The 228,367-nt window shown below is 41.4% G+C and overlaps 1 protein-coding gene across 2 annotated transcripts; it reads right to left on the reverse strand.

The window, feature by feature from the left end:
* Positions 1 to 8,455: 8,455 nt before the first annotated feature.
* Positions 8,456 to 221,097, reverse strand: Moca-cyp (nuclear cyclophilin protein Moca-cyp). Of its 2 annotated transcripts, XM_071670792.1 has the most exons (12): positions 220,887 to 221,097; positions 212,718 to 212,851; positions 200,517 to 200,669; positions 186,396 to 186,483; positions 167,930 to 167,959; positions 160,767 to 160,918; positions 152,075 to 152,198; positions 121,061 to 121,322; positions 66,698 to 66,799; positions 57,655 to 58,106; positions 31,987 to 32,045; positions 8,456 to 9,957 (listed from the first exon to the last, which is right to left on the reverse strand). In XM_071670792.1, exons 2-12 carry the CDS (start codon positions 212,842 to 212,844, stop codon positions 9,293 to 9,295), a joined length of 2,214 nt encoding a protein of 737 aa, XP_071526893.1. In that variant the 5' UTR covers positions 212,845 to 212,851; positions 220,887 to 221,097; the 3' UTR covers positions 8,456 to 9,292. The 2 variants fall into 2 exon arrangements, with proteins under 2 accessions (XP_071526893.1, XP_071526894.1); XM_071670793.1 differs by lacking the exons at positions 200,517 to 200,669; positions 212,718 to 212,851; positions 220,887 to 221,097 and having other exon boundaries at positions 167,930 to 168,065.
* Positions 221,098 to 228,367: the final 7,270 nt, after the last annotated feature.

Here is a 228,367-nt window from a genome sequence, read left to right on the forward strand (position 1 = left end):
CTATCAACACAGTCACCCCCTTAATAAATTCTACTGCAGTACCATCCAAACCCGCCGCCTTTCATCTTCGGCAAAGCTTTCACTTCCTCCTCTCTTAGCCAAACCTTTCTCCCTAACCCTCTCACTTTGCACACCACCTCAACCAAAACACCCTATATCTGCCACTCTCTTATCAAACACATTTAACAAACCTTCAAAATACTCACTCCATCACTACCTGTTATCACTTCACCCCTTCACCGATGTTCCCATCTGTTCTCGTCTTACGCACGTTATTTATCTCCTTCCAAAACATCTTTTTATTCTCCCAAAAATTTAAAGTATCTCTCCCCAACTCCCATTTGCCCTCTTTTTCAACTCTTGCACCTTTCTCTTGACCATTTGCTGCTTTCTTTTATTGGTTGCCAGTGAATGTTGGTTTGCGGCAGCAGGGGGTGTGTGATGTCCGCATGGTTGTTTAATTTGTTTATGGATGGGGTGGTTAAGATGGCAAATGCAAGAGTTTTGGAGAGAGGGGCGACTATGCAGTCTGTTAGGGATGAGGGCCTGGGAAGTGAGTCAATTGTTGTTCACCAATGATCCAGCTCTAGTGGCTGATTTGGGCGAGAAACTGCAGAAGTTGGTGACTGAGTTTGGGAAAGTGTGTGAAAGGAGAAAGTTGAGAGTAAATGTGAATAAGAGCAAGGTTATTAGGTTCGGTAAGGTTGAGGGACAAGTTAACTGGGATGCAAGTTTAAATTGAGAAACGCGAGGTAGTGCCAGAAAACATGAAGAATGGCCTATCGACTCGTATACACACATACATAAATGCCCATACACATATACATATATACACAAGACATATACATATGTACACATACATTTTCATACTTGCTTCCTTCATCCATTCCTGGCACTACCCTACCCCAAAGGAAACAGCATCGTTACCCCCTTCAGTGAGGCACGCACAGAATAGAGTGAATTGGGACGATGTGGTATACTGGGGGCAATGTGCTGTCAATGGACTGAACCAAGGCCTGTGAATCACAATGTATGGGGTAAATCATGGAAAGGTCTGGGGAAAGGAAGCTGTAGTTTCAGTGCTTTGCACATGACATCTTGTGTATGAATGTCAGCAGAAGTGGTCTTTCTTCGTCTATTTCCTGGCACTAACCTTCGTGACACAGAGGGTGGTGATCAGATATGCAGAAGATGAGAGTGAATATGTTATCTTTTTCTTTTCCATCATGCATTTGTACTGTTTCCTGTGAGGGAGGGTGGTGTCGGGAATGGATGCCAGCGAGCAAGTAAATTTATACTTATGTATGTGTATATATACATGTGCGTACACATAAGTACTTTTAAGTGCGAGTGGGTGCGTCTTTCTTCGACTGTTTCCTGGCGCTACCTTGCTAACTCGGGAAATGGCGAACAAAAAAGAAAAATACATATAGTGTTAATGGGATTGCATTTATTACGGCTTCAGTTGGCTGTGCTGTCTCAGCAAAAAAAGTAAACAATACACACATAACCAACTGTCAAGCCCATTGCCATAACCCAATAAAGTTGTCTACATGTTTTCCTTTTTCCTCCACACTTGTTCACCATCTTCTGTGTTAAAGAAAAAGCACTCAGAACAGAAGAAGAAAGGCTGTATATGCTGAAATTTATTCTCAAGCTATCATTTTTAATGCAGAGAAACCACAGCCTCACAGACATTTCCATGGATTTCCCCCTGCTGCTTCATATGCCCTGGTTCAATCTATTGACAGAATGTCACTGCCTGTATACCATATAGCTTCAATTCACTCAATCCAGGGCACGCTTTTCACCCTCCTGCATGTTAAGGCCCTGAGCACTCAAAATCTTTCACTACAACTTTCCATGTTCTATTTGGTATCCCCCTTCTCCTGGGCTCCTCCACTTCTGACGTATATAGTCTCTTTGTGAACCTCTCCTCACTAACTCTCCATAAGTCCAAATCATTTCAGCACACCCTTTTCAGCTCTCTCAACCACATTCTTCCTTGTACCACACTTCTCTCTTTCAAACCACCTCAAATCACATACGATCCTCAAACATATAATTTCCAACACATCTGCCCTCCTCCGCACATCCTCATCTGTAGCCCATGCCTCGCATCCAAACAACACTGTTGGGACATAACCATTTTCTTGTTTGTATGCATAGAACTCTATCTAATAAATGTACAACACATTCTATTGCATCAATTTATCTATTGTAATAAGTTTTGGGGTACTAGCTTAAATACAAAAGACACAAAAATATGTCGTCCCAAATGACATACATAAACAGATCAAGCAGATTCTGGGAGTACTGTAAAATTTCCTTTGAAATTCATAACGAAATCATCTTTTCTATACCAATTAAGTACCCTCGGAAATTTGCCTTGAGCATAATTTGAATTTTGCTTAAGACAAGTATTTGCATCTCATACATTCAGAGTCCAAAGTAAAGAATTATTGGTGAAATGCTCTCCATGTAATGAACTTCCTCTAAAAACAATATCTGATCATTTGCAAACCTAGTTCACATCATTTTGTGACTCCAGGATAAACTGTTGACATATGCCTACAACTGTGAGACCCACAACAGCTTAGGTCTCACGTACAGTCTTGAAGATCATGGTACAACCAATATCTGCCAGAAGAGACAACTTGATTAACAGATACCACACTGGATGAATCATGCAAATGTCATAAGTAGGACTAACTTCATATTTACTGGAAACAGATTTAAGTTCCAAATATGAATCTACACTACAAAAGAAAAATCAGAAGTCAACTTTGTTTTCTCAATGATTCTATTCATAGTTGACACACTCAAGTCTGTACACCAAAACTGAATATGAAAGTCAGCCTCCTTTATACATATGAAACACCCCTTTCCACACATGACAATCTTTTACTATTTCACATATGCCATCAATACACCTTGATTTTACTAAATCATATATGCTACTGACCTTAAAGATAATTTTGAGTGGATTTACTTCTAAAAGTTTAAGGCTATGAATATTGTGTCTGAGGTGGGGATTAACTGCCAATACTTTTGGGGACTATGAACTGAATGAGCTGTTTGGAGTATTCTGCGCTCAAGTGATTTGGGTTTACTAGATATAGGCCTGACTTTTTTAAAAGAAAAAGTTCCCGCATGCACTACTAAAATGCAGTCAGATACAGAAGAAAATACAAACATCATAAGTAAAACAAAATTCTTAATAACACTAGGCAGCTATAAGTAACAAGTTGCATAATCTCAAATAAAACTCTGTGGTCCTTCTACCAACAATACGAGCAACAAAATCTTTTAATGGACGAGTGATTGTGATGTCATTTCAGTTTCCCATTCTTAGTCCCAGTTTAGTGCTTTTTTGTTGTAATATTTCATTTTCCCATTCTTACTGCCAGTTTATATTGCTTTTTTGTCATATTTCTTCCCTAATATAACACAAGGATGACACTATTGGCTTTTGATAATAACATAACAATTACATAGGTAAAAAAATCACCGAGAAAGAAAAGACCGCCTCATTATTTCTTCCATTACACTGCTTTGTGGATGATCCACTAAATCTCCATCGATCAAAACTAACTTTAAATACCCTGATGTCCTATCTAAGGTTTAAAGGAGCAAAGAAAAAAAGATGAAGAATTACATGATTAAGGGCAATGTAGTGTACTCGTCAGCAAGAAAAGCTCCCCTGTATGTGAGCAGCACACATATAAGACTACACTTTTGGTGCTCAGCAGATTCCTTTCACCATCATGCATGTAATACATGCTTTGTATAATGTATAGTACTAGTTATATTTTCAAATATTTTCATCTTAATTAATATCTACTCTTCAAAGTAATTTTCTAAGTATTTTCATAAGTCATGTGTAGGTTTTTTCACGTGGAAACAAAGTAGGCAGAACACATCCCACACACTTCCCTGTTTCACATGATACTTCAAACATTTTTATGCTCCTTCAAGACAAAAGACATTATTCTTTATTCTCACAACTTCCACTTTCACACATTGCCCATTTTACCTGGCAAAGTCATTGCTGCACCACCTGAGCCATATCTAAGCCATATTATCATTTCTTGAAACCTCATTTTGTAAGTAACAACTGCTACAAACTCATGGAAAAATAAATGTTCAGTGATTTAATAATCAATTTACTTATGTACTCATACATTGTATATATACACATTTTTAAGAAAAATGCAATAACCAGGTTATACTGTAATGAATATATTTAAAACACATCAGGAGTAACATCATCTTTACTCAACTATAGTGCTTCTGTGGCTATAAGAGCTAAGTACACAAATGATGTCCTGGCTGACTGTTACAGTTAAAAGTTACTGTATCTATAAATTCCAAAAGCACAATGCAATTTAAAAACAATTCATTTATCATCATAGCTATCTCACAATAGGTACCCTGAATATGAATGAATCATTAAACCAATATCTTTAATAATATGATTCTTGTAATTAAGAAGTAACAACTGACTGCAAACCAATCTTCAGCTGCTGCCACATATGAACTTAACCCCTTTCCACTTCAACAGTCTCAAACACCTATTTCTTCATGTAAAAGTCAATCATATACATGTAGTGAGTTAGTTAAGCAATCACTGAACCCCTTTTGAAGCTCCTGCAACCTCAAGGCTGCTCTCCAAATGAAAGCAAGGTAAGTGAGTTCCTATGGATTCTGAAAGAGGCTGTACTCCTTTCCAACTGCTGTTCATGATACAGCCTCATTGCCATATGCAAGACAAACCTGAAACCTATATATATATATATATATATATATATATATATTATATTATTTTTTCTTTATTATACTTTGTTGCTGTCTCCCACGTTTGCGAGGTAGCGCAAGGAAACAGACGAAAGAAATGGCCCAACCCCCCCATACACATGTATATACATACGCCCACACACGCAAATATACATACCTACACAGCTTTCCATGGTTTACCCCAGACGCTTCACATGCCTTGATTCAATCCACTGACAGCACGTCAACCCCGGTATACCACATCGCTCCAATTCACTCTATTCCTTGCCCTCCTTTCACCCTCCTGCATGTTCAGGCCCCGATCACACAAAATCTTTTTCACTCCATCTTTCCACCTCCAATTTGGTCTCCCTCTTCTCCTCGTTCCCTCCACCTCCGACACATATATCCTCTTGGTCAATCTTTCCTCACTCATTCTCTCCATGTGCCCAAACCACTTCAAAACACCCTCTTCTGCTCTCTCAACCACGCTCTTTTTATTTCCACACATCTCTCTTACCCTTACGTTACTCACTCGATCAAACCACCTCACACCACACATTGTCCTCAAACATCTCATTTCCAGCACATCCATCCTCCTGCACACAACTCTATCCATAGCCCACGCCTCACAACCATACAACATTGTTGGAACCACTATTCCTTCAAACATACCCATTTTTGCTTTCCGAGATAATGTTCTCGACTTCCACACATTCTTCAAGGCTCCCAGAATTTTCGCCCCCTCCCCCACCCTATGATCCACTTCCGCTTCCATGGTTCCATCCGCTGCCAGATCCACTCCCAGATATCTAAAACACTTCACTTCCTCCAGTTTTTCTCCATTCAAACTCACCTCCCAATTGACTTGACCCTCAACCCTACTGTACCTAATAACCTTGCTCTTATTCACATTTACTCTTAACTTTCTTCTTCCACACACTTTACCAAACTCAGTCACCAGCTTCTGCAGTTTCTCACATGAATCAGCCACCAGCGCTGTATCATCAGCGAACAACAACTGACTCACTTCCCAAGCTCTCTCATCCCCAACAGACTTCATATTGCCCCTCTTTCCAAAACTCTTGCATTTACCTCCCTAACAACCCCATCCATAAACAAATTAAACAACCATGGAGACATCACACACCCCTGCCGCAAACCTACATTCACTGAGAACCAATCACTTTCCTCTCTTCCTACACGTACACATGCCTTACATCCTCGATAAAAACTTTTCACTGCTTCTAACAACTTTCCTCCCACACCATATATTCTTAATACCTTCCACAGAGCATCTCTATCAACTCTATCATATGCCTTCTCCAGATCCATAAATGCTACATACAAATCCATTTGCTTTTCTAAGTATTTCTCACATACATTCTTCAAAGCAAACACCTGATCCACACATCCTCTACCACTTCTGAAACCACACTGCTCTTCCCCAATCTGATGCTCTGTACATGCCTTCACCCTCTCAATCAATACTCTCCCATATAATTTACCATATATATATATATGGTTTCAGAAGTGGTAGAGGATGTGTGGATCAGGTGTTTGCTTTGAAGAATGTATGTGAGAAATACTTAGAAAAGCAAATGGATTTGTATGTAGCATTTATGGATCTGGAGAAGGCATATGATAGAGTTGATAGAGATGCTCTGTGGAAGGTATTAAGAATATATGGTGTGGGAGGAAAGTTGTTAGAAGCAGTGAAAAGTTTTTATCGAGGATGTAAGGCATGTGTACGTGTAGGAAGAGAGGAAAGTGATTGGTTCTCAGTGAATGTAGGTTTGCGGCAGGGGTGTGTGATGTCTCCATGGTTGTTTAATTTGTTTATGGATGGGGTTGTTAGGGAGGTAAATGCAAGAGTTTTGGAAAGAGGGGCAAGTGTGAAGTCTGTTGGGGATGAGAGAGCTTGGGAAGTGAGTCAGTTGTTCGCTGATGATACAGCGCTGGTGGCTGATTCATGTGAGAAACTGCAGAAGCTGGTGACTGAGTTTGGAAAAGTGTGTGGAAGAAGAAAGTTAAGAGTAAATGTGAATAAGAGCAAGGTTATTAGGTACAGTAGGGTTGAGGGTCAAGTCAATTGGGAGGTGAGTTTGAATGGAGAAAAACTGGAGGAAGTGAAGTGTTTTAGATATCTGGGAGTGGATCTGGCAGTGGATGGAACCATGGACGCGGAAGTGGATCATAGGGTGGGGGAGGGGGCGAAAATCCTGGGGGCCTTGAAGAATGTGTGGAAGTCGAGAACATTATCTCGGAAAGCAAAAATGGGTATGTTTGAAGGAATAGTGGTTCCAACAATGTTGTATGGTTGCGAGGCGTGGGCTATGGATAGAGTTGTGCGCAGGAGGATGGATGTGCTGGAAATGAGATGTTTGAGGACAATGTGTGGTGTGAGGTGGTTTGATCGAGTGAGTAACGTAAGGGTAAGAGAGATGTGTGGAAATAAAAAGAGCGTGGTTGAGAGAGCAGAAGAGGGTGTTTTGAAGTGGTTTGGGCATATGGAGAGGATGAGTGAGGAAAGATTGACCAAGAGGATATATGTGTCGGAGGTGGAGGGAACAAGGAGAAGAGGGAGACCAAATTGTAGGTGGAAAGATGGAGTGAAAAAGATTTTGTGTGATCGGGGCCTGAACATGCAGGAGGGTGAAAGGAGGGCAAGGAATAGAGTGAATTGGAGCGATGTGGTATACCGGGGTTGACGTGCTGTCAGTGGATTGAATCAAGGCATGTGAAGCGTCTGGGGTAAACCATGGAAAGCTGTGTAGGTATGTATATTTGCGTGTGTGGACGTATATATATACATGTGTATGGGGGGGGTTGGGCCATTTCTTTCGTCTGTTTCCTTGCGCTACCTCGCAAACGCAGGAGACAGCGACAAAGTATAATAAAATAATATAATATATATATATATATATATATATATATATATATATATATATATATATATATATATATATATATATATATATATATATATTTTTTTTTTTCATACTATTCGCCATTTCCCGCGATAGCGAGGTAGCATTAAGAACAGAGGACTGGGCCTTTGAGGGAATATCCTCACCTGGCCCCCTTCTCTGTTCCTTCTTTTCGAAAATCAAAGAAAAAAAACAAAAAACGAGAGGGGAGGATTTCCAGCCCCCGCTCATATATATATATATATATATATATATATATATATATATATATATATATATATATATATATATATATATATATATATATATGTATATATATATATATATATATATATATTTTCCCTGGGATAGGGGAGAAAGAATACTTCCCACGTATTCCCTGCGTGTCGTAGAAGGCGACTAAAAGGGAAGGGAGCGGGGGGCTGGAAATCCTCCCCTCTCGGTTTTTTTTTTTTTTTTTTTTTAATTTTCCAAAAGAAGGAACAGAGAAGAGGTCCAGGTGAGGATATTCCCTCAAAGGCCCAGTCCTCTGTTCTTAACGCTACCTCGCTATTGCGGGAAATAGGGAATAGTATGAAAAAAAAAAAAAAAAAAATATATATATATATATATATATATATATATATATATTTTTTCATACTATTCGCCATTTCCTGCGACAGCGAGGCAGCGTTAAGAACAGAGGACTGGGCCCCTGAGGGAATACCCTCACCTGGCCCCCTTCTCTGCTCCTTCCTTTGGAAAACCAAAATAAAAAAAAAAAATATATATATATATATATATATATATATATATATATATATATATATATATATATATATATATATATGAAGGTTGTCTCTGGCGATAGGAAAGAAAGAATAATTCTCACATATTCCCTGCTTGTCATAGAAGGTGACTGAAAGAGGTGGTAGTGGGGGCTGAAAATACTCCTCCCCAGTTTTACTTTTCCAAAAGAAGGAACAGAGATGCAGGCCAAGAGAGAATTTTTCCCTCTGAGGCTCATTCATCCGTTCTTGATGCTATCATGCTAAGGTGGGAAACTGCAAATATGTATGGAAAAAAATATGAAGGTGTGTGTCCATCCTATTCTTATGAGGCTCCTACAGCACTAAGGAAGCTGGCCATATCCATCAGTCATGACCACTGGTCTTTTGGAGTTGTTATTCGTGTGTGCTTCTATGTGTAGAGAGAGCAGAGCAAACGAGCAATTAAGTGTTCAGCTTTTTCTTTATGGTAGGTGCATCGTTGACATGAAGGGTCTTGGGATATGAAGAAATGGGCCGTCAACCGTCATGTTTATTGCATTGTAGCGTTGGGTGATGTCCAGAGCATAAGTGGAAGTGTGACTTGTGTTTGTCTGGGAAGAGAGGTTTCTGAAGGATGCACGTGTTGTGGGTTGGTTTTAAGACTAAGCTGGAAGGTTGGTTTTATAGTGCTTGTTGGGTTATTTCGATGTGTATGTAGTATGTACATGTATATGTGCAAATGATGTCACTGCTCATTTGTTCTTTACGCTATCTCACTAAGGTGGAAGAAGCAACTGCATATAAAAATCTATATGTACATGCACATATTGAAACAGTCTAATCACTGTCACTACTACTGGTTTCTGAATGATGCCTCCTCCTTTCATGGGCCTTGTCCCTGCTGCGAGACCTTCGATCTCGTGACCTTTCTGTTCTGTCACGAGATCTATCCCTTGATCTCTCTCTATGATTGTTCCTATCTCTAGAACGGTGTCTTCTATCTTTGGACCTGTTTCTCCTATCTCGTGACCTACTGCGTCTATCTCGGGATCTATCACGTCTATCTTTAGATCTACCACGCCTATCCTTGGATCTATCATGCCTTTCTTGGGATCTGTCCTTATGCCTTTCATGGGAACCTAACTGGTCCTTACTTTTTCGATCTTGGGAACGACTTCTTCCACTCTGTTCTCTAACTACTTTCTTTTGGTCTGCTTCTCCTTCCTTGTTATTGTCCTTTTCTTCAACCATTTTTTTTTCCATTGATTCCCCATTTTCTTCTACCTGTGGTGAAGTTAATGCATTTTGACCAGTATTTACATCACCTATTCTCCCGTTGATGTTTTTCTGACCACCAGTTTCTTCCTCCTCTTCCTCTTCATCCTCATTGTCCATTGCTTCATAATCAAGAGCACTTTCATCAAAATCATCTTGCTTTTCTTTCTTTACATCATCTTGCTTTACCTTCATGTCATCTTGTTTTTCTTTCTTGGCATTTTTACCTAGTAAGAAATTAAAATGCTTCATTATCTAAAAAATTCAGTCTTGCCTTCATCTACATCATTTCATAAACAGTGACAAAATAGGGGGTCAGTAAGAATGGGGAACAAATGATCAACCAGAGGATATGGAAATGTTTTGAGACCTTGAATACATATAAAATCACATTTATGAAAAAACATTCATACAGGTTCCAAGTGAGAGATGTGACTATTTTGGAAAATGTCTATCTTAAAAAACTCACTCTAAACTTACCTCAATTCTCCCATGAAAATGCTTCCATATGCAACTAGCTTTACCAGCTTCCACATTCACAGCTTTATCGTCATCTTTTCCTATCATTAAATTCAACTAACATATCCAGTGTCAGTGCAACACAACAGCGATAGTTCAAATCTGATTTGAGTTCCAGTGTCAAGAAAGGTTTATGCAGTCTCTTCTATAATTATATGTCAAATGGACGCATCTTTCCTTTCTGCATGTACATCGCATTTTAAATCTTGCCCTTTCTTTTCCTCCTTTCACTACACTTTCTTAAATGGCAAATTTAAGTCCCCTATTTAAGATATTTTATTGAAAAAATCTATACAAATTCTCCCTATTTCTCTCCAAAATAAAAACTTTTAGCAAATAGGTACAAGAATGTATCATTTGTAAGCTAAAGTTCTTTTCCCTGAATCACTAACTCTGAACTAATCCATCTACAAATTCTTCTCATACCAGTACATAATACTCTTAAGTCCTCTTTCTTTACAACAAACTCTCTCAATCTATGCATTTTCACTTCACTACTTACATAGTGTTAACTGTGCAACTGTTTATCATGTACCAGGGTAAAAGCATCCTTTACACATGTAAGGAATGCATGACTGTAATTCAAGGTGTCTCAAAAGTCTGGACCATGAGGCAGTATTCATTACTTACATTTCATCCATTTTTTTTTTTAATACTTTGTTGCTGTCGATTTCAACGTATACATATATATATACATACACAGACATATACATATATACACATGTACATAATTCATACTTGATGCCTTTAATCATTCCCATCACCATCCCGCCACACATGAAATGACAACACCCTTCCCCCGCATGCATGTGAGGAAGCGCTAGGAAAAGACAACAAAGGCCACATTTGATCACACTCAGTCTCTAGCTGTTATGTATAATGTGCCGAAACCACAGCTCCCTTTCCACATCCAAGCCCCACAAAACTTTTCATGGTTTACCCCAGATGCTTCACATGCCATGGTTCAATCCACTGACAGCACATCAACCCTGGTATACCACATCATTCCAATTCACTCTACTCCCTGCATGCCTTTCACCCTCCTGCATGTTCAGGCCCCAATAACTCAAAATCTTTTTCACCTCCAATTTGGTCTACCAGTTCTCCTCGTTCCCTCCACCTCTGAAACATATATCCTCTTTGTCAATCGTTCCTCACTCATTCTCTCCATGTGACCAAACCATTTCAAAATACCCTCTTCTGATCTCTCAACTACACTCTTTTTATCACGGCACATCTCTCTTACTCGATAAAACCACCTCAAACCACATATTGTCCTCAAACATCTCATTTCCAACACATTCACCCTCCTCCGCACAACTCTATCTATAGCCCATGCCTTGCAACCATATAACATTGTTGGAACCACAATACCTTCAAGCATACCCATTTTTGCTTTCCAAGATAACGTTCTTGACTTCCACACATTTTTCAACGCTCCCAGAACTTTCGCCCCCTCCCCCACACTATGATTCACTTCCGCTTCCATGGTTCCATCCGCTGCTAAATCCACTCCCAGATATCCAATACACTTCACTTCATCCAGTTTTTCTCCATTCAAACTTACCTCCCAATTGACTTGTCCCTCAACCCTACAGTGCCTAATAACCTTGCTCTTATTCACAATTACTCTCAGCTTTCTTCTTTCACACACTTTACCAAACTCAGTCACCAGCTTCTGCAGTTTCTCACCCGAATCAGCCACCAGCGCTGTATCATCAGCGAACAACAACTGACTCACTTCCCAAGCTCTCTCATCCACAACAGACTGCATACTTGCCCCTCTTTCCAAAACTCTTGCATTCACCTCCCTAACAACCCCATCCATAAACAAATTAAACAACCATGGAGACATCACACACCCCTGCCGCAAACCTACATTCACTGAGAACCAATCACTTTCCTCTCTTCCTACTCATATACATGCCTTACATCCTCGATAAAAACTTTTCACTGCTTCTAACAACTTGCCTCCCACACCATATATTCTTAATACCTTCCACAGAGCATCTCTATCAACTCTATCATATGCCTTCTCCTGATCCATAAATGCTACATACAAATCCATTTGCTTATCTAAGTATTTCTCATATACAATCTTCAAAGCAAACACCTGATCCACACATCCTCTACCACTTCTGAAACCACACTGCTCTTCCCCAATCTGATGCTCTGTACATGCCTTCACCCTCTCAATCAATACCCTCCCATATAATTTACCAGGAATACTCAACAAACTTATACCTCTGTAATTTGAGCACCCACTCTTATCCCCTTTGCCTTTGTACAATGGCACTATGCAAGCATTCCGCCAATCCTCAGGCACCCCACAATAAATCATACATACATTAAATAACCTTACCAACCAGTCAACAATACAGTCACCCCCTTTTTTAATAAATTCCACTGCAATACCATCCAAACCTGCTGCCTTGCTGGCTTTCATCTTCTGCAAAGCTTTTACTACCTCTTCTCTGTTTACCAAATCATTTTCCCGAACCCTCTCACTTTGCACACCACTTCGACCAAAACACCCTATATCTGCCACTCTATCATCACACACATTCAGCAAACCTTCAAAATACTCACTCCATCTCCTTCTCACATCACCACTACTTGTTATCACCTCCCCATTAGCCCCCTTCACTGAAGTTCCCATTTGCTCCCTTGTCTTACGCACTTTATTTGCCTCCTTCCAAAACATCTTTTTATTCTCCCTAAAATTTAATGATACTCTCTCACCCCAACTCTCATTTGCCCTCTTTTTCACCTCCTGCACCTTTCTCTTGACCTCCTGCCTCTTTCTTTTATAAATCTCCCACTCATTTGCATTTTATCCCTGTCCAAATGCCTCTCTCTTCTCTTTCACTAATAATCTTACTTCTTCATCTCACCACTCACTACCCTTTCTAATCAACACTTCTCATGCCACAAGCATCTTTTGCGCAATCCATCACTGCTTCCCTAAATACATCCCATTCCTCCCCCACTCCCCTAACCTCCTTTGTTCTCACCTTTTCCCATTCTGTACTCAGTCTCTCCTGGTACTTCCTCACACAAGTCTCCTTCCCAAGCTCACTTACTCTCACTGCTCTCTTCACCCCAACATTCTCTCTTCTTTTCTGAAAACCCATACAAATCTTCACCTTCACCTCCACAAGATAAAGATCAGACATCCCTCCAGTTGCACCTCTCAGCAAATTAACATCCAAAAGTCTCTCTTTCGCGCCCCTATCAATTAACACGTAATCCAATAACGCTCTCTGGCCATCTCTCCTAATTACATACATATATTCATGTATATCTCCCTTTATAAACCAGGTATTCCCAATCACCAGTCCTTTTTCAGCACATAAATCTACAAGCTCTTCACCATTTCCATTTACAACACTGAACACCCCATGTATACCAATTATTCCCTCAACTGCCACATTACTCACCTTTGCATTTAAATCACCCATCACTATAACCCGGTCTTGTGCATCAAAACCACTAACACACTCATTCAGCTGCTCCTAAAACTCTTGCCTCTCATGATCTTTCTTCTCATGCCCAGGTGTATATGCACCAATAATCACCCATCACTCTCCATCAACTTTCAGTTTTACCCATATCAATGTAGAATTTACTTTCTTACACTCTATCACATACTCCCACCACTCCTGTTTCAGGAGTAGTGCTACTCCTTCCCTTGCTCTTGTCCTCTAACTAACCCCTGACTTAACTCCCAAGACATTCCCAAACCACTCTTCCCCTTTACCTTTGAGCTTCGTTTCATTCAGGGCCAAAACATCCAGGTTCCTTTCCTCAAACATACTACCTATCTCTCCTTTTTTCTCATCTTCTTCTGTTTCCCCTTTTAGAAAGTTAAAATACAAGGAGGGGAGGGTTTCTAGCCCCCCCGCTCCCATCCCCTTTAGTCGCCTTCTACGACACGTGAGGAATGCGTGGAAAGTATTCTATCTCCCCTATCCCCTATATATATATGTTTGAGGACAATGTGTGGTGTGAGGTGGTTTGATCGAGTAAGTAACGTAAGGGTAAGAGAGATGTGTGGAAATAAAAAGAGCGTGGTTGAGAGAGCAGAAGAGATTGTTTTAAAATGGTTTGGGCACATGGAGAGAATGAGTGAGGAAAGATTGACCAAGAGGATATATGTGTCGGAGGTGGAGGGAACGAGGAGAAGAGGGAGACCAAATTGGAGGTGGAAAGATGGAGTGAAAAAGATTTTGTGTGATCGGGGCCTGAACATGCAGGAGGGTGAAAGGAGGGCAAGGAATAGAGTGAATTGGAGCGATGTGGTATACAGGGGTTGACGTGCTGTCAGTGGATTGAATCAAGGCATGTGAAGCGTCCGGGGTAAACCATGGAAAGCTGTGTAGGTATGTATATTTGTGTGTGTGGACGTGTGTATGTACATGTGTATGGGGGGGGTTGGGCCATTTCTTTCGTCTGTTTCCTTGCGCTACCTCGCAATACGCGGGAGACAGCGACAAAGTATAAAAAAAAAAAAAAAAAAAAAAAATATATATATATATATATATATATATATATATATATATTTTTTTTTTTTTTTTTTTTCCATACTATTTGCCATTTCCCACGTTAGCGAGGTAGCGTTTAGAACAGAGAACTGGGCCTTAGAGGGAATATCCTCACCTGACCCCCTTCTCTGTTCCTTCTTTTGGAAAATTAAAAAAAAAACAAGAAAGGGGAGGATTTCCAGCCACCTGCTCCCTCCCCTTTTAGTTGCCTTCTACGACACGCAGGGAATACGTGGGAAGTATTCTTTCTCCCCTATCCCCAGGGATAATATATATATATATATATATATATATATATATATATATATATATTTTTTTTTTTTAAACTATTCGCCATTTCCCGCGTTAGCGAGGTAGCGTTAAGAACAGAGGACTGGGCCTTTTTCGGAATATCCTCACCTGGCCCCCTCTGTTCCTTCTTTTGGAAAATTAAAAAAAAAAAACGAGAGGGGAGGATTTCCAGCCCCCCGCTCCCTCCCCTTTTAGTCGCCTTCTACGACACGCAGGGAATACGTGGGAAGTATTCTTAATCCCCTATCCCCAGGGATAATATATTTTTTTTTTTTTTTTTTTTTTTTTTTTATACTTTGTCGCTGTCTCCCGCGTCTGCGAGGTAGCGCAAGGAAACAGACGAAAGAAGTGGCCCAACCCCCCCCCCATACACATGTACATACACATGTCCACACACGTGTATACATACCTACACAGCTTTCCATGGTCCACCCCAGACGCCTCACATGCCTTGATTCACTCCACTGACAGCACGTCAACCCCTGTATACCACATCGCTCCAATTCACTCTATTCCTTGCCCTCCTTACACCCTCCTGCATGTTCAGGCCCCGATCACACAAAATCTTTTTCACTCCATCTTTCCACCTCCAATTTGGTCTCCCTCTTCTCCTCGTTCCCTCCACCTCCGACACATATATCCTCTTGGTCAATCTTTCCTCACTCATTCTCTCCATGTGCCCAAACCATTTCAAAACACCCTCTTCTGCTCTCTCAACCACGCTCTTTTTATTTCCACACATCTCTCTTACCCTTACGTTACTTACTCGATCAAACCACCTCACACCACACATTGTCCTCAAACATCTCATTTCCAGCACATCCATCCTCCTGCGCACATCTCTATCCATAGCCCACGCCTCGCAACCATACAGCATTGTTGGAACCACTATTCCCTCAAACATACCCATTTTTGCTTTCCGAGATAATGTTCTCGACTTCCACACATTTTTCAAGGCTCCCAAAATTTTCGCCCCCTCCCCCACCCTATGATCCACTTCCGCTTCCATGGTTCCATCCGCTGACAGATCCACTCCCAGATATCTAAAACACTTCACTTCCTCCAGTTTTTCTCCATTCAAACTCACCTCCCAATTGACTTGACCCTCACCCCTACTGTACCTAATAACCTTGCTCTTATTCACATTTACTCTCAACTTTCTTCTTCCACACACTTTACCAAACTCAGTCACCAGCTTCTGCAGTTTCTCACATGAATCAGCCACCAGCGCTGTATCATCAGCGAACATCAATTGACTCACTTCCCAAGCTCTCTCATCCCCAACAGACTTCATACTTGCCCCTCTTTCCAGGACTCTTGCATTTACCTCCTTTACAACCCCATCCATAAACAAATTAAACAACCATGGAGACGTCACACACCCCTGCCGCAAACCTACATTCACTGAGAACCAATCACTTTCCTCTCTTCCTACACATACACATGCCTTACATCCTCGATAAAAACTTTTCACTGCTTCCAACAACTTGCCTCCCACACCATATATTCTTAATACCTTCCACAGAGCATCTCTATCAACTCATATGCCTTCTCCAGATCCATAAATGCTACATACAAATCCATTTGCTTTTCTAAGTATTTCTCACATACATTCTTCAAAGCGAACACCTGAGCCACACATCCTCTACCACTTCTGAAACCGCACTGCTCTTCCCCAATCTGATGCTCTGTACATGCCTTCACCCTCTCAATCAATACCCTCCCATATAATTTACCAGGAATACTCAACAAACTTATACCTCTGTAATTTGAGCACTCACTCTTATCCCCTTTGCCTTTGTACAATGGCACTATGCACGCATTCCGCCAATCCTCAGGCACCTCACCATGAGTCATACATACATTAAATAACCTTACCAACCAGTCAACAATACAGTCACCCCCTTTCTTAATAAATTCCACTGCAATACCATCCAAACCTGCTGCCTTGCCGGCTTTCATCTTCCGCAAAGCTTTTACTACCTCTTCTCTGTTTACCAAATCATTTTCCCTAACCCTCTCACTTTGCACACCACCTCGACCAAAACACCCTACATCTGCCACTCTGTCATCAGACACATTCAACAAACCTTCAAAATACTCATTCCATCTCCTTCTCACATCACCGCTACTTGTTATCACCTCCCCATTTACGCCCTTCACTGAAGTTCCCATTTGCTCCCTTGTCTTACGCACCCTATTTACCTCCTTCCAGAACATCTTTTTATTCTCCCTAAAATTTACTGATAGTCTCTCACCCCAACTCTCATTTGCCCTTTTTTTCACCTCTTGCACCTTTCTCTTGACCTCCTGTCTCTTTCTTTTATACTTCTCCCACTCAATTGCATTTTTTCCCTGCAAAAATCGTCCAAATGCCTCTCTCTTCTCTTTCACTAATACTCTTACTTCTTCATCCCACCACTCACTACCCTTTCTAAACAGCCCACCTCCCACTCTTCTCATGCCACAAGCATCTTTTGCGCAATCCATCACTGATTCCCTAAATACATCCCATTCCTCCCCGACTCCCCTTACTTCCATTGTTCTCACCTTTTTCCATTCTGTACACAGTCTCTCCTGGTACTTCCCCACACAGGTCTCCTTCCCAAGCTCACTTACTCTCACTGCTCTCTTCACCCCAACATTCTCTCTTCTTTTCTGAAAACCCATAACAAATCTTCACCTTCCCTCCAAAAAGATAAAGATCAAAACACCCCTCCAGTTGCCCCTCTCAGCAAATTAACATCCAAAAGTCTCTCTTTCGCGCCCCTATCAATTAACACGTAATCCAATAACGCTCTCTGGCCATCTCTCCTAATTACATACTATATTCATGTATATCTCCCTTTAAAAACCCAGGTATTCCCAATCACCAGTCCTTTTTCAGCACATAAATCTACAAGCTCTTCACCATTTCCATTTACAAACTGAACACCCCATGTATACCAATTTTATTCCCTCAACTCCCACATTACTCACCTTGCATTTAAATCACCCATCACTATAACCCGGTCTTGTGCATCAAAACCACTAACACACTCATTCAGCTGCTCCTAAAAAAACTCTTGCCTCTCATGATCTTTCTTCTCATGCCCAGGTGTATAGCACCAATAATCACCCATCACTCCCATCAACTTTCGTTTTACCCATATCAATGTAAAATTTCTTTCTTACACTCTATCACATACTCCCACCCACTCCTGTTTCGGGAGTAGTGCTACTCCTTCCCTTGCTTTTGTCCTCTAACTAACCCCTGACTTAACCCCCAAGACATTCCCAAACCACTCTTCCCCTTTACCTTTGAGCTTCGTTTCATTCAGGGCCAAAACATCCAGGTTCCTTTCCTCAAACATACTACCTATCTCTCCTTTTTCTCATCTTCTCTGTTTCCCCTTTTAGAAAGTTAAAATACAAGGAGGGAGGGTTTCTAGCCCCCCCGCTCCCGTCCCCTTTAGTCCCCCTTCCCACGACACGGAGGAATGCGTGGAAAGTATTTAATCTCCCTATCCCCTATATAAAATATATTATATATATATAAATATATATATATAATATATATATATATATAATATTTAAATTTTTTTTTTTTTTCCATACTATTTTGCCATTTCCCACGTTAGCGAGGTAGCGTTTAGAACAGAGAACTAGGCCTTAGAGGGAATATCCTCACCTGACCCCCTTCTCTGTTCCTTCTTTTGGAAAATTAAAAAAAAAACAAGAAAGGGGAGGATTTCCAGCCACCTGCTCCCTCCCCTTTTAGTTGCCTTCTACGACACGCAGGGAATACGTGGGAAGTATTCTTTCTCTCCTATCCCCAGGGATAATATATATATATATATATATATATATATATATATATATATATATATTTTTTTTTTTTAAACTATTCGCCATTTCCCGCGTTAGCGAGGTAGCGTTAAGAACAGAGGACTGGGCCTTTTTCGGAATATCCTCACCTGGCCCCCTCTGTTCCTTCTTTTGGAAAATTAAAAAAAAAAAACGAGAGGGGAGGATTTCCAGCCCCCCGCTCCCTCCCCTTTTAGTCGCCTTCTACGACACGCAGGGAATACGTGGGAAGTATTCTTAATCCCCTATCCCCAGGGATAATATATATATATATATATATATATATATATTTTTTTTTTTTTTTATACTTTGTCGCTGTCTCCCGCGTTTGCGAGGTAGCGCAAGGAAACAGACGAAAGAAATGGCCCAACCCCCCCCCCCCATACACATGTACATACACACGTCCACACACGCAAATATACATACCTACACAGCTTTCCATGGTTTACCCCAGACGCTTCACATGCCTTGCTTCAATCCACTGACAGCACGTCAACCCCTGTATACCACATGACTCCAATTCACTCTATTCTTGCCCTCCTTTCACCCTCCTGCATGTTCAGGCCCCGATCACACAAAATCTTTTTCACTCCATCTTTCCACCTCCAATTTGGTCTCCCTCTTCTCCTCGTTCCCTCCACCTCCGACACATATATCCTCTTGGTCAATCTCTCCTCACTCATTCTCTCCATGTGCCCAAACCATTTCAAAACACCCTCTTCTGCTCTCTCGACCACGCTCTTTTTATTTCCACACATCTCTCTTACCCTTACGTTACTTACTCGATCAAACCACCTCACACCACACATTGTCCTCAAACATCTCATTTCCAGCACATCCATCCTCCTGCGCACATCTCTATCCATAGCCCACGCCTCGCAACCATACAGCATTGTTGGAACCACTATTCCCTCAAACATACCCATTTTTGCTTTCCGAGATAATGTTCTCGACTTCCACACATTTTTCAAGGCTCCCAAAATTTTCGCCCCCTCCCCCACCCTATGATCCACTTCCGCTTCCATGGTTCCATCCGCTGACAGATCCACTCCCAGATATCTAAAACACTTCACTTCCTCCAGTTTTTCTCCATTCAAACTCACCTCCCAATTGACTTGACCCTCACCCCTACTGTACCTAATAACCTTGCTCTTATTCACATTTACTCTCAACTTTCTTCTTCCACACACTTTACCAAACTCAGTCACCAGCTTCTGCAGTTTCTCACATGAATCAGCCACCAGCGCTGTATCATCAGCGAACAACAATTGACTCACTTCCCAAGCTCTCTCATCCCCAACAGACTTCATACTTGCCCCTCTTTCCAGGACTCTTGCATTTACCTCCTTTACAACCCCATCCATAAACAAATTAAACAACCATGGAGACATCACACACCCCTGCCGCAAACCTACATTCACTGAGAACCAATCACTTTCCTCTCTTCCTACACGTACACATGCCTTACATCCTCGATAAAAACTTTTCACTGCTTCTAACAACTTGCCTCCCACACCATATATTCTTAATACCTTCCACAGAGCATCTCTATCAACTCTATCATATGCCTTCTCCAGATCCATAAATGCTACATACAAATCCATTTGCTTTTCTAAGTATTTCTCACATACATTCTTCAAAGCGAAACACCTGATCCACACATCCTCTACCACTTCTGAAACCGCACTGCTCTTCCCCAATCTGATGCTCTGTACATGCCTTCACCCTCTCAATCAATACCCTCCCATATAATTTACCAGGAATACTCAACAAACTTATACCTCTGTAATTTGAGCACTCACTCTTATCCCCTTTGCCTTTGTACAATGGCACTATGCACGCATTCCGCCAATCCTCAGGCACCTCACCATGAGTCATACATACATTAAATAACCTTACCAACCAGTCAACAATACAGTCACCCCCTTTCTTAATAAATTCCACTGCAATACCATCCAAACCTGCTGCCTTGCCGGCTTTCATCTTCCGCAAAGCTTTTACTACCTCTTCTCTGTTTACCAAATCATTTTCCCTAACCCTCTCACTTTGCACACCACCTCGACCAAAACACCCTATATCTGCCACTCTGTCATCAGACACATTCAACAAACCTTCAAAATACTCATTCCATCTCCTTCTCACATCACCGCTACTTGTTATCACCTCCCCATTTACGCCCTTCACTGAAGTTCCCATTTGCTCCCTTGTCTTACGCACCCTATTTACCTCCTTCCAGAACATCTTTTTATTCTCCCTAAAATTTACTGATAGTCTCTCACCCCAACTCTCATTTGCCCTTTTTTTCACCTCTTGCACCTTTCTCTTGACCTCCTGTCTCTTTCTTTTATACTTCTCCCACTCAATTGCATTTTTTCCCTGCAAAAATCGTCCAAATGCCTCTCTCTTCTCTTTCACTAATACTCTTACTTCTTCATCCCACCACTCACTACCCTTTCTAAACAGCCCACCTCCCACTCTTCTCATGCCACAAGCATCTTTTGCGCAATCCATCACTGATTCCCTAAATACATCCCATTCCTCCCCGACTCCCCTTACTTCCATTGTTCTCACCTTTTTCCATTCTGTACACAGTCTCTCCTGGTACTTCCCCACACAGGTCTCCTTCCCAAGCTCACTTACTCTCACCACCTTCTTCACCCCAACATTCACTCCTCTTTTCTGAAAACCCATACTAATCTTCACCTTAGCCTCCACAAGATAATGATCAGACATCCCTCCAGTTGCACCTCTCAGCACATTAACATCCAAAAGTCTCTCTTTCGCACGCCTGTCAATTAACACGTAATAAGACTGTTTCCCATTTTAGAAAGTTAATACAAGGAGGGGAGGATTTCTGGCCCCCCGCTCCCGTCCCCTCTAGTCGCTTTCTACGACACGCGAGGAATACGTGGGAAGTATTCTTTCACCCCTATCCCCAGGGATAGAAAAGCAAATGGATTTGTATGTAGCATTTATGGATCTGGAGAAGGCATATGATAGAGTTGATAAAGATGCTCTGTGGAAGGTATTAAGAATATATGGTGTGGGAGGAAAGTTGTTAGAAGCAGTGAAAAGTTTTTATCGAGGATGTAAGGCATGTGTATGGGTAGGAAGAGAGGAAAGTGATTGGTTCTCAGTGAATGTAGGTTTGCGGCAGGGGTGTGTGATGTCTCCATGGTTGTTTAATTTGTTTATGGATGGGGTTGTTAGGGAGGTAAATGCAAGAGTTTTGGAAAGAGGGGCAAGTATGAAGTCTGTTGGGGATGAGAGAGCTTGGGAAGTGAGTCAGTTGTTGTTTGCTGATGATACAGCGCTGGTGGCCGATTCATGTGAGAAACTGCAGAAGCTGGTGACTGAGTTTGGTAAAGTGTGTGGAAGAAGAAAGTTAAGAGTAAATGTGAATAAGAGCAAGGTTATTAGGTACAGTAGGGTTGAGGGTCAAGTCAATTGGGAGGTGAGTTTGAATGGAGAAAAACTGCAGGAAGTGAAGTGTTTTAGATATCTGGGAGTGGATCTGGCAGCGGATGGAACCATGGAAGCGGAAGTGGATCATAGGGTGGGGGAGGGGGCGAAAATTCTGGGGGCCTTGAAGAATGTGTGGAAGTCGAGAACATTATCTCGGAAAGCAAAAGTGGGTATGTTTGAAGGAATAGTGGTTCCAACAATGTTGTATGGTTGCGAGGCGTGGGCTATGATGATAGAGTTGTGCGCAGGAGGATGGATGTGCTGGAAATGAGATTTTGAGGACAATGTTTGGTGTGAGGTGGTTTGATCGAGTGAGTAACGTAAGGGTAAGAGAGATGTGTGGAAATAAAAAGAGCGTGGTTGAGAGAGCAGAAGAGGGTGTTTTGAAGTGGTTTGGGCACATGGAGAGAATGAGTGAGGAAAGATTGACCAAGAGGATATATGTGTCGGAGGTGGAGGGAACGAGGAGAAGAGGGAGACCAAATTGGAGGTGGAAAGATGGAGTGAAAAAGATTTTGTGTGATCGGGGCCTGAACATGCAGGAGGGTGAAAGGAGGGCAAGGAATAGAGTGAATTGGAGCGATGTGGTATACCGGGGTTGACGTGCTGTCAGTGGATTGAATCAAGGCATGTGAAGCGTCTGGGGTAAACCATGGAAAGCTGTGTAGGTATGTATATTTGCGTGTGTGGACGTATGTATATACATGTGTATGGGGGGGGGGGTTGGGCCATTTTTTTCGTCAGTTTCCTTGCGCTACCTCGCAAACGCGGGAGACAGCGACAAAGTATAATAAAAAAAAAAAATATATAAGACAAGGGAACAAATGGGAACTTCAGTGAAGGGTGCAAATGGGGAGGTGATAATAAGTAGTGGTGATGTGAAAAGGAGGTGGAGTGAGTATTTTGAAGTTTTGTTGAATGTGTTTGATGATAGAGTGGCAGATATAGGGTGTTTTGGTCGAGGTGGTGTGCAAAGTGAGAGAGTTAGGGAAAATGATTTGGTAAACAGAGAAGAGGTAGTAAAAGCTTTGCGGAAGATGAAAGACGGCAAGGCAGCAGGTTTGGATGGTATTGCAGTGGAATTTATTAAAAAAGGGGGTGACTGTGTTGTTGACTGGTTGGTAAGGTTATTTAATGTATGTATGATTCAGGGTGAGGTGCCTGAGGATTGGCGGAATGCTTGCATAGTGCCATTGTGCAAAGGCAAAGGGGACAAAGGTGAGTGCTCAAATTACGGAGGTATAAGTTTGTTGAGTATTCCTGGTAAATTATATGGGAGGGTATTGATTGAGAGGGTGAAGGCATGTACAGAGCATCAGATTGGGGAAGAGCACTGTGGTTTCAGAAGTGGTAGAGGATGTGTGGATCAGGTGTTTGCTTTGAGGAATGTATGTAAGAAATACTTAGAAAAGCAAATGGATTTGTATGTAGCATTTATGGATCTGGAGAAGGCATATGATAGAGTTGATAGAGATGCTCTGTGGAAGGTATTAACAATATATGGTGTGGGAGGCAAGTTGTTAGAAGCAGTGAAAAGTTTCTATCGAGGATGTAAGGCATGTGTACGTGTAGGAAGCGAGGAAAGTGATTGGTTCTCAGCGAATGTAGGTTTGCGGCAGGGGTGTGTGATGTCTCCATGGTTGTTTAATTTGTTTATGGATGGGGTTGTTAGGGAGGTGAATGCAAGAGTTTTGGAAAGAGGGGCAAGTATGCAGTCTGTTGTGGATGAGAGAGCTTGGGAAGTGAGTCAGTTGTTGTTCGCTGATGATACAATGCTGGTGGATGATTCATGTGAGAAACTGCAGAAGCTGGTGACTGAGATTGGTAAAGTGTGTGAAAGAAGAAAGTTGAGAGTAAATGTGAATAAGATCAAGGTTATTAGGTACAGTAGGGTTGAGGGTCAAGTCAATTGGGAGGTAATTTTGAATGGAGAAAAACTGGAGGAAGTAAAGTGTTTTAGATATCTGGGAGTGGATCTGGCAGCGGATGGAACCATGGAAGCGGAAGTGAATCATAGGTTGGGGGAGGGGCTGAAAATTCTGGGAGCCTTGAAGAATGTGTGGAAGTTGGGAACATTATCTCGGAAAGCAAAAATGGGTATGTTTGAAGGAATAGTGGTTCCAACAATGTTGTATGGTTGTGAGGTGGGGGATATGGATAGAGTTGTGCGCAGGAGGGTGGATGTGCTGGAAATGAGATGTTTGGGGACAATATGTGGTGTGAGGTGGTTTGATCGAGTAAGTAATGTAAGGGTAAGAGAGATGTGTGGTAATAAAAAGAGTGTGGTTGAGAGAGTAGAAGAGGGTGTTTTGAAATGGTTTGGTCACATGGAGAGAATGAGTGAGGAAAGATTGACCAAGAGGATATATGTGTCAGAGGTGGAGGGAACGAGAAGTGGGAGACCAAATTGGAGGTGGAAAGATGGAGTGAAAAAGATTTTGAGTGATTGGGGCCTGAACATGCAGGAGGGTGAGAGGTGTGCAAGGAATAGAGTGAATTGGAACGATGTGGTATTCCGGGGTCAACGTGCTGTGAATGGATTGAACCAAGGCATGTGAAGCGTCTGGGGTAAACCATGGAAAGTTCTGTGGGGCCTGGAAGTGGAAAGGGAGCTGTGGTTTCGGTGCATTATTACATGACAGCTAGAGACTGAGTGTGAACGAATGGGGCCTTTGTTGTCTTTTCCTAGCACTACCTCGCACACATGAGGGGGGAGGGGGTTGTTATTTCATGTGTGGCAAGGTGGCGATGGGAATGAATAAAGGCAGACAGTATGAATTATGTACTTGTGTATATAAGTATGTCTGTGTGTGTATATATATATGTATACGTTGAGATGTATAGGTATGTATATTTGCGTGTGTGGACGTGTATGTATATACATGTGTATGTGGGTGGGTTGGGCCATTCTTTTGTCTGTTTCCTTGTGCTACCTTGCTAAAGCGGGAGACAGCGACAAAGCAAAATAAATATATAAAATATTATTTATTGATTATACTTAATCGCCATCTCCCACGTCAGCGAGGTAGTGCAAGAAAATATACGAGGAATGGCCCAACCCATCCATATACACATGTATAAGAATAAATGCACATATACATACATATACACATGTGCATGTTCATACTTCATACATTTCCGTCACCATCCCACCACCAATGAAATAGCATCCCCTGAACCAGTGAGGTAGTGCTAGGAAAAGACAAAAAAAGGCTACATTCGTTCAGAATCAGTCTAGCCGTTATGTGTAATGCACCAAAACCATAGCTCCCTACCCACGTGGATCCAGGACCCACAAAACTTTCCATGGTTTACCTAAGACGCTTCACATGTCCTGATTCAGTCCACTGATGACACGTACGTCAACTCCAGTATACAATTCACTTTATTCCTTGCATGCCTCTCACCCTCCCATATGTCCAGTCCCCAATCGCTCAACATCTTTCTCACTCTATCCTCCCACCTCCAATTTGGTCTCCTGGTTCTCCTCGTTCCGTTCAACTCTGACACATATATCCTTTTTGTCAATCTTTCCTCACTCATTCTCTCCATATGCCCAAACCATTTCAACAGACCCTCTGCTGGTCTCTTAACCACACTATTTTCATTACCACACATCTCTCATACCCTTTCATTACTTATTTATTCAATCAAACCACCTCACACCATATACTGTCCTCAAACATTTCATCTCCAATACATCCCCCTTCCTCTGTACACCCTTATCTATTATAAACCCATGCCTCACAACTATTTAACATTGTCAGAACTACTATTCCTTCAAACATACCCATTTTTGCTCTCCAAAATAACGTTCTCTCCTTCGACACATTCTCCACTGCCCCCAGAACCTTTGCCCCCTCCCCCAGCCTGTGACTTTCTGCTTCCATGGTTCCATCTGCTGCTAAGTTCACCCCCAGATATCTAAAACACTTCACTTCCTCCAATCTTTATCCATTCAAACTTACATCCCAATTCACTTGTCCCTCAACACTACTGAGCTTAATAACCTTGCTCTTATTCACATTTATTCTCAACTTTCTCCTTTCTCACACTTTTCCAAACTCAGTCACCAAACTCTGCAGTTTCTCTCCCAAATCAGCCACTAAAGCTGTATCATTGGCAAACAATGACTGACTTACTTCCCAGTCCCTCTCATCCACAACAGACTACATACTCGCCCCTATCTCCAAAACTCTCGCACTTACTTCCCTAACAACCTCATCCATAAACAAATTAAACAACCATGGGGACATCACACACCCCTGCTGCAAACCTACATTCACTGGGAATCAGTCACTCTCCTCTCTTTCTACTCATACACATGCCTTACATCCTTGGTAAAAACTTTTCAATGCTTCTAGCAACTTACCACCCACACCATATATTCTTAATACCTTCCACAAAGCATCTCTATCAACCCTATCATATGCCTTCTCCAGATCCATAAATGCTACATACAAATCCATTTGTTTTCTAAGTATTTCTCACATACATTCTTTAAAGCAAACACCTGATCCACCCATCCCCCACCAATTCTGAAACCACATTGCTCTTCCCCATCTGATGCTCTGTACATGCCTTGACCCTCTCAATCAATACCCTCCCATATAATTTCCTAGGAATACTCAACAAACTTATGCCTCTGTAATTTGAACATTCACCTTTATCCCTTTTGCCTCTGTACAATGGCACTATACATGCATTCTGCCAGTCCTCAGGCACTTAACCATAATCCATACATACACTGAATATCCTTACCATCCAATCAACAACAACAGTCACCCCCTTTTTTAATAAATTCCACTGCAATACCATCCAAACCTGCCGCCTTGCCGGCTTTCATCTTCTGCAAAGCTTTCACTACCTCTTCTTGGTTTACCAACCATTCTCCCTGACCCTCTCACTTCGCACACCACCTCAACCATAACACCCTACATCTACATCTGCCACTCTATCATCAAAACACATTCAACAAACCTTCAAAATACTCGTTCCATCTTCTCACTTCATCACTACTTGCCATTACCTCCCCATTTACCCCCTTCACCGATGTTCCCATTTGTTCTCTTGTCTTACGCACGTCATTTACCTCCTTCCAAAACATCTTTTTATTCTTAAAATTCACTGATACTCTCTCACCCTAACTCTCATTTGCCCTCTTTTTCACCTCCTTCACCTTTCTCTTGACCTCCTACTGCTTTCCTTTATACATCTCCCAGTCATTTGCACTACTTTCCTGCAAAAATCATCCAAATGCCATTCACTTATCTTTCACTAACAACCTTACTTCATCCCACCATTCACTAACCTTTCTAATCTGCCAACCTCCTACCTTTCTCATGCCATGGATATAACCATGGAACCGGAAGTGAGTCACAGCGTGGGGGAGGGGGTGAAGGTTCTGGGAGTGTTGAAGAATGTGTGGAAGGCAAGAACGTTACCTTGGAGGACAAAAATGCGCATGCTTGAAGGAATAGTGGTTCCAACAATGTTATATGGTTGTGAAGCATGGGCTATAGACAGGGGTGTGCAGAGGAGGGTGGATTTGTTGGAAAAAAATTCCCATTATGCCACTCCACCTTAAATGATCTGGTGTTCAGTGGATGCACTAAAGTGACTTGGTAGTTACTATAAAAAGGAGAAACTACTTGTCTTCTACTAATGATTATATAGTTGAATTCAAACAGCAGTGAACCACTGGGTCCTAACAAGGTTGTCTGTATTTGTGGAAGAGTACAGAAACATGGATTATTGTGGTATGAGTAAAAAGACATACAGATCTCTAAGGAGGAAGACCTGTAAATTTACTGTGTAGCTGAGGAGGTGCAAATAATGTCAATTGTGGATTTGAAACAAAATATATAGAAAATATATGCTTAAATGCATGGCTGATGAGAGAAGGGTCCAAAAGGGGCCTGGAAATTTCCTGGGATCTCAGAAAATGTTTGCATACACTGAAGACTCGCATTCACATTCAGAAAATGTTTGCATATACTGAAGATTAGCATTCACGTTTTCTGTAAGCCTACATAATTAAAATATTCTTAAAGAACATGGCATAAAAGTATACAGGATAAAAATAGGATGACTAATGGAGAAGGGAAGGGGATCCGAAAAACTTTGTACCACGTTAAAATTCCTCTCAGAGGCCCTACCGTTTTCAACTACTCTGATTGGTAAATCATTCCATATATTGCTGATCCTGTAAAAGAAACAGTAATTTGCCTCATTCGAGGAAAAACACTTGCCCATGAGTAAATATCCATCACTACAAATGAAATCAAATGAATCTACTCTTAAGTGGGTTGTTAAATCGAGACTATTATAGCCTTTAATGATTCTGAATACCTGCATCAGATCACCTCTTAATTTTCTCTGTTATACGCTTAATAAGTTTAAATTGTTTCGTTGGCTCTTATAGGACTTGTTTCTCAGGCCTGGAATCAACCTGGTAGCTCATCTCTGAACTATAATCAATCTGTCTATGTCTTTCCTCATGTAGGATGACCAAAAGTGAACACAAGATTCAAGAATGGGATGTCCCAGTGAACTGCAATGAGTTAAGAATAATATCCCATGACAAATTCAAAAGTCTTTCCAATGAATTGAAGAATTTTGTTTGTCCTTTTTACTGCTTCTGTGTACTGCTTGCTTGGCTTTAGTCACCAGAGATTATTACACCCATATCCTTTTTCTCACAGGCCTTTTGTAGCTCAACAGAACTGATACTGTAGGCGGCATTTTCTTTTTTACTACCAATGTGTAAAACTGTGTACTTGTCAATATCAAAATTCATTTGCCACCTGACAGCCCAGTCCACTGGGCTGTCCATCAGTTTGTCTATGACAGTTAAAAGCTGCAGACATTCAGTTTCTGTTGCAGATTAATTTCCCAACTTAGTAATATCTGTAACTTTTGATATCTTACAGTGGGGCCTATGAGCAATGTTGTTAATATATACAAACAAGAAAGAGAACTGGTCATAAGACTGATCCCTGAGGCATACCACTTGTTATGTCTAACCATTCTGGGGCCAGACCATTAATCATTCCTCTCTGTTCATGGCCAGTCAGGTAATTTCCTAACCATTGAAGTGCAACCCCATCTATATCTTGTGACTTACATTTCACTAGTAGCCTTTAGTGAGGAACTTCATCAAAATTTTTTTATAATCTACATACTGATTATCTTATAAAAGAAATCAAGCAGATTTGTCAAACATAAGCAATTTTGTCAAAAACCCTGTTAAGAATTGTTTACTAAATGGTGGTCCTCTTAATGGGTTACAGTTTTATCCCCAATGACGGTTTCCATCAGTTTACTAACTACAGATGTTAAGCCACTTGGAAGATAATTCTCAGGCTGTCATTTATTGCCTTTTCCTAATATCAGTGTTACACTGACAAATTTCCACTCCTCTAGAACATTTTCTATAGCAAGTGACTTTTTGAAGAGAGCAATCAAGGGTTATGTCATTTTTTACCTCTTTCAATGTCCTTGGATAAAACTTATCTGGGCATGCCATCATGTCATTTTTTCACCTCCTTCAATGTCCTTGGATATAACTTGTCTTGGTATGCCGTTATATTCAATATCATACCATTTATTGCTGATAGTATTCTATATCTGTTATTTCAGTGTTAAAAAATGTTTTCCCCTTAGCAGTGGAACTACATTCATGACAAACTGTATCTTCAACTGTAAATACGGATGGCTTCATTGTCTTGAATAAAGTTACCATTTACTATAATAAATGGCCCAATTTACTGGGTAACAACTCTCTTCTAATATAACTGTAAGACTTGTGTTTCTTTGCTATTTTCAGTAATATATACTTCATGCTGATGTTCACTTTGACTTATAAGTCTCTTAGTTCCCTACGTAAATTTCAGTGATTTATTGTCACATTAGGTATTCATGTATTTGAGTTTCTTATGTGTCATTCTTTATGTCACTGCTCCATCACTTTGAACTTGTTTTGGAACAAGACCATCTTATACGCAATGGCACATATTTTCCCTCCACTACCTTAAAGTATTACTAATCTTTTCCAAGCTACTTCCACCTCTTCATTAACAAAATCACCCTAGGTATGAATTTTGCTCGTTGAAATTAGGTATTTCCTGCAGCTTTCATTTTGACCTGCTTTCCAGGGTATGTTGAAAAATAGCTTAAAAGTGATTTGTTGGTGATCACTTGTACCACACTTTTCTCTAACCTCAATATAAGAGATCCTCATTTGTAGTTAGAACTAAATCTACTATGTTGTCAACACAAGTAGGTCTCTCAACTAAATGAGTTATGGAGTACCTCATGGATCTATACTAAACTCCTTTCTTTCCAAAACTTTCCCGATGTATGTACAAATCACTAAGTACTTTGTAAAAATGGACAAGCCTTCAACATGACAGCCCCTTTTTATGTCTCTAGACCTGAATACCTCATCACTTTTGCCTTTGGCCACTTCAAAGATGAGCACATCTCACCACTCAGTTCCAAGGCAAACACACTAGACTTGTGGTATGTTGCAAAAAACTAGTCAAAATTTCTTAAAGAAATCTTACACGATATTTGTGACAGAACCAGAACCTTAACCTGACATTTGAAATAACCTAGACCACAAAAGAGAATGTTACTAATAACAGACTTTCAGACTTATACACTGATAAATCATGATCATAGATACCTAACTCCCTTAATGGATAAAAGTACACTGATGCATCTCCTACCCGAAAAGCCAAATCAGTTGCTCCATGAAAATACTTTTTAGCTTAACCACCCCTAATTTGTATCAAGAGCCAATAATTCAGTTTTCATTTTCTTTACCTAACCAAACCAGTTTACACTTGGGTTTCACAAACATACCATGTAGGGAAAAATACTCCATGAAAGCTTACTGAACACTCTATGCTTAAAACTTAAAAAGTTTTTCCATTCACCAGAGCTTTCAATGCACCCTGTGGTAGAAAAGGGATAATGACAATAAAACCAAAGGAACAATTAGCTGCAAAAACACTTTCTGTGATCTTAAGTAGTTTCTAGAAGATATAATCCACATCTTTCCATCAATCTTCATTATCCAGTTCTCAGTCTCACTTAAACTTTCCTCAACCCTTCTCTTAATTTAGCTAGCTAATATGGTTAACACATCTTTTTATTTACATATTTGTAGAGTAATATTTGTATGTACTCTAGCATAATGTCTAAAATTATAATTTTCTCAATGTAAACAAGGACCAACAGCTTCACCTAAAAAAGAAAAAAAAATGGGTATCATCTAAAGGTTTGGAAATATGGAAAGGGTCAGAGGTTAAAACATACACCAGCCTATTCTTAATGCAGGGAAAGGCAACCTCTCATTATTAAAGTCATCACAAAAGTAAGGGATACACAATCTTTCATTATCCAAGACATCAAAATAAATTTTTGATATCTGATATGCATCATCCCATCTCAAAGCATGTTATGTGCAACTTTTTGTTGAATTAATTTTGAAGGAGGTTGGCAGGTCTAAAGTTTCAGTTCCTTATCTTCCATCAACATTAGAAATTTTCATATGCAAAACTGAGAGTACAAACATATGCTCACCTTTCTTAGGCTTGTGGTCATCATCAGAATCCTGTTCCTCCCTTTGTGATCTGCTGTCACTGGAAAAGAATAATGAAAAGATTTATGAAGTAAATAGAAATAATATATCTTCCTTCAAAGTTTTCCTTATTTCATATCTTTTTCATTCATGTCTACTATTTCCTGCCTCAGCAAAGTAAGGCTCCGAAAAGAAAAAACAATGGTCCCACTAACTCGCATTCATTATCTACCTTTCACATACAATGCATGACAACCAAAAAGAAACCACCATCCACAGCTTACCACCCAAAAAACCACTCTATGGTTTCTTCTAACCTTTCCATAGGTTCTGGTTTAGCCTAATGACATGTTGCCCTCCATATTCCACACTGTTCCTGTTCATTCTAACCTATGTACACCTTGCAACCTCTCGAATAATCCAACCACAACAACTCATAGCCTACTTTCACTCTATGCTCCCACCACCTTTTCGATCTTACCCAACAATTTCCTTTTTCCACTTCTGACATAGATTCTCTAAGTCAGTCTTTCTTTTTCCATCCTCTCCATGTGACCAAACCTTTCCAGCAAACCCTGTTCTAGAGTTACAAAGAATGAGTTAAGTGTTATGTGTGACAAGGAAAGCTTGTATGTTTGTGGACAGATTCACAAAGTTCATGCCAAAAAAGTACAGACCTGTAAGCTTTACTACACATAAATGTATGTACTTATGGATCTAGAGATCTGGAGGTATGCAGTTTGCTGGGGAAAGGCCCTGTGAGGTGAGTCAGTTGTTTGCTGGTGATATTGTTCAGGAGCAGCTCTGAGTGAGAAATTCCACAAGCTGGTGTCTGAGTGTGTGACACCAAGAAGTAGTGTAAATGTGAATACAAGCAAGGTTTTTAGGCTTAGCAGCGTAAAGAGATAGGTTACTTGAAGTGTGAGCTTGATTGGAAAGAACTTAGAGGAAGTGGAGTGCTGCACCCAATGGAACCATGAGAACTGAGGTGAGGCACTGTGAAGGTGAGGGGCCAAAGGTCTTAGGTACATTGAAGAATGTCTGGAGAGAGAGGTCACTATCTTTAAGGGTAAAGATGGTTAAATTTGATGGTACAGCAGCTCTGCTAGGATTGTTTGGAAGTAGGCCTTTACCTTACATAAAAATGTAAAGGATATTGTGAATGTGTTGGAAACAAATAGTTTGAGGACTATATGTGATTTGAGGAGGGATATTTGAAAAAGAGATGACTAAGAGAGAAGGGTGACAATAAGCGTAGCATATAGGAAAGAGCTGAAGAGGGTGTGTTAAAATGGTTTGGACAAAAGGAAAGGACAAGTTAAGAGAGGATGGCTGAAGTGTACATGTTAGAAATGGATGGAACAGGTAGGAGCTGGAAGACATAGTAAAAGATGCTATGAAGGCTCAACGCCTGGACTTGCTGCAAGATGCAAAAAGAGCAAAGGATAAAGCAAACTGGAGTGATATGGTTTACAGGGGATGACACTGTCGCTGAACTGAACCAGGGCATGTGAAGTGGTTGGAGGAAACAACGGAAAGGTCTTTGGGGCCTGGTAATGGCTTTGGTTTTGATGGATTATACACGACAGCTGGCACTATCGTGCTGACACATGAAAAAAATCATGAGAATGCAGGTGATGAGAACTTGAGGTGTTAAGAGTGAAGTGGGATGGGGGTGAAGTACGGGTTACTAAGGAGAAGCACTGTTTGTCTATGTTTCCATTTGAAATATGTAACTCAACAACTGCTTCAACTGGAGTGGGAGGATTAGTGTGCTTTGATCTTTCCAAAATGTTCTCTAATGTTAGCTGTAAAGCTTTTCTCTATGAATGTCTTTGTAGGTAGGTGAAGCAATCGTGAGAGGGTCATGGTCATAATAGATTTCATTTCATCAAATTCTATTCAAGCTTCTGTATAATGAAAGTTTATATAATATCTTTTTCTTTGATAGGGGAAACTTTATTATTCTTTTTTTTTTTTTAAAGTAACTGTACAGACGTGTTAGGATGTACCATGATTGGATGCAGTGATTTTGACACAGCACAAGATGCTATTTACTCCCATCCTGTTATCATAACATGAGCCATCCTCATACAAAAGTACGCCCAAAGTGCTGCATGCACTCGATGCTTCTCAATCCACAATGATCACTGACAATTCTCAGCTTGTGGGGATGTATTATTTGCTACTTTAATAGTCCTACACCTGTGCCAATATGTAACAGTCACCATTAAGCCAAAGTATCCAACAAGTAGCCCTACTACAAGTGAGCATGCTGTAAAATGTTACAATACTGCATGAACTTGACTAAGGACTAGGCACTTTAGCAGTTGCCAGCTGTAATGTGGTAAATGATAATGTCATCTGCTATAAATCAATCAGATAAGCTTTTCTCAGCCAACTACTTTGATAATGACAATACATCTAGAGTCACCAATAAGACAAAAACCAAAAAATATGCCAAAAGTAACTGAAAGTTGCCAAAATATAGTAAAACAACACAATGTATGCAATCCAAACCAAATTTCATGTTCAACTGGTTGATATAAAAATAGAAAAGATTCATAGACAATCAAAGAAAAATAATAATTCTGCTTCTATGCTCTCCCCAGGTCTGTCTCCCAAAAATCCAATACACATCTTGCATAGCTAAACAACAATATGAAGTTAAAGAAATATTTCTTCCATAAGGAATGAAAAATCATACTAAACTAAAAACAATACAAGAAGCAAATGATAAGTCTTAACCACGGAGAGATAAAAATCTTGTTGTGGTAATGTCTTGGTATCACATAAGCACTACAAACAGCACAGTGTTGATATGTCTCCTTAGGTGATGGTGTCACAACATTGTTTATATTGGGTTCCAGTGCACTTGCGTTTCAAATAAAGTCCAACTTGTTTCACAAATCATTGCTTCTAAACACATTTATGTGGTTTCATGATCTCTACCTATTCTTATCAGTACTATAATCATAACAAGTGATGAAAGATGTCAACCCAGCATTATTGTTGAGATGACGTGTTGAGTGATGAATCAACAATGGCTCATATCTTTATCGATGACATATTCATTTACAGTAAATTCTTTTTCCCTATACCCACTGACAGAAGTAAATATTTTACTTGAGGGTGAAAGGCATACAAGGAATAGAGTGAATTGGAATGATGTGGTATACCGGGGTCAACGTGCTGTCAATGGATTGAACCAGGGCATGTGAAGCGTCTGGGGTAAACCATGGAAAGTTTTGTGGGGCCTGGATGTGGAAAGGGAGCTGTGGTTTTGGTGCATTATACATGACTGCTAGAGACTGAGTGTGAACGAATGTGGCCTTTGTTGTCTTTTCCTAGCACTACCTCGCGTGCATGTGGGGGGGTAGGGGGCTGTCATTCTATGTGTGGCAGGGTGGCAACGGGAATGAATAAAGGCAGCAAGTATGAATTATGTACATATGTATATATGTATATGTCTGTATGTATATATATGTATACATTCAAATGTATAGGTATGTATATGTGCGTGTGTCGACATGTATGTATATACATGTGTATGTGGGTGGGTTGGGCCATTCTTTCATCTGTTTCCTTGCGCTACCTCGCTAACATGGGAGACAACGACAAAGTGTAATAAATAAATAACTAAATATTCTAAATATATTCTGTATTCTTCTTTGATGAGTAAATTTCACAAGAAAAGTTTTCTCAACTCTTAGATTTTATTAATAAGTTCATTCTCCTTTCACAATGGCCAGAGTCATTCAAAGCAAGTAAAGGATGGCTAGCTGAGTTTATTCGACATCAGAGACTACATATTGTGAAGGTAACAGAAGAATGCACAAGTACTGCTGCACGCAAATGATTTTTCTCTGGATGTCTATTAGCACACTATTTACGATTTCTCTTTGTGCAAGAGTTTTGTAGAACATAAACCCTGCATAAAGCAAGGGATAGTCTACAGTTCCTTGTTAATAAGTTGAATTAACAATGTTCCAATTATGTTACTAAAAAATTATTGGTAAGCTTTTGAAGACATTCGTTGGCTATACTTTATTAACAATATTGTAAGCACTTCACTCACCAAATTAGTCATATACTGATATCGGTATGTGTAAACTTACACAAATGTAATAACAGACACTTGCTGTATGCAGAGCAAAATGCACCAAATCCATTATCCAAGAAAGAATATGGCTACCCTGAAAGGAACATGGCTTCCTTCCTAGCTACAGGTCTGCTATTTCCTGAAGTACAGTTCTCTGATTATATCCCAAATAAGCAATGTTTCAATTATGCTATGGTAAAATCATTGGCTTTGAAAATAAATGTATGCTATGTTTAGTCAATAGTACTAAAACCACTTTACTTGCCACATTACTATTACATTAAGAACATGTTAACTCATGCATCAGTCATCACACACTAGCTCTCTGCAGAGCAGGGTGTGCCACCTTTCTCACCTACCAAGGAACACTGCTTCCTCTGCAGAAGGCCTTCTGTTTTCCAAGAGTGCATCTCTCCATTACTAACACAAATAAACAATATTACTAATACAAATAAACAATATTTCAAAGAGAAACCAACACGCTACCACTAACACTTTAAGCATCACTTAGCAACATCTCTAGAAAGTGAAACAAATATTTTTGTGGAGCAAAATTATAAAATCATCTACTTTATGAATATAGGTTTGCGGCAGGGGTGTGTGATGTCTCCATGGTTGTTTAATTTGTTTATGGATGGGGTTGTTAGGGAGGTGAATGCAAGAGTTTTGGAAAGAGGGGCAAGTATGAAGTCTGTTGGGGATGAGAGAGCTGGGGAAGTGAGTCAGTTGTTGTTCGCTGATGATACAGCGCTGGTGGCTGATTCATGTGAGAAACTGCAGTAGCTGGTGACTGAGTTTGGTAAAGTGCGTGAAAGAAGAAAGTTAAGAGTAAATGTGAATAAGAGCAAGGTTATTAGGTACAGTAGGGTTGAGGGTCAAGTCAATTGGGAGGTAAGTTTGAATGGAGAAAAACTGGAGGAAATAAAGTGTTTTAGATATCTGGGAGTGGATCTGGCAGCGGATGGAACCATGGAAGCGGAAGTGGATCATAGGGTGGGGGAGGGGGCGAAAATTCTGGGAGCCTTGAAGAATGTGTGGAAGTCAAGAACATTAACTCAGACAGCAAAAATGGGTATGTTTGAAGGAATAGTGATTCCAACAATGTTGTATGGTTGCGAGGCGTGGGCTATGGATAGAGTTGTGCGCAGGAGGATGGATGTGCTGGAAATGAGATGTTTGAGGACAATGTGTGGTGCGAGGTGGTTTGATCGAGTAAGTAACGTAAGGGTAAGAGAGATGTGTGGAAATAAAAAGAGCGTGGTTGAGAGAGCAGAAGAGGGTGTTTTGAAATGGTTTGGGCACATGGAGAGAATGAGTGAGGAAAGATTGACCAAGAGGATATATGTGTCGGAGGTGGAGGGAACGAGGAGAAGTGGGAGACCAAATTGGAGGTGGAAAGATGGAGTGAAAAAGATTTTGTGTGATCGGGGCCTGAACATGAAGGAGGGTGAAAGGAGGGCAAGGAATAGAGTGAATTGGATCGATGTGGTATACCGGGGTTGACGTGCTGTCAGTGGATTGAATCAGGGCATGTGAAGCGTCTGGGGTAAACCATGGAAAGCTGTGTAGGTATGTATATTTGCGTGTGTGGACGTATGTATATACATGTGTATGGGGGTGGGTTGGGCCATTTCTTTTGTCTGTTTCCTTGCGCTACCTTGCAAACGTGGGAGACAGCGGCAAAAAAAAAAAAAAAAAAAAAAAAAAAAAAAAAAACCTTTATATTTGTGTTTGAAATGTATATCTCACTTAATAAGTGTATTTCATTACTTCAGATAGCCACAAAAATCTCCATATGAATGCATCTTCACTTGTAGCATGGGAGTATATGAGAAAAAAAAATGGTTCACATTACAGAAAACTGTTAAGGATACTTTTTCAAGGGCACTTCCCTTCCATAATGAGAGGGTTCCATGTAATATGTCTTATGAAAATATATCGCTTTCAGAGTTACTTTGCCACTATATGAATGAAAATGAGGTACTCTCATGCATTTATATCATAATTTTTTTTTTTATGGCTTACTGTACCACTTGTATATACGTTATTAACTAAGTTGCATCTATGGTATTAGTATGTTCTCTCTTCCATTAAATCGTTATCATTTTTTTCCACTTTTATGCAAATCAATTTTCTAAATGGCTTATTTCAATTCTATCAAAAACATGTATTCATGCATATTCACTTGAAACACTACACTAGTTGTCCTCTACTAGTGGCTTATCAAGGGTGAGGCACCAAAAGGAAAGCTGCTGTGCTACAGTTTGCCAGTTATGGATACTTCTGCTGCGGCCACTCTCTTGAGGGAGCTCCGGAAGGAAGTGGGCATCAGAGATATAGATTGCTAGTTACCGATAAGGAAATAAATCTATTTCAATTTACAGTTATCAAACATATCGCTCAATGACAGTCATATCAATAATACGACTAGGCCTTTATATCTTCTTGGTTAAGTTTACACTTAAATCAATTGGTTCTTGGTTATCATTCTTTCACAATGTTCTTTCATTTCACCAAAGAGATGTAGTTTTTAACTCAGCTTTACTACCTTAATATTACTTACTTTTACTTTCTGACCCCTCTATACAGTTAAGGCTCCTGCAGTAGTCAAGAGGTTAACCACTTCCATTGGTTGGCATCAAAGGTCACAGTGTGTTGTGATGTGTGCATGTGTCTATATGCAAAGAGCACAGGGCAATCACCTTGCTATCTAAGATGTGTGCTGGTGTCTGGTAAGAGTACTATGGCAAAATAATTATTTTTCCTTTGGTTATGCATCTTTTCCATTATATCAAACACTCTTCTGCAAGCTCATTTGAAAAATTTGGCAATTATGATGACAAACACTGTTATTCTGATACATTTTAGCTGACTTTGGCACATTTCAGGGTTCTGTCACACCATAAGCTGCCTATGTCTAGATTCTGGGTAGAGTGATGAGTCGTTTCAAGAAAATGGGGCAGGTACAGTAGTTGTCTATAATTTTCTGTATATCCAGTCTTGTAGATTATATTCAACTAAAGTGATGTTCTGTGTATTATTTGGTACAGTACGTACATCATTCCACTGTTTCCATGAAGTTTTGAGAACCATTCAATATTTTTGGCCTTCAGTCCCTAACCCCCTACGATGCAGTAATGTGTGTTTTTTTGTATATTTTTGTGTGTTTTTTTGTATATTTTTTTAACAAAGTCCTCTTTAATGTGCATTTCACTAATTCATACACTTAATAGTGAATTAAACAGCAAAATATTATGAAAAAACTGTAAGGGAAATATGAGTGGTACATTACACTTTAAAATGTTCCAAGTTCAGGCAGCCAAGGGGTTGTCTTACAGTTTAAAACATTTCAATTTCTTGTTATACTTGATCACTGTTTCCCACATCACCGAGGTAATGCCAGGAAGCAGACGAGGAATGGCCCATCCACTCATATACACATACATAAATCCTCATACATGCACATATACATACATATACATATCAATACATACACATATACATATGCATACACAGACACTTGTACATATACTTGCTTGCCCTCATCCATTCCTGGCAACACCCCGCCTCACAGGAAACAGCATTGCTGGTGTACCAGTGAGCATTTCTGACTATGATGCATTCATGGGCCGCCCACCGTTGAGTGAATAAGTTCGAATCCTGGACATGGCAGTTGGTAAACAATCAACCCAGCTGTTCATCCACCACTAGGGGTTGGTCGATAAATTGGGAACCTGGAAAGGTCTGTGCGACCTGGATGTGGATAGGGAGCTCTGGTTTCAGTGCATTAACACATGACAACTTAAGACTGAGTGTGAACGAATGTGGCCTTTTTTTTGTCTTCTCCTGGTGCCACCTCTCTGAAATAGGGGGCAGCGATCCTATTTCCAGTGGGGTGGGGTAACTCCAGGAATGGATGAAGGCAAGCAAGATTGAATATGTATATGTGTATATATGTATATGTGTGTGTATGTGCATATGTATCCCTGGGGATAGGGGAGAAAGAATACTTCCCATGTATTCCCTGCGTGTCGTAGAAGGCGACTAAAAGGGAAGGGAGCGGGGGATTGGAAATCCTACCCTTTCGTTTTTTTTAAATTTCCAAAAGAAGGGATAGAGAAGGGGGCCAGGTGAGGATATTCCCTCAAAGGTGTAGTCCTCTGTTCTTAACGCAACCTCGCTAACGCAGGAGATGGCGAATAGTATGAAAGAAAAAGACATGTATATGTGCATGTATGGGCATTTACGTATTTGTGTGTATATGAATGGATGGGCCATTCCTCGTCTGTTTCCTGGTGCTACCTCGCTGATGTGGGGAAACGGCAATCAAGTACGATAAATATATAATAAATAAATTATCATTTATTTTTTATTTATTTTGCTTTGTCGCTGTCTCCCGTGTTTGCGAGGTAGCGCATGGAAACAGATGAAAGAAATGGCCCAACCCACCCCCATACACATGTATATACACACACGTCCACACACGCAAATATACATACCTATACATCTCAATGTACACATATATATAAACACACAGACACATACATATATACCCATGCACACAATTCACAGTCTGCCTTTATTCATTCCCATCGCCACCTCGCCACACATGGAATACCATCCCCCTCCCCCCTCATGTGTGCGGGGTAGCGCTAGGATAAGACAACAAAGGCCTCATTCGTTCACACTCAGTCTCTAGCTGTCATGCAATAATGCCCGAAACCACAGCTCCCTTTCCAAATCCAGGCCCCACACAGCTTTCCATGGTTTACCCCAGATGCTTCACATGCCCTGATTCAATCCAGTGACAGCACGTCAACCCCGGTATACCACATCGATCCAATTCACTCTATTCCTTGCCCGCCTTTCACCCTCCTGCATGTTCAGGCCCCGATTACTCAAAATCTTTTTCACTCCATCTTTCCGCCTCCAATTTGGTCTCCCACTTCTCCTCGTTCCCTCCACCTCCGACACATATATCCTCTTGGTCAATCTTTCCTCACTCATTCTCTCCATGTGCCCAAACCATTTCAAAACAACCTCTTCTGCTCTCTCAACCACGCTCTTTTTATTTCCACACATCTCTCTTACCCTTACATTACTTACTCGATCAAACCACCTCACACCACACATTGTCCTCAAACATCTCATTTCCTGCACATCCACCCTCCTGCACACAACTCTATCCATAGCCCACGCCTCGCAACCATATAACATTGTTGGAACCACTATTCCTTCAAACATACCAATTTTTGCTTTCCGAGATAATGTTATCGACTTCCACACATTCTTCAAGGCTCCCAGGATTTTCGCCCCCTCCCCCACCCTATGATTCGCTTCCGCTTCCATGGTTCCATCCGCTGCCAGATCCACTCCCAGATATCTAAAACACTTTACTTCCTCCAGTTTTTCTCCATTCAAACTTACCTCCCAATTTACTTGACCCTCAACCCTACTGTACCTAATAACCTTGCTCTTATTCACATTTACTCTTAACTTTCTTCTTTCACACACTTTACCAAACTCAGTCACCAGCTTCTGCAGTTTCTCACATGAATCAGCCACCAGTGCTGTGTCATCAGCGAACAACAACTGACTCACTTCCCAAGCTCTCTCATCCACAACAGACTTCATTTTTGCCCCTCTTTCCAAAACTCTTGCATTCACCTCCCTAACAACCCCATCCATAAACAAATTAAACAACCATGGAGACATCACACACCCCTGCTGCAAACCTACATTCACTGAGAACCAATCACTTTCCTCTCTTCCTACACGTACACATGCCTTACATCCTCGATAAAAACTTTTCACTGCTTCTAACAACTTGCCACCCACACCATATATTCTTAATACCTTCCACAGAGCATCTCTATCAACTCTATCATATGCCTTCTCCTGATCCATAAATGCTACATACAAATCCATTTGCTTTTCTAAGTATTTCTCACATACATTCTTCAAAGCAAACACCTGATCCACACATCCTCTACCACTTCTGAAACCACACTGCTCTTCCCCAATCTGATGCTCTGTACATGCCTTCACCCTCTCAGTCAATACCCTCCCATATAATTTACCAGGAATACTCAACAAACTTATACCTCTGTAATTTGAGCACTCACTCTTATCCCCTGTGGCTTTGTACAATGGCACTATGCACGCATTCCGCCAATCCTCAGGCACCTCACCATGAGTCATACATACATTAAATAACCTTACCAACCAGTCGACAGTACAGTCACCCCCTTTTTTAATAAATTCCACTGCAATACCATCCAAACCTGCTGCCTTGCCGGCTTTCATCTTCCGCAAAGCTTTTACTACCTCTTCTCTGTTTACCAAATCATTTTCCCCAACCCTCTCACTTTGCACACCACCTCGACCAAGATACCCTATATCTGCCACTCTATCATCAAACACATTCAACAAACCTTCAAAATACTCACTCCATCTCCTTCTCACATCACCACTACTTGTTATCACCTCCCCATTAGTGCCCTTCACTGAAGTTCCCATTTGTTCCCTTGTCTTACGCACTTTATTTACCTCCTTCCAGAACATCTTTTTATTCTCCCTAAAACTTAATACTCTCTCACCCCAACTCTCATTTGCCCTCTTTTTCACCTCTTGCACCTTTCTCTTGACCTCCTGTCTCTTTCTTTTATACATCTCCCACTCATTTGCATTTTTTCCCTGCAAAAATCGTCCAAATGCCTCTCTCTTCTCTTTCATTAATAATATTACTTCTTCATCCCACCACTCACTACCCTTTCTAACCAACCCACCTCCCACGCTTCTCATGCCACAAGCATCTTTTGCGCAATCCATCACTGATTCCCTAAATACATCCCATTCCTCCCCCACTCCCCTTACTTCCATTGTTCTCACCTTTTTCCATTCTGTACTCAGTCTCTCCTGGTACTTCCTCAAACAAGTCTCCTTCCCAAGCTCACTTACTCTCACCACCCTCTTCACTCCAACATTCACTCTTCTTTTCTGAAAACCCATACAAATCTTCACCTTTGCCTCCACAAGATAATGATCAGACATCCCTCCAGTTGCACCTCTCAGCACATTTACATCCAAAAGTCTCTCTTTCACGCGCCTGTCAATTAACACGTAAACCAATAACGCTCTCTGGCCATCTCTCCTACTTATATACGTATACTTATGTATATCTCGCTTTTTAAACCAGGTATTCCCAATCACCAGTCCTTTTTCAGCACATAAATCTTCAAGCTCTTCACCATTTCCATTTACAACACTGAACACCCCATGTATACCAATTATTCCCTCAACTGCCACATTACTCACCTTTGCATTCAAATAACCCATCACTATAACCCGGTCGCGTGCATCAAAACCACTAACTCATTCAGCTGCTCCCAAAACACTTGCCTCTCATGATCTTTCTTCTCATGCCCAGGTGCATATACACCAATAATCACCCATCTCTCTCCATCAACTTTCAGTTTTACCCATATTTTTTTATTATACTTTATCACTGTCTCCTGTGTTAGCGAGGCAGCGCAAGGAAACAGATGAAAGAATGGCCAAACCCAACCACATACACATGTATATATAATTTATTTATTCATTTATTTATTTTGCTTTGTCGTTGTCTCTCGCGTTAGCGAGGTAGCGCAAAGAAACAGACGAAAGAATGGCCCAACCCACCCACATACACATGTATATACATACACGTCCACACATGCAAAATATACATACCTATACATTTCAATGTATTTATTAGCGCAAGGAAACAGACGAAAGAAATGGCCCAACCCACCCACATATACATGTATATACATACACGTCCACCCACGCAAATATACATACCTATACATCTCAATGTACACATATATATATATATACACACACAGACATATACATATATACACATGTACATAATTCATACTGTCTGCCTTTATTCATTCCCATTGCCACCTCGCCACACATGGAATAACAACCCCCCTCCCCCCTATATAAATGTACACATATATATACACACACAGACATATACATATATACACATGTACATGATTCATGCGGTCTGCCTTTATTTATTCCCATCACCACCCCACCACACATGGAACAACAAATCCCTCCTCCCTCATGTGTGCGAGGTAGCGCTAGGAAAGACAACAAAGGCCCCATTCGTTCACACTCAGTCTCTAGCTGTCATGTAATAATGCACCGAAACCACAGCTCCCTTTCCACATCCAGGCCCCACAGAACCTTCCATGGTTTACCCCAGATGCTTCACATGCCCTGGTTCAATCCATTGACAGCAAGTCAACCCCGGTATACCACATCGTTCCAATTCACTCTATTCCTTGCACACCTTTCACCCTCCTGCATGTTCAGGCCCCGATCACTCAAAATCTTTTTCACTCCATCTTTCCACCTCCAATTTGGTCTCCCACTTCTCCTCGTTCCCTCCACCTCTGACACATAAATCCTCTTGGTCAATCTTTCCTCATTCATTCTCTACCTGTGACCAAACCATTTCAAAACACCCCCTTCTGCTCTCTCAACCACATTCTTTTTATTTCCACACATCTCTCTTACCCTTACATTACTTACATTACATCAAACCACCGCATATTGTCCTCAAACATCTCATTTCCAGCACATCCACCCTCCTGCGCACAACTCTATCCATAGCCCATGCCTCGCAACCATACAACATTGTTGGAACCACTATTCCTTCAAACATACCCATTTTTGCTTTCCGAGATAATGTTCTCGACTTCCAAACATTCTTCAAGGCTCCCAGAATTTTCGCCCCCTTCCCCAACCTATGATTCACTTCCGCTTCCATGGTTCCATCCACAGCTAAATCCATTCTATCTAAAACACTTCACTTCCTCCAGATTTTCTCCATTCAAACTTACCTCCCAATTGACTTCTCCCTCAACCCTAATGTAGCCTAATAACCTTGCTCTTATTCATATTTCCTCTCAGCTTTCTTCTTTCACACACTTTACCAAACTCAGTCACCATACCTTACCAAACTCAGTCACCAGCTTCTGCAGTTTCTCACCCGAATCAGCCACCAGCACTGTATCATCAGCGAACAACAACTGACTCATTTCCCAAGCCCTCTCATCCACAACAGACTGCATACTAGCCCCTCTCTCCAAAACTTTTCCATTCACCTCCCTAACAACCCCATTCATAAACAAATTAAACAACCATGGAGACCACGCACCCCTGCTGCAAACCAATATCCAGAGAGAACCAATCACTTTCCTCTCTTCCTACTTGTACACATGCCTTACATCCTTGATAAAAACTTTCACTGCTTACAGCAACTTGCCTCCCACAACATAAACTCTGAATACCTTCCACAGAGCATCTCTCTCAACTCTGTCATACGCCTTCTCCAGATCCATAAATGCTACATACAAATCCATTTGCTTTTCTAAGTATTTCTCACATACATTCTTCAAAGCAAACACTTGATCTACACATCCTCTAACACTTCTGAAACCACACTGCTTTTCCCCAGTCTGATGCTCTGTACATGCCTTCACCCTCTCAATCAATACCCTCCCATATAATTTACCAGGAATACTCAACAAACTTATACCTCTGTAATTTGAATACTCACCTTTATTCAATTTGCCTTTGTACAATGGCACTATGCATGCATTCCGCCAATCCTCAGGCACTTCACCATGAGCTATACATACAATGAATATCCTTACCAACCAACCAACAATACAGTCACCCCCTTTTTTAATAAATTCCACTGCAACATCATCCAAACCCGCCGCCTTGCCAGCTCTCATCTTTTCACTACCTCTTCTCTTTTTGCCAAATATGTATGTATATAAATATTGTTTTCATTACATATTCACCATTTCCCACATTTGAGTCAAGAACAGATAACTGAGCCTCTGAGAAAACAATCCTCACTTGGCCAGCATATCTGTTCTCTAATCCTTCTTTTGGAAAAGTAAAACAGGAGGGGAGGATTTCCAGCTCCCCTTCCAGTGCTGTGGATGAGAGGGCTTGGGAAAAAAGTCAGCTGTTGTTCGCACTGGTGGCTGATTTGGGTGAGAAATTGCAGGAGCTGGTGACTAAGTTTGGTAAAGTGTGTGAAAGAAGAAAGCTGAGAGTAAATGTGAATAAGAGCAAGGTAATTAGGCTTGGTAGGATTGAGGGACAAGTTAATTGGGAGGTAACTTTGAATGGAGAAAAACTGGAGGAAATGAAGTGTTTTAGATATCTGGGAGTGGATTTAGCAGCAGATGGAACCATGGAAGCACAAGTGAGTCACACAGTGGGAGACGGGGCAAAGGTTCTGGTAGCACTGAAGAATGTGTGAAAGCCAAGAACATTAACGTGGAGCAAAAATGGGTATGTTTGAAGGAATTGTGGTTCCAACAATGTTATCGGTTGCTAGGCATGGGCTATAGATAGAATTGTACGCAGGAGGGTGGATGTGCTGGAAATGAGATGTTTGAGGACAATATGTTGTGTGAGGTGGTTTGATCGAGTAAGTAATAATAGGGTAAGAGAGATGTGTGGTAATAAAAAGAGTGCGGCTGAGAGAGCAGAAGAGGGTGTTTTGAAATGGTTTGGTCACATGGAGAGAATGAGTGGGGAAAGATTGACCAAGAGGATATATGTGTCAGAGGTGGAGTGAATGAGGAGAAGTGGGAGACCAAATTGGAGGTAGAAAGATGCAGTGAAAAAGATCTTGAGTGATTGGGGCCTGAACATGCAGGAGGGTGAAAGGTGTGCAAGGAATAGAGTGAATGGAATTTGTGGTATACCGGGGTCGACGTGCTATCAATGGATTGAAATAGGGCATGTGAAGCATCTGGGGTAAACCATGGAAAGTTGTGTGGGGCCTGGATGTGGAAAGGGAGCTGTGGTTTCGGTGCATTATTACATGACCGCTAGAGACTGAGTGTAAACGAATGTGGCCTTTGCTGTCTTTTCCTAACGCTACCTCGCACACATGAGGGGGGAGGGGGGTTGTTATTTCATGTGTGGTGAGGTGGCGATGAGAATGAATAAAGGCAAACAGTATGAATTATGTACATGTGTATATATGTATATGTCTGTGTAAGTATATATATGTATACGTTGAGATGTATAGGTATGTATATTTGCATGTGTGGACGTGTATGTATATACATGTGTATGTGGGTGGGTTGGGCCATTCTTTTGTCTGTTTCCTTGCGCTACCTCGCTAACGCGGGAGACAGAGACAAAGCAAAATAAATAAATAAATAAATAAATATATATTTATATATTTACATATCAGACATCCCTCCAGTTGCACCTCTCAGCACATTAACATCCAAAAGTCTCTCTTTCGCACGCCTGTCAATTAACACGTAATCCAATAACGCTCTCTGGCCATCTCTCCTACTTACATAAGTATACTTATGTATATCTCGCTTTTTAAACCAGGTATTCCCAATCATCAGTCCTTTTTCAGCACATAAATCTACAAGCGCTTCACCATTTCCATTTACAACACTGAACACCCCATGTATACCAATTATTCCCTCAACTGCCACATTACTCACCTTTGCATTCAAATCACCCATCACTATAACCCGGTCTCGTGCATCAAAACCACTAACACACTCATTCAGCTGCTCCCAAAACACTTGCCTCTCATGATCTTTCTTCTCATGCCCAGGTGCATATGCACCAATAATCACCCACCTCTCTCCATCAACTTTCAGTTTTACCCATATTAATCGAGAATTTACTTTCTTACATTCTACATTCTATCACATACTCCCACAACTCCTGTTTCAGGAGTATTGCTACTCCTTCCCTTGCTCTTGTCCTCTCACTAACCCCTGACTTTACTCCCCAGACATTCCCAAACCACTCTTCCCCTTTACCCTTGAGCTTCGTTTCACTCAGAGCCAAAACATCCAGGTTCCTTTCCTCAAACATACTACCTATCTCTCCTTTTTCATTATCTTGTGGAGGCTAAGGTGAAGATTTGTATGGGTTTTCAGAAAAGAAGAGTGAATGTTGGGGTGAAGAGGGTGGTGAGAGTAAGTGAGCTTGGGAAGGAGACCTGTGTGAGGAAGTACCAGGAGAGACTGAGTACAGAATGGAAAAAGGTGAGAACAATGGAAGTAAGGGGAGTGGGGGAGGAATGGGATGTATTTAGGGAATCAGTGATGGATTGTGCAAAAGATGCTTGTGGCATGAGAAGAGTGGGAGGTGGGTTGATTAGAAAGGGTAGTGAGTGGTGGGATGAAGAAGTAAGAGTATTAGTGAAAGAGAAGAGAGAGGCATTTGGACGATTTTTGCTCGGAAAAAATGCAATTGAGTGGGAGATGTATAAAAGAAAGAGACAGGAGGTCAAGAGAAAGGTGCAAGAGGTGAAAAAAAGGGCAAATGAGAGTTGGGGTGAGAGAGTATCATTAAATTTTAGGGAGAATAAAAAGATGTTCTGGAAGGAGGTAAATAAAGTGCATAAGACAAGGGAGCAAATGGGAACTTCAGTGAAGGGCGCAAATGGGGAGGTGATAACAAGTAGTGGTGATGTGAGAAGGAGATGGAGTGAGTATTTTGAAGGTTTGTTGAATGTGTTTGATGATAGAGTGGCAGATATAGGGTGTTTTGGTCAAGGTGGTGTGCAAAGTGAGAGGGTTAGGGAAAATGATTTGGTAAACAGAGAAGAGGTAGTGAAAGCTTTGCGGAAGATGAAAGCCGGCAAGGCAGCAGGTTTGGATGGTATTGCAGTGGAATTTATCAAAAAAGGGGGTGACTGTATTGTTGACTGGTTGGTAAGGTTATTTAATGTATGTATGACTCATGGTGAGGTGCCTGAGGATTGGCGGAATGCGTGCATAGTGCCATTGTACAAAGGCAAAGGGGATAAGAGTGAGTGCTCAAATTACAGAGGTATAAGTTTGTTCAGTATTCCTGGTAAATTATATGGGAGGGTATTGATTGAGAGGGTGAAGGCATGTACAGAGCATCAGATTGGGGAAGAGCAGTGTGGTTTCAGAAGTGGTAGAGGATGTGTGGATCAGGTGTTTGCTCTGAAGAATGTATGTGAGAAATACTTAGAAAAGCAAATGGATTTGTATGTAGCATTTATGGATCTGGAGAAGGCATATGATTGAGTTCATAGAGATGCTCTGTGGAAGGTATTAAGAATATATGGCGTGGGAGGAAAGTTGTTAAAAGCAGTGAAAAGTTTTTATCGAGGATGTAAGGCATGTGTACGTGTAGGAAGAGAGGAAAGTGATTGGTTCTCAGTGAATGTAGGTTTGCGGCAGGAGTGTGTGATGTCTCCATGGTTGTTTAACTTGTTTATAGATGGGGTTGTTAGGGAGGTAAATGCAAGAGTTTTGGAAAGAGGGGCAAGTATGAAGTCTGTTGGGGATGAGAGAGCTTGGGAAGTGAGTCAGTTGTTGTTCGCTGATGATACAGCGCTGGTGGCTGATTCATGTGAGAAACTGCAGAAGTTGGTGACTGAGTTTGGTAAAGTGTGTGGAAGAAGAAAGTTAAGAGTAAATGTGAATAAGAGCAAGGTTATTAGGTACAGTAGGGTTGAGGGTCAAGTCAATTGGGAGGTGAGTTTGAATGGAGAAAAACTGGAGGAAGTGAAGTGTTTTAGATATCTGGGAGTGGATCTGGCAGCGGATGGAACCATGGAAGTGGAAGTGGATCATAGGGTGGGGGAGGGGGCGAAAATTCTGGGGGCCTTGAAGAATGTGTGGAAGTCGAGAACATTATCTCGGAAAGCAAAAATGAGTATGTTTGAAGGAATAGTGGTTCCAACAATGTTGTATGGTTGCGAGGCGTGGGCTATGGATAGAGTTGTGCGCAGGAGGTTGGATGGGCTGGAAATGAGATGTTTGAGGACAATGTGTGGTGTGAGGTGGTTTGATCGAGTGAGTAACGTAAGGGTAAGAGTGATGTGTGGAAATAAAAAGAGCGTGGTTGAGAGAGCAGAAGAGGGTGTTTTGAAGTGGTTTGGGCACATGGAGAGAATGAGTGAGGAAAGATTGACCAAGAGGATATATGTGTCGGAGGTGGAGGGAACGAGGAGAAGAGGGAGACCAAATTGGAGGTGGAAAGATGGAGTGAAAAAGATTTTGTGTGATCGGGGCCTGAACATGCAGGAGGGTGAAAGGAGGGCAAGGAATAGAGTGAATTGGAGCGATGTGGTATACCGGGGTTGACGTGCTGTCAGTGGATTGAATCAGGGCATGTGAAGCGTCTGGGGTAAACCATGGAAAGCTGTGTAGGTATGTATATTTGCGTGTGTGGACGTATGTATATACAGGTGTATGGGGGGGGTGGGCCATTTCTTTCGTCTGTTTCCTTGCGCTACCTCCCAAACGCGGGAGACAGCGACAAAGTATAATAAAAAAAAATATATATATATATTTCTTTTTCTTTCTTTCAAACTATTCGCCATTTCCCGCATTAGCGAGGTAGCGTTAAGAACAGAGGACTGGGCCTTTGAGGGAATACCCTCACCTGGCACAATTCTCTGTTCCTTCTTTTGGAAAAAAAAAAAAAAAAAAAAAAAAAAAAAAAAAAAAAAAAACCAAGAGGGGAGGATTTCCAGCCCCCCGCTCCCTCCCCTTTTAGTCGCCTTCTACGACACGCAGGGAATACGTGGGAAGTATTCTTAATCCCCTATCCCCAGGGGGATATATATATATATATATATATATATATATATATATATATATATATATATATATATATATATATATATATATATATATTATCCCTGGGGATAGGGGAGAAAGAATACTTCCCACGTATTCCCTGCGTGTCGTAGAAGGCGACTAAAAGGGGAGGGAGCGGGTGGCTGGAAATCCTCCCCCCTCGTTTTTTTTTTTAATTTTCCAAAAGAAGGAACAGAGAAGGGGGCCAGGTAAGGATTTTCCCTCTAAGACCCAGTCCTCTGTTCTTAACGCTACCTCGCAAATGCGGGAAATGGCGAATCGTATGAAAAAAAAAAATATTTATATATATTTATTTATTTTCTTTATGGATGGGGTTGTTAGGGAGGTGAATGCAAGAGTTTTGGAAAGAGGGGCAAGTATGAAGTCTGTTGGGATGAAAGAGCTTGGGAAGTGGGTCATTTGTTGTTCGCTGATGATACAGCGCTGGTGGCTGATTCATGTGAGAAACTGCAGAGGCTGGTGACTGAGTTTGGTAAAGTGTGTGAAGAAGAAAATTAAGAGTAAATGTGAATAAGAGCAAGGTTATTAGGTACAGTAGGGTTGAGGGTCAAGTCAATTGGGAGGTAAGTTTGAATGGAGAAAAACTGGAGGAAGTAAAGTGTTTTAGATATCTGGGAGTGGATCTGGCAGTGGATGGAACCATGGAAGCGGAAGTGAATCATAGGGTGGGAGAGGGGGCGAAAATCCTGGGAGTCTTGAAGAATGTGTGGAAGTCAAGAACATTATCTCCGAAAGCAAAAATGGGTATGTTTGAAGGAATAGTGGTTCCAACAATGCTGTATGGTTGCGAGGCATGGGCTATGGATAGAGTTGTGCACAGGAGGGTGGATGTGCAGGAAATGAGATGTTTGAGGACAATATGTTGTGTGAGGTGGTTTAATCAAATAAGTAATGTAAGGGTAAGAGAGATGTGTGGAAATAAAAAGTGCGTGGTTTAGAGAGCAGAAGAGGGTTTTGAAATGGTTTGGGCACATAGAGAGAATGGGTGAGGAAAGATTGACCAAGAGGATATATGTGTCGGAGATGGAGGGAACGAGGAGAAGTGGGAGACCAAATTGGAGGTGGAAGGTTGGAGTGAAAAAGATTTTGAGTGATCGGGGCCTGAACATGCAGGAGGGTGAAAGGCAGGCAAGGAATAGAGTGAATTGGATCGATGTGGTATACCAGGGTTGACACGCTGTCAATGGATTGAATCAGGGCATGTGAAGCGTCTGGGGTAAACCATGGAAAGTTCTGTGGGGCCTGGATGTGGAAAGGGAGCTGTGGTTTCGGTGTATTATTGCATGACACCTAGAGACTGAGTTTGAACGAATGGGGCCTTTGTTGTCTTTCCCTAGCGCTACCTCGCACACATGAGGGGAGAGGTGGATGTTATTCCATGTGTGGCGAGGTGGCGATGGGAATGAATAGAGGCAGACAGTGTGAATTGTGTGCATGTGTATATATGTATGTGTCTGTGTGTGTATATATATGTGTACATTGAGATGTATGGGTATGTATATTTGCATGTGTGGATGTGTATGTATATACATGTGTATGGGGGTGGGTTGGGCCATTTCTTTTGTCTGTTTTCTTGCGCTACCTCGCAAACGCGGGAGACAGCGACAAAGCAAAATAAAATAAAGATATATAAATAAAAATATTTATATATTTATTCTATTTTACTTTGTCGCTGTCTCCCACGTTAGCGCAAGGAAACAGACAAAAGGATGGCCAAGCCCACCCACATACACGTATATACATACACGTCCACAGACACAAATATATATACCTATACATCTCAACGTATACATGTATATACACACACAGACATATACATATATACACATGTACATAATTCATACTGTCTGCCTTTATTCATTCCCGTCCCCACCCCGCCACACATGAAATAGCAACCCTCTCCTCCCGCAAGTGCACAAGGTAGAGCTAGGAAAAGACAACAAAGACCAAATTCGTTCACACTCAGTCTCTAGTTGTCATGTAATAATGCACCGAAACCACAGCTCCCTTCCCACATCCATGCCCCACACAACTTTCCATGGTTTACCCCAGACGCTTCACATGCCCTGGTTCAATCCATTGACAGCAAGTCAACCCCGGTATACCACATCGTTCCAATTCACTCTATTCCTTGCACGCCTTTCACCCTCCTGCATGTTCAGGCCCCGATCACTCAAAATTTCTTTCACTCCATCTTTCCCTCCACCTCTGACATATATATCCTCTTGGTGAATCTTTCCTCACTTATTCTCTCCATGTGACCAAATCATTTCAAAACACAGTCTTTTGGTCTCTCAACCACACTCTTTTTATTACCACACATCTCTCTTACCTTATTATTACTTACTCGATCAAACCACCTCACACCACATACTGTCCTCAAACATCTTATTTCCTGCACATCCACCCTCCTTTGCACAACTCTATCTATAGCCCACGCCTCACAACCATATAACATTGTTGGAACCACTATTCCTTTAAACATAAAAATTTTTTGCTTTCCAAGATAATGTTTTTGACTTCCACACATTCTTCAACACTCACAGAACTTTCGCCCCCTCCCCCATCCTATGATTCACTTCCGCTTCCATGGTTCCATCCGCTGCCAAATCCACTCCCAGATATCTAAAACACTTCACTTCCTCCAGTTTTTCTCCATTCAAACTTACCTCCCAACTGACTTGTCCCTCAACCCTACTGCACCTAATAACCTTGCTCTTATTCACATTTACTCTCAGGTTTCTTCTTTCACACACTTTACCAACCTCAGTCACTAGCTTCTGCAGTTTCTCACACAAATGAGCCATCAGCGCTGTATCATCAGCAAACAACAACTGACTCGCTTCCCAACCTCTCTCATCCCCGACAGACTTCATACTTGCCCCTCTTTCCAAAACTCTTGCATTCACCTCCCTAACAACCCCATCCATAAACAAATTAAACAACCATGCAGACATCACACACCCCTGCCACAAACCAACATTCACTGAGAATCAATCACTTTCCTCTCTTCCTACACGTACACATGCCTTACATCCTCAATTAAACTTTCCACTTCTTCTAACAACTTACCTCCCACACCATATATTCTTAATACCTTCCACAGAGCATCTCTATCAACTCAATCATATGCCTTCTCCAGATCCATAAATGTTACATACAAATCCATTTGCTTTTCTAAGTATTTCTCACATACATCCTTCAAAGCAAACACCTGATCCACACATCCTCTACCACTTCTGAAACCACACTGCTCTTCCCCAATCTGATGCTCTGTACATGCCTTCACCTTCTCAATCAATACCCTCCCATATAGTTTCCCAGGAATACTCAACAAAGTTATACCTCTGTAATTTGAGCACCCACTTTTATCTGCTTTGCCTTTGTACAATGGCACTATGCAAGCATTCCGCCAATCCTCAGGCACCTCACCATGAGTCATACATATAATAAATAACCTTATCAACCAATCAACAATACAGTCATCCCCTTTTTTAATAAATTCCACTGCAATACCATCCAATCCCGCTGCCTTGCCGGCTTTCATCTTCCGCAAAGCTTTTACTACCTCTTCTCTGTTTACCAAATCATTCTCCCTAACCCTCTCACTTTGCACACAACCTCGACCAAAACACCCAATATCTGCCACTCTATCATCAAACACATTCAACAAACCTTCAAAATACTCACTCCATCTCCTTCTCACATTACTACTACATGTTATCACCTCCCCATTTGCCCCCTTCACTGAAGTTCCCATTTGTTCCCTTGTCTTACGCACTTTATTTACCTCCTTCCAAAACATCTTTTTATTCTCCCTAAAATTTAATGATACTCTCTCACCCCAACTCTCATTTACCCTCTTCTTCACCTCTTGCACCTTTCTCTTGACCTCCTGCCTCTTTCTTTTATACATCTCCCACTCATTTGCATTATTTCCCTGCAAAAATCATCCTAATGCCTCTCTCTTCTCTTTCACTAATAATCTTACTTCTTCATCCCACCACTCACTACCCTTTCTAATCTGCTCACCTCCCACGCTTCTCATGCCACAAGCATCTTTTGCGCAAGCCATCACTGCTTCCCTAAATACATCCCATTCTTCCCCCACTCCCATTACCTCCTATGTTCTCACCTTTTTCCATTCTGTACTCAGTGTCTCCTGGTACTTCCTCACACAAGTCTCCTTCCCAAACTCACTTACTCTCACCACTCTCTTCACCCCAACATTCCCTCTTCTTTCCTGAAAACCTTTTCAAATCTTCACCTTTGCCTCCACAAGACAATGATCAGACATCCCTCCAGTTGCACCTCTCAGCACATTAACATCCAAAAGTCTCTCTTTCGTGCGTCTATCAATTAACACGTAATCCAATAACGCTCTCTGGCCCTCTCTCCTACTTACATACGTATACCTATGTATATCTCGCTTTTTAAACCAAGTATTCCAAATCACCAGTCCTTTTTCAGAACATAAATCTACAAGCTCTTCACCATTTCCATTTACAACACTGAACACCCCATGTACACCAATTATTCCCTCAACTGCCACATTACTAACCTTTGCATTCAAATCACCCATCACTATAACCTGGTCTCGTACATCAAAACTACTAACACACTCACTCAGCTGCTCCGAAAACACTTGCCTCTCATGATCTTTCTTCTCATGCCCAGGTGCATATGCACCAATAATCACCCATCTCTCTCCATTCACTTTCAGTTTTACCCATATCAATCTAGAGTTTACTTTCTTGCACTCTATCACATACTCCCACCACTCCTGATTCAGGAGTAGTGCTACTCCTTCCCTTGCTCTTGTCCTCTCACTAACCCCTGATTTTACTCCCAAGACATTCCCAAACCACTCTTCCCCTTTACCCTTGAGCTTCGTTTCACTCAGAGCCAAAACATCCAGGTTCCTTTCCTCAAACATACCTATCTTTCCTTTTTTCTCATCTTGGTTACATCCACACACATTTAGACATCCCAATCTGAACCTTCAAGGATGAGCAGTAAACCCTCAATTTAACGTACTAATGGGGGAAGGGGTGTTCGTTAATGCCAAAAGTCAGTTAAATCGTATGTAACCCATTTCTGTTTCACATTTAAGTTGAAATTGGAGATGGAATGATGGAGTGAACAAGATTTTGAGCAACAGACTTGAACATACAGGAGGGTGAGAGACATTCATGGAATAGAGTAAATTGGAATGGTGTGGTATACTGGGATCAAAGTGCTGTCAATGGACTTAACCAGGGCATGTGAAATGTCCAGGGTAACCAATGCAAAGGTCTGTGAGGCCTGGATGTAGTAGCGAGCTGTGGTTTCGGTGCATTACACATGACAGCTCGTGTATAAATGTGAGCGGATGTGGCCTTTCTTTTTCTGTTTTCTGGTTCTACTTCAATTATGGAGATCAGGCATGGGGTTGAATAAGAAAATGTACAAGCATCAGAGATGTAGACAGATAGAAAGATAGATATATACAGAGCATAACATAAAATTAAGCTCTAGAGTTGTTCAAAAATATGAAAAAGTATTATTCTAAAATAAAAGTAATGGATGAATGATTAAACTGAAAGAAATATGAGGAGCATTCTAAAGTTTAAATGATTGGGAGACAGATGAAAATGTTCAAAAGATTGGGCATCATGAGTGGGGATCAACCCCCTCTCATGCAAAATTCCATTTGTCACAATAAGCTGAGATATCAGGTAAAAATTAGTTATCCATTCACACTTCCACTCTCAGTCCATTCACATTTTCATTCACAAACATAAAATGCTTCAACCACACATAAACAGCAATCACTTTCTTGGCATTCTTATATAACATATACTATCTAACTATCAATCAGTCGATCTATCTATCTCTGACACCTGTTCCCAACTGAAACTCCTTAAATGAGGTGGCCAATGCAACAGTCTCCATAACTAGTGAGCTACAGTGCCGCTTCTAAGCCTTTAATGATTCACCCTTAACAGGCCACTGGCAGTGGGTAATTCTAATGCAGTGCTTGCAGAGGCTCCTAACTTACGTTCCTACTGACTACTTCTACCTACTTCTGCCTGATGTTACTACCCACTACTTCTACCTAATGCTTCAACCTCATACTCCTGCCTGCATGTTCCTACCTACTATTTCTACCTATTACTCTTAACATTCTGCCAAAAGGCAGGGATAGTGCATAGCCCTCACCGAAAGAAAATCTACAGTTACAAATAATGAGCTGTGTGAGTTATGTGTTTTCAGGTGTTGTGTGAGACAAGGAGAGATTGTATGTATGCCTGTGGGCAGAATACCAGTAGTCCACATGTGGGTGAAGCAAAAAGAAAAGACAGAAGCTACCTAGTGAAGCAAAACGAAAAGACAGAAGCTACCTGGGTCAGAGTAGTGCAACTTGACAACCACTAAAGTGCTGGCCATCACTAACCCTCCGAATACCCAAGCGGGTAATACTGGTAATATACCTCCCTGGTAACGGTTGACTGCCTACCAACTACAATATGCTTGCTTCTAATATTTCATTTATTGCATTAGTCCATCTTTTGTAGGCTACTCTTCTCTTCAAACCTTCAAACACTGTAAAGCAATCCAAGTTTGGTGTCAAAGTACACTAAAAAGCAGGCTAACTGCTAATTTCACTGAGAAAATGGACTTCTGATCAGGTTGATCTTTGATCCTGGCAACTGATCTTAGGTTTAATGAAGGCAAATAGGCTAGGGAATGGGTGGTCACTATGTTTTGGCTTTTGTTTTCAATACCAGGTATGTCTCAAACCTACTCTTAATAAAAAACCTAACTACTTCAAATAATGGGAAACAAATCAATTTTCCTTGAACAGTAAAAAATCTTACTGGTTATTCATGCTTGATTCAAGTTTTTCACGCTGACTGCGGAGTTTTTCCCTGAGATCTTGAAGGCCAGGCTCATCCCCTCTATCACTTCGCTGCTCTCTGCTTCTTCCCTCTCTCCAGTCTTCTTCTGTGCGTGTCCTTTCCCGAGCTTCACGCCAGTCCTGTTCTCCCCCACGCTGTCTGTCTCTGCCATTTCGCCATACTTGCTGGTTCCTTCCATCTCTAAAATCTCTCCTTATTTTGTTCCTGGGATCCCGCCAATCACCCCTTATACCTTGATCTCGCTGAAATTGATCTCCACGTTTACCATTTTCATTATCTTTCCCTTCATTCTCTTCCATTTCACGGTGGCGTTGTTCCCGTCTGCGCCTCCTTTCCTCAATCTCTTGTTCACGCTCTTGCTGGCGCAACTGCCTCTCTTGTTCTCTTCTCATCTTTTCCTCATTCCATTTCTGATAATGAAAGATACTTCGATAAATAAATTTCAATCCTACCCTGATTCAAATGTCAAAAAAGTATGTTGTGATCAACTGTATGAGATTAGTCTTTAGTGTGTCATGATAAAGGGATACTGCAACAATAATATACCTGGGGCTTTGGATACTGTCTGTCATTTTGTAATATGTATAGAAGTCAGTGCTAGTTAATATCCTTCATATGATACAATTCTTATTAAGAATGAAGTAACTTTTAAAAATACGAATGTTTCATACAAGATGTCAGTTTAACTATTCTATGTCAGATTCTCACATAATTAATCATGGAAAAGCTTTCTTCTTTTTAACTTTAAATCTATCACTTCACACCTCATCATTTCTATGTCCAGATATAAAGACATGCAAAATGCTCTCAAAATTCATATAACCTCTCTAATAAATGTATGCCTTCTCCATTACATAACACACAACAACTTTCAATCTATCTATCTCAAATACATTGCCAGTCCTTAAATACACAACTTTCACAGCACTGATCTCAAACTCACCCTCAGTCTGATTGCCTATTTCAAAGGTAGAAAGATATATATCTACTGAATACACCATATTTGTTATCTATTGTTTTATTGTGTAATTTTTCCAATTTTCTTATTATCCTTCCTTCCTGGGGACAATGTAATACCATATCTAGTATGTTAGATATATATACATACAGACAAATCCATATACTTCAAACACACTAGGCACATCTCATTCAAGGAAATTCCTGCTCCTACATAAATAAAAGCACACTCTTGGTCTTTCAGTAGCAGTTATGGATGTATATGGGAAAGATGAAATGTAGCAAGCGAAAAGTACAGGTTGGTATTGCAGTCAAATTTCTTGAGAAAGAGTGTGACTTATGTTACTGATTGGTTAATCAAGATTTTCAATTTATGTCTGGATCATGCCACTGTATAAAGGTAAGAGGGAGACAAAAGTGTGTTCAAATTACAAAGGTATAAGTATCTTGAGTAAAACTGGTAAGTTGTATGGGAAAGTGGTGGCTTCGAGGGTGGTGGCATGCGCAATGCAACAGAATGGGGAAGAACAATGTGATTTCTGGAGTGTTAAAGGATGTGTAGACAAGTGTTTGCTTCAAGGAATGTGTGTGTGTGTGTGTGTGTGTGTGTGTGTGTGTGTGTGTGTGTGTGTGTGTGTGTGTGTGTGTGAAATACTAATGAGAAAGAGGATTTGTTTGTGGCATTTATGGTTCAGAAGAAAGTGCATAAGGTTGATAGTGATGCTTTGTGGAAGGTGCTATGATATATATGGTGTGGGAAGAAAGCTAACAGAAGCAGTAGTTTTTATCAAGAATGTACGGCATGTATGTAAGAAAGGAGGAGGAGGGTAAGTGGTTCCAGATGAAGGTAGGTCTGTTTATGGATGTGCTGAAGAGGGAGAAGAATGCATAGGTCTTTGAGAGAGGACCAGATATGCAGTCTGCTGGAGATGATACGAGAGCATGGGAGGTTGTCATGTGTTTGGTGGAGATATGGCATTGGTGGCAGATTTGAGTGAGAAACCAAAGAATCTGCTATCTGAGTCTGGAAGAGTATATGAAAGATATTCAGGGTAAATGTGAATAAAAGGCATGGTTATTATGTTCTGCAGTGAGGAGATACATGCTTTTTGGAATGAGTGTGAATAGAGAGAACTTGGAAGAAGGGGAATACTTAAGATATCTGGGAATGGATAAGGATAGAGTAACAAGAGGACATAGCCAAAAATTAGGTAAAAAGCTAATCAAAAGGGATAATAAAAATAAAACTGGTTTAGTACTAGGATGGTGTTTAGTTGGAATAAACTAACCAAAGAGGCAGTCACTGCAGAAAGGCTTAAGAGGCTACTTGACGGCATAGAAAGTTCAGGAGGCAGGACCCTGTGAGTGTAGAAATCTCTCCTCAAACTATACAAGTAGTTTATCAAAACAAATAGTTAATAACACTTCCCTGCATCTAAACAAAACTGTCTTATGCTGTACCCAATTGCTGTGCTGAACCATGAGATGCACCCAAACATTCTTCACCCTCACACAAATATGCGATGCTTCCCTAAATACCTTTCATTCCTCAGATAATAACCTAACAATGAGATTCGCTGACAATTTTTTTTATCCTTGATCACCATTTCCAGCACCAGGAACCAACAAATAAAGGTTGCATTTGATCACATCTGTTCTCTAGCTGTCATATGTAATGTACCAAATCTATAGCTCCCTATCCACAACAATGCCCCATAGGCCTTTCCATGGTTTCCCCTGGCCACTTCACATGTCCCGGTTCAGTCCACAGACATTACATTGGCCCCTGTATACCAGATTATTCTATCCCATGCCCACATTTTATCGCCCTGCAAATTGCGGCCCCCATTACTCAAAACCTTTTTCACTGATTCACTATATCCCATGTCCACATTTCATCCTCCTGCATATTCAGGCCCCATCACTCAAAACCTTTTCCACTTCATCCTTCCATCTCCAATTTGGTCTCCTGCTTCTTATACCCTCCACTTGACACAAACGTCCTCTCTGTTAACCTCTCCTCACTCATTCTCTCCATATGTCTACACCATTTCAGCACACCCTCTTCACCTTTCAAAACCACACTTTTTATTACCTCACCTCTTTCTTACCATTTCATTACTTACCTGATCAAACCATTCCACACCACATAGTTCTCAATCATTTAATTTCCAACATATTCATCCTCCAGTGCATATCCTCATGTTTTGCATCCATATAACATTGTTGGAATTACAATACCTTCAAAACTACCCATTTTGCCCTCCCAGATAATGACCCCTCATTCCACACATTCTTCAACGCTCCCAGAACTTTTGCCCACTCACCCATCCCATGACTCATGTCTGCTTCCATGGTTCCCTCTACCACCATGTCCACTCCCAAATATCTAAAACCCTTAACTTCCTCCAATATCTCTCCATTCAATCTCATACCCAACCTAACTAGTCCGTTTACCTTGCTAAATCTTATAACCTTGCTTTTATTCACATTCACTACCAACTTCCTCTAACTTCCTTCTTTCACCTGTCACATACTCTTCACATATTCAGTCACTCACTCTCTAAGACCCTTGCATTTATCTCTCACCACCCCATCCATAAACCAATCAAATAGTCATGGTAACATCATACACACCTGCCTAAGACCAACCTTCACCTAGAACCATCCACTCTCCTCTATTCCTACTCGTACACATGCCTTTCACATTTGATATAAAATTATCACTGCTTCTAGCAACTTTCCTTGCACATCATACATTCTTAAAACCTTCCATAAGGCATCTCTATCAACCTTATTATATGCTTTCTACAGATCCATATATGCCACATATAAATCCAGAGTACAGAATGGAAAAAGGTGAGAACAATGGAAGTAAGGGGAGTGGGGGAGGAATGGGATGTATTTAGGGAATCAGTGATGGATTGCACAAAAGATGCTTTTGGCATGAGAAGAGTGGGAGGTAGGTTGATTAAAAAGGGTAGTGAGTGGTGGGATGAAGAAGTAAGATTATTAGTGAAAGAGAAGAGAGAGGCATTTGGATGATTTTTGCAGGGAAAAAATGCAATTGAGTGGGAGATGTATAAAAGAAAGAGACAGGAGGTCAAGAGAAAGGTGCAAGAGGTGAAAAAGAGGGCAAATGAGAGTTGGGGTGAGAGAGTATCATTAAATTTTAGGGAGAATAAAAAGATGTTCTGGAAGGAGGTAAATAAAGTGCGTAAGACAAGGGAGCAAATGGGAACTTCAGTGAAGGGCGCAAATGGGGAGGTGATAACAAGTAGTGGTTATGTGAGAAGGAGATGGAGTGAGTATTTTGAAGGTTTGTTGAATGTGTTTGATGATATAGTGGCAGATATAGGGTGTTTTGGTCGAGGTGGTGTGCAAAGTGAGAGGGTTAGGGAAAATGATTTGGTAAACAGAGAAGAGGTAGTTAAAGCTTTGTGGAAGATGAAAGCCGGCAAGGCAGCAGGTTTGGACAGTATTGCAAAGGAATTTATTAAAAAAGGGGGTGACTGAATTGTTGACTGGTTGGTAAGGTTATTTAATGTATGTATGACTCATGGTGAGGTGCCTGAGGATTGGCGGAATGCGTGCATAGTGCCATTGTACAAAGCCACAGGGGATAAGAGTGAGTGCTCAAATTACAGAGGTATAAGTTTGTTGAGTATTCCTGGTAAATTATATGGGAGGGTATTGACTGAGAGGGTGAAGGCATGTACAGAGCATCAGATTGGGGAAGAGCAGTGTGGTTTCAGAAGTGGTAGAGGATGTGTGGATCAGGTGTTTGCTTTGAAAAATGTATGTGAGAAATACTTAGAAAAACAAATGGATTTGTATGTAGCATTTATGGATCTGGAGAAGGCATATGATAGAGTTGATAGAGATGCTCTGTGGAAGGTATTAAGAATATATGGTGTGGGAGGCAAGTTGTTAGAAGCAGTGAAAAGTTTTTATCGAGGATGTAAGGCATGTGTACGTGTAGGAAGAGAGGAAAGTGATTGGTTCTCAGTGAATGTAGGTTTGCGGCAGGGGTGTGTGATGTCTCCATGGTTGTTTAATTTGTTTATGGATGGGGTTGTTAGGGAGGTGAATGCAAGAGTTTTGGAAAGAGGGGCAAGTATGAAGTCTGTTGTGGATGAGAGAGCTTGGGAAGTGAGTCAGTTGTTGTTCACTGATGATACAGCGCTGGTGGCTGATTCATGTGAGAAACTGCAGAAGCTGGTGACTGAGTTTGGTAAAGTGTGTGAGAGAAGAAAGTTAAGAGTAAATGTGAATAAGAGCAAGGTTATTAGGTACAGTAGGGTTGAGGGTCAAGTCAATTGGGAGATAAGTTTGAATGGAGAAAAACTGGAGGAAGTAAAGTGTTTTAGATATCTGGGAGTGGATCTGGCAGTGGATGGAACCATGGAAGCGGAAGTGAATCATAGGGTGGGGGAGGGGGCGAAAATTCTGGGGGCCTTGAAGAATGTGTGGAAGTCGAGAACATTATCTCGGAAAGCAAAAATGGGTAAGTTTGAAGGAATAGTGGTTCCAACAATGTTGTATGGTTGCGAGGCGTGGGCTATGGATAGAGTTGTGCGCAGGAGGGTAGATGTGCTGGAAATGAGATGTTTGAGGACAATGTGTGGTGTGAGGTGGTTTGATCGAGTAAGTAATGTAAGGGTAAGAGAGATGTGTGGAAATAAAAAGAGCGTGGTTCAGAGAGCAGAAGAGGGTGTTTTGAAATGGTTTGGGCACATGGAGAGAATGAGTGAGGAAAGATTGACCAAGAGGATATGTGTGTCGGAGGTGGAGGGAACGAGAAGTGGGAGACCAAATTGGAGGTGGAAAGATGGAGTGAAAAAGATTTTGTGTGATCAGGGCCTGAACATGCAGGAGGGTGAAAGGCTGGCAAGGAATAGAGCGAACTGGATCGATGTGGTATACCGGGGTTGACGTGCTGTCAGTGGATTGAATCAGGGCATGTGAAGCGTCTGGGGTAAACCATGGAAAGTTGTGTGGGGCCTGGATGTGGAAAGGGAGCTGTGGTTTCGGGCATTATTGCGGGACAGCTGGAGACTGAGTGTGAACGAATGGGGCCTTTGTTGTCTTTTCCTAGTGCTACCTCGCACACATGAGGGGGGAGGGGGATGGTATTTCATGTGTGGTGAGGTGGCGATGGGAATGAATAGGGGCAGACAGTGTGAATTGTGTGCATGGGTATATATGTATGTGTCTGTGTGTGTATATATATGTGTACATTGAGATGTATAGGTATGTATATTTGCGTGTGTGGGCGTGTGTGTGTGTGTACATTGTGTATGGGGGTGGGTTGTGCCATTTCTTTCGTCTGTTTCCTTGCGCTACCTCGCAAACGCGGGAGACAGCGACAAACCAAAATAAATAAATAAATAAATAATAAATCCATTTGTTATTGTAAGTATTTCTCACATCTTTTTAAATAGAAATGCCTGATACACACATCTTCTACCATATCTGAAACCTAACAGTCCCTCTCCAATCTGATACTCTGTACATACCCTCATCCTCTCTATCACTACTCTGCCATACAACTTACCAGGTACAATTAACAAAGTTATACCTCTGTAGTTTGAACGCATACCTTTATCCCCCTTGCCTTTATAAACTGGCACTTTACAGGCTTTCAGCCCATCCTCAGGCAACTCATCATGATTCATACATGCACTGAAAATCCTAATTAACCAATCAACAACACAGTTATCCCCTTCCTAAATAATTTCAAGTGCAACACTATCCACTCTAGCTGCTTACCACATTCCATCTTGAGAAAGGCTGTCACTACCTCTTTGTTCACCAAATCACTTCCCTTGACTCTTCTACTTTGCATACCATCCCAATCCAAACACCCTATAGCTGCCTCACTATCATCAAACACATTTAACAGACTTTCAAACTACTCATTCCATGTCTTCCTCACAGTTTCCAACTTCACATTTGTCCCCTTCACCAAAGCTGCCATTTGTTTTCGTTTTTTGCACACAATCTCCTTCCAAAATATTTACTATCCATTAAGCTTACTGATACTTATTCACACCAAGCCTCATTTGCTCTCTTTTTCAACCCCAGCACCTTTCTCTTTCCCTCCCGATAGTTTGTGTTATATGTCTTCGTATCTTTTGCACTCCTTCCCTGTAAATACTGGCCGTATACTTCTCTTCTCTTTCACTAGCAACTTTATTTCATCATCCCACAACTCATTACCCTTCCTAATCTGCCCACATCCAACCATACACATACTAGATGCATCTCTTACACATGCCAACACTCTTTCCCTAAATGCATCCCATTCCTCTCCTACTCTCCTATCTTTGTTTGCTCACATCTTTGGGCATTCTGTACTCAGCCTCTCCTGATACTTCTATAAAACAGGTCTCTTTTCCAAGCTCGCTCACTCTCACCAGTCTCTTCTTACCCATAATGTTTTATCTATCCTGAAAGCCTCTAAAATTCTTCACTTTAGCCTCCATACGTTAATGATCAGACATCCCATCTGCTGCCCCCCTCAGCACATTCATATACAAAAGTCTTTTTTACACCGCTATCAATTACCATGTAATCTAATCATGCTCAGTGACTATTTTCCTATTCACATATATATACTTGTTCATGTCCCTCTTTTTAAACCAGGTATTCTAAAGCTCCAGTTCTTTTTCTGCACACCACTCAACAAGATATTCAACATTTCCATTCATAATACTGAATACCCCATACCCCCTAATTATACCCTAAATTGCCAAAACACTCTTCACTTTTAAATCACCCAGTGTTAATAACCAGTTTCATGTGTCAAAACTACTGATGCATTCACTCAGCTGTTCCTAAAGCACTTGCCTCTCATGATCTTCCTTCTGGCTAGGAGCATAAGCATCTATAATCACCCATCTCTCATAATCCACTTTCATTTTTACCCACAGCAGTCTGGAGCTCACTACTTCCTTACACTAACTCACATAATCCAACAGTTAATGCTTCAGAAGTACAGCTACCCCTTACTTAGCTAATTCCCTCTCACCAACCCCTGACTTTACTCTGAAGACCTTTCCAAACCATTCTTCTCCTTTACACATGAGCTTTGTTTCACTTCGAGCAAGAACATCTTGGTTTCTTTCCTTAAACATACTACCAATCTCTCCCTTCTTCTCATCTTGGTTACATCCACACATAATTATGCACCCCAGTTGAGCTTTTGAGGAGGATGAGCACTTCCTGCTTGGCTCCTTCTTCTGTTCTAACTTTTAGAACCTGAAATACAAGAAGGGGGTAGGAGTTTCCAGACCCCTGCTCCAGCCCCCTTCAGTTGCATTCTATGACACATAGGGAATATGGAGGTAAAATTCTTTCTCCCCTATCCCAGTGATTAATCAAGTATTTACATAAAGATCTATATATCTATTTATATCTCTATGCCTGTTCCTTTCAGGACCTTCCTCAAGGGGGTGGCAATGGCAAAATAGTCTCCATTACAGATGAACTAGCTTTCTACCTTTTAGTGCTCACCCTCAATAGGCCACTGGCAGAGGGGCAACTCCAATGCAGTGTTTACAGAGGCTCCTACCTAATGTTCCTCCCAATTATTCTATCTACTATGTCTACCTAATGTTCCAACCTATTTTGAAGAAAAAATTAAAAATAACTTTATTACTTCAAAGAACCATCATATGGGCTTTATATGCAAGCAATCTGCTGTGTTCAAAACATCAATGGTCTCCCTAAATATAATATAAAGCTAAGTAAATATTTATCAATTGTATTTTTCTGGTCATGACATAAGTCATCTGGTGTCCCTCTAATCTGCAATGTCACGTACCACCACACAACTTCCATTTTGCATTGGAGTGGCAGATACCTCTCAAAATTACATCTAATCAGGTTACCATCATGCTTAAAACATGTAAATTATATACATTCATTCAACTGTTTTGTAAAACATCACCCTTTTCAGCTTTCATTTATATAAAGAAAACACTTCAATACAAACTCTTTGCTTTCTTATCTCTCTTCATCCTTCTCATCATTTCCTTACCTGTAACTGTTCATATGGAATGGTACGTCGCTGGGCTTGTCGCCAATGTGGTGGCGTCCTGCTGCGGGAACGACTGCGAGATGGTGATGGCGTATGATATCGCTAAAAAATTGGGATTACAATTAACTAAAATATGATCTACTTAAATCTCACATTAACAGAGGTATTTACATTAATAAAGAGGTATTTCAATTACATGAAACAAATGTCTTTTTTTTTTTTTATTATTTTTTATTATACTTTGTCGCTGTCTCCCGCGTTTGTGAGGTAGCGCAAGGAAACAGACGAAAGAAATGGCCCAACACCCCCCCATACACATGTATATACATACGTCCACACACGCAATATACATACCTACACAGCTTTCCATGGTTTACCCCAGACGCTTCACATGCCTTAATTCAATCCACTGACAGCACGTCAACCCCGGTATACCACATTGCTCCAATTCACTCTATTCCTTGCCCTCCTTTCACCCTCCTGCATGTTCAGGCCCCGATCACACAAAATCTTTTTCACTCCATCTTTCCACCTCCAATTTGGTCTCCCTCTTCTCCTTGTTCCCTCCACCTCCGACACATATATCCTCTTGGTCAATCTTTCCTCACTCATTCTCTCCATGTGCCCAAACCACTTCAAAACACCCTCTTCTGCTCTCTCAACCACGCTCTTTTTATTTCCACACATCTCTCTTACCCTTACGTTACTCACTCGATCAAATCACCTCACACCACACATTGTCCTCAAACATCTCATTTCCAGCACATCCATCCTCCTGCGCACAACTCTATCCATAGCCCACGCCTCGCAACCATACAACATTGTTGGAACCACTATTCCTTCAAACATACCCATTTTTGCTTTCCGAGATAATGTTCTCGACTTCCACACATTCTTCAAGGCCCCCAGGATTTTCGCCCCCTCCCCCACCCTATGATCCACTTCCGCTTCCATGGTTCCATCCGCTGCCAGATCCACTCCCAGATTTCTAAAACACTTCACTTCCTCCAGTTTTTCTCCATTCAAACTCACCTCCCAATTGACTTGACCCTCAATCCTACTGTACCTAATAACCTTGCTCTTATTCACATTTACTCTTAAATTTCTTCTTCCACACACTTTACCAAACTCAGTCACCAGCTTCTGCAGTTTCTCACATGAATCAGCCACCAGCGCTGTATCATCAGCGAACAACAACTGACTCACTTCCCAAGCTCTCTCATCCCCAACAGACTTCATACTTGCCCCTCTTTCCAAAACTCTTGCATTTACCTCCCTAACAACCCCATCCATAAACAAATTAAACAACCATGGAGACATCACACACCCCTGCCGCAAACCTACATTCACTGAGAACCAATCACTTTCCTCTCTTCCTACACGTACACATGCCTTACATCCTCGATAAAAACTTTTCACTGCTTCTAACAACTTGCCTCCCACACCATATATTCTTAATACCTTCCACAGAGCATCTCTATCAACTCTATCATATGCCTTCTCCAGATCCATAAATGCTACATACAAATCCATTTGCTTTTCTAAGTATTTCTCACATACATTCTTCAAAGCAAACACCTGATCCACACATCCTCTACCACTTCTGAAACCACACTGCTCTTCCCCAATCTGATGCTCTGTACATGCCTTCACCCTCTCAATCAATACCCTCCCATATAATTTACCAGAAATACTCAACAAACTTATAACTCTGTAATTTGAGCACTCACTCTTATCCCCTTTGCCTTTGTACAATGGCACTATGCACGCATTCCGCCAATCCTCAGGCACCTCACCATGAGTCATACATACATTAAATAACCTTACCAACCAGTCAACAATACAGTCACCCCCTTTTTTTAATAAATTCCACTGCAATACCATCCAAACCTGCTGCCTTGCTGGCTTTCATCTTCCACAAAGCTTTCACTACCTCTTCTCTGTTTACCAAATCATTTTCCCTAACCCTCTCACTTTGCACACCACCTCGACCAAAACACCCTATATCTGCCACTCTATCATCAAACACATTCAACAAACCTTCAAAATACTCACTCCATCTCCTTCTCACATCACCACTACTTGTTATCACCTCCCCATTTGCGCCCTTCACTGAAGTTCCCATTTGCTCCCTTGTCTTACGCACTTTATTTACCTCCTTCCAGAACATCTTTTTATTCTCCCTAAAATTTAATGATACTCTCTCACCCCAACTCTCATTTGCCCTTTTTTTCACCTCTTGCACCTTTCTCTTGACCTCCAGTCTCTTTCTTTTATACATCTCCCACTCAATTGCATTTTTTCCCTGCAAAAATCGTCCAAATGCCTCTCTCTTCTCTTTCACTAATACTCTTACTTCTTCATCCCACCACTCACTACCCTTTCTAATCAACCCACCTCCCACTCTTCTCATGCCACAAGCATCTTTTGCGCAATCCATCACTGATTCCCTAAATACATCCCATTCCTCCCCCACTCCCCTTACTTCCATTGTTCTCACCTTTTTCCATTCTGTACTCAGTCTCTCCTGGTACTTCCTCACACAGGTCTCCTTCCCAAGCTCACTTACTCTCACCACCCTCTTCACCCCAACATTCACTCTTTTTATTCTCAATATTTTCATGGGATGGGATTACAGAAATTGTTTTATCAACAAATTTACAGAATGGATAAATATAAATACTGAACTGCAATGCTGTGAAAAATACCAAAAATTGTCCCCACAACAAAACTTTAAATACGGAACTGAAGGAATGATGGAAGAATGTTGATCTTAATTTGAGGAAATAGCTTCCTGCATTTCTTATCTAACTGAACTGTGCATCCTCTCCAACCAGAAGCATACACAGCTGAAGGCACAATGAAATAAATTCATATGAACATTAATCATAATCTGAAAAAATAGCTTTCTTCATTCTTTAATGGAACTGAAATGTGCATCTTCTATCAGGATCAGGGAAGCTTATGCACATCTGTTAGCTTAGAGTTAATGACCATTACCCAAACATCAAGAGATGAAGAAACAAAAGCAGTGCTTAAAAAAAATCTATATAAAAATTCTGTGCACTGATTTATCATATTTGTGCAAATCACACTTCTTTGTTCTAAGAATGAGGTTTATCTCTCTTGATATATACATGGAAGTAATAGGGACAGGGACAAATGAAAATATACGAAAAGGAAGAAACGTGGGAGGGACAGGGGTTGAGGGAGAGAAGTAATATCTGATAAATAGCATGAAGTTTAACAGTGAGTGCGAGACCACATTTAAGTGGTACTCTGGCTTGAAAGAGACTAGAAAATCAATCCATAGAAAAAAACTCTGGCTAGAATTGCCTAAAAAATCAATCCATAAAAATAAGAGGCAATCTAATCATTGCCAAAGTGGTAATTCTTCTGTGGCTAATTCTAAAGAAAATGCTGACATCAAATACTATAATAAACATACAACAAAACGCACTTGCATTATCCCTGGTGAAGTATTCAGGGGTCTTCACCCCAACAGCCTAGGCTGGACCCAGGCTGTTGGATTGTTATTTTAGCTGACTAAGCTGTTTGAAGCTGCAGCCCTCAGGCCTACCATACCATATCTCTTATACACCCCCTTGTTTATTTCTTCATTCCATCTAATCATACCACATGTTCCTCTCAAATAGCTCATTTCTACAGCCTGTGATTCATTCCATGTCCATGTTTCGGCTGCATAGGTCAAGGCTGGAGGACTATGCTGCCTCTTAATCCTCTTCACTTTCATACTTACTCCTCTAACCTTCTTTGTTCTATTAAGGGACCCAATGACTCTTCTACCCTGTACTGCTCTCTCACTTGTTTCTCCTTCCACATCATCAAACTAACCAAGTCACCTCCTAATTACTTAAATTCTCTCTCTTCTTCCACCCTTTCTCCCCATATACCAAAAACACAATTTTGTTCACTTTCCCACTTTCACTCAACATGGTTCTGCAAAATCTATACTTTCACTGTGATTCCTTTAAAACATTATCTAATTTTCATTATCATTTACCTTCAATTGCCTATGCTTAAACAAAACATAAAATACACTTACAACATTTTGTGACTCCGCTTCACTCTCAGCAAACAACACAGTATCATGCACAAACAGGCTCACCACTAGGCACATTATCTAATCACAACACTCCATCTATACACCCCTTTTCCCTAGTTTTCATTTCATCTCTCTTATCACTCCCCGCCACACATGAAATAACAACCCCCTACCTTCTCATGTGCGCGAGGTAGCACTAGGAAAAGACAACAAAGGCCCCATTCGTTCACACTCAGTCTAGCTGTCGTGTAATAATGCATCAAAACCAAAGCTCCCTCTCCACATCCAGGCCCCACACAACTTTCCGTGGTTTACCCCAGAAGCTTCACATGCCCTGCTTCAATCCATTGACAGCATGTCGACCCCAGTATACCACATCGTTCCAATTCACTCTATTCCTTGCACGCCTTTCACCCTCCTGCATGTTCAAGCCCCGATCACTCAATATCTTTTTCACTCCATCTCTCCACCTCCAATTTGGTCTCCCACTTCTCCTCGTTCCCTCCACCTCTGAAACATATATCCTCTTGGTCAATCTTTCCTCACTCATTCTCTCCATGTGACCGAACCATTTCAAAACACCCTCTTCTGCTCTCTCAACCACACTCTTTTTATTTCCACACATCTCTCTTACCCTTACATTACTTACTGGATCAAACCACCTCACACCACACATTATCCTCAAACATCTCATTTCCAGCACATCCACCCTCCTCCACACAACTCTATCCATGGCCCACGCCTCGCAGCCATACAACATTGCTGGAACCACTATTCCTTCAAACATACCCACTTTTGCTTTCCGAGATAATGTTCTTGACTTCCACACATTCTTCAAGGCCCCCAGAATTTTCGCCCCCTCCCCCACCCTATGATTCACTTCCGCTTCCATGGTTCCATCCGCTGCCAGATCCACTCCCAGATATCTAAAACACTTTACCTCCTCCAGTTTTTCTCCATTCAAACTTCCCTCCCAACTGACTTGACCCTCAACCCTAATAACCTTGCTCTTATTCAAATTTACTCTTAACTTTCTTCTTTAACACACTTTGCCAAACTCAGTCACCAGCTTCTGCAGTTTCTCACATGAAACAGCCACCAGCGCTGTATCATCAGCGAACAACAACTGACTCACTTCCCAAGCTCTCTCATACACAACAGACTCCATACTTGCCCCTCTTTCCAAAACTCTTGCATTCTCCTCCCTAACAACCCCATCCATAAACAAATTAAATAACCATGGAGACATCACACACCCCTGCCACAAACCTATTTTCACTGAGAACCAATCACTTTCCTCTCTTCCTACACGTACACATACCTTACATCCTAGATAAAAACTTTTCACTGCTTTTAACAACTTGCCTCCCACACCATATATTCTTAATACCGTCCACAGAGCATCTCTGTCAATTCTATCATATGCCTTCTCCAGATCCATTAATACTACATAGAAATCCATTTGCTTTTCTAAGTATTTCTCACATACATTCTTCAAAGCAAACACCTGATCCATACATCCTCTACCACTTCTGAAACAACACTGCTCTTCCCCAATCTGATGCTCTGTACATGACTTCACCCTTCCAATCAATACCATCCCATATAATTTACCAGGAATACTCAACAAACTTATACCTCTGTAATTTGAGCACTCACTCTTACCCCCTTTGCCTTTGTACAATGGCACTATGCACGCATTCCGCCAATCCTCAGGCACTTCACCATGAATCATACATACATTAAATAACCTTACCAACCAGTCAACAATACAGTCATCCCCTTTTTTAATAAATTCCACTGCAATACCATCCAAACCTGCAGCCTTCCCGGCTTTCATCTTCCGCAAAGCTTTTACTACCACTTCTCTGTTTTTTTTTTTTTTTTTTTTTTTTTTTTTTTTTTGTCGCTGTCTCCCGCCTTTGCCAGATCATTTTCCATAACTCTCTCACTTTGCACACAACCCCTACCAAAACACCCTATATATGCCACTCTATCATCAAAGACATTCAACAAACCTTCAAAATACTCACTCCATCTCCTTCTCACATCACCACTACTTGTTATCACCTCCCCATTAGCCCCCTTCACTGAAGTTCCCATTTGCTCCCTTGTCTTACGCACTTTGTTTACCTCCTTCCAAAACATCTTTTTATTCTCCCTAAAATTTAATGATACTCTCTCACCCCATCTTTCATTTGCCCTCTTTTTCACCTCTTCCACCTTTCTCTTGACCTCCTGCCTCTTTCTTTTATACATCTCCCACTCATTTGCATTTTTTTCCCTGCAAAAATCATCCAAATGCCTATCTCTTCTCTTTCACTAATAATCTTACTTCTTCATCCCACCACTCACTACCCTTTCTAATCAACCCACCTCCCACGCTTCTCATGCCACAAGCATCTTTTATGCAGGCCATCACTGTTTCCCTAAATACATCCCATTCCTCCCCCACTCCCCTAACCTCCTACGTATATTTATTTATTTATTTTGCTTTGTCACTGTCTCCAGCGTTTGCGAGGTAGCGCAAGGAAACAGACGAAAGAAATGGCCCAACCCACCACCATACACATGTATATACATACACGTCCCCACACGCAAATATACATACCCATACATCTCAATGTACACATATATATATACACACACAGACATATACATATATACACATGCACACAATTCACACTGTCTGCCTTTATTCATTCCCATCCCCACCTCGCCACATATGGAATAACATCCCCCTCCCCCTCATGTGTGTGAGGTAGCGCTAGGAAAAGACAACAAAGGCCACATTCGTTCACACTCTGTCTCTAGCTGTCATGCAACAATGCCCGAAACCACAGCTCCCTTTCCACATCCAGGCCCCAGAGAACATTTCATGGTTTACCCCAGACGCTTCACATGCCCTGAATAAATCCATTGACAACAAGTCAACCCCGGTATACCTCATCAATCCAACTCACTCTATTCCTTGCCCGCCTTTGACCCTCCTGCATGTTCAGGCCCCGATCACTCAAAATTTCTTTCACTACATCTTTCCACGTACAATTTGGTCTCCCACTTCTCCTCATTCCCTCCACCTCCGACAGATATATCCGCTTGGTCAATCTTTCCTCACTCATTCCCTCCATGCGCCCAAACCATTTCAAAACACCCTCTTCTGCTCTCTCAACCACGCTCTTCTTATTTCCACACATCTCTCTTACCCTTACATTACTTACTCGATCAAACCACCTAACACCACAGCATGTCGACCCCGATATACCACATCGATCCAATTCACTCTATTCCTTGCACGCCTTTCACCCTCCTGCATGTTCAGGCCCCGATCACTCAAAATCATTTTCACTCCATTTTTCCACCTCCAATTTGGTCTCCCACTTCTCCTCGTTCCCTCCACCTCCGACAAATATATCCTCTTGGTCAATCTTTCCTCACTCATTCTCTCCATGTGCCCAAACCATTTCAAAACACACTCTTCTGCTCTCTCAGCCACACTCTTTTTATTTCCACAAATCTCTCTTACCCTTACATTACTTACTCAATCAAACCACCTCACAATACACATTGTCCTCAAACATCTCATTTCCAGCACATCCACCCTCCTCCGCACAACTCTATCCATAGCCCACGCCTCGCAACCATACAACATTGTTGGAACCACTATTCCTTCAAACATACCCATTTTTGCTTTCCGAGACAATGTTCTCGACTTCCACACATTCTTCAAGGCTCTCAGAATTTTCGCCCCCTCCCCCACCCTATGATTCACTTCTGCTTCCATTGTTCCATCCGCTGCCAGATCCACTCCCAGATATCTAAAAAACATTACCTCCTCCAGTTTTTCTCCATTCAAACTTACCTCCCAATTGACTTGACCCTCAACCCTACTATACCTAATAACCTTGCTCTTATTCACATTTACTCTTAACTTTCTTCTTTTACACACTTTACCAAACTCAGTCACCAGTGTCTGCAGTTTCTCACCCGATTCAGCTACCAGTGCTGTATCATCAGCGAACAACAACTGACTCACTTCCCAAGCTCTCTCATACACAACAGACTCCATACTTGCCCCTCTTTCCAAAACTCTTACATTCACCTCCCTAACAACCCCATCCATAAACAAATTATACAACCATGGAGACATCACACACCCCTGCCGCAAACCTACATTCACTGAGAACCAATCACTTTCCTCTCTTCCTACATGTACACATGCCTTACATCCTCGATAAAAGCTTTTCACTGCTTCTAACAACTTGCCTCCCACACCATATATTCTTAATACCTTCCACAGAGCATCTCTGTCAATTCTATCATATGCCTTCTCCAGATCCATTAATGCTACATAGAAATCCATTTGCTTTTCTAAGTATTTCTCACATACATTCTTCAAAGCAAACACCTGATCCACACATCCTCTACCACTTCTGAAACCACACTGCTCTTCCCCAATCTGATGCTCTGTACATGCCTTCACCCTCTCAATCAATACCCTCCCATATAATTTACCAGGAATACTCAACACTCTTATATCTCTGTAATTTGAGCACTCACTCTTATCCCCTTTGCCTTTGTACAATGGCACTATGCTCGCATTCCGCCAATCCTCAGGAACCTCACCATGAATCATACATACATTAAATAACCTTACCAACAAGTCAACAATTCAGTCACCCCCTTTTTTAATAAATTCCACTGCAATACCATCCAAACCTGCTGCCTTGCTTTCATCTTCCGTAAAGCTTTTACTGCCTCTTCTCTATTTACCAAATCATTTTCCCTAACCCTCTCACTTTGCACACCACCTCGACCAAAACACCCTATATCTGCCACTCTATCATCAAACACATTCAACAAACCTTCAAAATACTCACTCCATCTCCTTCTCACATCACCACTACTTGTTATCACCTCCCCATTAGCCCCTTTCACTGAAGTTCCCATTTGCTCCCTTGTCTTACGCACTTTATTTACCTCCTTCCAAAACATCTTTTTATTCTCCCTGAAATTTAATGATACTCTCTCACCCCAATTCTCATTTGCCCTCTTTTTCAACTCTTGCACCTTTCTCTTGACCTCCTGCCCCTTTCTTTTATACATCTCCCACTCATTTGCATTTTTTCCCTACAAAAATCGTCGAAATGCCTCTCTCTTCTCTTTCACTAATAATCTTACTTCTTCATCCCACCACTCACTACCCTTTCTAATCAACCCACCTCTCACGCTTCTCATGCCAAAAGCATCTTTTGCGCAGGCCATCACTGTTTCCCTAAATACATCCCATTCCTCCCCCACTCCCCTAACCTCCTATGTATATTTATTCATTTCTTTTGCTTTGTCGCTGTCTACCGCGTTTGTGAGGTAGCGCAAGGAAACAGACGAAAGAAATGGCCCCATAAACATGTATATATATACACGTCCACATACGCAAATATACATATCCATACACCTCAATGTACACATACATATACACACACAGACATATAAATATATACACATGCACACAATTCACACTGTCTGCCTTTATTCATTCCCATACCCACCTCACCACATATGGAATAACATCCCCCTACCCCTCAAGTGTGCGAGGTAGCGCTAGAAAAAGACAACAAAGACCCCATTCGTTCACACTCAATCTCTAGCTGTCATGCAATAATGCCCGAAACCACAGCTCTCTTTCCACATCAAGGCCCCACAGAACTTTCCATGGTTTACCTCAAACGCTTCACATGCCCTGAATCAATCCATTGACAACAAGTCGACCCCGGTGTACCACATCGATCCAACTAACTCTATTCCTTGCACGCCTTTCACCCTCCTGCATGTTCAGGACCCGATCACTCAAAATCTTTTTCACTCCATCTTTCCACCTCCAATTTGGTCTCCCACTTCTCCTCGTTCCCTCCACCTCCGACACATATATCCTCTTGATCAATCTTTCCTCATTCATTCTCTCCTTGTGCCCAAACCATTTCAAAACACCCTCCTCTACTCTCTCAACCACACTCTCCTTATTTCCACACATCTCTCTTACCCTTACATTGCTTACTCGATCAAACCACCTCACACCACATATTGCAGCACTAGGAAAAGACAACAAAGGCCCCATTCATTCACACCCAGTCTCTAGCTGTCATGCAACAATGCACGAAACCACAGCTCCCTTTCCACATCCAGGCCCCACACAACTTTCCATGGATTACCCCAGATGCTTCACATGCCCTGATTCAATCCACTGACAGCACGTCAACCCCGGTATACCACATCGATCCAATTCACTCGATTCCTTCCCCGCCTTTCACGCTCCTGCATGTTCAGGCCCCGATCACACAAAATCTTTTTCACTCCATATTTCCACCTCCAATTTGGTCTCCCACTTCTCCTCGTTCCCTCCACCTCCGACACATATATCCTCTTGGTCAATCTTTCCTCACTCATTCTCTCCATGTGCCCAAACCATTTCAAAACACCCTCTTCTGCTCTCTCAACCACGCTCTTTTTATTTCCACACATCTCTCTTACCCTTACATTACTTACTCAATCAAACTACCTCACACCACACATTGTCCTCAAACATCTTATTTCCAGCACATCCACCCTCCTGCGCACAACTCTATCCATAGCCCACGCCTCGCAACCATACAATATTGTTGGAACCACTATTCCTTCAAACATACCCATTTTTGCTATCCGAGATAATGTTCTCGACTTCCAAACATTCTTCAAGGCTCCCGGATTTTCGCCCCCTCCCCTACCCTATGATTCACTTCCGCTCCCATCGGTTCCATCCGCTGCCAGATATCTAAAACACTTTAATTCCTCCAGTTTTTCTCCATTCAAACTTACCTCCCTGGGGATAGGGGAGAAAGAATACTTCCCACGCATTCCTCACGTGTCGTAGAAGGCGACTAAAGGGGACGGGAACGGGGGGGCCAGAAACCCTCCCCTCCTTGTATCTTAACTTTCTAAAAGGGGAAACAGAAGACGGAGTCACGCGAGGAGTGCTCATCCTCCTCGAAGGCTGAGATTGGGGTGTCTAAATGTGTGTGGATGTAACCAAGATGAGAAAAAAGGAGAGATAGGTAGTATGTTTGAGGAAAGGAACGGGGATGTTTTGGCTCTGAGTGAAACGAAGCTCAAGGGTAAAGGGGAAGAGTGGTTTGGGAATGTCTTGGGAGTAAAATCAGGGGTTAGTGAGAGGACAAGAGCAAGGGAAGGAGTAGCACTACTCCTGAATCAGGAGTTGTGGGAGTATGTGATAGAGTGTAAGAAAGTAAATTCTACATTGATATGGGTAAAACTGAAAGTAGATGGAGAAAGATGGGTGATTATTGGTGCATATGCACCTGGGCATGAGAAGAAAGATCATGAGAGGCAAGTGTTTTGAGAGCAGCTGAATGAGTGTGTTAGTGGTTTTGATGCAAAAGACCAGGTTACAGTGATGGGTGATTTGAATGCAAAGGTGAGTAATGTGGCAGTTGAGGGAATAATTGGTATACATGGAGTGTTCAGTGTTGTAAATGGAAATGGTGAAGAGCTTGTAGATTTATGTGCTGTAAAAGGACTGGTGATTGGGAATACCTGGTCTAAAAAGCGAGATATACATAAATATATATATGTAAGTAGGAGAGATGGCCAGAGAGCGTTACTGGATTACATGTTAATTGATAGACGCACGAAAGAGAGACTTTTGGATGTTAATATGCTGAGAGGTGCAACTGGAGGGATGTCTGATCATTATCTTGTGGAGGTGAAGCTGAATATTTGTGGGGGTTTTCAGAAAACAAGAGAGAATGTTAGGGTGAAGAGAGTGGTGAGAGTAAGTGAGCTTGGGAAGGAGACTTGTGTGAGGAAGTACCATGACAGACTGAGTACAGAATGGAAAAAGGTGAGAAGAAAGGAGGTAAGGGAGTGGGGAAGGAATGGGATGTATTTAGGGAAGCAGTGATGGATTGCGCAAAAGATGCTTATGGCATGAGAAGCGTGGGAGGTGGGTTGATTAGAAAAGGTAGTGAGTGGTGGGATGAAGAAGTAACATTATTAGTGAAAGAGAAGAGAGAGGCATTTCGACGATTTTTGTAGGAAAAAAATGCAAATGAGTGGGAGAGGAATAAAAGAAAGAGGCAGGAGGTCAAGAGAAAGGTGCAAGAGTTGAAAAAGAGGGCAAATGAGAGTTGGGGTGAGAGAGTATCATTAAATTTTAGGGAGAATAAAAAGATGTTTTGGAAGGAGGTAAATAAAGTGCGTAAGACAAGGGAGCAAATGGGAACTTCAGTGAAAGGGGCTAATGGGGAGGTGATAACAAGTAGTGGTGATGTGAGAAGGAGATGGAGTGAGTATTTTGAGGGTTTGTTGGATGTGTTTGATGATAGAGTGGCAGATATAGGGTGTTTTGGTCGAGGTGGTGTGCAAAGTGAGAGGGTTAGGGAAACTGATTTGGAAAATAGAGAAGAGGCAGTAAAAGCTTTGAGGAAGATGAAAGCAAGGCAGCAGGTTTGGATGGTATTGCAGTGGCATTTATTAAAAAAGGGGGTGACCGTATTATTGACTGGTTAGTAAGGTTATTTAATGTATATATGATTCATGGTAAGGTGCCTGATGATTGGCGGAATGCGTGCATAGTACAATTGTACAAAGGCAAAGGGGATAAGAGTGAGTGCTCAAATTACAGAGGTATAAGTTTGTTAAGTATTCCTGGTAAATTATATGGGAGGGTAATGATTGAGAGGGTGAAGGCATGTACAGAGCATCAGACTGGGGAAGAGCAGTGTGGTTTCAGAAGTGGTAGAGGATGTGTGGATCAGGTGTTTGCTTTGAAGAATGTATGTGAGAAATACTTAGAAAAACAAATGGATTTGTATGTAGCATTTATGGATCTGGAGAAGGTACATGATAGAGTTGATAGAGATGCTCTGTGGAAGGTTTTAACAATATATGGTGTGGGAGGCAAGTTGTTAGAAGCAGTGAAAAGTTCTTATCGAGGATGTAAGGCATGTGTACATGTAGGAAGAGAGGAAAGTGACTGGTTCTCAGTGAATGTAGGTTTGCGGCAGGGGTGTGTGATGTCTCCATGGTTGTTTAATTTGTTTATGGATGGGGTTGTTAGGGAGGTGAATGCAAGAGTTTTGGAAAGGGGGGCAAGTATGCAGTCAGTTGGGGATGAGAGAGCTTGGGAAGTGAGTCAGTTGTTGTTCACTGATGATACAGCGCTGGTGGCTGATTCATGTAAGAAACTGCAGAAGCTGGTGACTGAGTTTGGTAAAGTGTGTAAAAGAAGAAAGTTAAGAGTAAATGTGAATAAGAGCAAGGATATTAGGTACAGTGGGGTTGAGGGTCAAGTCAATTGGGAGGTGAGTTTGAATGGAGAGAAACTGGAGGAAGTAAAGTGTTTTAGATATCTGGGAGTGGATCTGGCAGCGGATGGAACCATGGAAGCGGAAGTGGATCATAGGGTGGGGGAGGGGGCGAAAATTCTGGGGGCCTTGAGGAATGTGTGGAAGTCGAGAACATTATCTCGGAAAGCAAAAATGGGTATGTTTGAAGGAATAGTGGTTCCAACAATGTTGTATGGTTGCGAGGCGTGGGCTATGGATAGAGTTGTGCGCAGGAGGGTGGATGTGCTGCAAATGAGATGTTTGAGGACAATGTGTGGTGTGAGGTGGTTTGATCGAAAAAGTAACGTAAGGGTAAGAGAGATGTGTGGAAATAAAAAGAGCGTGCTTGAGAGAGCAGAAGAGGGTGTTTTGAAATAGTTTGGGCACAGGGAGAGAATGAGTGAGGAAAGATTGACCAAGAGGATATATGTGTCGGAGGTGGAGGGAACGAGGAGAAGTGGGAGACCAAATTGGAGGTGGAGAGATGGTGTGAAAAAGATTTTGTGTGATCGGGGCTTGACCATGCAGGAGGGTGAAAGGAGGGCAAGGAATAGAGTGAATTGGATCAATGTGGTATACCGGGGTTGACGTGCTGTCAGTGGATTGAATCAGGGCATGTGAAGCGTCTGGGGTAAACCATGGAAATCTGTGTAGGTATGTATATTTGCGTGTGTGGACGTGTATGCATATACATGTATATGGGGGTGGGTTGGGCCATTTCTTTTGTCTGTTTCCTTGCGCTACCTCGCAAACACGGGAAACAGCGACAAAGTAAAAAAAAAAAAATATATATATATATATATATAGAGAGAGAGAGAGAGAGAGAGAGAGAGAGAGAGAGAGAGAGAGAGAGAGAGAGAGTAAATGTGAATAAGAGCAAGGTTATTAGGTACAGTATGGTGGAAGGATCAAGTCAATTGGGAGGAAAGTTTGAATGGAGAAAAACTGGAGGAAGTAAAGTGTTTTAGACATCTGGGAGTGGATCTGGCAGCGGATGGAACCATGGAAGCGGAAGTGGATCATAGGGTGGGGGAGGGGGCGAAAATCCTGGGAGCACTGAAGAATGTGTGAGTCAAGAACATTGTCTCCGAAAGTAAAAATGGGTATGTTTGAAGGAATAGTGGTTCCAACAATGTTGTATGGTTGCGAGGCGTGGGCTATGGATAGAGTTGTGCGCAGGAGGATGGATGTGCTGGAAATGAGATGTTTGAGGACAATGTGTGGTGTGAGGTGGTTTGATCGAGTAAGTAACATAAGGGTAAGAGAGATGTGTAAAATAAAAAGAGCATGGTTGAGAGAGCAGATGAGGGTGTTTTGAAATGGTTTGGGCACATGGAAAGAATGAGTGAGGAAATATTGACCAAGAGGATATATGTGTCGGAGGTGGAGGGAACGAGGAGAAGTGGGAGACGAAATTGGAGGTGGAAAGATGGAGTGAAAAAGATTTTGTGTGATCGGGGCCTGAACATGCAGGAGGGTGAAAGGAGGGCAAGGAATAAGGTGAATTGGATCAATGTGGTATACCGGGGTTGAGGTGCTGTCAGTGGATTGAATCAGGGCATGTGAAGCGTCTGGGGTAAACCATGGAAAGCTGTGTAGGTATATATATTTGCGTGTGTGGACGTGTATGTATATACATCTGTATGGGGTGGGTTGGGCCATTTCTTTCGTCTGTTTCCTTGCGCTACCTCGCAAACGCGGGAGACAGCGACAAAAAAAAATATATATATATATATATATATATATTTCTTTCTTTTTCTTTCTTTCAAACTATTTCCCATTTCCCGCATTAGCGAGGTAGTATTAAGAACAGAGGACTGGGCCTTTGAGGGAATATCCTCACCTGGCCCCTTTCTCTGTTCCTTCTTTTGGACAATTAAAAAAAAAAAAAAAAAAGAGGGGAGGATTTCCAGCCCCACGCTCCCTCCCCTTTTAGTCGCCTTCTACGACACGCAGGGAATATGTGGGAAGTATTCTTTCTCCCCTATCCCCAGGGATAATATATATACATACATATATATATATATATATATATATATATATATTTTTTTTTTTTTTTTTTTCATACTATTCGCCATTTCCCGCATTAGCGAGGTAGCGTTAAGAACAGAGGACTGGGCCTTTGAGGGAATATCCTCATATGGCCCCCTTCTCTGTTCCTTCTTTTGGAAAATTTAAAAAAAAATGAGAGGGGAGGATTTCCAGCCCACCGCTCCCTTCCCTTTTAGTCGCCTTCTACGACATGCAGGGAATACGTGGGAAGTATTCTTTCTCCCCTATATATATTTATCTATTTATTCATTTTGCTTTGTCGCTGTCTCCCGCGTCAGCGAGGCAGTGCAAGGAAACAGACGAAAGAATGGCCCAACCCACCCACACACACATGCATACACACACACGTCCACACACACCAACATATACACACCTATACATCTCAACGTATACACACACATACACACACAGACATATACATATACCCATGTACATAATTCATACTGTCTGCCTTTATTCATTCCCATCGCCACCCCGCCACACATGGAATAACAACATCCTTCCCCCTCATGTGTGTGAGGTAGTGCTAGGAAAAGACAACAAAGGCCCTATTCGTTCACACTCAGTCTCTAGCTGTCATGTAATAATGCACCGAAACCACAGCTCCCTTTCCACATCCAGGCCCCACAGAACTTTCCATGGTTTACCCCAAACGCTTCACATGCCCTGGTTCAATCCATTGACACCATGTCGACCCCAGTATACCACATCGTTCCAATTCACTCTATTCCTTGCACGCCTTTCACCCTCCACGTCAACCCCGTTATACCACATCGATCCAATTCACTCTATTCCTTGCCCTCCTTTCACCCTCCTGCATGTTCAGGCCCCGATCACACAAAATCTTTTTCACTCCATCTTTCCACCTCCAATTTGGTCTCCCACTTCTCCTCGTTTTTTTTTTTTTTTTTTTTTAAATGGACATGCATAAATATACATCAATGAGTAGGGAACCTGGTCAGAGAGAAGTGTTGGACTCTGTACAAATTTATAGGTGTGCAAAAGATAGACTCCTAGATGTTAATGTGTTGGGAGGGGAAACTAATATGAATGAGAAGAGGGTGAGAAAGAAATGAGCTTGGAAAAAAGAGGTGTGTGTGTGTGTGTGTGAAATACTAGAAGAGATTGGGTATAGAATAGCTAAAGTTGTAAGCAAATGAAGCAAGGGGAATGGGAGATATTTAGTGAAGCAGTGATAGCATGTGCAAGAGATATGGGATATGGGCAGTTGAGAAATTAGTATTAATTGGCGGGGTGATTGTTCCCTCCACTTCTGATGCATATATCCTCTTTGTCCTCTATCCTCATGTTCTTAACACTACCTCACTAATATGGGAAATGACAAATATATATGAAATAAAATATATGTGGTTTGATTGACTAAGTAATGAAAGGGTAAAAGATATGTGTGGTAATAAAAAGAGTGGTTGAGAGAGCAGAAGTGGCTTTGTTGAAATGATTTGGACTCGTGAGGATGAGTAAGGAGGATTAACAAAGAGGATGTATGTGTCAAAGATGGAGGGAACGAGGAGAAGTGGGAGACCAAATTGGAGGGGGAAAGATGGAGTGAAAAAGATATATATATATATATATATATATATATATATATATATATATATATATATATATAATACTTCCCACGTATTCCCTGCGTGTCGTAGAAGGCGACTAAAAGGGGAGGGAGCGGGGGGCTGGAAATCCTCCCCTCTCGTTTTTTTTTTTAAATTTTCCAAAAGAAGGAACAGAGGGGGCCAGGTGAGGATATTCAAAAAAAGGCCCAGTCGTCTGTTCCTAGCGCTACCTCGCTAACGCGGGAAATGGCGAATAGTTTAAAAGAAAAGAAAAAAAAATATATATATATATATATATATATATATATATATATATACACATGTATATACATACACGTCCACACACGCAAATATACATACCTACACACCTTTCCATGGTTTACCCCAGAATCTTCATATGCCCTGATTCAATCCACTGACAGCACGTCAACCCCGTTATACCACATCGATCCAATTCACTCTATTCCTTGCCCTCCTTTCACCCTCCTGCATGTTCAGGCCCCGATCACACAAAATCTTTTTCACTCCATCTTTCCACCTCCAATTTGGTCTCCCACTTCTCCTCGTTCCCTCCACCTCTGAAACATATATCCTCTTGGTCAATCTTTCCTCACTCATTCTCTCCATATGCCCAAACCATTTCAAAACACCCTCTTCTGCTCTCTCAACCACGCTCTTTTTATTTCCACACATCTCTCTTACCCTTACGTTACTTACTCGATCAAACCACCTCACACCATACATTATCCTCAAACATCTCATTTCCATAACATCCACCCTCCTGCGCACAACTCTATCCATAGCCCACGCCTCGCAACCATACAAAATTGTTGGAACCACTATTCCTTCAAACATACCCATTTTTGCTTTCCGAGATAACGTTCTCGACTTCCACACATTCTTCAAGGCTCACAGGATTTTCGCCCCCTCCCCCACCCTATGATCCACTTCCACTTCCATGGTTCCATCCGCTGCCAGATCCACTACCAGATATCTAAAACACTTTACTTCCATCAGTTTTTCTCAATTCAAACTTACCTCCCAATTGACTTGACCCTCAACCCTACTGTACCTAATAACCTTGCTCTTATTCACATTTACTCTTAACTTTCTTCTTTCACACACTTCACCAAACTCAGTCACCAGCTTCTGCAGTTTCTCACATGAATCAGCCACCAGTGCTGTATCATCAGCGAACAACAACTGACTCACTTCCCAAGCTCTCTCATCCACAACAGACTTCATACTTGCCCCTCTTTCCAAAACTCTTGCATTCACCTCCCTAACAACACCATCCATAAACAAATTAAACAACCATGGAGACATCACACACCCCTGCCGCAAACCTACATTCACTGAGAACCAATCACTTTCCTCTCTTCCTAGACGTACACATGCCTTACATCCTCGATAAAAACTTTTCACTGCTTCTAACAACTTGTCTCCCACACCATATATTCTTAATACCTTCCACAGAGCATCTCTATCAACTCTATCATATGCCTTCTCCAGATCCATAAATGCTACATACAAATCCATTTGCTTTTCTAAGTATTTCTCACATACATTCTTCAAAGCAAACACCTGATCCACACATCCTCTACCATTTCTGACACCACACTGCTCTTCCCCAATCTGATGCTCTGTACATGCCTTCACCCTCTCAGTCAATACCCTCCCATATAATTTACCAGGAATACTCAACAAACTTATACCTCTGTAATTTGAGCACTCACTCTTATCCCCTTTGCCTTTGTACAATGGCACTATGCACGCATTCCGCCAATGCTCAGGCACCTCACCATGAGTCATACATACATTAAATAACCTTACCAACCAGTCAATAATACAGTCACCCCCTTTTTTAATAAATTCCACTGCAATACCATCGAAACCTGCTGCCTTGCCGACTTTCATCTTCCGCAAAGCTTTTACTACCTCTTCTCTGTTTGCCAAATCAGTTTCCCTAACCCTCTCACTTTGCACACCACCTCGACCAAATATATATATATATATATATATATATATATATATATATATATATATATATATATATATATATATATATATATATATATATTGTTTATGGATTAGGTTGTTAGGGAGGTGAATGCAAGAGTTTTGGAAAGAGGGGCAAGTATGAAGTCTGTTGGGGATGAGAGAGCTTGGGAAGTGAGTCAGTTGTTGTTCACTGATGATACAGCGCTGGTGGCATATTCATGTGAGAAACTGCAGAAGCTGGCGACTGAGTTTGGTAAGGTGTGTGAAAGAAGAAAGTTAAGAGTAAATGTGAATAAGAGCAAGGTTATTAGGTACAGTAGGGTTGAGGGTCAAGTCAACTGGGAGGTAAGTTTGAATGGAGAAAAACTGGAGGAAGTAAAGTGTTTTAGATATCTGGGAGTGGATCTGGCAGTGGATGGAACCATGGAAGCGGAAGTGGATCATAGGGTGCGGGAGGGGGTGAAAATTCTGGGAGCCTTGAAGAATGTGTGGAAGTCAAGAACATTATCTCGGAAAGCAAAAATGGGTATGTTTGAAGGAATAGTGCTTCCAACAATGTTGTATGGTTGCGAGGCGTGGGCTATGGATACAGTTGTGTGCAGGAGGATGGATGTGCTGGAAATGAGATGTTTGAGGACAATGTGTGGTGTGAGGTGGTTTGATCAAGTAAGTGACGTAAGGGTAAGAGAGATGTGTGGAAATAAAAAGAGCGTGGTTGAGAGAGCAGAAGAGGGTGTTTTGAAGTGGTTTGGTCACATGGAGAGAATGAGTGAGGAAAGATTGACCAAGAGGATATATGTGTCGGAGGTGGAGGGAACGAGGAGAAGAGGGAGACCAAATTGGAGGTGGAAAGATGGAGTGAAAAAGATTTTCTGTGATCGGGGCCTAAACATGCAGGAGGGTGAAAGGAGGGAAAGGAATAGAGTGATTTGGAGCGATATGGTATACCGGGGTTGACGTGCTGTCAGTGGATTGAATCAAGGCATGTGAAGCGTCTGGGGTAAACAATGGAAAGCTGTGTAGGTATGTATATTTGCGTTTGAGGACATATGTTTATACATGTGTATGGGGGTGGGTTGGGCCATTTCTTTCATCTGTTTCCTTGCGCTACCTCGCAAACGCGGGAGACAGCGACAAAGCAAAAAAAAAAAAAAAAAAATATGTATATATGTGTATATGTGCGTATGTGTGTGTGTGTATATATATATATATATATATATATATATATATATATATATATATATATATATATATATATATATATATATATATTTTTTTTTCTATACTTTGTCGCTGTCTCCCGCGTTTGCAAGGTAGCGCAAGGAAACAGACGAAAGAAATTGGCCCAACCCCCCCCATACACATGTATATACATACGTCCACACACGCAAATATACATACCTACACAGCTTTCCATGGTTTACCCCAGACGCTTCACATGCCTTGATTCAATCCACTGACAGCACGTCAACCCCGGTATACCACATCGCTCCAATTCACTCTATTCCTTCCCCTCCTTTCACCCTCCTGCATGTTCAGGCCCCGATCACACAAAATCTTTTTCACTCCATCTTTCCACCTCCAATTTGGTCTCCCACTTCTCCTCGTTCCCTCCACCTCCGACAAATATATCCTCTTGGTCAATCTTTCCTCACTCATCCTCTCCATGTGCCCAAACCACTTCAAAACACCCTCTTCTGCTCTCTCAACCACGTTCTTTTTATTTCCACACATCTCTCTTACCCTTACGTTACTCACTCGATCAAACCACCTCACACCACACATTGTCCTCAAACATCTTATTTCCAGCACATCCATCCTCCTGCGCACAACTCTATCCATAGCCCACGCCTCGCAACCATACAACATTGTTGGAACCACTATTCCTTCAAACATACCCATTTTTGCTTTCCGAGATAATGTTCTCGACTTCCACACATTCTTCAAGGCCCCCAGAATTTTCGCCCCCTCCCCCACCCTATGATCCACTTCCGCTTCCATGGTTCCATCCGCTGCCAGATCCACTCCCAGATATCTAAAACACTTACCTTCCTCCAGTTTTTCTCCATTCAAACTCACCTCCCAATTGACTTGACCCTCAACCTTCCTGTACCTAATAACCTTGCTCTTATTCACATTTACTCTTAACTTTCTTCTTCCACACACTTTACCAAACTCAGTCACCAGCTTCTGCAGTTTCTCACATGAATCAGCCACCAGCGCTGTATCATCAGCGAACAACAACTGACTCACTTCCCAAGCTCTCTCATCCCCAACAGACTTCATACTTGCCCCTCTTTCCAAAACTCTTGCATTTACCTCCCTAACAACCCCATCCATAAACAAATTAAACATCCATGGAGACATCACACACCCCTGCCGCAAACCTACATTCACTGAGAACCAATCACTTTCCTCTCTTCCTACACGTACACATGCCTTACATCCTCGATAAAAACTTTTCACTGCTTCTAACAACTTTCCTCCCACACCATATATTCTTAATGTGTTTGATGATAGAGTGGCAGATATAGGGTGTTTTGGTCGAGGTGGTGTGCAAAGTGAGAGGGTTAGGGAAAATGATTTGGTAAACAGAGAAAAGGTAGTGAAAGCTTTGCGGAAGATGAAAGCCGGCAAGGCAGCAGGTTTGGATGGTATTGCAGTGGAATTGATTAAAAAAGGGGGGACTGTATTGTTGACTGGTTGGTAAGGTTATTTAATGTATGTATGACTCATGGTGAGGTGCCTGAGGATTGGCGGAATGCGTGCATAGTGCCATTGTACAAAGGCAAAGGGGATAAGAGTGAATGCTCAAATTACAGAGGTATAAGTTTGTTGAGTATTCCTGGTAAATTATATGGGAGGGTATTGATTGAGAGGGTGAAGGCATGTACAGAGCATCAGATTGGGGAAGAGCAGTGTGGTTTCAGAAGTGGTAGAGGATGTGTGGATCAGGTGTTTGCTTTGAAGAATGTATGTGAGAAATACTTAGAAAAGCAAATGGATTTGTATGTAGCATTTATGGATCTGGAGAAGGCATATGATAGAGTTGATATATATACATATATATATATATATATATATATATATATATATATATATATATATATATATATATATATATATGCATATATATGTATATTATCCCAGGTAATAGGGGTGAAAGAATACTTCCCACGCATTCCTCGCGTGTCATAGAAGGCGACTAGAGGGGACGGGAGCGGGGGGCCAGAAATCCTCCCCTCCTTGTATTTTTTTTTTCTTTTTTAACTTTCTAAAATGGGAAACAGAAGAAGGAGTCACGTGGGGAGTGCTCATCCTCCTCGAAGGCTCAGACTGGGGTGTCTAAATGTGTGTGGATGTAACCAAGATGTGAAAAAAGGAGAGACAGGTAGTATGTTTGAGGAAAGGAACCTGGATGTTTGGGCTCCGAGTGAAACAAAGCTCAAGGGTAAAGGGGAGGAGTGGTTTGGGAATGTCTTGGGAGTAAAGTCAGGGGTTAGTGAGAGGACAAGAGCAAGGGAAGGAGTAGCAGTACTCCTGAAACAGGAGTTGTGGGAGTATGTGATAGAATGTAAGAAAGTAAATTCTCGATTAATATGGGTAAAACTGAAAGTTGATGGAGAGATGGGTGATTATTGGTGCATATGCACCTGGGCATGAGAAGAAAGATCACGAGAGGCAAGTGTTTTGGGAGCAGCTGAATGAGTTTGTTACTGGTTTTGATGCACGAGACTGGGTTATAGCGATGGGTGATTTGAATGCAAAGGTGAGTAATGTGGCAGTTGAGGGAATAATTGGTATACATGGGGTGTTCAGTGTTGTAAATGGAAATGGTGAAGAGCTTGTAGATTTATGTGCTGAAAAAGGACTGGTGATTGGGAATACCTGGTTTAAAAAGCGAGATATACATAAGTATACGTGTGTAAGTAGGAGAGATGGCCAGAGAGCGTTATTGGATTACGTGTTAATTGACAGGCGTGCGAAAGAGAGACTTTTGGATGTTAATGTGCTGAGAGGTGCAACTGGAGGGATGTCTGATCATTATCTTGTGGAGGCTAAGGTGAAGATTTGTATGGGTTTTCAGAAAAGAAGAGTGAATGTTGGGGTGAAGAGGGTGGTGAGAGTAAGTGAGCTTGGGAAGGAGACTTGTGTGAGGAAGTACCAGGAGAGACTGAGTACAGAATGGAAAAAGGTGAGAACAATGGAAGTAAGGGGAGTGGGGGAGGAATGGGATGTACTTAGGGAATCAGTGATGGATTGCGCAAAAGATGCTTGTGGCATGAGAAGAATGGGAGGTGGGTTGATTAGAAAGGGTAGTGATTGGTGGGATGAAGAAGTAAGATTATTAGTGAAAGATAAGAGAGAGGTATTTGGATGATTTTTGCAGGGAAAAAATGCAACTGAGTGGGAGATGTATAAAAGAAAGAGACAGGAGGTCAAGAGAAAGGCGCAAGAGGAGAAAAAGAGGGCAAATGAGAGTTGGGGTGAGAGAGTATCATTAAATTTTAGGGAGAATAAAAAGATGTTCTGGACGGAGGTAAATAAAGTGCGTAAGACAAGGGAGCAAATGGGAACTTCAGTGAAGGATGCAAATGGGGAGGTGATAACAAGTAGTGATGATGTGAGAAGGAGATGGAGTGAGTATTTTGAAGGTTTGTTGAATGTGTTTGATGATAGAGTGGCAGATATAGGGTGTTTTGGTCGAGGTGGTGTGCAAAGTGAGGGGGTTAGGGAAAATGATTTGGTAAACAGAGAAGAGGTAGTAAAAGCTTTGCGGAAGATGAAAGCCGGTAAGGCAGCAGGTTTCGATGGTATTGCAGTGGAATCTATCAAAAAAGGGGGTGACTGTATTGTTGACTGGTTGGTAAGGTTATTTAATGTATGTATGACTCATGGTAAGGTGCCTGAGCATTGGCGGAATGCAGGCATAGTGCCATTGTACAAAGGCAAAGGGGATAAGAGTGAGTGCTCAAATTACAGAGGTATAAGTTTGTTGAGTATTCCTGGTAAATTATATGGGAGGTATTGATTGAGAGGGTGAAGGCATGTACAGAGCATCAGACTGGGGAAGAGCAGTGTGGTTTCAGAAGTGGTAGAGAATGTGTGGATCAGGTATGTGAGAAATACTTAGAAAAACAAATGGATTTGTATGTAGCATTTATGGATCTGGAGAAGGCATATGATAGTTGATAGAGATGCTCTGTGGAAGGTATTAAGAATATATGGTGTGGGAGGCAAGTTGTTAGAAGCAGTGAAAAGTTTTTATCGAGGATGTAAGGCACGTGTACGTGTAGGAAGAGAGGAAAGTGATTGGTTCTCAGTGAATGTAGGTTTGCGGCAGTGGTGTGTGATGTCTCCATGGTTGTTTAATTTGTTTATGGATGGGGTTGTTAGGGAGGTGAATGCAAGAGTTTTGGAAAGAGGGGCAAGTATGAAGTCTGTTCTGGATGAGAGAACTTGGGAAGTGAGTCAGTTGTTGTTCACTGATGATACAGCGCTGGTGGCTGATTCATGTGAGAAACTGCTGAAGCTGGTGACTGAGTTTGGTAAAGTGTGTGAAAGAAGAAAGTTAAGAGTAAATGTGAATAAGAGCAAGGTTATTAGGTATAGTAGGGTTGAGGGTTAAGTCAATTGGGAGGTGAGTTTGAATGGAGAAAAACTGGAGGAAGTGAAGTGTTTTAGATATCTGGGAGTGGATTGGCAGCGGATGGAACAATGGAAGCGGAAGTGAATCATAGGGTGGGGGAGGGGGCGAAAATTCTGGGAGCCTTGAAGAATGTGTGGAAGTCGAGAACATTATCTCGGAAAGCAAAAATGGGTATGTTAGAAGGAATTGTGGTTCTAACAATGTTGTATGGTTGCGAGGCGTGGGCTATGGATAGAGTTGTGCGCAGGAGGATGGATGTGCTGGAAATGAGATGTTTGAGGACAATGTGTGGTGTGAGGTGGTTTGATCGAGTAAATAACGTAAGGGTAAGAGAGATGTGTGGAAATAAAAAGAGTGTGGTTGAGAGAGCAGAAGAGGGTGTTTTGAAATGGTTTGGGCACATGGAGAGAATGAGTGAGGAAAGATTGACCAAGAGGATATATGTGTCGCAGGTGGAGGGAATGAGGAGAAGTGGAAGACAAAATTGGAGGTGGAAAGATGGAGTGAAAAAGATTTTGAGTGATTGGGACCTCAACATGCAGGAGGGTGAAAGGCGGGCAAGGAATAGAGTGAACTGGATCGATGTGGTATACCGGGATCGATGTACTGTCAATGAATTGAATCAGGTCATGTGAAGTGTCTGGGGTAAACCATGGAAAGTTCTGTGGGGCCTGGATGTGAAAGGGAGCTGTGGTTTCAGGCATTATTGCATGACAGCTGGAGACTGATTGTGAACGAATAGGACCTTTGTTGTCTTTTCCTAGCACTACCTCATACACATGAGGGGGGAGGGGGATGTGATTCCATGTGTGGCGAGGTGGCAATGGGAATAAATAAAGGCAGGCAGTATGAATTATGTACATGTGTATATATGTATATGTCTGTGAGTGTATACATGTGTGTACATTGAGATGTATAGGTATGTATATTTGCGTGTGGACGTGTATGTATATACATGTGTATGGGGGTGGGTTGCACCATTTTCTTTCTTCTGTTTCCTTGCGCTACCTCGCAAACTCGGGAGACAGCGACAAAGCAAAATAGAATAGAATAATATATTATTTATTCATTTTATTTTGCTTTGTCACTGTCTCCCACGTTTACGAGGTAGCGTAAGGAAACAGACGAAAGAAATAGCCCAACCCACCCCCATACACATGTATATACATACACGTCCACACACGCAAATATACATACCTATACATCTCAATGTACACATATATATACACACACAGACACATACATATATACCCATGCACACAATTCACTCTGTCTGCCTTTATTCACTCCCATTGCCACCTCGCCACACATGGAATACCAACAAAGGCCCCATTCGTTCACACTCAGTCTCTAGCTGTCATGCAATAATGCCCGAAACCACAGCTCCCTTTCCACATCCAGGCCCCACACAACTTTCCATGGTTTACCCCAGACGCTTCACATGCCCTGATTCAATCCACTGACAGCACGTCAACCCCGGTTTACCACATCGATCCAATTCACTCTATTCCTTGCCCGCCTTTCACCCTCCTGCATGTTCAGGCCCCGATCACTCAAAATCTTTTTCACTCCATCTTTCCACCTCCAATTTGGTCTTCACTTCTCCTCTTTCCCTCCACCTCCGACATATATATCCTCTTGGTCAATCTTTCCTCAATCATTCTCTCCATGCGCCCAAACCATTTCAAAACACCCTCTTCTGCTCTCTCAACCACGCTCTTTTTATTTCCACATCTCTCTCTTACCCATACATTACTTACTCGATCAAACCACCTCACACCACACACTGTCCTCAAACATCTCATTTCCAGCACATCCACCCTCCTGCGCACAACTCTATCCATAGCCCATGCCTCGTAACCATACAACATTGTTGGAACCACTATTCCTTCAAACATACCCATTTTTGCTTTCCGAGATAATGTTCTCGACTTCCACACATTCCTCAAGGCTCCCAGGATTTTCGCCCCCTCCTCCACCCTATGATTCACTTCCACTTCCATGGTTCCATCCGCTGCCACATCCACTCCCAGATTTCTAACACACTTTACTTCCTCCAGTTTTTCTCCATTCAAACTCACCTCCCAATTGACTTGACCCTCAACTCTACTGTACCTAATAACCTTGCTCTTATTCACATTTACTCTTAACTTTCTTCTTTCACACACTTTACCAAACTCAGTCACCAGCTTCTGCAGTTTCTCACATGAATCAGCCACCAGGACTGTATCATCAGCGAACAACAACTGACACTTTCCAAGCTCTCTCATCCACAACAGACTTCATACTTGCCCCTCTTTCCAAAACTCTTGCATTCACCTCCCTAACAACCCCATCCATAAACAAATTAAACAACCATGGAGACATCACACACCCCTGCCGCAAACCTACATTCACTGAGAACAAATCACTTTCCTCTCTTCCGATACGTACACATGCCTTACATCCTCGATAAAAACTTTTCACTGATTCTAACAACTTGCCTCCCACACCATATATTCTTAATGCCTTCCACAGAGCATCTCTATCAACTCTATCATATGCCTTCTCCAGATCCATAAATGCTACATACAAATCATGAGAGGCAAGTGTTTTGGGAGCAGCTGAATGAGTGTGTTAGTGGTTTTGATGCACAAGATCGGGTTATAGTGATGGGTGATTTGAATGCAAAGGTGAGTAATGTGGCAGCTGAGGGAATAATTGGTATACATGGGGTGTTCAGTGTTGTAAATGGAAATGGTGAAGAGCTTGTAGATTTATGTGCTAAAAAAGGACTGGTGATTGGGAATACCTGGTTTAAAAAGCGAGATATACATAAGTATGCATATGTAAGTAGGAGAGATGGCCAGAGAACGTTATTGGATTACGTGTTAATTGACAGGCACGCGAAAGAGAGACTTTTGGATGTTAATGTGCTGAGAGGTGCAACTGGAAGGATGTCTGATCATTATCTTGTGGAGGCTAAGGTGAAGATTTGTGGGGGTTTTCAGAAAAGAAGAGTGAATGTTGGGGTAAAGAGAGTGGTGAGAGTAAGTGAGCTTGGGAAGGAGACTTGTGTGAGGAAGTACGATGAGAGACTGAGTACAGAATGGAAAAAGGTGAGAACAAAGGAGGTAATGGGAGTGGGGGAGGAATGGGATGTATTTAGGGAATCAGTGATGGATTGCGCAAAAGATGCTTGTGGCATGAGAAGCGTTGGAGGTTTCCTGATTAGAAAGGGTAGTGAGTGGTGGGATGAAGAAGTAAGATTATTAGTGAAAGAGAAGAGAGAGGCATTTGGACGATTTTTGCAGGGAAAAAATGCCAGTGAGTGGGAGATGTATAAAAGAGACAGGAGGTCAAGAGAAAGGTGCAAGAGGTGAAAAAGAGGGCAAATGAGAGTTGGGGTGAGAGAGTATCATTAAATTTTAGGGAGAATAAAAAGATGTTCTGGAAGGAGGTAAATAAAGTGCGTAACACAAGGGAGCAAATGGGAACTTCAGTGAAGGGCGCAAGTGGGGAGGTGAAAACAAGTAGTGGTGATGTGAGAAGGAGATGGAGTGAGTATTTTGAAGGTTTGTTGAATGTGTTTGATGATAGAGTGGCAGATATAGGGTGTTTTGGTCGAGGTGGTGTGCAAAGTGAGAGGGTTAGGGAAAATGATTTAGTAAACAGAGAAGAGGTAGTGAAAGCTTTGCGGAAGATGAAAGCCGGCAAGTCAGCAGGTTTGGATGGTATTGCAGTGGAATTTATTAAAAAAGGGGATGACTGTATTGTTGACTGGTTGGTAAGGTTATTTAATGTATGTATGACTCATGGTGAGGTGCCTGAGGATTGGCGGAATGCGTGCATAGTGCCATTGTACAAAGGCAAAGGGGATAAGAGTGAGTGCTCAAATTACAGAGGTATAAGTTTGTTGAGTATTCCTGGTAAATTATATGGGAGGGTATTGATTGAGAGGGTGAAGGCATGTACAGAGCATCAGATTGGGGAAGAGCAGTGTGGTTTCAGAAGTGGTAGAGGATGTGTGGATCAGGTGTTTGCTTTGAAGAATGTATGTGAGAAATATTTAGAAAAGCAAATGGATTTGTATGTAGCATTTATGGATCTGGAGAAGGCATATGATAGAGTTGATAAAGATGCTCTGTGGAAGGTATTAAGAATATATGGTGTGGGAGGCAAGTTGTTAGAAGCAGTGAAAAGTTTTTATCGAGGATGTAAGGCATGTGTACGTGTAGGAAGAGAGGAAAGTGATTGGTTCTCAGTGAATGTAGGTTTGCGGCAGGGGTGTGTGATGTCTCCATGGTTGTTTAATTTGTTTATGGATGGGGCTGTTAGGGAGGTAAATGCAAGAGTTTTGGAAAGAGGGGCAAGTATGAAGTCTGTTGTGGATGAGAGAGCTTGGGAAGTGAGTCAGTTGTTGTTCGCTGATGATACAGCGCTGGTGGCTGATTCATGTGAGAAACTGCAGAAGCTGGTGACTGAGTTTGGAAAAGTGTGTGGAAGAAGAAAGTTAAGAGTAAATGTGAATAAGAGCAAGGTTATTAGGTACAGTAGGGTTGAGGGTCAAGTCAATTGGGAGGTGAGTTTGAATGGAGAAAAACTGGAGGAAGTGAAGTGTTTTAGAAATCTGGGAGTGGATCTGGCAGCGGATGGAACCATGGAAGCGGAAGTGGATCATAGGGTGGGGGAGGGGGCGAAAATCCTGGGGGCCTTGAAGAATGTGTGGAAGTCGAGAACATTATCTCGGAAAGCAAAAATGGGTATGTTTGAAGGAATAGTGGTTCCAACAATGTTGTATGGTTGTGAGGCATGGGCTATGGATAGAGTTGTGCGCAGGAGGATGGATGTGCTGGAAATGAGATGTTTGAGGACAATGTGTGGTGTGAGGTGGTTTGATCGAGTGAGGAACGTAAGGGTAAGAGAGATGTGTGGAAATAAAAAGAGCGTGGTTGAGAGAGCAGAAGAGGGTGTTTTGAAGTGGTTTGGGCACATGGAGAGGATGAGTGAGGAAAGATTGACCAAGAGGATATATGTGTCGGAGGTGGAGGGAACAAGGAGAAGAGGGAGACCAAATTGGAGGTGGAAAGATGGAGTGAAAAAGATTTTGTGTGATCGGGGCCTGAACATGCAGGAGGGTGAAAGGAGGGCAAGGAATAGAGTGAATTGGAGCGATGTGGTATACCGGGGTTGACGTGCTGTCAGTGGATTGAATCAGGGCATGTGAAGCGTCTGGGGTAAACCATGGAAAGCTGTGTAGGTATGTATATTTGCGTGTGTGGACGTATGTATATACATTTGTATGGGGGGGGGTTGGGCCATTTCTTTCGTCTGTTTCCTTGCGCTACCTCGCAAACGCGGGAGAAAGCGACAAAGTATAATAAACAAATAAATATATATATATATATATATATATATATATATATATATATATATATATATATATATATATATATATATATATATATATATATATATATATATATATATTTCTTCTTTTTTTTTTTTTCCCCCCCAAAAGAAGGAACAAAGAAGGGGGCCAGGTGAGGATATTCCCTCAAAGGCCCAGTTCTCTGTTCTTAACACTACCTCGCTAACGCGGGAAATGGCGAATAGTTTGAAAGAAAAGAAAATATATATATATATATATATATATATATGTATATTGAAGAATGTATGTGAGAAATACTTAGAAAAGCAAATGGATTTGTATGTAGCATTTATGGATCTGGAGAAGGCATATGATAGAGTTGATAGAGATGCTCTGTGGAAGGTATTAAGAATATATGGTGTGGGAGGAAAGTTGTTAGAAGCAGTGAAAAGTTTTTATCGAGGATGTAAGGCATGTGTACGTGTAGGAAGAGAGGAAAGTGATTGGTTCTCAGTAAATGTAGGTTTGCGGCAGGGGTGTGTGATGTCTCCATGGTTGTTTAATTTGTTTATGGATGGGGTTGTTAGGGAGGTAAATGCAAGAGTTTTGGAAAGAGGGGCAAGTATGAAGTCTGTTGGGGATGAGAGAGCTTGGGAAGTGAGTCAGTTGTTCGCTGATGATACAGCGCTGGTGGCTGATTCATGTGAGAAACTGCAGAAGCTGGTGACTGAGTTTGGTAAAGTGTGTGGAAGAAGAAAGTTAAGAGTAAATGTGAATAAGAGCAAGGTTATTAGGTACAGTAGGGTTGAGGGTCAAGTCAATTGGGAGGTGAGTTTGAATGGAGAAAAACTGGAGGAAGTGAAGTGTTTTAGATATCTGGGAGTGGATCTGGCAGCGGATGGAACCATGGAAGCGGAAGTGGATCATAGGGTGGGGGAGGGGGCGAAAATTCTGGGGGCCTTGAAGAATGTGTGGAAGTCGAGAACATTATCTCGGAAAGCAAAAATGGGTATGTTTGAAGGAATAGTGGTTCCAACAATGTTGTATGGTTGCGAGGCGTGGGCTATGGATAGAGTTGTGCGCAGGAGGATGGATGTGCTGGAAATGAGATGTTTGAGGACAATGTGTGGTGTGAGGTGGTTTGATCGAGTAAGTAACGTAAGGGTAAGAGAGATGTGTGGAAATAAAAAGAGCGTGGTTGAGAGAGCAGAAGAGGGTGTTTTGAAATGGTTCGGGCACATGGAGAGAATGAGTGAGGAAAGATTGACCAAGAGAATATATGTGTCGGAGGTGGAGGGAACGAGGAGAAGAGGGAGACTAAATTGGAGGTGGAAAGATGGAGTGAAAAAGATTTTGTGTGATCGGGGCCTGAACATGCAGGAGGGTGAAAGGAGGGCAAGGAATAGAGTGAATTGGAGCGATGTGGTATACCGGGGTTGACGTGCTGTCAGTGGATTGAATCAAGGCATGTGAAGCGTCTGGGGTAAACCATGGAAAGCTGTGTAGGTATGTATATTTGCGTGTGTGGACATATGTATATACATGTGTATGTGGGTGGGTTGGGCCATTTCTTTCGTCTGTTTCCTTGCGCTACCTCGCAAATGCAGGAGACAGCAACAAAGCAAAAAAAAAAATATATATATATATATATATATATATATATATATATATATATATATATATATATATATATATATATTTTTTTTTTATTATACTTTGTCGCTGTCTCCCGCGTTTGCGAGGTAGCGCAAGGAAACAGGCGAAAGAAATGGCCCAACAAACTTATACCTCTGTAATTTGAGCACTCACTCTTATCCCCTTTGCCTTTGTACAATGGCACTATGCACGCATTCCGACAATCCTCAGGCACCTCACCATGAGTCATACATACATTAAATAACCTTACCAACCAGTCAACAATACAGTCACCCCCTTTTTTAATAAATTCCACTGCAATACCATCCAAACCTGCTGCCTTGCCGGCTTTCATCTTCCGCAAAGCTTTCACTACCTCTTCTCTGTTTACCAAATCATTTTCCCTAACCCTCTCACTTTGCACACCACCTCGACCAAAACACCCTATATCTGCCACTCTATCATCAAACACATTCAACAAACCTTCAAAATACTCACTCCATCTCCTTCTCACATCATCTCTACTTTTTATCTTTTATCTTTTTACTTGTTATCACCTCCCCATTTGCGCCCTTCACTGAAGTTCCCATTTGCTCCCTTGTCTTACGCACTTTATTTACCTCCTTCCAGAACATCTTTTTATTCTCCCTAAAATTTAATGATACTCTCTCACCCCAACTCTCATTTGCCCTTTTTTTCACCTCCTGCACCTTTCTCTTGACCTCCTGTCTCTTTCTTTTATACATCTCCCACTCAATTGCATTTTTTCCCTGCAAAAATCGTCCAAATGCCTCTCTCTTCTCTTTCACTAATACTCTTACTTCTTCATCCCACCACTCACTACCCTTTCTAATCAACCCACCTCCCACTCTTCTCATGCCACAAGCATCTTTTGCGCAATCCATCACTGATTCCCTAAATACATCCCATTCCTCCCCCACTCCCCTTACTTCCATTGTTCTCACCTTTTTCCATTCTGTACTCAGTCTCTCCTGGTACTTCCTCACACAGGTCTCCTTCCCAAGCTCACTTACTCTCACCACCCTCTTCACCCCAACATTCACTCTTCTTTTCTGAAAACCCATACAAATCTTCACCTTAGCCTCCACAAGATAATGATCAGACATCCCTCCAGTTGCACCTCTCAGCACATTAACATCCAAAAGTCTCTCTTTCGCACGCCTGTCAATTAACACGTAATCCAATAACGCTCTCTGGCCATCTCTCCTTATGTATATATATATATATATATATATATATATATATATATATATATTGAAAAATGTATGCGAGAAATACTTAGAAAAGCAAATGGATTTGTATGTAGCATTTATGGATCTGGAGAAGGCATATGATAGAGTTGATAGAGATGCTCTGTGGAAGGTATTAAGAATATATGGTGTGGGAGGAAAGTTGTTAGAAGTAGTGATAAGTTTTTATCGAGGATGTAAGGCTTGTGTACGTGTAGGAAGAGAGGAAAGTGATTGGTTCTCAGTGAATGTAGGTTTGCGGCAGGGGTGTGTGATGTCTCCATGGTTGTTTAATTTGTTTATGGATGGGGTTGTTAGGGAGGTGAATGCAAGAGTTTTGGAAAGAGGGGCAAGTATGAAGTCTGTTGGGGATGAGAGAGCTTGGGAAGTGAGTCAGTTGTTGTTCGCTGATGATACAGCGCTGGTGGCTGATTCATGTGAGAAACTGCAGAAGCTGGTGACTGAGTTTGGTAAAGTGTGTGAAAGAAGAAAGTTAAGAGTAAATGTGAAAAAGAGCAAGGTTATTAGGTACAGTAGGGTTGAGGGTCAAGTCAATTGGGAGGTGAGTTTGAATGGAGAAAAACTGGAGGAAGTAAAGTGTTTTAGATATCTGGGAGTGGATCTGGCAGCGGATGGAACCATGGAAGCAGAAGTGAATCACAGGATGGGGGAGGGGGCGAAAATTCTGGGAGCCTTGAAGAATGTGTGGAAGTCGAGAACATTATCTTGGAAAGCAAAAATGGGTATGTTTGAAGGAATAGTGGTTCCAACAATGTTGTATGGTTGCGAGGCGTGGGCTATGGATAGAGTGGTGCGCAGGAGGATGGATGTGCTGGAAATGAGGTGTTTGAGGACAATGTGTGGTGTGAGGTGGTTTGATCGAGTAAGTAACGTAAGGGTAAGAGAGATGTGTGGAAATAAAAAGAGCGTGGTTGAGAGAGCAGAAGAGGGTGTTTTGAAATGGTTTGGGCACATGGAGAGAATGAGTGAGGAAAGATTGACCAAGAGGATATATGTGTCGGAGGTGGAGGGAACGAGGAGAAGAGGGAGACCAAATTGGAGGTGGAAGGATGGAGTGAAAAAGATTTTGTGTGATCGGGGCCTGAACATGAAGGAGGGTGAAAGGAGGGCAAGGAATAGAGTGAATTGGTGCGATGTGGTATACCGGGGTTGACGTGCTGTCAGTGGATTGAATCAGGGCATGTGAAGCGTCTGGGGTAAACCATGGAAAGCTGTGTAGGTATGTATATTTGCGTGTGTGGACGTATGTATATACATGTGTATGTGGGTGGGTTGGGCCATTTCTTTCGTCTGTTTCCTTGCGCTACCTCGCAAACGCGGGAGACAGCGACAAAAAAAAATATATATATATATATATATATATATATATATATATATATATATATATATATATTGGAAAGGATCAGAATTTTGCGCGTGATCAAGATATTCCTATGAGTCCACGAGGAAAATGAAACACGAAAAGTTCCCAAGTGCACTTTCGTGTAATAATCACATCATCAGGGGAGACACAAGAGAGGAATATAACAGTCAGTTGATATACATCGAAGAGACGAAGCTAGGACGCCATTTGGTAAACATGTGATTGTCCAAAACATACAACTAGCGTTCATAAACTTATCATTTTACAAATCTTATCAACAATAAAGTTATCGAATTTGTACAGACCATCACTAATATTAAGATTATAATTCTTTGTGTATTTAATAATAGAAGATTCAATGATATTTCTCTTGGTGATAGAGTTAGAGTTAACAACTGAGATGGCGTTACTCCAGTCAATACAATGATCATAGTTTTTAACATGATTAAACAAGGCATTTGATTCCTGTCCCGTTCTTATACTATATTACACGAAAGTGCACTTGGGAACTTTTCGTGTTTCATTTTCCTCGTGGACTCATAGGAATATATATTTTTTTTTTTTTTTTTTGCTTTCCCCTCATCAGCTTCTTACAAAATGTCAAGCTTATATTGGAAAATCAGTTAGAAGATAATATAATACTGATTACATAAGAAAGGTTTAACTTGCAAAACCAATAATATTATCAGAAAGAATAACATTAATTCATGTACCTACTTTGCTGTGATGTCTTTACCTGCTGTCAACAAACCAAGTAGTTATGCAACAGCTCAACAGACGGCAACATGAGAGGAATTAAGGTATTAGAGAAGATGCCCACATGTTGCCTCCAAGGGATTACCTTCTTGGCAGCCACAGAATATACTCACTCGACATGCTTAATTATCAAAAATGTCAGGGCAGGTATGTGCACCTGCTGTTCCCAAAGGCTTAATCCATAAAATATCATTCATAAGTAAGAAATAACGATCAGAAAAATTACATCCATGTGTTTTACAGATCCCTGTGAAAATTCATTCGTTTAAACCTCTTTCTCCAGGAGTGGATCAACAGAGTTCAACTGGGAATCTATAATTAACCAACAACCAATTTCTAATACATATTCCTGGTGTCACATACAATTTATTTCTAGGAGCTCCTGCAGCCCACGATGTACTACTTCCAAAAATAGGAAAATGTGAACTCCTTTGAAGTAAAAAGGTTTTTGACAAAACCATACTTCCTACAACACAATCTCACTGAAAATGACTTTTCACTTGCAGTGTAAGCTAAGCAGGCAGAGTTCAGTAACACCTATATATAAATACATTCCAAAACCACAGCTCACTATCCACATACAGGCCCTAGAGACCTTTCCATGATTTACCCCAGACGCTTCACATGCCCTGGTTCAGTCTATTAACAGCACATCGACCCCAGTACACCACATTGTTCCACTTAACTCTATTCGTTGCATGCCTCTCACCCTCCTGCATGTTTAGGCCTTCCATCTCCAATTTGACTTCCCACTTCTCCTTGATCCCTTCATCTCTGAGACATATATCCTCTTTGTCAACCTTTCCTCACTCATTCTCTCCATATATCCAAACCATTTCAACACACCTTCTGCTCTCTCAACCACACTCTTTTTGTTACCACGCATCTCCCTTACCCTGACACTACTTGATCAAACCACCTCACACCACAAAATGTCCTCAAACACTTCACTTCCAACACATCCACCCTCCTCTATACAAACCATGCATCGCAACCATAAAATATCGTTGAAACTATAATTACTTCAAATATACCCATTTTTGCTCTCCGAGATAATATCTCTTTCCACAAATTATTCATTGCTCTCACAACCATCACTCCCCTCCCCAACCTTATAACTCACTCCCACTTCCATGGTTCCATTCGCTGCTAAGTCCACTCCCAAATATCTAAAACACTTCACTTTCACCAGTTTTTCTCCATTCAAACTTAAATCCCAACTAACTTGTCCCTCAACCCGGCTGAACCTAATAACCTTGCTTTAATTCACATTTACTCTAAACTTTTTCCTTTCACACAGTTTCCTAAACTCATCACCAACTTCTGCAGTTTCTCACTTGAAACAGCCATCTGTGCTGTATCATCAGTGAACACCAACTGACCCACTTTCTAGGCCCTCTCATTCCCAAAAAACTGCAGACTCACCCCTCTCCAAAACTCTTACATTTACCTCCTTAACTATCCCATCCATAAACAAATTAAACAATCATGGGGATATCACACACCCCTGCCACAGACCGACCTTCACCAGGAACCAATCACTCTCCTCTCTTCCTACTCATACACATGACTTACATCCTCAATACAAACTTTTCACTGCTTCTAGCAACTTACCTCCCACACCATATAATCCTAAGACCTTCCACAAAGCATCTCTATCAACACCATCATTTGCCTTCTCCATATCCATAAACGCTACATACAACTCCAACTGTTTTTCTAAGTATTTCTTACATATATGCTTCAAAGTAAATACCTGATCCACATATTTTCTACCACTTCTAAAACTTCACAGCTCCTCCCCCATCTGATGCTCTGTACATGCCTTCACCCCCTCAATCAATACCCTCCCATACAATTTTCCAGGAATACTCAACAAGCTTATGCCTCCGTAGTTTGAACACTCACCTCTATCCCTTTTGCCTATGTACAGTGGCACTATACAGGCATTCTACCAATCCTTAGGCACTTCACCATGATCCATACATACAATGAGTATCCTTACCAACCAATCAACAACACAGTCACCCCCTTTCTTGATAAATTCAACTGCAATACCATCCAAACCCACCGCCTTGCTGCATTTCATCTACCACAAGGCTTTCACCACCTCTTCTGTCTTCATCAAACCATTCCACGATTCTCTAACTTCGCACACCACCTAAACCAAAACACTCTACATCTGCCACTCTATCATCAAATGCATTCAACAAACCTTCAAAATACCCACTCCATCTCCTCACTTCATCACTAACTGTTATCACTTCCCCCTTGCCCCCTTCATCAATGTTCCCATTTGTTCTCTTCTCTATCACATTACTTACCTCCTCACAAAACATCTTATCATTTTCCCTAATGTTTAACAACACCCTCTCGTCCCAATTCTCATTTGCCCTCTTTTTCAACCCTGTACCTTCCTCATGACCTTCTGCCACTTTCTTTTATACATCTCTCCCAGTCATTTGCACTCCTTCCTTGCAAGCATCATCTAAATGCCTCTCTTCTCTCTTTCACAAACAACTTTACTTCTTAATCTCACCACTCACTACCCTTTCTAATCTGTCCATCTCCTACCTTTCTCATACCAAATGTATCTCTTACACATGCCATCACTTATTATCATACATACATACATAACTGTTGTTTCCCATGTCAGCAAGGTAGTGCCAGGAAAAAGACAAAGAATGGCCCATCCACTCACAGACACGTATACATGCATGAACGCCGACATACGCACATGTACATATATATACATATCATAATAAACATACATACAAACAATATACATATAAATACAAGTAGGTATTCATACTTGCTTGCCTTCATCCATTCCTGTCACTAAACCACCCCACAGGAAACAGCAATGTTACCCCTGCTTCGGCGAAGTAGCACTAGGAAAACAGACCAAAAAATTCCATGTTCGTTCACACTCAGTCTCTTGCTGGTATGTGTAATGCACCAAAACCACAGCTCCCTATCCACATCCAGGCCCCCAGACCTTTCCATGGTTTACCACAGACACTTCACATGCTCTGGTTCAGTCCACTGACAGAACGTCAACCCCAGTATACCACATTGTTCCAATTCACCCTATTCCTTGCACGCCTCTCACCCTCCTGTATGTTCAGGCCCCAATTGCTCAAAATCTTTTTACCTCCATCCTTCCACCTTCAATTTGGTCTTCTGCTTCCCCTTGTTCCCTCCACCTCTGACACATACATCCTCTTTGTCAACCTTTCCTTACTCATTCTCTCCATATGTCCAAACCATTTCAACACATCCTCTTCTGTTCTCTCAACCATACTCCTTTTATCTTAACACATCTCTCTTACCCTTTCATTACTTACTCGATCAAACCACCTCACACCACATAATGTCCTCAAACATTTCATTTCCAACACATCCACCCTCCTCCATACAACCCTATATATAGCCCATGACTCATGACTTTATAACATTGTTGGGACTACTATTCCTTAAAACATACCCAGTTTTGCTCTCCTAGATAACGTTCTCTCCTTCAACATGTTCTTCATCGCTCCCAGAACCTTTGCCCCCTCCACCACCCTGTGACTCACATTCGTTCCAAGGGTCCATCTGCTACTAAGTCCACTCTCAGATATCTAAAACACTTCACTTCCTCCAATCTTTATCCATTCAAACTGACATCCCAATTAACTTGTCCCTCAACCTTACCGAACTTAATAACCTAGCTCTCTTCACATTTACTTTCAACTTTCTCGTTTCACACACTTTTTTAAACTCAATCACCAACTTCTGCAGTTTCTCACACAAATCAGCCACTAGCACTATAGCATTGGCAAACAACAAGTGATTCACGTCCCAGGCCCTCTCATCCACAACAGACTGCATACTCACTCCTCTCTACAAAACTCTTGCATTCACCTCCCTAAACATCAAATCCATAAACAAATTAAACAACCATGGGGACATAACACATCCCTGCCACAAAACGACATGCACTGGGAACCAATCATGCTCCTCTCTTCCTACACATACACATGCCTTGCATCCTTGGTAAAAACTTTTCAGTGCTTCTAGCAATTTGCCTCCCACACCATATACTCTTAAAACCTTCCACAAAGCAACCCTATCACATGCCTTCTCCAGATCCATAAATGCTACATACAAATCCATCTGTTTTTCCCAGTATTTCTCACTTACATTCATCAAAGCAAACACCTGATACACACATCCTCTACTACTTCTGAAACCACACTGCTCTTCCCCAATCTGAGGCTCTTTACATGCCTTCACCCTCTCAATCAATACCATACCATCCCATATAATTTCCCAGATATACTCAACATACGTATGCCTCTGTAGTTTGAAAACTCACCTTTATCCCCTTCGCCTCCGTACAATGCATACATTCTGCCAACCCTTAGGCACTTCACCATGATCCATACATTTAGTAAATATCCTTAACAACCAATCAACAAGTCATGCCATCACTGCTTCCCCAAATATATCCCATTCATCAACACTCTCACCTTTTGCCTCTCTACATTCAATCTCTCCTGGTACTTCCTCACATAACTCTCCTTTCCAAACTCACTTACTCTCACCACTCTCATCTCCCCAACATTTATCTTTTTTTAAAATCTCTACAAATCTTCACCTTCACTTCCACAAGATAGAGATCAGACATCCCTCCACCTGCCCCTCTCAGCACATTAACATCTAAAACTCTCTCTTTCACACCCATATATATAATGCCCTTTGACCATCTCTCCAGCTAACACAAAATCTTTTTCACTCCATCTTTCCACCTCCAATTTGGTCTCCCTCTTCTCCTCGTTCCCTCCACCTCCGACACATATATTCTCTTGGTCAATCTTTCCTCACTCATTCTCTCCATGTGCCCGAACCATTTCAAAACACCCTCTTCTGCTCTCTCAACCACGCTCTTTTTATTTCCACACATCTCTCTTACCCTTACATTACTTACTCGATCAAACCACCTCACACCACACATTGTCCTCAAACATCTCATTTCCAGCACATCTATCCTCCTGCGCACAACTCTATCCATAGCCCATGCCTCGCAACCATACAACATTGCTGGAACCACTATTCCTTCAAACATACCCATTTTTGCTTTCCGAGATAATGTTCTCGACTTCCACACATTCTTCAAGGCCCCCAGAATTTTCGCCCCCTCCTCCACCCTATGATCCACTTCCGCTTCCATGGTTCCATCCGCTGCCAGATCCACTCCCAGATATCTAAAACACTTCACTTCCTCCAGTTTTTCTCCATTCAAACTCACCTCCCAATTGACTTGACCCTCAACCCTACTGTACTTAATAACCTTGCTCTTATTCACATTTACTCTTAACTTTCTTCTTTCACACACTTTACCAAACTCAGTCACCAGCTCCTGCAGTTTCTCACATGAATCAGCCACCAGCGCTGTATCATCAGCGAACAACAACTGACTCACTTCCCAAGCTCTCTCATCCCCAACAGACTTCATACTTGCCCCTCTTTCCAAAACTCTTGCATTCACCTCCCTAACCACCCCATCCATAAACAAATTAAACAACCATGGAGACATCACACACCCCTGCCGTAAACCTACATTCACTGAGAACCAATCACTTTCCTCTCTTCCTACACGTACACATGCCTTACATCCTCGATAAAAACTTTTCACTGCTTCTAACATCTTGCCTCCCACACCATATATTCTTAATACCTTCCACAGAGCATCTCTATCAACTCTATCATATGCCTTCTCCAGATCCATAAATGCTACATACAAATCCATTTGCTTTTCTAAGTATTTCTCACATACATTCTTCAAAGCAAACACCTGATCCACACATCCTCTACCACTTCTGAAACCATACTGCTCTTCCCCAATCTGATGCTCTGTACATGCCTTCACCCTCTCAATCAATATCCTCCCATATAATTTACCAGGAATACTCAACAAACTTATACCTCTGTAATTTGAGCACTCACTCTTATCCCCTTTGCCTTTGTACAATGGCACTATGCACGCATTCCGCCAATCCTCAGGCACCTCACCATGAGTCATACATACATTAAATAACCTTACCAACCAGTCAACAATACAGTCACCCCCTTTTTTAATAAATTCCACTGCAATACCATCCAAACCTGCTGCCTTGCTGGCTTTCATCTTCCGCAAAGCTTTCACTACCTCTTCTCTGTTTACCAAATCATTTTCCCTAACCCTCTCACTTTGCACAGCACCTCGACCAAAACACCCTATATCTGCCACTCTATCATCAAACACATTCAACAAACCTTCAAAATACTCACTCCATCTCCCTCTCACATCACCACTACTTGTTATCACCTCCCCATTTGCGCCCTTCACTGAAGAACCTGGATGTTTTGGCTCTGAGTGAAACGAAGCTCAAGGGGAAAGGGGAAGAGTGGTTTAGGAATGTCATGGGAGTAAAGTCAGGGGTTAGTGAGAAGACAAGAGAAAGGGAAGGAGTAGCAATACTTCTGAAACAGGAGTTGTGGGAGTATGTAATAGAATGTAAGAAAGTAAATTCTCGATTAATATGGGTAAAACTGAAAGTTGATGGAGAGAGATGGGTGATTATTGGTGCATATGCACCTGGGCATGAGAAGAAAGATCATGAGAGGCAAGTGTTTTGGAGCAGCTGAATGAGTGTGTTAGTGGTTTTGATGCACGAGACCGGGTTATAGTGATGGGTGATTTGAATGCAAAGGTGAGTAATGTGGCAGTTGAGGGAATAATTGGTATACATGGGGTGTTCAGTGTTGTAAATGGAAATGGTGAAGAGCTTGTAGATTTATGTGCTGAAAAAGGACTGATGATTGGGAATACCTGGTTTAAAAAGCGAGATATACATAAGTATACTTATGTAAGTAGGAGAGATGGCCAGAGAGCGTTATTGGATTACGTGTTAATTGACAGGCGCGCGAAAGAGAGACTTTTGGATGTTAATGTGCTGAGAGGTGCAACTGGAGGGATGTCTGATCATTATCTTGTGGAGGCTAAGGTGAAGATTTGTATGGGTTTTCAGAAAAGAAGAGTGAATGTTGGGGTGAAGAGGGTGGTGAGAGTAAGTGAGCTTGGAAAGGAGACTTGTGTGAGGAAGTACCAGGAGAGAACAGAGTGGAAAAAGGTGAGAACAATGGAAGTAAGGGGAGTGGGGGAGGAATGGGATGTATTCAGGGAATCAGTGATGGATTGCGCAAAAGATGCTTGTGGCATGAGAAAAGTGGGAGGTGGGTTGATTAGAAAAGGCAGTGAGTGGTGGGATGAAGAAGTAAGAGTATTAGTGAAAGAGAAGAGAGAGGCATTTGGACGATTTTTGCAGGGAAAAAATGAAATTGAGTGGGAGATGTATAAAAGAAAGAGACAGGAGGTCAAGAGAAAGGTGCAAGAGGTGAAAAAAAGGGCAAATGAGAGTTGGGGTGAGAGAGTATCATTAAATTTTAGGGAGAATAAAAAGATGTTCTGGAAGGAGGTAAATAAAGTGCGTAAGACAAGGGAGCAAATATATATATATATACATATATATATATATATATATATATATATATATATATATATATATATATATATATATATATACATATATGATAGAGTTGATAGAGATGCTCTGTGGAAAGCATTAAGAATATATGGTGTGGGTGGCAAGTTGTTAGAAGCAGTGAAAAGTTTTTATCGAGGATGTAAGGCATGTGTACGTGTAGGAAGAGAGGAAAGTGATTGGTTCACAGTGAATGTAGGTATGCGGCAGGGGTGTGTGATGTCTCCATGCTTGTTTAATTTGTTTATGGATGAGGTTGTTAGGGAGGTGAATGCAAGAGTTTTGGAAAGAGGGGCAAGTATGAAGTCTGTTGTGGATGAGAGAGCTTGGGAATTGAGTCAGTTGTTGTTCATTGATCATACAGCGCTGATGGCTGATTCATGTGAGAAACTGCATAAGCTGGTGACTGAGTTTGGTAAAGTGTGTGAAAGAAGAAAGTTGAGAGTAAATGTGAATAAGAGCGAGGTTATTAGGTACAGTAGGGTTGAGGGTCAAGTCAACTGGGAGGTAAAGTTGAATGGAGAAAAACTGGAGGAAGTAAAGTCTTTTAGATATCTGGGAGTGGATCTGGCAGCGGATGGAACCATGGAAGCGGAAGTGAATCATAGGGTGGGGGAGGGGGCGAAAATCCTGGGAGCCTTGAAGAATGTGTGGAAGTCGAGAACATTATCTCCGAAAGCAAAACTGGGTATGTTTGAAGGAATAGTGGTTCCAACAATGTTGTATGGTTACGAGGCATGGGCTATGGATAGAGTTGTGCGCAGGAGGGTGGATGTGATGGAAATGAGATGTTTGAGGACAGTGTGTGGTGTGAGGTGGTTTGATCGAATAATTAATGTAAGGGTAAGAGAGACATGTGGAAATAAAAAGAGCGTGGTTGAGAGAGCAGAAGAGTGTGTTTTGAAATGGTTTGGGCGCATGGAGAGAATGAGTGAGGAAAGATTGACCAAGAGGATATATGTGTCCGAGGTGGAGGGAACGAGGAGAAGTGGGAGACCAAATTGGAGGTGGAAAGATGGAGTGAAAAAGATTTTGAGTGATCGGGGCCTGAACATGCAGGAGGGTGAAAGGCGGGCAAGGAATAGAGTGAATTGGATCGATGTGGTATACCGGGATTGACATGCTGTCAGTGGACTGAATCAGGGCATGTGAAGCGTCTGGGGTAAACCATGGAAAGCTGTGTGGGGCCTGGATGTGGAAAGGCAGCTGTGGTTTCGGGCATTATTGCATGACAGCTAGAGACTAAGTGTGAACGAATGAGGCCTTTGTTGTCTTTTCCTAGCGCTACCCCGCACACATGAGGGGGGAGGGGGATGGTATTCCATGTGTGGCGAGGTGGTGATGGGAATGAATAAAGGCAGACAGTGTGAATTGTGTGCATGGGTATATATGTATGTGTCTGTGTGTGTATATATATGTGTACATTGAGGTGTATATGTATGTATATTTGCGTGTGTGGACGTGTGTGTATATACATGTGTATGGGGGTGGGTTGGGCCATTTCTTTCATCTGTTTCCTTGCGCTACCTCGCAAACGCGGGAGACAGCGACAAAGCAAAATAAATAAATAAAAATATATATATATATATATATATGACTGAGTTTGGTAAAGTGTGTGAAAGAAGAAAGTTAAGAGTAAATGTGAATAAGAGCAAGGTTATTAGGTACAGTAGGGTTGAGGGTCAAGTAAATTGGGAGGTAAGTTTGAATGGAGAAAAACTGGAGGAAGTAAAGTGTTTTAGATATCTGGGAGTGGATCTGGCAGCGGATGGAAACATGGAAGTGGAAGTGGATCATAGGGTGGGGGAGGGGGCGAAAATCCTGGGAGCCTTGAAGAATGTGTGGAAGTCGAGAACATTATCTCGGAAAGCAAAAATGGGTATGTTTGAAGGAATAGTGGTTCCAACAATTTTGTATGGTTGTGAGGCGTGGGCTATGGATAGAGTTGTGCGCAGGAGGGTGGATGTGATGGAAATGAGATGTTTGAGGACAATGTGTGGTGTGAGGTGGTTTGATCGAGTAAGTAACGTAAGGGTAAGAGAGATGTGTGGAAATAAAAAGAGCGTGGTTGAGAGAGCAGAAGAGGGTGTTTTGAAATGGTTTGGGCACATGGAGAGAATGAGTGAGGAAAGATTGACCAAGAGGATATATGTGTCGGAGGTGGAGGGAATGAGGAGAAGTGGGAGATCAAATTGGAGGTGGAAAGATGGAGTGAAAAAAGATTTTGTGTGATCGGGGCCTGAACATGCAGGAGGGTGAAAGGAGGGCAAGGAATAGAGTGAATTCGATCGATGTGGTATACCGGGGTTGACGTGCTGTCAGTGGATTGAATCAGGGCATGTGAAGCATCTGGGGTAAACCATGGAAAGCTGTGTAGGTACGTATATTTGCGTGTGTGGACGTGTATGTATATACATGTGTATGGGGGTGGGTTGGGCCATTTCTTTCTTCTGTTTCCTTGCACACTTTTCACCCTCCTGCATGTTCAGGCCCCGATCACTCAAAATCTTTTTCACTCCATCTTTCCACCTTCAATTTGGTCTCCTCGTTCTCTCCACCTCTGACACATATACCCTCTTGGTCAATCTTCCCTCACTCATTCTCTCCATGAGACCAAACCATTTCAAAACACCCTCTTCTGCTCTCTCAACCACACTCTTTTTATTACCACACATCTCTCTTACCCTATTATTACTTACTCAATGAAACCACCTGACACCACATATTGTCCTCAAACATCTCATTTCCAGCACATCCACCCTCCTGCGCAGAACTCTATCCATATCCCACGCCTCACAACCATATAACATTGTTGGAACCACTATTTCTTCAAACATACCCATTTTTGCTTTCCAAGATAATGTTCTCGACTTCCACACATTCTTCAACGCTCCCAGAACTTTCGCCCCCTCCCCCATCCTATGATTCACTTCCGCTTCCATGGTTCCATCAGCTGCCAAATCCACTCCCAGATATCTAAAACACTTCACTTCCTCCAGTTTTTCTCCATTCAAACTTACCTCCCAATTGACTTGACCCTCAGCCCTACTGTACCTAATAACCTTGCTCTTATTCACATTTACTCTCAACTTTCTTCTTTCACACACTTTACCAAACTCAGTCACCAGCTTCTGCAGCTTCTCACATGAATCAGCCACCAGCGCTGTATGATCAATGAACAACAACTGACTCAATTCCCAAGCTCTCTCATCCACAACAGACTCCATACTTGCCTCTCTTTCCAAAACTCTTGCATTCACCTCCCTAACAACCTCATCCATAAACAAATTAAACAAGCATGGAGACATCACACACCCCTGCCGCATACCTACATTCACTGTGAACCAATCACTTTCCTCTCTTCCTACACGTACACATGCCTTACATCCTCAATAAAAGCTTTTCACTTCTTCTAACAACTTGCCTCTCACACCATATATTCTTAATACCTTCCAAAGAGCATCTCTGTCAGCTCTATCATATGCCTTCTCCAGATCCATAAATGCTACATACAAATCCATTTGCTTTTCTAAGTATTTCTCACATACATTCTTCAAAGCAAACACCTGATCCACACATTCTCTACCACTTCTGAAACCACACTGCTCTTCCCCAATCTGATGCTCTGTACATGCCTTCACCCTCTCAATCAATACCCTCCCATATAATTTCCCAGGTATACTCAACAAACTTATACATCTGTAATTTGAGCACTCACTCTTATCCCCTTTGCCTTTGTACAATGGCACTATGCAAGCATTCCGCCAATCCTCAGGCACCTCACCATGAACCATACATACATTAAATAACCTTACCAACCAGTCAGCAATACAGTCACCCCCTTTTTTGATAAATTCCACTGCAATACCATCCAAACCCACTGCTTTGCCAGCTTTCATCTTCTGCAAAGCTTATACTACCTCTTCTCTGTATACCAAATCATTTTCCCTAACCCTCTCACTTTGCACACCACCTCGACCAAAACACCTTATATCTGCCACTCTATCATCAAACACATTCAACAAACCTTCAAAATACTCACTCCATCTCCTTCTCACATCATCTCTACTTTTTATCACCTCCCCATAAGCCCCCTTCACTGAGGTTCCCATTTGTTCCCTTGTCTTACGCACTTTATTTACCTCCTTCCAAAACATCTTTTCATTCTCCCTAAAATTTAATGATACTCTCTCACCCCAACTCTCATTTGCCCTCTTTTTCACCTCTTGCACCTTTCTCTTGACCTCCTGCCTATTTCTTTTATACATCTCCCACTCATTTGCATTATTTCCCAGCAAAAATTGTCCAAATGCCTCTCTCTTCTCTTTCACTAATAATCTTACTTCTTCATCCCACCACTCACTACCCTTTCTAATCAACCCACCTCCCACGCTTCTCATGCCACAAGCATCTTTTGCACAAGCCATCACTGCTTCCCTAAATACATCCCATTCCTCCCCCACTTCCCTTACCTCCTTTGTTCTCACCTTTTTCCATTGTGTACTCAGTCTCTCCTGGTACTTCCTCACAAAAGTCTCCTTCCAAAGCTCACTTACTTTCACCAATCTTTTCACCCCAAAGTTCTCTCTTCTTTTCTTAAAACCTCTACAAATCTTCACCTTCGCCTCCACAAGATAATGATCAGACATCCCTCCAGTTGCACCTCTCAGCACATTAACATCCAAATGTCTCTCTTTCGCGTGCCTATCAATTAACACGTAATCCAATAATACTCTCTAGTCATCTCTCCTACTTACATATGTATACTTATGTATATCTCGCTTTTTAAACCAGGCATTCCCAATCACCAGTCCTTTTTCAGCACATAAATCTACAAGCTCTTCAACACTACCATTTACAACACTCAATACCCCATGTATACCAATTATTGCCTCAACTGCCACATTACTCATCTTTGCATATATATCACCCATCACTATAACCCAGTCTCGTGCATCAAAACTACTAACAAACTCATTCAGATGCTCCCAAAACACTTGCCTCTCATGATCTTTCTTCTCATGCCCAGGCGCATATGCAATAATAATCACCCATGTCTCTCCATCAACTTTCATTTTTACTCATATCAGTGTAGAGTTTACTTTCTTACACTCTATCATATATATATATATATATATATATATATATATATATATATATATATATATATATATATATATATATATTTATTTTTATTATACTTTGTCGCTGTCTCCCGCGTTTGCGAGGTAGCGCAAGGAAACAGACGAAAGAAATGGCCCAACCCCTCCCCCCCATACACATGTATATACATACGTCCACACACGCAAATATACATACCTACACAGCTTTCCATGGTTTACCCCAGACGCTTCACAAGCCCTGCTTCAATCCACTGACAGCACGTCAACCCCGGTATACCACATCGCTCCAATTCACTCTATTCCTTGCCCTCCTTTCACCCTCCTGCATGTTCAGGCCCCGATCACACAAAATCTTTTTCACTCCATCTTTGAACCTCCAATTTGGTCTCCCTCTTCTCCTCGTTCCCTCCACCTCCGACACATATATCCTCTTGGTCAATCTTTCCTCACTCATCCTCTCCATGTGCCCAAACCACTTCAAAACACCCTCTTCTGCTCTCTCAACCATGCTCTTTTTATTTCCACACATCTCTCTTACCCTTACGTTACTCACTCGATCAAACCACCTCACACCACACATTGTCCTCAAACATCTCATTTCCAGCACATCCACTCTCCTGCGCACAACTCTATCCATAGCCCACGCCTCGCAACCATACAACATTGTTGGAACCACTATTCCTTCAAACATACCCATTTTTGCTTTCCGAGATAATGTTCTCGACTTCCACACATTCTTCAAGGCCCCCAGGATTTTCGCCCCCTCCCCCACCCTATGATCCACTTCCGCTTCCATGGTTCCATCCGCTGCCAGATCCACTCCCAGATATCTAAAACACTTCACTTCCTCCAGTTTTTCTCCATTCAAACTCACCTCCCAATTGACTTGACCCTCAACCCTACTGTGCCTAATAACCTTGCTCTTATTCACATTTACTCTTAACTTTCTTCTTCCACACACTTTTCCAAACTCAGTCACCAGCTTCTGCAGTTTCTCACATGAATCCGCCACCAGCGCTGTATCATCAGCGAACAACAACTGACTCACTTCCCAAGCTCTCTCATCCCCAACAGACTTCATACTTGCCCCTCTTTCCAAAAGTCTTGCATTCACCTCCCTAACAACCCCATCCATAAACAAATTAAACAACCATGGAGACATCACACACCCCTGCCGCAAACCTACATTCACTGAGAACCAATCACTTTCCTCTCTTCCTACACGTACACATGCCTTACATCCTCGATATATCCTCGATATATATATATATTTTTTTTTTTTTTTTTTTTTTTTATACTTTGTCGCTGTCTCCCGCGTTTGCGAGGTAGCGCAAGGAAACAGACGAAAGAAATGGCCCAACCCCCCCCCCATACACATGTACATACACACGTCCACACACGCAAATATACATACCTACACAGCTTTCCATGGTTTACCCCAGACGCTTCACATGCCTTGATTCAATCCACTGACAGCACGTCAAACCCTGTATACCACATCGCTCCAATTCACTCTATTCCTTGCCCTCCTTTCACCCTCCTGCATGTTCAGGCCCCGATCACACAAAATCTTTTTCACTCCATCTTTCCACCTCCAATTTGGTCTCCCTCTTCTCCTCGTTCCCTCCACCTCCGACACATATATCCTCTTGGTCAATCTTTCCTCACTCATTCTCTCCATGTGCCCAAACCATTTCAAAACACCCTCTTCTGCTCTCTCAACCACGCTCTTTTTATTTCCACACATCTCTCTTACCCTTACGTTACTTACTCGATCAAACCACCTCACACCACACATTGTCCTCAAACATCTCATTTCCAGCACATCCATCCTCCTGCGCACAACTCTATCCATAGCCCACGCCTCGCAACCATACAACATTGTTGGAACCACTATTCCTTCAAACATACCCATTTTTGCTTTCCGAGATAATGTTCTCGACTTCCACACATTTTTCAAGGCTCCCAAAATTTTCGCCCCCTCCCCCACCCTATGATCCACTTCCGCTTCCATGGTTCCATCCGCTGACAGATCCACTCCCAGATATCTAAAACACTTCACTTCCTCCAGTTTTTCTCCATTCAAACTCACCTCCCAATTGACTTGACCCTCAACCCTACTGTACCTAATAACCTTGCTCTTATTCACATTTACTCTTAACTTTCTTCTTCCACACACTTTACCAAACTCAGTCACCAGCTTCTGCAGTTTCTCACATGAATCAGCCACCAGCGCTGTATCATCAGCGAACAACAACTGACTCACTTCCCAAGCTCTCTCATCCCCAACAGACTTCATACTTGCCCCTCTTTCCAGGACTCTTGCATTTACCTCCCTAACAACCCCATCCATAAACAAATTAAACAACCATGGAGACATCACACACCCCTGCCGCAAACCTACATTCACTGAGAACCAATCACTTTCCTCTCTTCCTACACGTACACATGCCTTACATCCTCGATAAAAACTTTTCACTGCTTCTAACAACTTGCCTCCCACACCATATATTCTTAATACCTTCCACAGAGCATCTCTATCAACTCTATCATATGCCTTCTCCAGATCCATAAATGCTACATACAAATCCATTTGCTTTTCTAAGTATTTCTCACATACATTCTTCAAAGCAAACACCTGATCCACACATCCTCTACCACTTCTGAAACCGCACTGCTCTTCCCCAATCTGATGCTCTGTACATGCCTTCACCCTCTCAATCAATACCCTCCCATATAATTTACCAGGAATACTCAACAAACTTATACCTCTGTAATTTATATATATATATAATATATATATATATATATATATCTCGGAAAGCAAAAATGGGTATGTTTGAAGGAATAGTGGTTCCAACAATGTTGTATGGTTGCGAGGCGTGGGCTATGGATAGAGTTGTGCGCAGGAGGATGGATGTGCTGGAAATGAGATGTTTGAGGACAATGTGTGGTGTGTGGTGGTTTGATCGAGTGAGTAACGTAAGGGTAAGAGAGATGTGTGGAAATAAAAAGAGCGTGGTTGAGAGAGCAGAAGAGGGTGTTTTGAAGTGGTTTGGGCACATGGAGAGAATGAGTGAGGAAAGATTGACCAAGAGGATATATGTGTCGGAGGTGGAGGGAACGAGGAGAAGAGGGAGACCAAACTGGAGGTGGAAAGATGGAGTGAAAAAGATTTTGTGTGATCGGGGCCTGAACATGCAGGAGGGTGAAAGGAGGGCAAGGAATAGAGTGAATTGGAGCGATGTGGTATACCGGGGTTGACGTGCTGTCAGTGGACTGAATCAAGGCATGTGAAGCGTCTGGGGTAAAACATGGAAAGCTGTGTAGGTATGTATATTTGCATGTGTGGACGTATGTGTATACATGTGTATGGGGGGGGGTTGGGCCATTTCTCTCGTATCTGTTTCCTTGCGCTACCTCGCAAACGTGGGAGACAGCGACAAAGTATAATAATATATATACATATATATATATATTTTTTTGCTTTGTCGCTGTCTCCCGCGTTTGCGAGGTAGCGCAATCTATATATATATATATATATATATATATATATATATATATATATATATATATTTTTTTTTCATACTATTCACTATTTCCCGCGATATATATATATATATATATATATATATATATATATATATATATATATATATATATATATATATAGATTGGGGAAGAGCAGTGTGGTTTCAGAAGTGGTAGAGGATGTGTGGGTCAGGTGTTTGCTTTGAAGAATGTATGTGAGAAATACTTAGAAAAGCAAATGGATTTGTATGTAGCATTTATGGATCTGGAGAAGGCATATGATAGAGTTGATAGAGATGCTCTGTGGAAGGTACTAAGAATATATGGTGTGGGAGGCAAGATGTTAGAAGCAGTGAAAAGTTTTTATCGAGGATGTAAGGCATGTGTACGTGTAGGAAGAGAGGAAAGTGATTGGTTCTCAGTGAATGTAGGTTTGCGGCAGGGGTGTGTGATGTCTCCATGGTTGTTTAATTTGTTTATGGATGGGGTTGTTAGGGAGGTGAATGCAAGACTTTTGGAAAGAGGGGCAAGTATGAAGTCTGTTGGGGATGATAGAGCTTGGGAAGTGAGTCAGTTGTTGTTCGCTGATGATACAGCGCTGGTGGCTGATTCATGTGAGAAACTGCAGAAGCTGGTGACTGAGTTTGGTAAAGTGTGTGAAAGAAGAAAGTTAAGAGTAAATGTGAATAAGAGCAAGGGAATGAGGTACAGTAGGGTTGAGGGTCAAGTCAATTGGGAGGTAAGTTTGAATGGAGAAAAACTGGAGGAAGTAAAGTGTTTTAGAGTTTTAGATATCTGGGAGCGGATCTGGCAGCGGATGGAACCATGGAAGTGGAATTGGATCATAGGGTGGGTGAGGGGGCGAAAATTCTGGGAGCCTTGAAGAATGTGTGGAAGTCGAGAACATTATCTCGGAAAGCAAAAATGGGTATGTTTGAAGGAATTGTGGTTCCAACAATGTTGTATGGTTGCAAGGCGTGGGCTATGGATAGAGTTGTGCGCAGGAGGATGGATGTGCTGGAAATGAGATGTTTGAGGACAATGTGTGGTGTGAGGTGGTTTGATCGAGTAAGTAAAGTAAGGGTAAGAGAGATGTGTGGAAATAAAAAGAGCGTGGTTGAGAGAGCAGAAGAGGGTGTTTTGAAATGGTTTGGGCACATGGAGAGAATGAGTGAGGAAACATTGACCAAGAGGATATATGTGTCGGAGGTGGAGGGAACGAGGAGAAGTGGGAGACCAAATTGGAGGTGGAAAGATGGAGTGAAAAAGATTTTGTGTGATCGGGGCCTGAACATGCAGGAGGGTGAAAGGAGGGCAAGGAATAGAGTGAATTGGATCGATGTGGTATACCGGGTTTGACGTGCTGTCAGTGGATTGAATCAGGGCATGTGAAGTGTCTGGGGTAAACCATGGAAAGCTGTGTAGGTATGTATATTTGCGTGTGTGGACGTATGTATATACATGTGTATGGGGGTGGGTTGGGCCATATCTTTCGTCTGTTTCCTTGCGCTACCTCGCAAACACAGGAGACAGCGACAAAGCAAAAAAAAAAAAATATATATATATATATATATATATATATATACTTGTAATCCTCCCCTCTTATCTTTTTTTAATTTTCCAAAAGAAGGAACAGAGAAGGGGGCCAGGTGAGGATATTCCCTCAAAGGCCCAGTCCTCTGTTCTTCATGCTACCTCGCTAATGCGGGAAATGGCGAATAGTATGAAAAAAAAAAGATATATACTTGCATATATCTCTCTTTGAACCAAGTATTCCCAATCACCATTTTCTTTTCAGCACACTAATGCAAAGGATCTTCACCATTTCCATTAGCAACACTGAATACCCCATGTATACCAATTATACCCTCAACTGCCACATTACTCACCTTTGCATTTAAATCATCCATCACTAATACCCAGTCTCGTTCACCAAAACTTCTGACACAATCACTCAGCTGCTCCCAAAACACTTGTCTCTCGAGATCTTTCTTCTCATGACCAGGTGCATAAACACCATTAATCACCCATCTCTCTCCATTCACTTTCAGTTTTACCCACATCAATGTGGAATTTACTTATTTTCACTCTGTCACCCACTCCCACAACTCTGCTTCATGAGTAGCACTACCCCTTCCTCAGCTCTTGTCCTCTCTGACTTTACACCCATGATGATTCTAAACCATTCTTCCCCTTTACCCTTGAGCTTTGTTTCACTCAGAGCCAGAACATCCAGGTATCATTCTTCAAACATACTACCTATCTCTTCTTTCTTCTCATCTTCGTTTCATCCACACACATTCACACTTAATCTGAGCCTTCGAGGATGATGAGCACTCCCTGCTTCATTCCTTTTGTTTCCTCTTTTAGACATTTAAATACTGGAGCAAGGGGGAGGAAGAGGGGTGAAGAAATTGCCTCCCAAGACTTAAAGATAATATTAACACTTTAAATGTCAATAATTCATATCAATGCCTAAATCAAATGTACATAACATTCAACAAAGATTCCACAGCATTTCCTTCTAAAATGCTGCTTGTATTTACAATTTTATAGACAGGTTCATACAGGAGGGTATGCCAAAAAACATATATAGCAATAAGCAATACACCACACACTAAATCACAGAAGGATACACATCCTTAAATGATGGAAAAAACAGATTAACAAACAAAGCTGAAGTAGAATGTCTGCAAATGTCTGTGGTCCTGAGAATAATGGGGTACATTGATACCAACCTGACAGCCCACAGGATGATGACATCAGGGGCATGTGGAGGTTGCTGAATGGTCATGGACAGACAGTTGCTATGCCAGCTGGCCACTAGCAGCAAAGCTACAGAAGCTAGCAAGGGCTGAGACATTCACTTTACCAGAAGTCACTAGGTTGGAGTTTTGTAACTACTAAGGATTCTCTCAAGGCTCACAGGACAATCTGACCCTAGACTCTAAAAAAAAAAAATAAAAATACACCAACCTAATCCTCTCAGGAGTACCCTTTTACTATGAACACTGGCCTCGATATAACAAATCAAAAAATATCTTACCAAGGAACCTCTTCCTTTGACTTTGCGACCACTCTTTGTATAAGCTCGCACTGTAGCCCGGGACCTCTCTCTGCCTCTGTCCAAACGTCCTTCATTCTCACCATCTTTTTCTGGCCCCGCACGATACAAAAATCGATTTTTTGGAACATCTGGGATTTCATCAGGATTAATAACTGACACAGAAACCAAAGGGTGACTTCGCAACTTGGCCTGGTCACCACCTTCAGAGGTATCATCCTTTACTTCACCTTCCTCACCAGAACTGATGAAAAATTACAACATAATGTAAATATTAATTAGAACAGGAACTATTACTAGATTCATTTTTTCATCAACATGAAATCCCTGGCACATTCCTTGTTCCTTAAATGACATGCTTCATGTAAGGCCAAATGACTACCTAAGATTACTTGTAACCATGCCTTTGCTATAAAAGCTATGAATCCTATCTTTTCTTGTACTTTTACAAAGTCATTATGTTTTCTTACATTCATTTATTTATATTTCATCATTCTGCTTTGTCGCTGTCTCCCGCAACAGCGAGGTAGCACAAGAAAACAGACGAAAGAATGGCCCAACCAACCCATACACACATGTATATACATGCACGTCCACACACGCAAATATACATACCTATACATCTCAATGTATACATATATATATACACACACAGACATATACATATATACACATGTACATAATTCATACTGCCTGCTTTTATTCATTCCCATCGCCAACCCGCAACACATGAAATGACAACCCCCTCCCCCCTCACGTGCGCGAGGTAGTGCTAAGAAAAGACAACAAAGGCCACATTCATTCACGCTCAGTCTCTAGCTGTCAGGTAATAATGCAACAAAACCAGAGCTCCTTTTCCACATCCAGGCCCCATAGAACTTTCCATGGTTTACCCCAGATGCTCCACATGCCCTGGTTCAATCCATTGACAGCACGTCAACCCCGGTATACCACACTGTTCCAATTCACTCTATTCCTTGCATGCCTTTCACCCTCCTGCATGTTCAAGCCCCGATCGCTCAAAATCTTTTTCACTCAATCTTTCTACCTCCATTTTGGTCTCCCACTTCTCCTCGTTCCCTCCACCTCCGACACATATATCCTCTTGGTCAATCTTTCCTCACTCATTCTCTCCATGTGACCAAACCATTTCAAAACACCCTCTTCTGCTCTCTCAACCACACTCTTTTTATTACCACACATCTCTCCTACCCTATTATTACTTACTCGATCAAACCACCTCACACCACATATTGTCCTCAAACATCTCATTTCCAGCACATCCATCCTCCTGCGCACAACTCTATCCATAGCCCATGCCTCGCAACCATATAACATTGTTGGAACCACTATTCCTTCAAACATACCCATTTTTGCTTTCCGAGATAATGTTCTCGACTTCCACACATTCTTCAACGCTCCCAGAACTTTCGCCCCCTCCCCCACCCTATGATTCACTTCCACTTCCATCGTTCCTTCTGCTGTCAAATCCACTCCCAGATATCTAACACACTTCACTTCATCCAGTTTTTCTCCATTCAAACTTACCTCCCAATTGACTTCTCCCTCAACCCTACTGAACCTAATTGCTCTTATTCACATTTACTCTCAGCTTTCTTCCTTCACTCACTTTGCCAAACTCAGTCACCATCTCCGGCAGTTTCTCACACAAATCAGCCACCAGTGCTGTATCATCAGCGAACAACAACTGACTCACTTCCCAAGCTCTCTCATCCACAACAGACTGCATACTTGCCCTTCTTTCCAAAACTCTTGCATTCACCTCCCTAACAACCACATCCATAAACAAATTAAACAACCATGGAGACATCAAACACCCCTGCCGCAAACCTACATTCACTGAAAAACAACCACTTTCCTCTCTTCCTACACGTACACATACCTTACATCCTCAATAAAACCTTTTCACTGCTTCTAACAACTTAACTCCCACACCATATATTCTTAATACCTTCCACAGAGCATCTCTATCAACTCTATCATATGCCTTCTCCAGATCCATAAATGCTACATACAAATCCATTTGCTTTTCTAAGTATTTCTCACATACATTCTTCAAAGCAAACACCTGATCTACACATGCCTCTACCACTTCTGAAACCACACTGCTCTTCCCCAATCTGATGCTCTGTACATGCCTTCACCCTCTCAATCAATACCCTCCAATATAACTTACCAGGAATACTCAACAATCTTATACCTCGGTAATTTGAGCACTAACTTTTATCCCCTTTGCCTTTGTACAATGGCACTAAGCAAGCATTCCACCAGTCCTCAGGCACCTCATGAATCATACATACATTAAATAACCTTACCAACCAGTCAGCAATACAGTCACCCCTTTTCTAATAAATTGCACTGCAATACCATCCAAACTCGCTGCCTTGCCGGCTTTCATCTCCCGCAAAGTTCTTACTACCTCTTCTCTGTTTACCAAATTATTTTCCCTAACCCTCTCACTTTGCACACCACCTCGACCAAAACACCCTATATATGCCAATCTATCATCAAACACATTCAACAAACCTTCAAAATCCTTACTACATCTCCTTCTCACATCACCACTCCTTGTTATCACCTCCCCATTAGCCCCCTTCACTGAAGTTCCCATTTGTTCCCTTGTCTTACGCACTTTATTTACCTCCTTCCAGAACATCTTTTTATTTTCCCTAAAATTTAATGATACTCTCTCACCCCAACTCTCATTTGCCCTCTTTTTCACCTCCTGCACCTTTCTCTTGACCTCCTGTCTCTTTCTTTTATACATCTCCCACTCAATTGCATTTTTTCCCTGCAAAAATTGTTCAAATGCCTCTCTCTTCTCTTTCACTAATAATCTTACTTCTTCATCCCACCACTCACTACCCTTTCTAATCAACCCACCTCCCACTCTTCTCATGCCACAAGCATCTTTTGCGCAATCCATCACTGCTTCCCTAAATACATCCCATTCCTCCCCCACTCCCCTTACTTCCATTGTTCTCACCTTTTTCCATTCTGTACTCAGTCTCTCCTGGTACTTCCTCACACAAATCTCCTTCCCAAGCTCACTTACTCTCACCACCATATTCACCCCAACATTCACTCTTCTTTTCTGAAAACCCATACAAATCTTCACCTTAGCCTCCACAAGATAATGATCAGACATCCCTCCAGTTGCACCTCTCAGCACATTAACATCCAAAAGTCTCTCTTTCGTGCGCCTGTCAATTAACACGTAATCCAAAAACGCTCTCTGGCCATCTCTCCTACTTACATACGTATACTTATGTATATCTCGTTTTTTAAACCAGGTATTCCCAATCACCAGTCCTTTTTCAGCACATAAATCTACAAGCTCTTCACCATTTCCATTTACAACACTGAACACCCCATGTATACCAATCATTCCTTCAACTGCCACATTACTCACCTTTGCATTCAAATCACCCATCACTATATATATATATATGGTGTGGGAGGAAAGTTGTTAGAAGCAGTGAAAAGTTTTTATCGAGGATGTAAGGCATGTGTACGTGTAGGAAGAGAGGAAAGTGATTGGTTCTCAGTGAATGTAGGTTTGCGGCAGGGGTGTGTGATGTCTCCATGGTTGTTTAATTTGTTTATGGATGGGGTTGTTAGGGAGGTAAATGCAAGAGTTTTGGAAAGAGGGGCAAGTATGAAGTCTGTTGGGGATGAGAGAGCTTGGGAAGTGAGTCAGTTGTTGTTCGCTGATGATACAGCGCTGGTGGCTGATTCATGTTAGAAACTGCAGAAGCTGGTGACTGAGTTTGGTAAAGTGTGTGGAAGAAGAAAGTTAAGAGTAAATGTGAATAAGAGCAAGGTTATTAGGTACAGTAGGGTTGAGGGTCAAGTCAATTGGGAGGTGAGTTTGAATGGAGAAAAACTGGAGGAGGAAGTGAAGTGTTTTAGATATCTGGGAGTGGATCTGGCAGCGGATGGAACCATGGAAGCGGAAGTGAATCATAGGGTGGGGGAGGGGGCGAAAATTCTGGGGGCCTTGAAGAATGTGTGGAAGTCGAGAACATTATCTCGGAAAGCAAAAATGGGTATGTTTGAAGGAATAGTGGTTCCAACAATGTTGTATGGTTGCGAGGCGTGGGCTATGGATAGAGTTGTGTGCAGGAGGATGGATGTGCTGGAAATGAGATGTTTGAGGACAATGTGTGCTGTGAGGTGGTTTGATCGAGTGAGTAACGTAAGGGTAAGAGAGATGTGTGGAAATAAAAAGAGCGTGGTTGAGAGAGCAGAAGAGGGTGTTTTGAAGTGGTTTGGGCACATGGAGAGGATGAGTGAGGAAAGATTGACCAAGAGGATATATGTGTCGGAGGTGGAGGGAACAAGGAGAAGAGGGAGACCAAATTGGAGGTGGAAAGATGGAGTGAAAAAGATTTTGTGTGATCGGGGCCTGAACATGCAGGAGGGTGAAAGGAGGGCAAGGAATAGAGTGAATTGGAGCGATGTGGTATACCGGGGTTGACGTGCTGTCAGTGGATTGAATCAAGGCATGTGAAGCGTCTGGGGTAAGCTATGGAAAGCTGTGTAGGTATGTATATTTGCGTGTGTGGACGTATGTATATACATGTGTATGGGGGGGGGGGTTGGGCCATTTCTTTCGTCTGTTTCCTTGCGCTACCTCGCAAACACGGGAGACAGCGACAAAGTATAATAAATAAATATAAAAATATATATATATATATATATATATATATATATATATTTTCCCTGGGGATAGGGGAGAAAGAATACTTCCCACGTATTCCCTGCGTGTCGTAGAAGGCGACTAAAAGGGGAGGGAGCGGGGGGCTGGAAATCCTCCCCTCTCGTTTTTTTTTTTTAATTTTCCAAAAGAGGGAACAGAGAATTGCGCCAGGTGAGGGTATTCCCTCAAAGGCCCAGTCCTCTGTTCTTAACGCTACCTCGCTAATGCGGGAAATGGCGAATAGTTTGAAAGAAAAAGAAAAGAATATATATATATATATATATATATATATATATATATATATATATATATATATATATATATATATATATAAAAGAAAGAGACAGGAGGTCAAGAGAAAGGTGCAAGAGGTGAAAAAAAGGGCAAATGAGAGTTGGGGTGAGAGAGTATCATTAAATTTTAGGGAGAATAAAAAGATGTTCTGGAAGGAGGTAAATAAAGTGTGTAAGACAAGGGAGCAAATGGGAACTTCAGTGAAGGGCGCAAATGGGGAGGTGATAACAAGTAGTGGTGATGTGAGAAGGAGATGGAGTGAGTATTTTGAAGGTTTGTTGAATGTGTTTGATGATAGAGTGGCAGATATAAGGTGTTTTGGTCGAGGTGGTGTGCAAAGTGAGAGGGTTAGGGAAAATGATTTGGTAAAAAGAGAAGAGGTAGTGAAAGCTTTGCGGAAGATGAAAGCCGGCAAGGCAGCAGGTTTGGATGGTATTGCAGTGGAATTTATTAAAAAAGGGGGTGACTGTATTGTTGACTGGTTGGTAAGGTTATTTAATGTATGTATGACTCATGGTGAGGTGCCTGAGGATTGGCGGAATGCGTGCATAGTGCCATTGTACAAAGGCAAAGGGGATAAGGGTAGAGTGCTCAAATTACAGAGGTATAAGTTTGTTGAGTATTCCTGGTAAATTATATGGGAGGGTATTCATTGAGAGGGTGAAGGCATGTACAGAGCATCAGATTGGGGAAGAGCAGTGTGGTTTCAGAAGTGGTAGAGGATGTGTAGATCAGGTGTTTGCTTTGAAGAATGTATGTGAGAAATACTTAGAAAAGCAAATGGATTTGTATGTAGCATTTATGGATCTGGAGAAGGCATATGATAGAGTTGATAGAGATGCTCTGTGGAAGGTATTAAGAATATATGGTGTGGGAGGAAAGTTGTTAGAAGCAGTGAAAAGTTTTTATCGAGGATGTAAGGCATGTGTACGTGTAGGAAGAGAGGAAAGTGATTGGTTCTCAGTGAATGTAGGTTTGCAGCAGGGGTGTGTGATGTCTCCATGGTTGTTTAATTTGTTTATGGATGGGGTTGTTAGGGATGTAAATGCAAGAGTTTTGGAAAGAGGGGCAAGTATGAAGTCAGTTGGGGATGAGAGAGCTTGGGAAGTGAGTCAGTTGTTGTTCGCTGATGATACAGCACTGGTGGCTGATTCATGTGAGAAACTGCAGAAGCTGGTGACTGAGTTTGGTAAAGTGTGTGGAAGAAGAAAGTTAAGAGTAAATGTGAATAAGAGCAAGGTTATTAGGTACAGTAGGGTTGAGGGTCAAGTCAATTGGGAGGTGAGTTTGAATGGAGAAAAACTGAAGGAAGTGAAGTGTTTTAGATATCTGGGAGTGGATCTGGCAGCGGATGGAACCATGGAAGCGGAAGTGGATCATAGGGTGGGGGAGGGGGCGAAAATTCTGGGGGCCTTGAAGAATGTGTGGAAGTCGAGAACATTATCTCGGAAAGCAAAAATGGGTATGTTTGAAGGAATAGTGGTTCCAACAATGTTGTATGGTTGCGAGGCGTGGGCTATGGATAGAGTTGTGCGCAGGAGGATGGATGTGCTGGAAATGAGATGTTTGAGGACAATGTGTGGTGTGAGGTGGTTTGATCGAGTGAGTAACGTAAGGGTAAGAGAGATGTGTGGAAATAAAAAGAGCGTGGTTGAGAGAGCAGAAGAGGGTGTTTTGAAGTGGTTTGGGCACATGGAGAGAATGAGTGAGGAAAGATTGACCAAGAGGATATATGTGTCGGAGGTGGAGGGAACGAGGAGAAGAGGGAGACCAAATTGGAGGTGGAAAGATGGAGTGAAAAAGATTTTGTGTGATCGGGGCCTGAACATGCAGGAGGGTGAAAGGAGGGCAAGGAATAGAGTGAATTGGAGCGATGTGGTATACCGGGGTTGACGTGCTGTCAGTGGATTGAATCAAGGCATGTGAAGCGTCTGGGGTAAACCATGGAAAGCTGTGTAGGTATGTATATTTGCGTGTGTGGACGTATGTATATACATGTGTATGGGGGGGGTTGGGCCATTTCTTTCGTCTGTTTCCTTGCGCTACCTCGCAAACGCGGGAGACAGCGACAAAGTATAATAAAAAAATATATATATATTATATATATATATATATATATATATATATATATATATATATATATATATATATATAAAAAGAAAGAGACAGGAGGTCAAGAGAAAGGTGCAAAGAGGTGAAAAAAAGGGCAAATGAGAGTTGGGGTGAGAGAGTATCATTAAATTTTAGGGAGAATAAAAAGATGTTCTGGAAGGAGGTAAATAAAGTGTGTAAGACAAGGGAGCAAATGGGAACTTCAGTGAAGGGCGCAAATGGGAGGTGATAACAAGTAGTGGTGATGTGAGAAGGAGATGGAGTGAGTATTTTGAAGGTTTGTTGAATGTGTTTGATGATAGGTGGCAGATATAAGGTGTTTTGGTCGAGGTGGTGTGCAAAGTGAGAGGGTTAGGGAAAATGATTTGGTAAAAAGAGAAGAGGTAGTGAAAGCTTTGCGGAAGATGAAAGCCGGCAAGGCAGCAGGTTTGGATGGTATTGCAGTGGAATTTATTAAAAAAGGGGGTGACTGTATTGTTGACTGGTTGGTAAGGTTATTTAATGTATGTATGACTCATGGTGAGGTGCCTGAGGATTGGCGGAATGCGTGCATAGTGCCATTGTACAAAGGCAAAGGGGATAAGAGTGAGTGCTCAAATTACAGAGGTATAAGTTTGTTGAGTATTCCTGGTAAATTATATGGGAGGGTATTGATTGAGAGGGTGAAGGCATGTACAGAGCATCAGATTGGGGAAGAGCAGTGTGGTTTCAGAAGTGGTAGAGGATGTGTGGATCAGGTGTTTGCTTTGAAGAATGTATGTGAGAAATACTTAGAAAAGCAAATGGATTTGTATGTAGCATTTATGGATCTGGAGAAGGCATATGATAGAGTTGATAGAGATGCTCTGTGGAAGGTATTAAGAATATATGGTGTGGGACGCAAGTTGTTAGAAGCAGTGAAAAGTTTTTATCGAGGATGTAAGGCATGTGTACGTGTAGGAAGAGAGGAAAGTGATTGGTTCTCAGTGAATGTAGGTTTGCGGCAGGGGTGTGTGATGTCTCCATGGTTGTTTAATTTGTTTATGGATGGGGTTGTTAGGGAGGTGAATGCAAGAGTTTTGGAAAGAGGGGCAAGTATGAAGTCTGTTGGGGATGAGAGAGCTTGGGAAGTGAGTCAGTTGTTGTTCGCTGATGATACAGCGCTGGTGGCTGATTCATGTGAGAAACTGCAGAAGCTGGTGACTGAGTTTGGTAAAGTGTGTGAAAGAAGAAAGTTAAGAGTAAATGTGAATAAGAGCAAGGTTATTAGGTACAGTAGGGTTGAGGGTCAAGTCAATTGGGAGGTAAGTTTGAATGGAGAAAAACTGGAGGAAGTAAAGTGTTTTAGATATCTGGGAGTGGATCTGGCAGCGGATGGAACCATGGAAGCGGAAGTAGATCATAGGGTGGGAGAGGGGGCGAAAATCCTGGGAGCCTTGAAGAATGTGTCGAAGTCGAGAACATTATCTCGGAAAGCAAAAATGGGTATGTTTGAAGGAATAGTGGTTCCAACAATGTTGTATGGTTGCGAGGCGTGGGCAATGGATAGAGTTGTGTGCAGGAGGATGGATGTGCTGGAAATGAGATGTTTGAGGACAATGTGTGGTGTGAGTTGGTTTGATTGAGTAAGTAACGTAAGGGTAAGAAAGATGTGTGGAAATAAAAAGAGCGTGGTTGAGAGAGCAGAAGAGGTGTTTTGAAATGGTTTGGGCCCATGGAGAGAATGAGTGAGGAAAGATTGACCAAGAGGATATATGTGTCGGAGGTGGAGGGAACGAGGAGAAGTGGGAGACCAAATTGGAGGTGGAAAGATGGAGTGAAAAAGATTTTGAGTGATCGGGGCCTGAACATGCAGGAGGGTGAAAGGAGGGCAAGGAATAGAGTGAATTGGATCGATATGGTATACCGGGGTTGACGTGCTGTCAGTGGATTGAATCAGGGCATGTGAAGCGTCTGGGGTAAACCATGGAAAGCTGTGTAGGTATGTATATTTGCGTGTGTGGACGTATGTATATACATGTGTATGGGGGTGGGTTGGGCCATTTCTTTCGTCTGCTTCCTTGCGCTACCTCGCAAACGCGGGAGACAGCGACAAAGCAAATATATATATATATATATATATATATATATATATACATATATATATATATATATATATATATATATATATGTGTGTGTTATCCCTGGGGATGGGGAGAAAGAATACTTCCCACGTATTCCCTGTGTGTCGTAGAAGGCGACTAAAAGGGGAGGGAGCGGGGGGGCTGGAAATCCTCACCTCTCGCTTTTTTTTTAATATTCCAAGAGAGGGAGCAGAGAAGGGGGCCAGGTGAGGATATTCCCTCAAAAGCCCAGTCCTCTGTTCTCAACGCTACCTCGCTAATGCGGGAAATGGCGAATAGTATGAAAGAAATGATATATATATGTACATATGTGGATATGAGCAGATGAGCCATTCTTTGTCTGTTTCGTAGCGATACCTCAATGACGCGGGAAATGGTGATGAAGTATAAAAACATAAATAAATGAATAAATAAATGTATATGTATGTGTATGTATATGTGTATATGTTGATATATATGTGTATGTATATGTGTGTGTATGAATATATGTGTGTATATGAGTGGATAGGGGAGAAAGAATACTTCCCACGTATTCCTCACGTGTCGTAGAAGGCGACTAAAGGGGATGGGAGCGGGGGGCCAGAAACCCTCCCCTCCTTGTATTTTAACTTTCTAAAAGGGGAAACAGAAGAAGGAGTCACGCGAGGAGTGCTCATCCTCCTCGAGGGCTCAGATTGGGGTGTCTAAATGTATGTGGATGTAACCAAGATGAGAAAAAAGGAGAGAAAAGTAGTAAGTTTGAGGAAAGGAACCTGGATGTTTTGGCTCTGAGTGAAACGAAGCTCAAGGGTAAAGGGGAAGAGTGGTTTGGGAATGTCTTAGGAGTAAAGTCAGGGGTTAGTGAGAGGACAAGAGCAAGGGAAGGAGTAGCACTACTCCTGAATCAGGAGTTGTGGGAGTATGTGATAGAGCGTAAGAAAGTAAATTCTAGATTGATATGGGTAAAACTGAAAGTTGATGGAGAGAGATGGGTGATTATTGGTGCATATGCACCTGGGCATGACAAGAAAGATCATGAGAGGCAAGTGTTTTGGGAGCAGCTGAATGAGTGTGTTAGTGGTTTTGATGCACAAGACCGGGTTATAGTGATGGGTGATTTCAATGCAAAGATGAGTAATGTGGCAGTTGAGGGAATAATTGGTATACATGGAGTGTTCAGTGTTGTAAATGGAAATGGTGAAGAGCTTGTAGATTTATGTGCTGAAAAAGGACTGGTGGTTGGGAATACCTGGTTTAAAAAGCAAGATATACATAAGTATACGTATGTAAGTAGGAGAGATGGCCAGAGAGCGTTATTGGATAACGTGTTAATTGATAGACGCACAAAAGAGAGACTTTTGGATGTTAATGTGCTGAGAGGTGCAACTGGTGGGATGTCTGATCATTATCTTGAGGAGGTGAAGGTGAAGATTTGTGGGGGTTTTCAGAAAAGAAGAGAGAATGTTGGGGTGAAGAGAGTGGTGAGAGTAAGTGAGCTTGGGAAGGAGACTTGTGTGAGGAAGTACCAGGAGAGACTGAGTACAGAATGGGAAAAGGTGAGAACAAAGGAGGTAAGGGGAGTGGGGGAGGAATGGGACGTATTTAGGGAAGCAGTGATGGCTTGCGCAAAAGATGCTTGTGGCATGAGAAATGTGGGAGGTGGGTTGATTAGAAAATGTAGTGAGTGGTGGGATGAAGAAGTAAGATTATTAGTGAAAGAGATGAGAGAGGCATTTGGACGATTTTTGCAGGGAAAAAATGCAAATGAGTGGGAGAAGTATAAAAGAAAGAGGCAGGAGAAAGGTGCAAGAGGTGAAAAAGAGGGCAAATGAGAGTTGGGGTGAGAGAGTATCATTAAATTTCAGGGAGAATAAAAAGATGTTTTGGAAGGAGGTAAATAAAGTGCATAAGACAAGGGAGCAAATGGGAACTTCAGTGAAGGGGGCTAATGGGGAGGTGATAACAAGTAGTGGTGATGTGGGAAGGAGATGGAGCGAGTACTCTGAAGGTTTGTTGAATGTGTTTGATGATAGAGTGGCAGATACAGGGTGTTTTGGTCAAGGTGGTGTGCAAAGTGACAGGGTTTGGGAAAATGATTTGGTAAATAGAGAAGAGGTAGTAAAAGCTTTACGGAAGATGAAAGCCGGCAAGCCTACCTCTGCCACTATCATCAAACACATTCAACACACCTTTAAAATACTCACTCCATCTCCTCCTCACTTCATCACTACCTGTTAGCACTTCCCCCTTGCCCCCTTCATCAATATTCCCATTTGTTTTCTTGTCTCAATCACATTATTTACCTCCTCACAAAACATCTTTTTATTCTCTCTAAAGCTCAATGATACTCTCCCACCCCAACTTTCATTTGCCCTCTTTTTCAACTCTTGTACCTTCCTCTTGACCTCCTGGTGCTTTCTCTTACACATCTTCCAGTCATTTGCATTCCTTCCTCGCAAATGTCGTCCAAATGCTTCTCTTTTCTCATTCACTAACAACTTTTACTTCTTCATCCCACCACTCACTAACCTTTCTAATCTGCCCACCTCCATCTTTCTCATGCCACATGCATCTCTTGCACATGCCATCACTACTTCCCTAAATACATCCCATTCCTCACCCACTCCCCTTAAGTCATTTACTCTCACCTTTTGCTATTCTACACTCAATCTCTATGGGTACTTCCTCACACACGTCTCCCTTCCAAGATCACTTACTCTCACTACTCCTTTCTCCCTGACAGTCTCTTCTCTTTTGAAAACCTCTACAAATCTTCACCTTCATCTCCACAAGATAGTGATAAGACATCCCACCAGCAGCCCCTCTCAGCACATTAATACCCCAAGGTCTCTCTTTTACATGCCTATCTATTAACATGTAATCTAATAATGCCCTTTGACCATCTCACCCACTCATATAAGTGTACTTGTGAGTATCTCTCTTTTTAAACCAGGTATTCCCAATCACCATCCTTTTTTCAGCACACAAATCCAAAAGCTCTTCACCATTTCCATTCACAACACCAAATACCCCATGTACACCAATCGTACCCTCAACAGCCACATCACTCACCTTTGCAGTTAAATCATCCATCATTACTACCTGGTCTCATGCACAAAACTGCTGACACATGCACTCAGCTGCTTCCAAAACATTTGCCTCTCAAGATCTTTCTTCTCATGACCAGGTGCATAAGCACCCATCTCTCTCTGTCCACTTTCAGTTTTACCCACATCAATCTAATTCTGTTTCCTTACACTCTATCACACATTTCCACAACTCCTGCTTTAAGAATAGTACTACTCCTTCCTTAGCTCTTGTCCTCTCACCAACCCCTGACTTTACTCCTAAGACTTTTCCAAACCATTCTTCCCCTATCTTTTTTTTTAAATGATTAATAGCTCTAACTGTGTTAGCCTTATCTGCTCTAGTAAAACGTATATCTTTATCTTTTTTAAAGTCATTAATAGCTCTTATAATTTAATTATGATTTAAAAAAGATAATGATAAACATATTTCTAAAGCAGATAAGGCTAACACAATTGTGGATATGAACAAAAGAGATTATTTACCTAATATAAATGACCTTTTAAGTGAGGACACAACATACTTTAAACTAAGTAAGAATCCCCTAGAAGCAATTAATTCTCGTTTTAATAAAGAACTGAAGTTGTTGTTGAAAGGTGAATGTTCTGTAATCAAAAGCTTGTCATCTTTGTCCCCTTCACTGCCATATATGTATGGACTTATCAAAACACATATACAACATTTTCCAGCAAGACACAAAGTGAGTTTAGTGGGCTCCATCACACATAAATTGTCAAAGTGATTTGTTTTTTATTAAGCCCATTTGTAGACAAAATATCAAATTCTAATATCATGAACAATGTAGATTTACTTAACAAGCTTAATGATATCATTGTTGATTTTGATTTCAAACTGGTTAGCTTTGATGTTTCATCACTATTCACAAAAGTTCCAGTTGATGACCTTTTAGAATATCTAATTGAAGTCTTGGACAATGTTTCAAAGTCTGTTTTCACTGAACTGATAAAATTGTGTACAAAAGACTGTGTACTTCAATTTAACAGAGAATATTATGTTCAGAAATTTGGTATGGCTATGGGTAACCCTTTTTCACCTGTATTAAGTCATCTTTACACTGAACTCTTTGAAACAAAGTTACTTAAGGATATCTTACCCTCTAAGGCAATTTGGTTTAAGTATGTAGATGATGTTCTTTGTGTTTGGCCAACAAATAAAAATCTACAAACATTTCTCCCTTTACTTAACATTTAGTACCTTCCACCAACTGAAAAGAATGGTTTGTTACCATTTTCAGATTGCAAGATTCACAGGGATGGAAACATGTTTAAGTTTAGCATATATAGAAAACCTACCAATTTACGCTCATACATCCATTACTACTCAGCTCAACATGACAGAGTTAAATTATCATCATTCCAGTCTATGTTCCTTAGGGTATTACGTATATGCAGTCCAGAGTTTATTGATAGTGAGTTAGAGAAAATATATTCTATTGGATCCAAGTTAAAGTACCCTAGATCTTTCATGGATAAATCACAAGTTGGCAAAGAAATTATTTTATAGAGTTAAACCCAAACCTCCCATTGAAACCAAGAAACTTTTAGTTCTCCCTTTCAGTAATGATTTTATGTTACTTCCCATGTTGCTTAAATCGTCTAATGTAAATGTTGCCTTCAGCAAAAACTTAATCGGGAACTCACCAGAAAGTTCTGCAGAATGTGTTTATAGAGTACTGTGTAAGAGTTGTGACAAGTTTTATGTTGGGCAGGCTGGTAAGGATCTTTCTGTTAGACTTAAGGAACATAAAGTATAAGAACAGGACAAGAATCAAATGCATTGTTTAATCATGTTGAAAATTATGATCATTGTACTGACTGGAGAAATGCCACTTCATTTATCAACTCTAACTCTTGTATTACAAAAAATATCATTGAATCTTCTATCATCAAATACATAAAGAATTGTGACATTAATATTCATGAAGGTCTATACAAATTAGATACCTTTATTGTTGATAAAATCTTTAAACAGTACCCTTTCTTGTCCACATAATAGAATCTTATGATATGCATGCTGCCAGACTTGAACATGCCTGACCTCCATTCGAGTAGTCACTTCTTTACTAAATGGTGTCCTAGCTACGTCTAATCATTGTATATCAACTGACAGTTATGTTTCTTTCTTGTGTCTCTCCTGATGATGTGATCATTACATGAAAATGCACTTCAGAAGTTATGCTGTTGTTAGAAGCAGTGAAAAGTTTTTATCGAGGATGTAAGGCATGTGTATGTGTAGGAAGAGAGGAAAGTGATTGGTTCTCAGTGAATGTAGGTTTGCAGCAGGGGTGTGTGATGTCTCCATGGTTGTTTAATTTCTATATGGATGGGGTTGTTAGGGAGGTAAATGCAAGAGTTTTGGAAAGAGGGGCAAGTATGAAGACTGTTGGGGATGAGAGAGCTTGGGAAGTGAGTCAGTTGTTATTCGCTGATGATACAGAGCTGGTGGCTGATTCATGTGAGAAACTGCAGAAGCTGGTGACTGAGTTTGGTAAAGTATGTGAAAGAAGAAAGTTAAGAGTAAATGTGAATGGGAGCAAGGTTATTAGGTACAGTAGGGTTGAGGGCCAAGTCAATTGGGAGGTAAGTTTGAATGGAGAAAAACTGGAGGAAGTAAAGTGTTTTAGATATCTGGGAGTGGATCTGGCAGCGGATGGAACCATGGAAGCGGAAGTGAATCATAGGGTGGGGGAGGGGGCGAAAATTCTGGGAGCCTTGAAGAATGTGTGGAAGTCGAGAACATTATCTCGGAAAGCAAAAATGGCTATGTTTGAAGGAATAGTGGTTCCAACAGCAATGTTGTATGGTTGCGAGGCGTGGGCTATGGATAGAGTTGTGCGCAGGAGGGTGGATGTGCTGGAAATGAGATGTTTGAGGACAATATGTAGTGTAGGGTGGTTTGATCGAGTAAGTAATGTAAGGGTAAGAGAGATGTGTGGAAATAAAAAGAGTGTGGTTGAGAGAGCAGAAGAGGGTGTTTTGAAATGGTTTGGGCACATGGAGAGAATGAGTGGGGAAAGATTGACCAAGAGGATATATGTGTCGGAGGTGGAGGGAACGAGGAGAAATGGTAGACCAAACTGGAGGTGGAAAGATGGAGTGAAAAAGATTTTGAGTGATCGGGGCCTGAACATGCAGGAGGGTGAAAGGCGGGCAAGGAATAGAGTGAATTGGATCGATGTGGTATACCTGGGGTTGACGTGCTGTCAATGGATTGAATCAGGGTATGTGAAGCGTCTGGGGTAAACCATGGAAAGTTCTGTGGGGCCTGGATGTGGAAAGGGAGTTGTGGTTTCGGGCATTATTGCATGACCGCTAGAGACTGAGTGTGAACGAATGGGGCCTTTGTTGTCTTTTCATGGCGCTACCTCGCACACATGAGCAGCGAGGGGGATGTTATTTCATGTGTGGCGAGGTGGCAATGAGAATGAATAAAGGCACACAGTGTGAATTGTGTGCATATGTATGTGTCTGTGTGTGTATATATATGTCTGTGTGTGTATATATATGTGTACATTGAGATGTATGGGTATGTATATTTGCGTGTGTGGACGTGTATGTATATACATGTGTATGGGGGTGGGTTGGGCCATTTCTTTCGTCTGTTACCTTGCACTACCTCGCAAACGCGGGAGACAACAACAAAGCAAAACAATAATAATAATAATATATATATATATTCTTTCTTTTCTTTTGTACTATTCGCCATTATCCACATTGGCAAGGTAGCATTAAAAACAGAGAACTGGGCCTTTGAGGGGAATATCCGCACTTGGCCCCCTTCTCTGTTCCCTCTTTTAGAAAATTAAAAAAGAAGAAAAAAAAAATAAAAACGAGAGGGGAGGATTTCCAGCCATCCGCTCCCTCCCCTTTTAGTCGCCTTCTACGACAAACAGGGAATACGTGGGAAGTATTCTTTCTCCCCTACCCCAAGGATAATATATATATATATATTTCATTTTTTTTTTATTATACTTTGTCGCTGTCTCCCGCGTTTGCGAGGTAGCACAAGGAAACAGACGAAAGAAATGGCCCAACCTCCCCCCATACACATGTATATACATACGTCCACACACGCAAATATACATACCTACACAGCTTTCCATGGTTTACCCCAGACGCTTCACATGCCTTGATTCAATCCACTGACAGCACGTCAACCCCGGTATACCACATCGCTCCAATTCACTTTATTCCTTGCCCTCCTTTCACCCTCCTGCATGTTCAGGCCCCGATCACACAAAATCTTTTTCACTCCATCTTTCCACCTCCAATTTGGTCTCCCTCTTCTCCTCGTTCCCTCCACCTCCGACACATATATCCTCTTGGTCAATCTTTCCTCACTCATTCTCTCCATGTGCCCAAACCACTTCAAAACACCCTCTTCTGCTCTCTCAACCACGCTCTTTTTATTTCCACACATCTCTCTTACCCTTACGTTACTCACTCGATCAAACCACCTCACACCACACATTGTCCTCAAACATCTCATTTCCAGCACATCCACCCTCCTGAGGACAACTCTATCCATAGCCCATGCCTCGCAACCATACAACATTGCTAGAACCACTATTCCTTCAAACATACCCATTCTTACTTTCCGAGATAATGTTCTCGACTTCCAAACATTCTTCAAGGCTCGAAGAATTTTCGCCCCCTCCCCCACCCTATGACTCACTTACGCTCACATGGTTCAATCCGCTGCCATATCCACTCCCAGATATCTAAAGCACTTTACTTCCTCCAGTTTTTCTCCATTTAAACTTACCTCCCAACTGACTTGACCCTCAACCCTACTGTACCTAATAATCTTGCTCTTATTCACATTTACTCTTAACTTTCTTCTTTCACACACTTTACCAAACTCAGTCACCAGCTTCTGCAGTTTCTCACATGAATCAGCCACCAGCGCTGTATCATCAGCGAACAACAACTGACACTTCCCAAGCTCTCTCATCCACAACAGACTTCATACTTGCCCCTCTTTCCAAAACTCTTGCATTCACCTCCCTAACAACCCCATCCATAAACAAATTAAACAACCATGGAGACATCACACACCCCTGCCGCAAACCTACATTCACTGAGAACCAATCACTTTCCTCTCTTCCTACACGTACACATGCCTTACATCCTCGATATAAACTTTTCACTGCTTCTAACAACTAGCCTCCCACACCATATATTCTTAATACCTTCCACAGAGCATCTCTATCAACTCTTGTCATATGCCTTCACCAGATCCATAAATGCTACATACAAGTCCATTTGCTTTTCTAAGTATTTCTCACATACATTCTTCAAAGCAAACACCTGATCCACACATCCTCTACCACTTCTGAAACCACACTGCTCTTCCCCAATCTGATGCTCTGTACATGCCTTCACCCTCTCAATCAATACCCTCCCATATAATCTACCAGGAATACTCAACAAACTTATACCTCTGTAATTTGAGCACTCACTCTTATCCCCTTTGCCTTTGTACAATGGCACTATGCATACACTCCACCAATCCGCAGGCACCTCACCATGAACCATACATACATTAAATAACCTTACCAATCAATCAACAATACAGTCACCCCCTTTTTTAATAAATTCCACTGCAATACCATCCAAACCTGCTGCCTTGCCGGCTTTCATCTTCTGCAAAGCTTTTACTACCTCTTCTCTGTTTAACAAATCATTTTCCTAACCCTCTCACTTTGCACACCACCTCGACCAAAACACCCTATATCTGCCACTCTATCATCAAACACATTCAACAAACCTTCAAAATACTCACTCCATCTCCTTCTCATATCACCACGACTTGTTATCACCTCCCCATAAGCCCCCTTCACTGAAGTTACCATTTGCTCCCTTGTCTTACGCACTTTATTTACCTCCTTCCAAAACATATTTTCATCCTCCCTAAAATTTAATGATACTCTCTCACTCCAACTCTCATTTGCCCTCTTTTTCACCTCTTGCACCTTTCTCTTGACCTCTGCCTCTTTCTTTTATACATCTCCCACTCATTTGCATTATTTCCCTGCAAAAATCGTCGAAATGCCTCTCTCTTCTCTTTCACTAATAATCTTACTTCTTCATTCCATCACTCATTACCCTTTCTAATCAACCCACCTCCCACGCTTCTCATGCCACAAGCATCTTTTGCACAAGCCATCACAGCTTCCCTAAATACATCCCATTCCTCCCCCACTCCCCTTACCTCCTTTGTTCTCATCTTTTTCCATTCTGTACACAGTCTCTCCTGGTACTTCCTCACACAAGTCTCATTCCCAAGCTCACTTACTCTCACCACTTTCTTCATCAAAATATTCTCTCTTCTTTTCTGAAAACCCCTACAAATCTTCACCTTCACCTACACAAGATAATGATCAGACATCCCTCCAGTTGCACCTCTAAGCACATTAACATCCAAAAGTCTCTCTTTCGCGCACCTATCAATTAACACGTATTCCAATACCACTCTCTAGCCATCTCATTACTTACATACGTATAATCATGTATATCTCTCTTTTTAAACCAGGTATTCCCAATCACCAGTCTTTTTTCAGCACATAAATCTACAAGCTCTTCACCATTTCCATTTATAACACTGAACACCCTATATACACCAATCATTCCCTCAACTGCCACATTACTCACCTTTGCATTCAAATCACCCGTCACTATAACCCTGGGGATAGGGGAGAAAGAATACTTCCCATGCATTTCTCACGTGTCATAGAAGGCGACTAAAGGGGACGGGAGCAGGGAGATAGAAATCTTCCCCTTCTTGTATCTTAATTTTCTAAAAGGAGAAACAGAAGAAGGAGTCATGCGAGGAGTGCTCATCCTCCTCGAAGGCTCAGACTGGGGTGTCTAAATGTGTGTTGATGTAACCAAGATGAGAAAAAAGGAGAGAAAAGTAGTAAGTTTGAAGAAAGGAACCTGGATGTTTTGGCTCTGAGTGAAACGAAGCTCAAGGGTAAAGGGGAGGAGTGGTTTGGGAATGTCTTGGGAGTAAAGTCAGGGGTTAGTGAGAGGACAAGAGCAAGGAAGTAGTAGCACTACTCCTGAAACAGGAGTGGTGGGAGTATGTGATAGAGTGTAAGAAAGTAAATTCTAGATTGATATGGGAAAAACTGAAAGTGGATGGAGAGAAATGGGTGATTACTGGTGCATATGCACCTGGGCATGAAAAGACAGATCAAGAGAGGCAAGTGTTTTGAAAGCCGCTGAATGAGTGTGTTAGTAGTTTTGATGCACGGGACTGGGTTATACTGATGGGGGATTTGAATGCAAAGGTGAGTAATTTGACAGTTGAGGGAATAATGAGTGTATATGGGGTGTTCGGTGTTGTAAATGGAAATGGTGAAGAGCTTGTAGATTTATGTGCTGAAAAAGGACTGGTGACTGGGAATACCTGGTTTAAAAAGAGAGATATACATAAGTATACGTATGTAAGTAAAGAGATGGCTAGAGAGCGTTATTGGATTACGTGTTAATTGATAGGCGTGTGAAAGAGAGACTTTTGGATGTTAATTTGCTGAGAGGTGCAACTGGAGGAATGTCTGATCATTATCTTGCGGAGGCGAAGGTGAAGATTTGTAGAGATTTTCAGAAAAGAAGAGAGAATGTTGGGGTGAAGAGAGTGGTGCAAGTAAGTGAGCTTGGGAAAGAGACTTGTGTGAGGAAGTATCAGGAGACACTGAGTACAGAATGGAAAAAGGTGAGAACAAAGGACGTAAGGGGAATGGGGGAGGAATGGGATGTATTTAGGAAAGCAGTGATGGCTTGCGCAAAAGATGCTTGTGGCATGAGAAGCGTGGGAGGTGGGTTGATTAGAAAGGGTAGTGAGTGGTGGGATGAAGAAGTAAGATTATTAGTGAAAGAGAAGAGAGAGGCATTTGGACAATGTTTGCAGGGAAATAATGCAAATGAGTGGGAGATATATAAAGAGGCAGGAGATCAAGAGAAAGGTGCAAGAGGGGAAAAAGAGGGCAAATAAGAGTTGGGGTGAGACAGTATCATTAAATTTTAGGGAGGATCAAAAGATGTTTTGGAAGGAGGTAAATAAAGTGCGTAAGACAAAGGAACAAACATGAACATCAGTGAAGGGGGCAAATGGGAAGGTGATAACAAATAGTGGTGATGTAAAAAGGCGATGGAGTGAGTATTTTGAAGGTTTGTTGAATGTGTTTGATGATAGAGTGGCAGATATAGGGTGTTTTGGTCAAGGTGGTGTGCAAAGTGAGAGGGTTGGGGAGAATGATTTGGTAAACAGAGAAGAGGTAGTAAAAGCTTTGCAGAAGCTGAAAGCCGGCAAGGCAGCGAGTTTGGATGGTATTGCAGTGGAATGTATTAAAAAAGGGGGTGACTGTATTGCTGACTGGTTGGTAAGGTTATTTAATGTATGTATGTCTCATGGTGAGGTGCCTGAGGATTGGCGGAATACTTGCATAGTGCCATTGTACAAAGGCAGAGGGGATAATTTTTTTTTTTTTCTTTTTTTTTTGCTTTGTCGCTGTCTCCCGCGCTTGCGAGGTAGCGCAAGGAAACAGATGAAAGAAATGGCCCAACCCACCCCCATACACATGTATATACATACGTCCACACACGCAAATATACATACCTACACAGCTTTCCATGGTTTACCCCAGACGCTTCACATGCCCCGATTCAATCCACTGACAGCACGTCAACCCCGGATAAAAATGAGTGCTCAAATTACAGAGGTATAAGTTTGTTGAGTATTCCTGGTAAATTATATGGGAGGGTATTGATTGAGAGGGTGAAGGCATGTACAGAGCATCAGATTGGGGAAGAGCAGTGTGGTTTCAGAAGTGGTAGAGGATGTGTGGATCAGGTGTTTGCTTTGAAGAATGTATGTGAGAAGTACTTAGAAAATCAAATGGATTTGTATGTAGTATTCATGGATCTGGAGAAGGCATATGATAAAGTGGATAGAGATGCTCTGTGGAAGGTATTGAGAATATATGGTGTGGGAGGTAAGTTGTTGGAAGCAGTGAAAAGTTTTTATCGAGGATGTAAGGCATGTGTTCGTGTAGGAAGAGAGGAAAAGGATTGGTTCTCGGTGAATGTTGGTTTGTGGCACGGGTGTGTGAATGTCTGCATGGTTGTTTAATTTGTTTATGGATGGGGCTGTTAGGGAGGTAAATGCAAGAGTTTTGGAAAGAGGGGCAAGTATGCAGTCTGTTGTGGATGAGAGAGCTTCGGAAGTGAGTCAGTTGTTGTTCGCTGATGATACAGCGCTGGTGGCTGATTTGGGTGAAAAACTGCAGAAGCTGGTGACTGAGTTTGGTAAAGTGTGTGAAAGAAGAAACCTGAGAGTAAATGTGAATAAGAGCAAGGTTATTAGGTACAGTAGGGTTGAGGGACAAGTCAATTGGGAGGTAAGTTTGAAAGGAGAAAAACTGGAGGAAGTGAAGTGTTTTAGATATCTTGGAGTGGATTTGGCAGCAGATGGAGCCACGGAGGTGAAAGTGAATAATAGGGTGGGGGAGGGGGCGAAAGTTCTGGGAGCGTTGAAGAATGTGTGAAAGTCGAGAATGTTTTCTTGGAAAGCAAAAATGGGTATGTTTGAAGGAATAGTGGTTCCAACGATGTTATATTGTTGCGAGGCATGAGCTATAGATAGAGTTGTGCGTAGGAGGATGGCTGTGCTGGAAATGAGATGTTTAAGGAATATATGTGGTGTGAGGTGGTTCGATCGAGTGAGTAATAATCGGGTAAGAGAGATGTGTGGTAATAAGAAGAGTGTGGTCGAGAGAGCAGAAGAGGATTTGAAATGGTTTGGTCACATGGAGAGAATGCATGAGGAAAGATTCACCAAGAGAATATATGTGTTAGAGGAGGAGGGAACAAGGAGAAGAGGGAGACCAAATTGGAGGTGGAAAGATGGAGTGAAAAAGACTTTGAGTGATCGGGACCTGAACATGCAGGAGGGTGAAAGGCATGCAAGGAATAGAGTGAATTGGCACAATGTGGTATACGGGTTCAACTTGCCGTCAATGGATTGAACCAGGGCATGTGAAGAATCTGGGGTAAACCATGGAAAGTTTTGTGAGGCCTGGATATGGAAAGGGAGCTGTGGTTTTGGTGCATTATACATGACAGCTAGAGACTGAGTGTGAACAAATGTGGCCTTTGTTGTCTTTTCCTAGCGCTACTTCATGCACATTCGGAGAGAGGAGGTTGTCATTTCATGTGTGGCAGGGTGGTGACAGGAATGAATAAAGGGAGACAGTATGAATTATGTACATGTGTATATACGTATATGTCTGTGTGTGTATATATATATATGTATACGTTGAGATGTATAGGTATGTATATGTGCGTGTGTGGAAGTGACTTGCTTTGAAGAATGTATGTGAGAAATACTTAGAAAAACAGATGGATTTGTATGCAGCATTTATGAATCTGGAGGAGGAATATGATAGGGATGATAGAGATGCTTTGTGGAAGGCTTTACGAGTATATGGCATGGGAAGTAAGTTGCTAGAAGTAGGGGAAAGTTTCTACCAAGGATGTAAACCATGTGTATGAGTAGGAAGTGAGGAAAGTGATTGGTTCCCAGTGAATGTCAGTTGCGGCAGGGGTGCGTGATGTCTCCATGGTTCTTCAATTTGTTTATGGATGGGGTGGTCAGGGAGGTGAATGCAAGAGCTTTGGGGAGAGGGGCAAGTATGCAGTTTGTTCTGGATGAGAGGGCTTGGGTAGTGAGTCAGTTGTTTGCTGATGATACAGCGCTGGTGGCTGATTTGGGTGAGGAACTGCAGAAGTTGGTGACTGAGTTTGCTGAAGTGTGTGAAAGAAGAAAGTTAAGAGCAAACGTGAATGAGAGCAAGGTTATTTGGTTGGGAGGTGAGTTTGAATGGAGAAAAACTTGAGGAAGTGAAGTATTTTAGATATCTGGGAGTGGACTTAGCAGCGGATGGAACCATGGAACCGAAAGTGAGTCACACGGCGGGGGAGAGATGAAGGTTCTGAGAGCATTGAAGAATGTGTGGAAGGTGAGAATGTTATCTCAGAGAACAAAAATGGGTATGTTTGAAGGTATAGTGGTTTGAACAACATTATATGGTTGAAAGGCATGGGATATAGATAGGGTTGTGCGGAGGAGGGTGGGTGTTGGAAATTAAATGTTTAAGGACAATATGTGGTGTTAGGTGGTTTAACTGTTTAATTAAGTAATGAATGGGTAAGAGAGATGTGTGGTAACAAAAAGAGTGTGGCTGAGAGAGCAGAAGAGGGTGTGTTGAAATGGATTGGACACATGGAGAGAATAAGTGAGGAAAGATTGACAAAGAGGATATTTGTGTTTGAGGTGGAGAGAACAAGGAGAAGCGGGAGACCATACTGGAGGTGGAAGGATGGAGTGAAAAAGATTTTGAGAGATCAGGGCCTGAACATACAGGAGGGTGAAAGGCGTGCAAGGAATAGAGTGAATTACAACAATGTGGTATACCTGGGTCGACATGCTGTTAATGGATTGAACCAGGGCATGTGAAGCATGTGTGTATGGGTATTTCTTTGAATCCATGTCAATACCTCGCTAACACAGGAACGGTGATCAAGAATAATAATAAAAAATATATATATGTGTACACACACACACAAAGAAACAAACACATACACAGAGTAAAGCCTCGATACTTCAACTTATGCAGGGCTGGGGCCAAGTTATCTCAGTGGATTTTCCAGTTGATAAAGTCCCCTAAAATATGAGTAAATAATGAAATAAACATGGAAATACTTATGATACTAATCAAAGAGTTATATCTATTACTTACTGACATTCAGGAATGAGGTTTGAAGCAGTTGCAGAGGTTAGAGTGGCATAGGGTGCATGAGGTGTTGTGAAGGGGGCACATTCTTTGCATAAAATACTTATCACTTATCACTGCTGTATTTACTGTCTCCCAGTACAAGGTGTACTAAAACTGATAATGAGGTATTAATTTACTCACATCTATTTTCTAGCTAGCATGTGTAGTGCAACAAAACCATAGCTCCCTATCCACAACCAGGCCTCACAGACCTCATATGGTTTGCCCTAGCTGCTTCACAAGGCCTCATTCAGTCCAGTGACAGCAAGGTGCCTCCTGGGAGCCAAATAATTCCAATCTGCTTCACCTCATGCACATCATTCACGCTCTTAAAAAAATTTCACTCCATCCTTCCATATCCAATTTGGTCTCTCCCTTCTCTGTTTCTCATTCATTTCTGACACATATATCCCCTTTATCAACCTCTCCATATGTCCAAACCATTTCAGCACACCTTCTTCAGCTCTCTTAACCACACTCATTTTATACCAAAACCTCTCTCTTACCATTTCATTACTTATTTGATAAAACCACCTCACACCACATTTTCCTCAAACACTTCATTTCCAACACTCCCACCTTACTTTGCCCATCTTCATCTATAGCAAATGCCTCATATCCATACACACTGTTGGAACTGTTTTACCTTAAAACACCCATTTTCACCCTCATAAATAATGACGTCTCTTTCCTCACATTCTTCAATTCTCCCAGAACCTCTGCCCCCTCACTCATGATATAAATCACCTACACTTCAACTGTTTTATTTGCTGCTATGTCCACTCACAGGTTAGGTTAGGTACATAAAGCACTTCAATTCCTCAAATTTCCTCCATTCAAACTCACACTCCAACTAACCTGTCCCTCTACCCTGTTAAACCTAATAACCTACTCTCAACTTCCTCATTTCACACACCCTCAAACTCAATTACCAATTTCTACAGTTTCTCATTGTATTCACACAGTCTTTACAGAAGCTCCTTTATCTAATTTTTTCAGTAACTCCACCTTTCCAAGCAGAGATAATGATTTATGCTTAAAATTATTAGCACTAGCACCACCTGCACCTTTTGGTCCCTTGAATGACAGCCTGAAGAGCTAAAATACAGCTGAATATAAAAAATTTACAGGACTTTTTATTGGCTTGGCTAAAGAGTTAACAAATGTTGGCATCTTAGTGCTAACAGTGCTGCCCTGGTGGCTGATCTACAAACTAATAACTAATGGTGGCAGATTCAAAACACGCCAGACTACAGAGCACCGGATTAGAGAGGTACAACCAGTACCAGCAATCAAAAACGGACTCACATCCCAAGCTCCCGTATCACCAACAAACTGCATAATTGTCCTTCTCTCTAAGACTTTTCCATTTACATCCCTTACCAGGTGGGACTGTAATGGGAGGATCTTTGTTTCATTGTGAAAGTGTTGTGAGCTTGCAGATGCTAGGCAGCTAGTGAATGTTTTGAGTACACTTTTGTGTGTGGTTTGCAGCTTTGATATATTTGCTTTTGAAGGAATTGGAATACCAGTTGGAGAGGCATAGTTTATAGTGGAGCAGATGAACAGCCTGTAAGGGATAAAGAGGCAACCCCCCCACCATTTTTTTTTGTTCAAATCTGGTACCAGTTAGTTTCTGAGGGCATTAAGTGTGTGTTGCTTTTGAGCTAATGTTACTGATGTGGGGAGTGAATGTCATGTGTGTCATATATGATGCCTAGAACGGTTGGTGTTTTGTTCAGTGAAAGTGACAGTCCATTCAAGGTTTTTTTTTTTTTTTTTTTTTTTTTTTATACTTTGTCGCTGTCTCCCGCGTTTGCGAGGTAGCGCAAGGAAACAGACGAAAGAAATGGCCCAACCCCCCCCCCCCCATACACATGTACATACACACGTCCACACACGCAAATATACATACCTACACAGCTTTCCATGGTTTACCCCAGACGCTTCACATGCCTTGCTTCAATCCACTGACAGCACGTCAACCCCTGTATACCACATGACTCCAATTCACTCTATTTCTTGCCCTCCTTTCACCCTCCTGCATGTTCAGGCCCCGATCACACAAAATCTTTTTCACTCCATCTTTCCACCTCCAATTTGGTCTCCCTCTTCTCCTCGTTCCCTCCACCTCCGACACATATATCCTCTTGGTCAATCTCTCCTCACTCATTCTCTCCATGTGCCCAAACCATTTCAAAACACCCTCTTCTGCTCTCTCAACCACGCTCTTTTTATTTCCACACATCTCTCTTACCCTTACGTTACTTACTCGATCAAACCACCTCACACCACACATTGTCCTCAAACATCTCATTTCCAGCACATCCATCCTCCTGCGCACATCTCTATCCATAGCCCACGCCTCGCAACCATACAGCATTGTTGGAACCACTATTCCCTCAAACATACCCATTTTTGCTTTCCGAGATAATGTTCTCGACTTCCACACATTTTTCAAGGCTCCCAAAACTTTCGCCCCCTCCCCCACCCTATGATCCACTTCCGCTTCCATGGTTCCATCCGCTGACAGATCCACTCCCAGATATCTAAAACACTTCACTTCCTCCAGTTTTTCTCCATTCAAACTCACCTCCCAATTGACTTGACCCTCACCCCTACTGTACCTAATAACCTTGCTCTTATTCACATTTACTCTCAACTTTCTTCTTCCACACACTTTACCAAACTCAGTCACCAGCTTCTGCAGTTTCTCACATGAATCAGCCACCAGCGCTGTATCATCAGCGAACAACAATTGACTCACTTCCCAAGCTCTCTCATCCCCAACAGACTTCATACTTGCCCCTCTTTCCAGGACTCTTGCATTTACCTCCCTTACAACCCCATCCATAAACAAATTAAACAACCATGGAGACATCACACACCCCTGCCGCAAACCTACATTCACTGAGAACCAATCACTTTCCTCTCTTCCTACACGTACACATGCCTTACATCCTCGATAAAAACTTTTCATTCAAGGTGACTGGATTAAAAGAATATTTTAAGACTTCTGTGGAGATGGAGATTATTGTGTTCTTGGTTGAGCCATGGTTCCAATACTATAGTGTTCTGATGCATGTCTGCTGCTGCTACCATGGTGTCAAGTCATTGTGATATGACTGAGAAGTTGTCTGCATATGAGAGGACCTTCAAGCTGAGGCTTGCCTGAAGTAATGGGAGGTTGTGTAAGAGACTTAAAGAGAGTTGGAGTAAGAACTGCTCCTTGAGGAACTCCACTGAAGAGCTGAAGTGTTTTAGAGGTGAAGCTATTATGAGCGAGTCTGGCATGGCAGCCAGCTAGGAAATTGCCCAACCATTTTTGGTCAATGCTGTGGAGAGTGGCGTCAAGAATTTTTTGTGAGGATGTGTTCAGGGGCACTGTCAAATACTTTGTTCATATCTACTACTATTAGTACTGTGTGGGAAGTGGGGTGTAATGGATGAATCCATCTATATTGTGAGAGGTCAGTGTGTAGAGTGTTTCGGTCTGGAGCCATGCATTGTGGGTAAGAGTAGGATATTTTGTTGAATTTTGTTGTGGATCATTTATGCTGATTGTCTGATACTATTTTGTGATCTATCTATCTATGTCTCTGATGCTTGTTCCCTTCTGGAACTCCCTCAAGGGGGTGGCCATGGCAATAGTCTTGATAACTAGCAAACTCCACTTCCTCTTTTTAGCCTTTACTACTTCACCCTTAACAGGCCACTGGCAGAGGGCAACTTTAGCACATTGTTTGCAGAGGCTCCTACCTACTAATGTCCCAACTGACTAATTCTACCACATGCTCCCTCCTCCTACTTCTATCTATTGCTCCTACCAGTTTGCCAAAAGGCAGGGCTAGCAAATAGCACTCACCATAGGAAAATCTAGTTACGGAGAATGTGCTACGCAAGTTAAGAGTGGTTAAGTGTTATGTATGACATGGAGAGATTGTATATCTGTGGATACAATACCAGTAGCCCACGTGTGGGTGAGGCAGAAAGAAAAGACAGCTGCCTGGGTCAGAGGAGTGCAACTTAACAACCACTGAAGTGCAGGCTCACTACACAGCCATCACTAACTCTCTAGATACTCAGGCAGATAGTACTGGTAATATATGTCCATGGTGGTTGGCTGCCTACCAACTACTACATACCTACCTTCTATCACACTCTTCTTATGACCACATCTCTCTCTTACCTTTTTATTACTTACAAGATCAAATCACCCCTCAAACATTTCATTTACAGCCTCTTTCCTCTGCAAATTCTCATCTATGCCTCACATTTATTCAATATCAATGGGACTACTATACCTTCAAACATATCCATTTTTTCCACCAAGATAACAACTTGTCATATTTCTCAATGCCCCCAGAACCTTCACCCCCTCACCCATCCTATGACTCACCTCTGCTTCCTGTTTCCATGGTTCCATTCACTACCATGGTCCATTCACTACCATGTCCATTCCTTGGTATTTAAAACACTCTCACTTCCTCCAATTTTTCTCCACTCAGAATCATAGTCCAAATGACATGTTTCTCTCAATTGCTAAACCCAATAAACTTCCTTCTATTCACATTTACTCTAATCTTTCTCCTTCAATACTCTCCCTGGGGTCAGACACCAACTTCTACCATTCTTTTCTGCCACCTGTGCTGTGTCATAAGCAAACAACAACTGACTTATCTCCCAGGCCCCTCCACTCCTGACAAACTGCAGACCTGCTCCTTTAAGAACCATGCATTCATCTTCCTCATCAACCAATCCATAATCAAATTAAATAGCCATGGTGACATAAGACACCCTTGGCACATTTGCCTAGAACCATTCATCCACCTCTCTTCTTATGTGTATATGCCATGCTCTCTCGATAGAAATCTTCATTGCTCCCAGCAACTTCCTTCCATCAACATAAATTTGTAACAACTTCCAAAAAGTATCTCAGTCAACCCAATCATATGCTTTCTTCATATCCATAAATGTCCAATAGTGAGCAAATCCCTTTGTTTCTCCAAATATTTACCACTTACATTCATCAAAGCAAACATCTGATCCACATCAGGAACCTCACCATGAGCCATACATACAATGAAAATACTAACAAACCAATCCATGCTACAATTCTCCTTTTTCTAAAGAAATTCAACAACAATCCCATACACTCTAATCACTTTGCAACACTTCATCTTATGCATGGCTTTCACCACCTCTAATCATCTGACCACATCACTATCCATGATTCTCTCCCTGCACATACCTGCCTAACCCAAAAGCCCATAAACTGCCAACCTATCATCAAATAAATTTAAGAATCCTTCAAAACACTCACACCATCTCTTCTTCACCCCTCTATCTGTTACCACTTCTCTCTTTACCCCTTCACCTATCACCTCATTTGCTTTCAATATTTTTTCACACTATTAACCTCCTCCTAAAACATCTTAGTCCCCTCTAATTTTGCTGATACTTGCTCTCCCAAACTTTCATCTGCCCTCTATTCCAGCCCCTGCCCCTTCCTCTTAACCCCCTGCTGTTTTTCTTGTACATCTCCCAATCACTTGTGCTCCTTCCCTGCAAATAATGCCCATACACCTTGCTCCTCTCTTTCACTAGCACCTTAACTTTGTTATCCTACCACTCAATAACCTTTCACTCGTGCCAACATCCCACATTATACACAACACACTTCTCTCGTATGTCATCATTGCTTCCCTAATTAACTCCCATACCTCACCACCTCCCTAGCTTCATTTACTCTCATACTTTGTCATTTTCCAATTAATCTTTACTAGTAGCTCTTCACACAAGCCTTTCACTATCCTCTTCCCATTCATACCACTGCCTCTTTTCTGAAAGCCTCTACAAACCTTCAATTTTACCTCAATCAAATAATGATCAGACATCCCACCAGCTGCCCCTCTCTGCACTTTCACATAAAAGACTTTCTCTTTTGTATGCATATCATTAAGTACATAACCCAATAATGCCCACTTACCACCCACCTAATTCATAAGCACCTTTTATACTTAATTTTGCTTATCTGTCCAGAGATGTATGGAAATTTAACATACCCACCTTATGGCCTGTTGACAACCTTCAGCTCAATTGCTTGTGGTTAGTGATATCTGTTTCCTGTACAGCTACTGTAAGTCATGAAACAATGCATGCAAGTTGACTTTTGTTATTATATTCTAAACATGCATAAATAGCATCAAATGTCTATATCTCTGTCTCCATCTGTATCAGCCCAACAAAATGCCTACCAACATGCAAAACTGAAGCACAGAGGTTTAGAAGATACTAAAATGACAATACTAAATGGTGGCAGGAATTCTTCTTAGATGAGGTGAAAGATGCTTCAGGTGTTTGGGGCCTAATTATGCATGATGTAAATTGGTTGAACAGGGGAATCTGGAGTTAATCAAATTCAGCATACGAGTCACTACTGAGTTCTGGTCAATATCTAAAATGCTTATCATCTGGTTTTATTCCTTTTTATTCAAACTGATTGCCATGTCATGCATTAGCAAGGTAGCGCCAGGAACAGATGAAATCCTGCATTTCACTCATCCATTCTTTAGCTGTCACTAAAAGGATCTGGTCCAACCAAGCCTAGATATCTGTTTGTAAATTGGAGTTCCTCTATTTCCCATCAGATATATATACAGAATGGCTGAAGACAACCAGGGATAATGCTAAGCAAAGTGAAAAATACTAAATGGGTAAAGAAAGTCAGATATGTAATCAAGAAAAGAACATGAATGGACTGTTGGGTATGCAACTATAAACATCCAGCTTTATAACTAATGAATACACAAATAAATACTGTATACAGTTTAAGTTACCTTTCAACTTTCTTATGCTTCTGTTTCTTCTCCTTTTTCTTTTTCTTCTTCTTTTTCTTTTCACCCTCTGATTCTGAATCTGATGAAGCTACATTTTCTTTTTTCTTTTTGCGTTTCTTTTCTCCTGTAAAGTACATAAACAACCAAAGTATTAAAATAATTCACATCATACAATGTGACATGCAACATACATAACATAGAGTTGGAAAGAAATCTGAACAAAAAAAAGGGAAATTTTCAAAGTATATGACAAAGTATACATAAAAACCTTGACTTTTGTGTCAAAGAAGAGTGCAGATTACTAAAAAATTTCCTTTTCTTATGCTTGTTCACTGGTTCCCACATTAGTAAGGCAGTGCTAGAAACTGACAAAGAACAGGCCTCATACACTCAAATCCATTCCCTAGAGAACATGTTTGCTCAACTAAAATCCCTGCTAGGCCTTAAAGATCTTTCTATGGTTTCCCCTGGCTGCTTCATAACCACTAGATCAGTCCACTACCAGCAAGTCAACCCCTGTATACGATATCACTCAAAATCACACTATCACCTGCATACCTTTAATTCAGTATCTCTAGCTTAACCATAACCCTTAAATTAGAAGATTACAGGGCATCAAGAACTTTACTCCAGCCACTGAGAAAATAGAAAAACTTTCTCAACATTATTTTGTCACGGATGGGACATTATGTCCAAGGATACACTACTAATTCTCTCTATACAAATATGAATGAGGAGTAGTGTATGCTGTTATTAGCATATGCAAGGAACATTAAGGTATACTATAATCTAAAGCTTAATGCAACAAGGAATAAAATATAACACCAGTAAAAAAATGCCTCCTCCATGACAGCAATTTTCATTTTTCTTTTATTAAGCAATTTTCATTTTTCTTTTCATCATACTTTCTCGCTGTCTCCTGCATTAGCTGAGGTAGCGCAAGGAAACAGACGAAAGAATAGCCTAACCCACCCACATACACATGTATATGAGTACAAATCCACACAGGCAAATATACATACCTATACATCTCAACGTATACAGATATATATATACACACACAAACATATACATACACACAAATGAACATAATTCATACTGTCTCCCCTCATTCATTCCCGTCGCCACCCCACTACATATGAAATGACAGCCCCCTCCCCCACATGTGTGCGAGGTAGCGCTAGGAAAAGACAACAAAGGCCACATTCATTCACACTCAGTCTCCAGCTATCATGTATAATGCGCCAAAACCACAGCTCCCTTTCCACACCCAGGCCCCACAAAACTTTCCATGGTTTACCCCAGACACTTCACATGCCCTGGTTCAATCCATTGACAGCATGTCGACTCCGGTATACCACATCGTTCCAATTCACTCTATTTCATGCACGCCTTTCACCCTCCTGCATGTTCAGGCCCCAATCACTCAAAATCTTTTTCACTCCATCTTTCCACCTCCAATTTGGTCTCCCACTTCTCCTCATTCCCTCCATCTCTGACACATATATCCTCTTCGTCAATCTTTCCTCACTTATTCTCTCCATGTGACCAAACCATTTCAAAAGACCCTCTTCTGCTCTCTCAACCACACTCTTTTTATTACCACACATCTCTCATACCCTTTCACTACTTACTTAATCAAACCACCTCACACCACATATTGTCCTCAAACATCTCATTTCCAACACATCCATCCTCCTCTCCACAACTTTATCTATAGCCCACTCCTCACAACCATATAACATTGTTGGAGCCACTGTTCCTTCAAACATACCCATTTTTGCTTTCCGAGATAATGTTCTCGACTTCCATACATTTTTCAATGCTCCCAGAACTTTCGCCCCATCCCCCACCCTATGATTCACTTCCGCTTCTATGGTTCCATCTGCTGCCAAATCCACTCCCAGATATCTAACACACTTCACTTCCTCCAGTTTTTCTCCATTCAAACTTACCTCCCAATTGACCTGTCCCTCAACCCTACTGTACCTAATAACCTTGCTCTTATTCACATTTACTCTTAACTTTCTTCTTTCATACACTTTACCAAACTCAGTCACCAGCTTCTACAGTTTCTCACACAAATCAACCACCAGTGCTGTATCATCAGCAAACAACATCTGACTCACTTCCCAAGCTCTCTCATCCACAACAGACTCCATACTTGCCCCTCTCCAAAACTCTTGCATTCACCTCCCTAACAACCCCATCCATAAACAAATTAAACAACCATGGAGACATCACACACCCCTGCCACAAACCTACATTCACTGAGAACCAATCACTTTCCTCTCTTCCTAAACGTACACATGCTTTAAATCCTCGATAAAAACTTTTCACTGCTTCTAACAACTTGCCTCCCACACCATATATTCTTAATACCTTCCACAGAGCATCTATATCAACTCTATCATATGCCTTTTCCAGATCCATAAATGCTACATACGAATCCATTTGCTTTTCTAAGTATTTCTTACATACATTCTTCAAGGCAAACACCTGATCCACACATCCTCTACCAATTCTGAAACCACACTGTTCTTCCCCAGTCTGATGCTCTGTACATGTCTTCAACCTCTCAATCAATACCCTCCCATATAATTTACCAGGAATACTCAACAAACTTATACCTCTGTAATTGGAGCACTCACTCTTATCCCCTTTGCCTTTGTACAATGGCACTATGCAAGCATTCTGCCAATCCTTAGGCACCTCACCATGAATCATTCTTTTCTTTTTTTTAAACTATTCGCCATTTCCCGCATTAGCAAGGTAGCGTTACATACATTAAATAACCTTACCAACCAGTCAACAGTACAGTCACCCCCTTTTTTAATAAATTCCACTGCAACACCATCCAAACCTGCTGCCTTGCTGGCTTTCATCTTCCGCAATGCTTTTACTACCTCTTCTCTGTTTACCAAATCATTTTCCCTAACCCCCTCACTTTGCACACCACCTCGACCAAAACACCCTATATCTGCCACTCTATCATCAAACACATTCAACAAACCTTCAAAATACTCACTCCATCTCCTTCTCACATCACCACTACTTGTTATCACCTCCCCATTAGCCCCCTTCACCTGAAGTTCCCATTTGTTCCCTTGTCTTACGCACTTTATTTACCTCCTTCCAAAACATCTTTTTATTCTCCTGAAAATTTATAGATACTCTCTCACCCCATCTCTCATTTGCCCTCTTTTTCACCTCTTGCACCTTTCTCTTGACCTCCTGACTCTTTCTTTTATACATCTCCCACTCATTTGCATTATTTCCCTGCAAAAATCATTCAAATGCCTCTCTTTTCTCTTGCACTAATAATCTTACTTTTTCATCCCACCACTCACTACCCTTCCTAATTTGCCCACCTCCCACACTTCTCATGCCACAAGCATCTTTTGTGCAAGCCATCACTGCTTCCCTAAATACATCCCATTCCCCCCCACTCCCCTTACCTCCTTTGTTCTCACCTTTTTCCATTCTGTACTCAGTCTCTCCTGGTACTTCCTCACACAAGTCTCCTTCCCAAGCTCACTTACTCTCACCACTCTCTTCACTCCAACATTCTCTCTTCTTTTCTGAAAACCCCTACAAATCTTCACCTTCGCCTCCACAAGATAATGATCAGACATCCCTCCAGTTGCACCTCTCAGCACATTAACATCCAAAAGTCTCTCTTTCATGCACCTATCAATTGACACATAATCCAATAACGCTCTCTGGCCATCTCTCCTACTTACATACGTATACTTATGTATATCTCTCTTTTTAAACCAGATATTCCCAATCACCAGTCCTTTTTCAGCACATAAATCTACAAGCTCTTCACCATTTCCATTTACAACACTGAACACCCCATGTATACCAATTCCTCCCTCAACTGCCACATTACTCACCTTTGCATTCAAATCACCCAACACTATAACCTGGTCTCGTGCATCAAAACCACTAACACACTCATTCAGCTGCTCCCAAAACACTTGCCTCTCATGATCTTTCTTCTCATGCCCAGGTGCATATGCACCAATAATCACCCATTTCTCTCCATCAACTTTCAGTTTTACCCATATCAATCTAGAGTTTACTTTCTTACATTCTATCACATACTCCCACAACTCCTGTTTCAGGAGTAGTGCCAACCCCTGACTTTACTCCCAAGACATTCCCAAACCACTCTTCCCCTTTACCCTTGAACTTTGTTTCACTCAGAGCCAAAACATCCAGGTTCCTTTCCTCAAACATACTACCTATCTCTCCTTTTTTCTAATCTTAGTTACATCCACACACATTTAGACACCCCAATCTGAGCCTTTGAGGAGGATGAGCACTCCCTGTGTGACTCCTTCTTCTGTTTCCCCTTTTAGAAAGTTAAAATACAAGGAGGGTAGGGTTTCTAGCCCCCCGCTCCCGTCCCCTTTAGTCGCCTTCTACGACACGTGAGGAATGCGTGGGAAGTATTCTTGCTCCCCTATCCCCATACACATACATATCAACATTATACTTTGTCGGTCTCATGCGTTAGTTGTACAAGGAAACAAATGAAAGAAAGGCCCAACTCACCCACATACACATGTATATGCATACACGTCCACACACGCATATACATATCTATACATCTTAACGTATACATATATATACACACACAGACATATACATATATACACATGTACATAATTCATACCATTTGCCCTTATTCATTCCCGTCACCACTCCGCCACACATGAAATGACAGCCTCCTCCTCCTGCATGTGCTTGAGGTAGCACTGGGAGAAGACAACAAAGGTCACATTCATTCACACTCAGTCTCTAGCTGTCATGCATAATGCACCGAAACCACAGCTCCCTTTCCACATCCTGGCCCCACAAAACTTTCCATGTTTACCCAAGATGCTTCACATGCCCTGGTTCAATCCACTGACAGCATGTCAACCCCAGTAGACCACATTGTTCCAATTCACTCTATTCCTTGCACACCTTTCACATATACATACATACACAGACATACATATATACACATGTAAATATATTCATACTTGTGTGCCTTCAATCCATTCCTGGCACCACCCAGCCACACAGAAACAGCATCGCTAACCCCCTCTTCAGCAAGGTAGCACCAGAGAAACAGACAAAAAAAGGCCACATTTGTTCACACTCTGTCTCTAACTGCTACGTGTAATGCACCAAAACCACAGCTCCCTATCCACATCCAGGCCGCACAGACCTTTCCACAGTTTATCCCCATACATTTCACATGCCCTGGTTCAGTCCAGTGACAGCACGTCGACCCCAGTATACTACATCATTCCAATTTACTCTATTCCTTGCACACCTCTCACCCTCCTGTATGTTCATGCCCCAATTGCTCAAAATCTTTTTCACTCCATCCTTCCACCTCCAATTTGGTCTCCTCCTTCTCCCTGTTTGCTCCAACTCTGTCACATATATCCTCTTTGTCAACCTTTCCCACATCATTCTCTCCATATGTCCAAACCATTTCAAAACACCCTCTTCTGCTCTCTCAACCACACTCTTTTCATTACCACACATCTCTCTTCCCCTTTCATTACTTACCCAATCAAACCACCTCACACCACATATTGTCCTCAAACATTTCATTTCCAACACATCCACCCTCTCCTCCGTACAACCCTGTCTATAGCCTATGCCTCACAACCATAAAATATTATAGGAACTACTATTCCTTCAAACATACCCATTTTTGCTTTCTGGGATAACGTTCTCTCATTCCACATATTCTTCATCGTTCCCAGAACCTTCACCCCTCCCCCACCCCGTGACTAGCTTCCGCTTCTATGGTTCCATTTGCTGCCAAGACCATTCCCAGATACATAAAACACTTCACTTCCTCAGACCTTTCTCCATTCAAACTTTCTTTCTTTCATACTATTCGCCATTTCCCGCATTAGCGAGGTAGCGCCACGAACAGAGGACTGGGCCTTTGAGAGAACATCCTCACCTGGACCCCCTCTCTGTTCCTTCTTTTGGAAAATTAAAAAAAAAAAAAAAAATGAGAGGGGAGGATTTTCAGCCCCCCGCTCCCTTCCCTTTTAGTCGCCTTCTATGACACGCAGGGAATACGTGGGAAGTATTCTTTCTCCCAATTAACTTGTCCCTCAACCCTTGCTCTTATTCACATTTACTCTAAACTTTCTTTCACACACTTTTCCAAACTTAGTCACCAACTTCTCGTTTCTCACTTGAATCAGCCATCAGCACTGTATCATCATTGAACAACAACTGACTCACTTTCCAGGACCTCTCATCCCCAACAGACTGCACATTCGCCCCTCTCTCTCCAAAATTCTTGCATTTACCTCCCTAACCACCCAGTCCGCAAACAAATTAAACAACCATGGAGACATTACATACCCCTACCACAAACCGACATTCACTGGAAACCAATCACTCTCCTCCCTTCCTACTCATAAACATGCCTTACATCCTTGATAAAAACTTTAAACTGCTTCTAACAGCTTACCTCCCACACCATATACTCTGAAGACCATTTCCAATGCATATCTATGACCCTATCATATGCTTTCTCCACACCCATAAATGCCACATACAAATCCATCTGTTTTTATAAATATTTCTTACATACTTTCTTCAAAGCAAACACCTGATCTGCACATAATCTACCACTTCTGAAACCACACTGCTTCTCCCTAATCTGATGCTCTGTACATGCCTTCACCCTCTCAATCAATACCCTCCCGTACAATTTTCCAGGGATACTCAACAAACTTATGCCTCTGTAGTTTAAACACTCATCTTTACCCCTTTTGCCTTTAAACAATGCCATCAATTCATTTATGACACCAAAAAATGCCACAATAATCATCTGATCACTTTCCAATGATAATTTGGTTATTGTTATTATATAAAGATGCTCTAAATCTAAACATTCCATAACTTAATTTTCAACTATATCCCATTTATTGTGGAATGACTCAGCAATACTTCCCAGAATACCTTCCCTTCACTTGCTCTCAGCTTAAGCAAATCCTTTCCAAATATCTCTGAGTATTTATCTCCTAACACAATCCTCTTTTCAAAGTTTACTTTTGTTCACTACCCTCTTCCTATCCAAGTTATTACCTCTTTTCCTAAAAACACTGCAAACTTTCAGTTACCTCCACCAAGAAATGATCATCAGACACCCCACTAGGTGCCCCTCTCAGCTCGTCCTCCTCCTTGCTCCTCCACTCCTGACACACATATCCTCTTTGTCAGTTTTCCTTCACCAATTTTCTCTATATATCCAAACCACTTCATCACATCCCTTTCAGCTCTGTCATACACAGCTTACTATCACACCTCTATCTTCTGCTATCATTTTAAACATGATCAACCCTCCTTAGATCATATATTGACAATTCCTTAGGCATTTCATTCTGACACATCATTCCTTTTTTGTTCTTTTCTTATTACAAGCCTTAAATCTTACCCGTAGAGCATCTCTGGCCTTACACACAGTGAACTCTCTTTCCACACATTCCTCAATGCATCCTTTCCATCCTTATGATTCACTTCAGCTACTACAGTTTCAACTGCTTCAAAGTTCAATGATGTGAATCTAAAACCTCCACTTCCTCCCAGGTTCTTTAAATTCAAATTCACATTCAAACCAGATACCATCCCCCCTTTCCCCATTCCCAAACTAAATCTCATAAGCTTACTTTTATGCAAATCAGCTCTCAACTTTTTCCTTTCACACATACTCCCAAATTCAGACCCCATCTTCTATTTCTCACTTGAGTCTGCTAACACAGCTGTCACCTACAAACAACAAATGTCTCATCTACCAGACACTGAAATCCCCTTCATGCCATAGACTTGATCCTCTTATTAAGACCCTCACAACCCTATTCATAGACAAGATCTAACAGCCATGTTGATATCACAGACCCTTGACGCAAACCCACTTTGACCTGGAACCTCTTATCTTCTTCCCTTCCTACTAGCAAAGATGCCTCAATCTTTCAATAAAAACTCCTCACTACTCCTAGTAGCTTTCTTCCCACACTATACTCGTATATTTATAACATCTTCCACAAAGTATCTCCATCGACCCTAACATCCACGTTCTCTAGGTTATAAAAAAACACATACTGTACATGGTAATGATGGATGCCGAAGGTGGTGATGACTAGTAATGGTGGTGATGATTGGTGATGGTGGTGATGGCAGTTGGTAATGCTAGATGTGGTGGCTGGTAATGATAAGTGTTGGTAGTGGTGGTTGGTGATGGTGGTGTGACTGGAAATGATGATGGTGATGGTGGCTGGTACTGGTAATGGTATGGTGTGATGCGTGGTGTTAATATTATCTTGGTCAAAATGAATCAAGAAATCTGGGTCTTCCTTTCCTTCCTAACCAATATAAGCAGAGGTGGTACATGAATGGTAAGTTATTTACAGTAATCATTTTCTAAGCTTACCTGGCATGTGCATGATCTTGATTTTTTAAGTTAAGTAAACTTTGGGAGCAATATTTAGAGTGTTACTTGGGTTCTAGCCCTTTCTCCTAAATTTACACTGAAAACTACTGAATGGAAATCTACAAAACTAAGGACTGCAAGATTTCTCAGTCTCTATCTTGCAAATAATTGTGACCCAGGTTTAGTGTAATATCTATATCACCATTTTTTTTTTATTCTTGTCCTTACCTTTAGGTTTAACAGAACGCTGTAGAACCAATTCTCCACAATTGGCAATTACTGCAGGTTGAAGCGGACGACTGCGGTTATCAACGGGAAGATTCTCTACTGCCACTACGACCTCATACCCACTCACCACTCGGCCAAACACCACGTGCTTCCTGTAGGACAAAAGTTATTATTGTCTTAAGGATAAAAATATATCTAAGAGTGTAAATTACACATAACAACTAGGGAGTGGATGTGAGCATATGAGGCCATTTCTTAATCTATTCATAGTGTTATCTTAATATTGTGGGAAATAACAAATATGCAGGAAAACAAATATTGTACCAAATTTGAAGTCCTACTTCAAAAGTCATAACTAATGAAATTCAACCTCAATCCTATGGCTAAACAGGGAAGGTACGGTGTTAATTATGGAACAAAAAAGACAAGACATTGTCAAGAAAGACTAATCATGAAGCAAATTTACATCTAATCCTTGTTTCATGTAAGGGTTGTCTAAAAAATAAATCTTTCAAAATCATAAAAAAAATTATTTTACACAAAAAAACTAAGCAGTAACCCCATTTTCCTTTTCTATCGACAATTTTCACTTGAAAAATTAAGCACTAGTACAGATGTTACTGTCAATTAAGTACCAGTTATGGAGTACCCATAAAAATCGTGATAATGCGCGTTGAGACTTGGAGGGGCTGCTAGGTAGTGGAAAGGTTACCGAGATAATGAGATAAGAATGAATGCCTCTTATCCTAATACTGGACCAGTTTTATGCATGGATGGTGAGGTTATTTGTGACATGGAGAGGTTGTATGTTTGTGAGGAGAATACCAGCAGTCTAAGTGTGGATGAGGCAGAAAGAAATGACAGCTACCTGGGTCACAGGAGTGCAACCTGACAACCAATGAAGTACTGGCTCACTACAAAGCCATCACTTACCCTCTCAAGACCCAGGCAGACAGTGCCAGTAATATACTTCCCTGGTCGGTGGCTACCTATCAACTACTACCTACATGCAAAACCTGCAGGTAGGGGATAAACCTTTACAGTGTATGTCAACAGAAAAAAATTTTGAATTTGTGATATTATTTAATGGAAACAACATTTAGAGGTTTGATAAAAAAGAGTGAGGTTTCATTCAATTCCATTCAAGCAAATATGACCAAGAATATGCCATGTGCAATATTTTTGTGAAATGTAAGCGGTGCAAATGTCTCTTCTTGCCCCTTCCTTGGGCACCCATAACAACTTACTGCATTAATGTCACTAATAATGAAATTTATTAATGGCTCTTTGAATGTGTTTGTTTGATACAATAAAGTACCAAAGATAACACCGAGATTGATAACTTATCAGCCAATGATCATCTTTTCCATGCAATACAAATGTGAAAAATCTTAGAACTACCCAAGCACACCTGGATCAAGGGTTCTTTTCCATGGCTGTCAAAACAGATCTAAATACTGCACAATGTCAAAATACAATAAGAGAGCAAGTCAATGTATATTTCAAAAATTTTATCAATCCTGAGTTGTTTTGTTCTATTTGCTATATTCAGTAACTCTAGTACCCTCAGTTCCTGGTTATGGTTTTAGTAAATGTCATTAGTATCTTATTTTTATTATAATTGATTGCCATTTCCCGCATCAGCAAGGTAGCACCAGGAAACAGATGAAGAGTGGCCCATCCACTCATATACATACATACAAGCACATACACTAACACACACACATACTGTTGTGGATGAGAGGACTTGGGAAGTGAGTCAGTTGTTGTTCGCTGCACTGGTGGCTGATTCAGGTGAGAAACTGCAGAAGCTGGTGACTGAGTTTGGTAAAGTGTGTGAAAGAAGAAAGCTTAGAGTAAATGTGCATAAGAGCAAGGTTATTAGGTTAGGTAGGGTTGATGGACAAGTCAATTGGGAGGTAAGTTTGAATGGATAAAAACTGGAGGAAGTAAAGTGTTTTAGATATCTGAGAGTGGACTTGGCAGCAGATGGAACCATGGAAGAGAAAGTGAGTCACTGGATGGGGGAGGGGGCGAAAGTTCTGGGAGCGTTGAAGAATGTGTGGAAGGCGAGAACATTATCTCCGAAAGCAAAAATGGGTATGTTTGAAGGTATAGTGATTCCAAAAATGTTCTATGGTTGCAAGGTGTGAGTTATAGATAGGGTTGTGCAGAGGAGGGTGGATGTGTTGGAAAAGAGATGTTTGAGGACAACATGTGTGAGGTGGTTTGATCGAGTAAGTAATGAAAGGGAAAGAGAGATATTTATTTATTTATTTTGCTTTGTCGCTGTCTCCCACGTTTGTGAGGTAGCGCAAGGAAACAGACGAAATAAATGGCCCAACCCACCCCCATACACATGTATATACATACACGTCTACAGACGCAAATATACATACCCATACATCTCAATGTACACATATATATACACACAGAGACATTTTTTTTTTTTTTTTTTTTTTATACTTTGTCGCTGTCTCCCGCGTTTGCGAGGTAGCGCGAGGAAACAGACGAAAGAAATGGCCCAACCCCCATACACACGTACATACACACGTCCACACACGCAAATATACATACCTACACAGCTTTCCATGGTTTACCCCAGACGCTTCACATGCCTTGATTCAATCCACTGACAGCACGTCAACCCCTGTATACCACATCGCTCCAATTCACTCTATTCCTTGCCCTCCTTTCACCCTCCTGCATGTTCAGGCCCCGATCACACAAAATCTTTTTCACTCCATCTTTCCACCTCCAATTTGGTCTCCCTCTTCTCCTCGTTCCCTCCACCTCCGACACATGTATCCTCTTGGTCAATCTTTCCTCACTCATTCTCTCCATGTGCCCAAACCATTTCAAAACACCCTCTTCTGCTCTCTCAACCACGCTCTTCTTATTTCCACACATCTCTCTTACCCTTACATTACTTACTTGATCAAACCACCTCACACCTAATATTGTCCTCAAACATCTCATTTCCAACACATCCACCCTCCTGCACACAACTCTATCCATAGCCCACGCCTCGCAACCACACAATATTGTTGGAACCACTATTCCTTCAAACATACCCATTTTTGCTTTTGGAGATAATGTTCTCGACTTCCACACATTCTTCAACACTCCCAGGATTTTCACCCCCTCCCCCACCCTATGATTCACTTCCGCTTCCATGGTTCCATCCGCTGCCAGATCCACTCCCAGGTATCTAGAACACTTTACTTCCTCCAGTTTTTCTCCATTCAAACTTACCTCCCAATTGACTTGACCCTCAACCCTACAGTACCTAATAACCTTGCTCTAATTCACATTTACTCTTAACTTTCTTCTTTCACACACTTTACCAAACTCAGTCACCAGCTTCTGTAGTTTCTCACGTGAATCAGCCACCAGCGCTGTATCATCAGCGAACAACAACTGACTCACTTCCCAAGCTCACTCATCCACAACAGACTCCATACTTGCCCCTCTTTCCAAAACTCTTGCATTCACCTCCCTAACAACCCCATCCATAAGCAAATTAAACAACCATGGAGACATCACACACCCCTGCCGCAAACCTACATTCACTGAGAACCAATCACTTTCCTCTCTTCCTACATGCACACATGCCTTACATCCTCGATAAAAACTTTTCACTGCTTCTAACAACTTGCCTCCCACACCATATATTCTTAGTACCTTCCACAGAGCATCTCTATCAACTCTATCCAGATCCATAAATGCTACATACAAATCCATTTGCTTTTCTAAGTATTTCTCACATACATTCTTCAAAGCAAACACCTGATCCACACATCCTCTACCACTTCTGAAACCACACTGCTCTTCCCCAATCTGATGCTCTGTACATGCCTTCACCCTCTCAATCAATACCCTCCCATATAATTTACCAGGTATACTCAACAAACTTATACCTCTGTAATTTGAGCACTCACTCTTATCCCCTTTGCTTTTATACAATGGCACTATGCACGCATTCCGCCAATCCTCAGGCACCTCACCATGAATCCTACATACATTAAATAACCTTACCAACCAGTCAACAATACAGTCACCCCATTTTTTAATAAATTGCACTGGTAATAAAAAGAGTGTGGTTGAGAGAACAGAAGAGGGTATTGAAATGGTTTGGTCACATGGAGAGAATGAGTGAGGAAAGATTGACAAAGAGGATATATGTGTCAGAGGTGGAGGGAATGAGAAGTGAGAGACCAAATTGGAGGTGGAAGGATGGAGTAAAAATATTTTGAGCGATCGGGGCCTGAACATGCAGGAGGGTGAAAGGCGTAAAAAGACTAGAGTGAACTGGAACGATGTGGTATACTGGGGTCGACGTGCTGTCAATGGATTGAAGCAGGGAATGTGAAGCATTTGGGGTAAACCATAAAAAGTTTATATATATTCTTATTCATCATACTTAATCACTCTCTCCTGTGTTAGTGAGGTAGTGCAAGGAAACAAACGAAAGAATTGCCCAACCCACCTACATACACATGTATATACATAAATGCCCACACATGAACATATATGTACATATACATTTCAATTCCTGGTAAGTTGTATGGGAGGGTGTTGGTTGAGAGGGTGGGGCCATGTACAGAGCATCAGATTGGGGAGGAGCGGTGTGGTTTCGGGAGTGGTGGAGGATGTGTGGATCGGGTGTTTGCTTTGGGGAGTGTGTGTGGGAAGTGCTTGGAGGGACAAATGGATTTGTGTGTAGCGTTTGTGGATCTGGAGAGGGCATATGATGGAGTTGATGGAGATGCTCTGTGGAGGGTGTTGGGAGTGTGTGGTGTGGGAGGCAAGTTGTTGAGGGCGGTGAGGGGTTTTTATCGAGGATGTAAGGCATGTGTGCGTGTGGGAGGAGGGGAAGGCGATTGGTTCTCGGTGGGTGTGGGTTTGCGGCGGGGGTGTGTGATGTCTCCATGGTTGTTTGATTTGTTTATGGATGGGGTTGTTAGGGAGGTGAATGCAGGAGTTTTGGATGGAGGGGCGGGTGTGAGGTCTGTTGTGGATGGGAGGGCTTGGGAAGTGAGTCAGTTGTTGTTCGCTGATGATACAGCGCTGGTGGCTGATTCATGTGAGAGACTGCAGAAGCTGGTGACTGAGTTTGGTAAAGTGTGTGAAAGAAGAAAGTTGGGAGTAAATGTGAATAAGAGCTAGGTTATTAGGTATAGTAGGGTTGAGGGTCAAGTCAATTGGGAGGTAAGTTTGAATGGAGAAAAACTGGAGGAAGTAAAGTGTTTTAGATATCTGGGAGTGGATCTGGCAGCGGATGGAACCATGGAAGCGGAAGTGAATCATAGGGTGGGGGAGGGGGCAAAAATCCTGGGAGCCTTGAAGAATGTGTGGAAGTCGAGAACATTATCTCGGAAAGCAAAAATGGGTATGTTTGAACGAAATAGTGGTTCCAACAATGTTGTATGGTTGCGAGGCGTGGGCTACGGATAGAGTTTAGCGCAGGAGGGTGGATGTGCTGGAAATGAGATGTCTGAGGACAATGTGTGGTGTGAGGTGGTTTGATCAAGTAAATAATGTAAGGGTAAGAGAGATGTGTTGAAATAAAAAGAGCGTGGTTCAGAGAGCAGAAGAGGGTGTTTTGAAATGGTTTGGGCACATGGAGAGAATGAGTGAGGAAAGATTGACCAAGAGGATACATGTGTCGGAGGTGGAGGGAACGAGGAGAAGTGGGAGACCTAATTGGAGGTGGAAAGATGGAGTGAAAAAGATTTTGTGTGATCGGGGCCTGAACATGCAGGAGGGGGAAAGGAGGGCAAGGAATAGAGTGAATTGGGTCGATGTGGTATACCGGGGTTGACGTGCTGTTGGTATATTGAATCAGGGCATGTGAAGCGTCTGGGGTAAACCATGGAAAGTTGTGTGGGGCCTGGATGTGGAAAGGGAGCTGTGGTTTCGGGCATTATTGCATGACAGCTAGAGACTGAGTGTGAATGAATGGGGCCCTTGTTGTCTTTTCCTAGTGCTACCTCGCACACATGAGGGGGGAGGGGGATGGTATTCCATGTGTGGCGAGGTGGCGGTGGGAATGAATAAAGGCAGACAGTGTGAATTGTGTGCATGGGTATATATGTATGTGTCTGTGTGTGTATATATATGTGTACATTGAGATGTATAGGTATGTATATTTGTATGTGTGGACGTGTATGTATATACATTGTGTATGGGGGTGGGTTGGGCCATTTCTTTCGTCTGTTTCCTTGCGCTACCTCGCAAACGCGGGAGACAGCGACAAAGCAAAATAATAAAATATAAATAACATTTTAATGTCTACATACATATACATACACAGACATATACATATATACACGTGTACACATACACACTTTCTGCCTTCATCCATATACATATACATATATACTTATGTACATACTCATACTTGCTTGCCCCACAGGAAACAGCATCGCCAACCTACAACACAGGAAACAGCATTGCCACCCTACCCTACAGAAAACAGCATCGCCACCCCCTCCATCAGTAAGGTAGCGCCAGGAAAACAAACAAAAGGCCACATTCATTCACACGCTGTTTAATTCTTGAGATGGGGTAGCAATACTCTCAGAAAAATTGAGATAAGTTATCACAGGAAAAAAATGTTGAGAACCGTGGGTCTAAATGATGAGTTAACAATGAACAAGCATTACCTATCAAAGAGAAATTTACTTATTTCTGATGGATTTACCAGTGCTACACAGAAACTAAAATAATTTGTGAAAAGAATGATATAGATACAAAAGGAAAGGAGAACTAAATACAGCACTTTCAACAAAGAGTATAACAATAACGCAAGTCACTATCAGTGATTTTCTACAAATGTCAAGAATAATTCAAGATTTACGATAAACATATTTCTAAGGGCTCTATCATATTTCTAAGAGATCTACAAAGTTGACAGAGGTTTTAAAAAGGAACAAATATGAAAGATATTTGCTATAAATCTCTAGCAGCTTTAAAAAAAGCGCTTCTAACAAAGCAATTTTTCTACAATCTAAGAGTCAAAAGTCTGTGCTAAGGAATCTTAGTCCAAAGGCACTGTTCAAGAACATATATAAGAAGGCTACCATATTTCTATTAGCAATATTCATCAAAGTATAACAAAGACATGCACACATTAAAACACACTTGAAACTCAATCTTACCCATCAAGATGCATCGACGGTTGAGTTGTTCTACAGGAAGGACAAAACGATCATTACGGTAGAATAACGAAGAATAGTGACAAAGGCACGGGGCGGTTGTCAGCCCGCACCCGGCTGCCGCTGTCTTGCTAGCTGACTGTAGGGAAAACATTTTGTTACTGCCCACAATAAAGTTTGTACCAAGAACACAGCTTAGAAGATGAAACAGTAGAAACTACAGCAACACTGCCCTCTCTCCCTTTGATGGTTTTCTCCTTTAGCACACTAACACAGTAGCATCAGTTAGTGGTTTCCTTCTGATTCACAAACTTCATACTATCCATTTCAAGTAGATCAATATTTTCCCCACTTCATCATCTTTCAGGTGTCCCTTTATCACACCTTTTTCCATCTTTTCTTCATTCCTTCCATCTAATTTTATTCTGGTATATAACTGGTGAGGTAACCTTATACTTTCCATATACTATCTTACTTCTCAGTACTAACAAGTGATGAATGCTTTACAAACATAACCAATGAACCAAACCACACACAGCATTCTTGAGAAAATTTTATGAATACTGCTGGTAGATCTTCACACTTGGAGGTATGAAGACAGTTGGCTCCTCTATGGCTTGGGAAGATTCTGCACAAGCCATCCTGTCTAGAATGCAGTAATGAGTAATAGCATGCATATGGCTATACGTAAAAGAAATCTGAGAATGAATGCTACTAAAAGCAAGATGGCTGCGTCTGAAATGCCTATGAAAAAAGATGTCAGACTGCACCATACATCTGGATGGAATGAAGATGGAGAAGCTCGATTATATTGGAAAGAAAACAAACTACCAATGCTTGAAGTCAAAAAGTCTTGAAATAAAAGGGAAAAAATCTCAGCAATCAGGTGTGAAAAGGTTTTGTATAAATAGGGCATAATACACAAAAGTATATCAACAAATCAGTTTTCTTACAATAAAATAGTGAGAAGAGGAAAAGCATTTGAAATACATTTTCTGATCAGTGTCTAGATATATGTAGAAGACAGACTAAAGAATTATCAGAGTTAGGTATGGTAGAAGGAAATCAAAGAAATCACAGGGATGACAGAGAGAGGAGTAGCTGATAGAAATTACAGATTATCATAACAGTATGAGCACTAAGAAAAATTTATTATGACTAAAAGATTACATTTTGGTAGAGAGATAAGCTGATATATGAGCACACCATGGTAAGGAAAAAAGGTCAAGCGACAGACTAAATCTTTGAGAAGGTTATCTTAACATAACTTTAAAGCAATGTCCTAAAACATGTGATGTATAAAGAAGGTTCTACGATTGCAATCCACTTGTTTAAATGGCCAACAGAATACAAATTATAGGCACACAAAAAGAAATACCAAATGAAAAACAGAAATATTCATTCCTCATTACCCAGTGGAAACTGTCAGCAAGACAGATAAAAGAAAAATATATTAGACTTATTCTAAAGACTTTTATATTTTCAAGATATAAAAAAATAATATGCTCATTTTGTAGATTTTTGTATTTTGAACAAAGTATTCACCTTCCTGCTCTGTTATGCAGTTTTCCACTCAAGGTCAACTAAATGCATCTTCTCACTAATGTCTCCCTAACAATCAAGTTACCTTGCCTGTATATGATCTTGTTAAACCATCATCTATATCTTTCTTTGCAACTAATAAACCATTCAAATACGCAAAACAATGAGTGCAAGAAATAGCACAATACTACAATAAAAAAAAATGCATGCCAATCAATCAGCTATGCGGCACGCCATCTAGCAAAATTACCTTTAATATTAATGAATGAGGTACTTTCATCCTAAACATATCCCTAGTTTACCACAATACTTCCATAAGCTTCACACCTTCTCAGTTCCATATTTCCATATTCACTTCCTTTACAGCTTCATGGTATCTATTCTGAATTTCTCACTTCAGAAACATAAACCACTTGTGTTTTAAAAACTAAGTCGGCTCAATCCTCAAATAATGTAATCTAGATTCACAATCTCTCCTTTAAAAGTAATTGTATATTTCTTCATAGTTTCTATCCATATACATTCTCCTGCTGGCTCCAGTGTGCTCCTTGTCCTTTGACACTTCCTTTTCCATCATTTACTCAATCTAAAGTACTGCTTGATCACTTCAATGAAATGAAGTGCCATTGATAATGTTCTCTACTTAAAGGTTATGGGACAAAAAGGATAAATCCAACCTTGATGACATATCAATGCCTCTGACCCTAGCATGCTAAAAACAACTTGAAAAACTCTTAAACCCAAATCTCCACGTGTTTTCACCTCTGGGCAGCTCAAACTCTCTTCAATCTATTCCCTGGTAGTTAAATAAAAAAAACTGTGAAAATTCCTCCATCATTTTCTAAGGCTAACCTGCATCATCTTGATTGTTCCTCTATTACAATCTTCAAAACATTTGGCTGGCCTTGAACGAGTTCCCAAAGGGAATGGGCATCAGGGATATGGATAGGAAGATAGATACATAGAGAGATAAATAGGGATACAGATAGATAGGTCATATATAATTTGGGTAACTATTTCCCCTAAAATGTGTTATTTGTGTGTCCCAAAATTAACTAATACATCACTGAGTTAGACAATTTCCCCTATTAAGCAGTTAAGTCGACCTCCTCCTATGTTTGGCCCTCTCTTTTCGTGTTTTGCAGTTATCAGAAGGAAACATCACACATTTTTTTTTACTGAATTTGGTCTCTTCAGCACCATAAGGTATGGCTTAACCTTACCCATACAGTCTCTTAGTTCACATTCCTTACCAATTCCCAACTAGCCATTTGCATTCTCTACACTACATTCAATACAGACTTTATATTGCTGTGATAACAATTCCTCTAATGCTGTAAGGGGCTCATTTGTCCGACCATCTTTCTAAAGTCATATGCCTTGCATTTTCTTAGTTTTTACCATCTCTTCTCTTGCTGTCTTTTTGGATAAAATGTCCCACTGAAATTCTGCCTGCCACTCTGTGAGTATTCCATATCACTCATATGTAACCTTTAGTGGCTGCACCTCCCACCTAGAGTATCTTGACATCTTACTTGATTATCATTCTACCCCCCAGGCCAACAGCTTTAAGCCTTGTAATTCTTCTTGCCTTAGCAGGGTAGCATTAGATAAGATGACTGACCCATAGAGGAAAAATCTTCATGCGGCTCCTCTTCCATACCCATTTTCAGAAAGTAATTATAGAAAAGTGGAGGATTTCCTGCACCCCTGCACCCTGTTCCCATCCCTGTTGGTTGATTCTAAAAATCATGTCAGTACTATCATGATCATCATGTAAGCCCAGGACCCCTTCTCCAGAGAGAACCTATAGCTCCAAGGCTATACTTCCATCAGAAGACTCTTTTGGAGTGAAAAGTTCTTCAACAAGGTTGTACTTTGATAATACAAGGTGACTTTTCACTTGCAGCATAACCACAAGCAGACGAAGTCAAATAAGAAGCTAAAAATCAATAGTATGCAGACAAAATATATATGTAATAACATAAGCATGTAGTTATTCAAAGAAATATAGACTATTTTTGACACCAACCAATGTCAGAGATACCGATCAGCATGAAAAAATTCAACTTAAATGAAGGCTTCCTTTCTAGAACAAATCTCAATCAAAACATCTACTGATGAAATTTCCCCAAGCCCATATCTATCTTAGTTTCAACAAGAGGCAGCAAAGAATACGCTATTCCTTTGTCACCTCATAAATACTGCTCAACTTCTGTGACTTTGCAAAAGCACAAAATCAGATGACAAGGTCCTAAAGGACATTTCTCTTTCCAACACCTTGCAGTGAGGCTGTATTGGGAGGATCTTTGTTTCACTGTTAAGGTGTTGAGCAATTATGGTTGCCAAGTAGCCAGTGATTTTTCTGAGTGCACTATTTTGTGTACTTTGCTGCTCTGTTTTGTTGCTTTTGAGAGGGTGTAAGACCAGGCAGGTAAAGCACAGTGTAAAGTGGAACTGATGAATTGTTTGTATAAAATGTTGAGGGTTTCTTATTCTCATCTAATTCTGATGCCATTTAGTGTTCTGTGGGTATTTAGTTTTTGTACTGAGTTTGAGTTAACATTATTGGTGTGCAGAGTAAATGTCATGTGTGCATCATATGTGAAGTCTAGAATGGTTGGCATTTTGCTCAGTGGGAGTGACTGTCTATTCATGGTGACTGTCAGTCTGGAATTAAAAGAATGACAGATCACTTCTGTAGAGATACACATATTCAGCCCTGGGTGAGTCACTGTCTCAATAGTGTAACATAGTCCTGCATGTTTAATGTTGCTACTGCAGTGTCAGGTTGCTGTGATGTAACTGTGAAGTCATCTACATTATTAAGGGCTAGGTGTTTTATAGGTGAAGTCACTGCGAGTGACCCTGCCGTGGCTGCCATCTATGAAATTGGCCAGCCACTTTTAGTAACTGTTGAGGAAGGTGGTATCAAGAATTTTTTGTGGAGGATGTCTCAGGACAGTATCAAAACCTTTGCTGAAACCTATTACCATTGTTTTTTTGTGCATGACAGGGGCAGTGGTTAGTTCAGTCCAGCTACAATATGCTGTGTGAGCTTAATGTATAGTATGGTGGTGGAGTGTTTGGATCTGAAGCCATGCTGTGTGGGTGAAAGTGGGATGTTTTGTTCGATTCTGTTGTGGATCTTTTCATCACTAACTTTGGAAACCAAGTATAGAAGTGATATAAGGCATTAGGAAGATGGGGAGTAGGGTGGTTTGGAGGTTTTAGGATTGATATTATGTTTGCATGTTCCCAAATATTAGAGCTTTGATTGTGGGGCCAGGAATAGTTGATGATATCTGAAAGTACTTGGATTGCAAATTGGCCAGGGTGTTTTATATGAAAGTCAATATGTTGACAGCACATGCAGCCTGCAGCTGGAGAGGTCTTTAAGATTCTAATTGCATTGCTCATACCATTGGGAGTGAAGGATGGATGGACTAATGTTTCTGGATAGTATGCATAGGTTGGCTTGTGGCTGATTTTTGAGTACTATCTTATGAGTTGGTAGGTATGTGGCTGATTTTCTAGTATCAACTCATGAGTATGTTTGTGCAGTGCTTCATAAAGGAGCTGGACTGGTGTGATATGTGTGGATTTTCATAAATATACAACACAGTTGGTTGCAGTGGTAAGAACAACAAGAGGTCTGATTGAACCATGATTGGGTTGTCTTGGGTGTGTGTGTGTGTGTGTGTGTGTGTGTGTGTGTGTGTGTGTGTGTGTGTGTGTGTGTGTTAACTTGGCAAGAAAATGTAATTCCACTTAGCATTTCTTTAAGCTATCATCAACTCCCCACTGCTGCACATTAGCTTTCTACTCCACCCATTACTGCTATCATATATATAATTTACTTCTGGCATTTTTCTCAAGAGTATACCTGAATCTAAAAAATATTTGTCTAAATGACTCCCCACTGCTGCACATTAGCTTTCTACTGTACCCATTACTGCTATCATTTATATACTTTACTTCTGGCATTTTTCTCAAGAGTACACCTGACTAAAAAAATATGTCTAAATGACTTTTGAAGGTATTTATAGTCTTAGCATTCACTACATCTGATGGTAGCTTATTCCAAGGCTCATACCTATAAGAAAAGCTTTTTCCCACAACCATACTACATCTTTTAGCTTTGAGTTTCATTACAATAGTCCTGGTAACAGTATTTTCTTGTATTTTGATCTACTTTATCAAACTAGTTCAGGATTTTGAGTACCTGAATTAAGCTGCCACGAAGTCTACATTTTTTAAGAGAGAAGAGATCCAATCGTTTTAGCTCCCTTAATATGCTATATTTCTAAGGGATGGGATCAATTTTGTCATGCATCTTTGTTTTTCATTATACTTTGTAGGTCTCCCGCATAAGCGAAGTAGCGCAAGGAAACGGATGAAAGAATGGCCCAACCCCCCCACATACACATATATATACATACACGTCTAACACGCACATATACATACCTATACATTTCAATGTGTACATATATATACATACACAGACATATACATATATACATATGTACATAATTCATACTTGCTGCCTTTATTCATTCCCGTCGCCACCCCGCCACACATGAAATGACAACCACTTCCTCCCACATGTGCACAAGATAGCACTAGGAAAAGACAACAAAGGCCACATTCGTTCACACCCAGTCTCTAGCTGTCATGTATAATGCACCAAAACCAAAGCTCCCTTTCCACATCCAGGCCCCACAAAACTTTCCATGGTTTACCCCAGATGCTTCACATGCCCTGGTTCAATCCATTGACAGCACATCGACCCGGTATACCACATTATTCCAACTCACTCTATTCCTTGCACACCTTTCAACCTCCTGCATGTTCAGGCCTAATCACTCAAAATCTTTTTCACTGCATCCTTCCACCTCCAATTTGGTCTCCCACTTCTCCTCATCCCCTCCACCTCTGACACATATATCCTCTTGGTCAATCTTTCCTCACTCATTCTCTCCATGAGACCAAACCATTTCAAAACACCCTCTTCTGCTCTCTCAACCACACTCTTTTTATTATCACACATCTCTCTTACCCTTTCATTACTTACTCGATCAAACCACCTCACACCACATATTGTCCTCAAACATCTCATTTCCAACACAACCCTATCTATAGCCCACACCTCACAATCATATAACATTGGTGGAACCACTATTCCTCCTGAGATAATGTTTTGCCTTCCACACATTTTTCAACGCTCCCAGAACTTTTGCCCTCCTCCCCCACCCTGTGACTCACTTTCACTTCCATGGTTCCATCCACTGCCAAATCCACTCCCAGATATCTAAAACACTTCACTTCCTCCAGTTTTTTCTCCATTCAAACTTACCTCCCAATTGACTTGACCCTCACCTCTACTGTACCTAAGAACCTTGCTCTTATTCACATTTACTCCCAGCTTTCTTCTTCACACATTTTTTTTTTTTTTTTATAGTTTGGGGACCAAAAGTGGACTGCATATTCAAGGTGTGCTCTTACTGAAGAACCATGAAGTGTGAGAATTGTTTCTAGTGTAGTGTGAGAATTGTTTCTTGTGTCTTGCAATCAATGTTCCTGGCTATGGAAACTAACATTTGGTTGTTCTTTTAACTTGATGCTTGGCACTGTTTAGTGTACTTCAGATTGCTGCTAATGACAACTCCAATGTCCTTTTCATTGTTTACTTTAGTTAGAGTTCCTGAATAGTTTGTAGTCGTAACGTATATTCTTGTCTCCAAAGTGCATAACTTTACACTTGCCCACATTAAACTTCATCTGCCATCTGTCTGATCACTCTGTGAATCATTTTTCAGTCCTGCCTATTTACAGCTGTACCTCCTAGTTTAGTATCATCAGCAAATTTGGAATCTTAGATAAGAGACTGTGTTCTAGGTCATAAATGTGTATTATGAAAAGCATTGGGCCTAGGGCCAACCCTTGGCACACCATTCATTACATCTAGCCAATCTGAGGCTTCGTTGTTTAATACTACCTACTGCTTTCTTCCGGTAAGCCAGTCTCTGACCCATGTACAGAATTCTTCACCAAAGCTATGTGCTCTGAGTTTATGCAAAAGTCTCTTGTGAGGTCTTTATTGAAAGCCTTATGGAAATCTAAATATGCTACATTAGACGGTACTTTTTGGTCCCAAATCTGATAAATATCAGAAAAAAAATCCAGCAAATTTGTCAGGCAGGATCTTCTATTGCAGAAACCATGTTGGTTTTCAGATACAATATCTTCTAGAAATTAGACAATTCTATCTCATGTTTTCCCATCGTTTTACCTAACACTGTTATAAAGGTTAATTGAGCAGCAGTTCAAGGCAGACTTTTAGTCTCCTTTTTTGTATATGAGTAACATTTGCTACTTTCCAGTCAGTTTGCACCTAACCATTTGATTGAGATTTTATTGAACATTTTTGTTATGGGGTATATCAACTGTCTCCTGACCTCTTTTAAAAATCTTGGAGCTAAGTTATCTGGGCCGTTGGATTTGTTAGGATTTAATTAGTCCAGTTATTTTAAGTACATCAGAGCTCATTATTTCTCTAACCTTCAACTCTTCTTCATCAGATCCTTGAAACATTTTCACTGGTGGGAGGATACAAGATGCTACAATTGTGAATATGGAGTTTAAGAATAATTCAGTATAGAGGCAATTTCCTTGTTGTCTGTAGTTTGTGTGGCATAGTGAGGAAGGGGTACCTTCACTTTATCTTTCAGTGATTAGGTTAGTGATGATGTTTAAATTGGGACTGTTCACTGATTTCTAAAGATGGCGCCTGGCTGTGTCAGAGTTGGTGTCATTGCTTTATGAGGTGTGTTTTTTTGCTGGCTTCTACTGGAGATGTCCACGAGGAGGGGCAAGCGCAAGTGGCTGGAAATCCTCCTTTCCTGTATTAATTGCCAAAACAAGGAACAATCCAAATATGATACAGCGCTGGTGGCTGATTCATGTGAGAAACTGCAGAAGCTGGTGACTGAGTTTGGTAAAGTGTGTGAAAGAAGAAAGTTAAGAGTAAATGTGAATAAGAGCAAGGTTATTAGGTATAGTAGGGTTGAGGGTCAAGTCAATTGGGAGGTGAGTTTGAATGGAGAAAAACTGGAGGAAGTGAAGTGTTTTAGATATCTAGGAGTGGATCTGGCAGCGGATGGAAACATGGAAGCGGAAGTGGATCATAGGGTGGGGGAGGGGGCGAAAATTCTGGGAGCCTTGAAGAATGTGTGGAAGTCGAGAACATTATCTCGGAAAGCAAAAATGGGTATGTTTGAAGGAATAGTGGTTCCAACAATGTTGTATGGTTGCGAGGCGTGGACTATGGATAGAGTTGTGCGCAGGAGGATGGATGTGCTGGAAATGAGATGTCTGAGGACAATGTGTGGTGTGAGGTGGTTTGATCGAGTAAGTAACGTAAGGGTAAGAGAGATGTGTGGATATAAAAAGAGCGTGGTTGAGAGAGCAGAAGAGGGTGTTTTGAAATGGTTTGGTCACATGGAGAGAATGAGTGAGGAAAGGTTGACCAAGAGGATATATGTGTCGGAGGTGGAGGGAACGAGGAGAAGAGGGAGACCAAATTGGAGGTGGAAAGATGGAGTGAAAAAGATTTTGTGTGATCGTGGCCTGAACATGCAGGAGGGTGAAAGGAGGGCAAGGAATAGAGTGAATTGGAGCGATGTGGTATACCAGGGTTGACGTGCTGTCAGTGGATTGAATCAAGGCATGTGAAGCGTCTGGGGTAAACCATGGAAAGCTGTGTAGGTATGTATATTTGTGTGTGTGGACGTATGTATATACATGTGTATGGGGGTGGGTTGGGCCATTTCTTTCGTCTGTTTCCTTGCGCTACCTCGCAAACGCGGGAGACAGCGGCAAAAAATATATATATATATATATATATATATTTTTTTTTTTTTCAAACTATTCGCCATTTCCCGCGTTAGCGAGGTAGCGTTAAGAACAGAGAACTGGGCCTTTGAGGGAATATCCTCACCTGGCCCCTTCTCTGTTCCTTCTTTTGGAAAAAAAAAAATGAGAGGAGAGGATTTCCAGCCCCCCGCTCCCTCCCCTTTTAGTTGCCTTCTACAACACGCAGGGAATACGTGGGAAGTATTCTTTCTCCCCTATCCCCAGGGATATATATATATATATATATATATATATATATATATATATATATATATATATTTTATTTATTTTGCTTTGTCGCTGTCTCCCGCATTTGCGCAAGGAAACAGACGAAAGAAATGGCCCAACCCACCCCCACACACATGCACACACACACACGTCCACACACGCAAACATACACACCCACACATCCCAACGTACACACATATATACACACACAGACACACATATATACACACATGCACACAATTCACACTGAATTGGAGCGATGTGGTATACCAGGGTTGACGTGCTGTCAGTGGATTGAATCAAGGCATGTGAAGCGTCTGGGGTAAACCATGGAAAGCTGTGTAGGTATGTATATTTGTGTGTGTGGACGTATGTATATACATGTGTATGGGGGTGGGTTGGGCCATTTCTTTCGTCTGTTTCCTTGCGCTACCTCGCAAACGCGGGAGACAGCGGCAAAAAATATATATATATATATATATATATATATATATATATATATATATATATATATATATATATATATATATATTTTTTTTTTTTTTCAAACTATTCGCCATTTCCCGCGTTAGCGAGGTAGCGTTAAGAACAGAGAACTGGGCCTTTGAGGGAATATCCTCACCTGGCCCCTTCTCTGTTCCTTCTTTTGGAAAAAAAAAAATGAGGAGAGGATTTCCAGCCCCCCGCTCCCTCCCCTTTTAGTTGCCTTCTACAACACGCAGGGAATACGTGGGAAGTATTCTTTCTCCCCTATCCCCAGGGATATATATATATATATATATATATATATATATATATATATATATATATATATATATATATATATATATTTTATTTATTTTGCTTTGTCGCTGTCTCCCGTATTTGCGCAAGGAAACAGACGAAAGAAATGGCCCAACCCACCCCCACACACATGCACACACACACACGTCCACACACGCAAACATACACACCCACACATCCCAACGTACACACATATATACACACACAGACACACACATATACACACATGCACACAATTCACACTGTCTGCCCCTACTCACCCCCACCGCCACCCCGCCACACACGGAATAACATCCCCTCCCCCCTCATGTGTGCGAGGCAGTGCCAGGAAAAGACAACAAAGGCCCCATTCGCTCACACTCAGTCTCCATCTGTCATGCAATAACGCCCGAAACCACAGCTCCCTTTCCACATCCAGGCCCCACACAACTTTCCATGGTTTACCCCAGATGCTTCAAATGCCCTGATTCAATCCATTGACAGAACGTCGACCCCGGTATACCACATCAATCAAATTCACTCTATTCCTTGCCCTCCTTTCACCCTCCTGCATGTTCAGGCCCCGATCACTCAAAATCTATTTCACTCCATCTTTCCACCTCCAATTGGTCTCCCACTTCTCCTCGTTCCCTCCATCTCCGACACATATATCCTCTTGGTCAATCTTTCCTCACTCATTCTCTCCATGTGCCCAAACCATTTCAAAACACCCCCTTCTGCTATCTCAACCACGCTCTTTTTATTTCCACACATCTCTCTTACCCTTACATTACTTACTCGATCAAACCACCTCACACCACATACTGTCCTCAAACATCTCATTTCCAGCACATCCACCCTCCTGCACACAACTCTATCCATAGCCCATGCCTCGCAACCATACAACATTGTTGGAACCACTATTCCTTCAACATACCCATTTTTGCTTTCGGAGATAATGTTCTCGACTTCCATACATTCTTCAAGGCTCCCAGAATTTTCGCCCCCTACCCCACCCTATGATCCACTTCCACTTCCATGGTTCCATCTGCTGCCAGATTCACTTCCAGATATCTAAAACACTTTACTTCCTCCAGTTTTTCTCCACTCAAACTTACCTCCCAATTGACTTGACCATCAACCCTACTGTACCTAATAACCTTGCTCTTATTCACATTTACTCTCAACTTTCTTCTTTCACACAGTTTACCAAACTCAGTCACCAGCTTCTGCAGTTTCTCACACAAATCAGCCACCAGCACTGTATCATCAGCAAACAACAACTGACTCACTTCCCAAGCTCTCTCATCCCCAACAGACTTCATACTTGCCCCTCTTTCTAAAACTCTTGCATTCACCTCCCTAACAACACCATCCATAAGCAAATTAAACAACCATGGAGACATCACACACCCCTGCCACAAACCAACATTCACTGAGAACCAATCACTTTCCTCTCTTCCTACACGTACACATGCCTTACATCCTCGATAAAAACTTTTCACTGCTTCTAACAACTTGCCTCTCACACCATATATTCTTAGTACCTTCCACAGAGCATCTCTATCAACTCCATCATGTGCCTTCTCCAGATCCATAAATGCTACATACAAATCCATTTGCTTTTCTAAGTATTTCTCACATACATTCTTTAAAGCAAACACCTGATCCACACATCCTCTACCACTTCTGAAACCACACTGCTCTTCCCCAATCTGATGCTCTGTACATGCCTTCACCCTCTCAATCAATACCCTCCCATATAATTTACCAGGAATACTCAACAAACATTTTTTTTTTTTTTTTTTTTTTTGCTTTGTCGCTGTCTCCCGCGTTTGCGAGGTAGCACAAGGAAACAGACGAAAGAAATGGCCCAACCAACCCCCATACACATGCCTTGATTCAATCCACTGACAGCACGTCAACCCCGGTATACCACATCGCTCCAATTCACTCTATTCTTTGCCCTCCTTTCACCCTCCTGCATGTTCAGGCCACGATCACACAAAATCTTTTTCACTCCATCTTTCCACCTCCAATTTGGTCTCCCTCTTCTCCTCGTTCCCTCCACCTCCGACACATATATCCTCTTGGTCAATCTTTCCTCACTCATTCTCTCCATGTGACCAAACCATTTCAAAACACCCTCTTCTGCTCTCTCAACCACGCTCTTTTTATTTCCACACATCTCTCTTACCCTTACGTCACTTACTCGATCAAACCACCTCACACCACACATTGTCCTCAAACATCTCATTTCCAGCACATCCATCCTCCTGCGCACAACTCTATCCATAGTCCACGCCTCGCAACCATACAACATTGTTGGAACCACTATTCCTTCACACATACCCATTTTTGCTTTCCGAGATAATGTTCTCAACTTCCACACATTCTTCAAGGCTCCCAGAATTTTCGCCCCCTCCCCCACCCTATGATCCACTTCTGCTTCCATGGTTCCATCCACTGCCAGATCCACTCCCAGATATCTAAAACACTTCACTTCCTCCAGGTTTTCTCCATTCAAACTCACCTCCCAATTGACTTGACCATCAACCCTACTGTACCTAATAACCTTGCTCTTATTCACATTTACTCTTAACTTTCTTCTTTCACACACTTTACCAAACTCAGTCACCAGCTTCTGCAGTTTCTCACATGAATCAGCCACCAGCGCTGTATCATCAGCGAACAACAACTGACTCACTTCCCAAGCTCTCTCATCCCCAACAGACTTCATACTTGCCCCTCTTTCCAAAACTCTTGCATTCACCTCCCTAACAACCCCATCCATAAACAAATTAAACAACCATGGAGACATCACACACCCCTGCCGCAAACCTACATTCACTGAGAACCAATCACTTTCCTCTCTTCCTACACGTACACATGCCTTACATCCTCGATAAAAACTTTTCACTGCTTCTAACAACTTGCCTCCCACACCATATATTCTTAATACCTTCCACAGAGCATCTCTATCAACTCTATCATATGCCTTCTCCAGATCCATAAATGCTACATACAAATCCATTTGCTTTTCTAAGTATTTCTCACATACATTCTTCAAAGTAAACACCTGATCCACACATCCTCTACCACTTCTGAAACCACACTGCTCTTCCCCAATCTGATACTCTGTACATGCCTTCACCCTCTCAATCAATACCCTCCCATATAATTTGCCAGGAATACTCAACAAACATATACCTCTGTAATTTGAGCACTCACTCTTATCCCCTTTGCCTTTGTACAATGGCACTATGCAAGCATTCCGCCAATCCTCAGGCACCTCACCATGAATCATACATACATCAAATAACCTTACCAACCAGTCAACAATACAGTCACCCCCTTTTTTAATAAATTCCACTGCAATACCAAGAGGATATACGTGTCAGAGGTGGAGGGAACAAGGAGAAGTGGGAGACCAAATTGGAGGTGGAAAGATGGAGTGAAAAAGACTTTGATTGGGGCCTGAACATGCAGGAGGGTGAAAGATGTGCAAGGAATAGAGTGAACTGGAATGATGTGGTATACCGGGGTCGATGTGCTGTCAGTGGATTGAACCAGGGCAAGTGAAGCGTCTGGGGTAAACCATGGAAAGTTCTGTGGGGCCTGGATGTGGAAAGGGAGCTGTGGTTTCGGTGCATTATTACATGACAGCTAGAGACTGAGAGTGAACATATGAGGCCTTTGTTGTCTTTTCCTAGCGCTACCTCGCACACATGAGGGGGGAGGAGGGTTGTTATTCCATGTGTGGCGAGGTGGCGATGGGAATAAATAAAGGCAGACAGTATGAATTATGTACATGTGTATATATGTATATGTCTGTGTGTGTATATATATGTGTACATTGAGATGTATAGGTATGTATATTTGCGTGGGTGGACGTGTATGTTTATACATGTGTATGTGGGTGGGTTGGGCCATTTCTTTCGTCTGTTTCCTTGCACTACCTCGCTAACGCGGGAGACAGAGGCAAAATATAAATAAATATATACATATGTATGTGTATACATGTGCATGAAAGTGGATGGGTCTTTCTTTGTCTGTTTCCTAGTGCTACTTTACTAAAGTGAGAAATGGCGATCAAGCATAAAAAAAAAAATCATAATCATAATAATGATAAAATGTTCCTACTTAATACTTCTATCTATTGTTCCTAACATTTTGCCAAAAGGCAGGGTCAGTGCACAGTGCTTACTGCAGGAAAATTTAGAGTTATGAAGAATGAGTTGTGAGAGTTAAGTGTTATACAGTGTTATGTGTGAAAAGGAGAGACTGTGCCTGTGGACAGAATGTAAAGCAGAAAGAAAAAACAGCTACCGTGTTAACGGAGTACAACATCTATTAATTCAGTGACCCTCTACCTCACCATACCTTCATATGCCATAACAGATATGAGGCTATCACCATCTTTTTTTAAACTGTGAAATTTCCGATATGCAATGAGATGAATGTCCAAACATCATTGACTTAGAACTGAAATCCTCTAAATGTTATCAGCATGAAGCATAAAACATTACTGAAATATAATGTCATCACATTATCACAAAGTCTAACTTTGCCATAAGCCAACCTACAATACCTTATATCTGCAGTGAAACATTCTTGTTATCAAATGTACCTTACTTTTTAACAGAATGAACAAAGTTTCATTCTAGATATGATACTTGTTGCTTCATTACTTATTCCTAAAATGTATGCAAAACAAAGCCTCCCCATTGGGTTTTAGATTACTGATATCACAACCTACTATAACCTAAATGACATTTACATAGATGGATTTCTGAAGCAGTTAATTGACAAACTGCCTGCATACAGAGCAGAGATATGCTGTTCTAGGAATATTCGATACCTGAAACTAAAACCTGCGGTACTGAAAAATTCAAAAACATTTGCATTCCTTTATCAAATATAAATTAGCTACATTTCTCTGCTGTGGTTAACAATGTTGTTGGTTTTATCCATGTGACAATCTAGCAGCTGTCTTGCCACCATAAATATAGGAAAAGAGGAAACTAACCTTATTTTTGATCATGTTTACAGAACTTCACCATATATACAACATATAATATATATATATCAAAATTGGTGGATGGAATGAGAAGTGAGAGACCAATTTGGAGGTGGAAGGATGGAGTGAAAAAGATTTTGAGTGATCGGGGCCTGAACATTCAGGAGGGTGAAAGGCGTGCAAGGAATAGAGTGAATTGGAACGATGTGGTATACTGGGGTTGACGTGCTGTTAATGGATTGAACCAGAGCATGTGAAGCGTCTGGGGTAAACCAAGGAAAGTTTTGTGGAGCCAGGATGTGGAAAGGGAGCTGTGGTTTTGGTGCATTACACATGACAGCTAGAGACTAAGTGTAAACGAATGTGGCCATAGTTGTCTTTTCCTAGCACTAACTCGTGCGTGCGCAAGTGGACAGGGGTGGCAGGGTGGCGATAAGAATGGATGAAGGCAGCCAGTATGAATGTTTACATGTGTATATATGTATATGTCTGTGTAAGTATGTGTATGTATACGTTGAAATGTATAAATATGTATAAGAGTGTGTGTGGGCGTCTATGTATATATAAGTGTATAGGGTGGGTTGGGCCATTCTTTTGTCTCTTTCCTTGCACTACCTCGCTAACATGGGAGACAGTGACAATAATAATAAAAGAGAAAGGTGCAAGAGGTGAAAAAGAGGACAAATGAGAGTTGGGGGTGAGAGAGTATCATTAAATTTTAGGGAGAATAAAAAGATGTTTTGGAAGAGGGTAAATAAAGTGTGTAAGACAAGAGAACAAGTGGGAACATCGGTGAAGGGGCTCATGGGTAGGTGATAACAAGTAGTGGTGATGTGAGAAGGATATGGAGAGAGTATTTTGAAGGTTTGCTGAATGTGTCAGATGATAGAGTGGCAGATATAGGGTGTTTTGGTCGAAGTGGTGTGCGAAGTGAGAGGGTTAGGGAAAATGATTTGGTAAAGAGAAGAGGTAGTAAAAGCTTTGTGGAATATGAGAGCAGGCAAGGTAGCGGGTTTGGATGGTACTGCAGTGGAATCTATTAAAAAAGGGGGTGACTGTTGTTGACTGGTTGGTAAGGATATATAATGCATGTATGACTCATGGTAAGGTGCCTGAGGATTGGCGGAATGCATGCATAGTGCCATTGTACAAAGGCAAAGGGGATAAAGGTGAGTGCTCAAATTACAGAGGTATAAGTTTGTTGAGTATTCCTGGGAAATCATTTGGGAGGGTATTGATTGAGAGGGTGAAGACATGTACAGAGCATCAGACTGGTGAAGAGCAGTGTGGTTTCAGAAGTGGTAGAGGATGTGTGGATCAGGTGCTTGCTTTGAAGAATGTATGCGTGAAATACTTAGAAAAGCAAATGGATTTGTATGTGGCATTTATGGATCTGGAGAAGGCATATGATAGGAGTTGATAGAGAATCTCTGTGGAAGGTACTAAGAATATATAGTGTGGGAGGCAAGTTGTTGGAAACAGTGAAAAGTTTCTATTGAGGACGTAGGGCATGTGTACTAGAGGAAAAGAGGAAAGTGACTGGTTCTCAGTGAATGTCGGTTTGCGGCAGGGGTGTGTGATGTCTCCATGGTTGTTTAATTTGTTTATGGATGGGGTTGTTAGGGAGGTGAATGCAAGAGTTTTGGAGAGAGGGGCAAGTATGCAGTCTGTTGTCGATGAGAGAGCTCGGGAAGTGAGTCAGTTGTTCGCTGATGATACAGTGCTGGTGGCTAATTCAGGTGAGAAACTACAGAAGCTGGTGACTGAGTTTGGTAAAGCGTGTGAAAGAAGAAAGTTGAGAGTAAATGTGAATGAGAGCAAGGTTATTAGGTACAGTAGGGTTGAGGGACAAGTCAACTAGGAGGTAAGTTTGAATGGAGAAAAACCGGAGGAAGTGGTGTTTCAAATGTCTAGGAATGGATTTGGCAGCGAATGGAACCATGGAAGCGGAAGTGAGTCACAGGGTGGGGGAGGGGGCAAAAGTTCTGGGAGCGTTGAAGAATATGTGGAAGGCGAAAACATTATCTCAGAAAGCAAAAATGGGTATGTTTAAAGGAATAGTGGTCCCAACAATGTTATGTTGTTGCGAGAAGTGGGCTATAGATAGGGTTGTGCGGAGGAAGGATGTGCTGGAAATGAGATGTTTGAGGACAATATGTGATGTGAGGTGGTTTGATCGAGTAAGTAATGAAAGGGTAAGAGAGATGTGTGGTAATAAAAACAGTGTGGTTGAGAGAGCAGAAGAGGGTGTATTGAAATGGTTTGGTCACATGGAGAGAATGAGTGAGGAAAGATTGACCAAGAGGATATTTGTGTCAGAGGTGGAGGGAACGAGGTGAAGTGGGAGACCAAATTGGAGGTGGAAGGATGGAGTGAAAAAGATTTTGAGTGATTGGGGCCTGAACATGCAGGAGGGTGAAAGGTGTGCAAGGAATAGAGTGAATTGGAATGATGAGGTATACTGGGGTTGACGTGCTGTGAATTGAATGAACCTCAGCATGTGAAGCATCTGGTATAAACCATGAAAAGTTTAGAGGGGCCTGGATGTGGAAAGGGAGCTGTGCTTTTGGTGAATTACACATGACAGCTAGAGACTGAGTGTGAACGAATGTGGCCTTTGCTGTCTTTTCCTAGCACTACCTCACGCGCACGTGGGGGAAGGGGGTGCCACTTCATGTGTGGCAGGGTGGCGGCGGCAATGGATGAAGGCAGCATGTATGAATATGTACAGTGTATATATCTATATGTCTGTGTATGTATACGTATGTACATGATGAAATGTATACGTATGTATGTATGTATGTATGTGTGTGTGTGTGTGTGTGTGGCCATTTATGTATATATATGTGTATGTGGGTGGGTCGGGCCATTTCTTTCATGTTTCCTTGCACTACTTCGCTAACACAAGAGACAGTGACAAACTGTAATAAAAAAAAAAAAATATATGTATAAAACATATCATAAAACTATATCTGTCTATATCTGCTCTAAAAACATACTTACATGAAGAACTGGGAACCATTTGTGTCTTTCCCACGATTGGCCATAGAGAGCAGAAAGGGATCTTCATGGTTCAGGTCAAAGTTCTCATCTAATCAATTAGAGAAAAACATTCATGTTAGAGAAAACTTTCATTATTGTCTTGATACTTGTCCTTAGAAATATACATATGAGTTTTGAAGAATGAACAACTGATTTTCTTCAAGGTGTGTCAGGCAAACTTTGACAAAATCTCTAAGATCCCTAAGGGTTAGAAACATCTACTTCCGTGCCTTCTGATAAGGTAAATGCCTCCATTATACACAGTGTCAGGAGCTGTCCAAGATTTCTTGTGAAAGAGATGCTTGAGAAATCCATCTACAACCCAAACCCTTTCACAATATCAGTTACACCCAAGGTAAACATCCAAAAGTTTAGAGGGTCTAGAGCAGATGTGAATGCTCAAGTACTGGGCCAAATAATTCAAAACCATCCATAATAACTTGGCATGATCTTTCACAAGTAGTGTCTAAATGCTCTGAGCCTCATGAGAAAAGATTGTCATGCAAAACACTAAGAACACTCTTTTTCCCACAGGACTGAGATGAAGGAGCCTCTTGTCTACCAAAATGCTAGTCAAGGTCAATCAAGAATACCCAAATCAGTGGAAGCTTGAATGATTGTCATTTGACCCTGATTAGCACATAATTATGGTTTTATTCAATATTGTTACTATGGGTCAACAACATTCTAGTCTTTACCTCTATGTGTTCCCACTAGATAGGGTCCATACAATATTGTAAATGAACCCATCCAGGCTCCAGCATTAAGTTGGGGATGGGTGAAGAGCAAAAATGTCATCATCCAATTTGAAAAAGATTATAATCTAAAGAAAAGATAAATCAAAACGAGTATATTCATTCATTCATTTATTATACATGATTGCTGTTTCCTGTGTCAGCAAGGTTATACCAGGAAACAGACGAAGAATGGCACATCCACTCATTTTATTCATTATTATTATCAGCATTATTATACTTTGTCGCTGTCTCCCGCATTAGCGAGGTAGCACAATGAAATGGCCCAACCAACCCACATACACATGTATATACATACATGTCCACACACGCACATATACATACCTTTACATTTCAACATATACATACATATACATACACAGACATATACATATATACACATGTACATACTCATACTTGCTGCCTTCGTCGACTTCCATCGCCACCCCATCACAAATAAAATGGCACCCCCCCTCCCCCCCACGCATGCGAGGTAGCGCTTGGAAAAGACAGCAAAGGCCACATTCACTCACACTCAGTCTATAGCTGTCATGTGTAATCCACCGAAACCACAGCTCCCTTTCCATGGTTTACCCCAGACGCTTCACATGCCCTGGTTCAATCCACTGATGGCACTTCAACCCCGATATACCACATCATTCCAATTCACTCTATTCCTTGCATGCCTTTCACCTTCCTGTATGTTCAGGCCCCGATTGCTCAAAATGTTTCTCACTCCATCCTTCCACCTCCAATTTGGTCTCCCACTTGTCGTTCCCTCCACCTCTGACACATATATCCTCTTTGTCAATCTTTCCTCACTCATTCTTTCCATGTGACCAAACCATTTAACTATACCCTCTTCTGCTCTCTCGACCACACTCTTTTCATTACCACACATCTATCTTACCCTTTCATTATTTACTTGATCAAACCACCTCACACCACATAATGTCCTCAAACACCTCATTTCCAACACATCCACCCTCCTCCGCACAACCCTATCTATAGCCCATGCCTCACAACCATATAACATTGTTGGAACCACTATTTCTTCAAACATACCCCTTTTTGCTCTCCAAGACAAAGTTCTCGCCTTCCACACATCCTTCAATGCTCCAAGAACCTTCGCCCCCTCCCCCACCCTGTGACTCACTTCCACTTCCAAATATACGCATGTATATATTCATACTTGCTTACCTTCATCCATTCCTGTTGCTACCCCTCGCTTCAGCGAGGTAGTGCCAGGAAAACAGACTAAAAAGGCCACATTCATTCGAACTCGGTCTCTAGCTGTCATGTGTAATGCACCGAAACCACAGATACCTATCCACATCCAGGCCCCACAGATCTTTCCATGGTTTATCCCAGATGCTTCACATGCCCTAGTTCAGTCCACTGACAACATGTCAACCCTGGTATACAACACTGTTTCAAGTCACTATATTTCTTGCACACCTCTCACCCTCCTGTATGTTCAGGCCCTGATCACTCAAAATCTTTTTCACTCCATCCTTCCACCCCCAATTTGGTCTCCTGCTTCTCCATGTTCCCTCCACCTCTGACACATACATCCCCTTTATCAATCTTCCCTCAATCATTCTCTTCATATGTCCAAACCATTTCAACACACCCTCTTCTGCTCTCTCAACCACAATCTTTTTATTTCCACACATCTCTCCTACCCTTTCATTACTTACTTGATCAAACCACTGGCAACACAATCATCAAAGATAAAGATGATATAAAACGATGAAAACTGTGTATTCACCACCAACTAGCACTTCACCAGTTCCCCTTTCCTCTTTAGACACTTCTTGAAATGGCCAGTAACTGAATCAGCAAGGTTCTGAAGCCATTAAGGTTCTATCTTTGCCCAAATTTCACAAATGGCTGCCTCTAGCTTATGTAGTGACAAAGTATCCCCATTACGCAATTTCATTTTCATGAATGCCCACAAGTTTTCATTTGTATTCAGAGCCAGTGAATTCTTGGGCCAGTCATTGAAAACTCCACGGCACTGTCCTTCAGCTAATCAGTGACTAGTTTGGCAGTGTGGGACGGGCCCTCAACCTGAATGAACACTTTAACTTTGCACATTTTGAATGAATCTGAAAGATAATCCTAACGCCTTAATAACTCTAACAACATCGTACAATGAGTGAGGCAGGGAACTTTCCTGAGTAGTCTACGGTTATTCTTTCAATTCTTTTGCACTCAAATGTGGACCTGCCTACATTTAATGTTTAAGAGCATCGAGTATGTGGAAAGGATTTTATGGCCTTCCCAAGGCGTTTCACACAGTTTGGTGTAGCAGTACCAAAGCTATCTTTAAATTTCCTATCCCATCATTGTATTAATCTTAAGCTCACATCTGTAATATTTGAAATTTCCTGAAGTGGTTTATTTCCCTCTTAAATAGCAATTACAGAAGCTACTTCATCACTTGTAAGGCAAGTTTTTCCAACCATAGCAGATGGTAGAGGTAAGAAAAGGCAAAAAATCAATGAAAATCCAGGGAATAAGTGGGGGTGCACAGCAAAACACTCCTGCCTCCAACAACAGCTATACTGCTACTGAAGCAGGCTTATATGGTATGCCAGCATACCACTTAGTTTCCTGAGCTTGCTAGAGGGCACTAACTTCACTGGCAGACACTGACACTATTTTAGGTGGATAAACATGATTTGTGTCAATATCATTGGGGCAGGCCTGCTCATGCTAACAACAATGGCAGGCACAGTATATACACTACAACATAGACAAACCATAAAAGGATTCTCATCCAATGGAGGAATGTCTGCAGTCCCCAGCAATTCAAAGAATAATTGGGCAGCCAGTGTGGTAGCCAGCTATATGATTACTTCTTCACCAAATGGGGATAACAGACTGGCAAAGGGTTGGATCCAGGTCAAGTTGTAGGCTGCAGCTGCTGAGTACAGTTAGTGTGGGGGTGAAAGGCATTTACCTCATAATAAGGCACAGCATTAGAGTTGTCTAACCCATATGGATCTTAAAATATATCTCAAAGATTGCAAGAAAAAAATCTAAAGAAAAGTTATACTGTATGCTATATATACACATTATCATCATGTAATCCCAGGAACCTTCCTATGGGGCTCCTACAGCTTCAAGGCTGCGCTCCAATCAGGAATAGGAAAATGATGGACTCCTCTAGAGTGTGACGTTCCTTGACAACACTTAACACTATTTTGTCTACCGACAATAACACAGCCTCATCAAGAGTGACTTTTCAGTTGCAGTGTAACTATATACATGACAAGTTATCATGACACTGACATGTTAATGAGACCAATTCTGCTCATTACATTGCTACAACCCATTACTATAAATGGTATTTTCATTGAAAGTCAGCCTTCACTCCTTTTAAAGTAAAAAGTCATGTTCTGTAAGTATAAAACAAGGAGGTTGAAGAATCTTGCCCCTATGGGTGTCTACAACTCTTATATAACAATTAAATACATATAGGAGTAGGTGGTGCAAATTCAAGGCCTAAAGAGAAGCTCAAAATCCAAATTCTCCACATCTTAAATTTATAGAAATCTCACCAGAATCTACATAAAGACTTTCAGCTTTAGAAGATCTGAATGTTCCCATGAGTATTCTAAGATAATGGACCCATCAGTAGGTGGTGAATACATCTGGCAATGCAAGATCCGTATTATTTCATTTATTTATTTTGCTTTGTCGCTGTCTACCGCGTTAGCGAGGTAGCGCAAGGAAACAGATGAAAGAATGGCCCAACCCACTCACATACACATGTATATACATACACGTCCACACACGCAAATATACATACCTATACATCTCAATGTATACATATATATACACACACACATATACATATATACACATGTACATAATTCATAGTCTGCCTTTATTCATTCCCATCGCCACCTCGCCACACATGGAATAACATCCCCCTCCCCCCTCATGTGTGCGAGGTAGTGCTAGGAAAAGACAACAAAGGCCCCATTCGTTCACATTCAGTCTCTAGCTGTCATGTAATAATGCACCGAAATTACAGCTCCCTTTCCACATCCAGGCCCCACACAACTTTCCATGGTTTACCCCAGATGCTTCACATGCCTTGGTTCAATCCATTGACAGCATCTTGACCCCGGTATACCACATCGTTCCAATTCACTCTATTCCTTGCATGCCTTTCACCCTCCTGCATCTTCAGGCCCCAATCACTCAAAATCTTTTTCACTCCATCTTTCCACCTCCAATTTGGTCTCCCACTTCTCGTTCCCTCCACCTCTGACACATATATCCTCTTGGTCAATCTTTCCTCACTCATTCTCTCCCTGTGACCAAACCATTTCAAACCACCCTCTTCTGCTCTCTCAACCACACAGTTTTTATTTCCACACATCTCTCTTACCCTTACATTACTTACTCGATCAAACCACCTCACACCACATATTGTCCTCAAACATCTCATTTCCAGCACATCCACCCTCCTGCGCACAACTCTATCCATAGCCCACGCCTCGCAACCATACAACATTGTTGGAACCACTATTCCTTCAAACATTGCCATTTTTGCTTTCCGAGATAATGTTCTCGACTTCCACACATTCTTCAAGGCTCCCAAAACTTTCGCCCCCTCCCCCACCCTATGATTCACTTCCGCTTCCATGGTTCCATCCGCTGCCAGATCCACTCCCAGATATCTAAAACACTTTACTTCCTCCAGTTTTTCTCCATTCAAACTTACCTCCCAATTGAATTGACCCTCAACCCTACTGTACCTAATAACCTTGCTCGTATTCACATTTACTCTTAACTTTCTTCTTTCACACACTTTACCAAACTCAGTCACCAGCTTCTGCAGTTTCTCACATGAATCAGCCACCAGCACTGTATCATCAGCGAATAACAACTGACTCACTTACCAAGCTCTCTCATCCACAACAGACTGCATACTTGCCCCTCTTTCCAAAACTCTTGCATTCACCTCCCTAACACCATCCATAAACAAATTAAACAACCATGGAGACATCAAACACCCCTGCCGCAAACCTACATTCACTGAGAACCAATCACTTTCCTCTCTTCCTACACGTACACATGCCTCACATCCTCGATAAAAACTTTTCACTACTTCTAACAACTTGCCTCCCACACCATATATTCTTAATACCTTCCACAGAGCATCTCTATCAACTCTATCATATGCCTTCTCAAGATCCATAAATGCCACATACAAATCCATTTGCTTTTCTAAGTATTTCTCACATACATTCTTCAAAGCAAACACTTGATCCACACATCCTCTACTACTTCTGAAACCACACTGCTCTTCCCCAATCTGATGCTCTGTACATACCTTCACCCTCTCAATCAATCAATACCTTCCCATATAATTTACCAGGAATACTCAACAAACTTATACCTCTGTAATTTGAGCACTCACACTTATCCCCTTTGCCTTTGTACAATGGCACTGTGCAAGCATTCTGCCAATTCTCAGGCACCTCACCATGAATCATACATACATTTAAATAACCTTACCAACCAGTCAACATTACAGTCACCCCCTTTTTTAATAAATTCCACTGCAATACCATCCAAACCTGCTGCCTTGCCGGCTATCATCTTCCGCAAAGCTTTTACTACCTATTCTCTGTTTACCAAATCATTTTCCCTAACCCTCTCACTTTGCACACCACCTCGACCAAAACACCCTATATCTGCCACTCTATCATCAAACACATTCAACAAACCTTCAAAATACTCACTCCATCTCCTCACAACACCACTACTTGTTATCACCTCCCCATTAGCCCCCTTCACTGAAGTTCCCATTTGTTCCCTTGTCTTACGCACTTTATTTACCTCCTTCCAGAACATCTTTTTTTTTTTTTTATACTTTGTCGCTGTCTCCCGCGTTTGCGAGGTAGCGCAAGGAAACAGACGAAAGAAATGGCCCAACCCCCCCCCCATACACATGTATATACATACGTCCACACACGCAAATATACATACCTACACAGCTTTCCATGGTTTACCCCAGACGCTTCACATGCCTTGATTCAATCCACTGACAGCACGTCAACCCCGGTATACCACATCGCTCCAATTCACTCTATTCCTTGCCCTCCTTTCACCCTCCTGCATGTTCAGGCCCCGATCACACAAAATCTTTTTCACTCCATCTTTCCACCTCCAATTTGGTCTCCCTCTTCTCCTTGCTCCCTCCACCTCCGACACATATATCCTCTTGGTCAATCTTTCCTCACTCATCCTCTCCATGTGCGCAAACCACTTCAAAACACCCTCTTCTGCTCTCTCAACCACGCTCTTTTTATTTCCACACATCTCTCTTACCCTTACGTTACTTACTCGATCAAACCACCTCACACCACACATTGTCCTCAAACATCTCATTTCCAGCACATCCATCCTCCTGCGCACAACTCTATCCATAGCCCACGCCTCGCAACCATACAACATTGTTGGAACCACTATTCCTTCAAACACACCCATTTTTGCTTTCCGAGATAATGTTCTCGACTTCCACACATTCTTCAAGGCCCCCAGAATTTTCGCCCCCTCCCCCACCCTATGATCCACTTCCGCTTCCATGGTTCCATCCGCTGCCAGATCCACTCCCAGATATCTAAAACACTTCACTTCCTCCAGTTTTTCTCCATTCAAACTCACCTCCCAATTGACTTGACCCTCAACCCTACTGTACCTAATAACCTTGCTCTTATTCACATTTACTCTTAACTTTCTTCTTCCACACACTTTACCAAACTCAGTCACCAGCTTCTGCAGTTTCTCACATGAATCAGCCACCAGCGCTGTATCATCAGCGAACAACAACTGACTCACTTCCCAAGCTCTCTCATCCCCAACAGACTTCATACTTGCCCCTCTTTCCAAAACTCTTGCATTTACCTCCCTAACAACCCCATCCATAAACAAATTAAACAACCATGGAGACATCACACACCCCTGCCACAAACCTACATTCACTGAGAACCAATCACTTTCCTCTCTTCCTACACGTACACATGCCTTACATCCTCGATAAAAACTTTTCACTGCTTCTAACAACTTTCCTCCCACACCATATATTCTTAATACCTTCCACAGAGCATCTTTATCAACTCTATCATATGCCTTCTCCAGATCCATAAATGCTACATACAAATCCATTTGCTTTTCTAAGTATTTCTCACATACATTCTTCAAAGCAAACACCTGATCCACACATCCTCTACCACTTCTGAAACCACACTGCTCTTCCCCAATCTGATGCTCTGTACATGCCTTCACCCTCTCAATCAATACCCTCCCATATAATTTACCAGGAATACTCAACAAACTTATACCTCTGTAATTTGAGCATTCACTCTTATCCCCTTTGCCTTTGTACAATGGCACTATACACGCATTCCGCCAATCTTCAGGCACTTCACCATGAGTCATAAATACATTAAATAACCTTCCCAACCACTCAACAATACAGTCACCCCCTTTTTTAATAAATTCCACTGCAATACCATCCAAACCGGCTGCATTGCCGGCTTTCATTTTCCGCAAAGCTTTCACTACCTCTTCTCTGTTTACCAAATCATTTTCCCTAACCCTCTCACTTTGCACACCACCTCGACCAAAACACCCTATATCTGCCACTCTATCATCAAACACATTCAACAAACCTTCAAAATACTCACTCCATCTCCTTCTCACATCACCACTACTTGTTATCACCTCCCCATTTGCGCCCTTCACTGAAGTTCCCATTTGCTCCCTTGTCTTACGCACTTTATTTACCTCCTTCCAGAACATCTTTTTATTCTCCCTAAAATTTAATGATACTCTCTCACCCCAACTCTCATTTGCCCTTTTTTTCATCTCTTGCACCTTTCTCTTGACCTCCTGTCTCTTTCTTTAATACATCTCCCACTCAATTGCATTTTTTCCCTGCAAAAATCGTCCAAATGCCTCTCTCTTCTCTTTCACTAATACTCTTACTTCTTCATCCCACCACTCACTACCCTTTCTAATCAACCCACCTCCCACTCTTCTCATGCCACAAGCATCTTTTGCGCAATCCATCACTGATTCCCTAAATACATCCCATTCCTCCCCCACTCCCCTTGCTTCCATTGTTCTCACCTTTTTCCATTCTGTACTCAGTCTCTCCTGGTACTTCCTCACACAGGTCTCCTTCTCAAGCTCACTTACTCTCACCACCCTCTTCACCCCAACATTCACTCTTCTTTTCTGAAAACCCATACAAATCTTCACCTTAGCCTCCACAAGATAATGATCAGACATCCCTCCAGTTGCACCTCTCAGCACATTAACATCCAAAAGTCTCTCTTTCGCACGCCTGTCAATTAACACGTAATCCAATAACGCTCTCTGGCCATCTCTCCTACTTACATACATATACTTATGTATACGTACATATATGGGGATAGGGGAGAAAGAATACTTCCCACGCATTCCTCACGTGTCGTAGAAGGCAACTAAAGGGGACGGGAGCGGGGGGCTAGAAACCCTCCCCTCCTTGTATTTTAACTTTCTAAAAGGGGAAACAGAAGATCTGTATTAATACACATAATAAATCATATAACGTTTACATGATTTTCCTATCTTTCAATTTTCTGCAACTTTGCCCCTTTACTTTCTTCTTCTTCATACTACTCGCCATTTCCCGTATTAGCAAGATAGCGTTAAGAACAGAGGACTGGGCCTTTGAGGGAATATCCTCATCTGGCCCCCTTCTCTGTTCCTTCTTTGGGAAAAAAAAAAAAATTTCAATGTTTCTAATATAAGGGGCCCATTCCAATCTTTAGTCAAAATTTTGCCTCCTCTTCATATGGAATATGAATGTCCTTCAATAGTACATGTGCAATTGCTGATATTTTACTTCATCTTGAAAATTAAAACAAGGAACTGTTAGATGCTTAATCAGTGATCTTAAGCTGCAAGCACCTTACAGCAACAGGTCTATAGTTTGTGCCAATAGTGGGATCTTTACCCGATTTAAGAATGGCAAGAATATTGGTTACCTAACTATAAGGGGGTTCACCAAGTTCACTACTGTAATGTATGATTAACGTAAAGTGGTTATGGTAGTGCAAACAAAACACAGCCTACTATTATCTTTGAAAACCTTCCAATAACTTTACTGTAGTTATTGAAACATTGCTGATTTGAGTTCACTAGTTATGGAGCTTTTGCCTTGGCCACCTCCACCTCCTTGAGAGAGTTCCTAGAGGGAATGGGTGTAAGAGATATATATAGATAGATAGAGTTGTTAACATAACATCATGCTTCAGAAAAACAACAGGCCCACAGCCAGGAAGGAAGCAATGTTCCTTGGTGGGTAACAAAGGTGACTCACACCTGGTGCATGAGTTAATATGTAACATAAAGTATTTCGAAGTGAGACGTGGTTATAGTAGTGTTGAAAAAACAAAGCCTGTGTTTATCTTCAAAAGTTTACGATATATTGTTATGGAAGTGGAAGTGGATCATAGGGTGGGGGAGGGGGCGAAAATTCTGGGAGCCTTGAAGAATGTGTGGAAGTCGAGAACATTATCTCGGAAAGCAAAAATGGCTATGTTTGAAGGAAGAGTGGTTCCAACAATGTTGTATGGTTGCGAGGCGTGGGCTATGGATAGAGTTGGGCGCAGGAGGATGGATGTGCTGGAAATGAGATGTTTGAGGACAATGCGTGGTGTGAGGTGGTTTGATCGAGTAAGTAACGTAAGGGTAAGAGAGATGTGTGGAAATAAAAAGAGCGTGGTTGAGAGAGCAGAAGAGGGTGTTTTGAAATGGTTTGGGCACATGGAGAGAAGGAGTGAGGAAAGATTGACCAAGAGGATATATGTGTCGGAGGTGGAGGGAACGAGAAGTGGGAGACCAAATTGGAGGTGGAAAGATGGAGTGAAAAAGATTTTGTGTGATTGGGGCCTGAACATGCAGGAGGGTGAAAGGAGGGCAAGGAATAGAGTGAATTGGATCGATGTGGTATACCGGGGTTGACGTGCTGTCAGTGGGTTGAATCAGGGCATGTGAAGCGTCTGGGGTAAACCATGGAAAGCTGTGTAGGTATGTATATTTGCATGTGTGGACGTATGTATATACATGTGTATGGGGGTGGGTTGGGCCATTTCTTTCGTCTGTTTCCTTGAGCTACCTCGCAAACGCGGGAGACAGCGACAAAGCAAAAAAAAAAAAAAAAAAAAAAAATTTATTGAGTTAATGTTATTGGGAAGTGAGTCAGTTGTTGTTCGCTGATGATACAGTGCTGGTGGCTGATTCGTGCGAGAAACTGCAGAAGCTGGTGATTGAGTTTGGTAAAGTGTGTGAAAGAAGAAAGCTGAGAGTAAATGTGAATATTAGCAAGGTTATTAGGTACAGTAGGGTTGAGGGTAAAGTCAATTGGGAGGTAAGTTTGAACGGAGAAAAACTGGAGGAAGTGAAGTGTTTTAGAGTGGATTTGGCAGCAGAAGGAACCAGGGAAGCAGAAGTGAATCATAGGGTGGAGGAGGGGGCGAAAGTTCTGGGAATGTGTGGAAGTCGAGAACGTTATCTCTGAAAGCAAAAATGGGTATGTTTGAAGGAATAGTGGTTCCAACAATGTTTTATGGTTGCAAACTGTAGGCTATAGATAGAGTTGTGCGGAGGAGGGTGGATGTGTTGGAAATGAGATGTTTGAGGACAATATGTGGTGTGAGGTGGTTTGATCAAGTAAGTAATAATAGGGTAAGAGAGATGTGTGGTAATAAAAAGAGTGTGGTTGAGAGAGCAGAAGAGGGTGTTTTGAAATGGTTTGGTCACAAGGAAAGAATGAGTGAGGAAAGATTGACCAAGAGGATATATGTGTCACAGGTGGAGGGAACGAGGAGAAGTGGGAGACCTAATTGGAGGTGGAAAGATGGAGTGAAAAAGATTTTGAGTGATCAGGGCCTCAACATGCAGGAGGGTGAAAGGAGTGCAAGGAATAGAGTGAATTGGAACCATGTGCTATACCGGGGTCGACGTGCTGTTAATGGAATGAACCAGGGCATGTGAAGCGTTTGGGGTAAACCATGGAAAGTTCTGTGGGACCTGGATGTGGAAAGGGAGCTGTGGTTTCGGTGCATTATTACATGACAGCTACAGACTGAGTGTGAACGAATGTGGCCTTTGTTGTCTTTTCCTAGCGCTTCCTCGCGCACATGAGGGGAGAGGGGGTTGTTATTTCAGACAACAAAGGCAACAATCGGCCTTTGTTGTCTTTTCCTAGTGCTACCTCGCGCACATGAGGGGAGAGTGGGTTATTTCATGTGGGGCGGGGTGGCTTTGGGAATGAATAAAGGCAGACAGTATGAATTATGTACATGTGTATATATGTATATGTCTGTGTATATATGTATACGTTGTGATGTATTGGTGTGTATATTTGTGTATGTGGATGTTTATGTATATACATGTGTATGTGAGTGGATTGGGCCATTCTTTCGTCTGTTTCCTTGCACTACCTCGCTAACGCGGGAGACAGCGACAAAACAAAATAAATAAAATAAAAACTATTGTTATTGAAATATTGAGTTATTGATGAAGAACTGGATTTAAGGAAAACGTGGCCTGTAGAGAGGAAGGAAGCAGAGTCCCTTAGTGGGTAGCGAAAGTGATAAGCCCTGCTCTGCAGACAACAAGCGTGTATGATAACTTATGTGTGAGTTTACACGTACTTTCAAGCATGAGTAATGTGGTGTAATGTGGTTTCAGAAGTCTTAAAAAAACAGCCTACATTTATCTTCAAAATTATTCCAATAAGTTTACCATATTTCTATTGAAAGATTGCTTATCTGAGCCATTAAAGAGAACTGTGCTTCAGGAAAATAACAGGCCTTTAACCAGGGAGGAAGTAGTGTTCTTTGATGGATAGCGAAGGTGGTGCACACTGCTCTGCAAACCAAGTGCATGTAATGACTGAGCTGTGACTAAACTTGTGCCATTATGTACAAGTAATGTGGAGAGTGAAGTAGTTATGATAGTGATAACAAAATACACCCTATGTTTATCTTTGAAACCTATCAATAATTTTACTGTAATGTTACTGAAATAATGCCTATTTGCATATCATGAGAACTGTACTTGGGAAAATAACAGACCAATCCATAGCTAAAAAGGAAGCAATGTTCCTCTAGGAAAAGTAGTGTTTCTTGACAGGAAGTGAAAGTGACACACAGTACCCAGCAGACAGCAAGTTCTACAAAAGTACAATTGTATTCTAGCTTCATTAAAATATCTTTGTCATCTTTTTGTTCTCGCATAAGTCACACTGTGATGAAACGGGCATCCTAAAAGTGTCTATAATAAAAATGTTGAGGTTCTGATTGATGAACTGGCACTAGTGGACCACCAGCATATGATTTTAAAAAATTTTCCAACCACACATCTCCTTGCAATTGAGAATAGTTTCATTTTTTCCATAATATAGTTAGTTACGTTTATTTTTTTCATTCATATTGGTAATACAAATGTGTATTTCATCTATAACTACATGAGGCAGCAAGTTCCTCTGAATGACACTTGCCACCCCCTACAAAAAATCCTGGATATGGGCCCAAAACATACTTTATATGAAAGATTCATCTGATATTTGTTTACAATGCTAAGTGGTTTATTCTTGTGTCTGAACTTTATATGATTAATAACCATCTCTCTCTCAAGTAATCTGAGTGTTCTTAGCCTCTGCAAATCTGAGGATGCCTATGATAAGAGACATATGACAAATGATGGATATCTTGGCCAAAAATCATGGTTTGATGATTATTTGAGATTGCCGGTTACCCAAAATAAATATTCAGGACAGTAACAACTACAAAGACAGGAAGAAAAGCTTTACTCCTGGTCAGATACATGTCAATGAAACTTAAACCAACTGCAAAATAAAAAAGAAGGGACAAAGTGAAATGAAGCAAGGTTATTACTATTATCTCACAAGGAAAGAATTACGGAAATATACACAGTTCCCAATCTCTTTCCAAAAAACCACATCTGGAAAGTAGTAAAGACAGTAAAACACATTTTTGTTCATTTCCAAATTGCCATTAGGTACAAGGATGAGGAGATATTCAAAATAATATCTAAAGGGTATATAAGACTCACAATAGAGAATACATCACCAGATAATTACATTAGGGAATGGAATTATCATATTCAGGATAATTACTCTGATTAGCAGAAACCTTGGAGTGGGTGTTAATTGCAAAGATTTTAAGAGACCTGGCTATTGACTTGACCATACCATAAATGAAAATAACAAAATCAGATATATAACATCAAAAACTTTACAAACCTTCAAAATGTCCACCATAAATGGACTCGCCACCAGTGCCGTTGCCAGCAGAAAAATCTCCGGCTTGTATCATAAAATCTTTAATTACACGATGGAATTTCACTCCCCGGTAATGCAATGGTTTGCTGGTTGTCTTTCCTTCTCCCATCTCTCCTGTAATTGTCCATAAAGTGTCCACGTTAAATTTTTTGCAGTTCTTTTTTGCTTACAATGCTGAATACCCCAAACATGTCATAAAAATGAAGAAGATTAAGACAATAATTATGTACATGAATCCAAACACAGTCAATAGTTAAGAGAACATCACAAGGCTAATTTTTCTTGGTAAAAATATCAAGGTTAATAGGATTATCTTAATACAAAACATCATAACTTATCTTAAACTGTGTTACACCCATACCTCAATTAAGGAAAGAGTTCCATTCCTGAAAAAACATACGTGAATCAAAACTTCTTTAAGTGAATCAAATTTCTGCATTCCCTTCCGTTATCATAATGGAAGATATCCTCCTGAGAAAAAAATTTTCTAACCATAAAAAACTGGCAAGATGTTTACAAGGACATTTTAAGGGAAACAGTAAGTCTAAACAATATCAATAACATTAATGGTACATAAGTACTAATCATCAACCCAAAACCAAAATGAACTGCTGTCAAATGGGAGAAAGATTCACACAGCAGCTCTGTCCTTAAGACAAATTCAGACTCTGGTTCTGTTTCCTACTCCTATTCCCTAACAACCCTGTCTTGATTTACTTCCATCAAATCTGTCCAAAGTTCCTCATTGAGTGATTCTAAAAGCTTGTTGCCAGCATTAACTTCTAGTTCAATAAAATCCCACAGGACGGGGAAGATCCTCCATTTCTTTCTCAGTGTGCTCTGATTTAGGAAAGCATTTAAAGTTATTCACACACAGCAAAAAAATGTTTTTGCCATACACCACTTATGTTTGTGTCCCTGACATCTTTCTTGGACTCATCAACAATGTTAATGTCATTCCCAATGATGTAGCTCTACCAAAAATCCAGATAAACTGTGATAAAACTTTCGTATCTGTGTTTTGGTCCTTATCAAAGGCTTCACTAACATGAAAATTTGAAAAACAGTTGTATACTGGGGTATATGGACATTCATATTAGTTCAAGACAGGAAAAATTCAGTATGCATATCAATTACACACAGCCCAAATCGTATTAATACCTAAAACAAAACATTTTCTTTGACAGTATGGCAATAACAGAGGAAGCAATCTGTCTCCATCTACACTAACATTTTGCAGTATCTCTTTCCTTCCTCCAGTGATTTTGATGAACAGCACATACATCAGTTTAAAATGACTTTCTCTGCTTACCCTCCAATAGAAACATTATAGCCTTACTTTCACAAGTTATTTTTTTCTCAAAGCATACCTCCAATTTGGTATCCTGCTTCTCCTCGTTCCCTCTACTTCTGACACATATATCCTTTATTAATCTTTCCTCGCTCATTCTCTCCACTTGACCAAACCATTCTAACACACCCTCTCCTGCTCTCTCAACCACACTCTTTTTATTACCACACATCTCTCTTACCTTTTCATTACTTAATCAAACCACCTCACACCACGTTTCCTCAAACATCCACCCTCCTCCGCACAACCCTATCTATAGCCCATGCCTCACAACCATATAACATTGTTGGAGCCACTATTCCTTCAAACATAGCCATTTTTTGCACTCCACGATAATATTCTCGCCTTCCACACGTTCTTCAACGTTCCGAGAACCTTTGCCCCCTCCCCCACCCTGTGACTCACTTCCACTTCCAGATATCTAAAACACTTCACTTCCTCCAGTTTTCCTCCATTCAAACTTACCTCCCAACTGACTTGTCCCTCAATCCTACTAAACCTAATAACCTTGATCTTATTCACATATACTATCAGCTTTCTTCTTTCACACACTCTACCAAACTTAGTTACCAACTTCTGCAGTTTCTCACCCTAATCAGCCACCAGTGGTGTATCATCAGAGAACAACAGCTGACTCACTTCCCAAACACTCTCATTCACAGCAGACTGCATACTTGCCCCTCTCTCCAAAACTCTTGCATTCACCTCCCTAGCAACCCCATCCATAAACAAATTAAACAACCATAGAGACATCACACACCCCTGCCGCAAACCAAAATTCACTGGGAACCAATCACTTTCTTCCTACTTGTGCACATGACTTACATCCTCGTAAAAACTTTTCACTGCTTCTAGCAACTTACCACGCACACCATATACTCTTAATACCTTCCACTGCATCTCTATTAACTCTACCATATGCCTTCTCCAGATCCATAAATGCTACATACAAATCCATCTGTTTTTCTAAGTATTTCTCACATACATTATTCAAAGCAAAGACTTGATCCACACATCCTCTACCACTTCTGAAACCCCACTGCTCCTCCCCAATCTGGAGCTCTATACATGCCCTGGCCCTCTCGATCAATACCCTACCATATAATTTCCCAGGAATACTCAACAAACTTATCCCTCTGTAATTTGAACACTCACCTTTATCCCCTTTGCCTTTGTACAATGGCACTACACATGCGTTGCGCCAATCCTCAAGCACTTCACCATGAACCATACATACATTGAATATCCTCACCAACCAGTCAACAAAACAGTCACCCCCTTTTATAATAAATTCCACAGCAATACCATCCAAACCCGCCACCTTACCGACTTCCATCTTTCGCAAAGCTTTCACTACCTCTACTCTGTTACCAAACCATTCTCCCTGACCCTCTCATTTCGCACACCACCTCAACCAAAACACCCTATATCTGCCACTCTATCATCACATACATTCAATAAACCTTCAAAATACTCATTCCATCTCCCTTCATTACTACTTGTTATTACCTCCCCATTTGTCCCCTTCACCGAGGTTCCCATTTGTTCTCTTGTCTTACACTTTACCTCCTTCCAAAACATTTTTATTTTCACTAAAATTTAGTGATATTCTCTCACCCCAACTCTTATTTGCCCTTTTTTCACCTCTTGCACCTTTCTCTTGACCTCTTGCCTCTTTCTTTTATACATCTCCCAGTCATTTGCACTACTTCCATGCAAAAATCGTCCAAATGCCTCTCCCATATCTTTTACTAACAATCTTACTTCTTCATCCCAACACTCACTACCCTTTCTAATCTGACCACCTCCCATCTTTCTCATGCCACAGGCATCTTTTGCGCAAGCCATCACTGCTTCCCTAAATACATCCCATTCCTCCCCCATTCCCCTTAAGTAATTTGCTCTCACCTTTTTCCATTCTGCACTCAATCTCTCCTGGTATTTCCTCACACAAGTCTCCTTCCCAAGCTCACTTACTCTCACCATTCTCTTCACCCCAACATTCTCTCTTCTATTCTGAAAACCTCTACATATCTTCACCTTCGCCTCCACAAAATAATGGTCAGACATCCCCCCAGTTGCTCCTATCTGCACATTAACATCCAAAAGTCTCTTTCACACGCCTATCAATTAACACATAATCTAATAACGCTCTCTGGCCATCTCTCCTACTTACATACGTATACTTATGTATATCTCTCTTTTTAAACAAGTATATATTTTTTTTTTTTGATTTGTCGCTGTCTCCCGCGTTTGCGAGGTAGCGCTAGAAAACAGACGAAAGAATTGGCCCAACCCACCCCCATACACATGTATACACATACGTCCACACACGCAAATATACATACCTACACAGCTTTCCATGGTTTACCCCAGACGCTTCACATGCCCTGATTCAATCCACTGACAACACATCAACCCCGGTATACCACATCGATCCAATTCACTCTATTCCTTGCCCTCCTTTCACCCTCCTGCATGTTAAGGCCCCGATCACACAAAATCTTTTTCACTCCATCTTTCCACCTCCAATTTGGTGTCCCACTTCTCCTCGTTCCCTCCACCTCCGACACATATATCCTCCTGGTCAATCTTTCCTCACTCATTCTCTCAATGTGCCCAAACCATTTCAAAACACCCTCTTCTGCTCTCTCAACCACGCTCTTTTTATTTCCACACATCTCTCTTACCCTTACGTTACTTACTCGATCAAACCACCTCACACCACATATTGTCCTCAAACATCTCATTTCCAGCACATCCATCCTCCTGCACACAACTCTATCCATAGCCCACGCCTCGCAACCATACAACATTGTTGGAACCACTATTCCTTCAAACATACCCATTTTTGCTTTCCGAGATAATGTTCTCGACTTCCACACATTCTTCAAGGCTCCCAAAACTTTCGCCCCCTCCCCCACCCTATGATTCACTTCCGCTTCCATGGTTCCATCCGCTGCCAGATCCACTCCCAGATATCTAAAACACTTTACTTCCTCCAGTTTTTCTCCATTCAAACTTACCTCCCAATTGACTTGACCCTCAACCCTACTGTACCTAATTACCTTGCTCTTATTCACATTTACTCTTAACTTTCTTCTTTCACACACTTTACTAAACTCAGTCACCAGCTTCTGCAGTTTCTCACATGAATCAGCCACCAGCGCTGTATCATCAGCGAACAACAACTGACTCACTTTCCAAGCTCTCTCATCCCCAACAGACTTCATACTTGCCCCTCTTTCCAAAACTCTTGCATTCACCTCCCTAACAACCACATCCATAAACAAATTAAACAACCATGGAGACATCAAACACCCCTGCCGCATACCTACATTCACTGAGAACCAATCACTTTCCTCTCTTCCTACACGAACACATGCCTTACATCCTCGATAAAAACTTTTCACTGCTTCTAACAACTTGCCTCCCACACCATATATTCTTAATACCTTCCACAGAGCATCTCTATCAACTCTATCATATGCCTTCTCCAGATCCATAAATGCTACATACAAATACATTTGCTTTTCTAAGTATTTCTTACATACATTCTTCAAAGCAAACACCTGATCCACACATCCTCTACCACTTCTGAAACCACACTGCTCTTCCCCAATCTGATAAGTATATATATATATATATATATATATATATATATATATATATATATATATATATATATATATATATGTATATGTTTGAAGGAATAGTGGTTCCAACAATGTTGTATAGTTGCTAGGCATGGACTATAGATAGGGTTGTGTGGAGGAGGGTGGATGTGTTGGAAATGAGATGTTTGAGGACAATATGTGGTGTGAGGTTGTTTGATCAGTAAGTAATGAAAGGGTAAGAGAGATGTGTGGTAATAAAAAGAGTGTGGTTGAGAAGGCAGAAGAGGGTGTACTGAAATGGTTTGGTCACATGGATAGAATAAGTGAGGAAAGATTGACATAGAGAATATATGTGTCACAGGTGGAGGGAACGAGAAGTGGGAGACCAAATTAGAGGTGGAGGGATGGAGGGAAAATATTTTAAGCGATCGAGGCATGAACATACAGGAGGGTGAAAGGCGTGCAAGGAAAAGAGAGAATTGGAATGGTGTGGCATGCCGGGGTCAATGTGCTGTCAATGGATTGAATTAGGGCATATGAAGTGTCTGGGCTAAACCATGGAAAGTTTTGTGGGGCCTAGATGTGGAAAGGGAGCTGTGGTTTCAGTGCATTACACATGACAACTAGAGACTGAGTGTGAATGAATGTGGCCTTTGTTGTCTTTTCCTAGCGCTACCTCACGTATGTGGGGGGAGAAGGGGAGGGTGCCATTTCATGTTTGGCGGGGTAGCGATGGGAAAGGATGAAGGCAGCAAGTATAAATATGTACATGTATATATTTATTCTTTCTTTTACTTTATTTTGCTTTGTTGCTGTCTCCCGCATTAGCAAGGCAGCGCAAGGAAACAGACGAAAGAATGGCCTAACCCACCCACGTACACATGTATATATATATACACGTCCACACACGCAATATATACATAACTATACATCTCAACGTATAAATATATATACACACAGACATATACATATATACACATGCACATAATTCATCCTGTCTGCCTTTATTCATTCCCATCGCCATCCCGCCTCACATGAAAATAATCTACACCTCCCACCAAATGTGTGCGAGGTAGCGCTAGGAAAAGACAACAAAGGCCACTTTCGTTCACATTCAGTCTCTAGCTGTCATGTAATAATGCACCGAAACCACAGCTCCCTTTCCACATCCAGGCCCCACAAAACTTTCCATGGTTTACCCCAGACGCTTCACATGCCCTGGTTCAATCCATTGACAGCACGTCGATCCCGGTATACCACATTGTTCCGATTCACTCTATTCCTTGCACGCCTTTCACCCTCCTGCATGTTCAGGCCCCGATCACACAAAATCTTTTTCACTCCATCTTTCCACCCCCAATTTGGTCTCCCACTTCTCCTGGTTCCCTCCACATCTGACACATATCCTCTTGGTCAATCTTTCCTCACTCAATTCTCTCTATGTGACCAAACCATTTCAAAACACCCTCTTCTGCTCTCTCAACCACACTTTTTATTACCACACATCTCTTTTACCCTTTTATTACTTACTCGATCAAACTACCTCACACCACATATTGTCCTCAAAAATCTCATTTCCAGCATATCCAACCTCCTGCGCACAACTCTGTCCATAGCCCACGCCTCACAACCATATAACATTGTTGGAACCACTCTTCCTTCAAACATACCCATTTTTGCTTTCCGAGATAATGTTCTCGACTTCCACACATTCTTCAACACTCCCAGAATTTTTGCCCCCTCCCCAACCCTATGACTCACTTTCGCTTCCATGGTTCCATCCACTGCCAAATCCACTCCCAGATATCTAAAACACTTTACTTCCTCCAGTTTTTCTCCATTCAAACTTACTCTCAGCTTCTTTCACACACTTTACCAAACGCAGTCACCAGCCTCTGTAGTTTCTCACATAAATCAGACATCAGCACTGTATCATCAGCAAACAACAACTAACTCACTTCCCAAGCTCTCTCATCCACAACAAACTGCATACTTGCCACTCATTCCAAAACTCTTGCATTCACCTCCCTAACAACCCCATCCATAAACAAATTAAACAACCATGTAGACAACAACCATGGAGACATAACACACCCCTGCCACAAACCTACATTCACTGAGAACCAATCACTTTCCTCTCTTCCTACACGTACACATGCCTTACATCCTCAATAGAAACTTTTCAATGCTTCTAACAACTTGCCTCCCACACCATATATTCTTAATACCTTCCATAGAATTTCTCTATCAACTCTATCATATGCCTTCTCTAGATCCATAAATGCTACATACAAATCCATTTGCTTTTCTAAGTATTTCTCACATACATTCTTCAAAGCAAACACCTGATCCACACATCCTCTACCACTTCTGAAACCACGCTGCTCTTCCCCATTCTGATGCTCTGTACATGCCTTCACCCTCTCAATCAATACCCTCCCATATAATTTCCCAAGAAGACTCAACAAACTTATACCTCTGTAATTTGAGCACTCACACTTATCCCCTTTGCCTTTGTACAATGGCACTATGCAAGCATTCCGCCACTCCTCAGCCACCTCACCATGAATCATACATACATTAAATAACCTTACCAACCAGTCAATAATACAGTCACCCCCTTTTTTAATAAATTCCACTACAATACCATCCAAACCCGCTGCCTTGCCAGCTTTCATCTTCCCTGGGGATAGGGAAGAAAGAATACTTCCCACATATTCTCTGCATGTCGTAGAAGGCGACTATAAGGGAAGGGAGCAGGGGGCTGGAAATCCTCCCCTCTTGGTTTTTTGATTTTCCAAATAAAGGAACAGAGAAGAGGGCCAGGTGAGGATATTCCTTCAAGGTCCGGTCCCCTGTTCTTAGCACTACCTTGCTGATGTGGGAAGTGGCGAATAGTATGAAAGAAAGGAAATATATATATATGTATATATATATATATATATATATATATATATATATATATATATATATATATATATATATATATATATATATATATATATAAATTTTTTTTTTCTTTTTGCTTTGTCACTGTCTCCTGCGTCTGCGAGGTAGCGCAAGGAAACAGACGAAAGAAATGGCCCAACCCACCCGCATACACATGTATATACACACGTCCACGCACGCAAATATAATACCTACACAGCTTTCCATGGTTTACCCCAGACGCCTCACATGCCCCGATTCAATCCACTGACAGCACGTCAACCCCGATATACCACATCGCTCCAATTCACTCTATTCCTTGCCCTCCTTTCACCCTCCTGCATGTTCAGGCCCCGATCACACAAAATCTTTTTCACTCCATCTTTCCACCTCCAATTTGGTCTCCCTCTTCTCCTCGTTCCCTCCACCTCCGACACATATATCCTCTTGGTCAAGCTGTGTAGGTATGTATATTTGCGTGTGTGGACGTATGTATATACATGTGTATGGGGGGGGTTGGGCCATTTCTTTCGTCTGTTTCCTTGCGCTACCTCGCAAACGCGGGAGACAGCGACAAAGTATAAAAAAAAAAAAAAAAAAATATATATTATATATATATATATATATATATATATATATATATTTTTTTTTTTATTTTCCAAAAGAAGGAACAGAGGGGGCCATGGGAGGATATTCCAAAAAAGGCCCAGTCCTCTGTTCCTAATGCTACCTCACTAACGCGGGAAATGGCGAATAGTTTAAAAGAAAGAGAAGAAGAAAATTATATATATATATATATATATATATATATATATATATATATATATATATATATATATTTCTTTTTTTTTTTTTTTTTTTATACTTTGTCGCTGTCTCCCGCGTTTGCGAGGTAGCGCAAGGAAACAGACAAAAGAAATGGCCCAACCCCCCCCCATACACATGTACATACACACGTCCACACACGCAAACATACATACCTACACAGCTTTCCATGGTTTACCCCAGACGCTTCACATGCCTTGATTCAATCCACTGACAGCACGTCAACCCCTGTATACCACATCGCTCCAATTCACTCTATTCCTTGCCCTCCTTTCACCCTCCTGCATGTTCAGGCCCCGATCACACAAAATCTTTTTCACTCCATCTTTCCACCTCCAATTTGGTCTCCCTCTTCTCCTCGTTCCCTCCACCTCCGACACATATATCCTCTTGGTCAATCTTTCCTCACTCATTCTCTCCATGTGCCCAAACCATTTCAAAACACCCTCTTCTGCTCTCTCAACCACGCTCTTTTTATTTCCACACATCTCTCTTACCCTTATGTTACTTACTCGATCAAACCACCTCACACCACACATTGTCCTCAAACATCTCATTTCCAGCACGTCCATCCTCCTGCGCACAACTCTATCCATAGCCCACGCCTCGCAACCATACAACATTGTTGGAACCACTATTCCTTCAAACATACCCATTTTTGCTTTCCGAGATAATGTTCTCGACTTCCACACATTTTTCAAGGCTCCCAAAATTTTCGCCCCCTCCCCCACCCTATGATCCACTTCCACTTCCATGGTTCCATCCGCTGCCAGATCCACTCCCAGATATCTAAAAAACTTCACTTCCTCCAGTTTTTCTCCATTCAAACTCACCTCCCAATTGACTTGACCCTCAACCCTACTGTACCTAATAACCTTGCTCTTATTCACATTTACTCTTAACTTTCTTCTTTCACACACTTTACCAAACTCAGTCACCAGCTTCTGCAGTTTCTCACATGAATCAGCCACCAGCGCTGTATCATCAGCGAACAACAACTGACTCACTTCCCAAGCTCTCTCATCCCCAACAGACTTCATACTTGCCCCTCTTTCCAAAACTCTTGCATTTACCTCCCAACAACCCCATCCATAAACAAATTAAACAACCATGGAGACATCACACAACCCTGCCGCAAACCTACATTCACTGAGAACCAATCACTTTCCTCTCTTCCTACACGTACACATGCCTTACATCCTCGATAAAAATTTTTCACTGCTTCTAACAACTTGCCTCCCACACCATATATTCTTAATATCTTCCACAGAGCATCTCTTTCAACTCTATCATATGCCTTCTCCAGATCCATAAATGCTACATACAAATCCATTTGCTTTTCTAAGTATTTCTCACATACATTCTTCAAAGCAAACACTTGATCCACACATCCTCTACCACTTCTGAAACCACACTGCTCTTCCCCAATCTGATGCTCTGTACATGCCTTCACCCTCTCAATCAATACCCTCCCATATAATTTACCAGGAATACTCAACAAACTTATACCTCTGTAATTTGAGCACTCACTCTTATCCCCTTTGCCTTTGTACAATGGCACTATGCTCGCATTCCGCCATCCTCAGGCACCTCATCATGAGTCATACATACATTAAATAACCTTACCAACCAGTCAATAATACAGTCACCCCCTTTTTTAATAAATTCCACTGCAATACCATCCAAACCTGCTGCCTTGCTGGCTTTCATCTCCCGCAAAGCTTTTACTAACTCATCTCTGTTTACCAAATCATTTTCCCTAACCCTCTCACTTTGCACACCACCTCGACCAAAACACCCTATATCTGCCACTCTATCATCAAACACATTCAACAAACCTTCAAAATACTCACTCCATCTCCTTCTCACATCACCACTACTTGTTATCACCTCCCCATTTGCGCCCTTAACTGAAGTTCCCATTTGCTCCCTTGTCTTATGCACTTTATTTACCTCCTTCCAGAACATCTTTTTATTCTCCCTAAAATTTAATGATACTCTCTCACCCCAACTCTCATTTGCCCTCTTTTTCACCTCTTGCACCTTTCTCTTGACCTCCTGTCTCTTTCTTTTATACATCCCCCACTCAATTGCATTTTTTCCCTGCAAAAATTGTCCAAATGCCTCTCTCTTCTCTTTCACTAATAATCTTACTTCTTCATCCCACCACTCACTACCCTTTCTAATCAACCCACCTCCCACTCTTCTCATGCCACAAGCATCTTTTGCGCAATCCATCACTGATTCCCTAAATACATCCCATTCCTCCCCCACTCCCCTTACTTCCATTGTTCTCACCTTTTTCCATTCTGTACTCAGTCTCTCCTGGTACTTCCTCACACAAGTCTTCTTCCCAAGCTCACTTACTCTCACCACCCTCTTCACCCCAACATTCACTCTTCTTTTCTGAAAACCCATACAAATCTTCACCTTAGCCTCCACAAGATAATGATCAGACATCCCTCCAGTTGCACCTCTCAGCACATTAACATCCAAAAGTCTCTCTTTCACGCACCTGTCAATTAACACGTAATCCAATAACGCTCTCTGGCCATCTCTCCTACTTACGTATACTTATGTATATCTCACTTTTTAAACCAGGTATTCCCAATCATCAGTCCTTTTTCAGCACATAAATCTACAAGCTCTTCACCATTTCCATTTACAACACTGAACACCCCATGTATACCAATTATTCCCTCAACTGCCACATTACTCACCTTTGCATTCAAATCACCCATCACTATAACCCGGTCTCGTGCATCAAAACCACTATATATGATAGAGTTGTGCATAGGAGGATGGATGTGCTGGAAATGAGATGTTTGAGGACAATGTGTGGTGTGAGGTGGTTTGATCGAGTATGTAACGTAAGGGTAAGAGAGATGTGTGGAAATAAAAAGAGTGTGGTTGAGAGAGCAGAAGAGGGTGTTTTGAAATGGTTTGGGCACATGGAGAGAATGAGTGAGGAAAGATTGACCAAGATGATATATGTGTCGGAGGTGGAGGGAACGAGGAGAAGTGGGAGACCAAATTGGAGGTGGAAAGATGGAGTGAAAAAGATTTTGTGTGATCGGGGCCTGAACATGCAGGAGGGTGAAAGGAGGGCAAGGAATAGAGTGAATTGGATCGATGTGGTATACCGGGGTTGACGTGCTGTCAGTGGATTGAATCAGGGCATGTGAAGCGTCTGGGGTAAACCATGGAAAGCTGTGTAGGTATGTATATTTGCGTGTGTGGACGTATGTATATACATGTGTATGGGGGTGGGTTGGGCCATTTCTTTCGTCTGTTTCCTTGCAATACCTCGCAAACACGGGAGACAGCGACAAAGCAAAAAAAAAAAAAAAAAAAAAAAAAGAAAAGTAATTAGTTTCAAGAATACACATTTCTTATTAACTTAAAAAAAAAAAAAAAACTGTATGGAAGCGAGCTACTTACCAGTACATAGTGCCCGGAAGTTTTCACAGGTTTTAGGACATACATCACTGAAAAGCTCAAATGTTATGCGACCAGAGGGAATTCCATCTATCTCAATATCAAAGAAGCAGCGAACACGGTGCCCCATCTTGATCCTGTAGTAAAAAATATTTTCAATTGACCTCTTTATAAGTTCCTATCAAAAGAGAGGTTTAAAATTTCTATTCTATATGATTAACTAGTCAGGCAAGACACATAATGAGGCTTCACTTATACTAAGATGATCATAATCAACTAGAATAGCAGCGACTATTGTGAAGTGAAATTTCATCAATGATAAAGCACAGTTAACACAGTTTAAGTTTTACTAGGGTTCAACAAATGATATGGTATACGGACAGGATATGACAACAAAAGCAATAGTCTATAATTGGGATGAATCAGACACACTTGAAATCTAAACAAGATCTAATAAAATTATTCCTCAGTGATGAAATGAAAAATATGAGGTCCACAGATTTTTCATTCTATATATATTATAAACTGGGTCCCTGTTCAGACTGCAAACATTAATAATCTTACTTAGAAAATCAGCAACAGTCTACAGAATACCACTGAAGCTGATCCAAACATAGGAAATAGCAGGGATAAAGTCTTACAGTATAATCAGCACAGAGCAGCTGGAAAAGAGAGCTCTCATCAAATCCAAAAGACACTGGTCAGGCCGAGCCATCAAGATGTATTCAAGATTCATAAGTAGTATAAGGAAAGAAGCACTAAGAAAAATACCCAGGGTTAGAAAAGCAGAAGTAGAATCATAGAGATTAACTAAAAAATGTGTTAACACACATAAGAAAGTGACTGACATGGGAATAGACAACAATTGCATTTGGGAGTAAAGAATAAACATTAGTGTATTTGTAACTAAAAGGCATCACTCAGCAGTTACGATTCAAAATCTTTCCTGCATAAACAATATTTTCCTGCCAATAAGCTATCCCATTTTTGTCAATTTAATTGGAATACAGTTTTTAGCACTGCCTATGCCAAGAAAATTGCCATAAAAGAAAGCAGGAAAATTTGTCCAGACAGACACCTAAGTTAGTCTTAAGTAGGCCTCTTATAAAAACTTACAAAGCTAAGTAAGCTGAAGTTTCTCAGTTTTCACTATAAGCGTGATCAGAAATGCATTCAAACAACGGAGAATATCATGACCAAAGAACTGTGACGAGATCCGTAAGGGAAATATTCTGTTTGGTATAGTAGTAGAGGCTAACATGTTATGTTAGCAATTCAAATTTATTGTCTTTCAAATATTCATCACTTTAACCAGAATAAATCCAACATTTGTGAATACATGGGAAGTGAATTACCAATCATATACTACCCTTATGGCAAAGGGTAAAGGGGAAGAGTGGTTTGGGAATGTCTTGGTAGTAAAGTCAGGGGTTAGTGAGAGGACAAGAGCAAGGGAAGGAGTAGCAGTACTCCTGAAACAGGAGTTGTGGGAGTATGTGATAGAATGTAAGAAAGTAAATTCTCGATTAATATGGGTAAAACTGAAAGTTGATGGAGAGAGATGGGTGATTATTGGTGCATATGCACCTGGGCATGACAAGAAAGATCAAGAGAGGCAAGTGTTTTGGGAGCAGCTGAATGAGTGTGTTAGTGGTTTTGATGCACGAGACCGGGTTATAGTGATGGGTGATTTGAATGCAAAGGTGAGTAATGTGGCAGTTGAGGGAATAATTGGTATACATGGGGTGTTCAGTGTTGTAAATGGAAATGGTGAAGAGCTTGTAGATTTACGTGCTGAAAAAGGACTGGTGATTGGGAGCACCTGGTTTAAAAAGCGAGATATACATAAGTATACGTATGTAAGTAGGAGAGATGGCCAGACAGCGTTATTGGATTATGTATTAATTGACAGGCGCGCGAAAGAGAGACTTTTGGATGTTAATGTGCTGAGAGGTGCAACTGGAGGGATGTCTGATCATTATCTTGTGGAGGCTAAGGTGAAGATTTGTATGAGTTTTCAGAAAAGAAGAGTGAATGTTGGGGTGAAGAGGGTGGTGAGAGTAAGTGAGCTTGGGAAGGAGACTTGTGTGAGGAAGTACCATGACAGACTGAGTACAGAATGGAAAAAGGTGAGAACAAAGGAGGTAAGGGAGTGGGGGAGGAATGGGATGTATTTAGGGAATCAGTGATGGATTGCGCAAAAGATGCTTGTGGCATGAGAAGAGTGGGAGGTGGGTTGATTAGAAGGGGTAGTGAGTGGTGGGACGAAGAAGAAAGATTATTAGTGAAAGAGAAGAGAGAGGCATTTGGACGATTTTTGCAGGGAAAAAATGCAATTGAGTGGGAGATGTATAAAAGAAAGAGACAGTAGGTCAAGAGAAAGGTGCAAGAGGTGAAAAAGAGGGCAAATGAGAGTTGGGGTGAGAGAGTATCATTAAATTTTAGGGAGAATAAAAAGATGTTCTGGAAGGAGGTAAATAAAGTGCGTAAGACAAGGGAGCAAATGGGAACTTCAGTGAAGGGCGCAAATGGGGAGGTGATAACAAGTAGTGGTGATGTGAGAAGGAGATGGAGTGAGTATTTTGCAGGTTTGTTGAATGTGTTTGATGACAGAGTGGCAGATATAGGGTGTTTTGGTCGAGGTGGTGTGCAAAGTGAGAGGGTTAGGGAAAATGATTTGGTAAACAGAGAAGAGCTATAAAAGCTTTGTGGAAGATGAAAGCTGGCAAGGCAGCAGGTTTGGATGGTATTGCAGTGGAATTTATTAAAAAAGGGGGTGACTGTATTACTGACTGGTTGGTAAGGTTATTTGATGTATGTATGACTCATGGTGAGGTGCCTGAGGATTGGCGGAATGCGTACATAGTGCCATTGTACAAAGGCAAAGGGGATAAGAGTGAGTGCTCAAATTACATAGGTATAAGTCTGTTGAGTATTCCTGGTAAATTATATGGGAGGGTATTGACTGAGAGGGTGAAGGCATGTACAGAGCATCAGATTGGGGAAGAGCAGTGTGGTTTCAGAAGTGGTAGAGGATGTGTGGATCAGGTGTTTGCTTTGAAGAATGTATGTGAGAAATACTTAGAAAAGCAAATGGATTTGTATGTAGCATTTATGGATCTGGAGAAGGCATATGATAGAGTTGATAGAGATGCTCTGTGGAAGGTATTAAGAATATATGGTGTGCGAGGAAAGTTGTTAGAAGCAGTGAAAAGTTTTTATCGAGGATGTAAGGCATGTGTACGTGTAGGAAGAGAGGAAAGTGATTGGTTCTCAGTGAATGTAGGTTTGCGGCAGGGGTGTGTGATGTCTCCATGGTTGTTTAATTTGTTTATGGATAGGGTTGTTAGGGAGGTGAATGCAAGAGTTTTGGAAAGAGGGGCAAGTATGAAGTCTGTTGGGGATGAGAGAGCTTGCGAAGTGAGTCAGTTGTTGTTCGCTGATGATACAGCGCTGGTGGCTGATTCATGTGAGAAACTGCAGAAGCTGGTGACGGAGTTTGGTAAAGTGTGTGAAAGAAGAAAGTTAAGAGTACATATGAATAAGAGCAAGGTTATTAGGTACAGTAGGGTTGAGGGTCAAGTCAATTGGGAGGTAAGTTTGAATGGAGAAAAACTGGAGGAAGTAAAGTGTTTTAGATATCTGGGAGTGGATCTGGCAGCGGATGGAACCATGGAAGCGGAAGTGGATCATAGGGTGGGGGAGGGGGCGAAAATCCTGGGAGCCTTGAAGAATGTGTGGAAGTCGAGAACATTATCTCGGAAAGCAAAAATGGGTATGTTTGAAGGAATAGTGGTTCCAACAATGTTGTATGGTTGCGAGGCGTGGGCTATGGATAGAGTTGTGTGCAGGAGGATGGATGTGCTGGAAATGAGATGTTTGAGGACAATGTGTGTTGTGAGGTGGTTTGATCGAGTAAGTAACGTAAGGGTAAGAGAGATGTGTGGAAATAAAAAGAGCGTGGTTGAGAGAGCAGAAGAGGGTGTTTTGAAATGGTTTGGTCACTTGGAGAGAATGAGTGAGGAAAGATTGACCAAGAGGATATATGTGTCGGAGGTGGAGGGAATGAGGAGAAGTGGGAGACCAAATTGGAGGTGGAAAGATGGAGTGAAAAAGATTTTGTGTGATCGGGGCCTGAACATGCAGGAGGGTGAAAGGAGGGCAAGGAATAGAGTGAATTGGATCGATGTGGTATACCGGGGTTGACGTGCTGTCAGTGGATTGAATCAGGGCATGTGAAGCGTCTGGGGTAAACCATGGAAAGCTGTGTAGGTATGTATATTTGCATGTGTGGACGTATGTATACACATGTGTATGGGGGTGGGTTGGGCCATTTCTTTCGTCTGTTTCCTTGCGCTACCTCGCAAACGCGGGAGACAGCAAAAAAAAAAAAAAAAAGGCAAAGAAGCATTTTCTCACATCTAACAAGCAACTAACTTTATGGAAAAGAAGCATTTCTCACATTTAACAAGCATTCCGGATTTTTTAACTCATAATTATAAATTTTCACAGGTACCTTATATACCTCAAAAGAGACACCCCTGTTCACTCACACCAGCACATGTATAGCCCTAAATATTCCTACCACATCCCCATGCACTTGTGTGCAGTGCAACAAGGGTAAATTTAGTACCTGAAGTCATTCCTGAAAGGCAAAACATTCAATCATTCAATAAATCTTGTTGCACACTGTGAACTCCAAAAATCATCCCTATCCAATTTAAACAGGTGACCAAACAAAACTTCAAAATTCAGGAATGGGTTTTACCATAGAAAAGTATAACCTATTAATCATATCACCTGATTTAACCCCATAACATCTCCATATGGATATTCATGCAAACTGGGCAACACCTCTAGACTGATATCTATGATGTGCACTGCATAGTTCAGTTACAATTCCAGGTGTCAATCCTGCATGCTAGCTCAGTTGGTACTTCACGATAATTTCTCCCTACAGACAGTCATCTTCCACCCATGCTAAAGAGAGCACATTTTCCCGAGTTTCCTGAGAAGGAAATTGAGTATCTTTTTGCATGATTCTGAGAACTAACCAAATGGTCCTAAATCATCAAACTCTAATGATCTGTTTTTGAATAATGTGGAGTGATTTTTTGTGTGATTGACTCTTCCAAGATTGAAAGTTGATCTGGTTGAGACAGATTGTTTACCAGCACCATCTTGACAGCAATGCATCTCACTAGTGCAGCTGGTAATTTTACAAACTCTAATTTTGCTCATATGAAAATATTATCAATGAATCACAGGGACTATAACATTAAAATATTCATTATGTAAAACATAAAAACTATCTATAATAAGTTCTGTGTAGGTAAGGTAAATGGTAAAGCATATGCACATTGAAAACTCAGGTCTTTCCCCTGGAATGTGCTGAAAGATTTATGAAACTTTTTCTTATTATCAGACTGAAAATGAAGGAAAAAATATACAGATACACCACCGATTTTCCTGCAAGTGATGGTTTGGTGCCTCCTTTAGTCAGGGCAAAATTACGTGAGGGAACTTGAAATTACCTTAACCACCAGACTAGTTTACTGAGTGGCCACAGATGGCATTGTGTGTACGGTGTGCTAATTTACATTCTTTACACTACACTTGTTGGTGATACCACAATTCTGTGAGATTCTTAGCTTATTTTGCTTAAATCTAACCCTACCTATGGCTTCTAAGACATATGAGAGTGTCAGTCGTGGTGTCAAATGTAAACACTAGTCCATACAGACCATGGTGTTTCGGGGCGTAAGCTGTGTGACATCTACAGTATTGGTTCATCAACTGTTTATGATATAAAGAAGAAAAGGGAGAAAATATTGAAATTCTATGCATACAGTGATTCCAAGAAGCAAATAACAATTAGAAAAACTATGAAAGATGGCAAGAATACTGAACACATTCGAATGATGATGGAATGGCTTCGACAGTGTCGGAGTGAACTTGTCAGGTATGATAATGGACCAGGCTAAGTTGTTCCATAAAGAACTTAAGTTAGAACATGAGAGTGACTACAGTAAAAAATGGCTTTAAAGATTCAAGTAGTGTCATGGAATTTCCATGAATAAAGTGAGCAGAGAGCAAACCACGAAGGAGCTGCCGAGTATGTTGACGAATTTGCAAAATTCATAGCTGATGAGCACCTCAGTCCTGAGCAAGTGTATAATGCAGATGAAATGGCATTACTCTGGCGATGCACACCTAGGAAAACACTAAAAACAGAAGACGAATAAGACCCCCCTAGGATTCAAACAATCTAGGGACAGACTTACCATCTTAGGTTGCTCAAACATTTAATATTTGTTTAATGTAAATTTCCAGCAGTCTATGGCATACTTTTTACACATGGGAGATGTATTATTTGTGGGTTAGAGGTGTGTGATGAATCATTATTACGTGACACGGTTGGTCCAGCAAAATGGTGAATCCAGTAAGGCTTTGGAACCAAGAGTGCCAGAAAATCGGTGGTGTACCTGTACTTATGAAATGCTTTTTTTCATTTGATTATTTCTTTAATTGAAAGGTTAAATACATTTTTGAAACAGGTTGAAAAATGTGAATTCTGACGGTTGGAAAGGAAAACTTAGCGAGACTATAAAGTGCACATACCTATGACTATGTTCAGCATACCATCGATAAAGCTATCAACCATTATATCATCACTCAACGAAAGTTAAATTAACAATTGGAATACAAAAAGACGGCTGAGACATCAATCATCATTTGATACATTTGTAGATTTTAGTGTATGAGTGTGTCCTTTTATGTAATGATGTTGAAGATATTCATCACCCGATTATAATCATAGTAATGATAATAATAGGCCAGAATCAGTATTGATAAACCAACAAGTATACATGATACAACAAATGTTATACTGATACTAAAGAAACATTTTCAGAAGCAAAGGAGACGTGGGATCGGAAAGTGGAGTTTCTGCTAATGAAAAGATGATCAAGTACATCAAAACTTTATACGTAAAATGATGATGATTTCATCTGGGGAGACATATCAACATCAAGCTGTGTAGTTTTTACATGCACTATCATAGGAACTGTGTTTCTTCCTGGGTAGGCTGAGGCCCATATCAATGGTTTCTTTGTTGATTTCTTATATCATCTCATATGAAGTTCTTTCAGTCATAGAAGATAAACCTTACTAAGGTATTCAAGTTCTTAGTCTGTATTCAGATATCTAGGGAGACTGATCTGTGTGAACACAAAAGCATTTTTTGTTCTTTTACCAAAATTTCTTCTATTCAAACTTTCTTCTACCACCTCATTTTAAAAAAATGCAATGTAGGTGGCACATAGGCAAATTTCTGGGTTTTATCACAACCTAATGGATGTCAAACAACATAGTGAAGAGCCATATGATTCTAGTAGAAAAGGTATTTAATGTTAATACATTCTTATTATTGTTCTGGCTGCTAAGTGAGGCATTTTATAGGCCCTGTTGATATTCTACCAGCAATTCCCTAACTTACATTTATGATCACCACATCTTCGCTAATATACAATATAAATCATAATGCCATAAATCACGTTCTGCAATAATTTTCGTATTTTCTAGCACTGCAATAGCATTGTACAAGATCAGACAGTGTTAAAACGTGACAATGAGGAGCTATCCTACATAATCACCCAAGGAAGATATACGCACGCCAATCTTGATCAACTTTGGCTCCACTTCCCAGCAATGTCTTAATATTTCACAACAACTCATAGTAAATCAAAGTAAGTCGAACCCACGCAATCTATCCCTCACTCAGACTTCTGTTAGCTCAATCTGAAGGAAACTACAAACGTACACAACCTGAATCACGCGTACGAAGTCACCTTACGAACAGTAAAATAAATGTCGTGGCTAGATATACCCATAGGATAATTGGTCCCACCACATGTAAAGGAAATTAGGTTCGGGCAAAGTGAACCAAGAAACAAGATGACCGAGTGAATGACAATTTACGGTGTAAAATAAGACTACCAAACGAGAATCAAAATTTTGGACCCGACACCAAATCACTACACAGACCAGTACAAATATCATAAAGCATTTCTTTTGTCAGACATTTATATCTTAAATTAGACCTGCTTTGCCATCAAGAAACAGTATATCCGACACTAATACAGCCAGGCGAAAAGATAATTTCATACGCACCTAAGCTGGTGTCACAGGCTGGCATCCAATACTGAAGTAACGTCAGGATAAGACTATTTCCTTCGCGTCAAATGGAGAACTTCATAAAATATGCAGAAGCCATTGTTCAATTCAATTAAATTTCATGTGTTTATTCCGTCACATAATAGAATGGGAACCTTGCTATGTACCCCTGCACAACTTTACTGTTCACATACAAAGACGCTATTTTATATAAGTGACCATATTTCTTAAATTGAAAGCGGGACATTATCTTCAATACTGGCAGGAAGAATTGACCCCGCGTACGCACATAACTCACAAGGTTGTAACGTTAAATAATATTAACCAAATGCACAATATATCCTAATCACCATTTTTTTTATCGTACTTTTCACGAGAAAACCTTCTTAAACTACAGAATACTGTAGGCTTTCAAACACGTTAGCTTGAAATTAATATTTGTCACTAGTAAAGCATTGAGGTTTGGCATACTAAGTTGCAATTGTTTTATGACATATCCATAACTTGTAAATTTCGGAGAAAAAGGCACGTTCACTAGAATCAATTTTGATGAAACACAATTATTCGAATTATACCTGGCATGCTTGCTGACGGGTATTGTTTTCCTTTAATGGGAGATATTTCTACCCAGCGTCAGGCATTTTACATTGTTCATCCATTCCATTCCGATATTTTCCCATTCTGCTAATAAAAGAATATCTAGATCGAAGGTCTACAATGAAATTACTTTCCTTTTCGGTATTTCCTCATCAGCGGTGGAAAATGTCCAAAAGCTGCGAAAAAAAAAATACACCCTTAGTGTAGTCATCCTGGTAGCACCCGACGATCAAAGGTATAAGCAAAAGTTAAGACTTTAAAGGGATACCACTGGACCTATTTACATAAGGTCCCTCAAGAATGCGCGCTGGGCCACTTGATAGATTGTGATCAGCGGCTGAAACAAGTACGTCGTCAGTTTGTTTTGAATTTTGAGCTGACACGTGGAAAGCAGAGGTCGAAGGCTCCAATCACGAACAAAACTCCACATCAAGTCCGGGCCTTCATTGAAATATGGAGAATTATGAAAGGGAAATAGAAAAGTAATTACAAATTTAGGAGGAAATGAACCACTCATTGGGAAAAACATGAGAAAGAGTTCCAAAGCTTCGAGGTGCAGGAAAAGAAACAATTAACAAAACGTCCCACCATTGAGTTGTCGACGCCGACACAATAATCATGTGACGCAGCACTTGCCGAGTAATGCGGGGTCTCGCAGCCAACTCTTGGAGCAAACTTTGTGACACTAGGACGAAATGGGTTTGTGTTTTCAGAAAGACCACCAGAGATCTGAGGTTTCATTTTTTAGTTGTTCTCTGTGTGTATGGCATACAAATAATTTTTAACTGTAAATCATAACAGAGTGAAACAAACCTGTGGCACCTAGTTCCCTGGCATCAAGAGGTGCTAAGAATCAACGGGTTCCCACCTGCAGGGGGCGTATCTAGGGGAAATAGCGCCTATGGCAGGCACTGAAATTGCGCCCCTGGCTTGATTAAAAATATACTTACAGTGAATGTATATAAAAATCCATACAGTTTTATAAACTGATGAGTTAGGCCAAACTTCAATTTATATAAACTCTTATAGACTTAAGGTTAAAGACTTATTTGATCAAAATTGTAACGTAGAAGCGGCAATGCAACTGATAATAGCAAAATATTACTATAGTTGAATAGGAAGCGAGTTTATTTTTTATCTCACAAAACCAAACTGTTAAAAATGTCAATCAGGGTAGCATATCAAAAAACAAACCTTCAAGTGGTGCCCATGGCACCTGCCCTACCCTAGATACGCCACTGCCCACCTGAATCTACTGCCAATGAGAAAGGGCTCAGACAGTAATACCGATCCTTCCCGTAACCTTTCCCTCTCTGATAGACCTGCACCTTCATTTCATTACACCAAAATTTGCGGTCTCTAGTAATCTGCCTATTACCTCTCCTAATATCCCTCTCAGACCCATTTGTCTAATGATGTTCTCAACAGCCCTTTTCTCATATCCAACTATAATCTCAACACGATTCCAGTTCAAAGACGTTGTCTGTGCTTATTCCACCATCAACACACCCGTTACATGCCACGAGGACCTTAAGTCCTTAAACCAGTTATGTGGCTCAAGTCTGTCTCATTGACCATGCTTTTCCTTCTTTTCGCCTACTACTTTCCTAATTCTACAAATTTTATATCTTTCTTCGACTACTGAAATTCAAGCCATGAGGCCGTGGCATCCTCTCATCCGTTCACCATAGGGCACGGTTGAGTTCCTCCCATACGGATGGTGAGGGGATTGAGCATTTACGTTCTCCATTCTCAATGACCTAGAGCAAATCATCTCTCCCTCCACCCATATTCCTCACCATTGTGACCACTCTCTCAATATTCTGGATCTTTTTCAACTCTAATCATTAACGCTGTAGCTACATGATTTCCCCCTCAATTGGCTCACCTGACCTCACCCTCATAAATACGTTCGTTTCAATGGCACCTCTTCCAGGAGATCCATTTAAATGTAAATATTGGCGCCTCAAAAAAGTTCATGAATAACGGAATTTTTTCACTTTCCTTGGGTAAATCACTTTTTTATACGGTAATATTTTGTTTCCACCAAACGCTTTGCAAAGGGAATGGATGCATTTATTTCCTCTCCCTCCAAGACCTTTTCTAATACATATTTTAACCTCTCCTGTTCTGTGGATGCTCAGGCAAGGGATCATGCATATCGGGCTTGGATAAAACTCTCCTTCTTACGACTCATATTCAACATTCATCACAGGTCATTTTCGGAGTACAGAGAACCAGGAGACAGCCATTACTAATCTTATTCTCGTAGAGAACATCTTCTCATTATTAAAGAAAACAGAAAAAGCAACTGGTAACCAACTCCCATAAGTGACTATATTTCAGATTCACATCGTACATTGGACATTTACGAATACTTGTATTAGGACAGTAAAAGTCCCGTTGTTAACAGGTGGTAATTTTGATTAAGTGGGATATTTAACTCTATCGTCTGCCAAAGCAGGAGATTTTCGTGTCCCTCAAAATTCCTGGGGGAAAGAGGGAAGCTGAGCTCAAAAGTACTCCATGCTGCCGTGTGTCTTGTCACTACCTAAATCTAAAAGAAACCCGACCAACAAACGAGTGAATATAAATATTACCTTCCGTTGCCGGACAAACAGCCATTAGTTGTCATGTTCAGCCTAGTAAAAATTAATACATGTACAAACACTGGTGGGTTTTCTGTACATGCTATACTTAAATATGTTTCTATCCCTATGGATCATGCAATCTGAAAATGGTAACACAATTATTTTCCACTTCTATCATTAACGTTGTTCAATTTACCTTTATTTAACCTAATCTTTCCGTATCATTTATATATATATATATATATATATATATATATATATATATATATATATATATATATATATATTCTTTTTTTTTTCTTTTTTTTTTTTTTGCTTTGTCGCTGTCTCCGCGTTTGCGAGGTAGCGCAAGGAAACAGACGAAAGAAATAGCCCAACCCACCCCCATACACATGTATATACATACGTCCACACACGCAAATATACATACCTACACAGCTTTCCATGGTTTACCCCAGACGCTTCACATGCCTTGATTCAATCCACTGACAGCACGTCAACCCCGGTATTCCACATCGCTCCAATTCACTCTGTTCCTTGCCCTCCTTTCACCCTCCTGCATGTTCAGGCCCCGATCACACAAAATCTTTTTCACACCATCTTTCCACCTCCAATTTGGTCTCCCTCTTCTCCTCGTTCCCTCCACCTCCGACACATATATTCTCTTGGTCAATCTTTCCTCACTCATTCAATCCATGTGCCCGAACCATTTCAAAACACCCTCTTCTGCTCTCTCAACCACGCTCTTTTTCTTTCCACACATCTCTCTTACCCTTACGTTACTTACTCGATCAAACCACTTCACACCACATATTGTCCTCAAACATCTCATTTCCAGCACATCCATCCTCCTGCGCACAACTCTATCCATAGCCCACGTCTCGCAACCATACAACATTGTTGGAACCACTATTCCTTCAAACATACCCATTTTTGCTTTCCGAGATAATGTTCTCGACTTCCACACATTCTTCAAGGCTCCCAGAATTTTCGCCCCCTCCCCCACCCTAAGATCCACTTCCGCTTCCATGGTTCCATCCGCTGCCAGATCCACTCCCAGATATCTAAAACACTTCACTTCCTCCAGTTTTTCTCCATTCAAACTCACCTCCCAATTGACTTGACCCTCAACCCTACTGTACCTAATAACCTTGCTCTTATTCACATTTACTCTTAACTTTCTTCTTTCACACACTTTACCAAACTCAGTCACCAGCTTCTGCAGTTTCTCACATGAATCAGCCACCAGCGCTGTATCATCAGCGAACAACAACTGACTCACTTCCCAAGCTCTCTCATCCCCAACAGACTTCATACTTGCCCCTCTTTCCAAAACTCTTGCATTCACCTCCCTAACAACCCCATCCATAAACAAATTAAACAACCATGGAGACATCACACACCCCTGCCGCAAACCTACATTCACTGAGAACCAATCACTTTCCTCTCTTCCTACACGTACACATGCCTTACATCCTCGATAAAAACTTTTCACTGCTTCTAACAACTTGCCTCCCACACCATATATTCTTAATACCTTCCACAGAGCATCTCTATCAACTCTATCATATGCCTTCTCCAGATCCATAAATGCTACATACAAATCCATTTGCTTTTCTAAGTATTTCTCACATACATTCTTCAAAGCAAACACCTGATCCACACATCCTCTACCACTTCTGAAACCACACTGCTCTTCCCCAATCTGATGCTCTGTACATGCCTTCACCCTCTCAATCAATATCCTCCCATATAATTTACCAGGAATACTCAACAAACTTATACCTCTGTAATTTGAGCACTCACTTATCCCCTTTGCCTTTGTACAATGGCACTATGCACGCATTCCGCCAATCCTCAGGCACCTCACCATGAGTCATACATACATTAAATAACCTTACCAACCAGTCAACAATACAGTCACCCCTTTTTTAATAAATTCCACTGCAATACCATACAAACCTGCTGCCTTGCCGGCTTTCATCTTCCGCAAAGCTTTTACTACCTCTTCTCTGTTTACCAAATCATCTTCCCTAACCCTCTCACTTTGCACACCACCTCGACCAAAACACCCTATATCTGCCACTCTATCATCAAACACATTCAACAAACCTTCAAAATACTCACTCCATCTCCTTCTCACATCACCACTACTTGCTATCACCTCCCCATTTGCGCCCTTCACTGAAGTTCCCATTTGCTCCCTTGTCTTACGCACTTTATTTACCTCCTTCCAGAACATCTTTTTATTCTCCCTAAAATTTAATGATACTCTCTCACCCCAACTCTCATTTGCCCTCTTTTTCACCTCTTGCACCTTTCTCTTGACCTCCTGTCTCTTTCTTTTATACATCTCCCACTCAATTTCATTTTTTCCCTGCAAAAATCGTCCAAATGCCTCTCTCTTCTCTTTCACTAATACTCTTACTTCTTCATCCCACCACTCACTACCCTTTCTAATCAACCCACCTCCCACTCTTCTCATGCCACAAGCATCTTTTGCGCAATCCATCACTGATTCCCTAAATACATCCCATTCCTCCCCCACTCCCCTTACTTCCATTGTTCTCACCTTTTTCCATTCTGTACTCAGTCTCTCCTGGTAATTCCTCACACAAGTCTCCTTCCCAAGCTCACTTACTCTCACCACCCTCTTCACCCCAACATTCACTCTTCTTTTCTGAAAACCCATACAAATCTTCACCTTAGCCTCCACAATATAATGATCAGACATCCCTCCAGTTGCACCTCTCAGCACATTAACATCCAAAAGTCTCTCTTTCGCGCGCCTGTCAATTAACACGTAATCCAATAACGCTCTCTGGCCATCTCTCCTACTTACATAAGTATACTTATGTATATCTCGCTTTTTAAACCAGGTATTCCCAATCATCAGTCCTTTTTCAGCACATAAATCTACAAGCTCTTCACCATTTCCATTTGCAACACTGAACACCCCATGTATACCAATTATTCCCTCAACTGCCACATTACTCACCTTTGCATTCAAATCACCCATCACTATAACCCGGTCTCGTGCATCAAAACCACTAACACACTCATTCAGCTGCTCCCAAAACACTTGCCTCTCATGATCTTTCTTCTCATGCCCAGGTGCATATGCACCAATAATCACCCATCTCTCTCCATCAACTTTCAGTTTTACCCATATTAATCGAGAATTTACTTTCTTACATTCTATCACATACTCCCACAACTCCTGTTTCAGGAGTATTGCTACTCCTTCCCTTGCTCTTGTCTTCTCACTAACCCCTGACTTTACTCCCCAGACATTCCCAAACCACTCTTCCCCTTTACCCTTGAGCTTCGTTTCACTCAGAGCCAAAACATCCAGGTTCCTTTCCTCAAACATACTACCTATCTCTCCTTTTTTCACATCTTGGTTACATCCACACACATTTAGGCACCCCAGTCTGAGCCTTCGAGGAGGATGAGCACTCCCCGCGTGACTCCTTCTTCTGTTTCCCATTTTAGAAAGTTAAAAAAATACAAAGAGGGGAGGATTTTTCTTTCATACTATTCGCCATTTCCCGCATTAGCGAGGTAGCGTTAAGAACAGAGGACTGGACCTTTAAGGGAATATCCTCACCTGGCCCCCTTCTCTGTTCCTTCTTTTGGAAAATTGAAAAAAAAAAAAAAAAAAAACGAGAGGGGAGGATTTCCAGCCCCCCGCTCCCTTCCCGTTAAGTCGCCTTCTACGATATAGTGACAAAGCAAAATAACTATAATATATATATATATATATATATATATATATATATATATATATATTATCCCTGGGGATAGGGGAGAAAGAATACTTCCCACGTATTCCCTGCGTGTCGTGAAGGCGACTAAAAGGGAAGGGAGCGGGGGGCTGGAAATCCTCCCCTCTCGTTTTTTTTTTTTTTTTTTTCCAAAAGAAGGAACAGAGAAGGGGGCCAGGTGAGGGTATTCCCTGAAAGGCCCAGGCCTCTGTTCTTAACGCTACCTCGCTATCGCGGGAAAAGGCGAATAGTATGAAAATATATATATATATATATATATATATATATATATATATATATATATATATATATATATATATATATATTACACACGGTCCTTTCTGTACTGTGTCCGCCTGACGTTTTCATTCGACGGAGGTCAGCTCAAGACTGACCTGCAGACCTGGTCCTGGGATATGGGTGGGACCAGGTAGCAAAGGATCGTAACTAGCAGTCTGACCATCCAACCGGTAGTTTGAGTAATTCAAGAGAAGTAAAAAGAAACTTACGCCGGGTGCCTAGA

The sequence above is a fragment of the Panulirus ornatus genome, chromosome 15 (assembly GCF_036320965.1).
Source record: "Panulirus ornatus isolate Po-2019 chromosome 15, ASM3632096v1, whole genome shotgun sequence".
Classification (NCBI taxonomy): Eukaryota; Metazoa; Arthropoda; class Malacostraca; order Decapoda; family Palinuridae; genus Panulirus; species Panulirus ornatus.

Excerpts from the sequence above, each read along its gene's own strand:
- Moca-cyp (XM_071670792.1), bottom strand. The coding sequence starts at position 212,844 with ATGGGGCACCGTGTTCGCTGCTTCTTTGATATTGAGATAGATGGAATT. Across the intron at positions 200,670-212,717 it reads CTTCCGGGCACTATGTACTG|GAGAGATGGGAGAAGGAAAG; the intron begins GTAAGTAGCTCG and ends GGACAATTACAG. Across the intron at positions 167,960-186,395 it reads AATGGTTCCCAGTTCTTCAT|AACAACTCAACCGTCGATGC; the intron begins GTAAGTATGTTT and ends TCCTTCCTGTAG.